Consider the following 237,332-nt stretch of genomic DNA (forward strand, 5'->3'; position numbering starts at 1 on the left):
GTAAATGCTCCTTTCAGCTTTCAGCATTCCAGGGACTGTTTAGCTGCTTGTAAAATAGAATATCACAGAAGCACAGGAACAGGAGTAAGTCATTTGGCCCCTTGAGACTAAGAAAAAAATCTAACATTTATCTTGCATGTTTCATGACTTCTGGGTGTCCCAAAGCACTTTACACTCAATTAAGTACTTTTTGAGGTGTAATCATTGTTTGTGGTGTAATTCCACATTCAATTAGACAATGCCTAATCTGTATCAACTACATTAATCCAGTTCCATTTGCCTTGACACTTAACTGAAAAAAATTCCATTAATCTTAATCTTAAAACATTCCCAAATTCTAAATCTCTTTTTTATGCAAAGCAGTAGTTTCTTGTTTTCCTTCCTAAATTACCTGAATCTAAAAATTTATGCCCCTAGTTTTAAATCCCTCCACTAGAGGAAGTATTTTTTCTGTAATTACTCTTATCAAATTCTTAATCATTGTAAATACACCTATCCAACCCTAGGGAATACAATCCAAATTTATGCAACACATCCTCTTAATTTAGCCTCTTAAACTCAATAGCATTCTCATGAATTTGCACTGTCGTTCCTCCAAGACCAATATAACTTTCCTGAGGTTTGGTGCCCAAAACGAAAAGTAGTTTCACTAATGGGGTGTGACCAAAACTTAGAACAACGGAACCAGTTTGCTAGGAAATTCATTCCCAGTTGGTAGTGCTAAATGTCATGTGGTAGCAACACTGTGTAGTACTCTGTCTCTACAAGGTAGCTCCCTTGAAATCAATGGACCAGCATTTCAAGGCAGATTCTGAAACACTGTTGCTGCTCTGTAGTGAGCTCAGTGCTACTGTCCAGGAATAAATTTCTGTGTAAAATTCTTTCCCTTTGAATTGTAATTAATTTGAGGTAACATTGAATTAGCCTTTGTTGCTCAATTTTTTGCTGATATGGACTAGCTCTTAAGTGATTCTTCTGCAAGTAGGCCTAAATCCCCATGCTCCTCCATATCATCCAGACACTCATCATTAAGGAAATATCCTGTTTACTTTTTTTTCCTCTCACATTTCTCCACCATTGTTTTACCCACTCACTGAGTTTGACAACATTTCTTTACACCTTGGCATCCATACAAGTTACCCTTAAAGTAGTATGAAAAATGCTGACATTTTGTGAGGACTTCTGTGTTCCTCCAAACTTGGGACCTTGTGCATTCTTCTTGTGTCCTGCCATTGGCTTCAGTTGCAAAGACTTTCAGCTACCTCAGTCATAAACTCCAGAATTACCTCCTTAATGCTCTTTGTCTATCTATATTTTTCTCCTAGAGTCATAGATTCATAGACTTTTACAGCACAGAACGAGACCCTTGGCCCACCATGTACATGCTGACCCTTTTGCCCACCTACACTAATTCAATTTGCCTGCAGTAGGACCATATCCTTCTATGCCTTGCCTGTTTAAGTGTCTGATGAAACATTGACAATTCCTTTCCACCCACAAATGCTGCTTGACCTGCTGAGTTCCTCCAGTAGTTTGTTACTCCAGATTCCAGCATCTGCAGTCTTTTATCTCTCTCTGTTTAGGTGTCTTCCCAGATGCCTCTTAAATGTAGTAATTATATCTGATTCCACCACTTCCTCTGGTAGTGTATTCCGGGCATCAACCACTCTCTGTAGAAAACCTTTAGAGCTCCCCCCTCTCACCTTAGACCAATGCTCACTTGTTTTTGTTGCCCTACCATGGGAGTTTTTTAAGACTTAAAACCTCCTTGACCAAACTTTTGGTGACCTAACTAAATTCTACATTTTTAGTGCAGAATCAGTTTCCATCTGGTTTATGCAACTGTGCATTTCACTATATTAGAAGTGCTATATAATTGCAAATTCAGTTATTTGTTGGTATTTTATACATCACTATCAATTACCAAATCAAATCATATGGTTGCATTCAATTCTATGTGATCTAACATTTACAAATGATCTATGGTGCAGAACATTATTAGCTGCCTTCCAGATGTACAAATAGAAAATATCCATGACACTTCCCAATCAAAGAACATGTTAGTGATTTCCTCAAAAGGTTAACTGAATTGTCAGATGTCATTTATCCTTCCTTACAAAGATGATTCTGTCTCCGATGATAGGTTCCAGTGAAAATCCCTCAATCTTTGTAAAAACCATCAATAATTATGTGGTTTCTTCCTTCCCATTTCATAACAGTAATATTTACACTTTCCGATGCAAGAAAGGTATCCTGAATGTCGAGAGGTTTCAAAAGTTGTCCTTTTTTTATCTGCAATTTCCCACATCTTTTTTTAGCACTAAAATTACCACTATTTGCACTATTTGTAACTATTTATTAATTACCTTTCCCTAAACAACCTCAGAATGATATCAGTGGCCTTACCGCCTGTAAGACAGGGGATGCAAACAGTTTTATTTTGAAAGGGGCCTGTTAATGGCTGTCCAAAATATTTGCTTATTTTGAGCAATTGGTCACTTCTAAAATAAAAATTGAGCTCCTATGAATGAAAAGACTCTGTGATGGTTTATATCTCACCTGGTTGAAATCCATACATTATAGATTTCAACTCAAAGCATGGATAATTGAAACCAAACATACCTGCCAAAGGCAAGTGTTCAATTGCAATTATGTTCACAAATAATCTGGGTTGGCGTACATCTTCCATACTTGCAAACTCCTATCCACCTTATGGCAGTTGTCCTTCTTTAATATTGAGGTCTCAGTCCAGCCCACTTGCCAGATCTAAGGAAACTGGCACCTCCAAATCCCATGGGTATCTTTATGGCTGAAATTGGCAGTCAACCAGAGACTCCTTTTAATTGTGTTGAGGCATCCAAAAGTCATACCACTCTATCTCTTAATCTATCCTTTGAAATGTTTGCTGTTGGCTTTAATATCCTTGAAAGTTTCTTTCATGTTGTCTTTTGCACCTCAATGTTTTCAACATATCCCTTTGTGGCTGTTTTATAACTTACAATCTGGCTTTCTACTTTTACTTGCACATATGTAAACCTTTTCATTTGATAATGTCTCTTACTCCATTCCTTTTCCTGCTTGTTTAACTACACAATTGCACACCAAGGTAGAAAGGTTTGTTGGTGAAGTGTACAACAGCAAAGGCAGATCACTTTCTAAACAATCATTGATTCAATGTATCAAGTAACATTTATTTAAAATAATCCCTTTCTCTTTGTTAAAAAGGAATTGAAGTTATCAAGTCTCAACTGCACTGGAATGCAGGCACAATAATAATCTACTTACATTTGTGGCCAGATCCTTTGTGAATGAACAATGAATGCATTCAGATTTTGCAATCTAGTTTGTGCTTTTTAGGAAAGTTCCTGTATCCTGAGGTGTGCAGTTGGTGCACGATTCAATGGATTTGAAGAAGCAGCCATTCATTTGTATTCACGTACAATAGGTGCTTCAGATAAATAATTTTGCTGATTTGTGCTTTTGTACTTGAATTCCATATATTTAATAGTAACTTCCTGACTTTGGGAAATGTGTTAGATTGGGCCATCTTATGGGTATTCAGAGAAACACATTACAATATTTTTCTTTCCTCTCTTTCTCTCTCTCTCTCACTCTCTCCAACCCAAATGCATTTCAATGCAGGTTGACTGAGAACCTCCCTGCAATCTTTACTCTCCTCCTGGTAGTTAAAGGGATAATTACTGTGCTTGAATCTAATAAGACCCTTTGGTTACCCAGTTAGGACCTGACAATAAGATGGCTTGTGTGGTTATTTAGAAATGATTGAGGGGACTTCTTTTCCAAAAATAGATCCACTTCTATAATACCAGTAAGGAGGAAGGCTGGATGTTGAGTCATCATGAGTACCTTGAAATAATAGAGATCTTTTTGATCCTGCTTGTCATTTGGTCCAGAACTTCATGTCAGAGGTAAGTCTTTTACACAGAGAGTGGTGGGTGCATTGAACGCACTGCTGGCAGAGGTTGTGGGGGCAGATACATTAGGGACAAATAAGAGACTCTTGGATAGCCACATGAATGATAGAGAAATGGAGGGCTATGTGGGAAGGAAGGGTTAGATAGATATTACGGCAGGATAAAATGTCAGCACAACATTGTGGGCTGAAGGGCCTGTACTGTGCTGTAAGTGTTCTATGTTCAAATGGGAGCTGTAAGGATCCACTTAGCAAACCTAAGAAGTATTGGCAACTGTTGAGCTATATTCAACTGGCAAATGCAAATTTCATCCTTTGCATATTGAACATCAAGAGCTGATGACAAGTGATATTCTGACCTGTGGCACTCAGGCTTACATATGTATACTACCACTATTCTCATCACCTTATAACTATATAGTGTATCCCTTTTAGATGTGGCTTCTATCAAATGCAGGTACAAAGCTTCATTTATTGCTGCTTGCTTCTCTGCGTCCATATCACAATTAGGTACATGAGCGTGTGATTGCATACCTATTCTCTAGGTAATGCCCTCCAGGAATTGTCTTCCTGTCTCTTAGTTTCTTCAGCAGTTGTATAATAAACATCTGTTTTTGGTGTGGTGGGAGGCCCAACACAAGGCCGTGGCTGTTGTACCAGCCACCTTGATGTTTTACCTTTCCCAGTCCAGCGTCACTTCTTAATTGGAATAAGGTCCTCATGGTACAGAACTGATTCCCTCCTTTTAGATGGACACCAAATTCTAAGGACATTTAATATCAGATCAATATAGGCTGTTGCCCAAATATCTGCCGCCATTTCTATCTGCCACATAGCCCCTTCACAGTTTAGTCTTGGACATGGATCAGAGCAAAACCTTCGTTGAATCTCTAGGCATTCTGAATTATAAAAGGAAATATTTCTTAAATGTGTAATCTTTACTAGTTGAGGACTGGACTTTGAAACACTATTTGGAGTAGATTGCATCCATCCCAGCAAGGCACTAGTGTGGGACCTCTGTTCCCCGCCTCCGCTGTAATCTCTACCCATTTGTCTGGGTTGGTCATTTGGCATCCAGGGTGGACTCCTGACTGGGGAGTTGGGCAACATAACAGAGTCCAGTGCTGTGGGTGGAGAAGTGTGGGAGCACTGCAGAAAAGTAGCCCGAGAAAGAGCTGCAGGCATTGGTGTTAGGAGTGGTGGGGACAGTGAGATGGAGTGAAGATAATGGGAGGAATACAGCTGTACTCCAGTGTCAAAGTCCCCTCTATTTGGTGTGTCAAATCTAGAGGTGTTCGTTACTGAGGCAGTATAAACCAGTGGTGCAAAGGTACTTCTGCATTTATTTCTTTTCCCTCCTCATCTACTGAGTACAATGGTGCATAGTTGCAGTATAACTAGGTGCCTCCTTCAGCTAGCCACCATCTATGTATGAACAACCAGTAGCAACCATTCAAACATCATAAGTGAGTTGATCTTGCCTTCTGATACACAGTTTCATTGGAAGTTACAAAGCGATCATCAGAAGTTGAAGCTTTATTTTTTTTCCATTTCCTCAGAAAAGGGGATTTCAAGAGTTCTTACTGTGGTAATTTTTTTGTTAATTTTTCCTTTGAGTGTACACTATACACTATGCCTAGCTTGTTTCTTAATGGCAAAATGCATATAGGTCTCTTGGTTTTAAAATTGCATCAGCAGGTATACTTACAAAAGTTATTTTCATCTATGCACAAATTAGATTGTGTGTTCTAACTGTGAGTCTTATCCTTTCTGAGATCTGTGCCTCAGGATGTGTCATGTCAAACCATTGTCAGCCTGCAGTTTCAAAAACATTAAGCCAAGCAAGGCTCTTGTCTATTTATGTCCAAATACTTCTTTGAATCTTCTAAGGTCTTCTTTTAAGAAATATTATTTTAATCTCGCAGAAACATTTGGGGAGGTTCAGTAATTGTTTCATACCAAGGTGAAGGAAGTATTTTCATAAATATAATCAAAACTGTGGTGAGGTCTGAAACTGAAAGGCAAGAGAGGGCTTAATGGGAGAAACTATGGCACATCTTGGATGGCTTGTTACTTTTAATTGCAGAAGTCTTTTTAATGCTGCAACTTCAGGCTGATTAAGAAGGCTTTTTAATATTGCCTTCATATTATAATACCATTCAGACCTTAAATGTCTGTTAATTCTTGAACATGTTATACTTTTACAGACAAATCTTTACAATATTGTAGTGATCTCTGAACCAGGTTACATGTAGCAGGGCATTTAAGATTTCTTCAACACACACATCTGGTAATTTTTAAGTGCCAGCATTCAGTTTATTGCAGAGGGACATGAGTTTGCTTGCAGGATGTACTGCTTAACCACTAAAATCAAAAAGCAAAAATGATGCTGGAAAAACTATTAATTGTTTTGAAATAAATAATTTAAAAATTAAAAAAACCTAAGTATTAAAAATATTCAACAAGAACAAAACAACTTAAAGATAGCTTAGTTTTCCCTTTGTCTCCTAATCCATTGACCTTGAATCCCCATTGAAACCAATGGAATCTTCTATACTATTCACACAAAAAAGATCAAATCCAATCCAGTTAATTCCTGTCCAATTGATCTACTCTCAATTCTCCCAGTGACGGAAGGTGCTGTCGTCTGTGCTACCGAACAACGCTTACTCAACAAAAACCTATTTATCATTGCCCAGTTTGTGTTTTTCCTGGACCATCTGGCTCCAGACCTTGGGGTAAATGTGAACCGAAGATCTGACTGCAGACGTGAGGTGAGGGTGGTTGCTCTTGATATCAAGGCAGCATTTGAACAAATGTGGCTGGCCTCAAGGGGCTATAGTGAAAAGGATGTCAATGGACATCGTGGAAAACAGTCCACTGGTCAGAGTCATACATTGTACAAAGGAAGATGGATGCGGTTGTTGGAAGTCAATCATCCCAGTCCAAGGGAATCGCTGCAGGAGTTCCTCAAGGTAGTATCTTGAGCTGGTTCATCGATGACCTTCCTTCCGGGATAAGGACAGAAGAGGAGATGTTCATCAATGATTATATTATGTTCAACTTCATTTGGAACTCCTCAGGAAATGAGGCAGCCCATGCCTACACGCAGCAAGACCCAGACATCATTTGGTCATGGGTTCATAATTGGCAGTAATATTCATGCTACAAGAGTGTCAGACAATGAACACCCAACAAAAGACTGGTTAACAACCTAATTTTAACATTCAAAGGCTTAGTACCCCATCATCAACATCCTGAAGAGTGGGAAGGGGAATCACTAATGATCAGAAACTCAACTGTATGAGCTGCATAATCACAGTGACTGCAAGAGCAGGTCAAAGGCTGGGTGTCCTCTGGTAAGCGATTCACCCTCCTGACACCCCAAAGCTTTTCCACCATCTACAAGACTCTTCAGAACTGTGATGAAATACTCCCCACTTGTCTGTATGGGTGTAGCTCCAAAAACTCTGATAATGTTCAACACTATCCAGGACAAAGCTGACTGCTTGACTGGCACTCCATCAACCACCCTAAACATTCATTCACCACATCACCAGCCCACAGTGGGTGCAGTGTGTACCATTAATGGAGTGCACCACAGTTACCCATCCAGGCTTCTTCAATAGCAGCTCCCAAGTCTGTGACCTCCAGCACCAAAAAGGTGAAAGGCATGGGAACACTGTCACCTGAATATTCCTCTCCACCACCCTGTCTTGAATATATATTTGGTTCCTTCATCATTGCTGAGTCTAAATCCTGGAACTCCCTCCCCAGCAGCCTAGTGGGAACACCTTCACCGAAAAACTTCCAGCGGTTGAAGCCAGTGCCTCATCACTGCTTTCTCTAGGGTAATTACAGATGGGCAATAAACGCTGGCCTTGCCACCAATGCTCAGATCCTAAAAGAGAAACAAAAGCATTGACCTTCCTTACGTTTTAATACAAACAAACATCTGTTACAGAACGAGTCCAGAAATTTGTCCTGGAGATCGTAATAGTAGAGGGACCAAAGAGAAGAAAGGTTCTAATATTTGGTGTGGCAAAATCATAACATTGAAAAAGAAAATACTTTCAATTTCCTGCAAATGTATTCCTTTGAGATCCCTTTGCAAGTTATTATACAACTAATGAACTTCACTATTAACAAAAACACTATTTCAAATCATTTCTACTTCGAACATTGCTGATTTTATTTACTTTAATACCATAGAGCAAAAACGCTCTTGTTTTCATGTGGCTCACATTTAACCTTTTTATTCATTACATCAATGATATTTATTTGGCAATCTTTTTATACACAGTCCCACATTTTTGAATTTACACTGTACATACAGTCATTCTACATTTGACATGCCCTTTCACAAGTATAGACACAGCTTATGAGATTTATGATTAACACACTGTTGTCCCAGTGCACTTAAATCCCATTGATTGGTTGCAGCATACAAGCAAAATGCATCCCAGTTTTTGGATAACATTGACAGGAAAAAAATAAGAAAATTGTACACAATCAGCTGACACACAATAGCAAGCGTATAGAGTAGTTGACTGGGGGGTATTTCTTTTTCCAAAACTTTACTATGGACAGATGTGTAGACTTAAATGTCAGGGACATCGCCAACATTAAGAACAGGAGAGTCAAAAAGAATATTTTTTAAATTAAGTTAATCATAAGCTCCTTACATCATCTACTTTGTATCTGTCCTATGTTACATACTGATCAAGTAGGTTATATTTAAGTGCTTATTATTCTTTGATATTATATCATGAGAAAGAATACAAGGATTATACATTTTGGAGCATCATCCATCATGGACCATAAAATGGAACATTTGTGATTTTCAGTCAAGGTTAAACTAAATCATAGTGGAGCAAGTCTATTGCTCGAGGCATAACTAATTTGATCTCTAATTTTCTGTTACCATACATTATCCTTTAAAATTATACTAAATTCTATTAAATATAATCTGTTGTACTTGTTCTAAAAGAATATTTTTAATGTCCATATCACAGTGGTGTCATGTCTGTAAAACAGCATGATGACCAACTTTACAAAAAAATCAGATTTTTATAATTGGGAAAGTTTGATTTGAATTTCAGAGAACTCCACATTTGGGAACACTCAAAACAATTTCTTTGATCACACATACAAAAGAGGAACATACCTTTATAACTTTTTGTTTAAGTACTGCAGCAGTTTCATCCTTAGATGCTGCCCCTTTGGATGCTTTAATACATTGCATCAATGGACTGATAAGACTAATCATTCATTTTTGCATTTTCTTTCAGTTTTTGAATTCAATTATGCCACCATTGGTTGGTGGAGGATGAAAGTTATTTAAGTGGTGGGGATTCTATTTCTTCCAAGTGTTAAATTTGGTGACACACTGTATGTGTTAAGTACCAATTGATTATTATCTATTGATAATCGAGTTTTGTCGATGTACTTAAAAGTGTAATCAATTCCTCAAAACACTGCTTGTTAAAGCCTTAGAGTCATAGAGTCATACAGCACAGAAACAGGCTCTTTGGTCCAACTCGTCCATGCCAACTGTTTTGCCCAGTGAGCTAGTCCCATCTGCCCACATTTGACCCATAGCCCTCTAAACCTCTCCTTTCCATGTACTTATCTAGATGGCTTTTAAATGTGCCCGCCTCAACCACTATTTCTGGCAGCTCATTCCAAATAAGCACCAACTTTGCATGAAGAAGCTGCCCCTGATGTCCCTTTAAAATCCCTCGCCTCTTATCTTAAACCTATGCCCTCTTGTTTTTAGCACCCCCTCCCTGGGAAAAAGACTATGTGATTTCACCATGTCTATGCCCCCAGTGATCTTATATATCCTCTCAATCTCCCATGTTCCATAGAATAAAGTCCTAGTCTACGCAACCTCTCCTTTTAACTCAGGCCCCCAAGTCCAGGCAACATACTAGTAAATCATTTCTGCATTCTTTCTAGCTTAATAACATCTTTCCAATAACAGGGTGACCAAAACTGTACACAATACTCCAAGTGTGGCCTCACCACTGTCTTATATAACTGCAACATAATTTCCCAACTCCTATATTCAATGCCCTGACTGATGAAGACCAGCATTCCAAATGCCTTCTTCACCACTCTATCTACCTGTGACACCACTTTCAGTGAACTATGCACTTGCACTCCTGGGTCCCTCTGTTCCATAACACTCCACAGGGCCCTACCATTCACTGTGTAAGTCCTTCCCTGGTTTGGTCTCCCAAAATGCAGTACCTCAAATTTATCTGGATAGAAAGCCATTTGCCAGTCCTCAGCCCACATACCAAGCTGATCAAGATCCCCCTGTAATTTTTCATAAACTTCTACACTGTCTACATACAGCACAGGCTATTTTAGTATCATCTGCAGACTTACTAACCATGCCTTGTACATTCACATTCAAATCGTTTCTATAAATTACAAACAACAAAGGTCCCAGCACCGACCCCTGTGGCACACCACTAGACACACACCTCCAGTCTGAGAAACAACCCTTGACCAGCACCCTCTCCTTCCTACCACTGAGCCAAGTATGAATCCAATCTGCTAACTCCCCCTGGATCTCTTGCAATCTAACCTTCCAGACTAGCTTGCCATGAGGTGCCTTGTCAAAGGCCTTGTTACAGTCCATATAGACAACATCCACTGCCCAACCTTCATCTACCCTCTTGGTTACCTCCTCAAAGAACTCTGAGATTTTTCAGACATGACCTCCCAGGCACAAAGCTGTGCTGACTTGTCTCGAATCAGACCCTGTCTCTTCAAGTGTTAGTAATTCCTGTCCCTTAGAATCCCCTCCAGCAATTTACCCACCACCAATGTCAGACTCACTGGTCTATAGTTTCCTAGCTTGGTTTTGCTACCTTTTTTAAACAATAGAGGCACATTAGCCATTTTCCAGTCCTCCGAAACTTCATCTGTGGTCAGAGGTGAAGCAAAAATCTCTGCAAGGCCCTTTGCGATTTCTTCTCTAGCTTCCCACAAGGTCCAAGAATGCACCAGGTCAGGCCCCACGGATTTATCTACCTTAATGTACTTTAAGCCCTCCAATACCTCCTCCCTGCTAATTTGTATGTGGTCCAAGACATCACCACTCATTTCCCCCATTTCCAGCTTCCATCATTCTCTCCACAGTAAAAACTGAAGAGAAATATTCATTAAAAATCTCTCCCATTTCTTTTGGTTCCACACACAGGTGGCTACGCTGATCTTTAAGGGGACTTATTCTCTCCCGAGCCATCATTTTACTCTTATTATACCTATGGAATCTGTTGGGAATTTGCCTCACCTTGCCTGCCAGATCTTTCTCATATCCTCTTCTTGTACTCCTTTGGTAAGATTTCGAAGGAAGCATATAGTTACTATGTTAAAAGGGAAGCTAAATGCAGCATTACTCTGTAAGAAAGTGTAAAAATATATTATTATAACCTAAATAAGAGAGGAACAAAAGGCAGTCCAAATATTAGGAGTCTCATTTCAATTAATGAGGTTCACTAAGTCAAAAGTCCAACCATGATCAGTGAAATTTTGGCTCTAGTGCCACCATGATTATTACATTAAAGATTGCAGGGGAAAAAAAAACTGAATGGGACAAACAGGAATTAAAAGAAAGGTATATGAATGTATTTATTTACTGAAACTGAATTGTAACTTAAAATCTTAAAATGTATTTAGTTTTCTGGTATTCATTCGGCTACCTAGTTTGGCTTTAGAGCAGGGTTATATCGCAAGATCACAGGGTGTGCATTTTAAATCTACATAAAGTACATTGGTTTAATCATTAATGCTTTATAGTTTCAATGGGGGCTGTGGAATACTTCTTCAGGCTGTCAACCATAGATATTAATTAGCAGTTATTACCTCTTCAAGTAATGACACTGCTTAGAAATGAAAATAAATCTCAAAGTATAGGAAAAAAGAATAAACATTAAGTTGATAAAACTCTGTTGTTTACATCTTCAGTTATCAGTTGCATTAGAATTTATAACAAATTGTTGTTAACCGCATCTCATGATCTCCACAGTAAGGATACACAATAAGTCTGTTTCATTCTGTGTACGTTAATATTTGTACTACATCATATTCCTTTTCTACTAAAGTGTTAATAGACACAAAAAATCTTTTCATCAATATACAAAAGTTGCCATTCATTTTATCAGTAAATGTACCCCTGATGCCACACAAGGAACTGCATGTAAAGTGACTGTGCCGAACTAGCTACATCAAATGTGAGATCAGTTTTACAGAGGCATTCTGATTGACAAATTCAGTTTTTTGTTAGACCTATAGACATGTTTTCCTCATCCTGTTGCATTTGTAGAAAATGTCCTAATAAGACTAATGGGAGTATTGCATGGTTCTATCTATATACACAAGATTTGGCATAGAGCCTGCATAGGCAATACCAAGAACTCCCATAGGATTTTTCACATCCTATTAGATAGTATTTGATTTAAGTTATAAGAATCTAAAGAGGTTACATACAATTTATGAATAGTTTGTCTGATGGATATTTAGTAGTTGTAGGTCTTTATTTCTTTACTGTTGATGAATCTACAAATTGCATATGCATCATGTGTTAGAATCCATAGGAGCTGATTGTACAGTCTTATGAATTTGTACACTACAATAATTTCATTGTTGATTTATTATGCTATAGTCTTTCTAAAGAGCTTTGTCTCTCTGGCCTACTAAATTCTGGCGATGGCCCTGGCAGAGATAGATTAAAGTTCACAAATGTAGAGAAACAACTGCAATGAGTTCTCACATTTATATACTAGGTCTACAAACACTTACTCATATTTAAAACACTAAGACACTAGGAAGATACAGACAAAAAAATTTTAGTTTTTACATAGAGGCAGGAAAATATAGTACAATGCAGAATAATGCTAATTTTGCAATTATTGTCGCATTTCTCAGAAGACAACTCTACATCCCATAAGACCCTAACCTGGTAATAAGAATGAAAATTCACAGATTTAATTGGAATATTTAGATTGAACTTTATGGATATGGAGGTCAGAATGGGAATCTGATATGTAAATCACAAAAGAGAATTCCGTGTTTGTACTAAAAGACTTTTCATGGTCTTCTTGGATGTTATGTCATTTCTTGGATCAAAAAGTGGAAGACAACTCCTATGGAGGTATGATTACTCACAAAATGAATCTTGAGCAAAATGTCTGAAGGATGTTCAAAATGAAGGCAGAGACTATAATGACAGGGAGAATTGGGGCAAAATAAATGAGTTCCCATAGGTTCAAGTTTATATTTGTTTAAATTCCATTTCATCTTAAAGATATATTTAATAAATGATGGGAAGAAATTACAGGAGGTAGCTAGCTTGACAGTGAATTTGCCAAAAACTTACAGTGTACTGCAAAATGTTGTCCATGTAAGGAAATGCATTGTTGAGCTGAATGAATTTCCCCTCATGGGAAATGAGTCAATTAGTTGTCATGTTTATTTTGTCCACTGGAGGTCAGACTCAAGCAGATGTTTGCCTTAAACTGATCCCATCAGTGGTGCTAAACACACTATAGTCACATCAGCACTTTGTACACTGCCTTGGAAATTCATTCCATTGAAGCCTTGGAAGAACAGTAAAATGCATTAGCGTAACTATCGGCCATTTTTCCCTCAATCTCCATTGTCAAGTGAAAGTAATAAAAAGTAGGCAAGCCCAAAGTCCATTTCCCATCAAAGCGCTAAATGCACATCTAGACCAGGTTAACATATTACGGAGCGGAAGAGTTGAAAGACAAGAAGTATCCTTTTCATTGGAAGAATCTTTGCAAAGTGCCTATGTGGATCCAAGTTAAGGAAACTGAATATTCTTAAAACCAAAAATATTCAAGAGTCGTGCCCAGCTCTGCATGGCTGGGAATATTTTGCTGATCTATTGCCTTATGTTGCTGAATGTTTCTAGTTCTTGGGAATATTTAGTTGTATTCCCCTGCTGATAGCTATAATCATCGAATTTCTGCTGACAGAAATCAACAATTTCCTAACAATTATCTTGCATCTTAAATAAAAGACTGGGTAAATAGGCAGCTCTTGCAACCTCACTGGGATGGAACAGGGATGATATCAGATCGGTGCCTGTCTAAACTCAATCTGATTCTTTTTCACGAAAAAGGAGAAAAGGAAAAAATGTTGTAAACACTCAGCATGTCATGGAAAATCTGTGGAAAGAGTAACAAAAGTTAACATTTCAGATCAAAGACCTTTTATCAGAATGTTCAAATTTCCACCCAAAATCAAACTGCCAGCCAACGAATTGTGAAGTGTATTCATTGGTCTTGTCAATTTATTTTTCTTTGGAAATGCTTTTGAGAAGCAGCTTGGGATTTTTTTTACTCTGTTAAATGTTCTGATGAAGGGTCTTTGACCTGAAACATTAACTCTGTATCTCCTTCAACAGCTGCCTGACCTGCCGAGTGTGTCCAATATTTCTTTTTATATTTCAGATTTCCAACACCTGCAGTTTTATTTTTAGTCACTTAAAAAGGAGAATGCTTGATAGACAGTTGATATGATACTGAATATCTGAATTTCCACTCAATGAGAAACTCCCAGCCACCAAGTTGCAAGGTATATTCATTAATCTTGTCAATTTCTTATGTAATAATGCTTTTGAGAAGCATCTTGGGACATTTTAGTCTGGTAAAGGTGCTCTATAAATGCAGCTTGTTGTATTGGGTGCAAAAGTAATCAACAATAGGGAAAGTTATTCCTGCCCAGGTAACTGACATTGAGTTTATTAAAATGGTATGAACATTGTACAGTTAGTGGGTTGGAGTGATCTCCATTTGTTAATTTTGGTAGAAAATCAAACTGCTTTAATTTCACATTTACTTTTCAGAAAGAAATAGTGAGCAAGGAAAAATGTACAGCAATATTACATCAAAGGACAAAGTCCAAACCTGACAACAAGCTGTTTAGTTCACTATGGCTAATAGACAAAATCATTTGGCAAGTGCAAAATTATGGCCAGATATTTTCTCATAGCTGCTTCTGCAATTTCATACTTAAAAGCCAGGAGAGGAATTACAGGAGTTGCTCCAGGGAAATCCCTGGCCTATTTTTGACTTTTCATCATAAGACCATACCCTGAAGGAAATAGTTCCCAGTGAAATAAATGTTGGGATGATTGTGAAATTGTATTAATAGTTAGGCATTCATATTCAGCTCTGCATTTACAAATTCAGTTGAAATACTTTATATATAATTCAAACTACAAGAGGCACACTGCATATTTTACAGACATACATGAGGTCAAAGGCCATTTAGGTTTCAAATGAACACTCTGCAGGGTTTTAGTTGCACACCCAATTCTTTCAATAAGTTCTAATTAATAATTTGATTTTAGAAAATAATTGAGGAAGATCTCTAAAATAATAATAGCTACATGTTGTGCTCTGCTTCTGAAATTTGCTTCCGTTGGCTCTACTGGAATCAGTTTTCAGAGGTTGAGTACAACGACCAAAGATAGATTTCTAAGTTAATTCTTTTCATGTAAGAAAGGAATGCACAATAAGATTCCTTTACGTACATAAAGATATGTAAAATAACGTAATTAGTTGAATGTTTGTCTATTCTTCACTTAAAATTACTTTGAGTGGATTTACAGTTTAAAATTTTCTAATTTTGCATAATAATGGTCCTGGCAATTGTACAGCAACCATCTTATTATAATGGCTCAAAAAGCTAAAATAATTTACTTTGATCAAAGTGTTTGACATTTTGTATTATTGTTGATAAATACGTTTGGACATGGGAACTATATCATTAGGGAACAGAAGTGGAAATATACAAGTCAACAGTTTTTATTTCTTTGGGACACTGCTTATGACTGGCAACTTGCTCATTCAAAATTACCACAACAGTGAAATCTACAGCCATGAGGTGATATGCAGTCTAGAAAGACATAAAATTAGCAAAAGGAATTGCAGATGGTGATAGATCTCTGCGTTCTCATCATAAACTCCTGTACTCCTATCTAAACAAATCATTGTCCATCAAAAACATAATTAAAAATACAACTTACTGATTTAATGAACATTAAAGGAATGGAACTATTTCACATCACAAATTCTATAAACACCTTGAATTATGTGTCATTGTTTGCCATCAGCATTACCTCATAACTTTACTAAAATGTCAGATTTCATAGTTAATTGTGACTGAAGACTTTCAATTGGCTTAGTTATATAGAAGGGAGGATAAATCTGAGAAGTGGTTACATACTGGATAAAATTCCCCGTCAGACTAGGTTTTCTGTTCCTTCTTGGTCTCTCAGCCATTCAAACAATCATGTGCTGCAGCCTTAGTAAATACATGACTCTAAATTAAGTAGGAATGAGTTTAGTCTAGAAAGCAAAGTGCTAATAGGATGGAATCTTAAGAGAAAGCAAAGAGGAAGTACTCGTATATAATAATACATTGTTTGTCTACTCAACAGATCTTGTTATCCAAACATTTCATTTGACCACTGCTATTGGGCACCAAAAAAATCCAGTGGATGGCTTTACTTAATCACATGAGCACCTGGTTTCTTGTGTCAGGAAGCCGGAGTCCCACGAGGCCTCCGCAGACAAGAACAGTGGATGCCAACAGAATCGGAATTGATATGGTTATACCAACCAAGGAACCAAAAATTAGATTTCCAAGTACAGTTGCTGCTTTGCACAGGGCATTCAAGAATCCAAATCCTGTGGCTCTGTTAAAAAAAAAGAGTATTATTTTCACTGAAATATATTCCCAAGAAATGAAGCAGAAATTAATACACTGTAAGTATCAAGAGATTGTTCTGGGTCATTCAAAGTTACACCTAACTTTTTTGAAGGAAAAGGTAGATTTAAAAAGCCTTAGTTAATCTAGTCTCCATAAAGGGGATTGGTGATCAAATGGTGACATTTTGGTTGGCCTCTATTTAGACAACACTGGCTGCTCCATCTTGTTGCCAGTTGTTCACATATTATATGGCACAGAAACAGACCTTTTAAACCAACTACTCCAGTCTGGTGTGGACAATTAACATTGGATTTGATTTTAATGTCTGGTGCATTCTGAGGAGTAAATGGACAATATGACTGGACATCAGCCTGACTTCAAAAGCAAAAAACCTGGATCATTTTGATGGATAGTCTTCACTTAAAATTCAAATGGAAGTAGCATGCAGGTTAATGCTGGGAATATCAGTGGGGTCTACTTAAAGTAACTTAATCCTCTTAAAGCAATTTAAGTCTGTAGTAAGTCTAATGTTTTTTCAGTGTTATTTTCTGTGACAGAGTTTTCTTGGAAGACCTCCCTGGTACAGCAGTGACCGATTTACGTAGCACCAGAGGATCTGAAAATAGAGGGGAAGGATTCTTCATCTGCTACTTGCATTAAGTGTTGTACTAAGCTAAGTGAGATAAATGGAGCTGAATTTCCGGAACAGAGTACAGTGTGCAGCTGCTACTACACACCATAGTTAGTAACGAGATTATATCCCTTCATTCTCTTCCTCATTAACAGCAAATGCTGCAGCATCAGACCTACAAGTAAATAGAAGTTTATCCCAGGATGTTGGCATAACAACGGACAAAATTTGATACTTTACTCTGACGGCAAAGATGGGACTCATGTCCAACAATCTCCTTTACTCGTGGTGAGATCTTGTCAGTTTATTTCCTCCAACTTTGCATGCAACCTTACTCAGTGGACAGGAAAAGTATTTCCCTCCCAAACCCCAAAAGCTTCTCTTCTAATCAGACAGCACACTGCACCAACTCACCTCAGTCTTTGCATACATTCACTTACCCCTCACAAGAGGCAAATGGCATTTAGCTTCTACTTGGTAACAATTAGAAAACACTGCCAACTGGTTTCATGTTTTTGTAGAGCTCACTGCCTTACACGTTACCACCTTTCCAGCGTGCTGAGATCTTGCTGCTGCATCCCCCACCACTCATGCCCTATAAAACTGGGTCACACATCTGCACAATCCTTTGCAGGAGTTATGAATTAATTTGCTCTCGTGTTTCCTGCAGGGCGAGCTGGCTCACAACAAAAGAAAGAAGAGTAGAAAGGGCAGATTTCCAGGAAATGTATGAGTTCTCCCACAGATGAAAGAGGAAGCCTGGGGCAGGCAGCTAGAGAAACATCAGGGAATTGGAGATGATGAGGCTGGAGGCCAGGCACATCCAGGCCAGAAAGGTGTCTCCCTTTCTCAAATACTTCCTCTTTTTACTAGTATCAACATGCAGGTAGTATAGTAACCTACCACTGGATTGTGCTATATTCGGATGCAGCTACATAACCTTCCTGCAAACATAACCATTGGCTTTCTCTTCCTTTCTTAGGTTCATCCAATGGCTTTAACTCTGGTGTAAAAGTGATGGAGAGGGATCACACTTAGTACGAGGTATGATTCTAACCACTGGAGCGTTGTTCCCCTTGATACCAATTGACTTTAGTTTCACCAGGGCTTTATGACCCCATGCTTGGTCATATGCTGCCTTGATCTCCCTCTCAGTCTCTCTGCTCACAAGCTACAGCCCCCAGCTCCTCTCTATCAAAACCAAAGGGTGCGAACTTGAACCAATGTGGCAGACAACAGCCTTATCCGTTCACTGCCAGATCTGGCCCGACCAGCAACAGGTCGTGTTCTTGTCTGCCAACACTGCCCACTAGTCCAGGATTATCTTGGATTGCAAAGATAATACTTGGCTTCTATATTACAAAATCTGCTTAAACCCCACTATCATGTCATCAGCTACAACAACAAAGGTAAGCAAATCAAGGCCAACTTGTCACCAGGACCATTTGATCAGCTGCTTTGTTCTTTCCCCCCAGCCCCAGCCCAATCCATATCTTTCACCGATTTCTCTTCTACCTTCCTTCTTGTCCATGAACCCCACCGTCTGCTCCATCAATCATATTTCCATTTTACTGCTGACTATCCAACTGTCTTTCCAAGCCTCTATGTTACATGGTATTGTTGATTAGGCTTTCTAATCAGTTACCCTCTCCTCTCTTTAAATCAGACATAATCATCTCAATGAAAAACAAGCATTGCCCTTTAATTTTGCAAATTACCATCCCAACTAAAATCACCCGTTTTCTCCAAAGTCCTTGAATGCGCAGTGAGTTCATGTCCATCCTACCGGAAATCCTTGCCTGAATCCCTTCATTCCCTCCCCTCCAACAACACAAAAACAACCCTGATCAAAACTGCTCTGTGATCTTAAGGAAGACAATCCACCCTTCTTTGTTCTTCTCAACTTGCCTGCAGTCTTTGCTACAGTTGACCACACTAATCTCTTACAAGAATTTTCCACAATCCAGCTGGTTGAGACCACACTTTGTTGTTCTGTTCATTTCCATCCATTTGTAGTCGGGAAGTCAGCACCAATGGCTTGTCTTCTACTATATCTCTTTGGAGTCCCCCAATGATCCATCCTCAGTGTCCTCCCAGTTCCCATCCACATGCTGCCCCTCAGCAGCACCATCCAAAGGCACGGTGTCATTTTTCACATCTTCTGATGACATTTAGTGACACCAGCTGCCCAACCCCAAGTCCCAACCACTGCAATGACTCCAAATTGGCAGACTCTTTTTCTGACGTCCAGTACTAAATGAACAGAAGTTTCCACCAACTAAATGCTCTGGATTGTCTGAAACAAAAAGAAAACTGCTGGAAGAACTCAGTTAGTCAAATAGCATCTGAGGAAAGAGAAACCAGCTAACATTTTGGATCAAGAACCCTTCCTCAGAACTTGTTTTCAACTGCAAAGGGGAGTTTTCAATTTGTTTTCTGATCTGGATTGTCTTACAGCTGGCCAACAGTTACAGAAGTAGCTGCTAGAACTTGATGGCACTTTGGGTTGGAAGGTGGGCAACTTGACGGCTGTGAACACTGAAGTCAAACCCATGAACTTCCAGTTCCCCAGACACCAGTCACTTGCTGCAGAATCTCCCAACATTTTCACCCCCACTGCTAGTGATCCAGATAGCACTGACATTTCCTGTGTTCCTGGACTGCAGAGTGAAGGGAGGCCTCTGGCTGAGTGAGACTCTCCACAGGAATGGGGTCACTTAGTAGGATATCTCTTGTGAGGTGATTTATTAGAGTCAAAGAACCATATAATGATGCAGCATGAAAACTGGCCTTTCAGTCCACTGAGTCTGCACCAACCGTCGGCCACCCATACACTAATTCTACATCAACCCCAATTTTACTCCTATCACCTCCCACTTCTATCACTCACCTATACACCAGTGACAATTTACAGCGGCTAATTAACCTACCGACCTGCATGTCTTTGGGATGTGGGAGCTAACCAGAGGACCTGGAGTAAACTGACATGGTCACAGAAAGAACATGCAAACTCTACACTGGCTGCCTGAGGTCAGCATTGAACCCAGGTCTCTGGTACTGTGAGGCTACTAGCTGCCCCACTATGCCATCCCTGTTGGGTATAATTTTCATTCTGCACTACAGTGTGGATGAGCAGGAGGGGTTCATGTTGAAAGCCTAATCTAAAGAAATAAAATGTAAAATTTTAGTTAAAAACTGCATGTGAATTACTCTGTGGCAATCTTTACAGCTACCTCAATTATGATCCAAGTTCTTTTCCAAGAGTTCTGAGGCATCTCATTATTTCTGTGCTGCTCTAAACAAAGTAAATGTTATTTGTTCCAGCTCACTTCACTGAAAAAGAAAGAGAAGGTACAGGGCTTTTCAAATATTGATTTAGTTTAGTAACAAGAAGGCTGTTTAAAAATTTAGGTATTGGAAACAAGAATGTAACATTCTAGAAGCACACAGCAGGTAAGGCAAGTCTGTGGGCTTTTCCTTCAGCTGACAACAGTTCAATAACAAGTGTAAATTTACTGGAACTGTTGCTGGGAAGATCTGGTTTTAATGGCAAACCCAGCAAGTTTACATTAGGGATATTCTCAGCAGCACGAAAAGCTTTGCACTAAAACCCAAAATAAAAGCAGTTTTAGGACAGGAACAGGGGACTAGGGATATTAGTCTAAATAACAATGCAGTACTTGCTTTCAGCATCTCAGAATACCCATTTTTTGATTTAAGAAAGGATCTTACAAGCTGAAATGTCTCTTCTCCCTGTATTAATACTGAAGGTTATACCATCAGTGCGGGCAAAGACCAGTCATGTGGTCTTCAGCACAACCAATGATGTTGCACCACACAGAAATGATTAGACTAACTGATTGCCAAACTCCTTCAGGAGTCCCACAATACCAGCAAAATGTGAGGGAATAGTGCGTGTTGTGACCATAAGGATAAAGTAGCTAATGAATGGTTGGTCAGGCAATGCAGCCCAATAGTGGAAGATGAAAGCATTTAACATTTAAGAGGCATTTAGACAAACACATGAACACACAGGGAATGGAGGGATATCAACCACATGCAGGCAGCTGTGCAGTTTAAATTGGCATCGTGGTTGGCACAGACATCGTGGGCTGAAGGGCCTGTTCCTGTGCTGTACTCTTCCACGTTCTATGGAAAGCCACCATCTCCAGTCACTGTCACAATCCTTGTTCTCAGCCACCAACTCCACCCCTCCCTGGCAACTCTTGAAACTGGACAAGACCATCAGAAACCTTGGTATCATAATTGATGAGTTTTGGATTGTATTAATGTGCCATCAGTAAATCCACATTTCCACCTCGATAACAATGCCTGCCTCAGCTCTTTGATTGCTGAAACCCTCATTCATTGTCTTGGTCACCTCTAGAGCTCCTCATAGCAGAGGTGCCTTCATGTAAGGAGTAAGAGGTTTAGAGTCATGGAGCAATACAGCACAGATGCAGGCCCTTCAGCCAACAAGTCCGTGCCGACCATTGCGCCCACCCAGCAAGTCCCAATTTCCTGCGTTCGGCCCATATCCCTCTAAGCCCCACCCCTCAATGTACCTATCCAAGTGCATCTGGTGCAGCCTCCTCTACATCGGTGAGACCCGATGCAGATTGGTGACCACTTTGTCGAGCTCCTTCGCTCCATCCGCCGCAAAAGCAAGGATCTCCTGGTGGCCAGTCACTTCAATTCTACATCCCACTCTCATACTGACATGTCTATCCACGGCCTCCTCTTACTGCTATGTTAAGGCCAGATGCAGGTTGGAGGAGCAACACCTCATATTCCACCTTGGTAGTCTCCAACCTGACAGCCTCAACATCGATTTCTCTTAACTTCCGGTAACCCCTCCCCTCTTCTCCCCCCTTACCCCCCTTTTTGTCTTCCCTCATTCCTGTGGCCCCCTCACCCCTCCTGTTTCCCTCCCTGCCCTCATGACCTGCCCATCTATTCCCCACCTCCTTCCCTTTATTCCATGGTCCACTGCCCTCTCCTACCGGATTCCTTCTTCTTCAGTCCTTTACCTCTTCTACCCATCACCTCTCAGCTTCTTATATCGTCCCCCCTCCCCCACCCACCTACCTACCTTTCCCCCCTCACCTGGACTCACCTATCACCTGCCAGCCTGTGCCCTTCCCTGCCTCCCCCCCACAACCTTTGGCTTCTGCCTTCTGCCCTCTTCCTTTCCAGTCCTGATGAAGGGTCTCGACCTGAAATGTCAACTATTTATTTCCCTCCATAGATGCTGCCTGATCTGCTGAGTTCCTCCAGCACATTGTATGCTCCAGATTCCAGCATCTGCAGAATCACTTGTGTCTAACTTCTCCTGAAATGGATTTACAACCTTTCTGAGTTTCTGCAAATGATCACCCACTGCTTAAGATGTCTGGTATTTCTTTAGCCACTCCATTTCTACTGCAGCACTTTCCAGATGGAATTGTTACTGGGTAATTAGTAATTGGTTTATTATTGTCACATGTACCAAGATACAGTGAAAAGCTTTTGCTTGCATACTATCCAGACATATCATTCCAAACATAACTACATCAAGGTAATACAAAAGGGAAAAAAAAACAGATTACAGTGTTACATTTACAGAAATGTGCAGTGCAGGTAGACAAATAAGGTGCAAGGACCATGGTGAGATAGACTGAGAGATCAAGAGTTCATCTTTATTGTACAAAGGGTCCGTTGAAGAGTCTGATAACAGCGGGATAGAAGCTGTCCTTGAGCTTGGTGGTATGTATTCTCAAGCTTTTGTATCTTCTGCCCGATGGGAGAGGGGAGGAGAGAGAATAAATGGGGTGGGAGGAGACCTTGATTATGTTGGCTGCTTTCTTGAGACAGTGGGAAGTGTAGTCAGCGTCAATGGAGGGATTAAAATCCATCAGTGTGGAATATATTCAGGTTATAATTATTAGTGTAAGACCTTAATTATTTATTACAGCATTGACTCTGAATGAAATTCCAAGCACAGTGACTGTTCAGATACTGAGAGGTTGCTTCCTCCACCTGCGAAATGTAGGAGCATGATCTCAGAAAAAAGGTCAGGCAGTTAAGGTAAGATGAGGCAAGAGGGTTGTTAACCTTTGGAGTTCTCTACCTCAAGAGGTTCAGGGACGCTCAGTCGTTAAGTATATTCAGGACTGAGATCAATAGACTTTGGACACAAAGGAAATTTGAAGGTGTGGGAATTGGGCAGGAATGTGGACAGGGCAGAGAATTACTGCAATCTCACTGAACAGGAGAGAAGGCTTAAGAGTCATGTCATGAAGAGTCAACTTTTATCTATGTACCATAGAAAGCATCCTATCTGGATGCATCATGGCTTGGTATGGCAACTGCTCTGCCCAGGACCGCAAGAAACTGCAGAGAGTTGTGGACACAGCTCAGCACAGAAACCCACCTGGACATCCTCTCCTCTCCCCTCTCCCATCAGGCACAAGATACAAAAGCCTGAAAGCACGTACCACCAGGCTCAAGGACAGCTTCTATCCCACTGTTATAAGACTATTGAATGGTTCCCTGGTACGGTAAGATGGACTCTTGAGCTCACAATCTATCTTGTTATGACCTTGCACCTTATTGTCTGCCTGCACTGCACTTTCTCTGTAGCTGTTACACATTACTCTGCATTCTGTATTGCTTTACCTTGTACTACCTCAATGCACTGTGAAATGAATTGATCTGTATGAACAGTATTCAGGACAAGTTTTTCACTGTACCTCAGTACAAGTGACAATAATAAACCGATTCCAATTCCAATAAACCTACAAGTCCTATTTCTTAAGTTCCTCAAGTGTACAGGTTACACTGTGAATAAGTTTCTCCAATGCACTACACAGGTAACTCAACACATGTAAGATGTTTCAAATGAGCCAGGAAGCCAAGATGTGTTCCAAAATCATTCATCAATGAAACTAGGTAGTAATTTAATTATATAAAATTGATTTTTTAGTGTGTTATAAGAATTATTGTTGTACTTCTTATTCTAAGATCCTGCTGGTGCAATGTCTGACTCAATGATGTCTGATCCTTCACATGAATACAGCTAATTGGAGGGAAGGGAGACTAATAACGGAAGCTGGTACCAGATGACTAAAGTGTTTCCTCTCGTTATTCATATCCAGCAGAATAACTTATTATTGGACAGAAAGATGATTACATACTGTTTCAGAAATGTTACTAGAGATGTAAAACTAATTATGAGCTGACTCAATCTTCAAACCGGCTCAGCTTATCTGCTGCCAAAAATATCAGCTGTGACTTTGTAACCTTTAGGGGCAGCTATTCCAATGCTCTTCCAGCCTAGCACATTTGTCATCTAAACTGCTGCTGCATCATAACTTGTACCATGTTCTGTACATACATCACCTCCATGCTTGCAACTTACATTGGCTCTGGTCTGGTAATATCTCTATTTAAAATTCTCATCCTCATTTTCAAATCTATCCATGGCCTCTCCAGCCTCCATCTCTGAAACCTCCTCAGCACTAGAAACCTCTAAGTTCTCTGCCTCCCTTCAGTTCTGGGACACTTGATTTTGTCTCACCATCATTAGGGGCCATGTCTTCATCCTTGGCCACGGAGCCCAAGCTTTTTAATTTGCTCTCATGGCTTCTCAATCTCTCATCCTCCTTTGAGACCCTGCTTAACTGCTTGACCAAGCATTTGATCACCAGTCCTGATACCTCCTCTTGTGATTTAGTGTCAATTTTTCTTTACAAATACAGTATTCCTTTGAAATGCTTTGGGATAATTTACTGCTTTAAAATCACTGTAAAAGTACATGTGTTTGCTGTATCATCTCAGAGCTATTACTGATTTATATTCCATGTCAAGCTTAGTGGGAATGTGTTTTTGATATCTGAAACATGACTTACCCTTTTTAATAGTACGTGAAAAAATGTAGAATACTCAGCCCCAATATACATGGAGGGGTGAGAAGGGAATGAGAGTAGATACTTATGAAGATCAAAGTGCCAGAACTAAGAATAAATAAGAATATGAGAAATATTTCAGGAGGTAGGCTGTACATCCCATGGAGTCTGCCTTTCAATAAGATCACGACTGATCATACAGTTCAACTACATTTTCCTGCTCAAACCCCATATATTTTGATGAGTACCCTGACAAAATACCATTCTATAAGGGAATTTCTCCTCACCTTGGTCCCAAGATCATGGTTCCATGTGCTAAAGGATTCAGTATGAAGAAACAGTCTCTCAGTACCTTCTACACTTCCATCTACATTTCTCACTGGCTCGGGAAAGCAGTCAACATAATCAAGGACCTCTCCCACCCTGGTCATTCTCTCTTCTCCCCTCTCCCATCGGGCAGAAGATACAAAAGCGTGTAGCACCAGAGTCAAGGACAGCTTCTCTCCCACTGTTATCAGACTCTTGAACGGACCTCTGTTATGCTAAAGATGAATTCTTGATCTCCCTATCTACCTCGTTGTGGCCTTTGCACTTTATTTGTCAACCTGCACTGCACTTTCTCTGTAACAGCAACACTATGGTCTGAATTCTGTTTTCTTTTAACAACCTTGATGCCTTATGCATGGCGTGATCTGCCTGGATGGTACACAAACCAAAGCTTTTCACTGTATCTTGGTAAATGTGACAATAATAAATCATTTACAATACCAACACCTTCCCTGATTATCTCTTTCAGAAATTTATGTTGCAGTTTTCTATATCTCACACTTCTAAATTCTAGTGATTACAAATGAAAAGCAATAATTGCAGATGCTGGACATCTGAAAAAAAGCAGAAAGTGCTGGGAATACTCAGCAGGTTGGATGGCATTCGTGGAGTTAATAGTCCAGGTCAGTGAAAATTATAAGCCCATCCTACTTGATCTTTCTTCATTGATTTATTGGACAAAGGGCTGAGCAGTCTCATAAATCCACAGGCCACTGCCAACCCTTATTATATACGGAAAACAAAAATGTATGTAGTACTCCAGGTTGGATCTCACCAAAGCTCTGTGCAACTACAACAAAACGTTCTTACTTCTGTACCCCGGTATGTTATTGTGTACCCAATTGCTTGCTGTACCTGCATGTTAACTTCCTGAATTTTATGAATCAAATCATCAAAATCCCTTGATGGATTATGCACTAGTCTCCTGCAGTTCAGAAAACATTGTATTTCTATTCTTCCAACCAAAATGAAGAATTGCACATTTTTCCACATTATACTCCTCTATTTGCCACATTATCGTCCATTTATTTAACCTGTCATTTTCCCTTTGTGTCACTTGACAAGTTATTTTCCTACCTAGTTTCTCATCATCAATATACCTGCCGACATTCAAACATTACACTCTGTCTTTTCAACTAAATCATTAATATAGTTTGTAAAATGCTGAGGCTCCACTGCTGATCCCATAGGAACCCCACCAGTAGTAGGTCACCAACCTTAAAGTGACTTGTTTATTCTTACTTTCTGTTTACTGCCATTTTACCAATCCTCTCTCCATGTCTAAACATTGCCCTGAATCCAGTAAGCATTTCTTTTGTACTCATCTTTTCAGAGCTACATTAACAAGTTCAAGTCCATGGTTCCCTGAAAGTGGCAACACAAATAGGGTGGTGAAGAAGGCATATGGCATGCTTGCCTTCATAGGTTGGGGCAAAGAATGTAAAAATTGGCATGTTATGTTGAACTTGACAAAACTCTGGATTGACCGCACTTGAAGTATTGCGTGCAGTTCTGATTGCCACACTATAGAAAGGATATGATTGTCTTAGAGAGCGCGGAGGAGATTCACCAGGATGTTGTCTGGATTACAGGACTTTAGTTATGGAGACACATTGCATAAACTGGGTTTGTTTTTCCTGGAGTGATGGAGGCTGAGGGGTGACTTGATAGAAGTATAAAAAAGATTATGAGAGGCATAGAGAGAATCTAACCTATCTATCGTAGTCAGAATCTCTTTCCCATGGTAGGGATGTCAAGAACAGGAAAGAAATGGGTTTAAGGTGAGAAGAAAGAGTATAAAGGGATCTGAGTGGTAGGTTTTTTTACACAGAGATTGATATCTGGAACTTGCTGCCAGAGGAGGTCATGGAATCAGGTACAATTACTATATTTAAGAGGCATTTAGATAGACACTTAAATAGGCAAGCCATAGAATGTTTCTGTCCCAATGCGGGTAAATGGGATTAGTGGAGCTGGGCAGAAGGCTTGGCATTGACATAGTGGGCCAAATGGCCTATTTCTGTGCTGTGTGACTTCATAACTCTATGACTCTACGAGAACCTTTTCAGAATCTAAATATGCCAAATTCAAAGGTTCTCCCCTATCCATCCTGCTAGTTATATCTGCAGAGCTGTCAAACACAACATCCCTTTCATAAAACAATGTTCACCCTGTCTCATCACATTATATTTCTCTAACTGGCCAGAAGTCACATCCTTGACAACAGATTCCAGCAATTTCCTAACTGGGACATAGTCCCCTATTTTCCAATCACTACATTGTAGCTGTGTTACATTTGTTTCCAATCCTTAAGGCCTGTTCCAGACTCTATAGAATCTGGGAAGACCATTATGAATGCATCCATTTGCAGTCACCTCTTTTAGAACCTTGATTTGCAGAGAGCTAGGTCTACGGGATTTGGTGATTTTTAGTCCTCTTACTTTCTCCATTGATGTACTTACACTTATCTAAGATACTGGAATCATATCTGATGGACTTCCAGAAACTAGGAAAGATCAGGAGTTGGTGGAGGGGAAACCAGGCAACAATCAGGAGAGAGTGGACTGTGAAGCACTGTGGGTTTGCACAGAAGTGATTGGATGATCGGTCAAAGGGGAGCTCAAGGGGGGCTTGGGGAATGCAAAGGTTTGGGGTCAAAGGATTCCTACTCCACCACATATCATTGCCAGAACCAGCTCCTCTGCTTTCCAGTTCACAGAGTTCTCAAGCTCTGGGACACCCACTTGGCCATTGATAAGATGACAAAGTATCAAGAGAGGAGCTTCACTGATATATTATAAACATTAGTTGGTCACTCTAATGTAGATTATATGACTGTTCAAAACAAATCCAGCAGGATTAAATTGGAAACAGATGCATTTGAAGTCATTGCGCATTTACCTCCCCCTTGTGGATGCATTCTGAAATGCCATTGGGAGGGATTGATGGGTGGAAAGCTTCCCCTCCCCATACAAACTTAGAACAGAATTGAGCTTGTCTGTTAATGCCATCTCTTTGAAAGAGCTATCCATTTAAGAAATGCCACTGAATTTGCTTCCATCACCCTTTCAAACAGAGCATTATAGATTAGTGGGAAACAGCCTGTGGAAAGTAGCGGATTTTCACAGAGTGGGATTCCATATACAGAAATATGATAATGACCAGAAGAATAACATTTGACCAGGGCAGTGGGATTAACTCCCTTGCTCTTTGAAATAGTGCTGAGAGACCTCTCAGTTTAGCATCTCATCCAAAGGAAGCTCCTACAACAGTACAGCAGTCCCTCTGTTCTGCACTGGAGTGACAGCCAAGATTTTGTACACAAAATTCCTGCTGTAGGACTGAAAATCACAACCTTCTGATTTGGTAACAGGCTCAGCGATTGGTGAAGTATACAGGACACCAGCTTTGTGTGTACCAGAAACAATGGATTTTTACTCAGACCCTTTATCCTCAGCAATATGGATGTCAGATATGAAAACAAAATTTATGCAGAGAGATACTTGAAATACCAATGTAATAAAATTAATGCTTGTACTGTGAATGATCTTCATATTGTAAATGTGATTTTGGTAGCACTGATATTAATTCCATTGTGGGGAGTTGCAATTATTTTTAAAAATACATTTCTTAATTTTCTAACAGCATTTTTGCATAGAAGTGTAATGATAAGGCACAAAATTGGTTCAACATTCACAACCAGTGCTGTTCCATTGGGCAATATATGCAAAATCATTATGATTTTTCCACAAAGTGCAGGAGCTTTTCAGCAGGTTCAGATCACTTAAATGTAAGGCCCATGATTTACTAGCCCACATCCTATTTTGAAAGATGGTTAACCTCAGCGAATGACATATTTGCAAAAAGAAAATAGGTTGTAAACCCACCTTCTGTCAGTTGGCAGAAGTTCTACAGTGATCACGTCGAGGGAGTTCCATGCTGAAATGGTCAGTCCATTGTACAGGCACAGCATTCCAATCATCATGGCTTCACTGGTTCCAAACCACAGGAAAAAGCAACTGATCCCAGACAGAACCATGGAGCCACCTACAGAGGTTGATAGGGTAATAAGAGTCAATGTGAAGCAGGCACAGAAAATACTGCAATATACTGTATAGTATTATCAGCCTGTGTAAGGGAAAAAATAGAATAACATTCAAGGATGGAAAGGGTGGGAACAACGATAAACACAAGGTGACCTGCCTAAGCACAAAAAATGTAAGACTTGCATCTACATTGCATCTTTCAGTACCCGAAAGGTCCTAAAAAGTCTTACAGCTGATGAAGCACTTATTTATTTATAGTCACTGTCATTATGTAGGAAATATTGAATCCAATTTATGCACAAAAATGGTCCCACAAATTATGAAGGTGCACAAAAGATTAACGCTGGCCAGAACACGGGAGGTAACTTCTCTACTCTTTTCCAAAATCATATCCATTCACCAGGTAGGCAAACAGGCCCCAGCCTGAAAGACAACACCATCGGCAGTGCAGCCTTCCTGTGGCACTGCATTGCATGGAATCTGCGACTGTCTCTGGTGCAAGATATGGATGCATAATCTTCTGACAACAGATATGAATTTGCTACCGACAGTTGAGAACAGGTGAGAGAAAAATAAAATTTCATTAACACTGCAAGCTAATGAGATGTACCTGCAATATAATACAGCCCAAAATGAACAAAATATCCAAATCAATTTATCAGATAGTTTTTCCTGTACTTATTTCATCCGACCTGTGATCCTTCATCTACTCTTCACTGATAAGCAATAGTGCAATATTCCCAATAGATTTTCTGCTACAGTCGTCTGAAAGTCCTCATGAACAGCATCAACTGCCCCTTTCTAATGTTTCTATTCTCATGTGCAGCTCATACAATCTAACCCTAGGACTTAGACTAGAGATCTACAAGGCTCTTATCATTGACTTTCCAAGAGTGGCATATTGGTCATTGCTGAATGTATATAGCCCAATAAGTACTGGCAGTTGGCATGATTTCAGTGTCTCAATTCAAAAGTGCCAGTAGCACAAGTCTTCAGCAGAGTGAAAATTCAGATGATGCAGCTGACAGCCTCCTCTCTGCCTGATGCACACGAACTTTGAAGGATGTGTGGTGGGGGCTCAGCGGGTGGGAATCATGAGGTACTGGTGATGGGCAGGGCATGGGTTTCCATTGAATTTCCATCCCAGCCATTAGGAGAAAAGTGCAGATGGGACCAGAGCAGCAGTTTCTATTAATTGAGAGAAAATGTCTAGAGGTGGCCTCCCTTCTCTTCAGTCCCAGATGTAACATGCCAGCAGAATAACTATTCAGTTGATAACACTGATTAAATATTTATGGTTGTCTCCCACCACCCAATGAACTTATCCGTAAAAAGATGATTATCAGTTTCACATGAAGGCATAAGCAACCCAGGATAGTTGGTGAAGAATTATTTCAAGATTCAATAATAATATGAACAGAGAATGTGTAGAAATATGTATGGTGTTTGCTGAAGAGACGAAATATTGACACAACTATTGACATTGAAGTAAGGTATAATTGTGAGACTCAAGATAGGTACAGCTAGAAAATGGTTGGGTTCTGACTACAGTGTATACTATTCAATTCACATTCATTTTGATATCCTTTAACAAGAATAAAGTTTGATTAAATATTGTCTTTTGACATCCAGAGTAGATGAAACTACAAAAAACTCCACGTTAATGCCATGATCCAAGTGAACGGTGAAACAGATTCAAGGACTGTCCATCTTATCCCAACCAAACAAAAAGTACCAACAGTAAATGAATAATGGCAATCTCCCACACCATTTGAGTTAAATATCTAATCATATTAATGTCTTTGCTCCATTTTTAGAGTCAATACAGTAACTTCCAATAAAAAGGTAAGATAGTGGTTTGTTCAAAATAGTTGATTTTATAATGTGAAGAGATTGATAGGAAATTATTAAGTGTGTTTACTAATGTCATACATATGATTATATTGTGTACTGTTAACCCACCTAAAAACTCATGAATACTCAAACTTTTAAATGGTGCTCTTTGCAGTGTTCATCATGGATCAGCATATTCAGCAAGCCTATCTTGCCAATATCTCTGAAACTTGTCAGATTACTGAAACCACTTGTATCTGAGCAGGACACCAATCATCCGTACCCAGGATGGATGGCAGGAATGCAAACAGGTGAAAAGCATGATACCATTGGAAGGATGGGACTTTCTGAAAGTTGGTCACTAGCTCATGAGATTATTAATGATAGAAATGGTAATAGAATGGTCATGAATTAGCTGACTTTAAAACATTAATGGGATACAGAAATAAGAACAAGTCTGCACTGTTCTTGGGCACATTCCACTAGCTAATGCTTACTGTGAAACTTTAACTCTATATATTTTTCCACAACAAGAAACATCCTTGTATTTCTTCATGAAAAATCAGCACCAGCTTTTCTCATCACGTTGTAGTTCATCAAAAGATTGGCAAATTTTTGCTCTATACTTACATTTAGTGGCAAACAACTTTACCTAAAAACCTATAGTCTTTTAAAACTATTCTGCCAGTCTTAAAAGAAAGCTATAGGATATGAGATCATGATAATGTTCCAAAGGAGATCTTTGCAAGTAAGGCAAATTGTTAACATACTGCTTTCTGATTTAACAGGAAGTTAAATTTGGAGGAACTATTGTGAATCAATTGACAGTGAAAATAAGCTTGCAAAAAATATCAGTACTTTATGAATTGTGAAAAGTACATTTACAGATTTCTGATCATTATGGGATTATCTGATCAAATATGGGATTTCTGATCATTCATTTTGGATGAGAAATGTGCATGATGAGCTAAAACACCAACTCTCTCAGCCCACAGCCCTGCAATCTCCCACAGTTTCTGATAGATTTCTCTTTTGCAAATAAATCATCAACAAAAGTCAAGAACTAGCTGATAAAATTGCAGATTCAGCTTACTTATGCCCTCTAAACAACTCCCAGAGCACAGACTCCATAGTAATATGAAAACTATGTCCAACGAAAATCAATGCAAAGTACTCCTGCCCGCAAACTAATAACTAGATGATACTCCCAGACCAATTCCTCTGAAATTCCTAGCATTTTATACATCAGAACCAAGAAAACCCACAGAATAGGTAAAACCAGCAAAGTGGAATTTTAACGATGTCCTGATGTTCTGTCCTGGCTACCTGACTATATCCCACTGGACTATAAGTAGGTGTTGGGGTGGGGGCGGGGGTGAGGTGCATGGAGGTGGGGGGTGGGGGAGTGGAGGATCATAATCAAGCTTAATGCTGTCCTAAACAAATACCCATATAACTTTCCAAGGATGTTTTTAGACAGAGATACCAATGAGAATCTTGCTCTATTTTGTTCTTTCCCATTTCAGAGCCAGGAGGTTTATCAGTAATGGTTTGATTACTGCCCTTAGTAAAGTTGGCTAATTCAGAACTAATTAAAAATCAAACTTGCTGCCTACCAGTTTAATTTGTTTCAGGGCCAGATTAAGAACAAAGGTCTCTTCCCAAATATTAAGCAAAAGAATCCTAACAAGATGGTTTGCATCAAACTGGAATCAATTCTATTCTTAACACTACATTAAATGAGGTGGAATGTGAAACTTCCAGGTGCTCACTACCAAGGAGGTCTCAAACTGCTAAGTGTCAGAAAAATCAAAGGGAAAGTTTACCTAACATTGTCAAGCGTCCAATCCTGTCCATGAGCAATGCGGATACAATGTTGCCCGGCAACACTGCTAGCGTTCCTAGGAAGTTGACAAAGTAAATCCAGTAGGCACTGTAGTCTTCATCAAAGTTAATCTGACAGCCTTTCTTATTGTGTAGAAATGTGGTATTGATAAACTGACAGTCAATGAATTTAGACTTTTCGAGATCTGAAGAAAATCAAGAAATGCACATAAATTTATGGTTGGCACTGATTCAAAGATGAAATTATTAATTAAATAACTCAAAGCTTGGTATTTCCACCTTATTATTCCTCATTATCATTATCTGTTTAAACTGCTGCCAAGAAAAATCAAAGAGTGTAAGCACAGAGAGCAAGGCTGGAAAACTATGCAGTTAATTATGAAAATATTTCCTCTCAAACTCTGTGGGCAACATTCAAGTTTATGTTTCACAAGACATTCTGTTTACTTAAGTGAATGGCAGTGTTATATTCCCCCAGGTTGGAGGTGTGGTGTGAAATAACTGTAAAGGATCCAAACATATAGAATTCCTGTTAGTTATTTGAGGGAGATATATGATAAAGTGGTTTTATCTATGTTAAAATAGCACACAGTGTAATTTCCTCACTGACATTGCATCAAGGGATAAATTTTAAATTCGGATGTGCAAATTCTCCTCTCACCTCATACCAACACACAATGTGACTCTGTTTCTGCACACTTTCATTCCATGCCCTCATAATAGGTATAATTTACTGATAATTTCATGCTTGGGTATGGCTGAAGCTACCAATATATTTATGATGTTGAAAACAGGTCTAATTATATTGAAACTCTTAACTGGTGGTGAAATGTAAATGTTCCAAAACTCTTCTGTAGTTCCATCAGTTACTTGCAAGGGTTTGGTGTCACTTCTGTAACTTTTCGACCACCTTATAAGAGGTAAAACCTCTGCTTGCCACTCACAAATGGGCAAATGGGCTGGAGTTTTCAAGAAGCAGTGTTGTCATGGCAGCTGTAAATTGGGTGAGTGGAGGCTAACTGGCGTTCAGGAGGGTTATGTCAGCCTTGGCAATGAGGGTCCAGGCCAGGTCTCTTAATAGGTAAGAATGTTTCTCAGAGCCATGTTTTCTCTCAGGGGCACTATGGCTAGGGTTGGACACTGGCAGCGTCATTGAATTGCAGCTTGATCCCATCTTACACATGCTGATGAGTTGTCAACTATGACAGCATCAGTGTTTGGTGGACACGATCATAGTGCAATTAATAAGATACCAATCTAAGGATATCAGGATCTGGTTTTCTGTCCACTACTCAAGTCATGATTTACACACTCACCTGTATTGTAGAAAAGGGTTTCAGTAAATGTACAATTCTTAAAATAAGTAGATAATGATGTCACATCTTCAAAATAACAGTTCTTAAAGAGGGAATCTTCAAATGTTACTGCTTTAAACTTCATAATGGTGAACCTATTAAAAAAGAAAATACATTTTTATGCTTATGGGGTCTGCAGGAAAGTAGGGTGGATGACAATGATCAAATCAGTCATGATCTTATGGAACAGCAATGCAGGTTCAAGGGATGTGGACCATCCCTGCTCCTTGTTCTTATATTTATTGCTTTTGTTGCGTGCACACTTCTGAAAATAAATCAGCCTCATTTTATTGGGTCTCTCTTTACCATACAGTCACTCAAGCTGAGTCTCCCTTCATATCCCTCTTTTTTGAAGTTGCACCAAATTACAATTAGAAAAAGATTTCAGATGTACATTTAGCAAAAGTGCACTCAGCACCACATTCCCCCATCTCCCTGCCACCCCTTATGTGAATTAACTAACCTCTGTGAAACTCAGACAAAGAGCTGACATTCTCAACAGTTTCTCAATAATGTGTTTTACCTTTAGCATGCATTGAGATGAATGACCTAACCATTCCTGACCTGTCCCTGATGTACTCTCCATTTGTATGGATCTGGTTTTCCAGTGTAAAGTTGAACACAAAATCTTCAACTCTTTCTCCATAAAACCTTTTCACCCGGGATGCATACTCATCGGCTTGAAGGTGTTTGATGACATCAGGGAACCAGACAGAGAGACCATAGTAACTGAAAAGTAACAGAGTGGGCTTAGAGACTTATGTCTGCCAGAAGATGTTTAAATAAGAACAGAAGGATGTTGTTTTCACATCAACTGATGCACAGGAAGCAATTTGCTCCAACTCTTTGCTGTTTATGCAATTAAATCTGTTTAGTAATGCTTGAGAGAAAATAATGGAATGCATGATGTGATAATACACATAATGGATGGTTTCATAATTGATTAATTAACTGACTACAGCGAGCCGTGGGTTGGAATAACTGGGCTTAAAATATGCCAGCACTGGTTTCTTTCTACGGTTCTAGCAATGTTAGGGAAAAGTGCAATTACTACTTTTTAATGAAAATATGTCCCCTCCTTTGCTGTAACCTCAGGCAGTCTTTCAATGTCTCGTCCAATTTGCTCAAAGAGGCAAAAGTGCCTAATCACTGTGGAATGAAGATGTATCAACTTTGATTCAGTGCAGCAGTGCACCTCACATCACCTGGGACACACATATCTAAGTGTCCAGTGTGGGTCATTAGGTAGCACATAGCAGTAGGAACCCTGACTGATTAGCAACATAACTAATTCAGTATCCCTAATGTCAGTCTATACAAACTGGGGAATAGGCCTGCACAGAAAGCTTGTTTGCCCTGGTGTGGTATCTTTACTTACTGAGCTATGTGTGGAATTTTTTTTTAATGTTCTAGTTATAGATACTGATTGATTGGGCTACAAACATGCAACAAGATTCTTCCTGGAGATTTGTTAAGTAATAAAATTCAAACCAAACCAAATTATAGCCAACCCAAACTCAATCGTACTCTGACGACTTACATTTTATTAGTACCTGACCTGACCTAAACCTGATACATATTGTCAGGTCCTGTCAGGTTAAGGTACCCAGGCTTCGGTTCTTTCCCATTTGCAGACTTAGTTATAAATCAATCCATCCTGTTTTGCCTGTATAGATGTGGTCATCACATTTCTGACCAGAACACATCTGCTCATTGAAGCAAGTAAATTAAGTAACACATTTGAAAAGTTTATTTTACAGACAGGTTATGCTTGATGAATTTTGACTATAGGAAGCCTTACCCAAATGACAAGGTTGTCCAAACTATAACCAGCAGAATGGTGTTTCGCTTGACAGGATAGTCAAAACATCTCATGAACGTCAACCAAATCTGTGAAAATAAACAAAGCAACATCATAAAACTTCACAGGTATTTAATTATATTATCAACTACTAATAAAGGGAGCTAAAAGAACCATCAGTGGGGGTTGTAAGTTCACTGTTTTCAGATATGAAGTGGGAGTTGTGGCCGCAAAATGCACCTGCAGTGGGATGATGAGACAAGGCTGAGAATGGACTCATTAGCATTAATTAAATAGACTGCTAGAGTCAGCTATGTCTCCAGGGGCACTTCACCCATTTGAACACCTACCTCACTGGCACTGCTCCCCAAAGAAAGTTCCACATAATGTCAACGTAATATGATATTGTACAGTCAGAGCATTTTTGGTCCTTATAGTGAACCATATTCTTTATTTTCTTAAAATCTGCTTTTTGATCAGGTTTTCCCAGCAACTTGTAAATAATCCTGACCCCCTTCTTAGGATGCAAAGAGTCTTCAAAATGATTTAGACAGACTAAGCCTGCGGGCAAATGTACGGCAGATGCAGTGCATAGTGGATAAATGTGAAGTTATCCACTTCAATAGGCAAAACAGAAAGTTAGAGTATCATTAAAATGGTGATAGACTGGGAAATGCTGATTTAGAAGAGAATCTTGTACATCAGTCAATAAAAGGAAACATGCAGGTGAGGCAAGCAGTTAAGAAGGCAAATAGCATGTTGGACTTCATTGCAAGAGGTTCTGAGTACAGGAGCAAGGATGTCTTGCTACGATCTTACAGTGTCTTGGTGAAATCACACTTGGAGTATTGTAGGCAGTTTTGGTTTATTTACCCAAGGTACCTGACATAGAAGGAGTGCAGCAAAGGTTCACCTGGCTGATTCCTGGGTGACAAGATTGCCATATGAGGAGAAATTGGGTTATGGTTTAGGAGAATGAAAGGAGGTCTCAATGAAACATGCAAAATTGTGACAGGGCTTGACAGAGACACAAGAGAGATTGTAGGTGCTAAAATCTAGAGCAACACACACAAAATACTGGAGGAACTCAGCAGGTCAGGAAGCATCTATGGAGGGAAATGAACAATCGACGTTTCGGGCCGAGACCCTTCATCAGGACTGGAAAGGAAGAGGTCAGAAACCGGAATAAAAGGGTGGGGGGGCAGAAGGATCACGAGCTGACAGGTGATAGGTGAGTCCAGGTGAGAGGGGGAAGGTAGATAGGGGAGGTAAAAGGGAATGATGTGAGAAACTGGGAGGTGACAGGTGGCAAAGGGCTGAAGAAGAAGGAATCCGATAGGAGAGGACGGTAGACCATGGAATAAAGGGAAGCAGGTGGGCAGGTTGTGAGGGTAGGGGAGGAGAAAAAGAAGGGGTGAAGGGGCCACAGGAAAAGGGAAAACTTGGGGGGGGGGAGGAAAACAGAGGGGAGTGGTTACCGGAAGTTGGAGAAATCAATGTTGATGCTATCAGGTTGGAGACTACCAAGGCGGAAAATGAGGGGTTGCTCCTCCAACCTGCGTCTGGCCTCAACGTGGCAGTAGAGGAGGCTGTGGATAGACATGTCAGTGTGGGAATGGGAAGTGGAATTGAAGTGGGTGGCCACTGGGAGATCCTGGCTGTTGTGGTGAACGGAGCGAAGGTGTTTGAAGAAATGATCCCCCAATCTACGTCAGGTCTCACCGATGTTGAGGAGATCGCACAGGGAGCATTAGATGCAATAAATGACACCGACAGATTTGCAGGCGAAGTGCTGCCTCACGTGAAAAGACTGTTTGGGGCCCTGAATAGTGGTGAGGGAGGAGGTGTAGGGGCGGATGTGACACTTAGCACTGTTGCAGGGATTAATGCCTGGAGGGAGATTGCTGGGGAGGGATGACCGGGCAAGGGAGTCACCCGTGGAAAGCGGAGAGGGGAGGGGAGAGGGGAAGATGTGCCTGGTGGGCGGGATCCCGTTGCAAGTGGCAGAAGTTGCGGAGAATGGTGTGTTGGATGCGGAGGCTCCTGGGGTGGTAGGGGCGCACAAGGGGAACCCTCTCCCTGTTATGTCGGGGGGGGGTGGAATGGGGTGAGGGCAGACGTGCAGGAAATGGAGGAGATGTGGTTGAGGGCTGCATTGATAGTAGTGGAGGGGAAATCCCATTTTTTGAAAAAGAGTGGAAAGCCTCATCATGAGAACAGATGCAGCAGAGGCAGAGGAACTGGGAGAAGGGGATGGCATCCTTGCAAATGACTGGGTGGGAGGAGGTGTAGTCAAGGTAACTGTGGGACTTAGTGGGTTTGTAAAAGATGTCAGTAGATAATCTGTCTCTGGAGATGGAGACAGGGAGATCCAGAAAGGGGAGAGAGATGTCAGAGATGGACCAAGTGAATTTGAGGGCAGAATGGAAGTTGGAGGGAAAGTTGATGAAATTGACGAGCTCAGCACAGGTGCAGGAAGCAGCCCCAATGCAGTCGTCAGTGTAGCGGAGAAAGAGTTAGGGAGCGTTACCAGTGTTGGCTTGGAACCTGGGTTGTTCCACGTAGCCGACGAAAAGGCAGGCATAGCTGGGGCCCATGCGGGTGCCCATGGCTACACCTTTGGTTTGGATGAAGTGGGAGGAGCCGAAAGAGAAGTTGCTGAGGGTGAGTACCGGTTCTGCCAGACGGAGGAGGGTGGCGGTGGAGGGGAAATGGTTGGGTCTGTTGTCGAGAAAGAAGTAGAAAGCCTTGAAGCCTTCCTGATGGGGGATGGAAGTGTACAGGGATTCAACGTCCATAGTGAAAATGAGGTGGTCAGGGCCAGGGATCTGAAAGTTGTTGCAGTGACAGAGAGCTTGTGAAGTGTCACGGATGTAGGTGGGAAGGGACTGGACCAAGGGGGACAACAGGAGTTTGGTGGGGCAGGAGCAGGCAGAAACAATGGGCCTACCAGGGCAGTTAGGTTTGTGGATCTTCGGTACAAAATAGAAACGGGCAGTGCGGGGTAGGGGAACTATGAGGTTGGAGGCTGTATAGGGGAGATCTCCAGAGGTGATGAGGTCAGTAATGGTGCGGAAGATAACTTGATGCTTCTTAGTGGGGTCCTGGTTCAGGGGTAAGTAAGAGGAGGTGTCCGAGAGCTGCTGTCTGGCCTCAGCAAGGTAGAGGTAGAGGTAGAGGTCAGTCCACCAGACTACAACAGCACCATCCTTGTCTGAGGGTTTGATAGTGAGGTTCGGATTAGTATGGAGAGAGTGGAGGGCAGTGCGTTCAGAGGGGGTGAGGTTTGAATAGGTGAGGGGAATGGTGAAGTTGAGACGATTAATATCCTGTCAGCAGTTAGAGACAAAAAGATCCAGATCGGGCAGAAGGCCAGAGCAGGGTGTCCAAGAGGAGGAGGAGGAGGAGGGCTTAAGGCGGGAGAAGGGGTCATCAGTGGGGGGGTGGGGAATCCTTGCTAAAGAAGTAGGTCCAGAGACGGAGGTGATGGAAAAAGAGCTCGGTGTCACGGTGGGCACGGAACTCGTTGAGGTGCGGACGCAGGGGGACAAAGGTAAGGCCTCTGCTGAGGACAGAACGTTCCGCCTCAGAGAGGGGAAGGTTGGATGGGATTGTGAAGACATGGCAGGGGTTGGTGCTGGGGTCAGGGGAGGGGAGAGGGTTGGAGGGATCAAAGGAGAGAGGAGGGTTGGAGGGGACAGGGAAAGTGGGGTGGGAGAAAGACGGGGGCTCAGAGAAGTGAAGTGGAGTGAGGGTAGGGGAGGCTTGAGAGAACGGGGGTGGGTGGGGAGTAGTGGTGGAAGTAGAGGAGCAGTAGGACCCAGCAGCGGTGTGAGAGGTCTAGGCCTGAAGATGACCAAGGTCAAGGTTGGAGCCGGAGGCGGCGGGGTCCTCCGCCTGGATGCAGGGAGGATATCCTCCTATCTAGGGGAGGGATGTGTGTCTGGAGCTAGGGGTCAGCATATCTGGATTCAGGGCAAGACATTTGGGACAGCCAAGAGAAGAAATAACTTCACGCAGAGGGAAGTGAGCCTTTTGGAATTCTCTACCACAGACAACTGTGGTTGCCAGAAACAGAATCAGATTTATTATCACTGATATATAACAGGAAATTGGTTGTTTTGCCAAGTCGCTGAACAAATTTCTAAATGTAGAGGGAAGCAAGGTGGGGAAAGAAGAGAGTGGGTACTGAGACAGGGGATCAACAATGATCATACTGAATGGCAAAAGATGCTCAAAGAGCTGACTGGCTTATTAATGCTCCTAGTTTTCTATGTTTCTATTCCAATTTGTGAAGTTGGCAGTGGAAGTTGAAAATAGGTGTCATATAAATTTAAATATGCAACAGGCATCCTGTTGAGTCAGTCATAAATGAAGCCTGAAAATTAATGAGGTAGAATGATTCATGCCAACAAAAAAGGTGCGGTGAGATCTAATCTCTAACACTGTCTCTTTTGCACTGTTGTAGCAGAAGCAAGCTAGTGTGGATTCTCAACATAGTAATTTTAAGATTAAGCTAAGAGTTTCAGGATTTATTAAAGCAGTTGCCACAAAGAGATGTTGTGTGCTGAATTCAGCCACAGTGAACTAGTTACAGTACTTCTATGTTGGACACATTTAATCACAACCTAGAATATTACCTAACTATAGCAGTTTTTACAATCTGTCTATTTACCACAACACAGTAAAGGACTTTCAAGACACCTGCTGGGATCGAGAACCTTTCGGTTTGGATAATTGTTAAGGCTCAGGGAGCTCCCTCAAAGTTTCTCTGGGAAAAAAGGGGGTAGAATTTCCAAGGGTAGTCTTCCTTGATTATAAGGTTCGCAAAGTTACAGAACAACGTTGATCATCTGGTAAGTTGGGCAGAGCAATTTAAACCCAATAAGTGTGAAGTGATGCATTTTGGGAGGTCTAATAAGGGTAGGACATACAACATGAATGTTAGGGCCCTTGGGAGCACAGAGGAAAAGAGGGACTTTGGTGTACAAGTCCATAGATCCCTTAAGGTGGCTGCATAAGTACAGAGGTAGTGAAGGTGGCATATAGAATATTTGTTTTCATTAGCTGAAGCATACAATACAAGAACATGAAGGTCATGTTACAACTTTATAAAACCTTAGTTAAGCCACAGCTAGGGTATTGTGTGGAGGAAGGACATGATTGCACTGGAGAAGGTGCAGAGGCGATTTACCAGGATATTGCCTGGGATAAAAATCTTAGATATGAAGAGAGAATGGATAGGCTGGGTTTGTATTCCCTAGAGCAAAGGAAGCTGAGGGACATAATAGAAGTTAACAAAATTATGAGGGGCTTAGATAGGATCATGAGTGAGAAACTTTTCCCCAGATGGAGACATCTAAAACTAGAAGGCTTAAGTATAAGGCCAGAAGGAAGAGAGTTTGAGGGGACCTGAGGAAATATTTTTTTTACCCAGAGAGTGGTTGCAATCAAGAATGCTTTGCCTGAGGAAGTGGTGGAGGCAGGTACATCCATAACTTTAAAAATGTATCTGGACAAGCATTTGAGTCACTAAGACTTAGATGTCAACAGACCAGATGCTGGTAACTGGAAATAGTATAGGTGGGAACTTGATGGACGGCATGGATATGGTGGGCCAGAGAGTTGTACAGCACAGAAACAGGCTCTATGAGTCTAAGTTTCCATTCTGATATGGGTGGGGTGGCTGCAGTGGATTTTTTGCCCATGGCTTCGCTCCAGCAGAATGGAAAGAGGATCTTTTGTTCAGTTGTACTTGCAAGACATCCCAAATTCTTAACCCAGATAGAAATCTTTCCCAAACGCCTAAACCTGGAGCTCCGATTTTTACCTGTTAAGGTTACTCTCTCAGCTGTTGCCATTTCATCGTGAGATTTGTCTACATTCAACGTGGATTCCACAAATCACTGGTGTTTCTTTCCAGTGCACAGTATCAAGTATCATTAAGGGGAAAGATATTGTCTTGAATGAAATCACAGGGCAGTTTTACTTACTCCATACATTTCAGTTTTGATTCGAACAAACCATCTCATGTACCAGGTGCCTGTGTCGGTCTGGATCTCTATCAATTCATCAATCAATTTTGGAGTCTTGATTCTATTGACCTGTAGAAACAAATGGCGGTAAATAAAATCACTTCACGAGACTGTGTTCTTTCTAAAGTAGATATATATTCAACCATAAATGAAAATCAAAAAACTGCAGATGCTGGCAAGTCTCCCTGAAACTGCAGAGGACTGGTGAGTAGCTAATGTTGTCCCATTATTCAAAAAAAGAAATAGGGATAATCTTGGAAATTATAGACCTGTGAGTCTCATGTCAGTGGTAGGGAAGCTATTGGAGAGGATTTTTACGGATAGGATTTATGAGCATTTGGAAAACCATGGCCTAATTAGGGACAGTCAGCATGGTTTTGTGTGGGGCAAGTCATGTCTTACTAATTTGATTGAGCTTTTCAAGGAGGTGATGAAGGTGATTGATGAAGGTAGAGCTGTGGATATTGCACACATGGATTTTAGTAGGGCGTTTGACAAGGTCCCTCAAGGTAGGCTCATCTAGAAGATGCATGGGATCCATGGTGACTTGACCATATGGATTCAGAATTGGCTTGCCCATAGAAGACAGGGGTAGTGGTCGATGGGACTTACTCTGGCTGGAGGTCTGTGACTAGTTGTGTTCCGCAGGGATCTGTACTGGGACCTCTGCTGTTTGTGATATGTATAAATGACCTGGTTGAAAATGTAGATGGGTGGGTTAGTAATTTTGCAGACAATACAAAGATTGGTGGTGTTGTGGATGGTGTAGAAGATTGCCAAAGGATACAGCAGGATATAGACCAATTGCAGATATGGGTGGAAAAATGGCAGATGGGGCTTAATCCTGGCAAATGTGAGGTGATGCACTTTGGGAGATCAACTATAAAGGAATGGCAAGGCCCTTAACAGTGTTGATGTGCAGAGGGATCTTAGGGGCCAAGTGCATAGCTCACTGAAAATAGCTGCACAGGGTGATAGGGTGGTAAAGAAGGCATATGGCATGCTTGCCTGTATTGGTCGAGGCATTGAGTTCAAGAGCAGTAAGATATGCGGCAGCTTTATAAAACTCTAGTTAGGCTGCATTTGGAGTATTGCATTCAATTTTGGTTGCCCCATTACAGGAAGGATATGGAAGCTTTGGAGAGGGTGCAGAAGAGGTTTACCAGGACGCTGCCTGGATTAGAGGGCATGTGCTATAAGGAGAGGTTGGACTAACTTGGGTTGTTTTCTCTGGAGTGGTGGAGGCTGAGGGAAGACCTGACAGAGGTTCATAAGAATATGAGGGGCATGGATAGAGTAGACAGTCGGTACCTTTGTCCCAGGGTCAAAATATCTAATACTAGAGGGCATGCATTTAAGGTGAGAGGGTGTAAGTTCAAAGGAGATGTGCGGGGCAAGTTTTTTACACAGAGTAGTGAGTGCCTGGAATGCACTGCCAGGGGTAGTAATGGAGTCAAATACGATAGAGGCATTTAAGAGGTTTTTAGATAGGCACATGAATGTGCAGAGAATGGAGGGGTATGGACATTGTGTAGGTAGAAGGGATTAGTTTAGTTAGGCATTTAATTATTAGCTTAATTAGTTTGGCATAACATCGTGGGCCAAAGGGCCTTTTCCCATGCTGTATTGTTCTATGTACTATGGAAATCTGAAATAAAAACAGAAAGTGCTAGAAGGGTCTGGTGCAAGGTCAGGGAGCTGCTAAGCCACAGAAGATGCTGGATGCCTGACCTGCTGAGTATTTCCAGCATTTTCTATTTTTATTTCATACTTTCAACCACCTTTTCTTGTTTAATCAGAATGTAAACTTGCCACTGATAATCAACCTCATTTTATTTCCATTCTGGATCACTTCAAAAATCAAGACAATAAAAGTGCATGTTGGAAGCAGGATACAGCATGAAGCCAGTATGATAGAGCATACACAGTGCCACCGATCCCAGGGCAATGTGAATTGTCCTCATCTACCTCTCCCTTCAAATTTATTGGAGGTAACATTAATTGCAATCGCCATGTGCAACCACCAAACAAGCCACAGTGATTGCAATAATGGATGCTCCAGAAAATATGTGACTTACAATTATAAAATATAGCTTTTAGAGAATATTACTTGAAACAGATCAAATGGTTATCATATATTCCTTGGCAACTGGGGAGCAGTTCATGAGATAATTGAGATATATCCTAAGAATAGGCTAATGTTCAATATTTCCCATGATCCATTAGTGAAATTTTAAGGCCTGCTCATAGGTTATGAGTGGTTGTGTTAAAGAAAAAAAAATAATTTCATGCTCCATTTATAAATTATCCACTCCAACTGACTTCCATTTCACCAGCTGAACCAATATGGCCTTGATAGTGGCTTTTCTTTCAAATATGTGTTGTATATATGAGGGTTCCTCTGTCAGTTAGAGCTGAGTGCACCATGTTGTGTGACTTCTGATGCAGTGCTGCACCAGTCACTGATGTTAGCTCAGAGCTGATTGCCCTGGTTGCCTTCAATAGAGGATGTTGTAATTCTATCTTTGTAACTTGCCTTAGTTAGCAGCCAAACCAAAGAACCCACAGATATTTGATCAGTTGCATCAGTTTCTGCCCTTCACAGCTGGCTTATGGGGCATCCAGCTGCTCAGGTCTGGTATGTGTTTGCCAGACTGCAATCCCAGTGCACCTTTTCAGTCATGCACAGCAAGGGTAAAATACAGAAAACTTTAAATAGAGGGGATTAAATCACATGGTAAAACGGCCTATAATTAGCTGGGGCAGGACATCTCAAGCAATTCCCTTTCACTGGATGGTTTTCAGCTTGAACATATTTTGTGATGCATAAAGCTGACACAGTGAGAGCAACAGGTCCACTCTCTTTTATTGTCTATTCCTGTATTACCCTTCAGGCTATTTAAGAATCAAGTGCATTGGTAGGTCTGGAGTCACATATACTCCAGACAAGGAAAGGGTGACAGGTTTTCTTGCCTGAAGGGTAATAGTGATCCTGACAATCCAGTAGTTTCACAGTCACCATTACTGTCAGTAGCCTAGTATTGTAAATTTAAATTTCCACCTTTCCATGATGGGAAAGAAGTTCATACCTCCAGAAGAATCAAGCACTTTCCAACACAAGGGATTTTTGATGGATACCTATCTCAAGCCACTCTTATATATTTCCTATTTGCTACCTTGTGGAGAGATATCAGCTGCAAAGGACCAGGGAGCAACAAGGCATCAGTTTGAGCCAGAGTGCAGGAAAACTTGTAATCAAGAGCGTCTTTCTATAAAGAAAACACATTTCTGTTCAATTGTCCAACAGTTCATTTCTTGATACACTAAATCATCAATCCAAGCTCATCCTTTACCTGTGAACACTTTTCCCTTTACCTGTGAACACTTCTGCCTTTACCTGTGAACACTTCATCCTTCACACTTACTGTGAACACCTTCTCTGGTTGTCCCCGTGCTCTCATATTTGTGTCATGAATTTGTTTCAGAATCATCCAAGCCTCATCGTGTTTTCCCACCTGTAAACACAGACAAACCAAATTCATGGCATTTTATCTATTTCAGAAAATCTACTAATCGTACGAGTTACTTGTCGATGCAAGAGCCAGAATAAATTATTACTACCAAAACCAGGAGAGTTTTATAAAGGAAGCCAGTTTTGGTCAGTTTAATAAGGAAGGAAGTTTATTCCCAATTCTGATCCAATGGAGAAGTGCTCTATCAAAGTACTTTGTGGTCAACAGATTACTTCTGAAATGGAATGTGTTGCCTGCACTTGCTGCAGAAAGCAGGAAAGACCAAGGCTCTCTTTCTTCTCTCCTTGTTAGGTTAGCTCACCTTAGCCTAGAGCCCTCATTCTGAGCCACAGATTCCTGCATCTGGTTGCTATTCAGTGATGCATTGTTGAAGCAAAAAAACAAGCTGCTGGAGAAGCTCAGTGCATCAAGCATCAACTGTACAGGGAAGTGGGCAATCAACATTTCAGGACCACCATGTGGAGTGGTATCAGCTGCAAAGAACCAGGGAGCAACATGGCATCAGTTTAAGCCAGGGTGCGGGTAAACCTGAAACAAAGGAATGTCATCTGTCCATTTCCTTCCACAGATGTTGCCTGACCCGTTGAGTTCCTCCAGTAGCTTGTTTTTTGCTCCATATTGCAGCATCTGCAGTCTCCTGTGACTCCATGCACTGTTGAAAGGTGTGCATGTTAAATGCAGAAAGTTTGGGGATCAACTATATGTCCCTTGGGGTATATTTATTTGCTAACACTCAAAATCAAAACATAGAATGGCTGTGGAACCTCAGAGCCTTGCGAAAAGTTGGAGGGACAGGGTGATGGCGAGAAGAAAATAGAAAATAGAGTGTAAATGGTGACTTTTCCATGAATGTACTCCTCAAACAAAAAGATCATGGATAGTTCTTGCAAAATACCACTGCCATTGAAACAAGAGATGCTGGAAATACTCAGCATTTCTCAAAACTGTTAAAGGCCAAAATCCTGAATTGTTAACTCTGCCTTTCTCTCCATTAGTGATGCTTGACCTGCCAAAGATTTTCAACATTTTTTGTTTTATTATAGATTGTTATTGCATTCTGAATCTAGGGAGGAAGTGAAAGCCCCTGCCAAGTACCTTACCTCCAGCAGATATCTAGGACTTTCAGGCATGAAGGTGAGTGCCACAACTGAGGAGACACAGGGAAGAGCACAGACAACGACAAACACTCGCCAGCTGTGGAACTGGTACGCAGAACCCATACTGAAACTCCAACCTGTCCAGAAAAGATGCAAAATCTTAGAAAATTAATTCAATTAATCTGTGTAAATTTCAGTTCTCATTTCATCAGTTTGCCTATAAATCCTTTGGAGTTGCAACTCAATCAGAAGCTTTTAACATTTCCATGCCATTATCAATAGGCAATGTTTGAAACATTGAAGGTCAATCACCTGAGAATTCTTTCTAAATGTGTCTAATTGCTGTTCAATGCAATGTTCAACATCAAATGAGGCTTCGTAAAGTAAGCATCAAAGGAGACTGCAATACAACTACCAGATTATTTTCAAAGATCGACTGGTTGGTTAACACTAGTTGATGAAAAAATAAGTTACTGTGGCGACTCACCGTCTAGTCGGGCGAACTGGCTCGGCAGTCGGGTCGCGCGGCGTCGGAGCGACGAGGCCCAAGATGGCGGCGGGCCTCATCTTTCCGAGCGACGGGGAGAACCCGCGCGCGGGAAAGTCCTGATGACGTAGGACTTACGTCATTGCCGGTTTTTTTGGGTGGGAGTTTTTCTCCCTTAAAGGGCCCGCACAAGGCGGGAAAATAAACCAGTTCTGTTTAGCAATCCTCCGAGTAGAGTCTTGTTTTATTCCGCGGTAGCAACCGCTACATTGGTGACCCCGACGGTCCAAACGGCTTTTGGACCCGCGAAATGGACGACAGCGCAGCAGCCAACGCAGTGGCCCTCAAGCTGCCCACCTTTTGGACACTTCGGCCCAGCGTCTGGTTTGACCAGGCCGAAGCGCAATTCCACCTTCGGCAGATCACCTCCGACTCCACGAAGTACTACCATGTGGTTAGCTCTCTGGACCAGGAGACAGCCGCCCAGGTTGGAGACTTCATCCAGTCGCCTCCGGAGGAAGATAAGTACCCGGCTTTCAAAGATCTTTTGATCCGGACCTTTGGCCTCTCCCGTCGTGAGCGCGCCGCCCGCCTGCTTCATCTGGATGGCCTGGGGGACAGATCCCCATCCGCCCTAATGAATGAGATGCTGGCATTGGCCGAGGGACACAAGCCATGCCTGATGTTCGAACAGGCCTTCCTCGAACAGCTCCCCGATGACATCCACTTGTTGTTAGCTGATGCCGACTTCAGCAACCCCCGTGAGGTGGCCGCCTGGGCAGATGTCCTGTGGAGGGCCAAGCGCGAGAGCGGTTCGTCCGTCAGTCAAATCACCAGGCCGCGAGCCCAACGCCTGCCTCGCCCGGCCCCAGCAACCGAGCAGCCACGCCCCAGGAACGCAGACGACGACACGGGTGACCAGCTGTGCTTCTACCATAAGAGGTGGGGTGCGGAGGCCCGTCGATGCCGCCCACCCTGCGAGTTTCAGGGAAACGCCAGGGCCAGCCGCCGCTGATGGCTACGGCGGCTGGCCGCCGACAGAGCCTCCTCTTCGTTCAGGACAAGAAATCTGGACGGCATTTCCTCGTTGATACTGGAGCGGAGGTCAGTATTTTGCCCCCGACAGGCCGCGACACTCGTGACAGGCCACCAGGTCCTCTACTCAATGCCGCCAACGGTACAACGATACGGTCTTTCGGCACCCGTACGCTTCAATTACACTTTGGCGGCAGCCGTTTTACCTGGACCTTTACCCTTGCCACCGTCGCCCGACCACTCCTAGGAGCTGATTTCCTTCGGGCCCACAACCTGTTAGTCGACCTGCGAAGGAAGCGGTTAGTCCACTCTAGCACTCTCCGGACCTATCCCCTGGGAGAAATCAGCCCACCAGCCCCGCGCCTGGACTCCATTACCCTTTCTGGCGACGATTTCGCCAAGCTCCTAGCCGAATTCCCATCGATTTTGGCACCTTCGTTTACAAATTCTCGGCCCACACATGGGGTACGACACCACATCATTACCACAGGGCCACCCCTTCATGCCCGAGCAGGACGATTACCTCCAGACAAGCTCCGCCTGGCAAAGGAAGAGTTCCATCACATGGAGGAGCTGGGGATTGTTCGCAGGTCAGACAGCCCCTGGGCCTCCCCCCTGCACATGGTCCCCAAAGCCACCGGAGGGTGGAGGCCCTGCGGCGACTACCGCAGGCTGAATGACGCCACCACCCTGGACCGCTATCCCATCCCTCACATCCAGGACTTCGCAGCGAACTTACACGGGGCCCGCATCTTTTCCAAAGTGGACCTCGTTAGGGGATACCACCAAATCCCGGTCCATCCGGATGACGTCCCCAAAACTGCGATTATCACCCCATTCGGCCTCTTCGAATTCCTTTGGATGCCGTTCGGCCTTAAAAACGCCGCGCAGACCTTCCAGCGGCTGATGGACGCGGTAGGCCGAGACCTGGACTTCGTGTTCATTTACTTGGACGACATACTGATCGCCAGCCGTAACCGCCAGGAACACCTTTCCCAGCTCCGCCAGCTGTATTCCCGCCTCCGCGATTTCGGCCTCACGATTAACCCGTCCAAGTGCCAATTCGGATTTGACTCTATCGATTTCCTCGGCCACAAAATCACCAGCGACGGGGCAACACCCCTACCCGCCAAGGTGGATGCTATCCGCCATTTTGCCCGCCCCGACACAGTCAAAGGCCTACAGGAATTCCTTGGGATGGTCAACTTTTACCATCGTTTCATCCCTGCAGCAGCCCGTATCATGCGCCCTCTGTTCTCGCTGCTGGCTGGTAAGGGCAAGGACATCACTTGGACTGACGAGGCTGCGGCTGCTTTCGTTAAGGCCAAAGACGCCCTGGCAGATGCCACGATGCTGGTACACCCTAGGACTGACGTCCCGACTGCCCTCACGGTAGACGCGTCCAACACCGCGGTGGGTGGGGTACTGGAACAGCTACTCGAAGGCCGCTGGCAACCCTCGGCATTTTTCAGCAAACACCTTAGACCGCCCGAACTGAAGTACAGCGCTTTTGATCGGGAACTTCTAGCGCTGTATCTGGCGGTCCGGCATTTCCGATACTTTCTAGAAGGCAGGCCTTTCACCGCTTTCACCGATCATAAGCCTCTGTCCTTTGCCTTCTCCAAAGTCTCCGATCCCTGGTCAGCTCGTCAGCAGAGACATTTATCCTACATTTCCGAGTTCACAACTGACATCCAACATGTCTCCGGAAAGGATAATGTTGTTGCTGATGCACTTTCCAGACCAACCATCCACAACCTATCCTTGGGTGTCGACTACACGGCCCTGGCTGACGCACAGCAAGCCGACGACGAACTGCCCAGCTACAGAACCGCAGTCTCAGGTCTGCAGCTCCGAGATTTCTTGGTTGGTCCAGGTCAGCGGACCCTACTTTGCGACGTTGCGACTGGTCAGCCCCGCCCTATTGTCCCTGCAGCCTGGCGGAGACGCGTTTTTGACTCGGTACATGGGTTGGCGCACCCGTCCATCAGATCTACTGTCCGACTGGTCGCCAGCAAGTTTGTCTGGCATGGCCTGCGCAAACAGGTCAGTGAGTGGGCCAGGACTTGTCTGCACTGCCAGACGTCAAAAATCCAGTGACACACCAAGGTCCCACCACAGCAGTTCGAGCCTACCCGTAGGAGGTTCGACCACATACACGTCGACCTCGTGGGCCCTCTGCCGGTTTCAAGAGGAGCCCGGTACCTCCTTACCATCGTGGACCGGTTCACGAGGTGGCCTGAGGCAACCCCCCTGACTGACATCACAACTGATTCCTGCACCCGAGCGCTGCTCACAACTTGGGTCTCACGTTTTGGCGTTCCGGCCCACATCACTTCAGACAGAGGCACCCAATTCACTTCCAGTCTCTGGGCTGCATTAGCGAACCTGCTAGGGACGCAGCTGCACACCACCACGGCCTACCATCCTCAATCAAACGGGTTGGTGGAACGTTTTCACCGCCATCTAAAATCGGCCTTGATGGCCCGCCTGAAGGGTCCTAACTGGGTTGACGAGCTGCCTTGGGTCCTGCTCGGCATACGCACTGCCCCCAAAGAAGACCTCCGCACTTCGTCAGCTGAGCTTGTATACGGGGCGCCACTAGTTGTCCCCGGGGATTTCATACCTGCCCTTCAGGACCAAGGGGAACAACCCCCAGCAGTTCTACAAAGACTGCGCGAGAAGCTCGGCGCCTTGGTCCCGATTCCCACCTCATGGCACGGTCAAGCCCCATCCTGCCAGCCCAAGGAACTACGGGACTGTAAGTTTGTTTTCGTTCGCAGGGGCACACCTCGGGCGCCATTGCAACGACCATATGAGGGACCGTTCCGAGTCATACGTAATAACGGATCCACTTTTATTTTGGACATTGGAGGCAGGGAACAGGTTTTCACGGCGGACCGCCTCAAACCGGCCCATTTGTATCTGCAACAGCCTGTCGAGGTTGCCACGCCACGACGCAGAGGCCGCCCCCCTAAGTGGCAGCTGGCACAGCCCACGGACCTTGGGGACTGTCTCGCCGGTTCTGGGGGGGGTTGTGTGGCGACTCACCGTCTAGTCGGGCGAACCGGCTCGGCAGTCGGGTCGCGCGGCGTCGGAGCGACAAGGCCCAAGATGGCGGCGGGCCTCGTCTTTCCGAGCGACGGGGAGAACCCGCGCGCGGGAAAGTCCTGATGACGTAGGACTTACGTCATTGCCGGTTTTTTTGGGCGGGAGTTTTTCTCCCTTAAAGGGCCCGCACAAGGCGGGAAAATAAACCAGTTCTGTTTAGCAATCCTCCGAGTAGAGTCTTGTTTTATTCCGCGGTAGCAACCGCTACATTACAGTATTTTAGAGGGTGCACCCATGCATGGTGACCTGCCAGATCACCAAAGTCTGATCAAGAAATTCAGAAAAACTGACTCAGGTTTCCAAAATCTGGTAACTCAACAAATGCAGGAACATATGGAAAAAAAATGTTACGTGGGCTTTGCAGCTCAAACCATAGACATTTTTATTCCAGGATCAAAATAACTGCATGAAATCCAAATTGAGAAAGCCAAATGCTGAAGGCAATAAAATGGTAACACATTTCAAGAGAGGCACAAAGTTTGCTCCCTTGCCAAATTCTCAATTTATACATTAAAATTATAGTTAGTTTTTGTACTTTGCAAATAAAGGGAGTTTAAATTTAAAACACAAAATAACGAATGTAATTTTGGATCTTAGCAGTCGAATATTAAAATTACTTGTAGTCACCATTCTATATCCAATCCCCCCCCCCCCCACCCATCCATGAACCCCCCTCTGCCTTTGAGTCCAGTACTCAGGCATGTTGGATGCATCCATACCCTAACTCTTTCACAGAGACATTTAGTCCTGCAACCCTCTCAGCAAATACTTACATTCTTCTGCTGAACACTCTTTGTGGCCAGACCTAGCTGAATTGATGCTTCTCAAACATCACATTTCCTTCCTGACTGGATTTCATCTTGAAATTCCCACTATATTCTGGCGGGCTCTCTCCCAGTTTGGGCTTTGGTTTTTAGAGGAGTCAAAGGCTTGAGGAAGAGGCAGAATAGTGGAGAAGAGGCAATGATCAGGTTGGCATGATCTTACTCAATGGTGCAGGAAGCCTAGTGGGCCACAGGACCTACTCCTGCTCCTAGTTCTTATGTTTTTATCCACTTCACTCTTTATCCACAGCCAATTTCAATCCCAATGTTTTCCCTTTAAAATGGACGTTTTCATGTTCCATGTACCCTCCATTCTTCTTTCTCACTTTCCCTTTGTCGTTTATCATCCACCTCCCATTCTCTCGCTCTCCACCTTCTTAACATCCACGCAGTTCTTTTTTATTTTCTTCCATCAACTCACCTGCAAACCAAGTTGAGTGATTCTGGACACCCTGCTCTAAACACCCTGCTCTGGACACCACCCAATGACATGTGACCAGGATTGCTGCTTCTGCATTAGTTTCTTGACATAAGCTGTACAGACTGACCATTGGTGTCGACAATGTATCTATAAAGTTCATCAATTATGAGAGGAGCAGGATCTCAGCACCTATGGATCTCATTATATTGCCTCTTTATTCTGAGAACAGAATTTTGTGGTGGGATCAACGATGGAGATTAAACTTTTTTTCTTATCATGATTGAATTGGTTGTTCCTTCCATTTTCTCACCAAATTATGCCCCCACAATCCTTCACCTTCCTACCCTGCCACCCACAATCTTTCCCTTATCCAGCACACACTTCTAGTTCATTTTTCTCTACAAGCACCTTCATCTTGGTCACCTCAGACCACTTGGGCTGAAGTTAATTTTCATAGTTGGAGTTCTTATGTATGAAGTTATGTTCTTTGATGTGAAGGCATGCCATTGACTGAAAATCAAAACAAAACTGCAGATACTGGAAATCTGAAATAAAAACCAGAAAATGTTGGGAAAGCTCAGCAGGTCAGAAAGAGAAAGAATTCATGCTTCAGATTGAGGACCCTTCATTAGAACTGAGAAAGAGAGAAAACAAATTACTCCAGGTAGGAGAGAAGGTGCGGAGAGCAATGGGTGGAGATAGCTGTGATAGGGTGAAATAATGTAACCATTAAATGGGTAGTTAAACTCCTTTGTCTGTGCAATGTATTGTTAATGTTGTGAAGTCAGGGTGATGATGTATCATCTGGTGTACTGGGACATGCCCAGCAGGTCAGAATATAAAAAAGGAAGAGAGGGACAGCAAGCACAAGTGGCCAGTCCTGATACGAAGAGAAAGAAAGAGCAAGTTATCTGAAGCTGGAGAATTCAGTAGTGAAGCAGCACACGAAGAGTGCTGGAAGAACTCAGCAGGTCAGGCAGCATCCACGGAGGGAAAAAAAACAGTTGACGCTTCCGGCCAAGACCCTTCATCAGGATCAGTACTGAGTCCTGTCGGCTGCAACATGCCCAGACAAAAGATGTAACATTGTTCCTTGAACCTGCGTTGGGCCTCATTGTATCAGTGCCACAGACAGAGAGGGTAGTGTGGTAGTGGTATGGAGAATTAAAGTAGCAGGAGGCCAGAAGCTCAGGGTCACTCTTGCAGACTGAGAGCCAGTGCTCCTCAAAACAGTCACCCAATCTGTGTTCTTCAATATAGATGAGGCTATATTGTGAACACCAAATGCTGTACACCAGATTGGAAGTGTAAGTTCTGCCTCAATTGGAAAGTCTGTTTGGATCCCCGGATGGTGGGAAGGGAAGAGGCGAAAGGACAAGTATTGCATCTCCCGTGGTTTCTCTTTCCAGTGCTGCAGTCTGAGCTACTGAGTTTTTCCAGCATTTTCGGTTTTTATGCTATTATTTGAACCCACCCTATTTTCTAGCCTCCACTTATCTTCCCTGGAACTGTGCCCCAAGGCCGAAGGTAATTTGATGCTAGGTTACTTAAAAAGATCTTTGAAAGTACGACCTACTGCTGGAGAAATCCTTGTGAATTCAGTTATATTTTCCTGTAATGTCTTGGTTTTCACTGTAAAAGCTCTTTTAACTGATAAACAGCTTTTCTTTTGGCCATGCCCAGCTGTTTCTTGTGTCTGTACAAAAATTACTGAAGGAGTAAAGCATCTGTGAACTAAACAGAAGAAATGCAATCTAATAGCTGCAGAAATGTGATGCACAACCTGCATGTGAGTGAAGTGGAAATCCGTTATTCATCCTTCAGCAATGGGCCAGGCATCATGATGGGCATGGATGAGTTGGGCCAAAGGGCCCATTTCTCTGTTATATGACTCGCTATTACATTGCCAGTTTACTCAACCTCTTTTCAAACAGCACACCTGCCAACGCTGGAACTGGTCTTCACTACGGTCCCTCAATGGCAAGAACATTCTTTCTTAGGTAAGAAAACCAAAACAGTATACAGCAACCCAGGTGTGGTTTCACCAATGCTCTAAGTAATTGTAATAATACCTTCTTACTCCTATAATCAAACAAACTTGTAATAAAGGCTAACATACCATATGACCCCTGTAATTACTTACTGCACCTTCAGTGACGTATGTACAGGCACACCCAGGTCCCTTTGAATATCAACATCACCCAACTCTCACTATTTAACAAATACTCTGCTTTTTTGTTATGCGTCCCAAAATGGACGGCCTCACGTTTTTCCACATTACATTCCATCTGCAATGTTCTTGTCCACTTATTTAACTTCTCCACATCCCCTTGAAGCATCTTTACATCCTCCTCTGTACTCACAATCCCACCTAGTTTAAAATGAACAAACTTGGAACTATGACATTTCTTCCTTCAGCCACATAGCTGGGCCCAAGCGCCCATCCTTATGTTGCCTCACCTGTCACAGTCTGACAACCTAGTGATCTAGCTATTCCCACTTTTTGCTTTCTGTCTAAGAACGAGTTCCCAATTCTAAATCAAGGCCAATAAATTATTCCAGTTCCCAATTCCACGTTAACCGACCTTATCTAAGCCTTCCACATCCACTGGGCCCCCCTTATCTATTCAACTGGTCATTTCCTGAAAGTACTCCAACAAATTAGTCAAAGATGACTTTTGCTTCATAAATCCATGTTGACTCTGCTCAATCCTATTATTCTCTTCAAGATGTTCTGTTATTACATCCTTCATTATAGATTCTGGCAATTTCCCTACTACTAACATTAGAATGACAGGTTGCTAATTCCTGTCTTTTCTCTCCTTCCTTTCTGAAACAGCAGAGACACATTTGCTACCCTCCAATTCACAGAAACAATTCCAGAATCTACAGATGATAACTAGAGTCACAATCCACAATCTCGAAAACCATCTGTTTCAAAACTCTAGGACATAGATCCTTGGAATTTGTCAGTTTTCAAGCTCACTAATTTCCCTAGTACTATTTTTTCATCAAATTTATTTCTTTCAGTTTCTCTTTTTCACGAAACCCTTGATTCTCTAACATATCCAGCAGGTTTTTTGTGAAGACAGATGCTGAGTAATTACTTAATTCTTCTGCCATATCCTTACTTCCCATCACAAAGTTCACCACCTTTGCCTTGAGTTTGAAATTCCCAGCCACTTTCATGCAAGCTAAGAAGTTTAAGTTTAAGAATATAAAGTGATTAAATGTATTTTGGAAGAAATAGCTAGTTTTGCTAATGGAGTCAGAGTCATATGAAGATACAACATAGAAACGGGCCCTTAAGCCCACCTAGTCTGTGTCAACTATCAACCACTCATTTAAACCATTCTACATTAATCCTATTTTATATTCTCTCCACATTTTCATCATCTTCCCCCAGGTTCTACCACTCACCTAGACACCAGCAGCAATTTACAGTAGCCAATTAACCTACCAGCCTGCATATTTTTGGGATGGGAAGAAACTGGACCACTCACAGGAAACCCATGTGGTCACAGGGAGAATGGGTAAACTCCACATGGGTAGCGTCCAAGGTTGGGATTGAACCTAGATCTCTGGCAGAGCGACTCAACTAGCTGCTCCACTCTGCCAATATGATGGGTGCCATGAAACTACTGGTTTGATGTAAGAAGCAAACTGGATGACTAATGTTATTCAGAGAAGATCATTTACCCTTACCCTAAGCAGCCTTGATATGGTTTCTAAATCCACAGTAGTGTCGTTGACATTTAACTGCCCTCTGAAATGGTCTAATAAGTTATTCAATTCAAGAGCATTTCGGGATAGATAATAAAGTCTGACCTTGCCAACAAACATCCACACTATCTGAATAAATTAAAAATAAACTTGTAATTCCATTGCAAATTATGTGAGGTGATAGGAATGCTGGAAAAATACAACTGCCCCTCTACCCCTCTATCTTCCTCCCCCATCCCCCATAATGTAATGAGTTGAAATTAGGAGTTCCTTGTCTGTGCAGGCCAACTGCTTTCTCCTGATGTGTCAGGGGATAAGCGTTCTTAAAATAGGATCTGCACATTCCTAAAGTAAGTAAAATGTTAATTTGTTCTAGAAATAAAGTTCCGCATATTGATCTGCAGAGAAAAGTGACTCATTAACTACAAGGGCACTCAAAGTTACTTCATCATTCAACTGCTTGTCAGCCAATTCCATGCAAGCCAGAAGTTGCACAAAGAAAGGTTGACTCACTTCTGTGATCATCAGATTGACCATGAAGTCAGTTCCTCTCTATGAGATTGACTGCAAATCTGATTTATTCCATTACACAAGTGCAAACCTGTTGAATAATGTGTTGCAACTGTACAATGCCAATGAACTGACAAAATTACATGGTCTGTATAATGAGTGCATAGCCTTGAGTTCTCCTTGTCTCTGTCTTTGTCTCTGTCTAGCCACAGAATGGAATGAGAAAGAAAAGCTCCAAGTTCTATTCCTCACGGCTGCTACAAGAACAATGTCACATAGCATATGCATTATGTATATCCACCATCATGAAGTGCTTTGAGAGGTTGGTCATGGCACACATCAACTCCAGCCTACCAGACAACCTGGACTCATTGCAATTTGCCTATCGGCAAAACAGGTCTACAGTGGATGCCATCTCCCTGGCCCTACACTCAGCTCTGGAGCATCTGGACAGTAAAGGCACATACGTTAGACTATTGTTTATTGACTTCTGCCTTATTTGTTTATCTGCCTTCAATACAATAATTCCAAGCAAGCTTGTCACCAAACTCCGAGACCTAGGACTCAACACCTCCCCCTGTAACTGGATCCTTGACTTTCTAACAAACAGACTGCAATCAGTGAGGATAGGCAGCAATACCTCCGGCACGATTATTCTCAACACTGGTGCCCTCATCCCCCTACTCTACTCCCTATACACTCACGACTGTGTGGCCAGATTCTGCTCTAACTCCAACTACAAGTTTGCAGATGATACCACCATTGTAGGCTGTATCTTAAACAGCGATGAGTCGGAGTACAGGAAGGAGATAGAGAGCTTAGTGGAATGGTGTCATGACAACAACCTTTCCCTCAATGTCAACAAAACTAAAGAGCTGGTCATTGACTTCAGGAAAGGGGGCAGTGTACATGCACCTGTCTACATCTGAGGTCGAGAAGGTTGACAGCTTCAAGTTCCGGGGAGTGAACATCAACAACAGCCTGTCCTGGTCAAATCATGTAGAAGCCATGGCCAAGAAAGCTCACCAGTGCCTCTGCTTCCTCAGGAGGCTAAAGAAGTTTGGTTTGTCCCCTTTGACTCTCACCAATTTTTACTGATGCACCATAGAAAGCATCCTATCTGGATGTATCATGGCTTGGTATGGCAACTGCTCTGCCCAAGACCACAAGAAACTGCAGAGAGTTGTTGACACAGCCCGGCGCATCACAGACACCAGCCTCCCCTCCTTGGACTCTGTTTTTACCTCTCGTTGTCTTGGTGTAGCAGCCAGCATAATCAAAGACCCCACCCACCCGGAACATTCTCTCTTCTCTCCTCTTCCATCGGGTAGAAGATACAGGAGCCTGAGGGCACGTACCATCAGACTTAAGGACAGCTTCTACCCCACTGTGATAAGACTATTGAACAGCTCCCTTATACAATGAGATGGACTATGACCTCACGATCTACCTTGTTGTAACCTTACACCTTATTGCACTGCACTTTCTCTGTAGCTGTGACACTTTACTCTGTACTGTTATTGTTTTTACCTGTACTACATCAATGCACTCTGTACTAAATCAATGTAACTGCACTGTGTAATGAATTGACCTGTACGATCGGTTTGTAAGACAAGCTTTTCACTGTACCTCGGTACAATAATAAACCAATACCAATACCAATATGTCAATATATATTGTCAGTATATATCCCGTTCCTTGAAAACACTATCTATTCCCTTTAAGAATATCTCTTTTCTAACACTTCCCTTAGCTTCCTCTTCTCAATAGCTTCTTCTGGTATAATTTTACCCATACCACTCCGTTCACAATCTCAAATGGCTGATATTCATGACTGGGCACCAGGAAACTAGCTGAGTCGGGCAGGAGGTACAGAAGCCTGAAGACCCACACCACCAGGTTCAAGAACAGCTACCTTGCTACAACCATCATGTTATTGAACCGTCTTGCACAACCCTAATCCTACCTCAGCAACAGAACTCTATGGACCACTTTTTGCACTGCCATGGACTTGTTTCTCATTGTGTTTTTGCCCCAATGCCTTGTTTTGCACAATCTTTATCTTCACCGTCTTGCATAATTTATGTTCTGTATGTCGTCTGAATTTACATACCTGCTGTAAGCAAATTTTTCATTGTACCTGTACCTCACTGTACTTGTACATATGACAATAAACTCGACTTGAGTGATAGGTAAATCTGAATCCTGTTTTCGCTTGATGTCATGTGTGCATTAGATGGTGATCATAAATCCCAAGAGGATTTTTCAACTTCCTAATCACAGGAATGGTGGCTAACTATAGCACTTCTATTCCTGCCCAGTTTAGATCATCTAACTAACCTCAATCCCAGGGATCACTGTTAACATTTCCTCGGCCTGCAATGGCCAAAATACACATTACAAACATTTTCTGAGATATAAAGATAAGAGGTTGACTGAGATTTTCTTAAATTGGCTCCAGATGTAGGAACCTTCTGAGATGTCATACCTCTCATTTTAATCCTTTAACCAAAATAGAATCAATACAGTCTTGGGAAACCATGATATTCTTGTCCCTCCAGTTGAGTGTTTTAATTTTCCTTTTCCCCTTTTGTGGAGATCAAACTAGGCAAGTGTTAAACGGTGGGATAAATCGCCTCTTTCTGGTATTAGTTGGTCAGTCAGTGCAGTATCACCTGATCTATCAGAACATAAATTAAGTTACCAACAATGTTTATCTTCCATGCAGAAACACAGACGATATTGTATAGAACCATAGAACCATAGAAAACTACAGCACAGAAAACAGGCCATTCGGCCCTTCTAGCCTGTGCCGAAACATTATTCTGCTAGTCCCATTTACCTGCCCCCAGCCCATACCCCTCCAGACCTCTCTCGTCCATGTATCTATCCAATTTACTCTTAAAAGTTAAGAGCGAGCCCGCATTTACCACATCAGATGGCAGCCCATTCCATACTCCCACCACCCTTTGAGTGAAGAAGTTCCATCTAATGTTCCCCCTAAACCTTTCCCCTTTCACCCTTTCACCCTTTCACCCTATGATAAATATATATTTGTTATTAACGGAATTACAGAACTATCAAAGTGTCCTACACAGGAAGAGTTCCTTAAAGAATTTTATTTCAGCTGTTGAGAATACAACAGTTCTTAACACAACAAATATAAATTAAGTTAGGTAAGAATAAATAGATTGAACACTTGCTACCCTTTAATCATTGGAGACACTCAAGAATAACAAATACTTATCTTTTTAAGAATGAGTTTACACAGTTTAATATATTAGCTGCATTACCATCCAGCTTTGAGATATTTCTCTTACAGTGGAAAGTTCTGAGGCATTTATAATGCTACATGGAGTGTTTCATTTCTGCCTTTTTCCTGTCTGACAGCATATTGTAGTATGTAGGTTCAAGGGAAGGATAATGGTCATAATAGTTTTCTACTTCTCTCTTTTTCAATAACAGAAAGTGCTGTTTTCCTGCAAATAAATGTGCCAATAATTCATGAACATAATATTAAATCACAAGCTACTTTTTTTCCAATGTGAAGGTAATATAAAACAGTAAATGTGAGGTTTTGTAGCTTTCAAAGACATAAGCTCCCCAATGACTCAGCCAATTAGGGGAGAAACCTGGAGGTCCTGATGTTCAAATCCTGAGTGTGCTGAGTTTTTGGACTCTGTTGGGTTGCTGGAAGGGCACTCTGATTAGAATCATAATCTCAGGTGTAGCAGAGTTGAAAATCCATCACAGTTCTCAGTTTCAATTACAATGTAATCAACCCTGGCAAAAGTGTTTGCCATGGATTGAGGCAAGAACCAGACCTGGTGTGATGTCCATACCTCCTGCAACTCGATAGCCATTCATTACTTGCTGCCCAGATCCTCTAGAGCAGGCAGCTAGGAGCTATGCTAGAGGACTGTACATGTCCATTTAATAGCATCAACCTGGCTTGCAGAAGAGGAGTGAAAAATCATAGAAAAGGAGAAAACTAAAGTAGCCTTGTGATTCTACCCCCTCAGTTCAAGCACTGCTAAAATAATTGGGCCTTATAACACCAAGACTTAATTACTTGCAATCTCCTTACTGACCTCCCTTCCACTGTCAACTATAGCTCCACCAAAACTTTGTTGCTCATATCCCCTCCTACTGTCTGTCCTGTTCACTCATCAGCCCTCATCTGCATTGACCCACAATGGTTCTCAGTCCACCAACACCTCAGATATAACTGTTTTATAAGTCTGTCTTCTACTTTCGCAACTGAAGTCACTGGAAGAGAAAAGCAAGGTTACTAATTTATTATCACTTATTTTGTACTAATGCTGGAGACTAATTTCATCCTATGTATTAGCATATGAACTACATTTTGAAAGCCAGAAAGGGGTCTTGATTAACCTTCTCTGATGGCATTCAATTAATCAATCTTTGAAAGCTTTTTCTATAGGCTGAGTAACACATGAATATAAGACAAACAGCATTCACACTATAATCGCTTTTTCACACAAATCAATAAAAGGCAGGATAAACTTGCCATAAGGACTGCAGAGCGGTTTTGTTCTTTCGTGTTTCTCATTACAGTGATTGCTAATGGGCATGTTGTTGATGTAAGGTGATGGAACCACATCTGGCAGCCTCAAGATGGTAATAAAAGCCAGCACCCAATGGATTTACAGGTCTTGTCAAAGCAACTGCATCCCTCTACGAAACAAAGACTACAACATAGGGTTAAATATCACTATTGCTCTTTGTAAAGTGCCGCAGTATATATATACTTGGCTAGTCATTAATCTTCAGTTGAATCCTGAATTCCTGCAGTGTCACAGATTGTTAAAGTCATTGGTTAGTCTGTATCCAGGGAGCAATTTCCATGGACCACTGCACAGAACAGAACTCGAGCAACCTCAGACAAAGCCCCAGCATTCCTCTCGCTCAATATCACCTTTTCACTCTACTGATTGCCCAAAATGACCAAATGAATCACTGTGACAGAGATGCCTGCAGTACATTGTACTCAGGTCTGATCGAATACTTCATTAAAAACAGCCTCGTGAATTGCAATGTATGTGAAAGTTCCCTGTTCTGAAGGCGTGGTTCTTTCCGATGGGACACGCTTTTATCAGCTATACTCCAGCTATTATTCATGTAAGCCTTGAGTGAAGGCTTGCTTTCCAACCATGCAACATCAGAGGCAAACCTGACCTTACCCTCATCACCACAGTAAACAAGAATGGAAATTCCAGCTCCATCCTTTTTCCTAAATATCTGAGGATTTCAGGCCTGACCACACCTTCACCACAACCCTGACTGAGGTCGACTGACTCAGTTGTGAAGCAGGATGGGGCTGCAAATTCAGCACCCACCTGGTGTATGTGAACCACAATTAAAACCATTATCTATGAACCATCAGGCCCCTATAATTATGAAATTTTGAATACTGTACTATTTGAGATTGCAATAAGAGCCATATAGGAGGAGCTATATTGCTGCCTACTCTGTTGTAAGAAAACATGAGGAATAAAAAAATGAGAAATTTCAAATTAATCTCATCAGAAAGGGAGTTTATTACTACACCTTAGCTGGGAACATTCAAAACTGGACACATCCTTCCCAGGTTTTCTGAGATCCTCATTCCTTTGGAGAAATGAGGATTAAAAGCAGGTTATAGGTAAATAAACATCATTTGGTAACGGTCAACAACACCTTCCATCACTTTGATGATGATTGAGAGTAGGCTGATTGGATGATAAGTACCTGGATTGAATTTGTCCTGCTTTTTGTGAACAGCACATACCTGGGCAATTTCTAATATTGTCAGATCGGTGACACTGTTGTAACTAAGTTGGAGCAGCTTGGATAGAGGTGTACCTAGTTCTGGAGCACAGGTCGTCAGTTCTCTAGCTGGGATGTTGTCAGGTCCCGTAGCCCTTGCTGTATCCAGTGCTCTCAGTTGTTTCATGATAACATGTGGAGTGCACCTAACTGGCTGAATACATGAACAACAAACAATCTGCTGGAAGAACTCAGTGGGTTAAGCAGCATCTGTGGGAGGAAAGGAATTGTCGATATTTTGGGTGTTTCATTGAAAAGAAAGCTTTCCATTTCAACCTGAAACATCAACAATTCCTTTTCTCCCACAGATGCCTCTCAATCCATTGAGGTCTTCCAGCGGTTTGTTGCTCCAGATTCCAGCCACTGAAGTCTCTTGTGTCTCCTCTGGCTGAAGACATACTTCTGTGATGGTGGCTGTTAAACCATTCACCAACATTCACAAGATGTGGCCGGATGGCAGAACTATGGTCTGAGGTGCTGGTTACAGGACTTCTTAGCTCTATTGACTGCATGCTGTCCAGCATGCATGTAGTCCTGCGATGCAGCTTTGCCAGGGTGATACCTCATTTTTAATTATATGTCTTGCTGCTCCTGACATTCCTCATTGAACCAAGGTCGAACCCTTGGCTTGATAGTAATGGTAGGGTGAGGTATGTTCTAGACCATGAAGTGGCAGTGTACATTTCTTTTGATTCTAATCATGGCATCCATCATTAAGGACCCTCACCATCTGGGACATGCCCTCTTTACGTTACTACCATCAGGGAGGTGGTACAGGAGCCTGAAGACCCACACTCAACGTTTCAGGAACAGCTTCTTCCCCTCCGCCATCAGATTTCTGAACGGTCCATGAACCCATGAACACTACCTCGTTATTCCTCTTTTGCACTATTTATTTATTTTCATAACTTATAGTAATTATTATGTCTTGCACTGTACTGCTGCCGCAAAACAACAAATTTCACAACATAGGTCAGTGATAACAAATCTAATTTTGATTTCAATGCTCTAGAGAGCCTCAGAGATTTTGACTTTCCACGTCATTTCTACCAATGTTATCAAAGTCAGGTACAATTATCCTTTACGTTGGTTCATTCACCACCTGCAACAGATCCGATCTCGCAGTGATGTCCTACAGATCCTTGAGCTGTCTTTGATGCTACCAAACCACTCTTGGTGATGGACATTGAAGTCTCCCACCCTAAATACATTCTGTGCCCTTGCTATTTTCAGTACTTCTTCCACATGTTGTTCAAGATGGAGCAGCATTGATTCATAGGCTGAGATAAGATGGTGGATGGTAGTCAGGTGGTGGCTTCGTTGCACATGTCAGACCTGATGGCAGAAGACTTCATGGGATCTAGAGTCAATGTTGAAGATTTGCAGAGCTACTCTCTCTCACTTGTACACACCACTTTGTCACCCCTCTGGTGGAACAGGACATACCCAGGGATTGTGATGGAGGAATCTCGAGCAATGTCGGTGAGATATGATTCTGTGAGAACGACAAAGTCAGGCTGCTGCTCGACCTAGTCTGGGGGACAGCTTTCCCAATTCCGACATCCAGTCCTGGATGATTATGCAAGGTTGACTGAGCTGCAAGCCAATGTGATAGGGGTAGTGCAACAGTTAGAATGGTAGATATCTTTTGGTATTGGTATTGGTTTATTATTGTCACTTGTACCGAGGTACAGTGAAAAGCTTGTCTTACAAACTGATCATACAGGTCAATTCATTACACAGTGCAGTTATATTGAGTTAGTACAGAGTGCATTGATGTAGTACAGGTAAAAACAACAACAGTACAGAGTGAAGTGTCACAGCTACAGAGAAAGTGCAGTGCAATAAGGTGCAAGGTCACAACAAGGTAGATCGTGAGGTCATAGTCCATCTCATTGTATAAAGGAGCTGTTCAATAGTCTTATCACTGTCCTTAAGTCTGGTGGTACGTGCCTTCAGGCTCCTGTATCTTCTACCCGATGGAAGAGGAGAGAAGAGAGAATGACCTGGGTGGGTGGGGTCTTTGATTATGCTGGCTGCTTCACCAAGACAACGAGAGGTAAAAACAGAGTCCAAGGAGGGGAGGCTGGTGTCCGTGATGCGCTGGGCTGTGTCCACAAATCTCTGCAGTTTCTTGCAGTCCTGGGCAGAGCAGTTGCCATACCAAGCCGTGATATATCCAGCTTGGTATGTCTTTCCCACTGGTGAACCAGGTGAGTTTTTACCACAGTCTGCCAAAGAAAGATGAAGAAGCCTAGCAATGTTGCTATGTAAGAGCAGTGGGGAAAGAAGGGTAACAATTAAGAAAGAGGACATGGTCAACTGCATTGAGGCCAGTGGAAAGGTTGGGAGGCCGAGGAGGGATCATGCATCACAGTCACCTTTGCTAAGGATGTAATTCAAAACTCTGGCAAATGTCATTTTGGAGCTTTCCAAAGTTAAAAAACTGAATTATTGGGATTTCAACTGGGAGTTACCACAGGAGCAGGTTTGAGTAAGTGATAATGTGTTCAAGGGCTTTACCAAGGGAACTATTGAACATCCCACAAGTACAGAAGCAAGAAAGGAAAGCTAGGTGATGAAGCATCGAGTGCATAAGGGTTTAAAACAGGAGAGGAAATGTCTCCTAAATAAGATACGTTTCAAGAAGGTTAACAGGATGTGAGGGCAATAAAGGAAATTGTCATAGATTTTCTTAATAACTTCAATTAAAGAAAGTCTGTGAGAGCTGATAAGGTCAAGGAGTTGACCAAAGATGTGGGTTGGATATTCATGCGAACAATAGAGGAGAAGGTGGTGAGGAACGAGATCACATTGCCAGAGGAGTTCACAAGTACCTTGAATCGATGACAGTGAGAATTTGCTCAGTCCAGAGATTGAGGGAAGAGATGCTGGTGGACTTTTGTAGTGGATGTTGATGGGATTGGGCAGTGGATGAGATATACCCAGAGGATACAAAAAAGACCTGTATAATTCAAGCTCTTTTTCTTGCACAGAAGGGACGTATATACCTTGGATTTGTCCATTCTTCCTGACAACAGAATCCTGTAAATATTACAAGTACATTTATGACATGGTTTCCTGCAATCATGTACCATTGGAAGAACAGTTAAATGAGAAAGTTTTCCAGTATACCCAGAACTTAATGAATTTAACAAAAAACAACATTAACAACCTTATAATTTGTCAGTGATGAAACAAAAATAATAAATTCAACAAACTTGTTTATTTTACAAAATTCTGCACAAATGATAATCTGTGGACACAAGAACAAAAGCACTTTTGTAGGTCATTGAGGGTTAACATTCCAGCTGATCCTCACAAAATCTCATTATGTGGATTATGGTCCATAATTGACTTCAGTGCAAGACTGCTTGAGTCAGCAGCCCATGAGATTTATGCCAACACATAACTGCAAGAGTTCTTGATTGGAGGCGGAACTCTCTGACTCAACATCCCTATTCCGTAAGCTGCATGAAGCAATTTGAATTATCTCTGCACGTTGTCACTGAATTTGCTTTAGTGATACTGTAAACACGACACAGTATAACAACAGCACCAGTCATACTGATGAAGCTCCCAGGCATAGGACAGAATCAATGATAAGTCTTTAAGATCTATTCTTTACAGAGTACAAAAGGTTATTGATCAATAAAACTCAATCTGCTCAAGTGGATTTTCTGAATTAATGGATATTGAGAGACTAGCTTTACTTTTTACCTGATGTCTATAATAATCATTATTACACCTTTGTACTTCAAACCCAATGTGTTAAAGCTTTGCTGATATTTATTTAGTGTGTGGTAGGTACCAACAGTTAATTTTTAATGATAAACATTTACGAACATTTTGAAGAAAGGAATTGACACATCACCTTTGTCTGGATTTGAGATGGAGTCTTATTAGGTTTCTTGGTGCGTGTCTGTGCTTGTTTTGTGTTTGTGGAAAAAAGACTTTTTTCATTATGTATATCTTAAACATTTGTTATAGAATAAGCATAGATGCCAATTCCTCTGATTAAGCACAAACAATAGTTGCAGCCATACTTCATTTTGATTCAGCTGGGAATGAAGAAGCTGAACACTGCATCATTACAAAGTCTCTCATTGAAAGTTTGAGCCCTAAAGCCTGTAATATTTACTATCCCACAGAGAATGAATTGAAGAAATACTGGGAGTCATGTTTGCTCCAATAAATACAGGGAGCTCTGCTTGTTATTTTTCAAAAGGGTTCTTTTTGTCCTTTTTGGTGCTACCATTTTAAATCCTTATGGATCTTCAGTGACTCTACCTCAGCCAAGTAAAATGTTTCTAATCCTGTTTATCCTCCGTGAGTTTTCCAGCAATCCCTCAGTATTCCGTCAGCACACTCAAGTACACAAGATATGGCCTGGTAGGAGGCATCAGAGTGCCAAGTGCATTAGGACTCTTACTCTTTCAGGATAAGCAATATTTCATAATCCTATCATAGAGAGGAAAACTTACGAAACCATAATGTAAGAGAAGACCACTGGGTCCATTAACTTCATCCTCACATAATGTACAATTTCCCTTATAGTGGATGTTTATCTCTGGAAGCTTTCCAGATTCTCAATGATATGGAAGGCAAAATTTCAATGTAATTATCTAATTTCACAACTTGCACTATTCATCTTTACTTAATGCCTTACAATTCTATGACATATCCTTGATCCTTGTTGTCCTGGAAACTTGCAGTCCATAGAATTATTCAGGCACTCCCCTCCCCCCACCCTAAAAGGTTGAATGATTTACTCATGCACTTCAAAGGGATACAGGCAAATTAACTTAAAAATGACATATAGAATTGATTGCATGCAATGGAACATGTATTAATGCAACATATAAATTGTAAACATAAAGGGCAGCACAATGGTGCTGCTAAGTAGAGCTGCTGCCAAGTAGAGCTGCTGCCTCACAGCTCAAGCGATCCGAGTTCAATTTCGACTTCTGGTGCTGTCTGTGTGGAATTTGCACATTCTCCCTGTGACCATGTGGGTTTTCTCTGGAGGCTCGGTTTCCTCCCACATCCCAAAAATGTTCAGATTGGTAGATTAATTGACCTCTGCAAGTTGACCCTAGTGTGCGATGAGTGGTGGAACCTGAGTGATGGATGGAGGGGGGGGATGTTGATGGTCCGTGCGAACTCTGTGGACCAAAGGGCCTGTTTCCATGCGGTATGTCTCTGTGACCCTATAAATGGAATTGTGCCCTCTGGCAAAAAATGAAAGAAGAGAGATCATGGCGTGATTAGTGACAATATTTGGTTCACATGAGGGCGTTACTAACAAAACTGATCTAACTTCAGGATGTAACCTCCAATTATAAATTGAGGCAGCTTGGTTAAAAATAGAACATAGAACATTACAGCACAGTATAGGCCCTTCGGCACACAATGTTGTGCCAACATTTTATCCTGCTCTAAGATCTATCTAACCCTTCACTCCCACATAGCCCTCCATTTTTCTATCATTCATGTGTCTATCTAAGAGTCTTTTAAATGTCCCTAATGTATCTGCCTCCACCACCTCTGCTGGCAGTGCATTCCATGTACCCACCACTCTTTGTGTAAAAAACTTACCTCTGACATCCCCCCTATAACTTCCTCCAATCACCTTAAAATTACGCCCCCTCATGTTAGCCTTTTTTGCCCTGGGATAAAGTTTCTGACTGTCCACTCGATCTATGCCTCTTATCATTTTGTACACCTCTATTAAGTCACCGCTTATCCTCCTTCACTCCAGAGAGAAGAGCCCTAGCTCACTCAACCTATCATCATAAAATATGCTCTCCAATCCAGGCATAAACTCCTTATCTCATTAAAAAGAAGTCTGTGCAATCTGACTGGAATTCACTGCAGTCTACATTTGGAAGTAAACTTAAGAGATCTGAAGCTTTCTGATAAAGGGCAATAGAATTGAATTCATTCTTACTGAAAAAAATACAAATGAGAGGTGGCATATTTCAGGTGTTAAATTGATGGAAAGGCAATATTAACATTGATGTAAACATATTATTTAGTTTCAACCAAGAACACAAAAAATTAGAAAGCCTCAAATAAAACCAATTAGAATTTAGTTTTTTTTTCAATGGTATTGTGTGACAGACCAGTAATTCCACATCAATCAACCCTGGAAAATAGCTTGTCAGTCAAGAAATTAATGGTTCTTAGGGTGGTAGGTCAAAGATAATCAAATACTTTGCAGCTGTGGTGCTGTTGGCAATGGGATTGTCATCTGTAGGATGCACTGAAACATCATAGGTTAATGCATGTTGAGTGGTTTGATTAATAAATTGAGCATTTGCTTGTTTATCTCCAGATATAGATAGATACTTCAGAGATTTCTTTTCTTGAAAGCTGTACCTTCTGAATAACCATTTGCCTCAAGCAATTAAGTAATGGGAGTGAGTTCATGTGAGGGAAAATTTAATGGATTTTGTTGGAACGAACAGACTCATCCATCCGGTAGGTCTTTCTCATGGAAATTTTTGATCTTGTTAATAATCTAATAATTCATGTATTTTGACAGTAGCGAGACAATGAACCAATTGATGTGTTAGAAAGGCTGTCAAAATGCAGGGGCATGTGTTCCTTGTAATCTGAGTGCAGTTCATTCCAACTTACTTTCCACAACATGATACATACAGCTCATGATGGAAATCTGTTCAATTTAAATATTTCAGACTTTCGGTAAGCAATGTTAATTCTGGCTAATAGTACATTTTCACATTTGTACACGTCATACAGATTATTAATAGTGCAAAAACAAATTGTCAACAGAACCTGGACAATATCCAGACTTGACTGACAGGTGGGATTTAACATTGGCCCCATAATTGACAGCTAAAGGCTATTTTGAGCAAAGAAAATTCCATCCAATTTCCTCTGACTTTTAACACCATCACAATGATTAAAACTCCCACCATCAAAAGCTTAATTAGACCAACCACTTCAACACTATGGCAATTGCATGAACAGTGCAGAGATCTTCAGGTAAAGTTCTTATCAGCCCAGTTAAATGGCAGACTATGTTTTAAAAATGCTGGTGGACTGGACCTGGGGTGGGGTAAGAAAACAAATAATCACAAGAAAAACATGAAAATTTTAAAGATGACATGTACTATATGTATTGATTTATACTAATATCTGAAGAGGTCAACAAACAGGATTGTGCCCTTAACGAACAGGTTCTGAGCACCTCTGCATTTAGAATAGATACCGAGTGAAAATACAGTGCACTTTCTTTTCACATGAGAGAAACTATGGGCCTAATGTTGGTGGGTTTTATTTACAGTTGCACATGGAATTTCTCAGTATAAGTGCAGCAAGTCTAAGATTTGGGTATGAATGCTGAGGTCCTGAAATCACCTACTAAACTCTGCCAGCATTTTCCCTGCTGCATTCCCCGGAGCTAACTTTATGCAGGGAATCTGCTCTCAGATCCTGCACCAGATCTGTGCTGGAGCAGAATTTATGAATCTATTCATTGGAAAGGAGATTTTACAACTGCATGCAAAAATGGTAAGAAGAATTTGTTACAGGTTTTCCAATTATAAAACATTAGTTTTTATATATTTAAGTGTTTTAAGATTATTAGTTGATTTTATTATTGTTATCAATTTCATATTTTAAAATTGTACTTTGTAGATTTTGAATGCTTTGGAATGTCAGGGATGATTTCAGAATTACTTAAAACCTTTGATGGCTTTCACAAATGGTAAAGCTGGGAGTGTGGCTTCATTATCAAAGATTTCTCCAGCTGGTGCGGTATTTTGGCCTGCCCATGTGATCTGATTATTGTGCACAAAGTCCTGGTACAGCTTAAGGCCTTGTTCACTTACAGCCTCAGCCAGCACAATTAACTTTCCAGATGTGAAGCAGTTCACGTATGTCGTTGGCAAATCCAGGCAGTTGGCTCACTCAGCAAAATCAGGGACAATATTACCATCTTGTTTAAATAGAAATTAGCTGCACTGAAAATGACTTTTCAATTTAAAATTTATGAGATGTTTTCATTATTTTTACTTCATTGCTTTACTTCCTAATTCTTGCATGACTTGTGTCGAAGCTGCCACATGGATAGGAAGTATTTGGTGCAGACAAAAAATGTGACGGCAGTCTCTCTGATCTACATCACCTCCTCACAGCACTTCCTTCAATGAGCTTTTGAAATGCAAACATGTCTACACCTTAACTCATCCCCTCTGTAAGAGATTAGCATTATTATTCTACACTTTACTGGTGTTCAGCATGTGCACCAGTCTTTGATTTGATGTTATTTCAGCACTGAAGTCCACGGAAGTTATTAAACTTAAATCAGCTTTACACCTTCTTTATGGCAGTTGTTTATTTACTCTCCACTCCTTTCCTCCCCATGTGACTTTTCTAATTGGATTCTCCTGTACAAAGGGAGTGAAGGAACCTGGAGTCATAATGTGATTTAAAATATCCAACAGCACCATCTTCTGGAAGGAAGGATGTTCAGAATAAACGAATGCCCTTACCCTGGTGCATTCATTAATAATTGGATTGTCAGCTGCCTTTAACAAATCAGAAAAAAACCCAGATTTAATCTCAGAGCTGCATTGGCTGATTTTGGCTTTAATGAAGGGGGCAATTCAATAGCCTCAGCCATCTTGGGCTGATGAGGGAAAGAAATAATCTAGTGTTTGTAGCCTATCGTTTGCCAAAAGATAGGAGTATCTGGATGCCTGGGAAGGAGTGGACTTGGCTGCTATGATTCCTTGACGACATCACCTCCAACAAACTTTCCATCCCACTGGAGTGGAATTAATCTATAGGACTAATGGGAAACTGTTCAAACCATTTTGCCCATACTCTTGCACCTCAGTAGGTGAGCTGCAGTATGCCAGTGGCACTTGCACTTGGAGGCCAAATTCCAATTTATCATCAACTCATTCACTGAAGCAAATGAGAGGATGGGATTATGCTCAACTTCCACTAAACAAAGGTCCCCTGTGGTACAGCAGCACTCTACAACAACAAACGCTTATGACGAGACACTGGAAAATGTGGACCACTTCCTGTATCTTGGAGATGGTGAATTTCATCACTGATATCTTTCAGCAAAGGCAGATATCAGTGATAAAATTCATCATCATCTCTAATATGCCAATACGGATTTTAGCTGACTGAGTAAAAGTACGTTTGAAGATCAAGTCTTCAAACTTGGCACAAGATTAGTCATCCACTGGCAGCAGTGATCCCTGCTTTCCTTTATAATTCTGAGACTTGAACTACCTGCTGCAGGCATCTCAAGCTATTGGACAGATACTGCAAATGTCCACCAAATCCATTGGAAGGATAGGTGAACCAACGTTGGTGCCCTCTCCCAGTTGATGACCACTTAATCTGGAGCATTTGGAATACCAAAGCCTCTAGTCCATGCGCCGGAAGCACGTGGAAACCCAACATGAATGGCAGAAGGAGCATGCTATCTCACAAGCTACCTGTGCACCCCCCCCCCCCCCCCATCCCATCAGGCACTACCTGTGCCATCTGTGGTAGAGTCAGTGGGTCCATATCGGTCTCATCAGTCACCCAAAAACTGAAGTGGAAGCAAGTCATCCTTGATCCTGAGGGATTGCATAAGAAGAATAGGTGAAGGAAAGACGGAGAGTCCTGAAGATTGTGTTGCCTGTCAGATGCCGGGGATAAGGACATGCCTTCTGGGCTGGAGAGGAACTTGAGGTAGGAGAGAATCATCCTGCTGTAAGCCCCATGTAGGAACTACCAACATAGGTAGGACTATGAAGGAGGTTCTGTTGAACAATTATGAACAGCTTGGGTCAAAATTGAAAATCAGAACCACTTGGGTAATAATCTCTGGGCATTGGCAGAGAATAAGTAAGATTAAAGGAGCAAACACATGGCTCAGAGGTTGGTGTGGAAGAAATGGGTGCCGATTCATGGGACACTGGCACTGGTTTTGGGAGAAAAGAGAGCTGTTCTGTTGGGATGCAGCTTCATTTGAGATGAATGTTCCAGCAAATTTTATATCAAGGGTTATAGACAGGGTTTTAAACTGATTAAAGTGGGGAGTGGTTCAATTTTAATATATCAAAAAGAAATGAGAGAGCAGTGGTGCAGAGTGGTGAAGAGATGAATGAAAATCGAATGGACAGTAAATATAAGCAAAACTGTCCAGCAGAAATTAGAATCAGAGTAAGTAATGATTGTAAAAGGTCCAAGCTTAAAGGTTTTTATCTGAATGCCCACACCATTTGTAACAAGATAGGTGAATTGACAGCACAAATAGAAATAAATGAGTTTGTTTTAACACATGTTACAGGATGCAGGGTAACCAGAATTTGGAATTCCATATTCAGCTGAGATTTATCCTGATCAGAAAGATGGACTCAATGACAAAGATGAACCATCCATGGTTAACAAGGAAAATGTTACTTCCAAAACTAAAGCATGCAAACAAAAGCTGGTGGTAGACCAGACAACTGGGATTTTTTTCAGCAACCAGCAGTAAAAGACTAAAGAGAGAGAAAAAAATGACAATGAGAACACATTGGCAAGTAATATCAAAACAAACAGCAAGGAAGAGGATAATTAAGGTCAGTACAGGACCCCTGGAAAGAGGGACTGAGGATTTAACGATGGGAAACAAGGAAATGGCAGACAATTTGAAAGAAAACTTTACATCGTTCTTCATGGTGGAGGACAGTGCAAATATCTCAAGATAACTCATGGGTAGTTACAAATAGAAGGGAAGAATCTCCAATGATCCCAATCACAAGGGACAAAGTATTGAAAAAACTGATGCAACTAAAGGCAGACACATTGCCAGGACCTAATGACCTACATCCAAGGGTTATAAAGGAAGTGACTGCAGACGTAGTAGAGCCAGAGGTTTTTCAAAACTCCCTGAGTTCCAGATTAGAAAACCACAAATGTGATGCTCCTGTTCAAGAAGGGAGGGAGATTAAAAATGGGAAAACATAGGCCAGTTCACTTAGCATTTGTTGATGGAAAGACGCTGGAGTCTATAATCAAGTAAGAAATAGCCAGTCATTCAGCAAACATTAATACAATCAAACCAAGTCAACATGGTTTTATGATAGGGAAATATACACAAAAATCTTGGGGTTCAAGTCCATAGCTCCCTGAGAGTGGCTACACAGGTTGATAAGGTGGTAAAGAAGGTGTACTAGCATGCCTGCCTTTATTAGTTGAGGCATTGAGTTCAAGACTAGGGAAGTTATGTTGCAGATTTATAAAACTCTAGGTAGGTGACATCTGGAGTATTGCATTCAATTCTGGTCGCCTCATTAAAGGAAGGATGTGGAAGCTTTGAGAGGGTGCAGAGGAAGTTTACCAGATACTGCCTGGATTAGAGGGCAAGTGCTATAAGGAGATGTTGGACAAACTTTGGTTGTCTTCTCTAGAGCGGTAGAGGCTGAGGGGAGACCTGATACAGGTCTATAAGATTATGAGAGGCATAGATTGAGTAGACAGCTGGTATCTTTTTCTCAGGGTCGAAATGTCTATACTAGAGGGCATGCATTTAAGGTGAGAGGGGGTAAATTCAAAGGAGATGCGCGGGGCAAGTTTTTTTTACACAGAGAGTGGTGGGTGCCTGGAATGTGCTGCCAGGGGTGGTAGTGCAGGCAAATGTGATAGAGGCATTTAAGAGGCTCTTAGTTAGGCACATGAATGTGCAAAGAATGGAGGAATATGGACATTGTGTAGGCAGAAGGGATTAGTTTAGTTAAGCATTTAATTACTAGTTTAATTAGTTTAGCACAACATCGTGGGTTGAGGGGCCTGTTCCTGTGCTCTGCTGTTCTATGTTCTATGAAATCATGTTTGACAAATTTTCTGGTGTTCTTCGAGGATACAATAAGCAACATTGATAAAGAGGAACCTGTAATATATTTGGATTTCCGGAAGGCGTTTGATGAGGTGCCACATAAAAGGCAAGTACACCGGGTAGGAGCTCACAATATTGAGGGAAGTGTGTTTACATGGATTGAATTCTGGTTACCTCATAGATGACAGAGAGTTGGAAGAAATGGGTCTTTTTCAGATTGAAAAGACATAACTAGTTGAGTGTTGCAAGAATCAATCCTTGGTCCTCAACTATTTACCATCTACATTGATGATTTGGAGAAGGGAACAGATTGTAAGGTATCTAAGTTTACTGATGACACAAGAATAGGCAGGAAAACATGCCATGATGAGGGCATTTGGACTCTGTAGCAGGATGCAGATAGGGTGAGTGAGTGGGTGAAAACTGGGCAAACCGGGTTTAATGCAGGGAAGTGTAAAGTCATGCTCTTCAGTAAGAGGAATCAAAAAGCAGTGTATTATTAAAATGGAGAGGGACTACAAATGCATTGAGCACAAAAGGATTTAGGTGTTCTTGTGCATGAAACACAATAAGTTGGCAGGCATGTGCAGCAAGTAATTAAGAAGCATATTGACTTTTATTTCTAGAGGTTTCCGTGGAGTTTAAAGATAGAGGTATTGTAAAGAATGTTGGAGAGGCTGCACCTGGAATACAGTGCACAGGTTTGGTCCCCTTATTTAAGAAAGGATATACTAGCATTGGAGGGAGTCCAGTGGGGTGGTGCAACTAGTATAGCCACTGTCTCACAGCACCAGAGACCCAGGTTCGGTCCTGTCCTCAGGTTGGAGTTTACATGTTCTCCCAGTGACCATGTGGGCTTCCTCCGAGTGCTCCGGTTTCCTCCCACATCCCAAAGACATTTGGGTTGGTAGGTTAATTGGCCACTGTAAATTGCCCCTAATGAGTAGATGAGTGGTAGAATTTGGGGAGAGTTCTGGGGTAATTGATGTGGGGAGAATTAACATAATGGGACTAATGTAGAATTAGTGTAAATGGTCGACGCAGACTCCGTGTGCTGAAAGATCTGTTTTTGTGCTATATCTCTCCATGACTCTTAATGATTCACTGGGCTAATTCCTGGAGGAGAGGGCTATAAGCCTGCATTCTTTGGTGGTTAAAAGAATGAGTGGTGATTGTATTGAAATATATAAGATTCTAAGGAGGAATGACATAGTAGACATTGAGGTGTTGCTGGACTATGACACAAATCAGTGACATGAAAAATAAGAGAAGACTTAAACAAATAGCAGAAAAAAATAATTTTGTCACTATGTCTACTAAAATGTATACAAATTCATTTCAACAGACCTCGGGATAGAAGTTTTTTTGAAAGATCTGGGAAATTGAGGTCTGTGGGGAACTGGCAGAGGAGGAGATGAGGTGTGGGGCAAATCAGCCCTGATCATATTGAATGGTGGGGCAAGCTCGAGGGCTGAGTTGCACCTATTTTCTTACCTTCTTACATTCCCACCTCCGTATGAGATCACAAATGAGGCGATTTCAGGATGTCTGATTTTGTAAGAATTTGTTGCTACACAGGATTTTTCAGAGGGAAAGCAATTCCACCTGTGGCAAATCATGGTGCTTATTGATGTTCCTTTAACACAAATAACATCTGTTAGCCCAGCATGAAGTATAATCTCGATTGGTTCTGGCAGCGAAGAAGAAGTTTCTCAAAGGCCACTCGTGATCCTGGGATCTAATATTTTCTCAGTATTTATTGTACAACTTGCCACAGTTTGCTTATTCAGCAGCTATTCACACATGGTTACCACAGGTCTTATCAGACACACACAGCAAGTTGTCTCACAGGTCTAGTGACCCAGGTTCAATCCTGGCCATGGGTGTTTTCTGTGTGGAATCTGCACCTTCTCCTTATGACTGTTTGAGTTTCTCCCGGGTGCTCTGGTTTCTTCCCACAACTCAAGAGATGTGCTAGTAGGTTAGTTAGCTGCTGTAAATTGTCCCTTTGTGTAGGTTAATGGCATAAAGAATCAAAGAGGATGTATTAGAGAAAATAAGCTACAGGGAAACAAGGAGAGAGTCAATGGCATTAATGGGATGGCTTCCCTGAGAGCCAACAGATGGAACAGCCCCCTTCTGTGTCCTGACTGCCCACTTTCAAAAAGCATGCAGCAGCACCATGCTTTCTGCTTTCAACTCTGCCTGGTATTACGTGAGTTTGAGGTTGTTAGCCCTAGAGAGCCTACATGGATTATCTTTCAGTGAATTAAAAATATATGTTTAGTGAAGGCTCTGTGTAGCGCTTTGGTTTTGAAATTAAATGTTAAGATTTTCAATTTTAATTGTCAAGTTCATTATAAAAATTGTAGAATGCAGGGAAGCTTTCCTCTGGTAATTCTGTAACTATGTCATTCCAGGTGGGAAAGGCAATTGGACAAAAGCCAACACATGCTTTTTACCTCAGCAAGTTATTATGTGTGATAAAATCAAATGTTTCCCAAGGATATTCTTAATGGGAACAGAAATCATGCAAAACCTATTAAAAAGTTTTCCTCTGCCGAATTACAAAATTACATGATTTATCAAACTTTGATGCCAAATGCTCAAAGATATAAAAAAAATCCACATAAGTAAAAAAAGGTCAGTAAATTATTTGATTACCTTTACCTGTTGATCTCATTTTAAACATTTTATTGGGTGAGTTATACTGTTGATTAATGTAATTATTTCATTTATTCACCTCTGTTTTTATTCATATGGTCTCACACTGCTGAGACCATAATAAGGTATCAGCCTCACATTTTCACCTTGACTTGCCTTCGGGTATTATGATGTGACCACTTTGATACCAGCAGTTAGATAGAAGAAGTTTAAATTTTGACATTAAAAGGGTGATTCCCCTGGGCTCTACAAATAACATTGCATTTGTAAAAATAATTTATTCTTGCAATACAGGCATTGCCACATTTATTGGTCTTTGACCTCAGAAAATGTTTGATTGACTTCCTGAGGTGAAGGAGGTGTCTTGTCCTATGTGGAGAAATGAATTAGATTGGCCTATTCTCAGGGGAGTTTAGAAAATGAGAGCTGATTTCCTTGAGGAATGTGAAATTCAGGGAGAAGACTCAATGGGCCAAATGGCCTAATTCTGCTCCTATATTTTATGGTCTTATGGATTGTTAAAGTAGAAGCAGTTTGGAGAACCTAGAATTATGGCGATATTTACTCAGAGGGATGTAAATGCCCCCTGACTGAGGGAACTACAAATGGTCAGAAAGGGGAAAGATCTAAAGGGGACCTGAGGGGCAAATTTTTCACACAGAAGCTTGTAGGTACGTGGAATGAACTGCCAGAGGAAGTGTAGAGGGGGCTGCAGTTACAATGTTTAAAAGACATTTGTACAGGTTCATGGAGAAGAAAGGTTTTTAAGGATATGGGCCAAATGTAGGCAAAATGGGACTAGCTCAGGAAGGCACCTTAGTCAGCAGGGTTGGGCCTAAGGGCTGTTTCCATGCTGTATAACTCCATGAATCTATGACACACACAGTTTGTTTGCAGTGAGATTTTCAGTGTTCCTAATCTGAGAAACAGCTCTTATTTACCAACTGATCAACTTACTTTTATTAATACTGCTTACGCTGCAACTGTTGCATTCAAAGGGCTTTCACTCGAACCACTTTCTTCCTCATCACTGAGATTTCTGACTTTCCATGACCTCAGGTACAACCCCATGAGTGCCTTGATTGCTTTACCTGTTGAGGCCACTTCCTTGCCTCAGGATCATTCCAGGCTGCCACTGATATCTGCCACATCTTATCATTTGCTGCTCACTGCTGCATTAAGCATATTGGCCAACTCCATACTCAGTGAAAGGAGACTTCAACCACTCTTCCTACAGCCACAGGAGCAGGTACAGGCATTTGGCTGCATTGCAAGATTTCCCATATGTGGCATACACCAACCACACTCATGTTCTTACAGAAACTTCTCTGGTAACTTTGCGCAAGGAGCATCCGAATGTAGTCCTGGAGCATCTCTGAGGCCCACTGGCTTAAAGAACATGTAGGAGGAGATCTATCCCAGGTTGCTATGGGAGATGAGGGAGGAGATTTCTGAGGCCCTGACAGAGATTTTTGCATCTTTGTTAGCCACAGTTGAGGTGCCAGAAGACTGGAGGATAGCTAATGTTCCTTCACTTAGGAAGGGCAGTAGGGGGTATCCTGGTACATGCAGGCCAGTGATCCTTACATCAGTGAAGGGAAATTATTGGAGATAATCCTTAGGTATGTGATTTATGTACATTTGAAAAGGCAGAGGCTGATTAGTGAAAGTCAGGTTTAGGAATATGCTATTGCATAGAGAAACCCAGCATCATTGTTCTATAAACTTCGCAATTTATGCAACTTTCACAAACAGCTTTTGGGTGACTCACAACACAATTTTAACACCAAAAAAAGAACTTTCTAAGTATTTCTTTAGCATTAGTCCTTATGTCTCTTGTACTATTTCCTCTGGTCCTGTTAATTTCTTTAAGTACCTTGGTCTTATTATGCTTATGGTTTCCTGTAAAATCTGGATCACCTTTTGTGCCTTTTACTTTTTGTGACTTTCACTTTATATTCCACTTGCTGAACATCATGTTTTTGTGAACTTTACCATCACAGCCAATATTATGCTTACATACATTTGAGAAACTCGTCTTCTGACAAGTTCAACACCAATTCAAGAATTTTAAAGAATGAGCAATAATTGGCATTTTCTGTTTTTGTTTCAGATTTGTAGTCAGAAGATCATCTTGGGGTCAAATATGACAAAGTTGTTAACACTCTGGTTCAGCATCAAATAGTTGCCCATGGAAACTCCATGGATCATTTCCTAACCGTCATTCAATAACTGGATGTTCCATACCACTGATAGTAAAGTCTACATACTTGTTTATTCTTGTCAACAGCCATCTCTTGTTCATACATGTCTGTGATTCTGTGGCAGAGATGGCCTATTTGCATAAATAGTTTTCACAAATACTCCTGTCACATCCATATTTACCTTCAGGAGGGAGAGGCCCTGGATGTGACAGGAGTATAAATGAGGTGTGAAGAGTTAACACCTACAGTGACCATACCATGGTTGGGGTTCTGCCTTTGCATAATGATTTTAATTCACCATCACTGTTATTATCTCTTTTTTTTGATTTGAACCCCTTCATTCTCATAACTAGTTGCATGTAGTTTTATGAAGAAAGTAGAACACAAGAAACACATCAACTCCGACATTTCTGCAAGAGAAGAGTGATACTTGATAAGGTTCAATACCTTTCACAACTGTGGTCTGGCTGAGAGCCAACAAATGTATTTTCTATAGAGATAATCAGCTCCAACAACAAATTGTTCCATGGCTTAAAATAGCCACCATCTGTTATGGAAGTACAGGACCCTTGCACTTTTGCCCTCCTGGGATTTATATGTATGGTTTGTTTATGAAGCAAAATAACAGGCAGATTAGCTATAGCACAAGAAGTTACAAAAGAAATGATATAATTCTGATTATAGTCCAGCAGAATGGACTGTAATTCAGATATAAAGTAACACAAGTGCAACAGTGCATGGATAATCAATTGTGACTCATCTCCTGCAAAATGGAAAAAGTGCTTTCAAAGAAATTGGATTACACTTGGGTTGGAGTACTATCCTTTCATCTCCAGCCATTGCTTCAAATCCACTGTGGATGGAAACAATGAAAGATTCTATTATCTTTTGGCTTTTAAAGGATCCTAAATAAAATGGAATCAATCTGGTTCCTGTCAAAGAATAAAGCTTCCTTCGTTTCATAACACTGGCAAAGAATGCCCTCACCTTTAGGAGGCTGTATTGTCCTGTCAAGTAGTATGGTTGCAGCCAACCTTCATAAAATGGATCTGGATATTGCTGTCTAATAACTTGCTTCTGGTTACAAAATGTAATCTAAATCATTATTGTTGTTGTGGATATAGAGTTTTAGTCTGAATAGTGTCCATCAAGAAAGGGGATTCCGACGTGCAGTGCTCCATAGTAATGGTAAATTCAATATGGCTGCCACCAGTCTGCCTGTATTCCACCTTCTGTCCCACCCTGGTACACACCACCACCCCCTCACCCAGCCCCTTCAGACTTTCAGAGAAACTTGCATATAATTCATAACAAATGCTTTCAAGATAGAGAAAAGGAAAACAAAGGAAAACATGTTGAAGCTTCTTATCATTGCTCCCTAAGCCTCACTGCTTAATTTCAAACAAGACTGATTTCCCTTTATCTACTTTTCATCAATTTAGTAAATCATCACTGCACTGTCTCCAAGCCAAGTATATCCTTCCTAACCTAAAGAAAGCAAACTTATGCACTTTATTCCAGGTGTGGTCACATCAAAGCTCCTTATAATTGCCACAAAACTTCTTTATTCTTGCAATTCAACTCCCATGGAGTGACCGATTTCTAGTCATACATTTACATGATTCTGTGGCAGAGATGACCTATTTGTGTAAACTGTGTGGCTTTACCTTCAGGTGGGTGGGACTCTGAATGTGACAAAGTATAAATGATGTGTGGGGACACAAGAATCTGCAGATACTGGAATATGGAGCAAAAAGACAAAACGCTGGAGGAACTTAGCAGGTGAGGCAGCATATGTGGAGGGAAATGAACAGTCGTTCTGGGTCAAGACCCTTCATCTGGACTGGATGAAGGTGTGAATGAAATGAGGTGTGAATAGTCATCACCTACAGTGACAGTACATTGCTGTGACTGCACAGTGTCTATTATCTTGACGCTGGAACTAAGTGATAGTTAACCAAGAGGTAAAACCTTCAAGTAACTTCCTTCCTTGCTTCATTCTATTCTTTATGGCTTTCTGTTCTGCAAAGTTTTAATTCTCTGAACAACAGAAGTAGATCAAAGTGAGATCTGCATGAACATTCCTCACATTCTACCACCGCAGAGAATAATCCCTGGCTTTCTTCTTCCTGTTTATAATAAATTCATGGGATGTGAGCATTGCTGACAGGGCTATCCTTCATTGCACATCCTTACTTATCCCTGAAAAGATGACGGTGAGTTGCACCTTGGACTGCTGTAGTCTGCGCGGTGAAGGTACTCCACAGGGATATTAAGTTGAGTGTTCCAGGATTTTGATGCAGCAGCGATGGATCTCTGATATTTTTCCAGGGCTGGATAAAATGCGACTTGAGGGGGAAGCCGGAACCATTCCAATGTTCCCACTCTCTTTGTCCTTTGGACTGAGGAACTGTGAATGGAAATGAATGCTGTGCAATCATCAGTGAACAACCCCACTTCAGAACTCACAGCCATCGTTGGGCTTAAAGCACTCCCCTAAGCAATTCCTGGGGCAATGTACTGGAGTTGGGTAATATCCACATCTATCCTCTTCTGTAGCAGGTATGACATCAGATAATGGGAAGTTTTGCTCTATTTCTCATTGACAATTATAACATCTTTTATGACTACACACACTGGTCAAGAAATACTTCCTCAATATCAAAGGAATCTAAGTTTCAATGAGCTTATTCCCCTCTTGCTTACCTCTTCTTCAATGACGTTGATGGCTGTTTTGATGCTGCATCCTACTCTAATACAGAGCTTGGAAGTTTCATGACCTCTGTTGCTAATTTCTGCTCTGTTATAACTTCACATGATCTCACACTTCATGAGTTCTCTGTCTCCAAGTCAGGGAAAGGCTAACAATTGCAACAGCCTTCACATTCAATGCATCATCATCTTCCAAAATTCCCTCCACCACACACATAAACCCACCTCATTTCAGCTTTCCAAAGGGATCTCCTTCTCTGATGCTGTGATTCATTCTTCCACCACCACCAACACCCACTCCCCTTCCTGCAGAGTTTTTCCAGGCAATACAGGAGATGCAACATCTGCTCTTTTACCTCTTCCCTTCCCACCATCCAGGGACCCATATAAACCTTCCAGGGTGAAGCACTGATTCACATTTACCTTTTCCAATTTTGTGTGCTGCATCTGGTGCCCATACTGCAGACTCCTCTGCATTGGGAAAACCAAAAATAGAATGGGTGTCCACTTTGTTGAACACCTCTGTTCAGTCATCAAGGGTGACCCTGGGCTTTAATTTTAAATGCCTGTCACTTGAATTCCCCAACTTCAACTTCTGTTCTTTTGTCTCTTATAGTGCTCCAATACAGCAAAACATAAACGTAAGGAATAGCATCTCATTTTTTGACTGGGTGCATTAAAGCCCCTCAGCACTGAATGAATTCAACAATTTCAAATAAATTGTTTGTGTCAGAACTGGTCAGTTATGATGAAAGGTCATCAATCTATGACACTGTCTTCTTTTCTCTCTCCACAGATGCTGCCTTATTTGCTAAGTACTTCCAGCACTCTCTGTTTTTATTTCACATTTCCAGCATCTACAATGTTTTGTATCTCACACTGCTTTATTTTTCCTTTCTCTCCCATTCTCTCTTGTTTTCATCTCCTATTGCTTCATCTCCTCCAGACAGACCAGAAGAGATTAACAAGCCTTCACCATCCTCTCCCAGGCAGCACCACCATTAGTAAGTTGTTCAGTTTCTGTCTCCACTGTGTTACAGACATTCTCTTTGTTCTATTTATCTACTCCCCTCCCCCTCCTGCCCCAACTTTAAAGATCACCAACCTGTTTCTCTCACCACAGATGCTGTTGACCTGCTGAGTGTTTCCGGTAATTCCTAATTTCATTAATGGGATAGCAGAGGGATTCGATAGGACATTTAAGAGAGAGTTAACAGTTAAGTGTATGGCTATGAGCTCATCTTCATTTCCAGCATCTGCAGTTAATTTTCATTTATTGTTGCATTGTCTTCCAGGAATGGCAACCCAAAAGAGGTTTTCCTCTGCTCTCCTGCGGAATCCACCATTCCACTTTATCCTTCCCTGCATTCAGTGCTGCATTAGGTGACTTTTATCTGTCCTTTTAGACACCAAAGATTATAACCTCTGACAGTTTCCAACAGCTTTTGGATTCTAACACCCCTCCTGACCTTTCTTCACCTTCACTTTCCTTTCACCCCATCACTTTGACCCCCCTCCCCAATCCCGCACTCTGCCTGCTTTCAACATCCCTTCTGATCTTTCCCTTTCTGCACCCAAGAACTCAGCATTGTCTGCCTATGTCAACATGTTTATGAATTCCAAGTCTGATTTGATATTGAACCCTTCTTCTGCTGTCCCCATTTCCAGGTCCATTTCTTTGGCCAGGAATCTTCTTCACCCCATACTGTGTAAAGGGTATTTTGATTTTTTCTTCCTCTGTGAAAATGGATACAATGTACTTATTCAATAGTTTCATTATTTCCTTATCTTATTTTATTGTGTCAGCTTCGTCTGTCTTTAATAGGTCCCTGTTCTTTTCCCTTAACGTTTTAATGAAATCTTTGCTATTAACTTTGTCACTATTTTCAAAGTTTTTCTTTCCATTCACTTTTTGCATCCTCATTGCTAGTGATCCACCTTTATTACAATGATTTTGTTGCACCTTTTACTGTACTGTTTCTCTGGATATATATGTGTTATGTATTTGGATGTAAGGAGTCCTTCAAAATCTGCAGACAACATAAACAAAGATATAGAGTGAACAGTGATGAAGATAGTGATGGACTTCAAGGCAACATGGCTGGGCTGATAGAATGGGTGGACACAAGGTCAAATTTTTACACAGGAGGGTACAAAGCTATACAAGTTGTTAAGAGTAACAAGGAGAGGCTATATAATTAAAGACTACAATCTTTAACAGTACCTTGTGTGTGTCTCTGTATGAATCTTTGATAGTGGCAGGGTAGATTGAGAAAGCATTTAAAAAGGCATATGGGATCCTGGTCTTTGTAAACAGAGGCAGAGAGTCCAAAAGCAAGGAGGTTATGATGAAACTTGATAAAACAATGGTTTGGCCAAAATGAGGACAGTATCCAATTCTAGTCATTGCACTTTAGAAAGAATCTGAAGGCTTAGGAGCAGGTGCAGAAAATATTCCAAAGACAGGGGACATGGATAGGGAGAAGCTGTGATTATTCTTAGGCCGAGATAAAATCTGAAAGAGCCAGTCAAGATAATGAGCTGTCTAAATAGTATGGTGAAAAGATCAAAAATCAGAGGTTAAAGATGATTAGCAAAAGGGCCAGAGAGGATGCAGAAAGTGGTGAGTACATACACTGGATTGACAGCTTGCCTGGTGGGTGGACGTGGAATCACTTGTGGCTTTCAAAGGAGCATTGGATCATTACTTGATTTAACAAAACTGTATGGCCATGGGTAAAGTGCAGGTGAGTGGGATTAGCTGCAATGCCTTGGTAGTGAGCTAGCATGGACTGAAAGGGTTGAATGGCCTCCTTCAGCACTAATACTTCTGTTAGTAATACTGAGGGGAAGCAGCTTTTTCACTAAAATAATACTTATAATATTCTAATATTTTTAATGCAAACTTCTCTTTTCTGTCAATATGAGGCTAAAACTTGATTTGGATATTTGAGTCCAAATTTGAAATCTTAAATTAAACCAAACATCATTCTTAATGACTGAAATTGCTTGAGAAGGTCCAGAGCCAAAATATCTCAGTGTCCGTGCCTTCAAGAATCATTAATAAATATGAAATGCTGGCAACCCAGTATAGTTTCCCGAGGAATATCACATGTCACATCCTGCCAATTAGGGAAAGCTCCCTTTAAATTCAGACCCTGTCTCTTAAATCCTAACCAAATGACCAACCTTCTAATTACATACAGCTCATTAGAATCACCTCTAATGGTGTACAGCTTCATTTAGAAAATCTCATGGTGCTTTCTAAAAGTCCTTGGAAACAACATTTCAACTCCCCCACTAAACAACTCCCCCACTTCTTTTACCACACCAGTGACCCCTTCATTCTCAGTGGCTTGTACTTATACAAGTGCTCAGTCAGTCCTGCATATAATGAGTGATTTCAGTAACTTTTCCACAATTGATGTTGGACTGACACGACCGTTGTTGCCTGAATTCTTCCTCTTCCATTTCTGAAATAATGGTGTAATATTTACAGTTTTTCAATCCAAAGGTGTAGTTTTCAAATCTAAACTGATTTAGAAAAGTTTGAATGGTGCATTTGTAATTTCCTGTCCTATTTCTTTTCATAGCCTCACGTGGAAACCTTCAGATCCTGGAAGCTTTTTTAAAGATGTCTTACTTTTAGCTAACTTATCAAAAATCCACTCAGTTCCACTTTTAGGTTCTCTTGCATCATTAGTACTTTATGTACAGTACATCCACTGTGAAATTGATGCAAGGTATTATACAATGCTTCCATTATTTCTTTATTGTATATTAATCTCACATTCATCCGTCTTTTATAAGTCCTCATTCTCTTTCTCTGAACATATTAATGAAAGCTTTATTATTAACTTTGCCATTGCTTGCATTTCTCTTTTAACATTTATTTTGCCTGCTTATTGTGAGTGATGCACCCCTGTTGTAGTGACTCTAATCATTGTCCCCAGCAATAGTTGAGGACTGTTTTGGTTGGGAACAGGAAACATTACTACAGCAGAGCACCATTCTCTTGGATACCAACTGCCAACTGAAAAAGAAATCCGTCATGATTTCATCACAGGCTAAAAGCTGCCAGGCTGAAAGGGCAATTAGTGATTTGCCAATCAAATACCAACATGACTTTGTAGCCAAGAAGTGAATGAGGATGATCTGAGTGACAGGTACTTGAACTATTTATTTCTTCCTCTGAAGAAGAACCTCAAATGCAAATGTGAACACACAGTTTGTTACAGAACCAATATTAATGCAAGCAAAGCAATTAAATAGCTGGTTCCATGCAAGAACTTTTGTACAATCTGGCTGAGCAGTGTACTTCTGGATGACCAGTGAGAGCCTCGAAAAAGTGTACCCAAGCTAATAACAATGCCAGAATCCAACTTTCTCGATTGCTTGTATTTCCACACAATTCAGATTGCATTCAGCGTTTACTCCAGCATTAATTTCTTCCTGCAATATACAACAACATGCTGTGCCTTGGCAATTATTGTTTTGTTGTCTTACCATAGTGAGGGATGATGGCCCAGGCCATGGCAGATGCGTAGATCCCTCCAATCATCCAGAACATGCAGAGCCAGCTCAGGTGCTCACCCCGTTTCTCTCGGGCCAGGACCTCCGCAAAATAGGCAAACACAATTGGAACTGCTCCTCCAATCCTATGTTCATAAAAAAAACATACAGGCCACATTACCTACCATTGTACAGAAACCATGGACTCCGGTAAACTGCTGAAAAAGCCTTGTTTTCCCATCTTAAGTCAATAAAGTCCTTAGTTTCTGTAAACCAGAGACTGAAGTTTCTGCTTAATCAGGTTTGGTTTCATTCTGATATTGTTTTAAAAGTTTTTGATTGATTGCATTCATTGATATTTGTCCCAGGGCGAAAACGGCTAAGATGAGGGGGCATAATTTTAAGGTGATTGGAGGAAGATATAAGGGGGATGTCAGAGGTAAGTTTTTTTCCACACAGAGAGTGATGGGTGTGTGGAACGCATTGCCGGCTGAGGTTGTGGGGGCAGATACATCAGGGACATTTAAGAGAATCTTAGATAGACACAGGAATGATAAAGAAATGGAGGGCTATGTGGGAGGGAAGGGTTAGATAGATCTTAGAGCAGGATAAGATATCGGCACAACATCATGGGCTGAAGGGCCTGTACTGTGCTGTAATGTTCTATCGTCTATGATATTGATGATTACCTAATTCAGCGACTGAATGTTTTCTAAAATGTTTCTTTAAAGTAGAAGTTGTAAATTGGCATTCATTTAAAATTCTTCATTTTTCTGTGATGTAAACTCAGTTATATTTTTAATAAAGTTACACCATTACACCTTTAATAATACACACAAATTGCAGCTAAAGGTGCTGTTAAATTATGTTGATGCATGAGAGATTTGGCTTTGGCTGATCTATAAGTATTTTAACTGGCTTGGCCACAACTGTAACACTGCACTTCAGGAAAGAGGTTAAGGTCTTGAAGGGGATGCAGAATGGATTTACTCAAACAATTCCAGGGATTGGGATAGTGGAGCTCGATTCAATTCCACTATTCTAAAAGGAACCTGATGAATACTTTAAAGGAAAACATTTCCAGAGCTTTGGGGAAAAAGGTGAGACTAGCTGGACTGATCTTGCATGGAGCTAGTGATGGGATAAATGGTCTCATTCTGTGCTGCAACCATGGTGATCTGTGAAATGAGATTAAACATTAATTCGAGATAGCGGTAAATGCAAGAGTGGGTGGGGAAATATGTTTTTAGGGCTAACACAATCTTGGTCAAAATTTGTGTTGAAGTTGTTAACTGTGGATAAACCTCTAGCTCAAGCTCTAGGGTAGCATTACTTCGCAATCCATTGGTAAGGTACGACATAAAATACAAATGCAGTCATTGGTTAAACTGATCTCTTTCAGTAAGCAATAAATTGCCTCCCCATGTTACCCACAAGAGTTCAACAAATATTTGCAAGATGAATATATTGTTGTAATCTTTCCAATGTGACATTAATGTGTGTACAGAATCCAGTTGCCTGGTAGAAACTCCATTAAACACTGCACAAAATATCTCTGTAGCTATGAGATGACTCTTTACTATCCATTCCTGGGAAATTTATTTTGGAAATGGGTTGTAAGTGATCATTTAGAACAACTGTTGACAAACCTGATGGTAACATTAAATTATGTTAAAAAAAATCTTTTACCACGGGGAGGGAGGGGGTGGTGATGGGGGGTGGTGGAAGAGAATGAGAGAGTGATAGTGAATGAGAAAGTTTAGGAGAGAGACAGACAGACAGAGGGACAGAGAGAGAGAGAGACAGAGAGAGACAGACAGACAGAGAAAGGGGGGGGAGGGAGGGAGGGAGAGAGAGAGGGAGACACACACACACACACACACACACACACACACACACACACACACACACACACAGGGAAAATGTTTGGAGGAACTGTGATGTCCCAGCCTAGTCTTGGTCTGAATCCTCCGAATCCTGTGACCTAATGTGCCCCCATGGTTTGTGAAGCTGCAACCTGGCAGGCGTTGGCTGGCACAGCCTGAAAAAGGTTCCTGATTGTCTGAACTTTGGGCTGTCAATTAAGACAGGGAAGGTGCTCTTCCCTGGAAGAGGAAGGTCCTCTTCTCAAGAACAATCTTGCCAGCTAAAGCCAGATCCGATGAATGAATAAAAAAGTCTGAGGAGCCCCTTCCTACCCTACTTCATGTAATAGTATCAATATACAGAAAGAACACTGAAAAATCGTTGCAGGAGTTGGCCCTTCAAGCCTGCTCTGCCATTCAATACCATCATGGCTGATCCCCATCTTATTCTCCCCTCTCCCCATACAACATGATGCTTTTTGTGTCAAAGTCCATCCATCTCCTTCTTAAGTATATTCAGCGAACTGGCCTCCACTGCCTTTTATGGCAGGGAATTGCACAAGTTCATTTTTTAGTCATGGATTTACCTAAATTTTTCATAAATGTATCAGTTGATTAGATCTTTTCTCTTTCTTTTAAAGATTTTTTGTAAATAGTATGCAAATAGTAAATTCATCATAGCAAATGCATCTCATAATGGAAAAAATTTGTTGTAACGGTTGGTAATGAGATATAGGTTTTTAATCAGATGTTTTAAATAGAAACTAAGTGCAATTAAAACTTTATGGCACTTGTGGAATGGTGATGACATGGCAGCCGACCTTACCCGAATCCAGCAAAGAATCGGCAGAAGAGGAAGAGGCCATAACCCTGGACAAAAGATGATAGAAAGGCGAAGAATCCATTGACGGACATACAAATAATGAGGGCTTGTCGACGGCCCATCTTGTCTGCTAAACCGCCCCAGAAAAAGGCCCCCAGCATCATCCCAAGATACACTATGCTGCCTGCAATAAAACAGAGAGGGTCTTTGTTTAATCGGGTATTCCTCAATGAAGATATTCATTAAAAATAGACGGTACTTTGAACAGCTTCAGAAATCTCTAACAAAACATTAACTATTTTTCAACTGCACAACACTGCTGCAATATAAATTTTTGAGGAATGTAACTCCAGTTATATGAATCACAGGTTTTATTTAGGACATGTTGAGTGATGGGTTTTCTGGAGCTTGTATAATTCACCTGTATCATACCAGAAATTTCCATAGTACAGCGTCCCCTTATCCTGAAAGGAAGCATTGTGGAAGATCAATTTACACAGAAGCAACACACAAAATGCTGGAGGAACTCAGCAGATCAGGCAGCATCTATGGAAGGAAAAGGACAGTCAATATTTCAGGTCCAGACCCTTCATCTGGACTGAAAGATAGAGGGGAGATGGCCAGTATAAAAAGGTGGAAGGAAGGGGTGGAGCAAGAGCTGGCAGGTGATAGGTGGAGCCAGGTGAGGGTGTGATGGGCAGATGGGGGAGGGAGGAAAGTGGGAATGGCGTCAGTAATTGACCACCTTCACTGCGGCTGCCATGGCTGTCAGGTTCTCCTGGTTGCCACAATTTTAATTATATTTCCCATTTGCACACCCGACATGTCTGTCCTCAGCCTCCTGCCTTGCCAAGTTGAGGCCAAATGCAAATGAGAGGAACAGCACCTCATATTCTGCTTGGGTAGTCTGCAACTTGACGGCATGAACATTAAATTCTCCAACTTCCAGAAACGCCCCCTCTGTCCCTTTTCTCTCTCCTCCTGATCCACCTGGCCCCCATCATTATATCTCTTTCCCCTCCCCTAGCCTCTCCATCTTCCAATCACCGACACACTCCTCCCACTGGTTCCACCTCTTTCCCTTTATTCATCTTCTTCTCCTATCAGATTCCATCATCTTCAACACTTTGTCACTTCCACCTATCACCTCCCAGCTTCTGACGACATTCCCACTCTCCCCTCTCCCCCATCTGCCTATCCCCACTCTGCCCCCTCACTTGAATCCACCTATCACCTGCTAGCTCTTGCTCCATCTCTTCCCTCCTTTTATACTGGCCATCTCCCCTCTATCTTTCAGTCCAGATGAAGGGTTTTGACCTGAAATGTTGACTGTCCATTTCCCTCCATAGATGCAGCCTGACCTGCTGAGTTCCTCCAGTTTTTTTCGTGTGTTGCTCCAGATTCCAGCATCTGCAGTCTCTTGTGTCTCCAACTTACAAAGAAGTCTGCATATGTGCTTGCATGTAGGCATTGTAATACAAAGTTGCACACTGCTATAGAGTGTGCTGGTTAACTTATTCTGGAGTTGACATAAATAACTTCATTTATACAACCCCTGCTAGTTTAGTTTGGAAAGGTAAAGATACCACTAGTTGCCAATAAGAACCAATGGGTACAGTGACTTCGCAGTGGTTACTAGTAATCTAGAGGTTGGAACTAACAATCTAGAAACAAGAGTTCATATGCTATCATGCCAGCTGAGGAATTTAAATTCAACTAATTAAATAATCTGTAACCTTAAAGAAATCTACACTTACCAATGATGATCATGAAATTATTGGACTGCAATTAAAAACCTCTGGTTTACTAGTGCCCTGCAAGTGAGGAAGTTTGTTGGCCAGACTGAGTAAGGATTACATGTGATCCAGACCTATGGAATGTAGTCAGCTCTTGACTACCTTCCACAATAACCTGGAAACCATGAGGAGAAAACTGCATGGCTGTGTATAAACAGAATAAGAATAAAGCCAAAGAAACCAGTTGGCACACGCCTCGGCAACAAATTCAGACTCAGCAAAGTCATTCCCAGACCAGAAATGTTCTTCTCTTGCTCCACCCCTTCCCTCCACCTTTTTATACTGGCTATCTCCCCTCTATCTTTCAGTCCAGATGAAGGGTCTCGACCCGAAATGTTGACTGTCCATTTCCCTCCATTGATGCGGTCTGACCTGCTGAGTTCCTTCAGTTTTTTGTGTGTTGCTACAGATTTCAGCATCTGCTGGTTGGGGGGGAGCTGTCTCACAGACTGGTCAAGCAACAGCCTGACTTTGTTGTACTTACTGTCAGTGCTAGGCTCCTCGATCCCAGCAGAGGAGCTGTGGGGGAGGGGTTGGTGCAGAGTGAGAGATAAATGGGAGGGGGTAGCCCTGGGAGTCTTTTAACATTGAATCCAGAACATGTGAAGTCCTACATCATCTGGTGAAACATAGTGAAAGAAATGTCTTCCTGATACCACCTACCATCCTCCCTCATCTAATAAATCAGTACTCCTTCACATCGAACAACATTTGGTAGAAGCACTGAAAGTAGCAAAGGCACAGAACATGCTCTGGGTGGAGGACTTCAATATCCATCACCAAGAATGGCCTGTTGGAATGAGTTGACCAGAATGAGTTGACTGAATCCTGGATAATGAGTGAACCTGTGAGGAATAAGGCCACTTGATTTCATTCTACCTGCTGTGTGATCTATCCATGACAACATTGGTAGAAGTGACCACCACATGGTCCTTATGAGGACAAAGACCCAACTTCTCACCAACATGACAATGCTCACTGATGATTGTGCAATGCTCAGTTCTATTTGCAACTTCTCATCAAGTGAAGCAGCCCATGTCCGCATGCAGCCAGACTTGGACAACATTTAGGCATAGGCCGATAAACAGCAAATTACATTTTCTCCTCACAAATGCCAGGCAACAACCATTTCCAACATGAGGGAGTCTGAACACCTACCTTTGACATTCTGTTACTATCGCCATGTACCCGTTATCAACGTCATGGGTGTCACCATTGACCAGAAACTAAACTGGATCATCCACGTGAATCTTATGGCACAAGAAGAAGTCAGTGATTGGGTATCTTGTAGTGAGTGACTCATTTTCTGACATTCCAAGGCCTTACCACCAACTACAATGTACAGCCAGAAGTGTGATGGAATACACTGGGCTTCCAGTGCAGTGCCAACAACACTGAATAAACTCAACACTATCCAGCACAACGCAGCCTGCTTAACTGGCACTCTGTCCAATATCCTAAATTCATTCCCTCCACCACATTTGCACAGCAGCTGCAATGTGTAGTTGCTCATCGAGCCAAGACTGACAGCAACTGCCCCCACCTCCCTCAAATCTGCAACCTCATCCAGCAAAAAGGGAAAGGTGTGTGGGAACACCACCGCTTGCAAGTTCCCCTCCACAACCTTTGAAACATATTGCTGTTCCTTCGTCATTGCTAGGTCAAAATCATGAATGACTGCTGAAAAGCAAGGAAGGAGAGCCTTCACCACAAGAACTGCAGAAGTTCAAGCTGGCAACTAACCCACCACTTTCTTAAGGGAAATTTGGGATGAATATTAATGGCTACAATCCATTCATGAACTTGTGGACTACTCTATTGTATACCCACATCTCCACCATTTTACCACAGAGCAAGCTGCAGGTGCACAAATGACAGATCTAAGCACTACAAAGCGGGAAGGACATTTTAAATTTGCACTTTCTGGATTTGAGCCAACAGGTAGACCCAGGCTCAAGTCACTGAGGAGATCTCAGGTAAAAAAAAAATGGGTAATAATTTTTCCGTGCATTTAATTTTTTATTTGCTCAAACTGGCTGTGACACTTATCCAACAATAACTGAACCTTGACTATAAAGTTCTTTTTGTGATATCCCAGAAAATATAAACTCATCTGTTTACTCTTTCCACCTCCCTGCAGTCATTGTGAGTTTCCGGTGATAATACAATTGTAATGTGAACTATCACTTCACTGCCCTAAGACAAAAGCAGCAATTAAAACAACTATTGATAATTTTAAGGATAGGTGGCGCTCAATTTAGTTCAAAAACATGTATCAGAAAACCCTATAGTGAAACTGAGCAAGCCTTTGAAGAGCATTTGAAGTGCCTCCCTAACATCCATCATCTGTGGCTTCGTGGCATCTCATGACTCTGATTTGTATTTATCCAGTGGTTTGAAGCTTTAGCTGACATGATTTACACAGCCCTGGAAATTGGCTGCCCTAGAATTAACGTAAATTGGACAGGAGGAACTGACTCGTTTTTCATTTGCTGCCTTCCCTTTTTAAGAACATAAGAAATAGGAACAGGAGTAGATCTTCTGGCCTCTCAAGCCTGCTCTGCCATTTAATGGGACCAGAAATTGATGAAGGAAGGCATGATAGAATACAAGCATAGACTGGCAAGAAACATAAAAACTGACAATGAGAGTTTTTACGAGTAGGTAGAAAGGAAAAGACTACCAAAGGCAATGTGGGCCCTTACAGACTGAAACAGGAGAATTTATAAAGGGGAATAAGGATATAGATGAAGAATTACTTTGTGTCTCTACTCACAGAAGACATACAAAGACTGCCAGATATATTAAAGAATTAAGGGCCTAGTGAGAATGAGAAACTGAAGGACAGGAAATAATATTAGATAAAAAATAGTACTGGAGAGGCTAGTGAAGCTAAAAGCTGATACATCCCAAGGACCTGATGATCTACATCCCAGTTTTGAAGAGTTAGGTTTATAGATAGCGGAAGATTTGGTTCCATAGATTCTGGAATTGCTCCTGTGGATTGGAGGGAAGCAAATCTGACCAGACTATTTACAAATGGAGGGAGAGAGTAAACAGGGAGTTAGCCTAATGTTAGTGGTAGGGAAGATACTGGAATCTATAATAAAAGATGCAACAACAGAACAACTTTATAGGATGAGCAGAGTCAATATGGTTTTATGAAGGGAATATAATGTTTGACTAATCTGTTGGAGTTCTTTGAGGATGTGAGGAGTAGAGTAGATAAGGAGGAATCAGTAGATGTGAGATATTTCGATTTCTGGAAGGGTTCAGATAAGGTCCTGCACAGGAGGTTGGTTAGCACAGTTAGAGTACACGGAATTCAGGTGATGTACAGCAAATTACTTATTGAATTTATTGTTCTATGTTCTAAGACACTTGGACAGGTACATGGATAAGAAATGTTTAGAGGGATATGGGCCAAACATGGCCAAATGGGACTAGCTTAGATAGGTGTCTTGGTTGGCATAGACCACAAGAGCCGAAGGGCCTGTTTCCATGCTGTGTGACTCGAACAGAAGGTAAAGTGTAGGGATAAATAGATCCTTCTCAGAGTATCAGAGTGTGACTAATAAGGTACCACAGAGACTGATCCTTGGGCCCCAGCTATTCACATTCTATATCAATGACTTGGTTGAAGGGATGTTTCCAAATTTGCTGACAGTACTAAACTAGGTGGGATTGTTGGCAGAGAGGAATTGTAAAGAGGCTTCAAGGAGATATGGACAAGCTGAGTCATGGGTGAGAACATGGCAGATGGACTATAATGTGTAAAAATGTGACCTGATCCACTTTGGTGCACATAACAAAAAAAAGTGGAGTATTTCTTAAATGGTGAGAGATTGTGTAGTATTGGTGGTCAAAGGGAACTAATTTTTCTTGTATGCAAGTCACTGAGGGCCAAAGTGCAGGGCAGTAACGAACAATCTGCTGGAAGAACTCAGTGGGTCAAGCAGCATCTGTAGGGGGAAAGGAATTGTCGACATTTCAGGTCAACCCAAAATGCCGATCATTCCTTTCCTCCCTCCCACAGATGCTGCTCACTCCACTGAATTTCTCCAGCAGATTGTTTCTAGCTCCAGATTCTAGCATCTGCAGTCTCTTGTGTCTTCATGCAGGTGCAGTAGGCGATTAGGAAGGCAATGGGTATTATTATGAGGGGGTTTGATTACAGGAGGAAGGAAGTCTTTTTGCAGTTATACAAGGCCCCGGCGAGAGCACGTTGTGTACATTTTTGGTCTCCTTACCTTAGAAAAGATGTACTTGCCATAAATGGAATGTAGAGATTTCCTACACTCTTTCCAAGGATGGCAAATCTACTGTTTGAGGAGAGAATGAAAAGACGGGGACTGAATTTTGCAGCATTCAGAAGAATGAGAGGAATACTCTTCATTTCATGAGGACTAGAATATAAAAGCAAGGATTAATGCTGAGGCTTTATAAGGCGTTAGTCGGACCACATTTGGACTATTGTGAGCAGTTTTGGGCTCCATATCTGAGGAAGGATGTGCTGGCATTGGAGAGGGTCCAGAGGAGGTTTACAAGAATGATCTCAGGAATGAAAGGGTTAACGTACGAGGAGCGTTTGATGGCTCTGGGCCTGTACTTGCTGGAGTTTAGAAGGATGGGGGGGGATCTCATGAAACCTACTGAATATTGAAAGGCCTGGATAGGGTCAACGTGGAGAGGATGTTTCCAGAAGTGGGAGAGTCTAGGACCAGAGGGCACAGCCTCAGAATAGAAGGACGTCCCTTTAGAAATGAGATGAGGAGAAATTTCTTTAGCCAGAGAGTGGTGAATCTGTGGAATTCTTTGCCACAGATGGCTGTGGAGGCCAAGTCATTGGGTATATTTAAGGCTGAGGTTGATAGGTTCTTGATTAGTAAGGACGTCAAAGGTGGAGAGAGGCCTTGATGACGATCAGGACAGTGTTGGTAATGTTAATGTTCTAGAGCATGTGGATATCAAGAGGGAGGATGTGTTGGAGCTATTAGAACATGTTAGGACAGATAAGTCCCTGGGGCCTGATGGAATATTCCCCAGGCTGCTCCGCGAGGCAAGGGAGGAGATTGCTGAACTGTTGGCTAGGATCTTGGAGTCCTCGTTGTCCATGAGATTAGTACCGGAGGATTGGAGGGTGGCAAATGTTGTCCCCTTATTCAAAAAGGTAGTAGGGATAGTCCAGGGAATTAAAGACCAGTGAGCTTTACATCTGTGGTGGGCAAGCTGTTGGAAAGGATTCTTAGAGATAGGATCTATGGGCATTTAGAGAACCATGGTCTGATCAGGGACAGGCAGCATGGCTTTGTGAAGGGCAGATCATATCTCACAAGTCTGATAGGGTTCTTTGAGGACGTGACCAGGCAGATTGATGAGGGTAGTGCAGTAGATGTGGTCTACATAGATTTTAGTAAGGCATTTGACAAGGTTCCACATGGTAGGCTTCTTCAGAAGGTCAGAGGGCATGGGAGCCAGGGAAGCTTGACTGTATGGATTCAGAATTGGCTTGCCTGTAGGAAGCAGAGGGTTGTGGTGGAGGGAGTGCATTCAGATTGGAGGGCTGTGACGAGTTGTGTCCCACAAGGATCGGTTCTGGGACCTCTGCTTTTCATTATTTTTATTAATGACTTGGATGAGGGTGTAGAAGGGTGGGTTGACAAGTTTACAGACAACACAAAGGTTGGCGGTGTTGTGGATAGTGTGGAGGACTGTCGAAGATTGCAGAGGGACATTGATAGGATGCAGAGCTGGGCTGAGAAGTGGCAGATGGAGTTCAATCCGGAGAAGTGTGAGGTGGTACACTTTGGAAGAACAAACTCCAAGGCAGAGTACAAAGTTAATGGGAGGATTCTGGGTAGTGTGGAGGAACAGAGGGATCTGGGGGTTTATATCCACAGATCTCTGAAAGTTGCCTCACAGGTAGATAGGGTAGTTAAGAAAGCTTATGGGATGTTAGCATTCATAAATTGTGGGATCGAGTTTAAGAGCCGCGAGGTAATGATGCAGCTCTACAAAACTCTGGTTAGACCACACTTAGAGTACTGTCCAGTTCTGGTCGCCTCATTATAGGAAGGATGTGGAAGTGTTGGAAAGGGTGCAGAGGAGATTTACCAGGATGCTGCCTGGTTTGGAGAGTGTGCATTATGAAGAGAGACTAAGGGAGCCAGGGCTTTACTCTTTGGAGAGAAGGAGGACGAGAAGAGACATGATAGAGGTGTACAAAATATTAAGAGGAATAGATAGAGTAGACAGCCAACGCCTCTTTCCCAGGGCACAAATGCTCAATACAAGAGGACATGGCTTTAAATTAATGGGTGGGAAGTTCAAGGGAGATATCAGAGGAAGGTTTTTTACCCAGAGGATGGTTGGGGCATGGAATCCACTGCCTGGGGTGGTGGTGGAGGTGGGTACATTGGTCAAATTCAAGAGATTGCTAGATAAGCATATGGAGGAATTTAAAATAGAGGGATATGTGGGAGGAAGGGGATAGATAGTCTTAGGCAAGGTTTAAAGGTCAGCACAGCATTGTGGGCCAAAGGGCCTGTATTGTGCTGTACTGGTCTATGATTCTATGAAGGCAGGAGAATGGGGTTGAGAGGGAAAAATAAATCAACCATGATCGAATGGTGGAGTAGACTCAAAGGGCCGAATGGCCTAATTCTACTCCTATATCTTATGGTTTTGTGGTCTAAAACTTTCAAAATTCTTAAAGGGCTTGATAGACTAGATGCAGAGAAGATGTTTCCCCTTACAGCAAAGTCTAGGACCAGGAGGCACAGCTTAAGAATAAGGTCTAGGACATTCAGGACTGAAATAAGGAGAAATTTCTTTTCTCACAGGTGGTGAATCTTTGAAAATGTCTGCCCCCAAGCGCAGTGGAAACTCAGTCATTCTGTTCATTCAAAACAGAGATCATTATATAGCTGGACCTTAAAGAAATCAAATAATATAGAGGTAGTGCAGGAAAATGACGCTCAGGAAGAAAGTCAGCCATGATCTTGATGAATGGCTTAGCTGGCTTAAAGGGTCAAATGGCCTACTCCAGCTCTTATTTCTTATGTAACTCGTTAGATCACTATGATATATCACCATGATATACATTAAATAACTGATATGGACAAAGAAATCCTGAAGTTGTAGAACTTCAGGTGACTTGATTTCTGTCTGTATCAGTCATCCATCTGTGACACTGGTTCAGCAGAGGACATTCCCAACCTGACCTGTTGGGCATTTCTTGCTGCTCTGCCCATCACAACCCCTATATTCTTTTGTCTATGTTTTCACTGTCAAACTGCTCCCATTTACTTATTGACCAGGCGGCTAAGGCTTTACATTATACTCCCATAGAACCATACAGCACAAAACAGGCCCTTCGGTGTTAATTTAGTGTTAATTAGTTGTTTTTTAATTCAAATTGATCCATATTGATAATTAGGAGAAATGACTCAAGAACATCAGTTTCCCTGCAGAGGCAGAAAGAGATGCAAACAATCTTTTGCTTTGAGAATAAATTTCAGATGACAAGAGGAGGAATGAAGGGAAAGCATCTGGTTTGCTTTGAAGGTTATGCTGTTGGGCATAAATATCTCTGTCAATAAAGGAAGCATTTCTTGGATTCTTTATATGAGATCACAGCATGTCCCTGGTGTACATTTTTAAACAAACTTTTTAGTTGGAGGCTCCTTCAGGCAGCAGTGATTCCATGACAAGCAGCAATGAGACTGCAGCTGCTGTCATGAATAACGGATTGCACAGGAGCACAAAGTCCGGGCCAGGCACAGCTGTAAGCAGTGATAAGGAAAGAGATTGGAGGATATCTCCAAAAACCAGTGGGAAGACAAAGTATCACAGCAAGCAGAAATGAAAGGCTTTTAACTTCAAGGCACCCTGCTAACACATTTTTTTAAAGCAATGATTAAACTGAATAAGAAATTTACAGCCTTTTTTTATTCAAATAATGGTTCACCATTAGGTAAATTCCATTTTAGCTTCACTTATGGTGTGTGCAGATTTTGTGCGCTATATTTCTGAAGAGAAGTTCCAATTGAAAAGTGCCCAGGAGGCAACAAGCTGGGGGAATGATTTCGTCCTACAATCACCTCCCCACCAGTGCTCTCGTCGAGAGAACACCATGCTGACATTTGTGGTCCTCGATCTCAATTACAACGTCTATGGAAAATCAAGAAAAGATGCTTTATCAAAACTACTGCTTTGCACCATTAACAAGCAGGAAAATTGCATTGCCAATTAGAATCATGAGGAACTCCCATCATTTTAATACCCATCATAGATATCTGCTGGCTCACACTTAGTGGAACATACGGTGTCTGCTCCTCCCTCAATCCCACTTTAAAAGTTCCGCAGTCACTGTCTAAAATTTTGATCCTCGGATGAGCTTCAACTTTCACTAAGATGAGGACTGGTCTGCTTTTCATCCGTTCTGGGAAATCAGATTGCTCTTTCGATGCCAAGTTCTAGAGAGCCCAGGGCTGAAGAGGTTCCTGACCTGGAACACCCTGCTGTTGCAAAGGCCCTGTGATTGAAGGAGGTCCGGCCTCTGTAAAGCTCTGTTATGACTAATTGTTCCCTGCTCCTGGAATTTCAGTGGCACTGTGCTCAGTGAACCTGAAAACTCAACCCCATCATGTTTAAAGTGCACATATTCTTGAGTGAGATGAATGTATAAAATTATGAAAGACCCAGACGGAAGGGAGCCTTTACCTCTAGTAGAGGGTTCAGTGACTGGCAGCACAGATTTAAGTTAATTGATAAAAGGATTATAGAGAAGTTGAAAAAAATATTTCACTCAACAAGCAGTGGGGATCTGGAACCCACTACCTGGAGGGCGGTGGAGGCAGACACACTCTTTTTAAAGCACCTTTAGGACCACTTGATGTTCTAATGCTGGGAGGAAGGATTAATCCGGTATCCACGTTGGCTGGCATGGATACAATGGGCCAAATGGCCTGTTTCTGTGCCATAAATTTCTAGGATCTCAATGATGCTACAACATTAAACAGGCTGGGAAGGGCAGTGTTAATATCCTGTATGTCAGCAATTTACAGCAGCATGCTAATTTTTTTTATGTAAGCATGAAGTTAAATGGCAGCCATCTGGCATGGGGTGTAGGTACAATGGTGTAACTTTGAACACCTGCTGGGTGGATCTTGCTATAATCATGTCTATTAATTCAGATTTGCTGATAATAAAGTTCGGAGCTATTGTTTCTACTGTACCCTGTGTGTTTCATAGTCAAATTTTGTTTGCTAACAGTCCTGTGAAGTATATTTCAATGTTTTGCTATGTTGAGGTTGCTGTACAAGCTGCTGGTGTTGTTTGGAAACAGTCCAAAAAAAGGCTGTTTCTCCAGCATCAGACCTGTGACATTGTGGAAGGGATGCTTCCTGGGTGAATGCCAATATCATGCTCAGAAATGGATCAGGGCCCCTCCTTTGGCTTGCCGTTAAACAAGCTCTGGATGGATGTTGCCAATGGGTGTGTTCACCAACTGTGAAACCTGGAAGTGGGTCAATAAATATTTAAATGATCTGAGAAAACAACCGCAGGAACTGGCCTGAAACCAAGCAAGCAAGTAAACCGACAGATGAAGACCTCAAATATGAGTTCATAAACTACTTGTTTTAAAGCTAATGAATGCAAATCGATATCCCTATCTTTGCCTCTGTGATATAAGTATTTGTGAATTGGCATCATTAACAGAAAAAATTAAAAAATGAAGAAGTTGTTGCTCTAATAAAAGGAAAATGATAAGCTTTGTTATGGCAGCTAACTTACTGTATTCAGAAACATCCATATACAATCTTTGCAGTCATTCAAAATAGTGTAGCGTTTAGTGTGAGTGGTGTGTTACTGCACCTGGCAAGTCAATTTATTAAATTTATTATTATGAAACTTAAAACTCCCCTGACGAGATGAGTGTCAATCTGATACTCCCTAAATCTGATACTCCCTAAATTCTGGGTTATTGCTGTTTCTGCTTCTTGAGGTAATTCGCCACTTATTGGAATTCTTCAGCGTTATTGAGTGTCGTTTTTCTGGGAACTAGATCTTACTTATGGTGTGTACAAAAGCTTTGTCACTACTGATATTTGACAAGACTCTAGAATCTTTCCAATTGACATTTCTTCTTTTTAGGCTGTCCCTCAGGATTGAGGCTGACTTGCTTCTACTCCAGATTTGTTGCACATTAAATGGCTAATGAAGCCATCGTGGGAACTTCAGACTGTTCCACAGATGGGGCAGGAGATGGGCAGGTGGTTAGTTTGTGAGGTGGTGTGCTTCTTCCACCATTTACACAGGGCTTCTGTGAAATGCTAATGCATGGATTCAAGGTTCCCAATACCATCTCCACTTTTGAGCAGTCATGGGCCAGACGCTCCTTGTAGTCGATGGGGATGCTGCATTTCTTGAAGGAAGCCGTGACCATATCCTGAATCTTTTTCCTCTATCCTCCTGGTACTCTCTGTTCAGGCAGAGCTCAGAATAGTGTGTCTGTTTTGGGAGTCTGGTGTCAGGTATGTGAATAATGTGGCCTGTTCAATGAACCTGAGTGAGCATAACCAGGGCCTCAATACTGGCAATGATGGCCTGGAAGAAGACACAGATGTTGGTGTGTAAATGGATAAATATTTAAACAGGCAAATTTAGAAGTCTGAGATACAAGTAGAATTCTGATGAAAACTGCCTTGTTTATTTAATTATTGATAGACCTGACATTTCGCATTCTTTATTTAACTTATGACATAAGATTATAAAAATTACTGCCAATTTAAAATGATGGTTCTGGGGCAAACCTTGACCAGAATTCACAACAACCCACCAATGGACCAACTGACCTTGCTCAAGGTTTCAAACTGGGAGAGATAACTTGGACAATTTATCCCTCAATCTAATATCCCTGATGAAGTTTTCAACTTCCTTCTACTTCATAAAACTGGACTACTACGTCGCAGTGAATGACCATTAATGCACCCGGTTACTTCTAACATAGAGCCAACCATTCTCAATCATTGGAAGACCCAGTGTATTTGATAGGCTTACAGCATGTTTGATACTTGTAATCAATTCCTTCTGCCCTAATCTCCTATGATGCCTTTGGTTTCAATTAGCTTTCATGTAGAACTTCTGGTAATGAAACAACACATGGAAGTGTTAACATGTTTCATTTGAGTATAATATCTAAAAAAAATGCCCAAGTAATCAATATTTTCTTGTTAGAAAGCATTACAGATTTAAACTCCAATGGAGGTTCTTTAATATCCATTCTAATTCCATAAAAGCAGCTGCCTCCAGGCACATAAAGCCAGTGGCAGCAGGTTTCTGTCAATGCAGCACAAAACAGTGCAGTTCTGTGTGTTACTGCCATGTCCCAGTGGCAATACTGCTGTCATTATGTGCAATAAAACAAAAACCTTCACTGCTACAACATTCATCATTCCAATCTGTTCAAGAATAAAACCCTATGATTTAGAAATACAGTCCAATTTTTTTTTATTTGTTGCTTCAGTTGCTCATTTGTCAGCAAAGAATTAAACAGAATGACCTATGTCTGAGAAAAAGGACCTGACTACCAAAGGATGCTGGCCTGAAACAGTTGGGAATAGCTAGTAAAGAGGTTATCCACTATGAGAGGAAGACTGGAAAGATAGAATATTGTTTAAATGAAGAAAAAACTAAAAAATGCTGCAATACAGAATGTCCTCTGGGAATGTGGATTCTCAGTTCAGAGAATGTGGACTCCTGGGATGAAGGGGTTGACATGAGGAAAAGATCATTAGTGTTTAGAAGCAGCTGATCTTATTGAAACATGTTGGATTCTGTGGAGAACTGAGAGGGTATATACAGAGAGGTTATTTCCCCTCATGGGGGAATCTGGAATATGGAAAAGTTTCAGAATTATGTTCATCCATTTAAGACAGAAATGAGGAGCAATTTCTACTCTCAGAGGTTCATGAACCTTTAAAATTATCTGCCACAGAGAGCAGTGGAGGCTAAGTCATTGAACATATTCAAGGCTGAAACTGATGGATTTTTGAACTACAGGGGAATATAGGATTACAGGGGACAGGAAAGTGGAGCTGATAGCATGACCTTATTGAATGGTAGCACACACTCAAGGGGCCTTATGGCCTATTCCTGGTCCTATTATTTAAGATCTAATGCTGGACATATTGAATACCAATCAAGTTTCCTTTGTACTACTGTGCACAATCACATACCCTGCAGGAAAATCTCTTGCTGTACTCCAGATTACTAACTTTATGCTGTAAAAATAACATTAAATTAAACACACACACACACACACACACACACACACACACACACACACACACACACACACACACACACACACACACACACACACAGTGCACAGTAGGACAGAAATAATAACTAAGAATACATAATGAAAGGATATCCATCAGCAAATTCAAAAGAAGTTAGGAATTTTGAGAGAGCTTTGATCAGTCACTGCAAATAGCCATTTCCCTAAAGGGTTTAACTTGTGCTGGGTTCAATTTAAACAGATTCACCAAGAAATAAAAACAAGTCACTTAACTTTGACTGGTTATCAGTTTTCTTTTTTAATTATTCAAAATTAGCCATGGTCCATAATGCAAGATAATGTCAGTTGGAGTTAGTTACCTAGAGGTGAAATTTCAATAGGACTCTCATGATTAATCTTCCGACTAGTTTAGTGTAAGGTTAACAAACCTGTTGGCCTTCTTTGTTGCAGCCAATGTCATTGTCAGTTTCAAGGTGGGGATTACCTGATTTTTACATCAGCCTCATTACACCCAGAGGCCTTGAAACCAGGATGGACCTGGTTTACAAACGAGAGCAAATGGGCCTATTGGAACAATAAATATTTGGTGTTAAGGTATCACGGCTTTGAAGACGCTGGGAATAATACAAACTACACGTTGACCAAGGAGGCCAAGCAGCCATCTGTACCACTATGGAGGGGTGGAGATGCAAGCAAAGCAACCATTTGACATCACAATCCCTGTCCCTTCATCCTGTGCACTCATGGTGCATTCAGCAGAACAATTGTCAAGAAAAGCATATGTCCCCTAACTTGACACTGACTACCACAGGAGAGGAAGACAGATATGTTACCCTTACACTGATGTAGTGGGACTCAGAATCTACAGTCACATTTTTCCAGATGGAGCAACACAAGGTCATGGAATAAAAGACAAGGGGTTCACAGCATTGCAACCGCACTTGCATTGATATACATCATGCCACCATGAGGGGGGAGCAGAGATAAGAGGGATAACACCATCCCTTCTCAAGAGTTATGATTATTTAGATAGTTGATCTGATTCTAGTAAAAACAAAGAAAGAATTGGCTTTTTTTGGCATTCACATTCTAGCGAATCTTCAGGGTTAAAATGTAACTATACCTGCAGAATGCTTGTGCGTGGCAAGGGCCTATAAGCCAAATAAATAACTAGAACTAATGAAAATCAAAAACAACTTCAGATGCGGAAACATGACATAAAAACAGAAAATGCTGGAGATACAGTCATAGAGTTGTATATAATAGAAACAGGCCCTTCGGCCCACCCTGCCTCTGCCAACCATCATGCCCATCTATACTAATCCCACTTGCCTGCATTAATCCCTTATCCCTCTATGCCCTGCTCATTCAAGTTCCTGTCAAGATGCCTCTTAAATGTTGTTACTGTTCCCTACTCCACCACCTCCTCTGGCAGTTCATTTCAGATACCAGCTACACTTTGTGTGAAAATTTACTCCTCAGATCCCCTTTAAATGTCCTCTCTCTCACAAACCTATGCCCTCTAGTTTTAGACAGCCCTACCATGGGAAACTGACTCTGGCAATCTGCCCTATCTATGCCTCACATAATTTTATATACCTCTATCATGTCACCTCTCAACCTCCTTTGCTCCAGGGAAAACAGACCCAGCCTTTCCAATCTTTCCTTTTCACTCAATCTTGGTAGCTTCCTTTTGAATCTTTTCTGCACCCTCTCTAGCTTAATCATATCACAATACTCACAAGGCAAGCATTAACTCTCCACAGATGCTGCCAGACCTGCTGAGTGTTTCCAGCATTTCTGTTGAATAAATTAAAGTTCAGTTGGTCCATCTTTTGAGCGGTGAATATTGTGCAGGACATCAAAGGCTGTGTTTGCTTTTTGAACAATGCCACTGCCTGATCGGGCAGCTGGGACCTTATGTCAACATTTAATTAGAAGAACAAAGAACTCTGACAATACACAATTCTGTAGAACTGAAGTAATTGCCTACATTATGTGTTCAAGTCCACATTGATCATATCTTTTGCCTGAAAGGAAAGAGGGGTATCAAAGTGAAAGCACTAAGAGCTGGTATATAATTCAAGGTCTTTGGAGAGATATAATTGGTTAGATGTACAGGAGAACCATTAAAGTATATCTTGGAATTCCCTAAAGAGGCAAAAGGATCATTATGAAAGCACAATATAAAATTCTACTTTTTTAGAAACTCTTCCTATTCCATCCCAATACATTCAGAAAGTCAGGGCAAACTGTGTAAACTGCAACTGTTTAAACTTCATAACTGTTTAAACTTTGCATGTGTGTTTAATTTTACAGACTCACTGCTGAACACAATGTCACTGCTTGACATTGCTTGAATGGCTTCTTTCTTTATTGCCACATCTAAGAAACTGGCTATGGTGGGAAATGTATATAGTTTTAAAGGGAATTCTACTAAAATCGCATAACAGCAGCAACTTATTTTTGCAGCTTAGCTATGTTATTAATATTAACCCTGTTGTCCCTTCGAAGTCTTAATTGTCAATGCAATTCAGCGTGGTTTCTACGTGTCCAGTTTTTATATGCAGCAAATTATGTAATTTACTTTGCAATCTACCTGCATATGCTAGCACATTTAGAAATTCATCACTCAGAGTCAAATATAGTTCTTTCTTGAACATGAGCTAATCTTATTAAAGTGAAATGCTGAAGGAATGATTAAATTGCCAGTGTGGCAAGAATATCAAATTGCTGTTTTTAAAGCAGAGTTTAGACAAATTCTGTCCAAGCACTTCAGTTCCCTGGCAGAGAAGTCCGCCAGCTGCCACAGCACATGTGCAGGAAGTTACACCACTTGTGAATACAGCGTAACTAATAGCATTTTATAGGAAGATCCTCCAGTCAACAAGATCCAAAGGCTGTCACTTTGATTTTTGCCACATCACATAAAGCAACTGGTATTTCCAAGAGCTGATGGCTGTTTGAAAACCAGCTGTCTCTAAGCTGGATCAATATTTCGGAAAATCAGTTTAAGACCCATACAGTGAAGTTTCTTTCAAAAACATGGTCCTTCAGAGACAGTCAATATTAAGATCTAATATGGATCCAAATCTCTATGCATGTTAGTGTTACAACATTGTGACGTACACTGAGACCAATATAGAGAATCTTAGAATCACCCAGCACAGATGGCAACTTATGATCCATTGTTAGAATGCTAACTTTTCAAAAGGGCTGTCAAATTCATTCCACTCCCATGCTCCATCCCTAACACCCAGCTGATCTTTTATGCTAAAGGAGATATCCATATTTCTAACATGATACTTTTAATTTGGTTCTGAATCTCCACACTCACCAGGAGATGCATGGCAAAAATATAGATTTAACAGTGCGGCAACTATAAAGAAACAAAATTGTATGGGTCATGTGTTGAGTTGCACAAAATGGAAGCAAAGGAGAGGGATCCAGTAGGCTTGAATCCTGTGCTGAAATCATTAGATTAAAAATAAAGATCAATAAATGTATTGCATAACAAAGGATCCTCTGTGTGAAGGGCTAATGCACAAGAGGTGCCCTTTCTAACATATTGCCATACAATGCTGCACAAAACCCATGGATGCCATTTCCACATTTTACTGAATCAGATGCAGGTTTAACCACGAATATCAATCTTGCTTCAATGAAACAAAGGGAACCTGGCTGAGCAGGTCCCAGCTCGTGGAGTCTAGTGCACTGGTTTCCTTCAGGCTCCCACATCTCACTAATCATGAAACCAACCCTGCCACACTCGATCCTGTTCTCAGTTATACCTTAATGGCTTATGATGAACTCTCTCTGAAGCCTGAAACCAACTTCAGCCCATGGGATCCGTTACGTAAGAACCAGGTCTCTTTCACAGCTTCCCACTGTATTCCAGCAGAAATGTGCAGGAAGGTTGCTGAGTTTGCAGGACATGGAATATTATAGTTGATCCAATGTTTCAAACATCTCCCAGTTTTCAGCAGATATTCATCCTTTGTTGGGCAGGCAGTTCAATTGATGGGCAATACCCACATGCATTCAGAACTGGTGACCAGCAATGAAATTCTCCCCCATGGGAAACAGTTCATTTTACAGGCTTGTTGTCTTTCATTAGTTGGCAATTCATGCAATGTTCCACGCAGTTCTGAAGGAGAACTTATTTGGATAAAAGTCCATTGATGGATTTGACAAGTTGTCGTTTAAACTGATGTTGTCAAAGAAATTTGAATTGTTTGTAATCCACCCAACACAAGCCAAGGAAAAGCAATTACAGACTTCAAACATAATTGAAAGGCTTGCAATGAAATGGCTTCTGCTGTTTGAATTGTTTTGACTGGACACAGCAGGATGTTATGTGCATTAACACAACTTTACATGATAGTAAGACAGTACTGTAATGCCTTAGATAATGTTGGGGTATTTGAGGCAGCTGAGCACCTCCTTCAATCACTATTTAATTCTATAAGCACACCTCAAGGAAAATCATATATAAAAGCACTTAATTAAAGCCTGCATAAAATTCCTTATTTCTCAGTCTTTTTATATATGTTCCCAGGAACATGTGAGAGGAAGAAGAGGGGAAAGGAAACCTTTGCATATTGCTTGCTATAGTTTTTAAGAAGTATCTTAACCCATTAAGGCTGTAGTAGATTTCTCTCTGAATTTCATATCATTTTTAAATGGGATTGTAGTTCAAAATCTTTGCCACTCTGTGAACACTCTGTGTACTTTTGCTCTTGTATTGTGATTGCAACACATTTCCTGACAATGGTTTGTCTTTTCTTCTGTCAAAAAAATGTTATTTCTTTTTGCTGTGTTCAAGCTGGGAGATTTGGTGAGAAATGCAACATATTCTCATCTTTAGCAACTGCAGTTTGCTTCAAGTATGAGAAGCCAGGGGCCACATTCATTCAGTTCAGTTCAACAAGGTGTCCTAACCCAAGCATTGAAAGGCATCTTCTGTGGTACCAATGTGACACCTGTCCTCATCACAGCCTCTCAAAGTGACATAATTAGCATTGGAAAATGTTAACTTCACACTATGGTATTTTGCCTGTAAATAATTATGTTGACTTACTTAAACCCATTTTTTCTCATTTTAAAGCTGAAAAAAAGAGTAGGCAGAGTCATGTGTTTTTTTCAGCCTCAACTTCTGGAGGTGAAAAGATACCATATTATTTTAGTGCTTTTCCTCAGAAGATACTGGTCCTTGCAGCGGTAACACACTGGTAGTTCTCCAGTATTTAATCCAACTCATCATTCTGTTTATGTACATCCAGGCTATGAGTTTCAGCTGGTCTGGGTCAGGGATCAGTGTTAATGAAGAGATATGTCAGAGATGAGTTCTTATATATGCAATTTGGAACAGGATTCATTGACCAAATGCACACCTAGCAGGTTCTAGAACATTAGTCAGTTCTGAATAGGATTATTCTAAGACCGGTTCTAGTGTCCCAACAACTATACCAGCTGAGATGAGCTATAGGTTCAACCAGGAACTGACCACTATCTTAGTCACAAATATGGCCATGCTTTTACCAGTCTATAAAGAATGAAAGGTTAGGCTTTCAAATTAAGTTATGCTTTTCATTATGGCATAACAATAAATGTTTAAACTGAACTGTGATATCCACAGGTCGTTTCTGAAAGGACAGCTTTGTTATTCAGAATGATTGCCGTTCTCCAGCTGTCTGCCTTAGGATAGGGTCACACCATGTTCAGACACATCTGATTTTCGTAACAATCCTACAGCCAGTGGGATTATAAGGATTTGTAGAGATATTATGCAAGTAAATAGGATAAAGCTAATTAGTGCATCTGGAGATTTTAACATGTGAAGCCAAGTGCTTCCTGCCACAACTAAATCAAATATTGTCCTTACGTTATACCTTGTAAATGTGACTCTTTACAGGAACTGTCAGCTGCTATTTCCACCAACATCTAAATGTGTGCTCAGACAAATCATTACTTGTAACAGCTTCCCTGCATCCCACCACAACCAAAAACAAACCAAGCAAATTCAAGATCATTAGCCAGTCCTGAATGTTAATCATACATTTATTACAACCTAACAGGGAGATCAGTTTCACCACAAATGGAGAGTGCATTGGAACGTTAAAATTCTAAGAACTTCAAACCTGACCCCAAAATAGCACCAAACCCACTCACCTTCAGTTTTCATGAAGGTGGGAACAGGGGTCAAGCAACCAACATGATTCCAAGTGACAGGTTGATCATTTAACCTCTGGAATGAGCCTGCATGCTTCATATTTAACCTATTTGCAGCATGGCTGATGAGGTTTTAAGGGCCTTGGGGAAATGTAATGACTGAAGGGAGGTGAGGTTTTCTTTGTGGTAATGGTCAGTGTTTTTAAAGGACAGTATCTCCTGTGTCCTAGGAGAAGCAGGAATGTTTCCTCCCAACCTACCAAGCTTACTCTTTCCCTGATCTCCATCAAGCACATCTAACCCTATCACAGATCTACAGGAAGGCCTGTGATTGAACATCCAGGGATAAGAGATGACCTACCACTGCTCTGCTTTCAGACACTTCTCCCTTGGATCAGCGATCACACTTCTTCTCCTACAATTCAGCTACCTCTCCCCCAAACCCAAAGCAACAGTCTGAGACCTGGTGGCACCTCTAGATCACTCCCCACCAGACACTGAGCCAAGCCTGGCACGGGGCAGAAAACTTTGCTCAGGGCACCCTCGACTCTGGCCACTACTAAAACTTACCCCAGTTTAGACAACTAAGTGACACCATGTGAGGGCATTTCAATATAGTATCTTTCTGTCCATCCTTTGCTAAGTTATAAAGGATAAATATTTGATTATTAATAGGTTATGCTGCAAAATGTCAGAAAGCTGGACACCATCAATAGAAACAACATTTTGAAATATTTTGTCTCAATTTGAATCAAAAATCATAAGTCTGTTAAATTTGTAAACATTATATCTCGCAGGTGAAATTATGCCATGCCAAGATTAAGTTCTCTGTTGCACTTGACTAATGGAATCCTTCCTGATAATTACATTATTAAATTCATTTGCAAAGCTCACACATACATCCCATACACCGCCTCCTTTCACTGTACTTAGAGAAACTATTCAGAGATATTGATTTTCACATTACTTGGCTTTATTAACTATTTTGCCCTGGAAAATGGATTTCATCTTTCTTGGCGTGCTCAACATGAAATGTTAATGACCACTTGGATTGGCTGCAAAAATTCAAAACACTGGCCAAGGATGCATTCAAAACAGTGCTCTCCACACAGGAACATGCAATAAAATGGGACATGTGTATCTTATTGAACAATTTGCAATTGCCACGTCACTGCCATTTTGACTGCTGGGAAGCATTTCAGAACTTAAGTACCTCTCCCCAGGCCAAACATGGAACAGCTGCAGAGAAAGTTGTCTTGTGGGTGAAACACAGTAGAGAAATGGCCATTCCCTATGTGTCGGGGCAATGGGCATCCCAGTCAACTCCCATACCATGAGTAGCTCCAAGCCAGTGCAAGGAACAGGCTGATCAAGAGACCAGTGATCGCAGCTTGTAGCTACGATTGCACAAAAATGCTGCAGTGTGGGGACAAGCACTGATATATTTTCCATAATGCTCATCATTGGAAAATAAGGCTGTCAGATGCTGTATGCAAGACATCAATGTCATAGTCTAACTGCCAATCCCCTTGTGCAACGTAGTCCCTTTTTTATGATCAGTGAAGGTGACCATTTCCTGCTGGTATTGACAGAAATGTGCTGAGCACAAATTGTGATGTCAGTTGGTTTTGCCACTGATGCTGCACAAGGTTGACCGAACAATGGGAATCACTCATGGAAGTCCACAGCCCAATTTTCCAGTGGGGATACCAAGGCCATTTTTTTGTGCAACTTGTGCATGGAAAATGTGTACAAATGGATGAATTGCTGGGCTTGTGTGGTTTAAATACTCATGTTGAGGACATAATGTCCAAGATATGTGCTAATCTGTGGCAGCAATGCTTAAATGTCTTTCATCGGAATAAGAATATCCTCATGTGATGTTAAGAGGTTTCAAAATACTTTGGATATCTTTAACTATGATCATATGCACTCTGCTCAGTGCTTTTAGTTTCCAAGCTCACCAATTCACATCTTAACACCCAAGACTGCTGTTTCCATTGCTACTGTCATTTTTCTTTATTCCTGCTATTACCGATTTCTGAGAGAGAAATGAGAGGAATGACTTACAGCATAATGGCTTGGTTTTCATAACAAACCAGGGAAAATATTACTCATGTCAAAAGATTGCATTAAAATAGCAGAAGAAAAGGTCTTCAATGCGGAATAAAGGTAAAGCTAATGTAAAGAGTGACTTTCTTTCTGTTTTACTGGTGATACCAGGCAGGTGTCGGTTACTTACCTCCTGATGATCCAATCAACTAACACCATAAAAAGTAAGAACAATCAGAACTGGCTAAGTAATAGCCAATCTTTTTACTCTCAATCATCAGCAAAACAATAAAAGGTTTGGTCAACAGTGCTATCAAGTGACGCTTGCCAATAACCCATTTACTAATGCTTTGTTTGGATTGTCATGACTTCTCAGCTCCAGACCTCATCACAGTCTTGCCCAAACCTTGATTGGAGAGCTGAATTCCAGAGATGAGTTGACAACAAGCATATGGCATTAAGGAATCCTGGTATAAGTGAAATCAACGGGCATCAAGGGGAAAATACACCAATGGTTGGAGGTACATTTTGCACAAAGGAAGGTGGTTCTGGGTGGACATCAATTCCCCCAATCCAGGACTTTGCTGCAGGAGTTCCCCAGGACAGAGCTCTAGGCCCAATCATTTTCAGTTGCTTCTTCAAAGATCTCCTTTCCATCACATGGTGAGAAGTGGAGAATTTCTGTTTGCACAATGTTCTCTTCCATTAACATTTCCTCTGCAAATCAAGCCGGCTATGCCTTCATGCAGTGAGACCTAGACAACATTCATACATGGGCTGATAAGTGGCAATGACCATCTCCAACCAACCACCTACCCTGCACATTCTATGGCAGTGCCATCATTGAATTATGGGGTCACCATTGATCATAAACTCAACTGGAGTGTAAATACTGTGACTACAAAAGCAGGTCAGAGGCTGGTTATCCTGCGGCAAGTAACTCACCTTCTGACACACCAAAGCCTTCGCACCATCTACAAGGCAAAAGTGAGGGCAAAGAATGAACACTCCACTGACCTAAATGAGTGCAGATCCAGCAACATCTGAGAAGCACAATACCAACTAGAGCAGTGCAGCATTCTAGATTGGCATCCTATCCAACAACACTGTCACACCATGGCTGCAGTGGGTGCCATCGACAAAATGTATTTCATTTACTCAAAAAAATTGAATGGGCATTCGTCATAGACAGTAAAGTGAGCAGCAACAAACATTATCTACAATACCCACCAATTGATCACATTATTTTACCAGAACATACTCTAACATCAAACATGTAATATGCACTGAAATTCCTCACATTAAAATTCTTCTTTACTCCACTATTTCCTCTCAGACGTATACATTACAATTCTGATAGGACAATTCTTGTAAACTTAGCAATACATCTTTAATTAAGCTAATATATAATGTGACAGCACTCATTAATCCTGGTCTGTTTGTGCATATTCCAATGTAACAATGTCTATTTTCATTCTTATTTTACTATTCTCAATGATCTTTTACTTTCCTTGATGCTGAGTAAATCACACTTCAAATCTACACCTCGGGCACCTCTTACCTTAATGACAATCTGTCACAAAGCTTTGAATTTCTTGATCCACATGTTCTACATTATTGTTTTCTGTCCAATTAACCTCCCACTGGTGTCTACAGTAAATAACCCTGACTCACAAGGTGTGTTTATGTGCTTCCTATTTTATAATGTGCTTTCCATTCAAGTTAATTAGTTGCTGGTTTCAATGGAAAACATATATAGTTAATCTTGGTTACATTTCCTACTACCCTTTGCACATGAGTGTAGGCATAAGCACTAACAAACAGACATGTACACATACAAATTCTTTCATGTTTCATCCTAAATTTTGTGGGTTTGATTTTCATTCCCTGCCTGGATATGTACTTGAATATCTGCATTAATCAATGTAGATTATCCAGTGGATCAAGAGGAGGAAATATCTCTTGAATTGGTAATCGTTGGCATTGCCAGACTCAGTTCTTTACTAGGATTTCTTTAGTTTTGGAACTGCAGTATGGCTCTGCTCAAATCTACGTCTGTCTGCATTTGTTTGTTAGCTCGTGTGTGTCATATAATCATTGCCAAAATAAACTATTCATTTGTCCTGAGATGATATTCAATGATCTCTCAGATAACAAGTATGGAATAGTCTGCACCACAGTGAAGCCTAATGTGGTACTGTGAGTAGCCACAGCATAATATGCAGGGAGCCTGAATACTTGTCAGCACAATACTGCAGCTAGTACAGCTGCTGCCTCACAGCACCAAATACCAGGTTCAATCCTGACCTCAGGTACTGTCTGTGTGGAGTTTGAACATTCTCCCTGTGTCCACATGGGTTTCCTCCCACATCTCAAAGATTGTGGGTTGGAATGTTAATTAGGCATTGTAAAATGAGTGGGAAGAATGTGCAAACTCCATACAGAAGTACTGGAAGTCAGGATCGAACCTGGGTTTCTGGAGCTGTGAGCTGGAGTGCTACAGTCATGCCACTTTACTGCTTTTGGTTCGTTTGTGCTATGAAATCCATACGTGTTATATCTGTGCATGCATAAGGCAGTATGTGCACTTAGCAGTGCATTTTATGTGCAAGTATATATTATGGAGTCTGTTAATTTAGGAGTATCTTAAAGGTCTGTGAGGGCTTAGGGGTACGTTTTCTCCAAGGGTCATACAGAGTCATACAACAGAAACAGGCCCTTTGGCCCATCATGTCTATGTTGACCATCAATTACCCATCTACACTAACGCCATTTATCAGCATTTGGCTTGTCGCCTTCTGTGCCTTGGAAATTCAAGTACTCAGATACTTTAATTTTGAGGGATTACCCACTTCAAGGTTCTAACCACCCTATGGGTGAAAAACTTCTTCTCAAGTTCCCTTCTAAATCTCGTTCCCCTTACCCTAAAACCACGTCCTCTGCTTTGGATACCTCTGCTATGGGGTAAGGTTTCCTACTATCTCCCCCATCTATGCCCGTCAAACTCCGTAGGACCCTATCATTCATGGTGTATGTCCTTAGTTCTTCATCACCTCACACTTATCAGGATTAAATTCCATCTGCCATTGCTCTCCCCATTCTACCAACTGATCAATATCTTCCTGTAAGCTAAGACTTTGTTTCTTGCTAGCAACACCACCACCAATCTTCATATCATTTGCAAACTTACGAATCATACTTCCTACATTCACAGCCAAATTAGTAATGTACATGACAGACAGGGTCTCAGCTCTCACTCCTGTGATATACCACTGATCACAAAAGCATTCCACCACTATCATCCTCGGCCTCCTATTAGCAGACCAGTTTTGGATCCAATTTGCCAATTTACTTTGGATCCCATGAGGTCTAACCTTTGGACCAGTTTCCTATGTTGGAACCTTGTCACACGCCTTACTAAAGTTTATGTAACCTACAACAACTGCACTGCCCTCAGCAACACACTTTGTTACCTCTTCAAAAATTCCAGTCAAATTGGCCAGACAGGATCTCCCCTAACTAAGGAAGACTGACTGTACTTGATTGATCCCTGCCTTTCCATGCTTAGGTTAATTCTGAACCTCAGATTTTTTTTTCCAATTGCTTTCCTACCACCAATGTTAGACTCACAGGCCTGTAGAAACCAAGCTTATCCCTGCTGCCCTCTTGAATAAAGCTACCTCATTGGAGATACAAGAGACCGCAGATGCTGGAATCTGGAGCAAGAAAACAAAACGCTGGAGGAACTTAGCAAGTCAGGCAGCATCTGTGGAGGGAAATGGACAGTCGACATTTCGAGTCGAGACCCTTCATCTGGAATCCCGCATTTGCTGTCTTCCAGTCATCTGTCACCTCACCTGTGGCTAAAGGTTTAAAAGTCTATGTCAGGACCTCAGCAATTTCCTCCTTCACCTCCCATAGCAATGTGGTATACAGCTCTCCAGGCCCTGGGGATTTATCCACATTTAAGCCTGCCAAGACATCTAATACCTCTTCCTAATGCTAACATGTTCTAGAATTTCACCTCCCACTTCCATGAGTTCTCCAGCTACAATGTCCTTCTCCTTAGTGAACAAGGATGAGAAATATTCCTTCAGGATTGTGCCTACATCCACTGGCATGACACATGATTGCCACTTTGATCCTTAATATGCCCTTCTCTTTTGCTGGTTAATATAAAATGTTCTGGGATTTTCCGTAATCCTGCCTGACGATGATATTTCATCCCCCCTCTTTGCCCTCTTGATCTCCTTTTTAAGAATGCCCCTACACTTTCTATACTCCTGAGTGCCTGCCACTGCCCCCTACCCCATTTTCAGTTCACTATACCTATCATGTGCTTGTTTTTTTTATATACTGTATATAATCCAGCTCTCTAATACCCCATGACATCAAGGGTCCCCTGGACATGCTGTTATTTGCATTCAGTCTTATGGGAACACATTGGCCCAGAACTCTCTCTATTTCACATTTAAATGCTTCCCATTTGTCAGTTGTAGACCTACTCACAAGTAACTGCACCCAGTCCACATTTGCCAACTCCTGTCTTATGATATTAAAATCAGACTTGAAATGGCAACTGCTCTGCCCAAGACCACAAGAAGTTGCAGAAAGTTGTGAATGCAGCCCAGTCCATCACACAAATCAGCCTCCCATCCATTGACTCTGTATACACTTCCCACTGCCTCAGGAAAGCAGCCAACATAGTCAAGGACCTCTCCCACCCCAGTCATTCTCTCTTCTCCCCTCTCCCATTGGGCAGGAGATATAAAAGCTCGAGAACACATACCACCAGGCTCAAGAACAACTTCTATCCGGCTGTCAGACTCTTGAACAGACCTCTCATACGCTAAGAGGTAAACTCTTGATCTCCCAATCTACCTCGCTGTGCTCCTTGCACTTTATTTGTCAACCTGCATTGCATTTTCTCTGCAACTGTAATATTATATCCTGCATTCTGTTTTCCTTTTTACTACCTCAATGTATGTCATGATCTGTCTGGATGGCATGCAAACAAAAACTTTTACTGTATCTTGGTACATGTAGCAATAATAAACCAATACCAATCCAGGACCTTAATTTCTGGAACATGCTCTTTCCATAATTTGAAACTTACAAAGTTATGGTCACTATCTCCAAAATGCTCTCCCACTAATGCTCCAACTACCTGCCTGGCTACATTCGCCAAGATTAGGTCCAGGACTGTCCCATCTCTGATCAGACTATTGATGTACTGACCCAAAATGCCCTCCCAGACCACTTCAAAAGTTTTACTCCCTCTGAGTCTTTCACACTTTTTAAGTGTGCTATGGGTATGTTAGAGATGTGTGCATACTTGTACGTGTAAAAGACATATGTGTGTGTGCATGTGTTTGTGTATGTGTGTGTGTATGTGTGTGTGGAGGGTCTATGCATTATAAAAGCTGCAATACACATGAACTATTAATATTTTTGTGGTACAATTATTTTCTTCTTTTTTATGTTCTATATATTAGAAATGGCTTTCTGAGAAACCAGCACAGTGAAAATATCCATTTTAATGCATCTTATGGAATACAAAAACATTGACCATGGAAAATGTTCAGTAGTCAATGTTTAGCAATAGACTTTCTAATAGATTTTTCATAAAATCGAACTTAAGTTTCTTTCAGAAGTAGGGACTTGCATCATCTTCAACCTGAATAATCTAGAACAGTTTTCAATGACAAGCTACCATATTTGGCAGGATATCAGTGCAAGATATTATTTGTGTCAGTTCTATTAACAGTGTTAGTGTAGCAGAACCGCAGTCTTCTTGCTGCAGAACCACTGATACTGACATTATAAGGGTAACGCTAATGGCTTCATTCAGTGCATATCATTTAAACTAGGGACTTCTAGCATTTTACTGCAGCCGGCTTTGCACAACGTTTGATACCAATGATTGGGATTAAAACACAATGATTTTCACAGTATTAAATTACATGTGGACTGCTGCAATGCTCAGACAATTCAGCCCATGGTTTATTTTTAAGTGCATTGTTCTTTCATGGCTTTTCCTTAAAATCTCCTTCTGGTTCTGCTTCCCACTGATATGCAAAATACCCTCTGCCAATTTATCGTCCCGTGTATGATTATTTTTATCTTCCTTTGTTGGAACTCTCTGCCCTTCCCTCAGAAAACAATACAAATATGAAGGGGGAGGGAGGAAGAAAGCACAAGTTCACCCTGCCTTTATTCTGTGAGATAAGACAAATTTAAGAATAACGATGTACTTCTACAGAGTCAAATTTCCTTTACCCCTCACTCACTTTACACAAAATAAGCACTTGTATTCTATGGAATAAAAAAATAACCTGCCATTGGTTTTAACTCGCCTGAAATATTAATTGTTTCTTTCTCCAGACTTGTTACCTCATTTGCTGAGTATTCCAGCATTTTCTGTTTTTATTTCAGATTTCTAGCATCTATAGGTTTTTGCCTTTCAGTGTTCTGTGTCCTTGATGCCAGCATTGTGCAATAATTTAGGGGGATTCAATCCCAATAGATCAAGATAAAGTGTGCTGGTAGCATTGCATTAGAGACAGAGTCCAGGGTAAATTTAGCCCCAAGTACAGAAAGGTTTGATTCAGATCGTGAGGGGACACAATATAGGTAAAACTTTCAAACCTCCCCTCACCTCCCCACACCTGCCTTCTTCCACTATTAAAGGGACATGCTAGGTTCAGGAGACAATCTATTCCAGGTCAGTCACTGTATCTCTATGTATCTCTATGAATACTAGAAAGCAGCAGGTTTTTAGCAGGGAACCCCAGCAGGAAAAGGGAGGCCCTAGATGCCACATCCATGAGGAGCCAGGAGAAGCTGAACTATTTCCTCACCAGCAACCGATTTACTTTCTGTTTCCCTGAAGTTCAACCTCATCCCTCTAAATTCTGAGATCCCTGTGATATCCAAACACTCAACTCCATGATCTCTTTCCCAGTTCAGAAGAAGGGTCAACAAACAACCTGCTGGAGGAACTCAGCAGATTTTTTCTTGCTCCAGATTCTAGCCTCTGTAGTGCCTTATGTCTTGGAAGTAGGGTCTTTAACCTGAAACATTAACTCTGTCTCTCTTTCCACAGAAGTTGCCTGACCTGTTGAGTGTTTCCAGCATTTTCTGTTTTTATCATAGATTAGTCATTCTGTTTCAGGATCAGAGAATTCATCTCATTCTAAGGGCAGGAACTGAATTTGGAAGCATAAACGTTTCATAATGGAAACGTAATCCAAAAGACTGGACCACAAATGTAGGTTCAAATCCTATCATTGCGGATTGAAATGTAAATAGTGTCTGGAATAAATGGCGACTTTCAGAATGGTGACCATGAAATTATTGGAGTGTTGTTAAAACCATCAGTTCACCCTAGGGAAGAAAATTCTCTTTCAAGACGAACTGGCCCTTTTCTGACTCCAGACCACAGTCATTAACTGTCCTCTGAAGGAGCCTGGGAAGCCAGTCAGTCCAAGGACAATTATGATGGGGCAATAAATGCTGGTCTTGCCAACAACACCCACATTCTATTAATTTGTGAAAAGAGTAACACAAGCTCCTTCTCTCTTTCACCAGGAGTGCTTCATCTAACAACAATCTGCTGGAGGAACTCAGCAGGTCGAGCAGCATCTGTGGGTGGAAAGGAATTTGTCGATGTTTCAGGTGTCCTAATGCAGGATTTTGACTGAAAATTCCTTTCCCTCCACAGATGCTGTTTGACCTGCTGAGTTTCTCCAGCTGATTGCTTGTTGGTCAGAATTGCAGTATCTGCAGTCTCTTGAAGGCTGCATCTAACATCCTGGCCAAAATAAAGAGGACTTAAGAGTTTATCAATCTTAGTAAGAGAACAGATAAAAAATTTCAGAATTCCTGTATGCAGAGATGCAACTGAGGAAGTAGGTGGTACATTAGGTGGTTAATGTGGCAACTTTCCTGGTCAAGATATACTAACTCAGGATAGACCAAATGGTGCATGTGATCGGCATTGTATAACTCCATTCCACATAAAGAAGTGAATTAATTAACCTTTTGGAAGATGCTTCTCTCCCCAAAACTTAGGGAGGCATACTTTCCAATTTATTCGGTTGGCCATTGACTCAGTTCAAGGTATTCAGAACAAAAACTGACTTAGCAAGTAGTACTGAGTGTGTTCAAATGATCTGTACTTTATACTTAGCTCTCTAGTCACATTGCTGATAAAACAAAAATTCTGCTCCAAGGAAAGGAGGTTGAGAAATGTGGTTTCCACCATTCACTTCGCTTTTGACACTTTACTATGCAGTGCTGTGTTCTATATTGATGCAGGAATATTGATGCTATTGTGAAGAGCAACATATATGCCTCCTGTGTTTAACTTCAGCTAAGAGGTTGTGTAAGTCTTAGAAAAAGCCATTTACCATGAAAAGGCTCAAGGTTCTTTGAAACATTTAAATTCAAAAGAGTAAATTTAAATATTGTGCATTTCAAGTTCATTTTCGTTTTCATTGATTGATTTTACTAAAGGCACAAACAATTTAGGAGATTTAGAAGGGGAAAAATTCTTTATATGTGTGCGGTTTAATTTCTACCTGCCAATGATAGGCTGCATCATGCAGTTTTTTTTGTAATTTCATGCACTGATGACTTAAGAGAAAGCTAAATTATATTAGTCTGCAAGAGACTGGTTTCTGATTTATTAACTCCCTTTATCTTGGAAATGCTCAGCCAACTCTTAAATGAGGGTGACCATAACCTGCAGAACCTGGAGTAAAACATTGACGAATTTCTACATCCTGGAGGTCCCCAGTTGGTTTGAACATATTGAAACCAGTGCTTCTTCATTTCAAAGAAAAAGCACAAGCATATAATTAGATTTGGAACATGAATAATCAAGTATTATATTCTAAAATCTTTCATCATGGTATGTAAAGACACATGGCATTAAAAGGGCCTAAACCTTCATTTTAGGTTTCGTCACTAAAATCCTGGCTTGTTTAGAGAAAAAAATTGGGAATTGTGCTGGAGAGGGTGAATTTGTTGAAGTATTCTGCTGTATACTTGCCTGGACTTTGAAAGGTCATAGTCTTAACTATGCAATATGAACAAGGAATTACTAAATCAAGAAATGAAACAAGTTCCTTACACAGAGATCGAAAATTGATAGATTAACAAGATATTTGTTTTTTTTGAGCAACCTTTCATCATCTTCCAACCATCTAAGATCTCTGAGCTCCTTCATTTCTGGAATCTTGCATATCCCTAACATCTTTACTGCACCATTCCAAGTGCCAAGGTTCTAAGCCTTTGAATTGCTGCCCCAAGTGTCTTCACCTTCAGGTTCTTTAGCTCATTAATGAAAACCTATCAATATGACCAATATTTTGGTCATTTGTCATAGAGACATAGTGTTATACAGTGTGGAAACAGGCCTTTCCACCCATCTTGTCCATACCAACCAAGCTGCCTAACTGAGCTGGTCCCATTTGCCTGCATTTGGCCCAAACCCCTCTAAACCTTTCCTCAACACAAGAAATTCTCCAGATACTGGAATCTGGAGCAATACACAAAAGGTGCTGGAGGAACTCAGCAGGTCAGGTAGCACCCATGGAGGGAAATAAATAGTCGACATTTCTTACCTTTCCTACCCATGTAGCTGTCCTACCCATGTACCTGTCAGTGTCTTTTAAATATTGTAATTGTACCCACCTCTACCATTTCCCCTGGCAGCTCATTCCATATGCCCACCATCATCCTCTCTGTGAAATAATTGCCCCTCAGGACCCACTTAAATCTTTCCCGTCTCACCTTAAAATATGCTCTCTAGTTTTACACAAAATGCTGGCTCCCCTCCCCTGGAAAAAGACTGTGACCATTCATCTTATCCATACTCCGCATGATTTTATATAAGGTACTGTATACGGTTTTGTATAAGGTCACCCCTCAGCCTCCTATGCACAAGGGAAAAAAAGCCCCAGTCTATCCAGCCTCTCCTTTTAACTCATGCCTTCCCATCCTGGTAACATCCTTGTGACTACTTTTCTGTACCCTTTCCTGTTTAATGATATCCTTCCTATCACAAGGTGACCAGAACTGCACAAAATGTCCTTTTAACTTATTGTGGCTGTCAGGTTTTGATGTGGCTCCTCTGCATTGCCTTGGAATGTTTTATTCTGGTAAATGGTGTATACTTGCAAATTGTCTATAGTTCAAGGTCTCTATGGTATTACTCTTGGGAAAATCTGAGTTGTAGTTCTTAAAAGTACATGGGCAAATGAACGAATGAAAAACTGTAGCATCATAAATATTTCCTTATTTATATTATCCTCCAGGTACTTCTATTGTTGTTACTACTGTCAGTTCCCAGGTACTAACCAGATCTTCAAATAAGTCTTTAAAGTATTAAGTGGATTGTTGAAAAACCTTTTCGGAAGTAAGTTGAGAAGTAACATATTTTGCCTGACTTACAGGTATTGAGAGAGAGAATAATATTTAATCCAAAAGAGTAACATTTTATCTGTAAAATACAACAGCAATTTTCTGACAAAATAGAAAAGCCAGCAATAATTCATGATATTTGATGACTCCGGCAAAATAACAGGAAAATGCTAAATTTTACTGTCACAAGTTGAGTACCCAGTGGAAAAAGACTCTCATTATCAACATGGTACTCAAACACCCCAAAATTATCACGAGATTCAATTAGAACCCACTAGCAGCAATCTGAATTCTGAATCTTGCAAAACAATTCTGTTGTAATCCAGAGTAGACCTATGCGGCAGGACACATATTTAATGGATTCTGAGGTCAAATTCAAATTTGCACAATGAATGTATTTTGTAAACATAAAGTCTCTGGTTGCAGCACCAAGCTGCAAATTTGAACATGACAACAGTTTCCCAATTAGCTACATGCTGAGGAAGTGAGTGCAGCAAATATTTGGAGGGATTAAGTAGGGATGGAACATTTAGGAACTCGGGAGTTTTGATTTTCTGCAAACTCTCATAAATCTTCTTTCCTTTGATGAATTGACAATACACACCCATTATCTATGTTTTGGAGTCTCCACACCAAGCTTCTGATAAATCAATTTAACTACAGTTTCTGTTTGTGTGATAATGGCGTAAATATGCTCTCATTATTTAAATTCATGGAATTTAATCTGCGGAATTGATACCCACAAGTGTACAAAAGGCTGAAAAACAGGATGATGCTGGAGGAACTCAGCAGGCCAGGCAGCATCCGTGGAGAAAAACAGGCAGTCAATGTTTCAGGTCAGGACCCTACTTCAGGACTGAAGATAGGAAAAGAGGAAGCCCAATATATAGGAGGGAAAAGCAGAGCCATGATAGGTGGACAAAAGAGGGGAGGCGGGGTGGGCACAAGGTGGTGGTAGGTAGATGCAGGTAAGAGATAATGATAGGCAGGTGTGGGGGAGGAGGGGAGAGCAGATCCACCGGGGGATGGGTAAAAGGTAAGAAGAGAGAGGAAAAGAAGGCTAGGAAAGGGAAGAAGAGAAGAAGCATGGTGGAGGTGGGGTGGGGGGGGGGGGGGATTACCTAAACTGGGAGAATTCAATATTCATACCATTAGGCTGCAAGGTTCCAAGACAGAAAATGTGGCTTATTGTTGGATTTTCACAGCTGCAGAAAACCTACCCTAATAAACTCCCCAGTATTCATTCATCCTAATAAGGCATTGTCTTGCTGTGTTACACGGAGAGAAGTGGAGGAATCACAGGTTCCAGTGCCAGTTCTGCCTCTTCATATCTTACTGATGAGTCAGATCTGCTAGAGTATTGGAGTCTTTCCTGTCTCACATGTGTAGAGTCTACAAAACTGAACTGACTTTGCTGTAACTTTCCATCTTCCAAGTATGTCTATCACGAAGTGATCCCAAAAGCCTGAATTTATCACCTCACCAAGGTCAGTACTTGCTAATTGGCTATTAAACAATGGTGATTGAAATTTTTGTAGGTGGAAAACAAGTACCAGAAATTCTACACAGCATGGTCAATGGCACAGTTCCCATACTCAGCTCAACAGTGCTTCCAACAATTTTCCCTGCAGAAATCAGAAGGGTGCCAGCCCTAAAATTCACATTGCTCACTGCAGCCAGACAGCAATAACACACACAGCAGCTACCATGGAGGAGAGAGGGGCTCAGTGTGAGAGGAGACAACTCCTATATTTCGTGAAAGGACCTTGGAACTTTTCATACAATGTAATGAACATATGGGCAAAGAACGTGAAAAAATAAGAGCAGGTATAAACCATCCAGCCCTTCAAGTCTGCTCTGTCATGCATCAAGATCATGGCTAATCTTCTTTCCTCAGCATTGTTCTCCAGCACTGTCTCCATATCACTTGATTCCTTTAAATGCCCAGGAATCTATCAATCTTGGTTTTGAATGAACATATCTACTGAACTTACATAACCTTCTAGCCCCCTGTCAGAAGTGTAACCTCCCAACTTTTCTATTCAGTTATCCACCCTCTGAGTAAATACATTTCTCCTTATCTCAAACTGAAATTGTTACCTCCTACACCATGAGCTTTTATCTTTCTCAATAACCTCACTTTGTGAATTGCCTTATGGAAGTCTATGTATAGAATCATCCACTTCCTTATATCCACAACACATGTTATTTCTTCAAAGGACTCCAATGAATTGGTTGAACAAGATTCCCCTTTCACAAATTTTTTTGACTTTGCCTGATTGCCTTGAATTTTTCTAAATGCCATGCTATGACATCTTTAATAATAGCTTCCAACTCTTTTTCCATTGGCAAATGTTAAGCTACCTGGTCATTAATTTCTTGTTTTCTATTTCCTTTCCTTTCTGAATAAAAAAATTGCATTTGCTATTTTCCAATTTAACAGAACCTTCCCTGAACCTAGAGAATTTTCGGAAATTAAAGCAAATCTAGAGTTAGGCTGACAAACCTCTGGGTGCTGATGGACTTCATCACTTTTCAAAAACTTTGGTCAAATTGGTAGGTTTTTATGAATGAGCTAAAGAAACTGAAAGTGAAGACATTTAGGGCAGCATTTCAAGGGCTTAGAACCTTGGCACTTGGTACGTGCAGCAAAGATGTTAGGGATATGCAAGAGTTCAGAAATGAAGGAGCTCAGAGATCTTAGATGGTTGGAAGATGATGAAAGGTTGTTCAAAAGAAAACAGACCGCTATCTCTATCTCACTAGCCATTTCTTTTAATATCTTCTGATGAAGTCCATCAGCACCCAAAGGTTTGTCAGTCTAGAGATCCAACAAAGTGCTCAGTACCACTTCCTTAATGATTATAATTTTCCCGAGTTCCTCCTTTCCTTCTAATTCCTCATTTACAGTTGTTACTAATATCATCTAAAGTGAAGTCTGATGCAAAATACCTGTTTCATTTATCTGTCACCTGCTTGGTTTCCATTATTAATTCCCCAGAATCATTTCCTGTAGGACTAACTCTCACTTTGCTAACTCTCCTCTTTTTGAATACCTGTTGAAATTCTTTCTATCATTTTTATATTACTAGCTAGCTTTATCTCATATTCTATATTTTTCCTTCCTTATTAATCTTTTTGTCCTTTTTTGCTGTTTTCTATATTCTATTCAGTCTTTTGACCTGCCACCCATCTTTCCACAATTATCTGCTTTTTCTTTATGTGTGATACTACTTTTAAATATGTTTGGTTAACCACGGAAGGTGGGTCCACCCATTAGAATTTTTCTTCCTTATTCTATGCATTTTTAATGATCCCCTTAAATGTCTGTTATTCTATCTCAATGGTCCAATTTCTTAATCTAATTTGCCAGTTCAATTTAGCTAGCTGTTTTCACTCCCTCATACTTGCACTTACTAAAGTTTAAAATACTTGTCTTGGACCCATTCTTGTCTGTCTGTCTGTCTCTCTCAAACAGAATGGAAAATTCAATCAGTTATTGTTCACTGCTATCTAGGAGTACTTATATATTGGGTATATTAATTAATCCCATCTTGTTAAACAGGTTAGTATAGTATAGTTAGTATAGCTCTCTGGTTGGCTCCAGAACATGTTGTCTGAAGAAACTATCCCAAAGCAATTCTATGAACTCCTCATTTTGGTTTCTTTTGCCCATCTGATTTTTCCAGTCTAGATGCAGATTAAAATCCCCCATGAAATAATTATATGAAAAAATTGTTATTATTGCCACACCTTTCTGACAAGCTCCCATTACTTCTTCATTTGTACTCTTGTTCTAAAGTGTGATTAATGTTTGAGGGCCTGCATGCCACTCTCACAAGTGAATTCTTGTCTTTATTATTTCTTAACTCCATCCAAACCATTTCTAAGCCCTGGCTTCCTGAACTTGGGTCATCTCTCTCTACTTTCTAAAATGATCGTTAATTATCCGAGCCACTCCACCACCTTATCCTTAGTCTCCTCTCATAGAATCAGAGTCATAGAGTTATACAGCACAGAAGCAGGCCCTTCAGCCCAACTTGTCAATGCTGACCAAGGCGCCTACATAAGCTAGTCCCATTTGCCCGTGTTTGACCCATACCCCTTTAAACCTTTCCTATCCATGCACCTGTCCAAATGTGTTTTAAATATTGTAATTGTACCTGCCCCTACCACTTTCTCTGGCAGCTCATTCCATATACCCACCACCCTCTGTGTGAAAAAGTAATCCGTCAGATCCCCTTTGAATCTTTCCCCTTTCAACTTAAACCAATGGCCTCTAGTTTTAGTTACCTCTATCCTGGGAAAAATCCTTTAACCATCTACCCTATCTATGCCCTCATAATTTTATAAACCTCTATAAGGTCACCCCTCAGCCTCCTTCACTCCAGGGTAAACAGTCCCAGCCTATCCAGTCTCTCCTTATAGCTCAAACCCTCCAGTCCTGGCAACATCCTTGTGAATATTTTCTGCATCCTCTTTATCTTAATCACATCCTTCCTGTAGCATGGTGACTAGACTTGCTCCTTCCTAAATTTCATATCCCTTCAATATTCAGGTCCCAATCTATGTATTCTTACAGCCATATCTCTATGTTGGCTGTCATATCATACTTATTTATTTCTATTTGTGCTCTCAATTCATCTGTTTTGTTTTCAGTGCTACATGCATTCGGATAAGAGCTGTCAGTTTTGTCCTTTTATTATTTTTAACCTCTAGCCTTATCTACTGATTTAATCTTAGATTTGTACTCTCTATCCTTTCCTGTCACAGCCTGTTTATCATTTCCCATACTAATGCCTTTCTTTCTAGCCTTGTCTCTACTCCTTGACCTAGCACATCTTTAGAACTTTGATCTTTTGCCGTCACTACTTCGTAATGATCTATCAGCAGTGATAAATGCCAGGGGCAAGGGAAGTGCTCGATACTGGAGGGGTGGGGTGGAATGGGAGGGGGTGCAGTTGCTCAGACAACCACAGGAAGAGCCTAATAGCCTTCACCAGATTTGAGAATCCCCACTCACCACAGCAATACACAAATAATTTTTATGTCCTCGTAAAAGCTGTCAGAGTGAGCCGCATGCAGACAATCAAGCAAGCCATTTCAGTAATTGGATCAGGGATGCATTTATCAATGTCTTGTAATCAGTTCAGATGGACCAGCACAGAAGAATGCGAGGGATGGTCTGGGTTCCCCCATCCAATTATTGGACACAATGTTATTGGCAACATTGGAGTCTGGAGAGGGTCACTTAGTGTGCTCTGGGAACTTTGATTTTGCCAACTCATTATCAGAGGTATTTCTCTATCGGAGAGTCCCATGTTTCCCCTTTGAACAATACCTGCCTCCTCTGCTCCGTGGCTGCTGAGCAGGACATCCTTCCACTTCCCCCTGCTTGCCTTGCACCTGCTGCCCTTCATGCTCTGCCTCACTGCCCTCTGCCTCTGGTTCTCATTGCTGCTGCTCCTCCGGCTCTGGCTGCTGTCCTTGAATTGCTAGGTCGAGCAGTATGCAGCACACAATGGTGAGGTCTCTGCACCTGCTGAGCAAATTCTGGAGGGCTCCCTCAGACCAATGCAAATATGAGATCTCATTTTAGAGGTCCAATGGTGCTTTCCACAGTGGTTCTCATACCTGTGTGGCTCTCGTTCTTATTGCTGTTCAGCTGCTGTGTTGTGAGGAGCTAAGGAAAGAGAGGATAGTTTTGATCCCCAGGATCCATTCCCCTGGGCAGTGTTGGCCACTGAAAATGCCCAGCTATGTGACCTCCTGAGGAAAAAGGCATCATGTGCACTCCCCCAAAACAGGAGAATCTTCTGATGAAGCCCAACCACCTGCACATTGAGGGAATGGGAACCACTTCTGTTGACGAAAGAGTCTGGGTTCTTCAAGAGCACTTGGTGCGGTCAATGATTGCCTGCACTTGTGGCATACCACAGTTATGCCGGCAAATACCAGTGCCTGAGATGCTACCTAAACCTAAGAGAGATGAAAGCATTTCTCCAGAATGCAGGGCCTGGGGACTTCTCTGATACAGAGTGAACAAAAAAAAAAATGGGAGATATGGCAGAGATCTGCTGTGGCCATTTGGAAAGATCTTGAAGTGAAGAAGTTGAGAGTTAAGGTGACCTTGACTTTCACAGAAAGATCCCAGTCGTGGCAGCATGATCAAAGGTCTTCCCACAACATTTTCTGTGTCTCAGCCTTGGAAAACAGGAGCTTGCAAATACATTACTCATCAGAGAAGTCCAGCTGCGATGTGGTGAAGACTCCTTTGGAAGTCCTGATGCAGGGTTTCGACCTTAAACAATCCTTGCCTTCCACAGATACTGTTCAACCTGCTGAGTTCCTCCAGCAGATTTTTGTTGCTCCAGATTCCAGCATCTGCAGTCTCTTGTGTCTCCTTTGGACGTAGCTCTTTGTTGAAAGGCAAGCCTTTGCTTCCTGACCAAGGTATCCCGACTCACTCTGACTGGGCCAATCACTGAGTGCTGCCAGCTGTGTCTCTATTGAGGCACCCATTGTAGGAGCATCTCAGCAACTTGTTACTTGGAGAAAATACTCTGTGGTAGTTTTAACACTCTTTGTATTCTTTGAAGGTGCCTGAATAGCCTGCAATCAGTTCAGAAGCTGCCCAATCAGGTCTCCCAATGTTGACAAGGTGCCCCTTTAAATAGCAAGAAAAGCAACGATCCAGTACAATGTACTGAAACAGTTCCAGGACAGACATAGATTGTACCATTTAGATCCAATTTATGTTGGGAAAGTGGGAAATTTGAGTTGCCTGACTGGTGACGTAATTGCCTGCATTGCTGATGCCAGGAAAATGTCAAATGTCCCAACACGGATTGCAAATGTAACTACCTGGTCCAATATCATGATGAAAAATGACTTCATCGGAAAATGATTGCTAGTGTGATCTACCCTGGGTAAAAGCAACTTTTGCAAAATTAGCACCTAGAACAGATGCCAGTCTATTCAATTTCCAGACAATGGCTTTTAATTAAAACTCCTGATAGTGTGAAGGACTTCCGTTTATAAAATGTCTTTTAGATCTTCAGGACATCCTCAACTATTTGCAGCCAAATATGGACTGTTGTAATGTAAGCAAGTGCAGCAATCTACTTGCAGAAAGCAAGTGCCACAAACTACAATGAGATTAATTGTCAGTTAGTCAGCTTTAGTGTTATAAGTTAAGAAATGATGCAGAAAATTCTGACACACAAGACTGCAGATGCTGGAACCTGGAGCAAGAAAAGTACTGGAGGAACTCAATGGGTTAGGCAGCATCTGTGAAGGGAATTAGACAGTCAATGTTTTGAGGTGAGACACTTCACTGAAAATTCTATCCTCCTTCAGGGTGAAGGTTTTGTCCTTTAACCCCCACTTGAATAAGTAACCAGTGCCTTGCTTTAGCACCACATTTAAAAGGCAATGGAAGACTCTCTCAGTGCTGCAATAAAGTCCCATCTTAGATTACGCATTCCCCAGAAATACTGTTTTCATAAAGTGTTCCCTAATCCTGTGTTAGAATAAATTGGTTTGATTGTATCTCTTGGCCAGGAATACAGCTAAGCAACTTCTATCAATTGATTTTAATGGCTGTCCCTTATAAGCATCTATGACTTTGGTGGGAAACAGTGTCTGATTGATAAAAAAAATCAGTGTTTGGTTCCTACACAAGGTCATTCCTCTGGGTCGTGGGAGGAGAGGAGGAGAGGAACCCTTGGAGTAAGGAAGCCTCAAGATTAAACTATTCTTTCTCTCTCTCTCTCTCCCTCTTACACACACACACACACAACCCCACACACACACACACACACACACACACACACACACACACACACACACACACACACACACATGAACCTGAGAAACACATGGGAAATACAGGGAGTTCTGACAGATAAGTCTATACTTTATGAAAATCTGTCAACAAGACATTGTTACTACAGGTTCAGAACTCACTGATAAGTGCTGGCAGTTGCATGATGAACTGCCTCTATTAACCTTCAAGATTTAGTCACAAATTTCTTGAATTCCCCAGCAGTTAGAGTCATAGAGTCATACACTACAGAACGCTGATGGTAGGTAGTCTGCCTGCCAAACCAGTATCATTTAGACCTGACACAAGAACACTAAATTTATTCAATTGATTGGAGAGGAATGGTTGGGAAGTAGAAAGGTAGGCATAAGGCAACCTACCTTTTTATTTAATTGTGTTTTGTTTAATGTTTTTAATTCAGTGTTTTAAATGTTTTCAAGTAATTTAGATTTCCTTTATTTTTCTTTTTTTCAAAAAAATTGTTTAATTGATTTTTTAATAGTTTTTAAAGCTTCTGAATAAGGGGACATCCACAAGTGGGTGGATGTTCCCTTCGGAATAAAGGGATATCCACGAGTGGGTGGAGGTTCCCTTTGGAATAAAGGGATACCCACAAGTGGGTGGATGTTCCCTTTGGAATAAAGGGATATCCACGAGTGGGTGGATGTTCCCTTTGGAATAACGGGATATCCACGAGCATTCAAAACACTTGATAACTTTGAGAGCCGAAAAACACCATGGGCATGTTGTGGGCACATCTTGTTCTGGCCAACAATTTGACTGTATCACTTTGTGCATCAGCATTTAGGACAACATTAGGTGTTTGTGCACAGTGTGTGCAAGTATATTAATTTGACCATGTCAGATTCATAGAGTAGACATCAATACAGTCAATTCCAGTTTTTGTGCTTCACTCTTCCAATCACTTCCAGACTCTTTCAAATAACTCAACTGTTTTTTTCCTGTTTTTCTACTTTCTTTCAAATCACAGGATCTACTATCTGTTGTGTGCTGTGCCCCCAAGTACATATGACCTTTACATTTGAATGCAAGAGCCATGGGGACGGCATGACATGAATAGCCTCTGGAAGTACTAATCCTACTCCTGAAACAGTTGCCACCTTCCAATCTGTAGGCACCGCTCTAGAATCTATGGAATTTTGGAAGATGGTAACTGGTGCATTTACTATTTTCATCGCCACTTCCTTGAAAATCCATGGATGCATCAGGTCCTGGAGATTCATTGCCTTTCAATCCCATTAATTTCTCCAATTTTGATTTTTTATTAATGCTAAATTCTTTAACCTCCTCATTCATTCCAAACCCAGAGTTCTTCACTGTTTCTAAGAGATTTCCTGTATCTTCATCCATGGAAAGAGACACAAAATATTTGTTTAATTTCCCTGCCTTTTCTGTACCCACTAATACAATTTGCCAGTCTCAGTCTGTAAAAGACCCGCATTAACTTTTGCTAATATTTTCCTTGCTCTATATGTTATATATAACATATCTAGAGAAGCTTTTATAATCCATATTCTACTTTCCCCTCCCTTATCACTGCCTTGAACTCCATTGCTAAATTCTCAAATTTTCTCAATCCTCGGGCTTACTGTTCTTTTTGCCAAAATCATAAGTCTTTCCCCATGAATCTCACACTAACTTTAACTTCTCTTGGTAGCCATTGATGGGTCATCTTTCCTGTTTTTTTTGCCTTAAAGGGATATATATATTACATGAAGCTTTTGTATTAATTCTTTAAATTGTTTGTTTACTGTGACAGCTTTTAATGTAGTTTCCTGGTCTACCATATCAAAATCATGCCTTATGCCTTTGTTATTTTAAGACTCTGGTTTCAGATTGAACTAAATCAGTTTCAGCTTCTCAAAATTCTATCATATTAAGATCAGCATTTCCCAAAGACCTCTTAAATACCAGACCCCTTCTCTTTATATAACATTAAATCTCAAATAGCCTGTTCCCATGTCAGTCCGTCATATGTCTGTGTATGTTGTCCCCTCCTCATAGACTAATTATCATGGTCCATTTTTCTACCCTGCTCTATTGCTTTGTCCTTTCACGTTAACCTAAAGTTTCCTCTCACCAGAAGCACACTGCAACCTCTCCCACCACCCCATCCACACTTTCCCCATACCCCCAACTATTTAGTTTTACAGCCATATCTACAGCCATTGTTATTCAATCCACTGGGACACTGTTCCCTGCCCAATTCAAATGAAAATTATCCCAACAGGCAGCTGGCCAAATGCCAGCAGCTGTGAGAAATAGCAGCAGTTCGACAGAGAACACTGCACTGAAACTAATGTCTCTGCAACATTGCACAAGGAAGCCCAACAGTTTTGTTCTGTGAACCTTATAACTTGTAGATCTTGATCTTTATTTGATTTCCATAGACTTGCTAGACTCCCAATGCTCTTTCAGTGCCAATGAAAAATAATAAGGCTGTTGCTAGCCCACAAGAGGAATACAAGTTGCTGACAGCATGTTCACTCTTTCACTAGATACAGCCACAGTCCAGACCTCATTTACACATTTGGGGGCTGCCACCATAATAGACATCTGCAGTATTTCTTCTACGTAAGCTATTAGATTAGTCAATGGAATGTCTCTTCCTGGCACTCAGCATTATCCACATCTATTGTACCTTACAGCTCCGTTCTGAATATGATTATTTCAAACACTGAAGTGGATCATTTGCCATGAAGAACATTAAGGGATTGTTATTGCAGGTATATTATGATTAGTGGGTGAATTCCCTTTGAGTTTGACAACATTGGACTTGCAGTTCATATGATTTCAATAGTTGGCCAGATATTTAACAAAGTTTAATTTCCTAATGTTTGAAAATTGAAATTCTGGCCAAGAATTTATAGAAAATAAAATAATTAAACTTCTACGGCAGACCCTCAGTCAATGATAACTTGCTTCCACTCAAGTTTTGTGGGTTGTGAGGAGGTGTGGGATCCACAGACTCTGTCACTTGGCAAGGAGGGTGGTGGGTTTTATGGGAGGTGTGTCCTCCTTCTGTTGTTTTCACCAGGTAACAGTATTATAGTCAACTTCCTTTCTGTTAATTTCCTGAGTGAGTTGAATAGTGAGAGCTGATAATATCCCTGAGTGTACTTGCAGAAAGGATTTACCTAGATTGGCTGTAAGGGACATGAATTAACTTCCATACACATAGCCATTAACCCAGAGTACTTTAAGGATTAAAATAGCTTTCAGTTGTGTTAATCAAACTCCCTAGTTCTGTCATGCTCAATTATTCACTACGGTCCAAATCACCCCTCCCCCACGACTTAATCTGCATGCATCGTTAAAGCAAAAATATTAAAATTTAGGGACATTAAGAAAAATATTTTTAATTCTTATTGATTTTAAAAATTTGTAAATGATTAATATATTCTTTCAGATCTTCCCAATCATCAGATTAAATCAGTTTTCATAAGCATTTTAATGTTTGTGTACAGAAGGGCATCATGAAAATGAATAAAGACATTCCTATGCTGCATTTAGTAATTTTATTTACTAGACTTATTAGCTTGTTGGTTTTATTACTGTCACATGTGCCAAGATACAGTGAAAAGCTTTTGTTTGCATGCCATCTAGTCAGATCAAGGTAGTAAAAAGTACATCAAGGTAGTAAAAATAAAATAATGTAGAATATAGTGTTGTAACTATAGAGAAAATGCAGTACAGGTAAACTATAAAGGAAGTGCATACATTGTAGTCTTTATACAAGTAATGTTGTGTCATTATAACAAATCTATTTTATTGAATAGACTACTGAATGCCAGATACCTCAGACCAAAGCATGGATATTAAATTTCCTCCAAGCATAATGTTTGGAGCAGATATCAAGAAAATCACTGGAATTACCTCTTGTGCTCACAAGTAGCATGAATAACACAGCTTCATTAAAAGGATGCTTCTTTCATTAGTAAAAATCACTGAACACCCTTGAATATAACTGTTAATCCAATTATTTATTATGGTTTACTTTCATTGATATAATTATATACATTTCACTGCAACACTAGGAATTCTACATTCTTTATACCCACAGCCATAGTTGTGCCATGTTTGCATTTCTCTTTATAAATGGTGCAAATTACTTGCAGAAATACCCATCAGCTAATTAGGTTTCAAATTAGGTACGTAATGTTCTGTGAACATATGAATCTACTGGCCTTCTCCAGTTACCCTGAGGGCATTGAGAGTCAATCATGAAGTGTGGAACAGGTGTCACATGTACGCCAGACTGAGTAGTGGTGGCAGCTTTCCCTTACTGAAGGACATCAGTGAGCCATGGATTCTGGCAGCTTTAAAGCTTATTTTATCTAGCATGTCAGCACATTGCCAGATTTAATTAATTTAAATGTGCAAATTACCATTGCTGGACTTGAACTCACGATTTCTAGATTCCTTGACTAATGCCATGGCTACTAGGTTGCCACAACCATTGTAATTGTGCAGTAGCCTAATCTATGATGATCACAGATTACAAATCATGGATAGTAAGAAAGGGTGAAAACCCGCAACCGTGAAAACCCAAGGCCCAAAAGTAAAGGATACAGACCCACATAAATAAAAGGAAATGATGACACTTGAACATTTTACAAGATTCAACGAGATCCCAGCAGTTCTTAACCTTTCCAGAGGAATGTCAATGAAAATGAAGTTTATGTCTAAATAGGGCCTAGCTCTAGAACACCATGCACCAGAGACCCTCCCTTGATTTTCCAAGAAAAAGTCACTAAGCCTCCTACATTTCAAAACAAAAGGGCTTGTTTGAAGTTTAGAGATCAGGGTACAATACTAACTTCTGCCACACCACTCCCTGCAGACTGTAGAAATTGTGTTGAGTCCTCCAAAAACCAAGCACATTTCTCTACAACCAACTCTCCTTCCAATCAATCACCAAATGAATGAATAATTCATGATCCTTGTAAATAGCACAAATGAGCTTCCATTCTGCAGTGGATGCTGTTTCCTTGGTGCAAGTTGGACATACAGTGCATCAGTGAGGTCCATTTTGACAATATGAAGTAATTTACTTTTGAATGATTAAATCTTTCAATTATCAACACATTGACGACTTAATTTAACTTAAATTAACTTAATTATACTCAAAAGACAATGCAATACATATCCATAATAACATTAACATTCTATAATTGCAGTCATGGTCAGCATTTGTTTTACCATATTTTGTTGTCTCAAATGTATTCAAGATTGAAAATAACTGGAAATTTCTAAATTTAGCAATATTTTACTTGTTCCCTTTTAAAAAAAATGTATGCATTTTGCTTGACCTCTTGTAATACAGGAAACCAACTACAGAGTTAGAGCAATTTACTATTTTCATCTCAGACATTGATCTCTAACAACTACAAACAATTTACACTTTCATACTTTTGGCAAATCATTCTTTGATGAGAAGGCTGACATCCCTGAAAGAGAAAACATATTGGAATTCAAAGAAATAAAGAGTTACTCACCCAGCCACCCTGTACTGGAATTTTCTACACACATATCCGTCTCGGCACTTGGTAGGACGAACCCCACCACAAACACCTCCACTCCATCAGCCATGAGAGACAACCCTAGCACAAGGAACAGTGCCCACTGGAACCGGCCATGTCCGCACTCCTGAATGATCAGCTCGTATTGTTGCGCCAGCTCTTCTTCATCAGCCCTCCTCTCGGCATCCAGCTCTTCACGGTCCTTGTACTCATCCGAGACAAGTTGTCCGATGGCTACCTGGTTCTCCTTCCTTTGGCCCGTATCTGGGATCCCCTGATACTCCCCTTCATAAATCTCGTCCTCCTCATCATGGCCTTCAGTGGCATCACTTGAACCCTCATCCTCTTGTGGTTCTTCTCCATAAGTCCCTCTGCTATAGTTGTAGCCCTCATCATCTTGAAAATTGGCATAAGCGGTCTTGTTGTATTCATCCTGTGTGTAGTCTGCTCCTACATTGGCTTTCTTTACTGTTTGCTTCTTAACTTCTTTGGCAATGTCTTTGGCGCCCCTCATCAGGGTAGTCCTGTCCCTGTAAGCATCATCCATCCTTCCTCCAATCTTAAATGCTTTCCTCCAGCAAACAGGCTGAACGTGATGATACAGAGAATAAGAACAACTGTCCAAACTTGGAGCCTTGAGTTTGGGGTTCTGGCATTCAGTTTATATCTAATACACACAAAACTTTAGTGATATTAGCACTGGGTTTTCAGTGTTCTCAGCTGGTGATTGGGGATTTTCTGTTGTTACATTCCCATTGTCATCACCTAGCACATCAAAAGAATAGAGAAAACACATCAGGGATAAAACCATGATAGTTAAATTGACTGACTCCAAATGGGGTCTTAGAATGAGCCGAAAAATAGTAATTATTATATTTGTTTGCTTAACAGAAAACACATGTTAATTGAAAAGCATGACATCTTCTTGTGTTCAATTTATCTTTTTATGTGATCTGACAGAATTTCCCTTTTCAACCATGGATGGAAATGGTGTACCTGCAGTAGATGAAAGGAGCTGTCAAGCATCAAGAGGAGCGGCAGCAGCAGGATTCTACTGATTGGATTCAGGGTCTGGTAAGGCAAAAGAAAATGTGAGCATTACATTCATAATTTTCCAGAAACATTCAATATTTTGTAGAATCATGATTTAGGGTGAATTTTATAGAGCATCCCCTGTAAGATATCTTGCCAAAAAAAAACTCTCAACACAAATGACACTTGGAAGACTTTCGATTGTCATGGTTAGTCTTTGATTTGTCAGTGGTGCAGAACTTGGATCGATTCCTGACAGAGTTGATGGAAATTAATGGTGATTAATTTCCCAATATAAGGGTGCTAGCTGTTTCCATATTCCCTTATGACATAGTAGAAGGCCATTCAGTTCACTGACTCTATGCCAGTTAACAGAGCAACCTCATTCCTTTCCTCCCCAATCTTGATGTTGCCACCCTGATCAGGCACAATTAAAGCATACATCAGGCAGGGTTCAAGATCAAGGTGGTGGGTGCACCTTCTTCCTGGAGGAGTAAACCAGAAGAAGAAAGCCATCTTCATGCAGTGAGCTTCACCTCTGAGAGCAAGCTGGTCTAGTGTCTCATGGTTCCCCTTGCCAAATTAGTGAGCATCATATGATCCTGCACCTCACTCTAACACAGAACCAACACACTGCAGTCCATCTGTCCCATCTGGAAGCTTCAGGTGAAGTCAAGGATTTCCACTTCAACTGTGAAAAATCCTGACTCGATAAGGAAATCAATTGATCTAGGGAAGACTCACTCCAATGTGATCCTTCTCTTGACAAGATGCTTGTCATAATGAGCACACTGTTTTGACAGAGGAATAAACACAAGATGTCACAACAACACCACTGATCCAAGCATTGGCATCTCTGAGATCATATCATCATCTGGGTGGGGGACCACAAAGATATGTGCATTCTGCACTTGTCCACAGAAAATTGTCTCCATCCTGTTTGCTCCATGATAGAATACAAGCCACATACTACCAATGGGTCTTCAACAGAACCAATCTCAGTGAAGACCAGTATCAAACAGGGCTGCATCATTGTCCCGCTTTCCTCAATCAACTCTTGACCTCACAATCTATCTCGTCATGGCCTTGCACCTTATTGTCTGCCTACACTGCACTTTCTCGGTAACTTTATTCTGCATGTTGCTGTTGTTTTACCTTGTACTACCTCAAAGCACTATTGTAATTAATTGATCTGCATGGATGGATGGTATGCAAGATAAGTTTTTCACTGTGCCTCAGTACATGTGACAACAATACACCAATTTACTAATTTACCAATTTACTTTCTCACTGCAACATTACACCACACTTCCAATACATTTCCCTCAGGAGAGAGGTCCTAATCTTCAGAGCTATTGGGAAACTATTCAACCTATGGCAACAATACTCCATAAGCAAGATCACACAACTTCAGTACAGGAGGCTGCAGTATCAGAATGTGAATGTGTTTGTGACACTTGGAGGTTAAGCTCCACGACATCAGCAGTTCATTCACCAAAATATATGAGAGGATGGACCTTGCAATCTACCTTTGCAAGACAAGGACCCTCTTCCAGGCTGCCAGTTGCTGCATCATACTCCCCTCTGAAAACAGAGTTTTATCTTGAGACCCTGGAAAAAAAGGACCACTTCTCATAGCCCACAAACCACTTGCTGGCAAAGGGAGAAATTGGTGATGAATTTCACCAATGCCATCACAGCCTTTGGTCAATTGAAGAAGGGTATTTGAAGGTCAAGATGTGGCACAAAACCCAATCTTCTGGGCAGCAGTAATCCTTACCCTGCTATCTGCTTTTGTGACTTGGACTACCTTGAGCAAACATCTCAAGAAAAATACCGCCAATCCCATCTCTGCAAAATCCACCAAGTTCACAAACAGGACAAGTGAACCAGCATCAGTGTCCTCCCCCAGGTCAACATCCCCAACACCAGGTACATAGTTACTCTCAGTTAGTTATATTGGGCTGGCCATATCAGTCACACGCCCAACACCAGACTCCTGAAATAGGCATTCTTTTCTGAACTCCATCATACAAAAAGGTTATTAGGCAGAAAAAGAAAAATATTCAAGGATGTGCTCAAAACTGTGACTGCTGAACACTCAGAGGAGAAGGAGCACTTGAGATGATATTGAGACCTCAAAGCCATACATCAGGGACACACTGGAACCCTGTGTGTGTGGATGGGGCAGATGACCTCATACTGGCCTCAAGAACCACCTCAGGACCCTCGAAACTGGAGTGGAAGTAAGATATCCGTGATCCTGAGGGACTGGCTAAGAAGAAGTAGGAAAGATGATTCACAAGTTTGCAGATAACACAAAAATTGGTGATGGTGTGGATAGTGAAGAAGGTTACCTAAGGCTGCGGGAGGATATAGATCAGTTGGAAAGTTACATGGACCGTTGGCAGATAGAATTTAATTCCAACAAGTGTGAGGTGTTGCATTTTGTAAAGTCAGATAGGGATAGGATATATGGAGTCACAGAGTCAGAGTAATACAGCACGGAAAGAGGTCCTTTGGTCCAACTCATCCATGCGGACCATGGTGCCCACCAGACTAGTGCCATATGCTGGCTTTTGACCCAGATCCCTCTAAACCCCTCCTATCCACATACTATCCAGATGTCTTTTAAATGTTGTTATTATGAAGCTTATTGGACACATCTCTCTGCAATGGGACTGGAAACTAGACAACTCAGAGACTAAAGTGTTACCAACTGAGCTACAGACAAGCATATAAATGACAATGGCAGGTGTCACACTGGAGCATCTGGGCGTATTTACATTCCAGAAATGTTCACCGTATACCAGCCAAATCTCTTAGAATTTCCTTGGAAAACAGCATTACATTAAAGCAGCAGCTTTTAGAAGGGCACTTCTGTTTCCAAGAGTCACAAAGACATCTGTAAGAAAGGGGGTTCCATTGTGATAACAAAAAAATGACTATGTTCAAAGGATACCTTAAAACTCAAGAAGTCCACCGAGAAAAACTGAGGGACAAATCCAATTATATCTGTACATGTCTGCTTTTCAGATAATCTGATCCACATTTTATTGGCAAGATGTATTTTATCTACCTTGTATTTCTTAATTATTGTCATCAATGGTTTACCAGTTGGAATACAATTATCTATGCTGGACTATATATAAAATAGCAACACATAAGGTAGACTGGACAAGATATGCTTAAAATATAACACTGCGTTGTTTAATTTTCAATTGAAGACCTTCTTTTCGACAATATAATTTAACTATATAGGTCCTCTATTTCAGCAGACTGAATAGCTCTAGAATCTGGTCACAAAAGGGAATTGCAACAGTTCCTCAATCATCCAAGGTTGCTTTGCACTGTCAAAATACAACTCACATATCAAATTGATAAAGGAAAGCCAAGACAGTTTACAAAATGTACTTCCACCTGTTTTTATTGTAATATGAAACTCAGAGTAATATCTCACACAACCTAATACAAACAAAGGTTTCAGGTCCATAGATGTAGGGAATACCATGAGCACTGTTGATTAGGGCGTAAAAGGTAGAGCATCTCTTAAAAGGCCAATGTCTCAAAAGAGCTTACCTTCCTTTCAATACTGTCAAGAAGCAAAACCACAACCTTTGATGAGAAAATCCTAGGAGGTCATGTTACAGAGTAAGGTCCAATTTTGCAGCCAATATACACTTTCCTCTCAGAGCCAATGGAGATCAGCCCATGGAATAATTAGTTTTCCATATTCATAGGACCTGACAGCAGCAGAAGATAAAGTTTGGCCTTCCAAAGACAGCTAAGGTTAACCATAATATTGCAATTAAGATTAAATAAGTGAATGCTTGTGCAAAACCAAGTGAGTACTAACTCTGTGCATCATGAGCAGCACAGTATGAAAAACATTGGCAAAGCTCTCCCACCTAAGCTATACAATCTACAATGCTTTAGCAACAGAAATTGAAGAGCAAAAAACTCCAGATACTGGAATCCAAAGTGCTGGAGGCACTCAGCATGTCAGGTAGCATCTTTGGAAAGAGAGTCAGAGTTACTTTTATCAGAACTGTTCACCTGCTTCACTTGCCTCAGCATTGCTCTGGTGATTACTAAAGTGAAAGACTTCAAATATTCATATTACCCCTTTGGGCAAACCCACATTGCTAATCAAACTACTTACATTCTAAACAATAATCCCTGCATGCAATATTTAAAATAGACCTTGCATTGGGTAAGATTTCAAATAGATTAATTGCCACTTTTTAAAGGAGGGTCCCACAGCCTCCATGAAAATAAAAGGACACCAGGTATAATTTAGTCAACATATGCCACCATTATAGAGTTATCACCTTAAAAATTGTGAGGGTGTATCTATAAAAAGGGAGAGTACAGGAAGTGTAACTGGCTTTATGTTGTTTAACCAATGGATGTTTAACTTACAGCAGTCGCATACAATGCTGGACTTATGACCAACAAGATTGTTTCATGTGGTCCTTGAACGCTCATTGTTTAACACTGCTGGTATCAAATGATAGAGGTGTTGCAGATAACTGGAGACATGAAAGAAGCTTGTGAAAATATGCAGCCCGCCATAGAACGTGAGGCAATTCCAGGTTAACTACAGAGGAACTACTCTGAGTGAGAAGGAAAGGCGGAGGAAGATGTCCTGGCCAATTCTCTGATTGTTACTTCAATGTTTAAGTTTTCCAGGGCTTAATCACGGTTAGATTGCTGGCACAATGCACTGATAGAAAATAAAGTTAGCCTGGCTGCTCCTTGGGTTTTCCACATTCATTTGTAAGATTCTATTCCTGTGGTTCAACACCACTTATAAGTTAATGGAGTTAAAACACAAGAGACTGCAGATGCTGGAATCTGGAGCAACAAACAATCTGCCGGAGGAACTCAGCAGGTCGAGCAGCATCTGTGAGAGGAAAGGAATTGTCAACACTTTGGGTTAAAAGCCTGCATCAGGATCTGACGTCAGCAATTCCTTTCCTCCTACAGATGCTGCTCTACCCACTGAGTTCCTCCAGCAGATTGTTTGTTGCACCACTTGTAAGTTAATGGAGTTAATGGTTTTTGAAGTTTGTTCCTCTTGAGCATGATGACTACATATATATTGTCATCTTTAGGGAAAGCTGTCAGTTACTGCTTACCTTCTGCCTTCTTTCCATGGGGTAAATTAGAAAACTATCTTCACTGGAAAAACGAAGCTTTTAGTATTAGCATCAGTGGATGAACTCTGACTCTTTTCTCTTAATCATTTGTTTATGGGCTACAAGCATTGCTGCTCTGGGCAGCATTTATTATCTATCCCTAATTGCCCCTAAACAGAGTACCTTGCCAAATAATTTCCAGGGGCAGCTAAGAGTTATGCATAGCTATGGGTCTGGAGTCACATACTGGCCAGACCAAGTAAGCCTGGCAGATCATCTTCTCTGAAAGACATTGGTGAAACAGAGAGGATTTTATTACAATTTGGTAGTTTCATGTTCATCATTACCTTTTTACCCCAGTTTTATTTAAGTACTTACATTCAAAAATCACCATGAAATTTGAATGTATGTCTCCTGATCAATAATTCAGGCTTCTGGATATTACTTCAAATACTCAATCACTTTGTCATTCATACATATTGTGCAGTGGTGGCAAAATTGGAGACTGGGCTCCATCAGATGACATAGATAGGGAATAGCACCTCTATTGAATGGCAATACAGTAGCTATGGTAGATCTGCACAAACATGACAAGGTGAGAATACCCATGTTTGATAACTTAGTTCCAGGCTAAGCATACGACACCCAGAGGTAAAAGTGCACTTGCTGTACTTCTATCAACCTGAGACCTTCCCAAATTCAAATAAACCTTGAAAAGCTGGATCTGGTGCCCATGCACAACATGGTTCCACTTAAGATCTGGCAATGAACAACAAAGGCAAAATAAAATCAATAAAGCAAAAATGGTAGTATAAAATGCAAAACAATGAACCAGATTGTAGATCAGCATAAAGCTTTAGGAATTCAGTAAATCCAGAAGTGATCCTTTCCATAGAAGCCCAACACCATGGGAGAGAAGAGGCCAGAAAACACTCTGAATCCTTCACGGACCAATTTAAACATATTTGCATTAAATTACAGGGTGTAGTGAGGCCTGAATTCCATAAACATTTCTCTATTCTGCCAATGTGAATAGCTGAAATGGTGTCCAGTTCTCAGATGCATGTATGCAGAATACAAACATGTGCTCCACCAAGGGGAATTAACCTTTAAGTAGACTGACTCCCCTCTTGAGCAGTCACACATTTCAAGGACATCAAGTGGGATATTTGACTGCATAGCCATCTGTATTTTTCTGAAACTGAGGTTTAAAGATTGTTCATGTTGTTCTAGTTTTAGGTTTTTGGCAAAACAGGCCAACAGGTCAAAATCGGGAACACGAGTCATGCCAGAAGTGTAACTCTGACATATTGTTAAAAGACTAAAAAAAAACAAGGCCTGCTGTAGTCCCTGGTCCTGGCTTGGTTGTCTAGAGCCAAGGGTCACAGTCTCATCATAAGAGGTTGGCCATCCAGGGCAGAGGTGAAAAGAAATGTCTTGCCCAGAGATAAGTGAATCTTTGAAATTCTCTCCCACAAGGGCAATGGAGGCTCAGTGGTTGAAATTAATATTTTTTTAGTTATTAAAGGTATCAAGGGATTGGGGTTAGTGAAGGAAAGTAGCACCAAGGTAAAAGATCATCCATGATCTTACTAAATATCAGAGCAGCCACGAGGGCCTGAATGACCTACTCCCACTTCTATTTCCTCTCTTCTTTTTGTCTTAATATTGAAATCAAGGCCTGATGATAATCTTATTGTCAAAGGAAAATATCTTGATTCTCCTGTTTCTTCAAGGACATTGCACACATTCCCGACGAAATAACATTGCTCACACAATGGATTCCAATTTGATAAAAATTCTGAAGTGTGTTTTGTGTGGAGCTATTTTCGATAAGATTGCAAAGAGAGTTAGACTTTATGTTCCTGAGTATAATCTTAAGAATGCAATATATAATTTCTGCAATGTAATCACAGAATCTGTGGGTTTATCAACATAATTGTTAAGTATATCAGTATCCTACAAAATCACTGAACCTTCTACCTGAGGTACCCACCATCACAGAAATCAATATCTCGCCACTTTGATTTACTCCACTTGGTATCAAGAAATGGCTGAGCACACTGGATCCAGCAATGGCTATGGAACCAGACAACAGCCCAGTTGTGGTACTGAAGGCTTGTACTCCAGAGCTACCTAGTCCTCTAGTCAAGTTAGTTCCAGTACAGTTACAACACTGATATTTACCCATCAATGTGGAAAATTGCCCGGGGGTGCCCCCTTTATAAAAAGCAGGACAAATACAGTCCAGCTAATTAATGGCTACTCAGTCTACCCTTAATCATCAAAGGGAAGGAAGCTGTCAGTGATAGTGCTATCAAGCCACACTTACTCACCAATAATCTACCCACCAAGTAGAGATTGAGGTTCACAGACTTCATCACGGTCTTGGTCCAAATGGGGACTAAGGAGCTGAATTCTAGAGCTGAGGCGAGAATGCCTGCTTTTCACATTGGGGCAGAACTTAACTGAGTGTGGCATCAAGGTAGCCTGCTAAACTCATCAATGAACATTAAAGGGAAATCGCTTCAATGGTTGGGATCATACGTCACAGAAAATAAGATCCTTGTGGTTGTCAGAGGTAAGTCATCCCAGCCCCCAGAACATTACTACAGAGGTTCCTCAGTGTAGTGTTCTTGGCCCAACCACCTTCAGCTGTCTAATCAATGACTCTCCTTCCCTTATAAGGTCAGGAGTAGGGACATTTGTTAATGATTGCAGAATGTTCAATTCTGCAATTTGCAACTTCTCAGCAAATGAAGTAGTCCATGTCTGCATGCAGCAAGATCTAAACGACATTCAGTGATGTGCTGATAAATGGCAAGTAACATTTGTGCCATTGATATGACAGGTGATGACCATCTCCAACAAGAGAGAATCTAAACATCCTCTACTAAAAATTTTTTTAAAAATGCAGATGCTGGAAATCTAAACTAAAATCAGAAAATAATGGGAATACTCAGCAGGTCAATCTGTATCTGTGAGGAGAGAAACAGAGTTAACGTTTCAGATGGAAGACCCTTTGTCAGAACTGGGAAGGAAAAAAGAAACTTGTTAAGCTGCAGGGAGGGTGGGTGAGGAGATATCTCTGATAGGTTAAACTGAGTTGACCATGGGGATAAGATGTAAACAAGGTTATCTGGTCAATGAATTGATGGGAGCAGTTAGAGTGTGAGAACACGGACTAAAGAACATAGACAAAAGAACGCAGGAGTTGTGAAATGCAGTGCAGAGCAGGAAAACATGCCCAACAGGTCAGACTGGGCATGTCCTCCACTTCCAGAAGGAAAAAAATGAAAAAAAAACAAAAAACAAGCTGAGCCAACAAGCTGCTTTTTTTCCCTTTTTTTCCTTTCTTTTCTCCCTATGTAGAACATTGCCTCCAGTTTATAATGCCTCTTCTCATTCTTTGCACCAAAATATAATACAATGCATTTTTCTGCATTAATTTCATCAGCCACCCACCTGCCTAATCCATTAGAGTATCTAGATCTCCTTGAAGTTTATTAATATTCTCTTCACAGTTCACTACATCTCCAAGTTTTGTGCCATATACAACTTTGGAAATTGCATCCTGTACACCAAAGGCCAAATCATTAATATATATTAAGAAAAACAATGGTCCTAATACTGAAGCAATAAACAATCTGCTGGAGGAACTCAGTGGGTCGAGCAGCATCCGTGGGAGGAGAGGAAAGAACTGTCAATGTTTCAGGTCAAAACCCTGTGTCAGGATTGAGTGGCGAGGGAAGATAACCAGTACGTGGAGGAGAAGGGGAGAGGTGAGACCAGGGCCAGTGGGTGATTGGTGGACTTAGGAGGGGCGAAGGATGATTGGCAGATGGAGCCAGGTGGGAGAGGAGATGGGCAGAGTTAGTCTTAATACTGATCCTTGAAGAACTCCCCTGTATACTTCCCTCCGGTGAGTAAAACATTCATTACTACTCTCTGTTCCTTATTATTTAGCCACTGTATCTTATATTGCATAAAGTGAAGTCCTAAAAAAAACTATGTGCTTGTGACAGTTCCTATTATTTTATCTTCTATTCAGGATTATAATCAGTTATTTTATGTTTAACTAAAGACATTTTTATCTCAATATTGATTATTTGCACACCAGGAAGAAGCCCAATATATCCATTAACTTCTCCTGCATGTTATAGATAAGGCACATCATCATGCGCTCTTCGGGTTTTTAATTAATCATATGCACATAACAGAAAATAAGCTTTCATTATCCTTCTTATTCACTTCTGATTTTGGCCATTAGCAATATTCCTGTTGCTATGTCTTTTGCTTGATTTTATGACATTGTGTTGGGTATGCATTTTAAAATCATAGGATCATAAATTGTTGAAATGCTGAATGAAGCCAAAGGCTCACGCCTCCTTGTAGCAAGGACAATCTTGCCAGTCCTATTTCCCAGCTCTTTGTCCATAGCCCTGCAATTTGTTTCTCCCTAAAGAATCTAACTAATTTTCTTTTGAAAACAACAACTCTACTTGCTTCCACCAGTTTTTTCAGGCAGCAAATTCCAGACCGTGACCTACCAGAAAATGTTTTTCCTCATGTTACTTTAAACCTATGTCACCACATTCCCACTCCTTCTGCCACTGGAAACAATTCCTTTCTACCCACTTTGTCTGGACAGTTCCTGATTGTCAATACCTCTGTTAATGACCTCTCAACCTTCTCTACATTAAGGAGCAAAATTTCAGTTTCACTACAATTGAATCACCTCACCTTCTGGTCCATTTTCCTAAATCAGGCTCTTGAGTCCCATCCTTTGCTCTGCATTTAGATGTGAAATTAAACAGAGTATAAATGCAAACAGATATATTGAGATGTTTATGGCTTTATGGCCATTTATTGATTCAATTTTGCAGATACTTTTATTCTAATAATCTTTGAATTCCTTTCTCTTTTCATCTTTAATTCGATGTCAACTATTCAAAATAAAATCTCTGAACCATGAAAGATAATAACCACAATAATGATGGAAACCATTGTAAAGCTAAAACATCCTGAAAGAGCTGGATAGTGTTCTGCAGTAAAAGCTTCTACATAAATTGAAAGGAGGATGGATTCAGACTAAAACTGGGCAAAGAATTGACAGTAGTAAAGTAAACAATTGTTGATCATATAGCATCAGTAATGACAGAAATGTTCAATTAACTACCTAAGGATTCACTGTTGGCATCCCATTGCTTCTGATTTCCATCAATGACCTCAACTCAGAAAGTCAATGGAAATTAGTGCAAATGGCAAATAATACTAATCCGTAAGAACACTCAGGTCTGATAAGGCAGTTAAGGACAGACAAAATTTGCTAGATAAAATCTACTAATGGCAAAACAAATGCAAATATGAACAAAACATAGTGGTGTGCTCTAGAATAAAAAGTTGCTGACTTACAGAGCTGGAAATTCAACTTTGGCAACTAGGCCTCATTAAGTATTATAATATTGGCCATAGAGTGTACTTCCTCCTAGATGATTTGGTTCCATTGAAGCCAAAATATGCCTCATTATGGCAAGTGTCCCAAATTACAGTAGCAATATCTGGCATGTTGGGAAAGTCAGAAGTAGAAGAATCCAGATTATATGCTGTCACAGACATTAGGGCCCCAAAACGTTTCTGAAGCTCCCTTTGCCCTGTTTGGTCTGTGCTGCATGCAGCCAGCACTGGGCCTCCTGCAGTCAGGAAAATCTGGTCCACACAAGATCTAGTCAGATCCCCATCGGGTAAATTTGATTAAAAAATAAATAAATGTAGACCTGACAGGTGATGCAGGTGAACCCACTTCTAAGTTGATTTCTTCATCTTTGGACTGACCAGTAGACTCAGAGAGGTGTAAAACATATTAAATGATGTAGGTTAGACAAATTTAGGTATAATGGTGAAGATAAGGCGTTACAGTTGTTTGAGTGATACCTGAATGTTGCATTGGAGAAGAATGTCTTTGGGTGAATGTTTGTCTTTATTTATCTTGTGATCCTATGTAATGCATGACCCATTGGATAAATCTTTCATCTGTATTGAATACAGTTCAGAATGATGGGATCAAATAATTCTCTTGTAACAAAGAACTGTGTATAATTCTGGTCACCCAGCTTTTGAAAGAATGTCATTAAGCTGGAAAGGGTGAAAAAAAGATTTATGAGGATGTTACGGGGACTGAGAGTTCTAAGCAGAGACTGGATAGACTATGACTTTTTTCTGCTGGAGCATAGGAGGCCGAGGGGTGACCTTACAGAGGTTTATAAAATCATGAGGGGCATGGATAAAGTGAATGGTCACTGTCTTTTCCCCAGGTAGGAGAGTCCTAAACTACAGGGCATAACAGTCACAGTTCTCTGGTACAGGCATTCCAAAGATTTACAATCTCATCTCAATACTAAACAGCTGACCAGTAAGGATGAAACTATACCCTTTGGTTCTAAATTCCCCTGCGAAGGGGAAACTGCCTCTAGGCATCTCCCCTATCAATCCCACTCAGAATCTTATGCTTCAATAAGATCATCATCTCTCATTTACGATCATACAGTCATATAGCAATGCAAATGAGCCCTTCAGCCTAACTCGTCCATGCTGACCTAGTTGTCTACCTGAGCTAATCCCATTTGTCTGCAACTAGACTACAGCCTCCAATGTGTATGGAACAATCTTACTCAATCTCTCCTCATAAATATCCTTTCCAAATCCTTTCTGGGGTCTGTAGACCAAACTGTACATAGCACTGCAGGTGTGGTCTCAGTAAAAGCCCTCTCTAATTAAATCAAAACTTCTGTGCTCTTGTACTACAGTCCCTTTGAAATCAAGGCAAATAAACCATTTGTGCTTATAACTGCTTGTTGGGCTTGCAAATTAACTTGCTGTCGTTCGTGGATATTTTCTTGTTTATATTGGCATCATACACTTTGAAGTGTACACTGTAGTTTTCAACCAATTGCCTGGCAGTGAACTTGGTGTTGTGACTCAACTGACTGTTATAGACTCCATTGATTATTCGATCTTTGGTCCAGACTGGTTTTGCATCTGCAAAGCAACCTGAAGAATCTACCTCTATGAATTTTGACAAGAAATTGTAGTTTGGCACTTGTTGTGAGTGATGTTATTAAATGTATGCTTAATGCTCTTGGGTAAGATTCCCCTCTAAATATTCAAACAAGATGACAACCGTCATAAAATAAGCAGGTTCTCTGTTACAATGAGGGTGAAAAGAATCTGATTTCAACACATTAGCATTCACATTCTCCCAATAATTTCTGACAACATTTATCATGGTCAGAATATTTATCAGATCACCAGCAATTCTATCCAATTCATTAAGTGACATGCAGTTAGAGCTGTGGTGCTAATTAAAATAAAACACGGCATGTCATTTTGCAGCTACAGTTTTGCTATTGTTTGTTCATTTAATGAAGCTTTGTAAACTGTGAAAAGGATGGCTCAAGCTTTAGTGGAAAAGTGAAGAAAGCAAGAAACAGTGACACTTGTGACTTCACAATGGCAGCCTAACCTCCAATGTATTTCCCACCAATCCTGTAGCCTGAGAACACCTTGGAGGTAACTCACAGGTGTTTGCTTAGCCAAGCATTTTTAATGGTTACAACAAATCAAGTGATCACTCAAAGATTATATTGCACTTTACACTATTGGTTAACACCTGGCAAAAAATTACACTTCCAGTCATAAATATTTTAATTATATATATATTTAATATATATATATTTAAAATACCACTTTATCTTCAACAATAAGCATAGCTTTAAGGTGAGAGGGGGAAAGTTTAAAGGAGATTTACCAGTCAAGTTTTGTTTACACAGAGAGTGGTAGATGTCTGGAACACACTGCCAGAGAAGGTGGTGGAAGCAGATACAATAGCAACGTTTGAGGCATTTAGACAGACACATGAACAGGCAGGGAATGGATGGATATAGACCATGGTCAGACTAATGGGATTAGGTTGGATTGGTATCATGATCAGCACAGACATCGTGGGCTGAAGGGCCTGTTCCTGGGCTGTACTGTTCTACGTTCTGTAATGTTCACTGAGTATCTGCAGTGTATTTGAATTCTTGCTATTGACACTGCCACTGATATTTCATGTTGGATTTTTTTCCAACATGGCCTATTAATTAACATGAATACTGAAAGGCCTGGATAGAGTGGACGTGGGGAGGATATTTTCATTGGTAGGAGTCTAGAATCTGAGGGAACAGCCTTAGAATAAAGGGAAGCCCCTTTAAAACTGAGACTAGGAGGTATTTCTTCAGTCAGAGGGTGGTGAATCTGTGGAAATGGTCGCCACAGAGGACTGTGGATGTCAAGTCATTGGGTATATTAAAGCAGAGTTTTAGGTTCTTGATTGGTAAAGGGGTTATGGGTTACCAGGAGAATGGGGTTGAAAAAAAATTAGCCATGATTGAATGGGGGACAGACTCGATGGGCCGAATGGCCTAATTCTGCTCCTATATCTAATGGTTTTATGGTCTTACGAAGAAGGAAGCTCGTCCAGCGTTGCCCAGATGTCTTGACTGAAAACACCAGACATCATCCCTTCACCGAGATTCCCCCATAAATCCGCGAAGACTGCGGACAAACAAGCAGCGTGGGCTGAGAGGTCGTATTACTGGCAAGCTGCTTGTTCTAGTCGGCATAGGAAACCTGGTGCCTCCATAACTAGGCTGAGACACAGGTTCGAAACGAGTGGGCTGCATTCATAGCGGGATGGCCACAGATGGACTGGCAGTGGGACAGAAAGACTTGGAACAAATCATATATTTATAATTTTTTTCTAACCCCGTTTAAAGATTGCCCGATGTGCAGATTCGTATCTGGAAATTGTACCGCTTTCGTCAAAACGCTGCTGGGCGATTTTCAGGCGGCGGGACATAACAGCGGAACCTGTGCATCTTTTCCATGTCTAACATGCACCCAAAATTCACAGTTCCAGATTGTCGCACGATGCAGATATTCCCGTGGCCAGTTATTTTGCATTGCCTCCTTTCGACCTGTAGACTTTCCAAAACAACTGGAATTAATTTGTATTTGTCTATTTAGCTGGTTTTGCACAGTGAGTGCCTGCGCGATAATTGAGCAGGTCGGCAGCTCAAAGTCTTTGTCCAGGTCCCAGGGTATCCCGGAGCGCAGCGATGGAGAGCCCAACCATTTAAACAATTCACACGTTTTTGCCTCACTGCTGAAGATTTCTTGTAGTTATCTTTGCCACTTCATTCTAATTATTTTCTTTATGTTTGTGAATTTGCCATGCCAGATTACGTTGTACAAGAACACCAAAAGCAAAAATGAAACAAACTCGGAAGAAACTGCATCTATCTTCATTTGTAGGGAAGTCTGAAAAGCAAGTTAGTCTCACACCCCACGGACCATGTGTGGCTGGGACGATAATGGACTGCAGATTCTATAGAAGCGGAAGATTAAGAAAATAGCCAAATGATGGTTTTATTTCACAGTCGGCAGAGCGAATTCGTGTTATACCAAATCCGTAAATGAATACTCAGCAGTGTTGCCCTTAGCTATCACTCTCATCCGACGCACTGCGCAGTGTACCTGTGCAGTAAAGATTTAAATGGGGTCGAACGTTTAACATCCTGATAAAATGACATTTTGGGAACACGGTTCGCTGGAAATATTTCTTTCCGCCGCAAAATTTACCCGATGTATCTGATGTTGGGACTGGACTTCTAAGAAAGATGATGTTAATAAAAACGGAAGCCATTTTGACAAATTTTCTTATGAAAAATACCAATATTGAAAATCGATGCAAGAATGGGGCAAAATAAACTGAAACAAACTGTTTCCAACAGTTTACATGTTTAAAAGTGTAGCAAAGGTAAATTACTAATTGTAAACTGTTTAGGATGGGGGGCAAAGGGGAACTACTGTATACAGAAATCAACAAGAATTCACTTGCAGGGTAATGGTTGATTAGAAACCATACACAAATGTTTGATCTAACCGACCCAGACAGAGAGTGACGGGGTTGGATTTGCCCCCTATTACTCCCCCCATTTTACCAACCTTCATTCTCACCTGAGTTTAAGTGGCTCCCATATCGACATTGATGAATAGATAAGTTAAATGAATAATGAAGAAAGAGATAGAAATGTATATGAACAAGGCTGTCATTTGGACTATTCCTCCCTTGCAGAATTGACTGATTAAGCTAAATGACCAGTTATATTTTTGTTGAGTAAAGAACACTGTCGTCAGACAAGGCCTGCACTTGATTTATTCCGTGTGTAACATAAGAAACTAGAGAATAATGTTGGAAGCAAATTTAAATTTAGACTTAATTAGCAATATTCCTCATAACAAAACAATAACAAAGCATGCTGCTCAATTACTGTTTCCATGTAATCAATAGCGGGCTAATGTTGAGCGCAGAAACAAGGGTGTCTTACTGCAGCTGTACAGGGCCTTGGCAAGATCCCCATCTGAAGTGTTGTGTGCAGTTCTGGTCACTTTATTTGAGGAAGGATGTTCTTGCCATGTTGAGAGTGCAACAAAGGTTTAGTAGACTGATTCCTATAAATGGCAGTACTTACGTTTGAGAGAGATTAGGTTGATTAAGTCTATATTCACTGAAGTTTAGAAGAATGAGAAGGGATATCATCGAAACTGAAGAGATTTTTTTTGAGGATGAAATGCAGGAAGGATATTCTCAATGGCTGTGGAGTTCAAGTGTCATGGCCTTACGATACAAGGTATCCTATTTAGAATGGAGAAATTTCTTAACCTAGAGGTAGTGAACCTGTAGAATTCTCTACCACAGAAGGCAGGAGGCCATGTCTATAAATATATCCAAGAAGGAGGCAGATACATTTTTTAATGCCAAAAGTATATTGGGAGAATGTAAGAACAAGGTACTGAAGTGGATTATCAGCCATGATTGTGCAGAAACTTCTTCAGATATACTGTTGAAAGTATCCTGACTGGTTGCATCATGGTCTGGTACGGCAATTCAAATGCACAGGAATGCAAGACACTGCAGAGAGTCGTGGACTCTGCCCAGTTCATCACAAGCACATCCCTCCCAACCATTGGTAGTATCTACAGGAGGCGCTGCCTCAAGAAGGCAACATCTATCATCAAAGATTCTCATCATCTGGGCCATGCCATCTTTTTGCAGCTACCGTTGGGAAGGAAGTACAAAAGCCTGAAGTTCCACATCACCAGGTTCAACTATTTGGTTCTTGAATCAACCTGCAAAACTCTAATCACTACAGTTTAGCAGTACTATGACCACTTTGATCACTTTGCATTAAAATGGACTTTGTTTTTTTGTTCTAATTGTGTTCTTTCTTGAAAAAATTGTGTATAATTTATGTTTAATTTATATTTTTCTTGTGAATGCTGCTTATATGATACTATGTGCCTGTGATACTGCTGCAAATAAGTTTTTCATTGCACCTGTGCATACATGTACTTGCGTGAATGACAATAAACTCGACTTTGACTTTGAAAGATGGAGGAGGCTCAATGAGCCAAATGGCCTACTCTTGTTCTGGTTTTCTATGCTTATATGTTTCTAAATAGATTCATTTTTCCAGGGACACTGGTGGATATCAGAAACTAGATACTTTAAAATGGATTTCTCACCCTCTACATCTGACTCCCTTTCCAGATCACTACATGGCTAGGCATCCCCTACTATATCCTCTCTTCCTGAACAGATGCTCCTGGAGCATGTTCTTTACTCCTCCCATTTCTCATCTCATGCTTCCCTTCAGCAATGTCCCCCTTATAAGAACGTAAGAAACAGGAGCAGGAGTAAGCCATCCAGCCTTTTATGCCAACTCCACTGATCATCAAGAACTTGACCAATCCTCTACCTCCAGCTCTATAACATCCTTTGGTTCCTGTAATATTCAGAAGTACATCAATCTCTGTTTCAGATGAATCCATTATCTGAATCCCCATGACTTTCTGCATTAGAGAATTCCAAAGGTTTAATAGCCCTTTAATAAAGAAAGTTCTCCTCAGATGACTGAGGAGTTGTGCTCTCTGGTTCTAGACTCCTCAGTCAGGGGAAAATCCTCCCTGCATGTAGTCAAGCACTTTAAGAATTTTTAAAGTTTTAATGTGAACAATCTGTTCCCATGTTCCCACACAACAGTAACCATTGCTCAAAATTAGCTAAAGCTGAAAAAGGCCAGAAAGTAACAAAGAGCATGTTTGAGGGAAATGTTTTGGTCAGGAGGCAAATGAGATCTGAATTGACCAGAAGTGAAAAGAGAACAAATACTGGAAATGGGAGATCCAAGATTGGAATGGCTGATTATCACAAAGTATTGAATTCAGTATTGAATCTGGAAAGCTGTAATGAGCCAAGTTGGAAAATGAGGTGCTGTTTTGTCTTTCATCCAGCAAACCAGGGTTTGAGTTCAAATCCTAGATGTCAGGTTGAGAAACCAAAAACATTATATCCAATGATTTTATGATATGAATAACATGATTTCACAGCTGATGAACTGTTGCAGAAGAAATACTAATATCCAGTGCATGATACCTACAACACCTATCTAAGTCAGTTCTATGAGTAACTTCAGTCCACCCTGTGTCCTCAGAGCAGAAAGTGCTGGAAACCCTCAGCCATCAGGCAGCATCTGTGGAGAGAGATAAACAGGGGTCACATTTCAGGTCGATAATCTTCCATAACCATGGATGAAAGGTTATTGACCTGAAATGTGAAAACTGCTTCTGACTCCACAGGTGCTGCCTGACCTACTGTGTATTTCTAGCAATTTTTACTTTTATTTCATATTTCCAGCATCTACAGTTTTTGGGCAACTTGGATTGGACAATAAATGTCAGTGACAGAGGATCCCAAGAACGAAGATTTTAAAGGCAACATTGAGATTTTAAAAAAAGTTGTTCCTACTTTCCTGTGAATTTTTCACAAACACCTTATTTCCCGAATCTAATTTTTGCTCTCTAATATCCAATGCAAATTTCCAGCTGACAAATTCAATTGAGCGAGGTAAAGATTTTGGCTGCACTTCCTTGTTATGAGATTTTAGGAATGTGTTGAGCTGGAAATAATCTCTGCCTCTTCCCTAACTTTAGAAAATACCACCTTGTACTTCTTTCTGAAGCACATTTTTCCCCCGTGACACAGCTCAACTCACTTAAATATCCACAGTCATGGAGAGCCAACACAAAGCACTTTCCAAAGCTTTCATGATTATGTGGGTTTGATGGGACAGGAATTTATATTTTCAATTGACTCATGCAACAAACCAACAATTTTGGTTAGGCCAGCCTAGTGAAATATCAGTTTGGGGCTAAGTGGGTGTTAGAGAACAACAGAATCATTGAATGCTGAATCATTTATTCTATCTACAACCCTGTGGATCCAGTACTGGCTGAGAACTGGGCATGGATAACCCAGGTCATACTTTTTTCAGAGAGCAAACCATACAGGGAGAAAGGGAAATAAGAACCATTAACACTGTGCAGGTCTATGTTCCATCGCTACATGGAAGGTGCTTGTCATCAGGTGCTTAAGAGAGACATGCTGCAGAGCCTGACTGCACTCAGCTCTGACTCACACTCTGCAGCATGCTTCGAAGACCTGACTCCATTTTGCACAGCAGAACAGAACCTGCAACTGTACTAGAATAGCAGCGTACAAGATGATAGTGCCTTGCAGCAAATAAATCCCCCTCCATTAAAATGAAACATTTGAAATTAATGAATATTGAACAATGAAAGGAAAATACTCTTATAAGTGTGAAGGCTCTAATGACAGAATGTGATACCTGGTGATTTTCAAGGCACATACCAGCACAGCAATGGTTAAACATGGAGCACGGTCTGCTCATCGTTGCCAATTCAGGAAAGATCCTCTGCCAGAAATGAATTAAGGCTACAAAGGCACCCTTTCACTCCATGTTTAAAAAATCCTTTTGTTTTCTTAACTGTTTACATTTTTCACTCCATGGACTCTTGTCATGAATAGGGCAGGAATCCAAAGATTCTGAAAATTCAGTTATCTCCCAAAGGTTTGGTCATCTATGCACCATTTCTATTGTGATTTTTCCCTCCTGCATATTGTTTCCTTCTCTCAAAGATGTTAATTCATGTTGCAATATAGTTCTAAGAGTTTCAATGTCCTCAGGTATTCATAGCATTCATGCCTTCTGTGTGATCCAAGACAAAAACATGTTTACAGGCTGTTTGACTATAAAAGACACCACAATTAGATTGATTCTTTTCCTGATCTGATACCCATGAAGGCGTATGTCCCAGCAAGATTCTGAAACTAATGCTCTGACTGGTTTTCCCTTTCTTGCTAAATGCCATTGTGGTCAAGTACAGCGAGGCCAATCATTGGCCTGGTTCACTGCACCAGGGAGGTTTTGGCTAACGTTTAATCCCAAGTAATTGACTAACCAATGGCACAAAAGCTGAAATTATTTTTAAATTCTTCCCTAAATGTTGAAAGAAAGATACAAGTCTCATTGTTACTCGTTTCAAGATGCAAATCTGTGAAAAACAGTGAGATAAAAGAAATCCTCAGGGTAGAAGCTAACTATCATTGGATTGCTTCTGATCTCCATTTAGATATTCAAACATTGCAAAATACAAAATGATATCAGTAAATATCTTCAAGCTGACCTTATTTTTGTACACTTTGAAGGGGAATACAATAGATCTGGCCCTATTCCTGATTGCAAGCTCTATGCTTCCTCTGTGTCGTCACCATACAAACTCCTACATGGCTGCTCCACTGAAGAGAAAAGGATAATCCCATTATCAGCATTCAATAAATATCATGCTTGCCCTTGATTGAAATCCTGTCCTTTTTTTAAATTGTTGTACCTCTTTGCATCAAGTCATGTCTAAAAGTGTTCGGAATTGTGCATTGTTATAGATAAATTAGAGGTCATTTTAATTTCAGTGTTATGGATTCTACAGTTTAGCCTCCTTCATTAAATGAGTTAGTCTATATTCACTACACTATTTGCCTTCTGCAAGAGAAAATAACCTTGCAACTACCCACCATTTGCATGATTAGCATCAGAAATTTGGCTGTGCCATAATACTTGAAATACCTTTCACTGAAGTCAATTCACAAAGACCTGATGTAGTTCTCAATACAGAAAGCACTGGACATTAACAGTTTAAAAAGGAGACAGAATGGAATGAAAGTCACCAACAACACTGGATGACATTTTTTCAACCTGGTTTGGGGGATTTGTGATAATTAAATTAAATTCTTTGATCATAATGTTAAGTATATACTCAAAACTGCTCCCATAGACAATTAAATGCAAACACAACCCTTGAAAGCCATAGAAAAATTACATTCTAATCAAATATTCAAAAAACTAGTTATCTTATAATTAATAAAAGACAAATCCTTGGGTCACCGTCTCACAAGCAGATTAGAGACATGATTCCATTCTAAATTCATCAAAAAGCAGAGTGAAACACTAATGATATGCTTTGTTTACATTTATTTTACTAACAGTTCAGCATCTGCCACAGCTAAGGAACGAGCAAAAAGAAGGCGCAATATAAACGTTATTAAAACCTCTGCCGTAAATCTATCGCAATTATGAAGAGAGATAATTAAGCTGACACCTTTTACTCAAAGAAAACTTTCACAATTATCAGCTTACTCTGATAAGTGCTCAAAGCTACTTTCAGAATAGTGGATTCATTCTGCGAATATTTACGAGGAATATCTTGATACTGCACAGTTTGTAATAAAATATTGCGGAATAAATTGAATGATTCTTTCCAGTCACGAAAATACCGGCAAACCAAATAAAACGCAATTGAAGAGTTTGTGACAAAACTGATATGTTTTCAGGCGATGAATGGCTATCATAAGATTAGTTGACACCGAGTCAGCCACATTATTCTGCTATTCTGCGATGATTTATTTAAACATTTTCCTGAGATTCCTGGGAAAACAAGAATCCGCAAATACTCCTTTAGCTCATTGAAGTGAAAGCGTGGAGAGGCGAGGGAGGCGATGACAATAAAGGGCACAATACAATAACAGAGCGTATTATCAAGCGGATGAACACAATACTGAATTTCATTTGAAGAAATTTATGTTTAAATTGAGGAATCTAGGGATTTCAAAGACTAATACTGATAGAAAGAAATTGTGATGTATTGTTTTGAGAGGGAAAATAAAACCAACACTTTTCATTTCGAATACAGCTGCTTTTAGGTGTAAACAAAGACCGGTAAGAATCAACTCATCATTTAGAAAGAAACTTCCCTCCAAGTAAGATTCCACCACATTCTCCAACACTGCCCGCTTTAAGAACCCAATAACCTTTATCCCTGCAACTAACATTTAAGGACAATCATTTCTCCACATTGAGCCCCGGCCCCGGCCCGAAACAGGCACATTCGTCCGAAAGCATCAGTGCGAACTAGCGAGCAGCGTCAAGGCAATTGGTAACATTTGGAGAAAACGCATAGGGTCTACTTACTTCTGCAACCCGGGATCTCGCTTTCAAATAAGAGCGATTTCCAAAGACAATTTCACCTTCCTTGATAGTATTGGGTCAACGGCTGGTCAAAGACAAAGTCAACTTTTCTAGGACGATGTGAAGTTACATCAATCACAAAGTCATCCAAAACGAAGGCAGACTTTAGTCATGAGATTTTTTTTTTGTTGTCCTGAAATTATGCGTCTGCCTGCTCGGTGCTGAAATGACAGCTCCAAGATGACTCAGTCACTCTGCGGCAGTAACTATTCCTTTTAACACGACTAACCCGAATCTCGGTTCAGACGGACGTGTCTTGAGTACCTAAAACACTAAGAGCGCTGCCCGCTGTTAATTTCACACTGCAATAAGCCCCTTCCGCTGGCTCAAAGATAATTTACCAGCGAGGTGCTTTATGACAACTGCTGATCACTTGCAATTACGACGTTAATCTGATGTACGCTCGGGTGACAGTTCTCAGAATAACCACGGTGCATTTACAAATCAGATCACCACTTCCTTCATTTTTGTTTGCCCCTTAACCTTGTCCGAACTGAATTAACTTTATCCAGAAAAGAAAGTTCACAGCTGGCCTACACACCAGCCTGACCAACTATTATTTGATAAGGGCGACTCGTGTCCATCATATTGCAATGTGAGACATGGACCATTGTAACGAGACCATGTGCAAACCCGGGGTACCTTTTGCAAGTGTCCAGACTTGTGAAATGTGTACAAGATCGTCAACTGGTTGAACAGATAAGATTCTATATTTTAAAAAGGGATGACTCGCCTCGGAATGATTTAAAACCCTTAGATAAAACAGAGAGAACCTGGAATGATCATAACAGTTCCCGGGAACGTCAGTGTTATACTTGCACTCTGCCACTGAACCCCGGAGTTCCAAACACGCGTGTTCAAAGTTCAATGCAACCTGTCCTCAACCTAACGTTTATAAAGCAACAAAACAGAGCGACGCGCTGAATCAAACTTAGAAAAAACTACCTGAAGGTGTTGTTGTTAACCGAAGCGTTTGAAAGACGGCAGACAGGACACACTCACCACTCAGTAGAAAGAGCCCGCTGAATAAAGTTAAAATTTGACTCGACATTTAATAACAGCTATAATGAAACCCTAACCCGCTCTGGTTCACATTCAGCTAAAGCGCAGTTACCAGGTAACTCAGGCGGATGAACTGACCGTGTCATCAGTGCTTGGCAATGAAGGAGCTTGCTCACTTACTTTAAGCTGGCTACTCGGGGGAAGCCCAGGGGACGCCTTAAAACACAGCAGGAAGCTGGCGTAATTCAGACTCTGGCTGCTTGCTACTTCCTTTTTCTTGTTTATTTTATCCTTGGTGCCCCACACTAAAATGGCTGCAAGTGAGGTTGCTTCTGCCAGTGGGGTGATTTTTTTTTTTGACGTTGCAGCCCTGCCACTGCAGTGCTGGATAAGAGAGAGAAAGAGCGAGCGATCAATAATTATAGCCCAGGGAATGGAGTGGGCAATCCCAGCTAATGGAACAATCCAGCCTCCAGCAACCGTGTGAGTGTAAAGGGGTGGAAAGCAGAGCACGTAAAAGCAGTAATCTGCATTCAACCCCCACCCGTCTCCGCAAAACATCTTAAGATACCTATAAATATTGCATGCTCACACAGCACTGCACTATGCAGCCACAGTCAAAGACATATGCCAATAGTAGAGGCTGATTCATCGACCCCAGTGTGAGAAAGTGTGACTTTTGATGATACCGTACCACCTAACCTAATATGCTGTGGTAGTGATGGGATCGCTAACAGCAGTTGCATTGGAACTGACATTTACATTCTTGAAGACAGTAGTATAATAAGCAACAATCTTCTTTTTTGCAATCAATTTAGAGCCATTTGTCAAAATAAGAAAATCTTATTTAAATGCTTGCTCGGGTGCAGTATTTTGTTTTTTAATCGCGTGTTTTTTTTCTAGGGTTTTGTTTTGTTTTTTTGTTGGTTTTGCGCATATGCTTTTGTCAATTAAAAGATGGACTACATCCCAAGCGATTGCATAGAGGTGCCTAGAATCAAACTGGGGAGATTTTCTGCCTCTAATCCCATCCCCCACTGTCTCGTATCCCTTGAAGCTCCTGCAGATTAGTTTCCTGTGCAACGCGGGTTGAACAGTAATGGGGAGCTGGTAGCCAGGAAGATAAAATTATTGGTTGTGAGCATTTGTTAGCTAGTGAAAGCTATGCATGATCAATTAGTGGGTGACCATTGTCCCAGGGGAGAAACCTTTGGCTAGTGGGGAACGAGAGGGAGGAAAATGTTGGTGGGTGGTTGATGATTGAACCTCAGGTAGATAACATGTCGGTCAGGACAGAAATTGACTGTCGTGTGAAGTAATTACTTTGGAGAAAGAAATCATTGGTTCATAGTGGGGATTGTTGGCCTCTGGGATAATTCAGTGATGATTGTGGATCGGTGGGACAAATTGATATTTGGAGGCAAAATCATTGATTGGTTGTGTCTGATCATTGCTCAGTGGAAGCAATCACTTGCCAACCTGTCGAATGAACTGGCAGCGAGAGGAACCATTACGTGGTGGGAGAAACCATTGCCTGAATGGAGGGATCACCGGTCGGTGAGAGGAATCATTGAACCTACCTGCACAACCCTAACCCTACAGCAGCAATGGAACACTACAGGCCACCTCTTTGCATTACCATGGACTTGGCTTTGATATAACCTTTGGGGTTTTTTGCACTAAGGTCCTGCATTTGCATAGTTTTTTTCAATATATGATATAACTTAATGTACAATTTATCTATAATTTATTTTCTGTGTGTTGTCTGTACCTACATGCCTGTGATGCTGCTGCAAGCAAGTCTTTCATTGTACTGTACCTCACAATACTTGTGAATATGACAATAAACTCGACTTGACTTGTTGGTGATGGGCAAGTGGTAATCAGTGGTGAAACTTTTAGCTATGTAAAAAAGTCATTAACTAGTGATGGGCAGTTTGTTGCTGGATATGGGTTCTGCAAAAGGGGATTATTGGAGAGACTGGATGATACGTTTTGCATGGTGCAGTAAAACTCACATAATGCAGCATCCAATTGTTCAGAAGCCTAATGGTCTGGCATGTGGCTCATTCATTACTGCAGAATGTGAACCGAAGGTCCAGAGTGCAAGCAGGGTGTGCAGCCAGAGCTGGGGGTGGGATGTGAGCTGGGCTGGACTGTGGGTTGGGTATGTGGCTGGAGCCAGGGTTGGGATCTGGAACATGAGGGGGCAGGAACATGGGTAGGTTTACAGCTGGAAGTGGGATCCAGAGTGTTTGTATGTTTCCCACTTCCTTTAAACTCACTGGGAAATGTATTATACTGGTGGGTAATGTGTTAAAAACATGTGAAATCAAAGAGTGCTTGAGTATTAATAGGAATAACGTCCAATGGCCAAGAAATGGTCAATTACAACTCAGCGTTCAACACCATCATCCCCTCAGTACTAAACAACAAGCTTCAAAATCTAGGCCTCACTGCCTCGGTAAAACAGCCAACATAATCAAAGATCCCACCCACCCTGGAAATTCTCTCTTGTCCCCTCTCCCATCAGGCAGAAGATACAAAAGCCTGAAAGCACGCACCACCAGGCTCAGGAACAGTTTTTATCCCACTGTTATAAGACTATTGAAGGGTTCTCTAGTACGATAAGGTGGACTCTTGAGCTCACAATCTACCTTGTTATGACATTGCATCTTATTGTCTACCTGCACTGCACTTTCTCTGTAGCTGTTACACTTTATTCTGCATTCTGTATTGTTTTACTTTGTACTACTTCAATGCACTGTGTAAAGAATTGATCTGTATGAATAGTATGCAAGACAAGATTTTCACTGTACCTCAGTACAAATGACAATAATAAACCAATTCCAATTTCGAGAGGCAGTGCCTCGAGAAGGTGGCATCCATCACCAAGGACCCTCAGCATCGCAACATGCCCTCTTCTAGTTAATACCATCGTGGAGGAGGTATAGGAGCCTGAAGACCCACACTGAATGATTCCGAAACAGTTTCTTCCCCTCCACCACCAGATTTCTGAATGGTCCAGGAACCCATGAACACTATGTCATTATTCTTTTTTTTGCACTATTTATTTAGTTTTATAATTTATAGTAATTTTATGTCTTTGCTCTGTACTGCTGCTGCAAAACAACAAATTTCAGGTCGTATAAGTCAGTGATAATAAATCTGATTCTGATTCCTAGTCCAACACTACAAAGGTCCCAAGGCACCCAGATTATTGGAGTTTTCCAGAATTTGAATGTGGTATTGGGAGGAGCATTTCTGATCCTTTGGCTCCATGATCAGGTAATTTTGTTATTTTTTTTAAAAAATAATTTTAAAAATTCTTACTGATTGTGGTCTAGTAGGAAGTCGCTTTAAGGATTGCCTGGTAAGCCATATATAAACCTACTTCTCCCCAGTTTTGGTCCCTTATTATCACATGTAAAGTATTTAACAGCTGCTTTTAGGACGGATAAAGGTCAAGGTTTTGATCTTTACTAATAAAGGCAGTTGTACATTTTAGCTCCCATTGAGTGGCCATTCCTGCTCACCATGTTGGAGATTAGCATCTGTGTAGCCGAATTCTCAGCTATTCATCTTGTAGCATGCAAATGTGTCCCCTGGGTTTACCAGCATAAGTTGCTGCATTTCAAAGACATTTACTGTATGTGAGACACTTCTGATGAATGTGACAGACTGCCATATAAATACTAGTCATCATTTTTATGACTGACCAGAGAGTGGTTGTAACAATGTGTCTAAAGAATCAAACAGTAATTGTCACTTTGTGGAGGATAAAAATCTGCTTGGCAGTAAAGTTAAAATAATAAAATTAATTTGTTTGAAATCTCAGCTTTTTTCAGGTGAATTCTAGGTGGCAAAGTTTGGGAAGTGATCTTATTTTTTAAAAAAATAAACCAGTTATAATTTGAATTTAACGTGGACATTATTTTGATTGGTGTCCTTCCTCAATGTGAGCTGTTAGATGTGCACCTTCCAAATGTTGAGGCCGTGTCATATATTGCATTTCTAATGTAAGAACAAGCCAATTTTGGAAAGTCAAGACCACCATGTGTGCAATAACTTAAAGCTGATAATATAGGGTGACATATTGCTTAGTGGCCTTGCTCGCATTGGCCTCTACTATGAAGTTGTTGAAATGGCTGACCATCATCACATCCCCACCCAGAATCAAGGCTGCTCTTCACTTTTGTCATCAGTTACTATTTTCTATATCATAAAGGTTGAAATATTTCAAATCTCTTGTATTAACACCCTTAAAATTGAGCTTTAGTTGCCCTTTTGGTCTTTTGACTTGGGTCACCACACTTATTGTATGACGGTGACCACCTTTCACCCATATGCCTGATGAATGCTAGAATGCTTGGCATCTTTGCTTCTGAGAGGACTATTGTCATGAAAACTGTTTCCTTCTATGAGATGACAAGAATGCACAGAAGCTGCTGAATGTTCTTTCTTGTCAGTTTTCTGTAAACTGTATTTATCCGCACTATGCAAAGAATATAGACCCGATAGGTCAGTATCTTAGTCCTGGCGTGAATATTATTCTTCCATGCATTTATGTTAACTAGCCAAATTTGGTAGCTGTTTTCCATTGTGCATATTGAGTTCTTCATTGAGAGAAATGCTACCTGTTGCAATGGATCGAAGTTAGCAAAATGTGTTGATTGTTTCCAGTAGAGTGGCTTCGAGTCTAATTGCACAATGCCTTGTCTCATTTCTTGACACTAATAGCGAGGAAAAAATAGTGCAGGCATGAGAAAGACCACCAGCCACTGAATTGATCAGCATGCATTGTCATCAGTAGAGAAGTCCACTGATCAAAACTCACATCTTAGCTTTCAGTGTGAACAGTGAAAGATTTCCATTTGATCATGTAAGAAGATGAACTTCATCCATGTCTGCAGGAAAAGTGTAAAGGTTAGAGCACAGAGAAAGAGATGCTAAACAGAGTAGGGGCCAAAATACAGCCCTGTTCCACCCTGTTCTTCAGCTTTAAAATGTCATTAACCATTAGTGTACATTATACAATTTCCCCACAAAACAAGGCCAGAGTTCACCTCACTGCATGATCAATGGAAATCTTTTCTCTCTGTTAAGAATGAAAGCTGAGATGAAAGTGAACATGTCCTGAGCAATGGATTGCACTAGGTTAATATCTCTGCATTAGTTGCCCAGTGGACAGTTTTTCCCATGCTTTTTCTCACCATAGGTCTGCAGTGCCATGTAAGTTGTCACGAAAGGGATGAATGAGACTGAGAAGCTTTGGTGACCACCCACTACCTCCAACATCTGGCAGGCACCAGCCCTACTCACAGTCAAGGGGTTTGGGGGAGATCCAAAGCACTTCCCTTGGAGCTAATGTAGGAAGAAGATCAGCCTGCCACCAATCTTCCTATGGAACGTGCCACAAACTATAAACAATCTGGTGGATAATGATAAACACTGTGCCTGGGGATGGACCCTGTCTCTCAGCTGGTGCATGCTCTTTAAGATGATCCCACCAAAGTCTTCACAGTACTACTGAAAAGTGACACAGCCCATAAGTTGTTACTGTTCCATTCAATTACCCTTATTTTGTATAATCTGATGACATTTATATGATGCATAATGTTTGGGGCATAGCCATGTCTTCAACAGAGTAAGAGGAGGTCATGGACATTTGGCAACAGATGAGCGTTTCCACATTTGACAAGTTTACCTAAAATTCCATCCTTGCCAAGTGCTGTCCTATCTGCCAGGAAATTAGTAGCCTTTCTATGTTCATGTACTGAAGGTTCTGCATCAAGCTCATCCAGGACTTTCATTTACATTATTACAAACTGTACTGCCCAACATACTTACTCACTGAGGCCTCGTTGCCACATGCAGGATGTGGACAATGTTTGATTAATGTTGCCTCTGTTTCTTTAGCCGAACATCTTATCTCTGTGCCTTTTAGTTTCCAACCACAGTACCACCATAAATAATTCTTCTGTGCCTCAGTTCTCACAGACATGGGCAGTAAGAAGACCAAACTGTCACAAGCACTGGGGAATTAAAGTCCATGGGATTAATGGTACTGTGAGAGAATCAATACCATATTGTCTGAGGTACAGACAGCAGAGGGTAGTTCTTTCTGTCCAGACCGGATGGATGCACATGGAAGTGTTAACCAGAGCTCATCAGATCTGGGTACAGTTTCAAAGTTTGAAGGTGGCATAAACTGTAAACAATTTGGTGGATAATGATAAACAGTAGCCGGACACGAGTTGTTAAATCTCCTATGAAATGTAACACTAAGAAGTGTAATGTAATCAATATTAGTACAAAGATGAAGAAAGGTAGTATAAATTAAATGGTAGAACTTTGATTGAGTCATAAAAATAGAAGAGCTTTGGACTGTGTGTACACAAATCGATGAAGGTGGTAGGGGAAGTATAGAAGGAAATCAAAGCATGTGGGATCTTTGATGTTAATAATAAATGGAGTATGAAAGAAAGGAAGTTCCACTATAAAAAACAGGTCTGCCCAGAACTGGATTCTTGTGTTCAATATTAGGAACCTTGCTTTAGGAAGGAAGTCAAAACCTTCAAGTGGATACAAGAGATTTACTGGAATTGTACCAGGGAAGAAGGACTTCAGTTAGAAAATCAGAGAGCCATGTATAGAGGGAATAAAGAGGAATTGTTTATGATGGTGTTGTGGTTGGCAACTAGAAGGCACGGAGATAATGGTTAAAGGACCAGAGGCATTAAGGAACATTTTTATGGAGTAGTCATTATCTGGAATGTACTGCCTGAAAGGCTGGAGTAGTGGATTCTATAGTACTTTCAGAAAGGAAATGGATGAATACTTGGAGAATATATTTGCAGGACAACGTGGAAAGAAGCACAATCCAATTCAATAGCTTGATAAAGGTACAGATAAGAGCATGATGGGCTGAATAGCCTGCTTCTGTGCTGTACCATGCTGATATGAATATAAAACCAATGGGAGGCTAAGAGATGACAGAAACCAACAGAGTCTGTGAAGACGCCAACCCATTTTCCCATGGAGTATCTAATCAGCTCATGCTAGGTGAACTACTTGTGTGAAATGTGCTCCCAGTAGGCAACTAGCTATAGAAAAAATAGAAAATCTGGCACTGATGTCAGTTCTTAAGAACCTGCAGTATCTCAGGGTGGTTAATGTGTGTTGTGGTGAAATTAAGAAAAACACTCTGGAGATTCAGCAGGAGGGTTGGAGGCAAGAGAAGATCCAAAGGTTTTCATGTACAGTGGAAATACTGGTGGACCAATTCATTAGAGGGGGGAGGACTTTTCCTTTGGCTGGCAGGGGTCAGGGCCCATAGCATTCTACTCCACAATTTACATAGTTGTTTCAAGCTGCAAAAGTTAATAGGGACTGCGTAGTACACGATGCAGGATATTTTTCCTCACTACACACTTTAGCTGAAAATCATTACGTCCAGAAATATGCATGAATGCATATTACCCTGGTAATACTGTATGATAGGGAAAATGAGCAAAGGTTATATGACGCGGAACAAACTGCTAGAAGAGGGAGAAGGGTTCTCAACAGGAGCCTACAGCCTCCTAAGTGAGAGCATTTCTCCTGTTATGTGTGCTTCAGTTGTCACCTGCTAAACCTGAAGCAGTAACTTCAGAGTCATGCAAGGGTCTTATTACTACTGGCTGACATGATGACTGTGACAATAAACATTCTGACCCTGACTGGTTCCAGGCTGGAGCTGGAGATATTTACAGCTTCACAGGGTTTGACATCCATTGTTTCATTAGAAAAGTCACTGATGCTTTTCATTCAAAGGGAGATATCTGCATTTCATTATGTTCTGTTGGAGCTTCTGGTAAGATTGTGGGCTTCTCCATGGTGAAAGATTCATTTGAATGTGTCCTAGCTTGTTGACGGTGTTCTTTAATGTTGCCTCTAGTCCTTTAGCCATTATCTCTGTAGCTTCTAGTTACCAACCACAATACAACCAAAAAACAATTCCTCCTTATCTCCTCTATCCAAATTAATTCGGCTCTATAATAGAGATCCTACTTTTTCAGCATTCAGGTGTGTGTGTGTGTGTGTGTGTGTGTGTGTGTGTGTGTGTGTGTGTGTGTGTGTGTGTGTGTGTGTGTGTGTGTGTGTGTGTGTGTGTGTTGGTACCATGTCATGGAGGTCACTGCCTGGTATCCTAACTACAGTCATGGACCTAGAATTGGTTGGTGCAACTAAAGGCCAACCAATGCTTAGTTCAAGGCTGTTGCAGGGTTGGTAGGTGGGAGGTGGGTACTGGTGTGGCAGTTGTAGGCCCACTCATCAGGGAGTGCAATCAGTGGCTGAACCGGTGGCCAGAAGTCCCAGAGAGGCTGATGGCCGAGGAATCATGATGGTGCGGCTGATGGTGATCAAATCAGTTCGGCGGGCATTTTGGTTGGGGAGAGGGCAGGATTGCATGCCTGGGTGAACACTGGCAGATGATTCATGTGATAAAGGGGAGGGAAGAGTGTTGGGTGAGAGGAGAGCTGGTTAAAGGGGTCCATCCTGAGTAGGTTTCCCAGCTGCATCCTGCAGCAAGTTCAGGATGGTCCTCTTTTAATGGTGAGACTGCTACTCCCCCTATCCCACCAGCCTGACACTGATCCATGCATGACATCCCTATCAATGAGTCAACAACTGGGGACTCTGACCTAACATTCCCAGGTTTCGCCTCTCACTCGCACTGAACGCTGTACCGGGTCTCACATACACAAGTTGCGAGCTATTAACCTGTGACAGCCACATCACCAAAGAAATGCAAAACATTCACTTCTATCTCTCTTGCAGGCACAGATTTGTAGGCAGCAGTGGCTGCTTGTGGTGGGACTGACACACATGCATGACTGAAGCCCATAGAAGAGGTAGTGCTGGCTATTATTGTCTTTTCCAATCCTGGGGTTCAGTGTGGATCTGAAGATGACAAGGGAGTCCTTTTACCTGAACTTCCTTCTCAAAATCCATGTGCACACCTTGTCCCACAGTCTCTTCTAATTAACAAGCTGCAGATGGTGTGAAAACAGAAATGTACACCTCTTTCCCTCCTCTGTACCTCCCCTCAGCACAACCTTGCTTTGTGCTTTTCTTCTTTGTGATTCCAATGCAATCTGGTTAGGCAGTGGGGAAACATCAAGAAAGCAGCAGTAGTGAAGACATTACTGTCACTCAATTTCAAACTCTCCGCCACCAGTTCAAAGCTTTCATTCTAGAGGCTATCACAGAGGAGGACCTGTACATGGTGGGACCCCAGCAAGAGGTGCCAACAGCCAAACAAGGGAACAAGGATAGCACCAGCATCAGCTTGCCTAAGGGAAAGATTACACATGGTTCAGCTTCAGAGAACACAAATGAGAACCCCAATTATCAGCCTGTACCTGTAGGCTGAAGTAGAGACAAGATGATCTGCTTGATACATTGAGGGAGCTGTCAGAATGCCAGTGTTCAATGCCAAAGTGCATGGAAACATCACTCACAAAGTTGGCTCAGGGCTGTACAGACAGCTCGACCACCCTTCATTGCAGTGTGGAGATGATGGACAACTCTGTTGGTGACTAATGCCACACCTGCCATTACACGAAAAGCAGCAACCACTCAATGTCTAAGCACTGTATTGTACAAGTAGACTACTGTCAACTAAGTGACTTCCAACATGGCTCTGGATATCAGAGTTCGAAGGAGTTTGAGGAGTATCACAGTTGTCCACCATCCCATCCTTCAACAGATGACAGATGAGCGGCTGCCCCAGTGGCCCTGTGGAGCATGATTCTGCTGTCTTCTCTCAGGATGGTACCTTTTATATTCCGTCCTCTTTCACTCTGTCAGGGCCATTGCTATTGGATGCCAGCCAGCCAGCTGACTAGACAGCTGCTGGTTGCATAAAGGTGGGACTTTCAAAAACTGGCCATTCTTGACCCTGAACTGCTGGGGACACCTTCTGTGGCCATCCATGGCCATCCATGGTTTCCTTTTCTGAAAAGTAAGCCACTGAGGTAGGGTCTCAGGATATCTTTTGGAGAAGTAAAAGGACTTACCAGACCAGTAGAGAATAATGAAGAACAATTAATTTATCTTTTCATGCATAATGCCAGCATTTCATTTCTAAATTTGGTTTGGAATGTTTAACTTTCGTGAATTTTATATTTGCATTGTAGCTGTAGGTACAGTAAAGGTCATTGAAGAGCGTAAGCTAAAGAGTGGGGCTGTGTTTACCAATATCAAACTTCAATTAGTTCCTTTTAAACAACACAGGCAGGAAACATCTTTCTGAACTGCCTCCCCTTCCTCCTTCTCATGCCCCTTGGCTAATTTCTGTATTTTAAAGTGGTTGTAGCTGGGTTCTTGTCATCCATCTTATTGTGACACTCTGCAGGACACTACCTTGCAACACAGAGCTATAATAGTCCAGCTAGTGGAAGCACTCTTTCACTAGACCTATCCTCTGCTTTATCCCAGTTCATGTAGCAGCATGGCTTTTAATGTAGGCACACTATGCACTTGTTTGTGGATTGTGCCCCAGATTCGTGAGCCATGGGCTGCTGGCCCTTGTTGCTGAGTAACCCATCTTTTATTTACTGTGGTGCTTCAGATGCTACTGTTTATTAGCCGATGGGACAGTTGCAAAATTAAAGCATCATGGCCAAGAAATTGGATTGCATAGCACCATGTTTTAGTGAGCTGTTCAACAGAAAAAAATCCTAATTGAAAACTGGGGACTTCATGCAAGTGATAGGAAGAGGCTGAGATTTTTATTTGAGGTCCTCCACATATTGGATGCATGGAGAACACTGAACGTGTGCTAGGGTGCCCGATGAATGCCACCTCATGTGTCATCTGTGCCACTTATCAAAAGCATGTTTTGTCAGAAGCTGTGAGAATTGGAATACATGTCTCATTTTTGTAATAGCAATCAGTAACCAGTGAGGTGCCACAGGGAGCAGTGTTGGGCCCAATTACTTAAAGGAATATGAATAGCTGAAATAAGTGGGCTAGATGTTGGCCAATGGGGTATAATGTGAGAAAATGTAAGTATCTATTGGAAAAGGAAGAACTGTAAAGAAAACTATTTAAATGGAGTGAGAATACAAAGTTTTGCAATGCAACGGCATCTGGGGGTTCTAAAATAAGAAAAATATTTTTAAAAATGCTTATACATAGCAAGGCTAATGAAATGTTGCCATTTGTTGTAAAGAGTATAAAAGTGAACCTTTGATGGAACTTTACAGGGACTTGGTTAGACTGTACCTGGAGTACTGCATACACATTTCGTCCAAATTTTACGTTGGAGGAAGTGCAGAGAAAGTCCATTAATTTGACTTAAGGGATGAAGGTGTTGAACATATGAAGAATGGTTGAGTAGGTTGGGTCTATACTCAATATACCAAGATATATGGTGAGTATAGGCTATACAGAAGGATGAAAGGTGACCTTATTCTGATGGGATTAGCCTGACATGATATTTCCTCAAGTGTATCTAGAAGTAGTGAGCACAGTTTTAGAATAAGGGATTACCCATTTAAGATAGAGATGAGATAGAATTTCCTCTCTCAGAGAGTCATGGATCTTTGTAATTCTCGAACCCAAAGAACTCTAGAGACAGAGTAATTGAACGTATCCAAGGTGGAAATTAACAGACGTTTAAATTACAACAGAGTTGAGGAGTTTGGGGAGATTCCCCTCCTGTTTAACTTCCAGCACTTACTCCAGCCGTGCTACACCTCCCCTGCAGGCCAACTTGAAAGAATGCAGGCTGATATGCAGGCACAGTGTAGTTCGTGGTGGATGGCTACTGAAATCATTTTAAAAACAGGCAGTACAAAGTTGGTTTGCAGGTTTGTGGCACATCCCAATCCCCACAATCACTTTAAAGCAGTCTCGAAATTAGGCCCCTGTCTGACAGAGTGTTTTGCTGATGTAGCTAGTAATTTTGCAATACAAGCAGTGTTGGCCTTTGGACAGATGTTATTGTCTATAAGTGGACTGGGTCAAAAGTTGAAGATGACTGTTAATGTGTGGATTGTTCAGCTGAAGGTTCACTTGTTGAAGTCCTTCTGCTTCCTCTCTATCTTCACTGCCATAAGTGTGTTTCTCTCCATCAGCTAGTTGAGGACCATCCTCTAATATGCCACTTCATTGCTGAGCAAAGTTATACTGCACTTCTGGGACACTCTGTGGGCTGTATTCCAGGTAGATTTACTCAAGCATCTGAATAGCTTTGCAAAAGACCCCACTGATCTATTTGATAAGGGTTGCAGTTGAATTCTGGTAAGTATTGTAGTGGAGTTGAGCTTGGGTTCCATTAAGAAGCCATGAGGCAGATTTTGAGGGAACAGCACTGAGCCTAGAAATGAGATCATGCTCACTTTGGGTCGAAGGAAGCACTGTATAGACTCCTTGGAGGAGATACAACTAGCAGGTACATATTTTCTGCATGTTATCCATAATACTCAAAGACAGCTGATACCTCTTAAAGGGAAGGTGCATTTGAGCTGTAGGACAAAGAAGGAAATGGTGTTTTAAATAACTGATAAAGGTTGCAAGCAGGTGCTTAGGATGAGGTGCTAGATTGGAACTATAACAACAACAACAACAACTATAACTTGCACTTTAAAATTGTTATTAATACAGCAAAATATCCTGATGTGTTTAACAGGAGTGTTAGCAATGGAAATCTGACACCAAGCCACATGAGGAAACATTAGCGACAGATGATCAAAAGCTTGGTCAAAGATGTGGGCTCCAAGGAACATCTTAAAGAGCAAGCCAGGATGTTGTGGTGGGGAACTTAGCAATGGTATTGCCATTGAATGTCAACGTAGTGGTTAGACTTTCTTTTGTTGGAGATGGCCCTTGCCTGGCACCTAACCTATATGACGCAAGTATTGCTGGTCACTTATTAGCCCATGCCTGAATGTCGCTGTAATCTTGCTGTGCACAGGCATGGACTGCTTCTTTTGCCGCGGAGTTGCAAATGGACCTGAACATCCCCACTTCTGATCTTTTAGTGGAAGGAAAGGCATGGATGAAGCAAATGAATATATTTATACCTAGGACACTGCTCTGAATTACCACTGCAGAGGTATCCAAGTGATTGGGATGATGGACCTCCAAAAACCACAACCCTCTTCCTTTGTGTGAAGTATGACTCCAACCAATGGAGGGTACACCCCTTAGTGCAAGGCCCCTGCTGTGTTTCAGCACAACAGCGTTGTTGCTTCCACCGAGAACAGATTTCTATAATGTTCTTTGGCCATAATTTTACTTGCCCACTTCCTATTCCTTCATCTTTCTCTATCCTGGTCTCCTGGTGTTCAAACTCTTCAGTCTTTAATTGATGTAGCTATTTACTTGACCCTGTACCACAGCAGAAATCTCTACCTGCCAATCTCAACCCTGCCGGAAAATTCCTATAATTGCTACCTAGAAAAAAACTAACATTACTTGACAAGAAGAAATGCTCAGGGTTGTGGAGAAAGAGCTGGCGGCGGGACTAATTGGAGAGTCCCAAAAAAGTCTGCACAGACATGACGGACCCAGTGACCTCCTCCTGTGCTTGTGGTTCTCTGATTTTAATTTGGTTTGTGGATCGCACTTGCAATTCTTCAGCAAATGAAACTGTTCTTGCCTGTGAGATATTCTGAATTAAGTTATTTTATTCCCTAACATAAGATTGCATGCTACAGTTAACTCGTAGTACTCTAAGGAAGAAAAAGAAATAACTTCCATTTATTTCATCTGTTTCATAGCCCCAGGATATCCCAAAGCATTTCACTGCCAATGTAAGAGCTCTGTGATCTTACAAGGGAACCAAGACAATGAAAAATTCTAAATGCAATCTTTCTTGAGGCACATTTAGAGCATAAAGAGTAGAAGCAGGAATACACCATTTGATTCCACCCCCCCCCCCCACACCTACTCCACTGTTCAATGAAGTCATGGCTGACCTGTTACCTCATTGTCACTTTCCTCTCTAACCCCATATCCCTTGACTTCCTTGATACCTAAAATATTGATCTGTCTTGAATATACTCAGTTTCTGAGTCTCCACAGCCCCCTTGGGCCTGTTCTCTAACAGTGGCAAAAATTTGCAGTCCTCTAACAGTGGGATCACACGGCATTGTACCTTCCAATGGTAAACAGAGTAAAATCTGCATTAAAATAGTGCATACAAGAACTTATGCAAATATTTCATCAATGTGCTAATGTAGGGGCATGATGGTGATGCCACAAACTGTTTTATTTTGCAGTTTAATTATGGTTAAAGAATGACTTTGTTGTTTTAAGGATCCCTATTGTCAATGATTTGAATCTAAATACTTGGAGCACTTTAGCATTTTTTGATGGTTCTTGCCCCAGGAGAGAAGATATTCATACAAAGATGCTAATTTCCACTAATTGAAAATACCATTACCTTCTGCCGTATAGAACTTTGCCAAATGTGTCTCCAATCCTTTACATTATGGCAAATTGTGTGCTTAAAATAACTTTGGAAAAACATCACCAATTATATGGAAAAGCTCTAAAAAAAACTTCTGGCATTTAATGAAAACACCAGGGAAGTTGTGCTCAAAATACGACTATCTGTCCTGATAACAATGGCTCAACTTTAGTGATTATTGTATGTCTATTCATGCAATGTTTGTGTTATTTATTGATCACAATTACCCTAATAATTGTCCAATATTATTGCCAGCAGCAAATATTGCAGATCATATACTTCTGATACAAGCCGCTCTGTTGCACAATCTACAATAAGGCAGCTGAAGATATATTGTCGTCCATCAGCACAACACAGAAGGAGTGCAGCACCATTGGAGGTGCTGCCTTTCAGGTGAGGTGTTAACCTGAGATCCTGTCTGCTCTCTCAGACAGACCTCATCGATTCTGTGCAAACTTCCAGAGTGACACAAAGCAACCCAGGAATAGTTGTTATCATGTTTACCCAGGGAAAGTTCAATTTTCAGTCACATAATGCTGAAAAAAATACAATTATGCAGTTGAACATCTAGGCAAACATCAGGCTATTTCTGGAACATGTGTGCCTATTATTTTCTACTTTACACAAGTGAGTCCATAAACAACAGCTATTAGAAAACACTTTGTGACCTTGGGGTTATGAACCCTATACAAATGCAAGTTTTTCCTTTATTTGTTTTATCTTTATAATCAAGGCAGCATGCTCTTGTCTTTCTATGTACACAGCTAAAAGCTGGCACTATTTAAACCAACCATGTAAAATCTAGGAGTGATAACAAATAGGTTTAACAACTGTGAATCAGATGAAATGATTGAGACCTGATATACAGATGTTGCACATCAGAATTGTCTTCCCCCAGCTTTTTGTTCAAAAGAACAACTTACAAAAGAACAACTTACAAAAGAACAGCATTGTAGATGTTTCAGGAGTGGGAGGCAGGGGATGGGTCCTCAAACTAAGCACAAAGGAGGCCAGCTGTTATTCTTTCATTTTCTTTTCATCTGCTTCTGTCTAATTTCATCTATTGACTTAGTAATTAACCACTACCAGTCTGAAACACAATGACATTTAATAGCACATAACAGCTCCATTGCTCATAGACGTAGGCGGACCATTGCTTGTTAGAGGAGGTTCATCTTCACAAAGTGCTTCCTTCACTTACAGTTCTGATAAAGTTATTAACACCACATAAAAATTGACCCCTTAAATCTTTCCTGCTCAAGTTTGCATTACATAATCAGGATGTCAATATGCAAACACAATAGCTCTATGTAAAAACAAGTCTTGTAATCATTTAGGTAAATATGTTCCACTGCAAGCGGTATTGACACTTTACTCTGTACTATTATTGTTTTTACCTGTACTACCTCAATGCACTCTGTACTAACTCAATGTAACTGCACTGTGTAATGAATTGACCTGTACGATCGGTACACAAGACAAGTTTTTCACTGTACCTCAGTACAATTGACAATAATAAACCAATACCAATGCAATATTGAATCTGATTGCTAGTACATAACACTAATCTTAACACATTTGATCAGTTCTCATAAGGCCACACACTTAAACTGCTCTTCTCGAGGAAAAAGGTAACTTTGGCAGCTTTCATTTTGTTTAATAGAAACACACCAGCATTGTGAAACCAAAGAGCACTGTGGACAATGCAAAAGCAGCTTTGGCTCCGATCATCCTGTCCTCTTCACTATTTTATGAAGCAACAACTTGGAGATCAGGACATTTTTAATTTTTAAAATATTTAAACAGATAAAATTTAGCTATCAAAACAAAACAACTGCACACAGTTTTTTATTCATTTATAGGATGTGAGCACCACTGGCAAGGCCAGAATTTATTGCACTTATTTAATAGCCCTTGAGAAGGTAGTGGTAAGCTGCCTTCTTAAACCTCTGCAATCTATCTGGTGAAGGTAGTTCCACAGCCCTATTAGGTGGGAATTTTCATGAAACAGACCCTGCAATGATAAAGGAAAAGCAATATATTTCCAGGTCACGATAGTCTGTGACTTAGTGGGTAACTTGCAGTGGTGGCATTTCCAGGTACTTTGACTATCTTTGTCCTTCAATCTAGTAAAGGTTGCTTAGAAGGTGATATTGAAGGAGTTTGGCCAGCTGATGTGGTACATTTTGCATCCAGCTGTGGTTTAGGGTAGTGACACAGAAATTGCACAAAAATGATCAGAAATACTTGGCAGCAGAAATTGTACAGTAAGAAGTAACAATTGTGTAATATGCTTATAATTTTTAGTACAGAGAATACACAGAAAAAAATAAAGCTGGGATGAATAATTCATGCCCTTGAGATTCAATTTATTACTGCATTATTTTGTAAAGTAAGCCTTCCTTCAGACACATCTGCATATCAATGTGAAATTGTCTGTGTATTCTTATCAACAGCTACCAAAATCAGTGGCTACATCATCTAATAAAATAAAACTTCAGAGAATATAAAATATAATGTCAGTTCAATTTTAATTGGGTATCAGCCTGGAAAGTAGAGATGTAGGATCAACTAGGACCTTGCTGAATGGTGGGTCTGGCCTACCCTTGCTTTGACTCGCTATCTTCTTATTTTCTAACAGGCATGGGAGATATCTTCTCGACACCAGTGCTGGCAAAATCATAAATGTACACAATTATAACTTTGTTACTGAATATTAGGAAGAAAACTTCCCCAGTATTGAAGAATAATGTCTTAACTCTAAGTACTAAATGTTACATTATGGAAATAGGTTAGCAAAAGTATATACCAAGAGTTTTGTTCCAATTTGCATGTTCCAGTAATTCCCCAGAATTTGCCAGTTGTCCTAGCCATATTACACAAATGTATAGACTTGTTATGTGTATATGCTAATTTTCAATGTTGCTCATGTGTAGGGTGGAGTCTTGAGCATCTCTACACTATATCTGTTCTAAAATGGAACTGTGTCAAACCTGACTTGTTCCTTTAATGCCAATACTTTGTTCCTTACAGTGAGAAAATGGTCTAAGTAGAAACATCCTGAAGTCAATTTCACTTAATTGTTGAGGGAAGTTTGTATTGGATGGATGTAACTCTGACTTTAGGTCAATGTTGTTCTTGGAAGCATCGTCCCACCTGGAATAAAAAGGGATGGCCACTCATCCTGTGACTTAATACGGCAGCATCTGGAGAACCTTCTCAAGCAGAATGATAAGTTACCTACTACCATTTGGGAAATATTTAAGCCAAACCTAGCAGAATTTTACATGCTCTCTCATCCTTCTGTCAATTCTGTGTCAACAAGGGTAGTTTTGGTCCCATGATTTTCTCCTTTAATTGGTGGCGCCCAGCCTTCTTCCTGGTGGTGACAATGCTAAGTGAGAATGATTGAGGAAGGTGTTGGGCCAATGATGCAATCAATCTTTACTGAGATTGGCTCCGTTGTAGATCCTTTGGTTATTATCATGGCTTACATGCCACCATGGATCAGATGTCACATCTCTGTGGGGAGATGAGTTTGTTCCGCAGTCCCTCCCAATTGATAGAGTCAAATATTTTTGTGAGGTCAAAGTGCCTCACCTGTACCATGACAGGCATTGATGACTGCTGGACTAATCACTGCCTAATCTGCTCTGTGTTCATCAACCAAACCCCAGAACATCAATATCGACAGTGTTGTCACAAGAAAATCAATGTCGAAGCTCTGAATGACCCCACAATGTCAGCTGTTCTCAGACAGTCAACCTGTCTACTCCCAGCTTACAGGAGCTGCAGAGTATCATAGAGTCATTGAGTAATACAGCATGGAAACGTGCCCTTTGGCCCAACTGGTCCATGCCGGCCACAGCATCCTCCCTGCTAGTCCCAGTTGCCCACGTTCGACCCATAACCCTCCAAGCACCTATCCAAATGCCTCTTATCCATAGCATATGACTGCCCTGAGGTCCACCATAATTGTCACCTACAAAGACTGTTAGCCTCTCTACCAAGAACTAGAGCCAATTTTAAAATGACCAGGAGATCTAAGAGCTAATCAACCGATAATGTTTCTGAATTGGAAGGTTCCACTTAATTCATGGCAAGAGAAACAGTTTTACTGGCACCTGAAGGCAGAACTCAGCAGAAAACCTGAGAAAGCACAAAGACAGTCACGACATCCATGGGTTCTTCAGCACTGCAAAACTATTCCTGGTCCAAACTTTCAAGGGCTACCCTACTGAAAGCCAAGAATGGGGTGATCAACAGGAACAGAGAGGCAGTCAATGTCTGCTGGAAAGAAGTTTTGTAGGAGTCCTCAATGGGCTCCTTTGATTCCCTCCAATAATTGAACTCGAGTGAACCTTGCCACCACGTCTGACCAATAACAAGTCAAAAGTCATTTAACTCAAAAAACAAGACCTCAAGCAGACAGTATCCAAGCTGAAATCCTAAAACATGGTGGTGAAGAGCCTCAGTCATAATTTCCCAGTCATCATCCACTCTGGAAAGAAGATGATGTTATCAGGGGTCCCAATGCTGTAATCATGATCACCCCCATGAAAGGAGACAAGTCACACTGTGATAAGTAGAGGGTTCTCTCTGCTGTCGACCACACAGAGGGTCATCACCATTGTTTTCTTCAGTTGCCTCCTGCCAGTGGCTGAAACGGCTGCTCCCAGAGACAGTGTGGATTCCATCCATCTAGAGGCACAGTTGACATGACCCTCACCAAGCAATAGCTCCAGCGAAAATGAAGGGAGCAGCACCAGCCATTATACATGATTTTGATAAAGCCATTGTAGTCCATACTAAATTTTGCACTATTTATTTATTTTCGTAATTTATAGTAATTTTTATGTCTTTATGTCTTGCACTGTACTGTTGCCACAAAACAACAAGTTTCATGACATATGTCAGTGATAATAAACCTGCTTCTGATTCTGACATAGGCTTTGACAAGATCCCATGAGGTCAGTTGGTCAAAAAATTAAAAGCCCATTGGATCCAAGGGAGAATGACACATTGAGGTGCAAAACTGGCTCAGTGACAGGAAGGAAAATGTAATCACTGATGGGTGTTTTTGATGATTGAACAGAACATGGGGGTTAGGTGTGGGGTGGGGAATACAGTATTCAGTCCTTTGCTTTTCATAGTATATAGATGAATGTCATATATGTTACATTTTACATTATATAAAGGAGGAGTTTACAGGTGATACAAAAATTGGCCATGTGGTTGACAGTGAGGAGGAATGCTTTAGACTGCAGAAAGATATAGATGATCTGGCCAGGGTTTAGGAAAGTGAGAAATGGATTTAAACCCAGAGAATGAAGCAATTCATTTGGTGAGGTGCAATAAGGTAAGGAAATGCACAATAAATAGGAGGTTTTGAGTCCTGCTGAGAAACAAAGGAACCATGAAGACTATGTTAATTTATGTTAATTTAAGTTTATGTTAACTTACGTTGTCATGTACTGTGCTTCTGCTGCAAAAAGCTCATTTTCATGGCATTTATACCCTGTGAATCTATGCCTAAGACAATAAACTTGAACTATGCCCACAGATCCTTCAAGGTTGCAGGATATGTCAATAAGGTGACTTAAAAGGTAAATGTGAGCATTTTATGCAGCCCATTCACTGGCCCCATCTCAATGTCTCACGTAGCTGCAGCACCCCAGATCCCAGAACAAATAATTTGCATCTATACTGCACTTCAATATAAGATATTCCAAGGAGCTTCAAAGAACATCCAACTAAATTAGTCACTAAGCTACATACAGGGATCAAAAGCTTGATTAGAGGGTTGGATTTTAAGGAGTACAAGCTGAATTTGTACGTACTCTATCTTACTCAAACCTGTGAGTTATTTTTGTTGAGTTTGTTTTTGTCATGTAGTTTTGTTTCAACAAAAGCAAAAACATTCTTGTTGTTTCCTATTAAAGAACTACCACTGTGTCATAACTCAACACATGCACACTGATGTAGGCTAATATTCACACTTGATTATCTCCATTAAAATGTTATTTTTTGTGCGTGTTGTAGCAAAATCTAAAGGATGCATTTAACCTTACCAAGCTGATTTAAATATTAATTGTTTCAGAGAAATGCTCATTTCAGCAAGTGTTATATGGCATAATTGGCCAGGAATATGGGATGAGGACATTGTTGGTAAGGCCACCAGTTGCTGCCTTACCAACAATGTCCGTAAATTCCCTTTGGGATGGTGGTGATTCACCTTCTTGAAACACTTTGGTTCTGCTAGTGAGGCACACCCAAAAGTGCTTATGGATAGCAAGTTCCAGCATTTAAACTCAGTGACAATTTCTAAGCCAGAATGGTGTGACTTTAAGAGAAACCTGAAGATGGTGATGTTCCCACGTGCCTCCTGCCCTTGTCTTTTTTGGTGGTAGAGTTCATGTGTTGTGTTTGAATTAGTCTTGGTGTGTAACTGCAGTGGATTTTTGGAGGGAGATACACTGCAGCCACAGAGTGACTGGGGGGAGGAAGTGTTTAGGCTGGTGGACGGGGTGCTAATCATTTGGGTTACTTGTCCTGGATGGTGTCAATATTCTTGAGCTGCACTCCTCCAGGCAAATGAAGAGTACGCCCTCTCACTCTAATTTGTACCTTACACATGGTGAAAAGGTTTTGGGGTATCAGGTCTTGAGTCACGCCACACAATCCCCAGCCTCTGACCTCCTGTAGCAATAGCATTTTTTGTGGCTGATCCAATTGAGTTTGTGGTCTGTGGTGACTGCCATACGTATTAATGGTGGGGTAATGCCATTCAATGTCAAGGGTGGATGGTTACACTTTCTGTGGTCGGAAATGGTCATTGCCTAGCACTTGCATTAGCTCAAATGTAACTTGCCACTTATAAACCCGTGCCTGAATGTTTAGGTGTTCCTGCATGCAAGCATGGGCTGCATTATTTTATGATCAATATGAGTGGAACTGAACATTCTGTGATCATCAGCGAACATCCATCACTTCTGACCTTACGGATGGAACGTAATGGAAACAGATAAGGAAATCCAGCAGTGATGTCCTGGGGTTGAGGTGATCAATCTTCTACAGCCAAGTTAGTATAATTTTATTCTGAGCCAAGTGTTATTAACTGGCTTAGCTATATGCTGGTGAAGTCATTGCATAAGGGAGTGTTTGGACTTGTTTTCTAGGAGTTTCTAACAGACGACATAGACCTGTTAATTCTTTTGATGGATGTAATAATTATCATTCTTTCCAAATGCTGTTGCTTTTCTGCTATAATAATGCTGGCACAGAGAAACCAAGAGGGGAGGAGAGAGCAGCTACCTCTACTGCATAGGCAGTGGCAAGAATTTTCAGTTGCTCTGAACTAGTAACAGCAGTCATAATCAATAGGAAGCCTCCATAGCAATAACATAATAATAGCATAATAATATTGAAATGGCTAAATTCACCAACAAAATTTGCCAGAATCTGGTGTCAGAATAAGAATGAAAAGAAAAATTCTAAGCAAATTTCTTCCTTAAAAATTGTCCGTGTGCCATTGCAGTTTCTTGACTGCTTTGAAATGCATCAAAGAAGTTTGTTTCCTAAGTTGTTAGAGGGGAAGATAAATACCAATCTCCTTGCATTGCTGTCTGTCTGCCAGTTTCATAAATGTCTCAGGAAATTTTCATTAATGTCAACAACGTTACCGCAGGCAGATCAGGAAAACCAGTTGAACTGATGCCTGTGGCGCAGTGCTGCCAGCATACTAATGATTCATACTATTACTGCTGCTTCATTAGACTGAGCTGCCATGTTACAAAAAATGTAGAAACTGTTTTTGTTTGCATTTAGCTTTCAGTAATTTACCTTCAAACAGATTAGTTCATCTCAGTCTGGGCACAAGTAAAGCTCATCTACTGATGAGATGGCCAGGCTGCTTCAAAAACAGCAAGGGAGTCAGTGTGTCATGCAACTTATTTTCTGGCTGGGTTATTCACAGACACAACTTTCAGGCCAATCATCACTTACCTCCCCCACACCCTCCCATCACACACAAAATATTATGTAAGCAGGCATCTTACTTCTTTCTGCTTCTGTACAGGATTCAGAAATATCAACATCAACATATTGTGCATGTACTACTCACTGCATCTGTTTAAAATGAAGTGGTGTCCTTTTTCAGAAACCTATATTCCATGGTATATGTACAGATATCACCCAGTCTTTCACTGTGGCCAGAATGAAACTACAACAGTATCATATGAACAAGTATGTTTCAAAATAAAAGTGTGTTCATTTTCTATATCTTTCTCATCTTTATGCTAAGGTTCAATACAATGGAGCACTAGGAAAGAGAAGATCTTTTGTTAAATTCTCAAACTATCTATAAACAGTATATAACACTGATCCAGTACAATCTCAGTACTGAATATCTTCAATGGAAATGTTAAGAACTGCAACTTTAAGACTTTCACCATGGTAGGCTATCTCATAAGTGAATTCATCCTGCTTGTGACACCTGAAATTTTAGTGATACAGGACGGCATAGTGTTGCAGCGGTTAGTGCAGCTACCTCAAGGCTTCAGGGACCTGGGTTCAATCCTGACCTCCAGTACTGTCTGTGTGGAGTTTACATGTTCTCTCTGTGACCTTTTGGGTTTCTAGCAGGAGCTCCAGTTTCCATCCACATCCCAAAAATGTGTTTGTAAAATAATTGGCTGCTGTAAAATACCTCTTGGTGTAGTCAGATGGCAAAGGAATCAAAGAGGAGCTGACAGGCATGTGAGAGAGAATAAATCGCAGGGCTACAGGATAATGGACATGGGATTGTCTGTTTGGAGCTGGCATGATCTCAATGGGCTGAATGGTCTCCTCCTGTGAGATAGTAAATCAGTACAATAATGCCATTAATTTTCCTGATACCTTCATTCTGTAAGTGCATGAAAATTTCCTTAGATGAAACTTGTATGAGTCCCCCATGCAGTTCCATTTGAGCAAGTGGTACTACTTTTACATATATTTAAAATTGCATTTTAAAGTGAAATCCATTTTTCAGTCAGTATGTATCTACCCATTATTTTTTTTTGTTTCAAATTTGAATTAATTAATTAATTGAAAGCCTTGAACCCAATTGCTATCTCATGATACTTTGGCAAGTACAACGTAATGCAGAACTCACTCCCCCTGTGGTCCTTTCCCCCTCCCACCAGTCCACCCAGGATCTCTCTCCCTTTGTTCACTTTTTCCATCCCTTCTCCTTGTCATCAGCCTCCCCGACCAGATTCCATCTGCCTATCACTCACATACCTTTCTACCTGGGTTTCTTCTCCCTTTGTTCACCTTCATATCCCTTTCCTCACCAGGTTCCATCTGCCCATCATCCCTCCTGTATTTGGTTCCACCTATCACCTACCAGCACCTATCTCACCTCTCTTCCTCACTTCTATATACTGGCTATCTTCTCTCTACACTCTCAGTCCTGATGCATGGTGTTGACCTGAAATGCTGACCCTCCCTTTTCCTCCACAGATGCTTCTTGACATGCTGAGTTGTTCCAGAGTTTATTTTTTTGCTGAAGCATAATATACTTATTCTACAAATATCTTGCATTTAAAGTGATGAACATTGGGATGCAAATATTGTTTCAAATTGGCCCAGTGGGTTTATATTATACCAACATTCTTTTTATGCTACAAAAATCTTCTGTCTTTGAAACGTGGTTGATGCTGACAAGCATATGATTATTTTGGCACAGGTAGCAACTGGAATGTTGTATTAGTCAAAAGCAAATAAATCTGACTTTGGCATTGCAATGGCTATGATTGTACAATTGCAGGGAGCAATAGTTCCCAGAGGAATAATTCTCAATACCCCTTCCACCTTTCTCATGCTGGTCTTAAAGTTACTGGAGGGGCAGTTCACTAGATGGCAAATAAAAGCCTTCTGACTGCCACTTCTAAAAATAAAGTAGCCCACAACTAATGGTAGATTCACCAGCGTGCTTAAGGTCTTCTGCAGCCAATGTGAACCAAAGGAGCTGGATTGCATTGTTGGCTGCAAAATTAACACTCTAATTAAAGTAACTGTTACTGTCTATCTGAAAATAGTGAGAAAATATCAGAACTCCAATCTCTCAACCATTGAATATCTGAAGGGAGTGCATGCACTGGGCAAGGCACTGAGCATACATGAGGCAGAGATACTTGAAGTGGTGTGCAAGGATCAAAGCTAATACTTCAGTGCAGAACTCTTGGAGCTACCATCTTTCAGTTGAGTTGCCTAATTTTTCAGTTGGATGTAAAAGTTCACAAGGCACTATTTTAAAGAAGAATAGGGGAATTATCCCCACCATTCTGGCAAATATTTATCCCTGAATCAACTTTTCTCAAACAGATTATCTGGTCAATACTCTTTGCTGTTTGTGGGAGCTTGCTGTATGCTAATTATCTACTGCATATCCTTTATTATGACAGTGGATGCACTTCAAAAGGACTTCATTGGCATTAAATTCTTTTACAATAGGCCATCTTCAAAAAAAAAGAACCATGGCAGTGCACATGATGCTGAACTTGCATGTAAAGTGGTTCTGATTAACTAAGCACTGTAGGTTAACATTTTATCAATCCACCTAAAAATACATCAAACCCAACAAGCTTGTGTGATGTGAACTTAAATTCTGACAAGACTTAGACATGCTGGATCCCTGCCAAGAACACCAGCAGCAGTCAAGTTACACAGATCCTCAATCAAAATACTGTGGAAGCTGTAACTCTGAATTTAAAAAAAGTATGCTTGACAAGATCAAATGTAAGGAAAAGGTGGCTGTTATACTGCTTTTGCTGTTGCTCTATCTCTCCCTCATTCCTCCCATCCATCCTTCCTCCATTTTTTCTCCTCCCTCTCTCCTCTCCCTCCACCTTCCCAGCCTTGCTTCTACTTTACCCTCTTCACCCGCAACCCCTCCCCCCTCCCCCCCAAGCCCCGTTCACTCTCCACCCTCCTTCTGCACGAGGTAAATGGCAGTAAGTGACAGCTTTCACAAATGTCACACCTTTGTCAGGTGCCTGGCTTAATTGTTAAGGCCATTGTGACTGTCACTTGTAGGTCCGGCCCTTTCTTTCTCACAAAGAAGAATCTTCCCAGTCATTCCCAGGAGCTCCCGACAAGCGGACATTTGTGTGGTAGAGGTAGTGGTTACAGTCAGATCAGCTTGATCCTATTGAAATTGATTGATATGTTTGAGGGAAGCATGGAAATATATGGAAAAGTGTAATATGATCCCATGCTTGAGAATACAGTAGAGGAATCCAGGGAGAAAATGGATAAAGGATAGCAGGTCTCATCCCAAGCATGGACATACATATCCTCATGGCTCTGGTCGCGCCACTGTGCATGTCATTAGTGGATTTGAGATAATATCATGGGTTTCCTTCACCAGGAATTTTTCACCCAATGGCCTGGATGTCAGTATCAAGCTGGAGTACTCAGCTAAATGACCAGACTTAGGATTTACTAGTGAATTCAGACCAGGGTCCTGACGTGGAAAATGCCATTACAATAAGTGATGCCCCCTTACTGAAGGCAGCAATGGCAACTGGCCAATGAGCACTTGCTTTGGCCACATTTCATGGCTCCTCCTCCAGTGGTGGGTGTTCAAATTTGGTTCAAGCTGATGCAGACCCCAGCCAAAGATATTGCAGGAGCCTGAAACATCTGCGGGATGAACTACCAAGGACACCTGTGCTCATTCCCTCACATTTACTCCAGTGAATAACAGAGGAGTTTCAGAACTATCCTGTATGCGTATGGTCCATATGTTGTTTCTTTGGAAACTGCTGCACACTTCAGTCTTATTGTTAGAGTCATCGATATTTCACAGTACGTAGTTTTTAAACGGTAGAGCCTGGATAATGGACGCCTTGAAGAACTCAAAAGCAATGACATTTGAACGGTCTTTTGGGGGTAGTTAACTAAGTGTCATTTTTGAGGACTAATTGGGCTACCATGTCTTACCACACTGAGCATTAACTGTATAATTGATGAATGAACCTACAAGCCATAAATCCAACGTCCATCTTCAACTTTGCCAATTCTACACGCACAAGTCAATCACTGCTAATCTAACTTTGAAAATTTGTTAACTATTTCCATTTCTTTATTTACTATGCTGTAACCTAAACTGGTAGTCTTTGGCTAATATATTGCCATAGCCACATTTTAAAGGTACTGGAATTCATCATTGCGTATGACCATAGTGTTGCACCATGCTATACCTTTATGTGGTCAGCAATGTACTCTTATTTATGTCTTAAATTTCATCTATAGAAAATTAATACTGATTTTATTTATTTGTACTTTAAGGTGTGAGTGAACTAGTTATTGGTGTCCTTCCACCATAGTCAGACCTGTCCAGAAATATCTGATTATTTTCAGCAGTTTCAGGTAGCATTAGCACATAGAACAGGAGACCTTCAAACCCACCTGGTATTCAGTTAGATCATGGCTGATTGGTACCACATTGCCCTCTTCCTGCTTTTGTTCCATATCCTTTGATACCCAAACACATCAACCAATCACAGTCCTGAAAACGTTCTCACTGTTCTCCGAGTATATAGGTGCCTTCTGAGTTCACTCCTTATCAGCCAAGGTTTAACCTTGATATTATTCCCTCCTTTCTGATTTCCCAATCAGGAGAAGTAAGCTTCATCAATTTCCTTTCAAGCTGCTTAATTGGATCACCCCTCAGAGAAACAAGCCATGGGTTTTCACTGGAGGTATTTTGTGGGTTTTTTTTGGTTAAAGAAATAACTTTATTTCACAATACAAACAAAACTGAAAACATCCGTTATAATATTGTAGTGGTCAATGATGCATTTCAGTTATTAGGATGACTGTTACTTGCACAAGTCCTTGAGTATGGGATGTTAAAAACCATGTACCCTCTCTCTGGGGACAATTGAGTGCCAGTATTGCCTCAGCAAAGCCAAGTAATCAAGGCAAATAGACTCCCTCATAGTCAACAGCTTGGATCTCTTAATTCCCCCACCATCACCACCCCCTCCCCCCACCCCTTGGCAACTTTGGCCTGTGTCAAAATTCTGGAGCTCCCTCTTCAAATTCAACATGAAGTAGATGGTTTGAAGTGGTTCAGGAAGGTGAATGAAGGGCAAGTAGGAATAGGCAATAGATGCTGGCCCCTTGAGCTATTCATCCTCGTCTGTGAGGGGTCTCGAAAGACTAGGAACATGGGAAAGAAAAGCAGCCAGAAACTGAGGAGAAGACTCTTCAAGGAGCAGAAAAGAGGCTGCGACCACTCACAAGCAACACATGAATATAGTTCAGATCAATGTAATTGGAACACAATCTCCTCTGGACCAAACAAATTGCATACATGTATACGAGAAACAGGGACCCCCCCCCCCCCCGAGGCCATAGGTAATTGTTTACACGCAACACACTCCTCCAAACCAAAGAAATCGTACACATGGAACATGGATGCCTCCAGGCCATAGAAGCTGTATACATATATACCCAAGCAGGCACCCTTCCAGACCACAGAAAGTATATACACAGTACAAGGAAAATGTGAAGGAAAAGAGGCTCTGTAACTTGTGGTGTCAGAAGTAGGGCCTGAGTCTCTTCCTCCAAGCCAAATCAGGAACCGGAGCAGTTAGGGGGCCTTGAGCTAATGGTCAAAATCTGCTGTGAAGGAGATGGTCAGACCCCTTATATTCTTCAGGCTTTTCAGCCCAAGGTAGAGACTGGAACTGAATGCAGGGCTGATAAAATTTAAATGGATTTTTTGCAGACAGGTTGTCATCAGGCTGCTAATTTTCAATTACATTCAGTCTTCTGCCTGCCTTTGCATGAGGTTCATTGATTTTCTTTACAAAAGACCATGTAAAGAATGGACATAAATTTGGTTCGAGTTTGGTATATTTGACCATATACTTTAACCCCCATCCAGCTGAGCTCTCTTGTCTTTGGCAACTGTGGATGGAAAGAGTAGAATGAAGGCTTGAGGATTTCAGAAATGTGAAAGAACCCATGTTTCAATTTTTTGTCTTTTCTAGGGAACAGTGAGGTATTTACTGATAGTTGTAATTCTTTAGAGTAATGATTAAATTCTAACCAACTCCCCAATGTCCTTGGCTCTATTTAACCAGAATTTGCCTGTTCGCTGATTAGACCTCCACAGGGTTGAGTCAACTAATATTCACAACACGTAGTAAAATAGTACATTATGATCTCCTATCCTTAGAAATCAGCAGATCTATTTCCCATATGGTGTCTGTCGAGTTGGTAGTGCAAGTTGTAAGAAAATATGAGAAGCAGGTGAAAAGCAAAGCGCTTGAGAAATAAGGTGCTTGGCTCAGTGAATGAACTGTATCTTGAGTGGAAATGTAATAATTGCTTTTGTGCCTCTTCGAGTAGGTCTAACACGAGAATTTGACAGGTGCAAGCAAAGAAGGTAACAGAGACCAGCCACAGCCTCACTATTTCTGATGCGTAACTTCTGCTGGGTACTTATTACATGCACTCTGTCCCAAAATTGTTGGGGGGAAATGGAACTGCCTTCATGTTTCCTCTTTGTCACTTAAGTGTACAGGCAAGTGAATGGCCAAACTTTCCTTTTTTACTTGGATATCCTGGGCAAAAGCAAAGTTTTTACAGCTCTACAACTTGCTCTTCAAAATGCCTACAGACCTACTAAATGGGAGATAATGCAGAATGATCTTAATATCAATTACTTTCATAGCCTAGCCTAAAAATACCTTTTCCCAGCTTCATCACCTCCTATGTAACTTAGCTTTCATTCCTGAGTAACGGTTCTCAGTTAACTAGTCTTTTATCTTGGAAGAAAGAAGCAGTGCGTTGGGGGGGAACTGCCTTCATGAGTGTGTTTTCCCCCTCTTTCTCTCTCTGTCCTTTCCTCCCATACAATTGTGTGCAGTTATAGACCTCATTAGAAACAAATAAGGTTGTTACTAAAATGCATAGCTGTAATTCACTGAAGTTTGTTTTAATCTTCACACTGCCTTGTAAGAAAGGCATACTACATTATTTATGAGGATTTCATTCCAAATTTACTCAGTCAGTAAATTTGCTTTCTGGTCTGTGTTGCACAATCCATTGATTTACTTATTAGTTAGAATGAAGTGAAATACACCAGGGAAGAACATGTTCCAAGTAGAAAGGTTGACTTTTTTTAGAAAACAAATCATTCACCTCTTGTATTTGCCCGATTTTTCTATTTATATTTTCATTATGCATTAGATACTTGAAGTAAGCAATTGTTTTCCTTCTTCTGAACTCAAGAAATCACAGGAAATTTACAACACAGAGAAAGGTATTTGGCTCATCATGTCTGAACCAGTCATAAAGAATTGCCCAACCTAATCCCATCACCCAGCACTAGGACTGTGGTCCTGCACATCACAACTTTTCAAGAACACATTCGAGTACTATTCTGAAGTGTGATGTCGCTGTCTCCACCTCTCTTTCAGGCCATGGCTTTCAAAGTCCAAGCATGCTCTATGTGAAAAATATTTCCTCATCTTCTCTCTAAACCTTCTCCCCATTTTTTAAAAATCTATGCACTCTGGTCTTCAATTTTCTCCACTAAGGGAATTGATTCCTTCCTGTTTACTCTGTGTAGGCCTTTTATAATTTAATATGCCTCAGTTAAGCTTTCACTCAGCTGCTTCTGTTCCAAAGAAAGTAGCACTCACTGTTCAATCTTTTCCAATGTCTTTCCAGTCCTGGCAACATCCTTGTAAATGTTCTCTCCACCCTCTCCAGTGCAACTATATCTTCCCAGTATGTGATGACCAGCACAGTACACAGTATTCGAGCAGTAGCCACATTAGAGTCATTTCAGCCCTAGCATAAACTCTCTACTCTACTATTCTGTCTTGGCTAATAAAGGAAAGCATCTCCATGCCCTTTTAACCACCTTTATATGTGGACATACAATAAGGTCCGTCTGTTCTTCCTCACATACAATTGCCTTGTTGTACCATTTGCCACCTTTCTGCCCGCTGATAAGATCATTCATTTCTTCTCGCAGTCTAAAGCTTTCATCCTCACTGTCAGCGACATGCTGCTTATCTGATGCTATGTGCCTGTGATGCTGCTGCAAGTAAGTTTTTCATTGCCCCTGTGCATACATGTACTTGTGCATATGACAATAAACTCAACTTTAACTTTTTTATCATTGACTTTGAAATTTTGAATTATCTGCAAACTTTTTTTTAATCAAGCCTGCATTTGACAACACTTCCTGCACCCCTGGTTATCCAGGACACTAGAAACATCCCATAAAATAAAGTATATCCATTTCATTAGTCTGAGGTACCCTGCTATGCATCTAGTTATTAAGTAAATTCACAAAGCAGGAATAACATTACCAGAACAGCACCTCTTTCTCCACTTCACCAAACGCCACCACTCACCAAAGTGCCAGATTTTGTATTTGAACTGGATCCTGCAATATGTCCTGCTGCATTGGCTAAATGTTCCTCCACTTATAAAAGCTAAAATTCCAAAGACTTGAGTTCTGCTCCAGATTACAGCAATTACCAGGTTCTAGCTGGCCACCTAATTAATTGTTCAAGCAACATATTAACCACTGACAACTGAAAGACACTACAAGTTTAGGTCAGAGTTACATTGATGCTAAATGCCACTGCAAAACTTGACTAAGTTCAACAAAGACTTATTTTCTCCTCTGCTGCCATAACCTCAGATTCTGGATTTCTCTATGTCTCTGCCCTTTAAAATCTAAACTTTTGACCAAGATCTTGGTGACCTGTCCAGATATTTCTAAAACTGAAAATCAAAATATGACAGATGCTGGAAAGCTGAACTAAAAACAGAAATTCTGGAAATACTCAGCAGATCATGCAGCATCTGTGAAGAGGGAAACAGAGTTGATGTTTCAGGTTGCAAAACACATCCATTCAATTTGCAAGGTGACCCTGAATTTCTAGTGTCTGGCACTGTAATTCTCCATACTATTCCCTGTTGTACAGTTCCAGCAAAACTCAACAGAAGCTACAGGAGCAGTGTCTCATCCTCAGTCCTGGAACATTATAGCCTCAGGACGTGAGATACTGAACTCAACAACTTCAGATAATCAGCCTTTCCAGTTTGTATCGCTCCTGTTTCAAACTGAAGCACTAACTCTGTTTCTCTCTCCACAGATGCTGCCTGACCTACTATTTCCAACATTCATTGTTTTTATTTCAGTTTTCTAGTATCTGCAGTGCTTTACTATTCCAGTGTGTATGATGTATGTTGCTTTCCCTTTTCTTTTGTCATCTTCTCTGTTTACATTCATTGCCTTTTATTTTCATGTCCTCCAGACAGATCAACTGGATTAACAGAACAGCAGAATATTCTTAAACGGTGAGAGAGAGGTGAATGTAGATGTTCGAAGGTGTTCTTGTACACAAGTCACAGATGCAGGTGTCGTCAGTGATTAGAAGGCATATGGTATGTTGTCCTTTACTACAAAAGGATTTTAAAACAGGATTAAGGAACTGTACCTTTGCGAGACTGTACCCAGAGTTGAGTATATGGTTTTGGACTTCTTATCTGAGAAAGGATGTATTTGCCATAGAGGGAGCAGAGAGAATATTCATTATACTGGTTCCAGGGATGGCAGACTTGCCTCATGAGCAGAGATTGAGCAAACTCCAGAGTTTAGAAGATGAGAGGAGACCTCAATGAAACATAGAAAATTCAGGGCTCAACAGACTGGATGCAGGAAGGATGTTTCACCTGGCTGAGGAGTCTAGAACCAAAGGTCTCACAAGAAGGGGTAAGCAGTTTAAGAATGAGATAAGGAAAAGTTCCATCAATCAGGGGGTGATGATTATTTGGAATTCTCCATGCAAAAGGACTGTGGCGGCTCAGTCACGGAGTTCATTCAAAATGAACATCAACAGATTACTGGATATTAAGGGAATCAAGGGATAGTGGAGGAAAGTGGAGTTGAGGTAGAAGATCGACCCTGATCTTGGTGAGTGGCGAAGCAGGCTCAAAGAGCTGGAGGTTCTGCTCCCGCTCCTATTTCTTATGTTCTAACAACCTTTCACCGTGCTCTGTCAGCCGGCACTACCACTGTCTGTGTCACTCAGCCTCCCGTCCCTCCACCCAATCACAGACATTCCCCTTGCTCTATCTACCCTTACCCCTTCTCTGCAACTTAAAATGTGCTCAATTTCTAAGTTTTCTCACTTTTTAAATGAAGCTCTTGGACCTGAAACATTAACACCGTTTCGCTCTCCACAGATGCTGCCTTAACTGCTAAATATTTCCAACATTCTGTTCTTACCTCCAATCTTTGCATATGTAGTCTGAGCACCTTGGGGCATTTTGCCAAATTGCAAGCACTTCATAAAGTGGTTGCCATTACTTTGCACAGATCAGATGCTAAAAATAAACAGTAGCCAGTGATATTCTGATCATATCAATATTCCTGATTTCTGGGTGTTTGATGTTAAAATAAATCTTGATTGTTGTTCTCGGGATAATGATCTGTCTGGGTTTTTGCAGATAGTCTGACTTACAGGCAGCCTGCTGTCAGAAGATTGTGCCTTTGCTAATGCTTAAAATGAATCACCTTCTAAATTGTTCCTGGATTAGCATTACATCAAATGTACACTTCAGAAGCTCTCTTTTTAAAGGATGGCTTAATTTACAATTCATTCTGGGTTCAATCCAGATATTTGTTCACCTTTCATGGGCAGTAGGATAAATAGTCCTGTATTTTTAAAAATTTCACTTAATGCAGTGGTTGTCTACCGTTTTGCTTTTAAGGTTTCTTTTGAGTCTGGGTGTGTTATCACAAACCAAAAGAAACTGGGTGATCGGGACCCACTTATAATGTTGACTTAGCACAGTTCAGTGTCTAAAGTAGCTGAGAACTCATAAATTGTGAACATTTCATTCTCCAGACAGCACAGTTTGTGAGAATAACCCAATGAAAATTGCCAGACTTATTTCACTGACTGGAACACAGTGGTCTGGTTAGAGGTTTCAGCGTTTTGTTATTTAAATGTTTATAGTCATGAAACATCCTATTAAGTATTCACAGGGTAGTCCTGAACAATGGTGAATTTAAAAATCTAGGAACAGCAGCAAAACAAAATATCTGAATCCTTCAATTGCCACCTTATGCAGTGATTGATAAGGTTTTACTTGCTAAAGTTTCCCCATTAATTGAATGTTAAGAGTAAAATAGTCTGAATGCTACCTATTCCATCAGAAAAGTTGAGACCAGGGTTGAATACTATGGAGCAAAACACTGTTGGAGGAACTCTGTGGGTCAGGCAGCATCTGTGGAGGCAGAGGGATGGTCGATGATTTGGGTTGAGATCATGTATGATCTCTGGTCCTAATGCAGGGTCTCGACCCAAAACATCGACCATCCCTCTGCCTCCACAGATACTGTCTGACCCACTGGGTTCCTCCGGAAATTAGCTTTTTGCTCCAGATTACAGCATCTGCAGTCTAATTGAATGCCATGGAATTGTCCGAAATGATCTTATACTTGGCCAAGTGGCTAAGGGAAGGTAACTAATGAAGCGGCTGAAAATGATCAAGGGCATTTTCTTTAGAAACTCTGGCAATGTAATCATGAGGCCCTGACTGTCCTCTGACTTCCATGAACTTCCTGATGTCAAGTTTGAACTCACACGTTCAATCAAAGGAGATGCAACTCTGGCCAATAGATGAAGGTGCAGGACCCACCATACAAAGAGCCAAGCAAGAGTTGGCTACAGTGGTCTGAGTCCTACAGGAGAGAGAATCCCTACCATGGAGCAGCATGGAGAAACAAACTTGAATGTCCTCACAATGAATGTCAGGGTGATCTATACACCACCCTGCCAGAAAGTATATTTAATGCAGAGGAATGTTATTTAGGCAAGGTGTTACTCGTTAGGAAGTACACCAATGTTTTGGCAAGCCAGTCAAATAATTGGAGCAGGGATCCATTCATTCATACGTTGTAATTAGTGCGGATGGACTCACAAGGAAATTTTAATGTGTCCTCTGTGTTCCCTCCCTTGTTCCTTTAGTTGTTGGTGTACTACATTGGTAGCAATGACCAAAATGTGAAGAGGCTATCTGTCTTGTGTTAGGAACTATGATTTTGCAGACTTCTTAGGAGAAGAGTCTCACTCTCAGGGAGTCCCTTATATCTTGTGCCAACAATGATTCCCTCTATTGCTCAGCCGGTGATGAAGCTCGGGATGGTGATAAGGGCCATTTTCTTCCTGGTGCTCTACATGGTCTGCCTCATTGTTACTCTTCTTCTGGTTCCAGCTTCTGTCTTTGATTTGCGAGGTTATGCAGCAATGATGAAGTCTCTTCATCTCCTTGGCCTGTACTGAATGCACCCCCAGACCGTTACAAGCAACATCATTTTACCCTGAGGAGGCCAATCATATTTTCCATATTAAAAATATCCTTGCATGACTATTTTATATGCACCCAGCTTTATGATTGGAGAAGACACTGGTGTAAGCAGCTTCGGAGGTAGAGTGTAGCCCTTGTCCCCTGGCACTGCAGACTCTCTCAGTACAAGGGTGCCACATGCACTGCCCAGAAACGTGGCACTCACTGCAGGGAAACCCTTCTCCTAATCCACAACAAGCTGCACAAGATAGTGGAAATCTTTCCTGTAAATAACGAAGTTCAGATCTTTGTGGCACACAAGTGCAGTCAATGGCTATCTGCAATGAGGGCAATGCTGGTAAATCCCAGTGCCTGAACTGCCACAGATTCCTTCCTGAAATCAAATTAAATGAAATCATCTCCTTGCAAATACAGTGCCTGGGAGACTCCTCTGATGCAGTGGTGAGCAGCAAATTAGGAGACATGCCAGAGAGCTGCTACAACTGTCCAGAAAAATTCAGTCATGAGCAAGTTGAGAGTCATTGTGACCTTGACTTCAGTGGAAAGAAGAATCCAGATATGAGAGTGTGGCTGAAGATCTTCCAAATGACAGCCCTGGAAGACCTGAGCCTACACATACATTGTTCATTAGGAAGCTCTGGGTAGGATGTAATGCCTCTGAAGATTATCTGAGTAGGCACTAATAGGTATGTCTTTGCTTCCTGATGCAAAGTTCTCTGTGTAGGCAGTGATTGCCATTATGTTGCTTTCAATAGTCATGACCTACTGTGAGTAAAATTAAATTTTATGTGATTGGATCCAAAAGCATTTCGGAATTAGTTTCACTCAGCACCTCGGATATTATCCATAAGTCTGTTTCATTTTGTTTGAATGAATTTTTTTGTGGTTATTTTAATAACTGGCTATTTTGCTGAGTCACTTCAGAAGGCATTACGTGTCAGCCAGTCCAGGAGTTCAATTACATGTTGACCAGATCAAGCAGAAGTCTTTGGTTTCTTTTCCAAAAGATTGATGTCTTGTATTTACGAATGAAAATATGGCAACTAAACCACCAGGTTTATTATATTCACATTCATAACTTGCCCTGATGATAATTCAACTCAGTACTTCAGGTTGCCACTCTACTACCATAACCACTCCACTGCTCTGTCCAAAGCTGACTCAGAAGTTCATTCAATGTAAAGGTCTTTAAGAACATCACCACATCTATGCTGACCTTTTTGCCCATCTACACTAATTCCATTTGCCTGCATTAGGACCATATCCTTCTACATCTTGCCTCTGTGTCTATCTTACTGCTGGGTAGTGTAGCGGTTAGCATAACGCTATTACAGTGCCAACGACCCGGGTTCAATTCCGACCACTGTCTGTAAGGAGTTTGTACATTCTCCCCGTGTCTGCGTGGGTTTCCTCCGGGTGCTCCGGTTTCCTCTCACATTCCAAAGACGTATGGGTTAAGAAGTTGTGGGCATGCTTTGTTGGTGACGGAAGTGTGGCGACACTTCCAGGCTGCCCTCAGAAAACCCTACTCTGTGTTTCGATGTACATGTGACCAACAAAGATACGTAGATATCGCTATCTAATTATATCTAACATTTTCAACAGTCAAGTCAGGAAGAAATATTCTACTGTAAATGGGAGAAAAAAATTTTTCATCCACTCATTTTCATCCCCTGGAGCCAATCTATATATGAAGACAGTCTTCCATTTCTTTCCCCCCAACTTCTCCCCACCCCCATCCCACCTCCACTGAAGAGTTTGCAGATTGAATTACTGGAGCAGTGATTCCATTTCCATGGGTCATTACCAGCTCCTGAAAAATGCTTGATCTTCTGTTCTATGTTTGCTTGGTAACCATTAGTTTATCTTGGTGTCAGAACTGCAGCAGACTCCTCCTACCAACAACAGCATTGCTCCAGTACTCACTGCTTCTGCTGCTATTCTAATAACATGAGGCCATTAGGAGAACTGGAAGCAATTGAATCTGAAGAAAATAAGGCTGTGAATTTCTACTAATTGTGTCTAATCTACTAATTGTGTCACAATGTAAACAGATGCAGGAAGGCAGATTTTGGATTTCAAGTGATTTCTAGGCTAGTGTCCTTAAATGTAAATAATGCACTTACTTCAGGCTGCCGCTGGAGATCTGTAGCATTAAATAAACAGCAATAGGCCATCTACAATGTGCACTGCAGTTATTTTCCTAATCTGTTCAAACTGCATCTCCCGGTCCTGCAACCCCCACCAGCTAAGCAGGACAAAGGCAGCAGGTGCACGAGAATATCGCCGCCGGCAGGTCCCCCTTCAAGACCATCTTGACGTGGAAATATAATGCCAGTTCCTCATCAGTGCTGGGTCTAAATCCTGGAAGTCCCTCCCCAACATTATTTCCTTTAGCAATTGCAGCATTTCAAGTAGATGCCTTCTCAAGGGCAACTAGGTATGGGCAATAAATGTTGGTCATAAGTCCTGCATCCCCAAAAATGCATACATTTTTAAGAAGATTTCAACACTTAAGTTATCTTACAAACAGCAACCCACATCCAAACCTCCACAAGTAGGGAACCTACTGAGACTGAAAATGTTGCCAAGAACCCTGTGTTGGTAACATTAATTATAATATGATTTTTTTCCCCCAACATCAGTAGCAATCACTGAAGAGCAGGGTAAGTGGAACTAATATAATTCCTACTGGATTGTTAAATGGCTCTCATGCCTTGAGATTTTCAGGGATGGTAAGATAGAGTATCTTAACAGGAGATCCTCATTTAAATGCCATTCATTAGTCACCTACCTCTTCACTTTTGGAATTTGGTCCCATAACCTCTACAGTTGTATCTGATCAAGTCGGCTGGTTGAGTGGTGTCGCAACAATTACCTCGCACTCAATATCAGCAAGACCAAGGAATTGTGTGTGGACTTCAGGAAGGGGAAATCAGGAGAACACACACCAGTCCTCATTGAGGGGTCAGCGGTGGAAAGGGTGAGCAACTTCAAGTTCCTGGGCGTCAACATCTCAGAGGATCTATCCTGGGCCCAAAACATTAATGCAATCACAAAGAAGGCACACCAGTGGCTCAAATTCATTAGGACTTTGAGGAGATTTGGTATGTCACCAAAGACTCTTGCAAATTTCTACAGAAGTACAGTAGAGAGCATTCTGACTGGTTGCATCACTGCCTGCTATAGAAACTCCAATCCACAGGATCGCAAGAGGCTGCAAAGGGTTGTAGGCTCAGCCAGCTCCATCATGGGCACAACCCTCCCTGCCATCGAGGACACCTTCAAGAGGCGATGCCACAAGAGGGCGGCATCCATCACTAAGGACCTCACCATCTGGGACATGCCCTCTTCTCGTTACTACCATCGGGGAGGAGGTACAGGAGCCTGAAGACCCACACTCAACGATTTAGGCACAGCTTCTTCCCCTCTGCCATCAGATTTCTGAATGGCCCATGAACACTACTTAGTTATTCCTTTTTTTTGCACTATTTATTTATTATTTATAATAATTTCATGTCTTGCACTGTACTGCTGCCGCATAACAACACATTTCATGACATATAAGTCAGTGATAATAAACCTGATTCTGATTCTTTATGGCATTCTTCAAATCAAAGCACATCTAGATAGACCTGACTTTTGACCAAACCTTTGGTTAATTACTCTATTATCCCTCCTATGCAGATCATTGGGTAAATTTACTCTGTTAATGGTGTTGTATAAATGTATGTTATAGTTTTTCCCTGCAATGAGAGGGAAAACGTATCTACAACAATATTTGTCATACCAAGAATAAAAAGAGACTGGCATTTATATAATATCTTTCATGATCTTGACATCCCAAGGGACTTCACAGTCAAAGATGTAGTCACTGCTACACTGAGAACATAAAGGCCAATTTCTGCCTAAGAATCTCCCATAAGGAGCAATAAGACAAAGGCCCAAACCTGTTTCTTATGTTGAAAGAGAGATAAATATTTCCCAGCCTACCTGGTAAAACATTTTCTCTGCATCTACCCTATCAAACCCTTCCACAATCGAAATGACCTCCATCAGGTTTCTTGATCAGACTTCTCCTTAGAGAAAGGAGCCCCAGCCCATTCAATTTTTCACTAACCATTGAGACTTAATTATTTTTGTCTGATTTAACAGCAGGAAGCAGTTTGAAAAGGTAGGCCTATTGTTGTTGTTCTTGTTGCTGTGGTGAGTAGTACGGATGTGGGAGCTGGAAGTCTTGTTGACGTAGTAAGTACTACGAGAACTAGATTGAGAATGAGAGCGGGAAGCAGTTTGTAAAGGTAGACCCGTTGTCGTTGTCCTTGTTGCTGTAGTGAGTTGATAGGCCTGTTGATAGCAAATTGGATAATTAGGCAGCAGCTGCCAATAAAAAGAAGTTAGGGTCAAGCGGATCAGCCATTGTTGGAGTGGACAGTGTTAGAGTGGGGAGATGAGGCTTTGGCTGAAGAGGCTTCAGTGTGAAGAGGCGGAGTAGGTGAGCGGGGCTTTTGGAAGGTTCCCTTTCTTTCTCTGTTATTTGTCATTTTCTTTGTACAGAACTGTGGGAATGGCAGTCAGGGCAGAAGTATACTCCTCCTGTAGGATGTGGGAAATCAGGGAGACCTCCAGTGTCCCTGATGAATACACCTGTAGGAAGTGCGTCCATCTGCAGCTCCTTACAGACTGCGTTAGGGAGCTGGAGCTGCATCTGGATGAACTCCAGATCATCTGGGACGCCAAGGAAATGATAGATAGGAGTTACCAGGATGCAGTTACATTTAGGGTGTGGAACATAGGTAGTTGGGTGACCGTTAGGGGAGGGAAAAGGAATAGGCAGTCGGTACAGGATACGCCGGTGACCGTTTCCCTGGATAAAAAGTATATCGTTTTGGATGATGTTGGAGGGATGGAGAGCCACAGCAGCCGGGTCTCCGGCACGGAGTCTGGCTCTGTGGCTCAGAAGGGAGGAGGAATGCAATAGTGATAGCGGATTCTTTGGTTGGGGGACAGACAGGAGATTCTGTGGACAAGAACAAGACTCCTGCATGGTATGTTGCCTCCCAGGTGCCAAGGTTAGGGACGTTTTGGATTGATTGCACAGCATTCTTAAGAGGGAGGGGGAGGATCCAGAAATCGTGATGTACATTGGCACCAACAGCAAAGGGAAGATAAGGGATGAGGTCCTGAAGAGCGAATATTGGGAGTTAAGAAGGAAGCTAAAAAGCAGGACCTCAAGGGTAGTAACCTCTGGATTGCTGCCTGTGCCACGTACCAGGGAGGGAAAGAATAGGAAGATCTGGCAGGCTAATGAGTTGCTGAAGAGTTGGTGCAGGGGGCAGGGATTCAGATTTGTGGATCATTGGGAGCTCTTCTGAGGTAGGTATGACCTGTACAAAAGGGACAGGTTACACTGGAACTGGAGAGGGACCAATGTCCTTGCGGGCAGGTTTGCTGGAGCTGTTGGGGAGGGTTTAAACTAGGTTGGCAGTGGGATGGGAACTGGAGTGTTAGATTAGAAGATGGGTCAGTTAATGTAGAATTAAATGCAATGTGTACAGAGAAAATGAGGAAGGATAGACAGGGGATGGGGCATAAATGCAATCAGTTACAGTATATGGGTTGAAATGTGTTTACCTTAATGCGAGAAGTGTTAAGAATAAGGGTGATGAACTTAGAGCATGGATCAGTACATGGAATTACGATGTTGTGGCCATTACAGAGACTTGGCTGTCACAAGGGCAGGATTGGCTGCTTGAGGTGCCGGGGTTTAGATGTTTCAAAAGGGATAGGGAATGGGGTAGAAGGGGTGGGGGGGGGGGGGTTGGCATTGCTACTCAGGGATAATATCCAGCTGTAGGAAGGGAGGACATCATAGAAAGATCGCCTATTGAGTCAGTGCAGGTGGAAGTCAGAAACAGGAAGGGAGCAATCACTCTATTGGGAGTATTCTATAGGCCCTCCAATGACGCTGAGGAGCAGATAAGTAGGCAGATTTTGGAAAGGTGCAAAAATAACAGTGTTGTTGTCATGGGTGACTTCAACTTCCTTAAAATTGATTGGCACCTCCTTAGTGCAAAAAGTTTCAATGGGGCAGAATTTGTTAGGTGTGTACAGGAAGTTGTGGTCACTATCCTGTGGGATAGTGACCACAACTCCCTGACCTTTAGCACAGCCATGGACAAAGATAGGAACAGACATTATGGGAAAGTATTTAATTGGGGAAGGACAAATTACAATGGTATTAGGCAAGAACTTGGGAGCATAAACTGGGAACAGATGTTCTCTGGTAAATGCATCGCAGAAATGTGGAGGTTACTTAGGGACCACTTACATGGGGTTCCAGATAGGTTTGTCCCACTGAGACAAAGAAAGGATGGTAGGGTGAAGGAACCATGGTTAACAAGAGAGATGGAAGGTTTAGTCAAGAGGAAGGAGGAAACATATTTACGGTTTAGGAAGAAAAAATCAGATAGGGTTCTTGAGAGTTATGTTAGCCAGGAAGGAGCTTAAGAAGTAACTTAGAAAGGGACATGAGAAGGCCTTGGCAAGTAGGGTTAAGGAAAACCCTAAGGCGTTCTGCACATATGTGAGGAACAAGAGGATGACTAGGGTGAGGGTAGGACTGCTCAGGGATAAGGGGGGAAAATGTGTCTGGAGGCGAAGGAGGTAGGGGAGGTCCTAAATTAATATTTTGCTTCAGTGTTCACCAGGGAGAGAGAATTAGACGATTGTGAGGTTAACGCAGAACAGGCAAAAGTGTTGGAGCACGTTGAGGTTAAGAAAGAAGCAATGTTGGAGCTACTAAAAAGCATTAGGATAGATAAGTCCCCGGGGTCGGACAGGGTATACCCTAGGTTACTATGGGAAGCGAGGGAAGAGATTGCTGGAGCGTTAACGATGATCTTTGAGTCTTCCCTGGCCACAGGGGTGGTACCAGAGGATTGGAGGATGGCAAATGTTGTTCTATTGTTCAAGAAAGGTAAAAGGGATAATCCCGGGAATTATAGACCAGTGAGCCTAACATCAGTAGTGGGCAAACTATTGGAGAGGATTCTTAGGGACAGGACTTATGAGCATTTGGAGAAGTATAGTCTTATTAGAGATAGTCAACATGGATTTGTAAAGGGCAGGTCATGCCTCATGAGCCTAATGCTGCGGTACATCACTAGTCACAGGCCTCCAGTCAGAGAGACAACCATATAGTACCACCCTCTGGCTTTTCCCACTAAGCCAACATTAAATCCAATTGACTACTTCATCCTGGATGCCAAGTAAGTTAACCTTCTAAACCTGCCTCCCATGTGGGACTTTGTCAAAGGCCTTGCTAAAGTCCATGTAGACAAAGTCCACTGCCTTGCCTTCATCAACCTTCCTGGTCACCTTCTCAAAAAATTCTATAAGATTGGTTAGACATGATCTGCCATGCGCAAAGCCATGCTGACTATCCCTAATCAGGCCCTGTCTATCCAAATACTTATATGTTCTGTCCCTCAGAATACCTTCCAATAATTTGTCCATGACTGACGTCAGGCTCACCAGCCTATAATTTCCGGTCTTATTTTTAGAGCCTTTTTTAAACAATAGAACAACATTAGCTATCCTCCAGTCCTCCGGCATCTCACCCGTGGCTAAGGATGTTCTAAATATCTCTGACAGGGCCTCTGCAATTTCTGCACTAGCCTCCCACAAGGTCGGAGGGGACACCTCGTCAGGCCCTGGGGATTTATCCACCCTAATTCGCCTAAACTTGAACTTTCTTTATGGTTCAAGCCATCTAGTGACTGAAGCTGGGCTGACCCTGGCTGCTGAGAAATTGTTGCTCTACCGGAGGTGCCATCTTTCAGATGATATGTTGAACTTAAGCCAGCCTGTTCTCGTAATGGAAGCACTACTTTGAAGAAGAACAGGGTAGTTCATGCCAGTGTACAGATCAATATTTACTCCTCAATCAACATTATTAAGACATTTAATGGTCATTATCATATTTCTGTTTGTGGGAGCTTGCAAAACACAAACTGCCTCTTATATTTTCTACCTCATAATACTAACTTCAAAGTCAGTAATTTTTGTCTCTTTGTCAGTCATGTACACTTTGTGTGGCCAACCCTGTAAAACGGGTTCTTGAATTTGTAACTAATGTCATCAAAACAACAACTGAATGCCTTTTATTGGTCTCCAGGTCAAAAAGAAGAGAAACTTGAAATCAAGGTGACCTGTATTGTACATTTGGCACAGCAGCTTTAAAACTGAGGAGCTGCGGAAGTCATGAAATATTTTTCATTGATTCTAAAATCAGAGTAAGGAAACAATTTCAAATATTATGATCAAATTGAGTCGATTTTCAGTCGCTAAGGTGACAGGAAAGGGGTGATCGTGGATTTTCTGTATATAACTGTCTTGCCCAATGGATCTATAAGCGCAGTGTGTCAACAGCTGAAGGCACAAGTTCTCAGCAAAGATGGAGTCTGACAAATCTCTCTGAGAACTCTGTTACAATTTGCCGATAATAAATATGTGATTGAACTTTATGTTTGAGTTCTATTGTTAGGCAATTTAAATGTTCTCTGCAATTTAAAGATTGACTTCTAAATTTTCCTAATTCTGATGAAAGGTTGTCTGCCTGAAACAGTAACTCTGCTTTTCTATCCGCAGGTGTGGTTTGACCTGCTGTATGTTTCCAGCATTTTCTATTTTTATTCCATTGTTATAATTCTTCAAGTATTAAAATATTATGACATTGATGACATTGCCACATTAAGACTGAAGACCAGAGAGGAACTAGCCCTTTTGCAGGCAGTTAATTCAAAAGTAGCAGTAGAAATCAGATATGCAGCAAGTCCTGGCATTATGTTCTCCTTACCAAGTTTGGAAGCAAGTACCTTCTTGGAGTAAGATGTTGCGATTCATAGGTTGATGATTGTGTTGCTGTAGATTGAATTGCCTGCTCAGTTCCCTAAGATACCAAGGATGTATAAAGCAAGATGCTAATCTACAGAAAAAAAGGGTAAATAAGTTGCAGGGAAGGTGGGGAGGACCGACCTGTATTAATTCCATCTTTAAGCACTTGGCCCATAGTCTTCTATGCCTAGGCAATTCAAGCAATTTGTGCTTGTGTAGATGCCTCTTAAAAGCTATCAAAGCTAAGAAGTCAGTGCTTCTGGCATTCTGCTTAACCACAGGGAACAGAGATGAAAGAGAGAGCAGCTTGTTGTATAAAGCTTTACACCAAGATGAATGGCAACCCAATGGGGTCACTTATTCTGTGGAAAAAGGTTCGTGTAAGTAGGTATTTTATTTTAACCTTTTGAATTATGTCCATACTTCAATTATTTTTAAATCAATTTTTTTTAGTTTTTGTTTTTTTAATTATTTATATCTATTGGAACATTTTTTAAATGTCTCTGACAGGCATTGACATCTAAAAACAGTCCAGAAGCTTTTCCCAGCTGCCGAAGGCTACTTGTTGCTTAGAGCCCACTCTGTCTTGAGAGTGCAGTGGATCAACTTAGCCAGACACCCTTATCCAGAAAAAGTAAGTAGTTTATGGGTGGGTGGGTAGGTATTCACCACAGTCAGCAAGTCCAGCAGCACAGTCAGACCCATTAGCTTTCTGTCGGAGTTGACCATGCTATGATCAGTGAGACTTGTTTACTAATCTGTCAATGTTAGGCAAAGACGATTTTGTAGCTTCTGTCCCTCACAATCAAAATGGAATATTGTCCAGGCTAGCAGCTGAAAGCATTGAAATAATACAGCCTACATAGTTCCACATCAAGCAGCCAGACCTGCCTTGTGCCCTGCAGAATGAAGTCACCATTCAGTGATCTGATCGCTCACACAATATTTCTCTTCAAATGCCAGCACCTCATAAAGGAGACTATACAAATACACAAATTATAACAGGCACTTAATGCTTTTATAAGCCTGGGGTTTTGAAGTCTTTAAGAACTATTTATCAGTAAAAATCTACACTTTAGTTCATGTTCACAAACAAGGATTTGTTCCAAAAGATTACACTCATTCATTAAAAAATCTCAATGTTTGATTATCATTAACTGAGCATCACTCGGTATTCCCAAGTGTGGTTCATCCATTGCAAATAAATTTAAGCTCTTTTATTGCAGTGTAAATGTTTCCACTGTTTCAGCAGCTTGGGAAGACGAGAGATAATTGCTACAGAACTGACTTATCAGATTCAGTGGACTTGATTGGATGTGGTTTGTTATTATGGGACTATTGTACACAGTGTTTGCAAACACACCTCCTCTTAGTACATTTTAGATTGTGCATTTGTATCATTTAAATTAAAATTGCATTGAATTTTATCTGTTCTATTTTACACTCTATATTAGATAATAATGATAAAAGAAATTTGGATTTTACAATGGGAAGAGGCTCATGTTCAGCATAAACATTGGTTTGAAAGTGTTTTTCTGTGCCTTAAGTGCTGTGTAATAGCTTGACAAATATATTGTTATGATTTTATAATTCATTTTCAACATTCTTATTCATCAACTTCCCATTTATGCCAGAATATTCAGAGTTCACCCTCTTACATGAGATATCACTGCACAGCCTTCCAACACTAATCTCCTTCTGTGTGTCATTAAACATAGAACAGCACAGTACGGGCCCTCAATCCGCGATGGTGTGCTGACCTATATAAACCTTATCCCCATTCAATCTATCCCCCTCGCTACTTCACCTACCATAACCCTCTATTTTTCTTTCATCCGCGTTCCCATCTTATAGTCTCTTAAAGGACCCTATCGTATTGGCCCCGACCACCTCCCCCGGCAGTGCATTCCAGGCACCCACCACTCTCTGTGTGTAAAAAAAACTACTTCTGACATCTCCCCTGAACTTTTCTCCACAACGGGTGACCTCTAGTATTGGCCATTGCTACCCTGGGGAAAAGATGCTAGCTGTACACTGTCTATGTCTCTCATAATCTTATAGACCTCTGTCAAGTCACCTCTCATCCTTCGTCGCTCCAAAGAGAAAAGCCCAGACTTGCTCAACCTCTCTTCATAAGATATGCTCTCGAACCCAAGTAACATCCTTGTAAATATCCTCTGCACCCTCTCCAAAGCTTCCACATCCTTCCTATAATGTGGTGACCAGAAATGAACACAATATTCCAAGTGTGGTCTAACCAGAGTCTTTTCAAGCTGCAATATTACCTCTCGGCTCTTGAACTCAATCCCCCAGCTAATGAAGGCCAGCACACCATACACCTTCTTAACCGCCCTATCCACTTGTGCAGCAACTTTGAGGGGTCTATGTACTTGGACCACAAGATCTCTCTGTTCCTCGACAGTGCTAGGAATCCTGCCATTAACCATGCACTCTGTCTTCAAGTTTGTTCTTCACACTTCTCCAGATTGAACTCCAACTGCTACTGCTCTGCCCAGCTCTGCATCCTGTCTAAATCCCATTGCAACCTATGACAACCTTCTTCACTACCTACTACACCACCAACCTTAGTGTCATCTGCAAACTTACCAACCCATCCTTCCACTTCCTCATCCAAATCATTTATAAAAATCACAAGGAGCAGGGTCCCAGAACAGATCCCTGTGGAACACCACTAGTCACTGACCTCCAAGTCGAATACTCTCCTTCAACTACCACCCTCTGCCTTCTGTGGGCAAGCCAGTTTCAAATCCACACAGCCAATTTTCCATGGATCCCATACCTCATAACTTTCTGAATGAGCCTATCATGGGGAACCTTGTCAAACACCTTGCTAAAATCCATATATAACACAATCATCACACTACCTTCATCAACTTGTCACTTCTTCAAGAAACTTTTCAAAAAGTGTAGTGGACAGTGAGGAAGGCTATCAAATCTTGCAAAGTGATCTGGACCAGCTAGGAAAATGGGCTAAAAAATGGCTAATGGAATTTAATGCAGACAAGTGTGAGGTGATGCACTTTGGGAGGACAAACCAGGGTAAGACTCACACAGCGAATGGTAGGGCACTGAGGTGTACAGTAGAACAAAGGGACCTGGGAATACAGATCCATAATTCCTTGAAAGTGGCATCACAGGTCGAGAGGGTTGTAAAAAGTGCTTTTGGCACATGGGCCTTCATTAATCAGGGCATTGAGTACAGGAGTTGGGATGTCATGTTGAAGTTGTACAAGATGTTGGTGAGGCCAAACTTAGAGTACTGTGTGCAGTTCTGGTCACCGACCTACAGGAAAGATATCAATAAGCTTGAAAGAGTGCAGAAAAATTTACATGGATGTCACCAGGACTTGAGTTATAGGGAAAGGGTTGTATAGGTTAGGACTTTATTCCCTGGAGTGCAGGAGAATGAGGGGAGATCTTATCGAGGTATACAAAATTATGAGGGGTGGAGACAGGGTGAATGCATGCAGGCTTTTTCCCATCAGGTTGGGTTAGACAAGAACTGGAGGTCATAGGTTTAGGGTGAAAGGTGAAATATTTAAAGGAAATCTGAGGGGGAATTACTTCACTCAGAGGGTGCTGGGAGTGTGGAATGAGCTGCCAGCGGAAGTGGTGGATGCAGGTTCATTTGTAACATTTAAGAGAAGTTTGGATGAATGAGAGAGATATGAAGGGCTATAGTCTGAGTGCAGCTGGATATGACTAGGCAGAAAGCCAGGCCAGCATGGACTAGCTGGGCCGAAAGGCCTGTTTCTATGCTGTAGTGCCCTATGACTCTATTTATTGTCATGGGCATACATACCCAAGGTATAAATGCCACAAAAATTAGCTTTTTGCAGCAGCAGCACAGTACATTACAGACATGACAAAAATAAATTATATAAACTTAAATTAACATAAATTATACATAACTTACATGACAAAATAAACAAAAATAAACATAACAACATTAGTGCAAGTTGAGGGAAATATAGGCCGAGGTAGAATTAGGATTCTTCAGGTCGGTTCAAGAATCTGATGGCAGTGGGGATGAAGCTGTTGTTGAACCTTGAGGTGTGGGTCTTCAGGAAGGAAGAACTAATATGAGTTTGCTTACCTTGGGCCCTGATTCATGCAAATTGATGACCATTTGGGGTTCCAGCCGATACCAATGAGAACAGAAATTTGGTGTAAGTAGGTATAAACAACCTCATACTCTACAAAGCACTTCCACAATTTTCAGTTTGATTCCTGACATGCAGTATTTTTTATTTATTCCAAAGAACACTGTCTGACTTTAACATGCTCTTCAGTGATCAATGTTGGACATTTGCAGAAAATGAAATGCATGTTCTGAAAGCTGTAGAAGTTATAGAAATGTTTTTTTCACAGTGTGGTAAAAGTGTTTTGCTCTACAGTGTCAAGTGCAACCACGTTTGAAATGACTTACTGCACTGTCCAGGGAAATTCTTCTGTGGAGCTTTTTATAGAAGTAACCACACTATAATTCTATTAAAACTGATTTCCTCTTTAATGCCTCCTATCCTGCCATTTTACAAATAACCCATTTTCGCAGAGAAATTGCAGCAGCCCCTTTTGAAATACCAGAAGTTAAATAAGCTTGAAGTGACATGTTCCCTTTTAGAAAGTCAGGTGCTTCTTTAATTTCAGTAACTTGCCATGTCACTGCACTTGAGATAATCTTATCTGGTCATGAGCATCAGCACAGCAAACATTGTGCAATGAAAGAAAGCTGAGCCACTATTGTGCTGCTGGTTGCCGTGATTGACTGCAGTGGTCGGTTATGCATTAGATTAAAAAAGCTGAATCAGAAAGCTGGTGATATAACTGTCTGACATTTGCCTAAGCTGCACGTCATGAACCGGGGCAGCGTCATTTCCAAAATTTAACTGAATGGCAAGGAAGCATTTATATCTGATTGAAGAAAAGAAAGGAAAATAATTACATTTAAGCATGAGTAATGCATCAACCACGAAATATTTGACTGTGATGAACACTCTTTGGTAGAAATTAAATTTAGGTTGCTCATGTTGCAAAGATTTTAAACCAGTTAAATGTAGCTAATAATTGGCCCTTCATTAAGCCTTTGGGAGTAAACAGCTTATTCCTGTGAGTCAGACTTATCATTTTTTCCTGATCAGAGCTTTTTAAATTTTATTCAAATTAGTCTATCTTCTAATGGCAAACTTATAATATTTATTATGGGAAGTATACCAATAGCAGTCATTCAATTCCTTCATTCAGTGTAAATGGTATATTTAAAATTCAGATACCAATAAAACAATTTCAATTCATTGGTGAGGCTGAATGTCTATCAATCTTTAACAATTTTTTCCATCTTGCACAAAAATATTATGATGCAGATTGTAAAATCTATTTTTAGGTTGTTGACAGAATAAGGTATTCCTTGAGGAAGAAGATGCAGATGCAATCAGTAGAACTGTGCTAGCCTGAGAAACCTCCTTCAATGGCTTATCTTCCAGCTTCTGTATTATTACTTCCACTATCTCCCAATGATCCATACTGGAGATCCTCCTTTATCTCATCAACATGTTGTCCTTCAGTGGCATCATATGATCATTCTATACGTCACACACATCACAACAATACACTACAGCTCTGTCCCATGGGTATTGCATGTTCATACTTTAAATTTGTGTAGCTTTTCCAAGTTGAACATCCAGTAAAAACAAACAAAAAGAAACAACCTGGATAGTAAGCAGGCTACTTATGTGATCTAACTGCCATTATTTTTGAAACTCACTTAACCTGCTTTGGCTTTGTGTCCTCCTCACAATATACTTTCCTCTCCCTATATCATCGGCAAACATAAAGACATTACATCGGTCCCTTTGTCTAACTCATGTTGCAAATCACAATTACAGATTATGAATAGCTAGAATTCCCTTACTAATCCCCGAGGCACCCCAGTAGTTACAGCTTGCCAACCTGAAAATGACCCATTTATCCTACTTTCTGTTTTCAATCAGCTGACCAGTCCACGATCCATGCTACTTTTTGATGAGCCCTTGTGCAATAACTGTTTTATGTGGCACCTGATCAAATCATTCAGAAATCCGAGTAAACTTTATTCACCGGCTCCCCTTTATCTACCCTGCTAGATATATTCTCAAATAACTCCATTCATCTGCATTTCCTCTTTAATAAAACTTTGCATTTACTGTTAAATCATGTTACACTTTTTTATGTCTATTATTAGAATTATAGAGTAATTCAGCACAGAAATAGGCCCTTCAGCCCAACTGGTCCAAGATGCCCCATCCAAGCTAGTCCCATTTGCCAGTGTTTGGCCTGTAACCTTCTAAACCTTTCCTATCCATGTACCTGTCCAACTGTATTTCAAAGTTGTTATTGTACCTGCCTCATCCGCTTCCTCTAGCAGCTCATTCCACACACACATCACTTTTTCTTAGTTGCCCCTCGCATTGCTGTTAAATCTCTCCCTTCTCACCTTAAACTAATGCCCTCTAGTTCTTGATTACTGTGCATTCACCCTATCTTTGTCCCTCATGATTTTATACAGCTCGATAAGATCACCTCTCAGTCTCCTACACTCTAAGGAAAAAAGTCCTATCCTGTCAACCTCTCCCTCTAACTCAGTCTCTCAAGTCCTGGCAACATCCTTCTAAATCTTTTCTGCACTCTTTCCAGTTTAATAACATCTTTCCTAAAATAGGGTGACCAAAACTGAATGGTTTGGTATGGTAACTGCTCTGCCCGGGACCACAAGAAACTGCAGAGAGTGGTGGACACAGCCCAGCACATCATGGAAACCAGCCTCCCCTCCATGGACTCTGTCTATACCTCTTGCTGCCTTGGTGAAGCAGCCAACATAACCAAAGACCCCACCCACCCGGGTCATTCTCTCTTCTCCTCTCTCCCATCAGGCAAAAGATACAGGACCGTGAGGGCATATATCACCAGGCTCAAGGACAGCTTCTATCCCATTGTTATAAGACTATGGACGGTTCCCTTATAGGATGAGGTGGACTCTTGACCTCACAATGTACCTTGTTATGACTTTGCACCTTATTGTCTACCTGCACTGCACTTCCTCTGTAGTTGTGACACTTTACTCTGTATTCTGTTATTGTTTTTACCCTGTACTAACTCAATGCACTGTATAATGAATTGATCTGTACAAACAGTATGCAAGACAAGTTTTTCATTGTACCTCGGTACAAGTGTCAATAATAAATCAATACTAAATACTCCAGTGTGGCCTCACCAGCATCCTGTACAACCACACCATGACTCACACCTTCTCTACTCAATGCCCTGACGAATGAAGGCCATTGTGCCAAAAGCTTTCTTCACCACCCTGTCCACCTGTGACTCCACTTTCAGAGAACAATGTACCTGAACTCCATGGTCCATCTGTTCTATAATACTCCCCAGGGTCCTATCATTCACTGTGAAAGTCCTGCCTTGATTTGATTTTCCAAAATGCAATACCTCGCACTTATCCGAATAAACTCCATTTGCCATTCCTTGGCCCACTTACACAGCTGATCAAGATTCCCCTGTAATTTTTGATAATCTTCATGTTCCCATTATACCACCTATTTTAGTTTCATCTGCAAACTTACTAACCATGTCTTGTGCATCCTCATCCAAATTGCTGCTATAGATGACAAACAACAGTAGGCCCAGCACCAACTCCTGAGGCACACCCTAGTCACAGACTTCCAGTCTGAGAAACAACCTTCCACCATCACCCTCTGCTTCCTACCATCAAGCCAATTGTGTATCCAATTAGCTTGCTCTCCCTGGATTCCATGTGATCTAACCTTCCAGAGCAGCCAACCAAGTGGAACCTTATGGAAGGCCTTACTGAAGACCATATAAACCACATCTACTGCCCTGCCCTCAGCGACCTTCTTGGCCACATCATCAAAAAAAATTAAACAAGTTTGTAAGACATGATCTCCCATGCAAAAAGCCATGCTGACTACCCCTAACCATCCCTGTCTTTCCAGATGCATGTATATCTTGTACCTCAGAATCCTTTCCAGTAACTTACCTACCATAGATGTTAAACTTACTGGTTTATAGTTGCCAGGTTTTTCTTTGCAACCCTTCTTAAATAAAGGCACAACATTTGCTACCCTCCAGTCTACATTAACATGGCTAACATTGATGCAAATATGTCAGCCAGGACTCCCGCAATTTCTTCTCTAGCCTCCCACTGTGTTCTTGGATATACCTGGTTAGGCCCTGGCGATCTGTCTACCTTCATACATTTTAAGACGTCCAGTACCTCCTCTACTGTAATGCACATGGCCTTCATTAGTCAGGGCATTGAGTATAGAAGCTGGGAGTCATGGTGTGGTTGTACAAGATGCTGATGAGGCTGCACTCGGAATATTTGTTCAGTTTAGGTTACCTTATTTTAGGAAAGATGTTATTTCCTGATAACTAATGTCCGGCTAACTGATCTCTAGTTCTCTATTTTCTCCCTTTATCCTTTCTTAGCTTCTGGTGTAACAGGGTATTTTTCAATCTGCTGGAATCATTCCAAAATCTAGGAAATCCTGGAAGAATCACAACCAGTATAGCCACCATCTCAACAGCCATCTCATTTAGAACCCTAGGATCATCAAGGAGATTTGTCAGCTCTTTATCCCATTAGTTTACCAAGTAATTTTTCTCTAGTGATAGTAATTCCATTATATTCCTCACTCTGTTTTGTCCATTGGTTACTTCCTGGTTTTTGTATGCTTTTAGGATATCTTTCACACAGAAGATAGATACGAAATAGTTGCTTGACAGCTTTGCCATTTTCTTTCTCCCCATTATTAATTTTCCCATCTCAGGGGTCATCCTATGCATCATACCTTTTACTTACATGGAAAAGATTTTACAATCTGTTTTTAATATTCATTGCTAGTTTACCCTCATTCAATTTTATTCCCTCTATCACTTTTTTAGTTGTTTTCCTGGTTTCTGAAATTTTCCTTATCTTCAGACTTACTGTTATTCTTTACAATTGTATTAGCCTTTTCTTTCAATCCAGTATGATCCTTAACGTTCTTAGAAAAGATGAATCACTTTCCTGTAGAGATTTTATTTCTCAATGGAACGTACATTTATTGAGAGTTATGAAATATTTCTTTAATGTCTGCCACTGTTTGTCTAACAATATCTTTTTATCTAATTTCCAAAGCTACTTTACCCAAATCCTATGTAATTGTCTTAAACTTTAAGACTGGTTTCAGACTTAAAATTTGTCATTCTCAAACTTATCAATTGAATTGTTTGTACCAAGGTACAGTGAAAAACTTGTCTTGCATCCTGTTCATACAGATCAATTCATTACACAGTGCATTGAGGTAGTACAAGGTAAAACAATAACAGAATGCAGAATAAAGTGTAACAGCTACAGATAAAGTGCAGTGCAGGTAGACAATAAGGTGCAAGGTCATAACAAGGCAGATTGTGAGGTCAAGAGTCTATCTTATCATACTAGGGAACTGTTTAATAGTCTTATAACAGTGGGATAGAAGCTGTCTTTGAGCATGGTGGTACGTGCTTTCAGGCTTTTGTATCTTCAGCTCGATGGGAAAGGGGAGAAGACCGAATATCCGGGGTGGGTAGGGTCTTTGATAGTCTTTGTCATCAGTCTTGACCAGATGCTTAAACATTTGCCTTAAACATTATTGTTCGTCTTGACCAGAGGACCCTTTACCTTGAGATTATAAACTAACCATTTCTCTGTATGCATTACCAGATCTAAAAAGCCTATACCCTTGGTCCACAAAGCATGGAAATAATAAATTGTGTTGAATTCATTCCATAATTTCATCCTTCCATCTATGCATGTTGCAGCCTTTGGGACTCGATATCAAATTCAACAATTTTAGTTCACCAGCCTTTCCTCCTTATATCAGAACCACTTAGTTCTGATGTGAGGTCATCCACTGGTAGCATTAACTCCATATTTTACTCTCTACAAATGCTGTCTAATTCAAAGAGTCTTCTTTTGTTTTGAATTTCCACCAGCTGTTGTCTTCTGCTTCTCACAGTTCCAGCATATTCTTTTGGGTTTTTATGTTTCTCTAACCTCCCTCCTTCACCTACTAATAAGGTGGTTCCGAAAGCACTGTGTCAAACTGGACAGCTCTGGTCTCTACCCAGTCACACACATTCCCTCTGTTCTTTCCGCCACTCCTCCAAATGTAATTTAAAAGACACTTGTTTTCTCACTATACCTGTTCTAATGAGGTGTCACTGATCTGAAATGTTAATTCTGTTTCTTTCTTGCTGATGCTACCTGATCTCTTAAGAATTTCCAGCGTTTTATTTTTCAGACTTCCTTTACAAATTCGATATGCTCAATCTATATAAAAGTTGAAAACTCCATGAGTATTGCTTTATCTTTGTTATAAGCTCCATTAGGGAGCTTCAGGGCAGGCACAGTAGTGTAGCAGGTTAGCGTAACGCTTTACAGTGCCAGCGACCCGCGTTCAATTCCGGCCACTGTCTGTAAGGAGTTTGTACGCTATCCCTGTGTCTGCGTGGGTTTCCTCCGGGTGCTCCGGTTTCCTCCCACTTTCCAAAGACGTACGGGTTAGGAAGTTGTGGGCATGCTATGTTGGCGACGGAAGCGTGGCAACACTCGTGGGCTGCCCCCAGAACATTCTATGCAAAAGGATGCATTTCACTGTGCGTTTCGATGTGCATGTGACTAGTAAAGAAATCTATCTTATCTTAATTCTCAACTGATTGCCTGTTCAACGGTTTGGCAACATTAGGGGTCGATAGTCAACTACTGCCAATGATTTTTTTCCCCTTGCTATAACGTAATCTACTGAAGGCAATTTTATTTTCTGATCTGTGAGCCACAATTCTTTCTCACTCCTATCCATAGGTCATCCTTTATTCCTAGCGCTACATCCCTCTTTCAATGCTACCAATCATCCAAAATGTCAAATATTCCAGAATATTCAGTTGCTTGCTTTGATCACTTGCAACCAGGTCTCTGTAATGACTGTGGAGAGACCATCCTAAAGCACTTATCACCGGCCATCTCCCTCCAGAGATGTTGCCTGACCTGCTGTGTATACCCAGCAGCCTTTTCTGGTTTTATTTCAGATTTCTAGCATCTGTAGTGCTTTTGCTTTTTAGTCTCTGCAGTCATAGAGTCAAAGAGTAATAGAGTAACATAACATGGAAACAGGGCCTTCAGCCCAACTCGTCCATGCTGACCACAGTGCCCACCAAGCTAGTCCCATTTACCTGCTCTTGGCACATATGCCTCTAACCCCTCCACCTTCCATGTTCTTATCCAAATGTCTTTTAAATGTTATTATCTTACGTGCCTCAACCAGTTCTTCTGGCAGCTCATTCCATATATGCACCACCCTCTGTGTGAAAAAGTAGCCCCCATCAGGTCCCTTTTAAAGGGGCTCCTTTATCTCTGTTTGTGGCACTAATTCATCTATCCTGTTATAAATGCTTCATCTTCCAATAAAATGCCTTTAAACCTGGTATTTTACAACTTTTCCCACTTTGATCAATGAACCACTTTCCCCCACTGCCCCCACCCCCCCCCCCCCGACTTCATTTAAGAAGAAATTTAATTTGACCCTGGCACTAATGACAAAGCTGAAGAATTTAACATTCTTTCCTCCATTCAACCCTTTAATTTTATAAGATCACCAGAAATAGGAACAGGGGTAGGCCAATCAGCCCCTCGAGCCTGCTCTACCATTCAATAAGATCATGGCTGATGCAATCCTGGCCTTCCCACCACTTTTCCGCTATCAAATCCCCTGACCCTTATAACTCAAATATCTATCAATCTCCATTTTAAATAGATTCAAGGACTCCACCACCAAAGCTCTCCATAGTAGAGAATTCCAAAGATTCACCACCCTATGAGGGAAAGAATTCCTTCTCACTTCCATCATAAATGGGCATCCCTTTATTCTGAATCAATGCCTCCATTCTAGATATCCCACTAGGGGAAACATCCCCTTAACATTCATCCTGTCATTCTCCCTCAGAATCTTACATGTTTCAATAAGCTTACCTCTCATTATTCCAAAGTCCAATGAGTCAACCTGCTCAACCTCTCTTCATACATCAACTCCTTTTTCCAAGGACCTTCTCTGCACCACCTCCAAGGCAAGTACAACCTTCTTTATATATGGAGACCAAATCTATACACAGTACTTCACACAATGTCTCTATAGTGACCTATAAATTTAAATCAATATTTCCCTACACTTCATACTCTCTGCAATAAAGGCCAACATTCCATTAGCTTTCCTAATTACTTGCAGTATCTGCATGCTAACTTTTTTGTGTTCCATGCACTAGGACTCTCAGATCCGTTTGTACTGATCTCACTCCATTTAAATAGTAATTTGCTTTATTGTCTTCCTTCCAATGTGAATAACTTCCCATTTTCTCACATGATATTCCATCAGGCTTAATCTAACTATATCTCTTTCGAGGCTCTTTGTGTCCTTATCACACCTCGTTAGTCCACTTCTTTGTCTCATTAGCATTTCCTGGGCCAGGTAGCTATATTTCTTAATTTTCTAAACCCACACCTTTTCTAAAGAACCTGAATTATCTTCACATTTCACCCTTACATTAACAACTGCCACGTTATCACCCTTATTATAATTTCCTTAAGAATCCATTTAAAGTACTGAATCAAGTCCATACTGGCTCCCAGAGCAAACCCATCTATCCCATTCCCCTACCCACTTCCCTGCAACCTATTCTCACTCTCATGTCCCCTGATTCTCCTATCACCCCACCTACAAAAGGGACAATCTACAGTAGCCAACAAGCCTGTCAGCAAGTCTTTGAAACCGGAGCACCAAGGCAAAACTGACACAGTCAAAGAAATGATGTGCAAACTTCACACAGGCAGCACCAGAGATCAGGAACGAACCCAGGTTGCTGAAGCTGTGAGGCAGTGTTGCTACCGCATTAATATTATTGTTATTGATTCAGTACTTCCACATCTCCCCTCTATTACTGTGGACATGTGGAAACCACCTTATGCCTATATGCTTCTATATAAGCCTATTCACTCTAATCTTTTTAAAATCATCCTATATCCAGCTGATCAAAAGCCTTTGCCAAATCAACAAATACTAGTGCACATTTTATATTCTTTAGTTTGGCCCCTTTCAATATATTTTAAAATATTGATATTCTTATTATGACTAAGTGAGCTGGCTATAAAACCAAGCTGACAATGATGAAATACTTTGGCTGTCAGAGACAGTTTTTGGAGGGGCACACACATTATACACAGTTGTGTATTTACACACATCATTAACAAGTTTAATGACAATTAGAGCACCTTGGCCTTTGCTAGTTTCCCCTTTTGCACACAGCTCTGGTCATGTATTTCACTAATTTGATGTGAATCTTAATAATATAGGCCAATTATAATGGTCTCCTGTTATCAATATCTCTATGGAGACTGAAATCTTCTGCTTTGGAAATTAAAATGTTCTTTTTTTTAATATAATTCCTGTATTTTGGTCCTAAATCATCAAAGATGAAAAGATGATCGATGTTAATTGATTTTAAAGCTTCACCCACTGCTGCCCCATTGGGTCCCAGTTGGTTATCCTGTTGAATCCCCCCCAAAGGTTGACCTTCACTGCCAGCTGTCCCTATCTCATGGAGCAAATTTAGTAGAATGATTATAGCACAGAGGGAAGTAATTTCGCCCATAGAGTTCAAACTGTCTCCCAGGAGACCAATTCTTTCAGTCCTATTCCCCTGCATACTCCCCTTGGCTCTGAGAATTATTTACCCTCATGTGTACAACTAATTCTTACAGCCAGTAAGTTTCATATCATAACCACTTACTGCAATTTTCCTTATCTCCCACCCATGTCATTTGCTTTAAAATCTGTTTTCCCTGTTTCATGAACTGTCTACTAAGGGGAATAGGAGACAGCAGATACTGGAATCTGGAGTAAAAAACAAACTGCTGGAGGAACTCAATGGGTCAGACAGCATCTGCAGAGGGAAAAGGACAGCTGACGATTCAGTTGGGACTCTTCCAGATGAAGGGTCTCAACCTGAAACATTGACTGTCCATTTCCCTCCACAGATGCTGCCTGACCCACTGAGTTCCTCAAGCAGTTTCTTCTTGCTACTAATGGGAATAGCTTTCCTTTATTTACCCTCTCTAAACCAGTCATAACTGTATAAACCTTTCAAATCACCTCTCAACTTTCTTAGCTCCAAGGACATCAGCCTAGTGTAATCTTCTAGATAAAATACCACATCCCTGGGCCCATTCTTATTAAGCTTTCTGTACCCTGTTTAAGGCCTTCACAGCCGTACGGAAATGTGGTGACCAGAATTAGATGCAATGCTTTACTTACGACCTAACCAGTGTTTTATAAAGGTTCGACATAACCCTCCATGCTTTCATTCTCTATGCCTAAATGTATGAATCCTTGGACCCTATGTTTTACTACCCACTTCCTCAACATGTTCTGTCCCACCTGCCGAAGTTTCCAACCCTATATGTCCATCATCCAACTGTGTGATATTATTCATCTCTTCCCCTGACTCTGCTGAGACCCATATCAATGCCATTGTTAAAGTTGAGGGATATCCAATAGTTGGGGATGATAGTAGAAACATAGAAAACACAGAAAAACCTACAGCACAATTCAGGCCCTTTGGCCCACAAAGCTGTGCCGAACATGTCCCTACCCTAGAAATTTACCCATAGCCCTCTACTTTTCTCATCTCCACATACCTATCCAACAGTCTCTTAAAAGACCCTATCGTATCAGCCTCCACCACTGTTGCCGGCAGCCGATTCCACGCACTCACCACTCTCTGAGTAAAAAACGTACCCCTGACATCTCCTCTATACCTACTCCCCAGCACCTTAAACCTATGTCCTCTTGTGGCCACCATTTCAGCCCTGGAGAAAAGCCTCTGACTATCCACCCGATCAATGCCTCTCATCATCTTATATACCTCTTTCAGGTTCCCACTCATCCTCCATCGCTCCAAGGAGAAAAGGCCGAGTTCCCTCAACCTGCTTTCATAAGGCATGCTCCGCATTCCAGGCAGCATCCTTGTAAATCTCCTCTGCACCCTTTCTATGGCTTCCACATCCTTCCTGTAGTGAGGCAACCAGAACTGAGCACAAAACTCCAAGTGGGGTCTGACCAGGGACCAATATAGCTGCAACAATACCTCCCGTCTCCTAAATTCAATTCCACGATTGATGAAGGACAATACACCATATGCCTTCTTAACCACAGTCAACCTGCACAGCCACTTTGAGCGGCCTATGGACTTGGACCCCAAGATCCCTCTGATCCTCCACACTGCCAAGAGTCCTACCATTAATACTGTATTCTGCCATCATGTTTGACCTACCAAAATGAACCACTTCACACTTATCTGGGTTGAACTGCATCTGCCACTTCTCAGCCCAACTTTGCATCCTATCTATGTCCCACTGTAACCTCTGACAGCCCTCTATACTCTCGACAACACATCCAACCTTTGTGTCATCCACAAACTTACTAACCCATCCCTCCATTTCCTCATCCAGGTCGTTTATAAAAATCACAAATAGTAAGGGTCCCAGAACAGATCCCTGAGGTACACCACTGGTCACTGACCTCCATGCAGAATACAACCCTTCAACAACCACTCTTTGCCTTCTGTGGGCTAGCCAGTTCTGGATCCACATTGCAATGTCCCCTTGGATCCCATGCCTCCTTACTTTCTCAATAAGCCTTGCAAGGGGCACCTTATCAAATACCTTGCTGAAATCCATATATACTATATCTACTGCTCTCCCTTCATCGATGTGTTTAGTCACATCCTCAAAAAATTCAATCAGGCTCGTAAGGCATGACCTGCCCTTGACAAAGCCATGCTGACTATTCCTAATCATATTATACCTCTCCAAATGTTCATAAATCCTGCCTCTCAGGATCTTCTCCATCAGCTTACCAACCACTGAGGTAAGACTCACCGGTCTATAATTTCCTGGGCTATCTCTACTCCCTTTCTTGAATAAGGGAACAACATCCGCAACCCTCCAATCTTCTGGAACCTCTCCCGTCTCCGTCAATGATGCAAAGATCATTGTCAGAGGATCCGCAATCTCCTCCCTTGCCTCCCACAGCAGCCTGTGGTACATCCCATCTGGCCTCGGCGACTTATCCAACTTGATGCTTTCCAAAAGATCCAGCACCTCCTCTTTCCTAATATTTACATGCTCAAGTTTTTCAGCCTTCTGCAAATCCTCACTACAATCCCCCAGATCTTTTTCCGTATCATGCATTGTCTTTGACTCATTTATCCTTACGATAGATAGGCTGTAACTTGTGGATATTGACTGAACAGAGGCTGAAAACTAAAAGAGAAAGTGGAACCATCAAAGAAAATGAGCCACTCCCAACCTTACCCATAGAATATTCACAAGCTGCTAAATGTCTTCCTAGCCTGAAGCTGAATTTAAACTCAAACAGGCCAACCCAAAGATGTTTACAGCCAGATTACAATTCATTAATAATTAGCTAATTAGATACACTTCTGACAGACAGAGGTTAACAATAATGAAACAAAAGCAAAGTAATTAGCTGTTCTAATCAAGTAAAGTTTTACAAATTCAAGACAATTTCCTGGATGCAATTATTGGATCTGAAATTCCCAAGGGTTTGCTCCACTGCCTTTGGTGGAATCATCACCTATCCCAGCCAAAAGCTTGGAGTTCATTGTTACCTGCCAGGCAATTTCAGCAGGCAGGAATTTCCACCCATTCCAATGCCTCAAATGGCCCAGGGCTCTTCAATCTTTTTTTTGGCTCTTCCAGGAGATTACTGCCAGATGTGAGGAACATTGAGGGATATTATGATTAATTACAGCGTGGCTGAATAGGATAAATTCAAAGGACCTTTCCATATTGCAAAGGGCACTTCTTTTTGTGAATCAGAAGAAATGACTGAGTATTGATTGATTCCGGCTACTTGGTTTGTAGGTATATTAGGGTCCATGACTTTCCATGCTGGGTTAAGAATGGCAATACTATTCTTCAATGTGCTACAACCGATGGGAGGGAAGGAAACTAAATGCTGTTGTGATTTTTAAAGGGAGCCACTTATCCACTTTGATTTTATGATTGATTTCAATTTCCGTTGATGCTTTGCAGTTGCATGGCCTTGATGTCTGCCGGTGTCGTAGTCACCAGTTGAGTGCTATTCCACCAGAATCCTCCACTGTCATGCTGGGAGACCTAAATTCGATTCATTGCTTTGTTTCCTCAGGCAACCGGGGAGCTTAAAACTGCTCAACTTCTGCAACTACTTAGAAAATAGAAAGCAAAGAGAAATAGGAGCAGGAATACATTGTTCAGTTCTTTAAGCCTACTCTGCCACTCAATATGACCATGGTTGATTCACTGTCTCATTACCATATTCCCACTCTCCCCTTATCCCTGATGCTTTCTGTGAAATCTATCTCCTTCTTAAATATGCAATAAAAAAAGAAATAGCTGTAAACATTCAGCAGGTCAGACAGCAGCTGTGGAAAGAGAAGCAGAGTTAACATTTCAGGTCCAGAACCCTTTTGATGTATTTTCTGTTTTTATTTCAGATTTTCAATATCTGCAGTACAACTGTCCCACCAACCGAGGAATCATTCTGGCTTGGCCATAGGGAAACCTTTACATTCACCCAACAATGGCTGAGGGTGCAGGAAATTCAGATGTGGTGCCCTCAAGTTGCAAAGGTGCTATTGATAGAGCTCAAGGTAAGAATACCTCAGGATTCTGAGGGCAGGGAAGAGTGGTGCAGGAAGCCTGCCAGGAGATGGTGTAAATCTTCAAAGGCAGTGAATGAAATGACCGTTGGCCAAGAACTGCCACCTCACACAGAAAAAGGTTCACAGAGCTTAACAACTTAGAGCTAAAGCCTAGCCCTTTAAGTCACATCTCCCAGCATAGGATGCTGAGGAAGCCACTGTTGCAAAGCAAGAGTCAACATCCACTGTTTACAAATGCCCAACTACTCTCATCACACACTTTACCCAGCACAGGGGCCTCTGCTTAAATTCATGGGAATTTAAGGCAGTGAAAAGAAAAGACAACTTGTTTTTAAATAGAATCTTTTATCACCCCAGGATACAGCAAGCTGCTTTACTGCCAATGTAATAATTTTGAGGAGGGAAACCTATTGCAATACAGCAGCCAGTTTGCATACAGCAAATCATTACAAAACAGCACCAATTTTAGTAATATTGGTTGAGAAATAACATTTTCTTCAAATTCCTCTGCTTTTCTTTGATCAAAATCATCTCAAAATAACAGCAAGAGTAAGCACCCAAAATGAATTAAAGTATGTTATGCAAAGGAAGGAAAACCATCCTTCTCCTTCAGAAGTCTATATTGACTCCTTCATAATGTGAATAAATATCTGGACAGGTTAAAGTGAAATTGAATGTAAGGTTAAAGGCAATGCACCTTGATTCAGTTGCCAATGTCGTTCAACTTAATTATTCTGTTTCTATTTTACTTTTAGTAATGGTGCCATAATATTACAATTTTAACTTGTCATCTTTCTGGCAAAAGATCTCAATCTACTTGCATCTTGCAGAAAGTGATTTAAGTATTAACCTTCACCCTGCTGCCTTGATGAATAGTGTTCAACTTGTGTCGCTGGAGAAAATGTGACCCTTGCCATTAAAGTCGCCACCAATGCTGTATTAGGATGCTTGGCTTTTCTCCCCTTTGTTTAAATGTGTCTGTGATGATGGAGATTATTTCAAAGTCAATAAGCAAAGCATTCACATAAAGGACACCAGCTGCAAACTGAAGCCTCTAAATAGCCATGATTGGTTCTGATACCTGGTGCAGAAACACTGCACCATAGCATTTTATAATGCACCTAATTTGTCATCTCATATCAGTGCCACAAGTAAAAGATGAATCATGACAGTTGTACTAATTGCCTTTACTCTCCAGCAAAAACAATAAAGATTACAAAAAGCAGATTGAATATTCAAGCTTCTGAGGAGCTATCCCAAAGAATTTGCATGGTATGTGGCTCATTTATAATGCTAAAAATACAACATAATGCCTAATATTAACCAGTAAGCAATTCTGTGGGACAGCATTATAACACTGTAGGCAAGTCATGCGTACCGCTGTATCCCTCAGGCTGAATATCACTTTCAACTGCAGTAGTTATTCTCTTTTAAACATCAGCACACATTTGCAACCATGCCAAGCAGAGTAAGAATATAAGTTTGGTATTGATACTCACATTCAACTCACCTGCCCCGAAGCATTTGACACTCGGGAGCCTGGGAGTCACTTGGGTCTTTCATCAATATATTCTCTGAATTTGGGTTCACTTATTCCACAGTTACTTTGTGTAAGATCCAAAGGTTGATGCGGTGCAGCAGATTGACTCTCTCCCCAGTTTTCCTCTATTGTTCACTGCAGTTCTGCCTTGGCCCTTTCATAGTGCTTCCCAAACTCACAGCTTCCATCAGCTGGTAAGGAGAAGTAATCAGCCCAGTGTTACTCAGTCCCTTACATCCTACTACTGCTATTCACTGATCCTCCATTTTCATGAAGCTTTAGTTTTCCTGAAAATATAAGCTATCATAGGTAGATGAATTTTTAGATGCTAAGGGAATCAAATGACACAGGACAAATGCAGGAAAGTGCTGCTGAGGAAATAGATCAGTCAGAATCTTATTGAATGGTGGAGCAGTCAAGTGTGGCTGAATATCCTACTCCTGCTTCTAGTTGATTTATTATTATATTCATATGTGACACGCAACAATGTGAAGGAAAAGCAAGAAAATATGTGATAAAAATAAAAGAAGAATGGAAATATACAAGGAAAATAAAGGGAAAATACAGTGAAAGAGGAAGGTCAGAACAACGACAATAGGGAATGCAGAAAATAGCATGTGAATGACATCCATAGAGGTTAAAATGGAAAATAAATCACGAAAGGAAAGAAAGGGAGTGGGGCATAAATAGAAAATGTAAATCAAGTGAGGACAGTTAAGGAATTAAATGATTCCGTTTTGTTTTAATGTTATCCACGGGCAATTGTCATAGGAAATGATTTTTGAGCTTATCACCAGGAATTTACTTCATCAGTTTTGAAAATTCTCTCTGTCATTTAATTTAATTTAAGATATTTAAAATAACCTAGATGTTGCACCTTCCATTTCTTAATGTATGTTGTATTTTAAATTTTCTTTCACCTCCCTCACATTGCTTCAGTCGACTGCAGCCATTTCCAGTTATTAATTGCCTTCCTTTGTCACACAGTTTACCATCGAGATTGGCTCAGGTATACTCTCATCATCATCAATACTGCTTTATTTTGCTGTGCTATCACTACACCTTATTTCACCTGGCAATCTGCTTTAATATTATTTCAAATGTCTTTAAAGCCTAACACTAACAGATCTTGAGTTAGTCTTAGAAATAAGTTGCTTACCAGTATTATCAAAAGTAATTTTAAAAGCAAGTCCCCTGTGCAAAATTAAGAAGTTGGATGCATTGTTAGATTATTTAATGCAATATTTTGTTCCCATTTGGGAACGGAGGATGCAAACTGAGCAACTTAATTTAAAAAAATTAATAGAGAATGCGGAAAATGTCCATTATCTAATACACTAAAGTCTTAAGTGTGGTGTGATGATAAAATTGAATGTTGAATCCAAGGCTTTACCTCTCATGCTCTGCCATGGAACTATCAGAATTCTCCTATCATTTGTTTGTCTTAATTTCATATTTGTAGTTTCTAATCTACTATCAATGATAAATATTCTAATTCAATAAGCACATCTATTTATTTCTCTGGGAGCTTAATATTTTTAAGGAAATGTATTCAATGGCTATTGCCTTATTGCTGACAGCACTAATGCTATCATTTATATTTAAGTAAGATTATTTAAGTCCTAACGGGAAGCAAAATTCAATTAAGACCACAATACTAACTGCACTTCCCGTTGAAAAGAGTAAGTATATCCCAAAATGCACTGAACTGAATGACCCAAGTGAATGCATCATCAAGAATGAAGGCATGTTTCTAATTTATTGTAGCAAGGTAAAGGGAGTGACAAAGCCAAGAAATGACAATGACTGGTAAGAAGCTGAGGAATATCGCTCAAGCCGTCAGTGGACCAAAACGTTCTTCTAATTAAATTTTCATGATTCAATTTATTAATTAACAGCTTCATCAGATAGTATTTCCCTTTTCAAGGCAAAAACTGTGATTGGCATTGAAACCTAAACCTGTTTTGTGCTGGGTCTGTACTTTGCCATTGATATTTCAACCAAGTGAACATAGAAATAAATAGGTTTGCTCTCTTGTGAGGGAGGCAGTGTTGTGCACTCAAATCAAAATCCTGAAATAAGGATCAGCTTCGGCCATTACATTCTCTGGTGAATGATGCCACAATGATCCACAAGATAAAATATAACATGTACATTTTTGTTAATGCTTTTCTACAGGATTCATTTCTTGTACTGAAGTTGTTAGCTTTTCATTAATTGATGTCATTTCATTGTACTGCGCCAAAGCATGCATTAGTACAATGTTTAGCCCTGCTTTATTTTACAGATTTCACAAAGGCAGAATTCTTATCCATTATTGTAGCTATTCATATTTGGAATTTAAGAGAGATATAATTTTTATACCACGTGACACAATGAATTATAATGAAAAGTTTTAATCTAAATCTGTACTCATAAAAATAGGAAAATGTCATACTGCTAGTGTATTTTGAGGGGCTTTGCAGAAACCATGCAGTCCTCCCTCTGCCACAGTCATGTACATGCAGTTACTCTTCTCCTCTCTTTGACAATTGTTTACCACTGTATCTGTCCAGTTTTATTTTAAATGGCTCAAGACAGAACTGGTCTTTTAGCCATAATAATCCCCAGTTGGCAAATAGAGCATAATGTAAAAAAAATCCCTGTAAAATTATGGTGTGAACCATCACTGTTAGGAAAGTAAAATAAATTGGAAATAATATTTTTTTTAATAATGTAGAGTGTGCAGAATAAAAATAATTACTCTTTGCATTTTCTTGTGACGATGGCTCTTTAGATAAATTTTACTATTTGGTGCTACTTGCACAGAGGCTTCTTAGAATACACATGAAGAATTTGGTCAAAGAATCCAAAGGATGTTACTGCCGTTAAAGAATGGAAGATCCAACAAGTATAAATTATACTTGTCACAACACAGAAGGCCATTCAGCCTATTGAGTTAATGCTGGCTTCCAGAGGAACAGTCCCATTCCCCTTCTCCTATTCCCCTGTACCTCTGCAACTTATTCTCCCTTACATCACCTTTCCTTTGATTCCCTTTTCCATTAACCTACACTAAAAGGTAATTTATCATGGTCAATTAACCTAATAGCATATCTTTCAGATGTCAGAGGAAGACAAAGCAATGTTTTTAAAGCACATGAAGGAAGCCTGATCAGAACTCTGCACAAACAGGATTTGAAGTCAGGATCGAACCTTGTAGCTGTGACACAGCAGTGTTAACTGTGTACCAAATTCTGGACTAAGTATTCTCAATAAGTAAAACTCTGCACCAGGGTTACAAAAACATAGGCTTCACCCAATAGGTACATTCCAAGGCCTCATGGTCTGAGGAAAAGAAATTAATCAAAAGAAATTTGTCTGTTGTGTCAAATTATGGAAATAGTCTTTTTCTGTGGACTGACCTGAAACAAAGAGCCAAGTGGTAACATTTCAGCCTCAGATTTACTTTTACCTACATCAGTCTTTTCAAAGCCAAAATCAGCTTAAATGGTACAAAAGTTAGCCAAACTTTTAAATACAAATTGGGTTCTGCACAAAACTTAGATTTCCCTGTTCTCCAAGAATAGTTGCTTTTTAAAAAAAAACACATTGCACCTGAAACAAATTGAGACTCCAATCAGCAATGGCCCCAGGATAAATTAATCACCTTCAGATAATTGAACTCATTTGCAAGCCTTTTTAGATTGTCTGATTACTTGGACCACAAGGACATAATCAATACAAATTGGTTGGTTTTCATTGAAATTGTTTTTTTTAAATTTGCCAAGAAATTCACAGTACTCCCAATCTAACAAGAAAATTGTTTGACCTGTGTTCCACAGGTCATTTTCAATCACTTTAATTAAAATTTGCATCTTTGGTGAATCAAAATGCACCAACTTACCACAATATCAAGAAATAACAAATGTTTTTAACAAATTACATTTTAAAACACTGCCTTATTTTACTATTTCACAATTTTAAACGCAATGAAATGCAATAGAATTTGAGCAAAAATTCAGGGTAAAAACATTTCTTAAAATGGATGCAATATCAGGAATAATTTGCAACAGAATCACCCATTGCAGCAAAATCGAAAACACCACTGCACATTTATTTCATTTGTAACAATTTTGTTTTACCTGTAGTTGCTGACCTGAATTTTTCATGTACAGTATAATTCTACTGGAATGGTACTTTTTTTTCCTAAAAGTAGATAGCATTCGGGAGTCAAATTGGTGGTTTGGAATTTTAGTTTCCAAACAACAGTGGAATTGGTGAATTTATGCAAGTTTCTCAGGCCCAGCTTTCCCGTCAATGGTAAATTTCCCGTGCTTACTCCTGACATACGTGCAAAGTCACTATTGTTTATTGGAGTTCCAAGCGACCCTGATCCTCATTAACTAGGTCCTATGTGGTAGCAAAGCCTTGCAGCACATAGGAACTCACCATTGAGTATCAGGGTATCAACTCATGGTGGGAGTGGGAGAGCATGTGGGGCAGAGGGTGCAGGGCAAGCCCTGCCCATGAAATACCTGGGAAAACTTGATAGCCTGTTAAGTCTGGCTTAACTGACTGTCAAACTTGTCAAAAAACTGGAATGTTTCTGTCAGTTCATGGCCTCCTCTTCTGCCAAGTTGAGGCTAGACACAGATTAGAGGAACAGCAGCTCATATTCTACCTTGGTAGTTTCCAACCTGATGGCATGAACATCAATTTCTCTAACTTCTGGTAAACATTCTCCTCTGATCCGTTATTTTCCCTTATCCCACTAGCCCCCATCACCCCATATCTGTCCCCTCCCCTAACCTCTCAATCTGCCCATCACCCACACATTCCTCCCACCTCCTTCCCTTTATTCCATGGTCCACTGTCTACTCCTATCAGATTCTATCTTCAGCCCTCTGTCACTTCCACCTATCACCTCCCAGTTTCTTACATCATTCCCACTCTCCCCCTCCCTCACCTGTCTATCACCCCCCTCACCTGGATCCACCTATCACCCGCCAGCTCTTGCTCCACCCCTTCCCCCCATCTTTTTATACTGGCCATCTCTCCTCTTTCTTTCCAGTCCTGATGAAGGGTCTTGACCCAAAACATTAACTGTCCATTTCCCTTCATAGATGATGTCTGACCTGCTGAGTTCCTTCAGCTTTTTGTTTGTCACTCTGGATTTCCAGCATCTGCAGTCTCTTGTGTCTCCATGTTTCTGAAGATCTCTGTCATCTGGATACATCTGAGAACTGATTGAAACAAGTCAAATAATTGAACGCTAAGAATAAATGAACACAAAAACACAAAACCCAAGATCACTTTTAAACAATTAGGAGCATTTAGTTTAATTCAAAGAGAATATAAATCATGTAATACCTTGCTCCCTTACATCTGTTCCTCTCCATTCAAATGAATGGAGATGCTGTTCCTGTGCTAGGTTGAACCTGGTGCAGCTTCTATAAGCATATTCCTTGGATTTATTCCTGCTGGGAAATTGCTGCAATTTTGCACTCCACTGTGGACTCCGTGAGTCTAACATCAGAGTGCAGTCTAGAAATTAGCATCAAACAGAGGCCAGCATATATGAAATAAGCTCGAGATGTTGGAATAATCCAAAACTAGGTGGGACACAGATGGGGGCATGCTGGCAATTCCACACAATAGATTTCAAATAAAATAAAGACACTGGAAGGTCAGTCAATTAACATGGATTGTCATTGATAAATACTTCAGGCTATCAATAAAGACTTGTTTTAAATTAGCTGACTATTCTGAAATATGAACAGATTTGTTTACATATGATTCTTAATGACAGATCCAATCAGAGACCTCACTGGTGACAATATAACATTTTTTGTCATTAATCAATGTTGAAGAAAGTAATCATCAACAGAAGTTAACAAATAATAACCACCTGTCTTTACATTGTGGTATTTGGTTCAGTTTAGAGTTTCTGTTGTCAGCTCTAACGTAGATGACGGATGATTTCCTGAAGTCTGTTTTCCAAAGATCTAGAAATGTGGTACATAGATCCCATCACTTATGAGTCAGCATAAACATGAACAAGAAATTAAAGTAATGTGGCTGGTTGCCCAATTCCACTGGCCTAAAATTCGCAACCAGACAGAAAGACATCAATAATTGGGGCAAAACACTCAGTTAAATTGTTTAAAACTGCAATATCTGCTGGCAGACTTCTTCTTTGATGAATATTTTCTTTATTGATAAATGAATCCCATGGTATACTCCAGTAAGCTCGAATTTTGTAGTCTCTGAGTTGTTTGAAAAGTAAGAAACATGTCACTTAATTACATGCTTGACTACATTCTCCTGTAAACTAAAAGAACATGAACAGAAATATTAACCATAGGCTGAACACAAGCTGGGTTCAGAGACAGCAATGAGTGCAATTAATGGGTCATGATCCTTAGGGCAGATGCAGATGGGACTCCTCTCGCTACCAGGTGGAAAGATAAATTGGACAGGAAAAACATTTGAAAAATTTTATGGGAGAAGGGAGAGAAGGATGGAAGAAAAGGCCCCAGATATTCAGACGTGCAATGCTATTTCTTTCAGTGATGCACAATTAAAAATTGGAGTGAAACAATATAACAATAATTGGCAGGTCATTTTGCATCACTCTGGAAATTTGAACAGGCACTTACTTCCTTGAGTGATTCATGCTTGCATGCTAATGTTTTTCCACAGCCAGACATGCATCGAATGTCAGTCCTTACACAACATGGTTTTTCAATGATTCTGGGAGAAATTCAGAGGCATTTTTCCAAATGGTCACTCACAATAAACCAGGTTTTCTTTTGTTTTGCACAGTAAAAGGCTACTCACCCCTTCTCTTGCAATTCTACACTCTGCTCCACAGCACAATGGAGACTGCCTGCTCAGATTGCAACCTGCTCCCAGTCACCACTGTGGCTGTTACTGTCACTTCAAAGCTTATATTGGTACATGAGGTGTTGCTCGGAGACTCAGAAACAAGTCACAGCCATTTTGGGAGCTGCAAGTATGGACAGCAACTATGAGGGAGAAGACATTGAAGGGTTTAATTTCAAAGTCATTATGTTCAAAGGGTCCAAAGGGCCCCAAGCTCATATCTCACCCTTTCCAATGGGCACTGTCCAAGGTTCACCAAAACAGTTGTCACAGAGTTCATTTAATTTTAGTCAAGATTTTAATGTTTTTCAAAATTGGCCTTCATTTTCAGAACCATGATTGGCATGGCTGTATCTGAAATGCAACTGTAAATGTAATGTACTCCAAGACAGGCAAAGGAAATGAGATAAATACTCATCAGACTTGTAATTGAAGGTGCTTTATCAATGATAATGTATAATGGAGGTACAGCCATCACTGATATCTGAGTGTTTGACCATTCTTCAAGGCAAATACCCTAATGATAGAACTGCATTGTAGTGATGCCACTGCAGTAGCTCATAGACCATTCATTCTGAGCCTTTGATCATGTTAACATATTGCTGCACTGGTAAGGAGCTCTGCAAATGAGATGTGGGACATCATACACAGATTTTCTCTCCATGAATGGAGTAGTAAGATCAAGCTTCAATTAATTCTTGATTTTGTAGTAAAGAAGGCCAAGTAATTAACTAGTAATTAATATGCAGGCTGTGCATATCAAGTGAATGAGGGATGTCACTGACTGGGTGTCTGAGTGTCAGGGAGAGAAAGGGGAACCATCTGATTATCAGATGTGTGGGCAAGGCGGTGGGGTTGGGGTGGTGGGCACTGTCTGGAGAGCTTGTGCCTAAATGATCATGATGCTGCAATCTAAGGCAAACACATCAGTAGCATAAATAGGGGCTAGTAGTGTCACTTCCATTCATCTGCTGAACTCATGGCTCTTATCTCTGCATGTGTCTATATTCCTTGAGGTACCACCTCTGAAGGTCAACTAAGCCACTCCACCTGCCAGGCACTGCCGGGCTGCTGGCAGCTAGATTGGGTGACCTCCTGAACCTCAGCAATAGAACCTCTCTCCTATTTTTTGATCTCCCCAACTATGGGGAGCAGAGTGGTGCAGCTGACAGAGCTGCTACCTCAGTTTCAGAGACCGGGTTTGATCCCAACCTCTGGTGCTGTTTATGTCAAGTCTGTACATTCTCCCTTTGACACAAGGGTTTCCTCCTGGTGCTCCAATGTTCTCTCACATCCCAAAGTTGTGTGGGTTGGTAGGTTCAATGGCCACTGTAAGTTGCTCGTTGTGTGTAGGTGAGTGGTAGTAATGTGGAGTATTGATGGAAATGTGGGGAGAATTAAATGGGATCAGCGTAGATGTGTGATGGATGATCAGAGTGGACTTGGTGGGCTGAAGAACCTGTTTCTGTGCTGTATGATTCTATGATTCTGAGTCCATGACTCCAAAATTTCGAGGTCACAATCGTTAATCCAGGGATCACTCCCTCACCTCTCCATTTACTATTTTCATTATAAGATCAACAGCATTTATGGTGTGTGGTAATTGTTTAAGAGGATGGAATCCATTGTCACAGCAACATGGCTAATTGCCAGCATCTGGGGTCCACTGGATGTTGTTTGATGTATGTGTGTGGTTTTTCCAAAAAGGAACTGCACCTGTCTTTTTGCAATAGAATCATGACTGAAGATGAATATGATCTTTGGCAACTTTAAAAACTAGCATTCAGGAAAAGGGTTGAATGATTTAACATGGAGACACAACAGACAGCAGATGCTGGAATCTGGAACAAAAAAAACAAACTGCTGGAAGATCTCAGCAGGTCAAGCAGCATCTGAGGAGGCTGACATTTTGGGTCAAGACCCTGCCTCAGGACTGTTTGATGCAGGGGCTCAACCTGAAACTTCGATCATCCCTTGTAATCAAATCATAATTGGAGGTGCCTCATTGAGGGCACAAAAAGTCAAATGTAACTGCTGGACTGGCTAAATATAAAATAGGACCTGAGGCGAAAAAACTAAGATTACAGGATTGCAGATCAGAAAGCTGCAATGATGCAAGTCCATGGACCAGGCTGTGTCTTGTTGGAGCCAAAGAGCAATGAATAATCCAACTGGAGTCAGTGTCTTTTGGGTCAAGCAAGGATTTTTTTTTCTCATTGCTAATCATCCCTGAGATGTGATATTTAGTATGTCATGAATATACAGCGTCAAAAATGGAAAAATTAAATGCCCCACTCTTAACTATCTAATCTGGAACCCACTTAATAGCTTCCATATTTTATGATGTTACATCAGGAATTTTATGGAAGGATAAGTCAAACAAGTTGGAAAAAATCTCCTCACCTGAACCAACCTTGCAAAGTTCTGACCTAGGGATCCCACAATACAGCTTCAGTGAAAGCTCAGATTTACAACTAAAGCAGACAAAGCCAGGGAATCTAGATCTAATGACAATAAGTACTGTGATCCTACGTTACAACCAACATATGAAAGATATTTAAAGTGTTAATATGTTACAAATATTATTAAATGTCATGATCTGGTGAAATTGTTGCAGCAAGCATGCAGCTGAAGCCAACAAGCTATGTGGGTGATAATGTATCTATAATATTCCTTTGAACTTTGAGAAAAGTTTGTGTTTTGAATTTTGCCAATATCATTAGGTGTGCATTATCGACTCTCCAAGTGTTATGCACCTTCCTTGCTCTAGACCTTCTACAAAGGAGTTTAACAAGTGGCTCAACTGTTATTGGTTACCTATATATTATCCAAAGTCTAAGTTACTGCAGCAGACTGCAAGTTTTTCATCAGCACCATAGTATTATTAATTTATCCTGACTTGTGAAGATAATGCTCTTCCTTCACTGTTGCTGGGTCTAGATCCTGGAACTCCCCATCCAGTGGGGCTTAACAGAACTATGGAGGGACTGGACTTGCCGAAACTCTAGGGTGGCATAATGGTACAGCATTTGATGCTACTTCCTCACTACTCCAGGGATCCTGACCTCAGGTACTGTCTGTATGGAGTTTACATGTTGGTCCTGCAACTGTATGTTTCCCCAAGGTGTTCCAGTTTCCTACCACATCCCTGTAGTGCAGTTTATTGTAAAAGAATCAAAAGGGAGTTGATGGGCATGTAATGGTGAATAAGTTGCAGAGCTACAGAGGAATAAAGAGGGGGAAATGGAATTTATGGGATAGTTCTGCTGGAAAGCTAGCATGGACCTGATAGGATGAATGGCTCTTTCTGTGTCACAATAAGTAATAAGAAGTTTGTAGCAGTTCAAGAAGGTAGTTCACCACCAAACTCCCGAAGGAAATTAGGGATGGGAATAAATGCTGGTCTGGCCAATGATGCCCACATCCTGAAAATTAAGAAAAGATATGGCTAACTGGTCTGCAAATGTGGTTGACACATCTCACAAGATGCAGAGTCTCAACCCATAACCTTGACTGTACATTTCCCTCCACAGATGCTGCCCGACCCACTGAGTTCCTCCAGCGCCTTTGTGTGTTGCTCCAGATTTCCAGCATCCGCAGGCTCTTGTGTCTTCATGGTTGACACATCTACAGGAAATGATGTGAAGCCATGTCTCAAGTACCTCTCTTGTTGTTTACCCAAATAATCTTACTAAATTGATCAACCTTTTCAGAAGCTAATATTATCAATAAAAATGTTACCCCCATAACTCAACCATTCATTGTATATTTTCGATCCAAGCATTATGTTTTGCTGTGCAGGTTGATTGCTTACAAGACTTGGGTTCAGCAGCTAACACACAGGCAGGTGTATGGAGCAGCTGTGAGCTGTCAGAGCAATGATTGATCTCCAGTTGCAAAGGGAGATGATCTTGCTGACAGGATTTCTACCGATAGTAACTGCCTCACTAATCTTTCTTTTGTGTTTCCTACTCCATCCTCTCTGTTTTTATGTTATCAGTAAGAGTTTGGACTGCAGTCCCAAAGGAAATGTCTATGCTTCATTCCACCATGATTGGCAACTCCCTCTTCACTCCAGAATGTTAGGAGGCAAGCTGTTGGAAAGTATTTAAAGAGGTTGTGAACATCCATTTTCAATTCATGTCATACTGCTTTCCCAAGCCTCAAGAAACTCAGAAGGTCAAGGGTGCCAGGGAAGGCTGATTCCATGAGGTACATAGCTATCACAGCACTGTTTTTTGGGCCAGAATGAGTGGTTCCTCCAGGCCAAACATGGTGAGCCATGATAGGATCCAGATATAAGGTCATTCTAATGTGATTAAATACTTCCATTATTTTATAACCTAAATGTGAAACAACGGCTTAGGGTAGCAAGTATCTTCCTCAGAGCTGCTGTGGTGAGAGGCATCAAAATCTCTACCAAAATTCTGTTATAGAGTCATAGAATCACACAGCATAGAAATAGGCCCTTCAGCCCATCTCGTCCATGTCAACCTTTTCACCAATGTGCGCAAATCCAATTTGCCTGCATTAGGACTGTATTCTTCTGTGCCTTGCCTATTGAAGTATCTGTCTAAAATGCCTCTTAAATGTTGTGACTGTATCTGATTCCACTACCTACTCTGGCAGTGTGTTCCAGGTATCACCCACTCTGTGCAAAACTCTTACCTATTGAATCCCCTATAAAACTCCTTCCTCTCATGTTACGCCAATTCCCTCTTGTTTTTGATAGCCCCAACCATGATTAGTTAGGAATAAAGAGGATGCTTGATTCATTCTGCATTTCACAGCTGCTATTCACACTAACTGGGGTCATTGCATTCCATTAATTATACACTACAAATTACAAGTGCCATCAAGGCCAATAACTCAGTATAGTATTCCTCCAGACAACACACTGGCATCACATTCAGCTGCATCTTTCCATGAGGAAAACCCAATATCTCAGGAGTCAGGACTTATTACATAATAGGAGCCATCCACAAGTTAAAAAATGGTGCTGGAAATCTGTATAAGTACAGTTAATCATCTTGTGTCAAATAAATGTCATACAGGTACTTAGAATATACATCACTTGGTATTTTCAAGTTCTGAGAAATAATACGGCTTTGTCCTACACAGCACCTTTGACTTTCAAGTTCCTTCACTGGGTGAAGAAGAGTTTTGGTGGATGGGTTTCAAAATCAGAAAATCACAATCTGACCCAACCCACCAAATGCTGCAATGTCGACGACAGATTTTCAGGCCCAGGTTGAGGCTTTCCATAAAAAGTAAGTAAAGACTTTGTTATGATTTGTTTGCAGTGGCCTGTGATGCTATTGGCAAAGCTGCATAGTTGCCCATCGACATTCATGTAGTAGGAGAGACCCATTAACCAGGAGAGGGCTAGGAACACTTCATAAATTTTCCTGTTTCAGGAAGGAAAGGAATGGCTTTCACGAGCAACTGCTTTTCACAAGGTGAGGTGTCTCGGGACAAGTTATCATGGGCCCATGCAATAGATTGACAGGTCCTTTTGATTTTCAGCAAACCTCGTTTTCACATGGCAGGTTTGTTTACTATATATCTCACTGTATGGCCATCACTGTGGCACTTACAAAGCAGGAGTTGATGTAATAATTGATATTCCCTATTCTAACTGTCAGAAAGCAATTCATTTAGTAATTATTTATTGATGAATGCTGAATCAGTGTATGGTGCTTGTGAGATTACATAAGGAAATCACAGCTGCAATCATGTCTAGCTATGTGATCCTGACATGGGAATCACTCCGCACATGGTCAACATCATTCAAAGTGAATAGGCAGCTACAACAGTGGAAATATTTCATGCTCCAATGTAAGAACACCTGTTTTTTTACAACTGACAACGGTCTGAATGCACTATCTTGCAAAACATAAATCTAACTGACCACACAAATATTTGATCAGATCTTTATTGTTCAGCAGCCTTAGAATACAGACAGTTCTGTCAGAGTTGTTGGAATCTTGGAATATTCTCAGAATCTGAGTTCCTTTTAATAATATTTTATTTCAAGATTACATATTATCTTAAAGATTGTACTGCAAGAAGTTGTTCTCATCGGGAAAGAAATACTTCTGTTCCTCTTTCTCTCAAATTCAAAATCTTGTTTTTTTTCTATTCATTGTCGTCATTTTCTCTTCTATCATGTTCATCTATCTTCTTTCCAACTCTGCCAGAGTCTGAAGCATTGTCTCCTGAGTTGCAAACATTCTAAAATGTCTGACTTAGTGAATAATGACCAGAATACTACACCATGTGCCTAAAAACGACATTAAAGCCCGAGGAGTTTGCTTTCACTTATTTCTACAGTTTGGATACCTATTGAGTCCAAGTGACTAGTCATCATGGTCAACCATAGGCCTTAAGAATTCAGCTGGGATAGGCAAAGGCATAATTTCATCCTTGCCTCACATTAATGAATCCATCCTCCAGGAGAGTTTGTCTTCGGTCATCAGGAATAAATACCCTGAGTTATTCTGCTCTTTGATTGATTGGGGTGTTCAGGGATTGTACAGTGTGTGCTCCTCTGATATTAAAACCTGATGACTCAGGATGCACTGGAAATCTTTTTGAATTAAGTATTGACCTTTAGCTCTAAAGCAGAGTTTTGTTTGCCAGGACAGCAAAGAGAAATGCTGTATATCAGCAACTCAATTTATAGAAGGGCAATAATACTTTAGCCACATAGGTCAAACAAGTAGTCACAAAATGGATTTAATAACCTACTTTGCATAACTAGATTTTATTTTCATTAATTTACATACACCATAAGAAAAGTCAATTCCAAACCCTTATAGTGCAGCTGCGACCTTAATCCCAATGGGAATTCCCAGCTGAAGTATCAATTATGTGTTATTACAGTCACACGTCCCCCATGGTAACAGAGCTTGAGGATCTACGGAGATATCCATATCACAAACCACAAGCATGTCAGTAGTTTTCACTGCCTGTGGAGCTACAAATAAACATGACTATTTACATGGAGATGAACACATCCAAGAAAAAACGTCAGACCTTTAGACAATGCATGTTTCCTAAATGACTGCCAATTCACATGCCCAGAACTATTTGAGAATTTATTTAGATATGATAGAATGCAAATTTACTGTGCCTACCATCATACAGGATTAAATTGATCAATCTATTTGCTCTTACACTGAAGCAATTACAGCTAAGAAAGCTGGTTACCCAGCAACGACTCAACCGCCCACAGGACGATGCCTTTTAATTCTATTCATGCCCACCAGTGAAGTGGAGAAAATGACAGGCTGTCAGTGGAGGGAAGATACGCACAGAATTATAGTCCTGATGAACGCAGAGCAATTCCTCCATTGTGAAAAAGGTCTCTTATGTCCCACACACTGGGGTTGAGAAAAACAATGATCCTATGTAAAGTTGGAAAAGGGTGATACTAACATTACTTTCAACAATGTAGATGAATCGGAAAAAATTACTGATTGATCCTTGTGATATACTAATCAAACTTTGCTTCAGCAAAAGGTTTAGTAAAAGTACTTAATTGATCTTTCAGTCAGTGAAAGAAAAGGTTGCTTCCTGTGCTCCATTAGAAAACACTGTAAAAATATATTGCTGGGCCAAGTGGCTGTGATTGATATTGATTGAAAAGAAGTATTTTTCTCCAGTACACACAGAGCTCAGAATTGAGTATTTGGAAACTGCATGCAATCTGTAAGGAAGAGCAGAACAACCAGGAATACCACTTTGCTTATTCAATACTTCTGGGAATTTTGTATTTTATGGGAATATCTTCCCAAAATTTTGATATTGTCCATCAGTTTTATCA

General features: G+C 41.0%; 1 protein-coding gene across 5 annotated transcripts; it reads right to left on the bottom strand.

The window, feature by feature from the left end:
* Positions 1 to 16,238: 16,238 nt before the first annotated feature.
* On the bottom strand, positions 16,239 to 136,331 carry sv2ca (synaptic vesicle glycoprotein 2Ca). Of its 5 annotated transcripts, XM_052020049.1 has the most exons (13): positions 135,761 to 136,331; positions 89,666 to 89,846; positions 86,969 to 87,120; positions 47,086 to 47,219; positions 45,878 to 45,967; positions 42,394 to 42,521; positions 38,874 to 38,876; positions 36,418 to 36,486; positions 35,181 to 35,345; positions 34,578 to 34,711; positions 33,243 to 33,446; positions 29,425 to 29,584; positions 16,239 to 16,679 (listed from the first exon to the last, which is right to left on the bottom strand). In XM_052020049.1, the coding sequence occupies exons 1-13, from the start codon at positions 136,329 to 136,331 to the stop codon at positions 16,496 to 16,498; spliced, it is 2,175 nt and encodes a 724-aa protein (XP_051876009.1). In that variant the 3' UTR covers positions 16,239 to 16,495. The 5 variants fall into 5 exon arrangements, with proteins under 5 accessions (XP_051876009.1, XP_051876008.1, XP_051876007.1 ...); XM_052020048.1 differs by lacking the exon at positions 38,874 to 38,876 and having other exon boundaries at positions 36,418 to 36,537; positions 42,442 to 42,521; XM_052020047.1 differs by lacking the exon at positions 38,874 to 38,876 and having other exon boundaries at positions 36,418 to 36,520; positions 42,425 to 42,521.
* Positions 136,332 to 237,332: the final 101,001 nt, after the last annotated feature.

Source organism: Pristis pectinata, chromosome 7, assembly GCF_009764475.1.
Source record: "Pristis pectinata isolate sPriPec2 chromosome 7, sPriPec2.1.pri, whole genome shotgun sequence".
NCBI classification, from domain to species: domain Eukaryota; kingdom Metazoa; phylum Chordata; class Chondrichthyes; order Rhinopristiformes; family Pristidae; genus Pristis; species Pristis pectinata.

Bases quoted from the DNA above. Each gene is read 5' to 3' on its own strand.
- sv2ca (XM_052020045.1), bottom strand. From the start codon at position 136,331: ATGGATGATGCTTACAGGGACAGGACTACCCTGATGAGGGGCGCCAAA. The intron at 33,447-34,577 runs GTGAGTGTGTAA...GATTTTCTTCAG, and splicing joins AACCCTTTTCTACAATACAG to ATCTCGAAAAGTCTAAATTC. The intron at 29,585-33,242 runs GTAAACTTTCCC...CAACCTCTGTAG, and splicing joins TGGACGCTTGACAATGTTAG to GTGGCTCCATGGTTCTGTCT.